Source organism: Natator depressus, chromosome 1, assembly GCF_965152275.1.
Source record: "Natator depressus isolate rNatDep1 chromosome 1, rNatDep2.hap1, whole genome shotgun sequence".
Lineage (NCBI taxonomy): Eukaryota > Metazoa > Chordata > Testudines > Cheloniidae > Natator > Natator depressus.
Window position 1 is genome coordinate 225,100,231 of NC_134234.1, and position 288,358 is coordinate 225,388,588.

At 41.9% G+C, this 288,358-nt stretch overlaps 1 protein-coding gene across 3 annotated transcripts; it reads right to left on the reverse strand.

Annotated features, from left to right (window-relative positions):
* Positions 1-21,320: 21,320 nt before the first annotated feature.
* PRR5 (proline rich 5) lies at positions 21,321-149,461 on the reverse strand. Of its 3 annotated transcripts, none has more exons than XM_074936598.1 (10): positions 149,094-149,461; positions 114,358-114,494; positions 95,573-95,829; positions 78,169-78,249; positions 70,704-70,752; positions 69,664-69,721; positions 66,337-66,428; positions 63,436-63,576; positions 26,761-26,899; positions 21,321-23,625 (listed from the first exon to the last, which is right to left on the reverse strand). In XM_074936598.1, exons 3-10 carry the CDS (start codon positions 95,701-95,703, stop codon positions 23,075-23,077), a joined length of 1,242 nt encoding a protein of 413 aa, XP_074792699.1. In that variant the 5' UTR covers positions 95,704-95,829; positions 114,358-114,494; positions 149,094-149,461; the 3' UTR covers positions 21,321-23,074. The 3 variants fall into 3 exon arrangements, with proteins under 3 accessions (XP_074792699.1, XP_074792714.1, XP_074792707.1); XM_074936613.1 differs by having other exon boundaries at positions 95,573-95,686; positions 149,094-149,460; XM_074936606.1 differs by lacking the exons at positions 114,358-114,494; positions 149,094-149,461 and having other exon boundaries at positions 95,573-95,831.
* Between the last annotated feature and the right edge of the window lie 138,897 nt (positions 149,462-288,358).

A 288,358-nucleotide genomic window follows, 5' to 3' on the forward strand; every position in this document is an offset into this window, starting at 1 on the left:
TCAAAGGCCTTCAGAATTTGGGATAGACACTGAGGCCTTGTCTTTACTAGGAAAAGAGGTGTGTTTTTACCACATTTGCTAACGTCGTAATGGAGATGAGGAAAATCCTATTGAAGTCAAAACATTTTGTAGTTTTAACAGGTTAGCAGGTCCACCCTAACCCTAGGTTCCTCCATAGGCTTTATCTCAACCTGCTAACACAAGTGAAAGCTACAAATTGCCTTGTCTTCATTAGGATCTTACCTTGTGTTGGTTAAGGCCTTGTCTACACTGCCACTTTACAGCGCTGAAACTTTCTCGCTTGCAGTGTGAAAAAACAACTCCTTGAGTGCTGCAAGTTTCAGGGCTGTAAAGTGGCAGTGTAGACAATGGCGGTGGGTTTTTTGCTCTGGTGCTGCGATGGCACAGCCACGTTAAAGAGCTGCAGTGGCTACAGTGTGTAAAGGCTACAGTGTGTAAAATTAACTTACTGGTTATTTAAAAAAATGGATTACTTTTATATATATATATATAATTAATGAATATAAGTCAGAAGCTTGGAATTCTAGAGAATTAATAGGGGAAGTAAAGGGACACAAGGAGAAACCTGTGGCCTGCAGACTTAAAGGCAATAAGGAGTTTTTAAAAGCATAATAGGAACAAAAAGAATTGTAATATTGGTACTGAATGATCAATAATAATTCAGAAAAGGCAGAAAGTGTTCAAAAAATATTTCTGGTCTGTATTGGGGGAAAAAAGGCAAATGATGTAGTCATATCATATGGATGATGAAAACACTCTTTCCATCCCACTAGTATCTCAGGAGCAGCTACTGAAGTTAGACATTTTTAAATTAGCAGGTCCAGATAACTTGCATCCAAGAGTTTTACAAGAGCTGGCTGAGAAGCTTCTTGGACAGTTAACATTAATTTTCAATAAGTCTCAGAATGCTGGGAAAGCTAATGTTCTGGCAATATTTAAAAAGGATAAATGGTGTGACCTGGCTAATTATAGACCTGTCAGTCTGACATTGATCCCAGACAAGATAATGGAGCGGCGGACGTGGGGCTCTACGGGTTATATAATTAATGCCAATTAACATGGGTTTATGGAAAGTAGATCCCGTCAATCGTTTTTGGACGAGATTACAAGTTTGGCTTAAAAATGTAATAGTGTTGATGTAATATACTTAGACTTCTGAAAAGGCATTTGACTTGACATTTTGATTAAACAACTAGAAAGATATGAAATTAACATGGCACATATTAAATGGATTAAAATCTGGCTAACTGATAGGTTTCAATATATAATTGTAAATGGAGAATCATCATCAAACGAGTGTGTTTTTAGAGTAGTCCTTCAGGGATCAGTCCTTGGCCCTACACTATTTAACATTTTCATCAATGATCTGGAAGAAAACATAAAATCATCACTGATAAAGTTTGCAGATGATACAAAAATTTGGAGAGTGGTAAATAATTAAGAGGACAGGTCACGGATTCAGAGCAATCTAAATTGCTTGATAGGCTAAGTCAAGCCAACAATATGCATTTTAATACAGCTAAATGTACATGTATACATCTAGGAACAAAGAATGTAGGCTATACTTACAGGATGGGGGACTCCATCCTGGGAGGCAGTGACTGAAAATGATTTGGGGGTGATGGTGGATAATCAGCTGAACATGAGTGTCTAGTGCAACACTGTGGCCAAAGGCTAATGTGATCCTTGGATGCATAAAAAGGAGACACTTGAGTAGGAGTAGAGAGGTTATTTTACCTCTGTATTTGGCAGTGGCGTGACTGCTACTGGAATACTGCGTCCAGTTCTGGTGTTTACAATTCAAGAAAGATGTTGATAAATTGGAAAGGGTTCAGAGAATAGCCACTAGAATGATTAAAGGATTAGAAAACATGTTATAGAGATAAACTAAATAGATTGAGCTCCTTAAGTCTAACAAAGAGGAGGTTATGGGGTGACTTGATTACAGTCATTAAGTACCTACATGGTGAACACATATTTCTCTTCAATCTAGCCGAGAAAGGCATAAAATAATCCAATGGCTGGAAGATGAGGCTAGACAAATTCAGATGGGAAATAAAGTGTACATTTTCAACAGTGAGAGTAATTAACCACTGGAACAATTTACCAGGGGTTCTGGTGGATTCTCCATCATTGGTAATGTTTAAATCAAGAGGGGATGATTTTCTATAAGATCTGTTATAGGAATTATTTTGGGGAGTTCTGTGACTAGATGGTCACAATGGTCACTTCTGGCCTTGGAATCTATGAACATAGAAGTCAGGTAGAGAGTATGCTCAGCATGCATAATTTTAAGTTCAGTCATGTTATTGTTTGGTGTTATTAATTAGCAAGATATCAGCATATCATCTTCCTTTATTGTCTCAGATTATTTTAAATTTTGAATTCCTGAGTATTTTTTAAGAACGTTTTCCAGGATCCCCATCTCATTCCTCTATCTCAGTGGCTCTCAACCTTTTCAGTGTACTGTACCCTTTTCAGGAGTCTGATTTATCTTGTATATCCCAAGTTTCACCTCACTTAAAACTCACTTGCTTACAAAATCAGATATAAAAATACAGAAGTGTCACAGCATACTATTACTGAAAAATTGCTGACTTTCTCATTTTTACCATATAATTATAAAATAAATCAATTGGAATATAAATATTGTACTTACATTTCAGTGTATAGTATATAGAGCAGTATAAACAAGTCATTGTATGAAATTTTAGTTTGTACTGACTTCGCTAGGGCTTTTTATGTAGCCTGTTGTAAAACTAGGCAAATATCTAGATGAGTTGAGGTACCCCCTGGAAGACCTCTGGGTATCCCCTGGGGTACTTGTACCCCTGGTTGAGAACCACTGCTCTATCTCATTCTCTCTCCCCCCTCCCCCCCCCCTTTGCAATAGCAGCAAATATTCCATTGGCCAAAGAGTCTGGAGGGCCCTATCTCTGCTGCTAGCAGTGGTCAGAAGGGTGGGGAGCTCACAGTGATGTGAGATGTTTCCTTCTTTCTTTGCCTCTGGATTGATTTAATATCCCCATAATGATCTAGCTATGCATTGCAGTAAGTTAGTATTAAGATATCAGTATTTTAAAAATATTCATATTTCTCATCCAAAGGAAACTGTCGCTTTTAGTAGTGTATTGGGTAGCAACCTGCACGGAATTTAGAGGGAGGAGAACAGGTTGCATGAGGGAAGAATTTAGAGGAGGCACCAGAAGTCAGTCTGTGTTCACATGGCTGGAATGCTAGCTGCAGTTGCAGCACTTCAGTAAGTAGTTCTCATAATAAAGATCCAGTTTAGTTGTACAAGCACGAAGTCCTTTCATGTACCCCTAGGTAATAACATAAAAAACATTCAGGCTGCAATAGAACAAAGTACCTGATGTCAGAGAGACCATGTTACTTTCTTCTTTGGCCATAGAAACAGATTAAGAGAGTATTGAAGAGCTGTGTCATATTGTTGTTTTGAACCAGCCCGGCTTAATTAGTATGTGATTTCTAGAGATGGGCCCAGATCAGAATCCCAGATCCAAACACACTGAACTTTGGTGGGATTAGAAGTCAGACAGATCAGAATCCAAATCTTCCAGCCCTCTTGTATGGGTTTTTGTACAAACACACACCACCAAAATTTGTAGAGTTGGAAAACCAGATCTGGAACAGAAGGTTGCTCCTCACAGCCATCTCTAGCAGATTCCTCACCACTGGAACACCAACAGCAAAGAGCGTACAAAGAAGCTTATTCTCCCCTCAGTGCCTGTACATAGAACGCCTCCCATTGACATTCATGGGAGTAATATGTGCATATAAGAAATGAGAATAAACCCTTAAGGATTTAGACAGAGATTTTCTAAGGTACCCAACTGTAAGAACCTGCAGGACTAGAAGCTGGGACCATGAGGGTTCTAGACTGCTGCCGCCTCCCCACTGGAAGCTTATGCTGAGGCGCTGAAGGAAATATTGCCCAATAGCTCCTGAGTGGCCTCCCCTGGCACCCCACACCACGGATTGGCCGATTATAGTATTTAAACTAGGGGAGCTGCCTGAGCGACAACGCGGACTGCTCACCTGTTTCTGCTCCAGACCCTAGACTCTGGTTTCTGACCCTGGTTTGTCCTTTGCTATTTACTTTCTGTCTATAACCTGGCATCTGACTCTGACTTCCTGATATCCTGAGCCATCTCCATTCTTATTTGCCCTATGCTTGCAATTTAGTTTCTGACCCTGACTTCCTGGTATCCTGACCTAGCTCGACCCTGACTCTGCTATCTGCCTGCAACTTGGTGCCTGATCCTGACTTCTGGCATTGTGACCTGGCTCAGTCTCAACTCCACTACTTGTTTCCTGACTGCAACTTAGCAGCTGTCCAGTGCACACAGCCCGCCCATGGTCCAGCCCTGACACCAACTTCTACTGAATTCCAGAGGGATTTAGACACCTAACTTCCTTTGGCTTCGTTGAAAATCCCAGCCTCAAATGTGATCTTATGCACATGTTTTTTGGCTCACACTGTGCATCTCTTCCATGGCCTTTGAGATGCCTACTTCCCACTGATATTCTGCCCTTTTATAGTTCTGATGGACCGCTGCACAGAGGTATGTCAAAGGCTTGCAATTTCACACTGCTGACATGCCTACTATACATGGTCATGGATGAAACACTACTCTTTTTCCTTGTTTGTTACAAAGCTCTTACTGCCATTCAAATTACCAAGGCAAAAATTCAAACAAGCAACCTTCCATAGTGCAACTGACCTTGATAATTACCCCATTGTTTATGTTTAAGTGCTAGAATCAGGTGAAAGAGGAGGCACCAGCTATAAACACTCTAGAAACACCAATCTCTTAGGCACAATGGTTTGCCCAAGATTACACAAGTTTTACAAGATTACACAAGATTACACTAGTAAGGCAAGGAATGGACCTGTGCTCTAATCAGTAGATCTTACTTTCTCTGCAATGGCACATATAGGGAAAACATAGTTGTCCTCTTTCCCCTGCCCCAAAAAAGTTTTATTTTTGCTAATATTCCATAATCATGTCCTTTTGTCCTCCTCCCATATCTGTAGATTCCCACATCTTTTAAAGTCTTGCAACAGGATTCATATTGTTATCCTTTAACAAAATAAATCCCCAAATTAGTTTAAAATACAAATAATGGTTCGTAACTTTATATGCTGGATACTGTCCTTGATTTATGCGCCATACATTTCTCTAAATAGCACTCACAGACAAAAGAGCTGTAAGAGTAGTGTAGTCTAGTGTTCTGAGCATGGCACAAGGTGTCAGAAATGCCGGAGTTTGAATTCTGGCTGTGGCACAGATTCTTTTTGTGGGCTTGGACAAGTCACTTAAGCTCTGCCTCAGTTTTGCTATCTGTTAAATGGGAATAATACATACCTCACCGGGACATTTGGAGGATTAATCAAATGTTTGTAAAGCGCTAAGTATTATTGTGTGCAGACTTCAAAATATGTTGTGGGTTGCCACCCTAACTGATGAAAAAGTGCAGGAGAGCTCTTATGCCCAGTCCATTATTTGGTTTCCCCATCCCTCCTTGCTGCTCCCTCTCAAAGATTTAAAAAACAGAGAGCACAGCTGACTCAGGTTCTACATAAAAATAAGACTCAAAACAGTGTCAGCATACAAATTATTATACTTATTTTTAAAATATGTATGCAAAACATAAAGCAGTTCCCATCTATATTAAAATATTGTACCTCTGCTTAATGGCATATAAATAAAAGCCTCAAAAGCCATTAGCCAACATGCAAAGATATATGCACTGAACACAATCATTCATCAGACATAAATGCTGTGCACCATTATATCAGAGCCAGGAAGATCAGCATAGGCCTTTTGTCAACACAGGACTGCCACACATCTTTGCGCTCTTAATTGACGCTAATCCATTTTGTAAGCAGTGAGTTCAAGTCTGGAAAATAATTCAAACAGAGAGACCCAAAGAATGACTGAGCAGTCGTAACAAATGGGCTGAATGAATCATGTATATTTGGCAAGTTGCAAGACTAAGTTATTTCCTCCTTACATCTAGCCTTTATTTCATTTAGGATACATTTTAAAAATACAGATTTATTTTTTTAAATCAGTATATCATAATAAGAGCATCTTAGATCACAGTAGAAGTATGGTTATGAAGCATAACTTTCATATTTGCATAATGTATTTTGCAATGAAATAAACTTTGCACCCCTATTTCTTCAAAAAAGAGCATCTGTGCTCCCTGTACTGGGCTTAGTCCTGCATCCTTTGTGCATGCAAGCATCCCATTGACTTCCAAGGGAGCGAATTCCCTCAATGAAGGGAGGGCCTTTGGTACAATACAGTAGTATATCATTTCTTTTTCATTATGTAGTTACCCTTCTTTTAAACTTGGGGGAAAAGGGTAAATAAAGAACAGAAAATCCAGTAATAAGATCCATCAATATTAAGCTTTTACTTGGCTCTACAACATGTCTTTCATGCAATCCAGTTGCAAAACACTTTACTTAATTCTGAAACTATATTATTTAGAGTAACTCTCTAATGAAGGACTAGCAGTGAGAAGGAATAAACAAGGGAGAAGGGCAATATTTTCAGCTGAATTATGAAATGATCAGAGTTGGTGAGGCAGAAAGGTACAGGAATGCAGTCCCAAATGGCAAGACCTGCAGTGGAGAAGGCTCTTGCACAATGATCCCCTCCCCCCAAAAAAGGAGAGGGAAGACTAGCACTAAATGGGTAGAGAACCCTGATCTGATAGAACCAGAGGCTCCATAGGGCAGACTGAAGTGAGTGCACAGGGCTTTAAAAACTAGTAAGGCAATTTTGAACCAGATCGTGGAGTGGATTGGGAGCCAGTGAAGTTGAGTATAGGGAATAAGCTAATGATCCATGTGGAGATGGGCAGCATCATACTGGTGTCTGGAGAACTAGAAGTCAGGATACCAGAGAGCTTGGGGATGAGCTAACAGCTTTGGCTTGTTAAAATGACCTAGCTTCTTTTCTAACGTGGCATGATGCAGCCGTTTCAAAGTGGAATCTGCTCCTGCTTACCATATCCTCCTATGATTTATCTTCCTTCCACAGGGGGATCCTTCAAGACCCTCACTAACCGAAGGATTCCCCCAACTTTTCCTCTTACCCCCTCATAAGGCCCTCACATCATGGCTGTGTTTCCAGATGCCAAAGGGCTGGATGCCAGCCTTCCAGAGTTCATCAGTAGTGCTCCGAAATGTGTGTTAGGAATCACTGTCCTGCAATATCAGGTGGTCCCTCCTCCTGGAAATCAAATTGAGCTAAGTTGTAGAGTTTCCCGGTTGTGCAAGTGGGGAAGTGAGTAAGAGTCTCAAGACCAGATTTCCCAATAGCACTGTGTTGCACTACCTCTGGACTGACTTGGTCAAGCACCTCATAGACTTTAAGATCAGAAGGGACCATCATGATCCTCTAGTGTGACCCTCTTGCACATTGCAGACCACAGGCACTCACCCACTCACTCCTGTAATAGACCCCTAACCTCTGGCTGAGTTACGGAAGTCTTCAAATCATAATTTAAAGATTTCAAGTTACACAGAAGCCACCATTTATACTACAGTAGAACCTCAGAGTTACCAACACCTCAGGAATGGAGGTTGTTCCTAACTCTGAAATGTTCGTATCTTTGAACAAAACGTTCTTTTAAAAGTTTGCAACTGAACATTGACTTAATACAGCTTTGAAACTTTACCACAGAAGAAAAATGCTGCTTTTAACCATCTTAATTTAAATGAAAGAAGCACAGAAACAGTTTCTTTACTTTGTCAAATCTTTTTTTTAGACTTTCCCTTTTTTTAGTAGTTTATTTTCAACAATGTACTGTACTGTACAGTATTTCCCCCTCTTTTTTTTTGGTCTCTGGTGCCTGATGGCAACTTCCGGTTCCAAATGAGGTGCGTGGTTGACCGGTCGGTTAGTAACTCTGGTGTTCGTAACTCTGAGATTCTACTGTAGTTTAAACCTGCAAATGACCCATGGCCCATCTGCAGAGGAGGTGCATGCTTCTGGTGAGGTTTTGGGGAAAGACAATACAGGGGCCTTTAAATAGTCATGAAATAGCCAAATCTCTGAGAATCACCATCTCTCAGATGTTGCATTGGCTTTCTGATACATTTATTTGGAGCAATGGTGCAATCCAGTGACCAGTTTGGATAGTAACACAGTGCATGTTGCACAGGTTAAACCCAGTGTAAAGCTATTCAAGAGAGAAGCACCCTAGAAGAACTGCAGAATCATAGCAATGGGCAAAGACACAGCAATGGCCAAAGATAAGCTATGTAAAAGAGAAATGCAGAGGATCTATATGTATTGACAGACCAGGCACAAGCAATCATAGTAATCAGTCGTTTAAATCAATAATAATCAGCGTTTTTAATGTAGTAACTTCACAGAACTCCTATAACATAGTATTGAAGCAGGAAAATTGATTCATTCGCTCTATGGCTGGGCTATAAACATTGTGGGTTGAGGAGCGGCTGTTTAGTTGGAAGAAGCAAATAGAACCTAGCATCACATGTTTGCTTTCCCCCATCAAACTATGGCAAAGAGAAGCAACATAATCACGAGCTGTAACTATGCTGGTTCTGGTGGGACCCAACTGAGAGTGCCAATTCAGGACAAATTGCTTAAAGCAGGGCAGTTACAGCCCAAGGCTGGGATTCCTTTGCACACCCAGGCAAAGCAAACCAGCCAAACAGAGAAGACTTTGGATTTGCCCCACAGGCTAAGCACAAGTCACACAAGCAATTCCCTTAGACACTCCAGTTTCCCAGTATCAGCACCAGTGCCACTCATTATGGGGACAAATGGTTATGAAAACCAATACTGCAGTAAAAGAAAAAAGGTTCTCTTGATCCCAAAGGACCAATCCCCAGACCCAGATCAATATACAAATCAGATCTTACCCACAAATCACGCTGTTGCCAATTCTTTAGAATCTAAAATCTAAAGGTTTATTCGTAAAAGGAAAAAGATACAGATGAGAGCAAGAGTTGGTTAAATGGAATCAATTCCACACAGTAATGGCAAAGTTCTTGGTTCAGGTTTGTAGCAGTGATGGAATAAACTGCAGGTTCAAATCAAGTCTCTGGAGTATATCCACAGCTGGGAAGGGTCATCAGTCCTTTGTGTAGAGCTTCTGTTTGTAGCAAAGTCCCTCCAGAGGTAAGAAGCGGGATTGTAGACCAGATGGAGGAGCTGCAGCAGCTTTTTATAGTCTCTTGCCATGTGGTCTCTGCTTTCTTTGTCCCAAAGACAAGCTGTCCATCACATGGCATGGAAGAACCTCAGAGTTCTGTCCATAGGCATGTCCCTGCATACCTTGCTGAGTCACAAGGTATATCTGCCTTCTCTCAATGGGTCACTTGTATAGCTGATGGTCCTTAATGGGCCATCAAGAAGGCTAGGCAGAGCTGACACCAACTTGTCTGGGGTGTCGCCCAGAAGCGTAGCATATGTTTGAAATACAGAGAGTATAGAGCCAATATTCATAATTTTAACTACAAAAATGATACACACGTATAGACAGCATAATCATAACCAGCAAACCATAACCTCTCCATAGACCCCTTACATGACAACCTTTATACAATATTTGCTGCAAATATATAACAGCGGTTGCAACAGTGATCTATACAGTTACAGATTATGTCAATAATGTCATATGAGCCCATGCAGGTTTTGCTGTGAGGCCATTGGCCTGCAGTTACTTGCTTCATGGGACCAGCAGAGATCTGGTGCAGCCTGGGTTGAGGCCAGCAAAAGCTGCAAGAATGGGGTACCTGCAGGAAACCTGGCCCCAGCACTGCAGTGCCCCAGCCAGTTGTGCGGTAGGGTCCCTCTCCAGCAATGGCACCACTGCCAACTTGCAGCCAAAGTGCCATTGGCTGTTGGCCAGTGTCTGTATTGTGTGACCCTTGTGATGGGACTCACTGTAAGCGGGATGAGCATGTGCTGCTCCAAGCAGCAGGCATTAATCTGGTAGTTTGACACGTCAGAGTCCATGAAAGAGGGGGAGAACACGCTACTTAAAGATGCTGTTCACTAACTTTGCTCTCTCACTACCTGACTGTGCCCCCTTTCTCTACATAGCTCATGGGGAGCACAGGATTTTTGCAGAGGAGAAATTGGCAGGTACATGGATCATCTCCCCGCAGGAACAACTCTTGGAACATCTTGCACAGCCACCTTATCCTGTTCGTACCCTCTGCCCCCTTACCCACCACAGACTCCGCAGCAGCATGGAGAACAAGGGCCCTGGACTTTTATTCCAACATTTGACAGGATAAGTCAATAGAACTTTTTTTGTAATACCAATATGGCAAGACTGCTAGGCAAGGGAGCTGCTCCGGTTGATCTGAGATTCTGGTTTGATTTCTGTTGAGAAAAAGAGTTATAGCGGAAAGGGGTAATTGCACAGATACCATGAGATACTGCTAGCTAATCCGTTTCATATGATCCCTGTTTCTAGTTCTGTCTCAGCTCTCAAGTATATAGCCTGGAAATTAACAGTCAATGAAAGAGAATTCTAGGTTGATTTCACGTACTAAGGAAGGAAGGATGCAAAAATACCACTATAATTTTCAGTTGCTTTAGAAGAAATAAGAAAAAGAAACCCAAATTAACCCCATGTCTGCCAAATTAGGAAGGATAGAGGTAAAGATTCTGGTTCTGAACACCCTGAGAGTTTGGATCTGGATCCAAACTTCATGGCTTGGACCCTTCTCTATTGAAAAACCTTGAAGTTTTAAAGCGCAAACAAATTTTGGAAACTTGAAAAAAATGTTACACATTACATCTACATTAAAGAGCATGAGACTGTCCATCAAGCAGTAAATCAGATATGCAGTACTTTCCAAGTATTCCTATGCCTTGAACCAAGATTTGATACAGCCACCATGTGTATTTGTTCTCATATGGTTAAAATATCATGCTGTTTTTCACCACTGCAATTAGTCAATATAGAAAATCAACATTTAGAGATTCCTCACTTTTGCTAGTGAAACTTGTTTAAGTAGGTTCTCCATGTAGATTAATCATTTAGTGATTCTTGTGGACAGAAATTTGGATTAACTGAATTGAGTCTGGATAGTAGCCAAGTACTTTCTGCTTCCAGATGCCCCCCCACGTTGCATACCGTGTGAGGTTTCTTTGCCCACAATGTACTCCTGTGGTTTTGCGCTGTTTACCCATCATTTGTTACTTCCATACCAATAGGGGCCAGATCCAGAGTGGTGCTGAGTGCCTGCAGCTCCCACTGACTCCAAGAGGCACTCAAACTCTACACAGGAGTGAACACTAGAAATGCCTATGTAGTTCAGATCAATAGTGCCTTTCAGGACTTGACCAAGGGTGAATCACTCCACAAGATATTAGAGCTGTTTATCACTAGTCTGCAATTATTTACTTACAGAAAGAAAAAAAAAAGTACATATCTGAATGCTCACATCTGGCTTTCAGATTTTGAAACCAAATTCTCTCTTTGGATACCTTCATGGATTCCCATACCTTAACACACATCTGTGCATGCAGCCTAGTGCAGAACATAGTCCTAGACGTTTATGAGCTGATTCATTTGGGGGAACGGAGGGAATTTGGCAAATATAAAGCTAGAAAGCTCAATTTTCTAGGTATTTTTGGCATCACATATTCCAGGACACAATGGTGTACCTCTCTCCCTCTTTGCTATGTGCAACACCAGCTGGGGTGTGATAAGATCACAGGCAGGAAAAAATGTTCCTGTTTTCCTGTAATAATCCATATTGCTTTTCTCCCAGAAAAGTTTTCCTGTTAACCACTTCAGTTTACCAGAGACATGGAGAAAAATGCACCTTCAGTGCTGCCGTGTGTCTCAGGTATGTCACCTCTGTAGAAGAGCACAGCTGCAGAATGGTTAAATCCCAGTTTGCCAGACATGGTGAAATGAAACTCTTAACCTTTAGTAAAACAGAGTATGGTTTTAGCCTAAACAACTTCTTAGCATAGTTGGTAAAACAGAGGTGGACTGGGGGAGGGTGGAAGCCTCCCCGCCCTCCCACCACAACCAGTATAAAATCCTTCAGCCAGATCATTTTGAATAGATTTGCTTGATTTCACCTCTCTTCACTCCAGATGAGACATATCCTGCTGCCAATGCATATGTAAATACTCCCTTCAAAATAAGGATTTAAGCCTCTCTTTAGAATCCTTTACTATGAAAATCTCTGATTCAGTGTGTCGCTTTAGAGTAGAGGACACTTTACTTCATATCTATTCATTATTTAGCTGAAGTCCTATCTTAAGCTCCCTGTTGTCGTCCCCCCAAGGCATCTGTGCACTTGTGTTGGCCTCATCCCACTAATAATCAGTGATGGGCTTTACCCTCACAGCCCATCACTGATTATCAGTGGGAAGTATTATCCCACTTTTACAGATGGGGAGCTGAGGCCCAGGGAGACTTCTAGGGTGTGTCCACACTGCAAGCACGGTTCTATGGCAATGAGTCTCAGAGCCCAGGTCTGCAGATTCAGGCTCGCACTATGGTGTAGATGTTCGGGCTCAGGCAGGAGCTCCCATGCTGAAGCTGAGGGAGGAGGGCGGGCTTCAGAGCCCAAGCATCTACACCGCTATTTTTTAGCACCATGCTGTGAGCCTTACCATCCCAAGTCTGTAGACCACTCTCAGACTCGCTGCCATGTGATCCTGCTGGATGTATAAACATGTCCTAAGGGACTCATCTCCAGAGTCACACAGGAAGTATCTGGGTATCCAACCCAGATCTCTGAACCAGAGGTGAATGACATAGTAGGCCATCCTTGCTCCCTAGGTTAATCTTGTAATATATAGCCTATAATAGATCTTTAAAAGCCCCCTTTAGATGTTTAAAGGTAGGATATGTGGATTTAGGGTTGGAATTGTCTATACACACCACTTGAATGCTGATGAGGACCCTTTAATTACTGTCCTAGACATAAAAAGGAAAACCAAAACAGAACATGTTCCTGTTACCCCTTCAACCCAGTGGATTTGGGGCTATATTATGTTCTCATTCACACTCTGATGGAGTTAGTGCTCTCAGTTGACTCGATTGGATTTATTTGAGATTTACACTAGTGTGACAGAGCAGAACTTGGTCCTTAGTTTATTCAATAGGCACAAAGTGTGAAATGAGGAGCTCTGAAGATACTTTACAAAACATGGTTTAAGATCAACTCTTGCATATCTTCCCCCTTTATTATTTGTGTTGTGGTAGCAGCAAAGAGCTTCAACTTAAAGTGGGGCCCCACTGTGCCAGCTGCAGCCAAACAGAGACAGCCCCTGCCTCCTGTGCCAAGAAGTTCACAGTGTAAGTAGACCAAACAGACATTAGGTGGGAGGAGAAACAGTGACACAAAATGGTCAAGTGACTTGCCCAAGGTTGGTCAGTGGTGGCGATGGGAATAGACTGGGGGGTGAGATCTTAGCACCATTGACTTCAGTGTGGCCAGTATTTCACCCATGTCCCATCAGTGACTCGTCCATTGTCTGTCTTCAAAACCCATTCAGGATTGTCTTCTTTTCTTTGGAGATGGAGCTTTGGTTTTGAGTTTTCCTGCTCCATTTTGCAACCTAAAAAAATGATCCTTTGAAGAGATAGCTATACAACAGTAATTTCTCCATCCACATTTAGTGCATTACTATCCCAGAGGCTATACATCCAAGAATTCTGAAGGAGTCTAAGTATGAAGTGCTGAGCTGCTTACAAATACAATTGTTGTTCTAGAGGACTGGAGCACACAAATATTGTACCTATATTTAAAAAAAGGCTATGGGGATGATCCAGAGAATTGTAGCCCAGGAAGCCTTACATCTGTAGCTGGAAAAATAATTGAAATTATTATTATAAACAGAACAACAGAACACCTGGAAGATTATAGAATCATAGGGCTGGAAGGGACCTTGAGAGGTCATCAAGTCCATCCCCCACATTGAGGCAGGACCAAGCATACACAGATCACCCCTCACAGGTATTTGTCCAACCAGTTCTTAAAAACCTCCTACGGTGGATATTCCACAACCTCCCTTGAAAACCTATTCCAGAGTTTAACTACCCTTATAGTTAGAAAGTTTTTTCTAATATCTAATCTAAATAATATGATAGGGTCTAATCAGCATGGTTTCCACAAAGGAAAATTGTGTCTCACTAACTTCTTAAAATTCTTTAAATGGGTCAACAAAATATTGGATAAAGGAGCACCAATTGAAAATGTATTTAGCCTTCCCAAAGGCCTTTAACAAGGTTCTGCACAAGAGGCTACTAAAGAACAGAGTGGTCATGGGGAGAAGGGCAAAGTATTGTCATGGATCAAAAACTGGTAGGAGACAGACAGCAAAGAGTAGGATTAAATGTTCAGTCTTCATCATGGAAAATGTTAACAGTGGAGTGTCTTAAGGTTCCGTACTAAGTCCCATGTTGTTTTATATGTTTATTAATCGTCTGGAAAGGGGGTGAGTAGTGAGGAAGCAAAATTTGTAGATGACACAAAGTTATTCAGGTTAGCCAGGAACAGAGAGGAATGTGAGGAACTTCAGAGAGACCTAAACAAGCTGGTGAATGGCAACATGATGGGAAATGAAAATGAGTGTCAAAAAAAAAAAAGCAAAGAAATGCACAGTGGAAGAAAAAAATTGCTAATACATCTTACAGGGGTCTAAATTAACTGTATCAACTAAGGAAAGGGACTCGGGTGTTATTGCAGATATCTCAATGAAGACCTCTACTCAGTGTGGCCCAAGATTACAAACAAAAAACCCCAACATGTTAGGATGTATAAGAAATGGTATGGTGAATAATTCAGAAAATATTATATGCCTTTGTTTGTGTGTGTGTGTGTGTATAATATATATATATAAATTAATCACGATTTAAAAAATTTATCACAATTAATCACAAATATAATCGCACTGTTAAACAATAGAATGCCAATTGAAATTTATTAAATATTTTGGATGTTTTTCTACATTTTCATATCATTGTATTCTGTGTTGGTATTGAAATCAAAGTGTATATTACTTTTGACTATAAATATTTGCACTGTAAAAATGATAAACAAAAGAAATAGTATTTTTCAATTCACCTCAGACAAGTACTGCAGTGCAACCTCTTTATCGTGAAAGTGCAGCTTATACGTGGATTTTTTTTGTTACATAACTGCACTAAAAAAACAAAAAAGGTAAAACTTAGATATGCTAAACATTCGTATGTGTCTTTATGCTTCGGCCACCATTCCTGAGGACATGCTTCCATGCTGATGACGCTCATTAAAAATAAAAATGCGTAAATAAAATTTGTGACTGAACTGCTTGGGGGAGAATTGTATGTCCCTGCTCTGTTTACCCGCATTCTGCCATATATTTCATGTTATGACAGTCTCAGATGATGACCCAGCATGTGTTGTTCATTTTAAGAACACTTTCACTGCGGATTTAACAAAACGTAAAGAAGGTACCAGTGTGAGAGTTCTAAAGATAGCTACAGCACTCGACCCAAGATTTAAGAATCTGAAGAAGAAAAGAAAAAAAGAAACTCAACCTTCTGCTGGTGGCATCTGACTCAGATAATGAAAATGAACAAGTGTCAGTCTGCACTGCTTTGCTGCTTTGGATTGTTATCGAGCAGAACCCGTCATCAGCACGGATGCATGTCCCCTGGAATGGTGGTTGAAGCATGAAGGGACATATGAATCTTTAGCACATCTGGCACATAAATATCTTGCAACACCGGCTACAAAAGTGCCATGCGAACACCTGTTCTCACTTTCAGGTGACATTGCAAACAAGAAGCAGGCAGCATTATCTCCTGCAAACGTAAACAAACTTGTTTGTCTGAGTGATTGACTGAACAAGAAGTAGGAGTGATTGGACTTGCAGGCTCTAAAATTTTACATTGTTTTATTTTTGAATGAAGATTTTTTTGTACATAATTCTACATTTGTAAGTTCAACTTTCATGATAAAGAGATTGCACTGCAGTTCTTGTATTAGGTGAATTGAAAAATACTATTTCTTTTGTTTTTTTACAGTGCAAATACTTGTAATAAAAAATAAATAGAAAGTGAGCACTGTATAAATGTGGAGTAATAGACTGTCCATGCCACAAAGAGCTCACAAATGAAATAGACAAAAAAGGACAAAGAGTAGGAGAAGTCAAGTGTTATTATCCCCATTTCACAGAGGGGGACCTGAGGCATGGAAAGGTTGAGTTTCTTGCCCAAGTCGCATAGCAATAGGGCTGGTCAGAAAAAAAGAATTCTGTTTTGAGAAAAACTGAGGGTTTGAAATTTATTTTCGTTCCACCTGGAACATAGCCAAGACATTGTGAAATTTTTCATGAGGGGTGGGAGAAAGCACCTGTATTACCTACTCCTGAATTACCAATAGCCTGGTGGTCAGGGCATTTACCTGGGTTTGGGAGCCCCAGGATCAAGTCCCTGTCTGCCTGGTTCAGAACAGGGACTTGAACCTGGAGCTTCCACATCTATGGGGAGTGCCCTGACTGCTGGGCTATGGGCTATTTTCTTGCTTTCATTTTGACTAGAATTTCCATCCTGGACCTGAGATGCCTTTCCAAACGTTTCACTGAAACCGAGAGATTGCCCACAAAGTTTTGGTTTTGATGAACTGTCATTTTCAGACAAAAACAAAAAATTCATCAAAAAATTCCAAACCAGCTTTCCACAGGAACTGTGGCAGGGCTGAGAACTAAACCCAGAGCTCCTGAATCCCAGCCCAGTGAGTTTGACCAAAACAACAATCTGCCTAATAAAGACAGTAGTTGTTTTCTAAACATGCCCCCAAACTGATTTTCCCACTCAAAACTAGTTTGAATATTTTGGCGTATCAAATATTTTGTAAAAGGGAAAGCATTCTGGACACTAGTTAAAGAACTAAAAAGTCTTTCCAGCTGGAAATTAGACATTATACACTGGGTTCCATTCCAGAATAAAATATCTGGCAGAGTTAGAAATCTGTGGGATGGAAATACCAACACAACTTTAACTATAATGATGTAAATATAGCCTCAACTACCTCACTTAGCCAAAATAAATAGCATAAACCTCTGGTAGTTTTATTAGCCCTGTAAAATACCGCAATTCCACCTTTGACTTATACATCTAGTCTTTATTTTTCTTTCTTCTGGCTCTGGGCAGAGCTACCCGAAGAAAGATCAATTTCAGGTAGGCAATCTTGTTACAGGCAGGCAGCCAGCTCTCTAATCCAATAATGCAATACAAGACCTGAAGAGTGCACATTTATGAAAGAATAGGCTGTTTTCATTATTTAATTACTAGTCAAGTTACCTATCTGAAGAATATTAAAATGCCCAAGTTACTATGACAGTGAAATAGGTCAAATCTAAATCCTTATTGCAAATCTAGAGATATTATCTTTGAATAGCATGAGTTGGTATATCCTTCAACCTTAATAATCTAAGGGTATGTCTTCACTACCTGCCGGATGGGCGGGCAGCGATCGATCCAGCGGGGATCGATTTGTAGCTAGTCTAGACGCGATAAAATCGACCCCCGAGCGCTCTCCCGTCGACTCCTGTACTCCAGCACCGCGAGAGGCGCAGGCGGAGTCGACGGGGGAGCGGCAGCAGTCGACTCACCGCAGTGAAGACACCACGGTGAGTAGATCTAAGTACACCCACTTCAGCTACGTTATTCACCCCCAGTGTAGACCAGGGCTGAGGGTGGGATTTTTCAATGCTCTGCATTGGCCTAATTCTGCCTTCATTTCAACAAATGGGAGTTTTACCACTGACTTCAGTGAGATCAGAATTAGGCCAACACCGAACACCCCTCAGAGTTCATGTCTGATTGTTCACACACTAAAAAGCCTCACCTTGGACACAAGATTTGCGTCGCTGCCTTCAAAACACGACCATCCACTTCTCTCTCCGTAGCTCAGATTTCAGGAATTTAGCCATCTGACTCAACTGCAAAATCCCATTCCCAGTGATATCCATGAATCCCTCCCTGGCATCAGCTAACGGGATAGATTCTGTCTCGTTCCACTCTCGGCGCATGACTCAGGCCATGCAAAGGGACTGCAAGGGCCTTGCCGGGGAGTCCTCTGCTGTAGTGCAGTCCCAGTGAGCGAAGAGCTGGTGTAACTGGCCTCCTTCCCCACAGTCCCCAGCGCAGGGGGTGGGTTGGAGGGAAAAAGGCAGGAGCACACGGTTCTCCAGCTATCCCCAGTTGGTAAATGGGCTTGTGAGGATCACAGACAGCTGGGGCAAATAAGGGCAAACTGTTGTAACTCAGGTGGGAGCTTAGACACAGCAGCCGTAACCACCTCCTTGACATCCCCTCACCCAGCTCTAGTCTGATCTACTATTCAAGTATGTTAGCATGAATGGCTTTTTCTTGTTTTGTTGGAGACTTTACTTTTCCTAGAATTATGCTGAAATAGGCACCTATAATTCTACAGCAAGGAATAATATATTAGCAATGCTACCTTGCCTAGGGAAGCAGTATAGTCCAGGGGCCGGAGCCTCAGAGACCTGGTTCTAGTCCCAGCTGTGCCACTGACCTGCTGCTCACGTCCCCTCTCTGTGCTGCTGTCTCTTCTCTCACCCTTTGTCTGTTTAGAACATAATGCTACAGGCCAGGGCCTGTCTCCGACTAGCTGCTGCTACACGGCCTGTATAATGGGACTCCAACTGTTGTTGCTGCTGTAATACAAATAGTAGTAGTCCTTCGACGGCTTTTTTGGTTTGGATGATTGCCTGTAGCTTTTCTTCCTCAGTCCAAGGTCTTTGGTAGGCGAGAAAGTATTTCGGGAATAGGAAGGCCAGGGTAAAATCAGGGCGAAAAAGCTGGAAAACATGCAGCAAATGTATCCTACAGGCTCAGAAACCAGAAAGCACATAAAGAGAGCCACACGTTTGTTAACATTTAAAAAGCTCATGAATTTTAGGCCAATTGCCTGATTTTGGGAGGCCTGGTTCATGATTGTTGAAAGTTGGGGGCTGGCAATATTGTATTTATAAATTGTAGGCTTGCTTTATACAACAGTGTAAGCAGCAAGATTGGAAGCTACTACTTGCCCTGGGCATCCCCCTTGTAGCATGGAGCTTTCTTTAAAGCACACCTACAAGTCAGGATTTCTTATAGCCTGGCAGGGTAGTGTGAACTTTTACCTTAAGCCTATAGCATTTTGGGAACTGTAGTCTAGTGGCTGAGTGGCCATTTTGTGGAAGGCATGGTTCTTTACCTGAAAAATTAGCAAGGAAAAGTTTGTATAAGGGGCTGGTGATGAGTTACGCAATATGTTTGCAGCATATGGGAGGGGGAGTTTCAAACACAGGAAATTGTTTTGGACCTGGGGGAGCAGCTGATGTTAAACAAGCTTAGTTAAAGAACAAAGAGGAGTCTCTTCTAGCCAAGTTTAACCATGATCAGGCAGAAGCGTGTCTATTAGTAACTTGATGAAAGGATTTTGAATACTCATTTGTACTGCATAACAACAGGCAACTCCTTAAACTGAGTGATACTTTTAATTTTATTTTGGTGATTTGCCCATTATTTCAAACAAGAAAATGACCTTTCGTGGTTCTTCAGTCATATTGTCCCTGGCAATGCATGGAAGTTCTAAGTCAGATCTTTAGCCGGAGACTGGAGATCTTCCTCAGCTGTCCTGGGGGTAACTATTTAAGGGCCTGTGTAAAGGTGCACAGCTATGCCCTTGTTTTAGTAAAACCCTACCAGTTGCCAAGAGCTGGTTAAATAATGAAAATAGTTCTCAGGTTATTGTTAGGTAAAACAAACCCTGATTTTAGACTGAACATTATTCAGCCAAGTCTGATTGCACGAGAGGGCACTACCTAACATTACCACATAGCCCATCTTTTGTTCTCAAGCTATTCCACCAGTTCTTTTTGCTTGTGTGGGGTTCCACATCCTAACATTCTTCTGCATGTCAGCCAACATTAATAGGACTTTTAATTGTGTATCAATGGCGTCACATAGCCCCACCTGTACTATTTTGTATCTTAGCTCCACTTGGGTACATGGGACCATTCCTCCTCTGAGACTTTTGTGCTTCTTTTTCGGAGGGAGTCAGTGTATAGAGAAGAGGGTGTACGAGACGCAACATTCAGAACAGAAAACGCAGGGTGGGGGGTGCAATATATTTTGCTGGTGAGTTGAGAGTGTGTCTCAGAAGACTATTTATGACCTAAGAGAGCATGCAGTGCTAGAAACACTGTGCTGTAGTAGCCTTTACAAAGTTAGAAACCATTTCCTTGAAAATATCCTTTAACAAGGTGGCACTTAGTTGGCCTCTGCTGCTTTCTGTGTCACCTGCCCTCACTCTTTTCAAGATTCAGCTCAGCTTTTCTTTTTAACAAGTCTCTAATTTCCCTTCTTCCCCCTCCAATAAGATATTAGATGCACTCCCTGCTTTCTCTCTGAAATGGGACTCTCAGTGGGAAGGAAGTGAAAAAAAGGTCATACTTAAGCTACAATGATCTCAAGGTCAGTCAATTTACAAAGCATTTGGGGGGGCTGTACATTAGAACATAGGTTCTTGCTCACCTTGTGGGGCTCCAAGTGCAGGCTGGTTCAGTTCTGATCCCAAAAGCCAACGTTCCCCCTCCTCCCCACATAGAGTGCTAATCTTCACATGAGGCAGAGACAGGCGTGAACTTGCAAGTCCGAACTCCATGCCACTCTCTGTATCATTCAGCAAAAGGTACTCATCTCGCAGAGCTGCACCATTGCCCCACCTTGGCCTTGCTGAACTCAAACATATCATCCTAGTGGTATACTTAAGTCCCGCTTCCGGGGTAGTGAAACTCCAGGGGAACTCTAGCTTGAGAGAGATACAGAGCCCAGTTATCGTATGTACCTAGCTTGGTCATTGTCATATCCCAGTTCTGCATTTGAGCACCTGAGTGACCTTAAGCTTGGAAAAAGCTGTGTAGTTTGACCAGCACTGAACAAATGTAAAGCATGATTCTCTACTGAGAAGTGTTTCTACCAAAACACTACCATGGGGTTCCATGTTTATTGTATGTCAGTGTTTTCCCACAGCAAATATATGCAGCTTATAAGTAAAAATAAATACTTATTTTAACTGTCAGCCCTGATGACAATGGCAGTAAGTTGGGTTCTTTCCTTGTCATGCATCACCCACAGTAATAACAGACCCACAGACCAAGTTTTGCTGCTGTTCACCAGTGGGGCTAACTCCCCAGCCAGTACATCAAATGACACTCCCAAGAAAAGCAGGATTTCAATCTCTTCTCGCTTCAGGGTTGAGTTTTATTTCTCCATATCAAAAACAGTTCAACATAAATCAAACAAACCAAAGTTCCATCTGCTGACGCGGCCTTTCCTCCAAGAACTTACCTGCTCCCTGCAGGTCTCACTCTCAACTCAGTGGCTTGCTGGCCTTTCGTGTAAAGGCCAGGTGACTTGCAGGCTACCACCTGGTCTCAGGCCCCTCACTTGGGAGGCAGCTCATTGGTCACAGTTAGGGCTAAACCTGACTACCTTAAAGAGACATCCCACCCTAGGACAGCTTTGTCTAGGAAAGAAATGCTTTTTTCCCCTTTTAAATAAATTTAGAGCGAGTGAAAAGTCCTTTTTACCTGCAGAACAAGCAGGGTGGGTGGCGGCAGTGCAATGTCCGGAGCACCTCCCTACAAATATACCTCAGCCTTGACAGATCAGCCATAGCAGTAAGAGACTAAGCAACTATGCAGGTGTCTCCTGAACCAGAACCAAGGCATGATGATGAAGTAGTGAGGGAAGCTTTCACAAATGCTGCTTGGACTATCGACCATGTTCTGTGGTTAATTATAGGACTTCACTCCTCCAGGACAGGTAATTGTAATGTGATAACTGTAGTGTTGTCTCCACATTTACTTTAAAACCATTAGGTCAAAACCCTAGGTGGCACTGGCATGCAACTGCCCAGTGCACATTAATGTCATTGGATGTCAAGTGGCTAAATTCCTTTGCACCGTTCTGGGGGCTTGATCCGGAGATCATTTTTACACATCTCAACAGATTAACTCCACGGGACTACTGGTATGAGAAAGTACTGTGCATACTCAGAAGCGCTGCTGATTCATACGCCAATCCTTTAAATCTCAATGCCTAATTACAATACCTGATGCATAGTATTCCTTTAAGATAAATAATTAAGATTTCCATTGAAAGCCCATAACTTTATTTACACAGGAAACAAGTAACTTGTGTTCCGCTGGGACCTCACCATAGAATGGAGAGTGGTCCAAGAGTTTACAACGCACAAAATTCTTTGAAGTGTCTCATTAAAAGCAAATTAACACAGTCCTAAAATCCAGTTTTAGGACATCTCTCTCACCTAGACACTGTATTGGCTGCCAGGCACTGCATCACATTATGTAGCACACTGTTGTTTATTTTACCTTTTTTTCTTAATAATCCTAACTCACAGTGGTTAGAGGAGTCCATACAAGACATACCAAGAAAAGAAAAAAAAAGTCACTATAAATCATTGTATTCTGCTACATTTATGACCACATCATTGTTTGTTTGTTCGGGGTTTTCTTTTTTTTTTTAAAGATTTTTTTTCCAGCCAAGATCGTGTTATTCAAAGAGCAACCTCCACTTTTACAGGAATCTTTCAAGACAACTACAAATAAAGGTGAATGCAGCCATACAATGGACTATGCTAGTAAATGTACATATCCAGCTGCACTAACAGCTTTCTATTAGACTCTTTTCCATTCAGAAAACAAACGAACACAAACGATCCACAATCTTACAAAGACAGTAAGAAATCTTACTGCAGACTGATGAGAAGAAAATAGGTTGGTGGTTTAAAAAAAAAATTAGGGGCCATATCTCCAGTTGGGGTAAATCACTGTAGCTCCACTGATTTTTAATACTGCACTGATGATTTACACCAGCTGAGGTTTTGGCCTTGTATGTATATCTATTCCCTGCTGTGTAGCCGAACATACCAGTTACTTGTATATAATAATAAAACCAAGGTTTTGTCTCCTGTCTGTCACACGATGCTCTGTCTGCTCACATCCACGTTGTACGCTGATGAATTTGAACAACCTCGGCCGAAATCTATGAAAATTCCTTCAGAATCGGAGTCAATTGACTCCAAAATCTGGTCCACTATATTCTCGGGGCTGGAAGAAGGGACTGGAATCAAGGCAGGGTCCCTGGCCAGCTCAAAAGCCCTGTTTTGATCACCCATGGTGTGAAAGAGTCCTTGCTGCTGCTCAATTGCATTGAGTTTGCTGGAACATTGCACTGAACTGGCAGTGGGCCTTTCTTGTTCTCCTGAGAGTGAGTTCTTCGTGGTTGTCATAGAGCTTTTGGAACCATTGTCCACGATGGTTGTGAGATTGGAGTACCCTTGTAGCTCCATGCATGAGGTCATTTCAGAAACTGAGTGCCTTCGGATGCTAGTCCCATTGGCTGCAATACCCTCTGTTTCATACTCAGCTACGGGGGTCAGCAGTGGGTTATTGTAGCTTTTCGATCTCACCACGGGGTTCTTGGTGAGGATGTCACCTGATTTGGAACGTCTGAAGAACCGCTTCTCTGTAAACAGACACAAATCTCAATTAAAATCTCTGAAGTCTATGTTTTTTATAGCGCCGCCAACCCCAAGCATTCAAAAATAATGAGTCAGGGCCCTAAAAACATGAGATTGACATAAAAATCATAAGCTTTTTAAAAGAATCAGTGTTGGGTTCTTTTTATTTATCTTCTGGTTTTTGAACCTTTAGGGACAGTATCTTCAAGCTTTATCCACAACCATGAGGGCTAAAAACTAACTTAAAAAAATAAGATTCTCTAATATTCACATGATTCCAAGGACTAGGGGTTTAAGAAGAACGCCAGCTATTGTGCGACTTGTGGTAAACTTGGAAGAGTTTGTGACAGTGCTTTTATTTAATGACAAACCAGAAGTGAAATTCTGCTCTTAGATGTGCATGGCTATGGATGTGACTGGAAGTTCCCCACATGTAGGGAGAAGAGAGGACGGGAGTCAAAGTTTACTGTGAGGATCTGAGACCCAGCTTTTTGTCCTGTGTCTGTTGCGGCTGAGCTCTCTTTTGGTTTAATTGAGCTTGTTCTTTCACCAAATCAGCTCCTCCAGGATGAGCAAAAAAGTGCATTGAGAAGATGGTGCTGCTAACTATAATTAAGCTATTTAATGATATAAAATCCATGCAGAGCATTTATGCACCAGCCACCTGTCCTCTGAAAATCAAGTCCCTTTAAGGCACCCCAAATGAGTAAACACTTTGGAAAATCTTGGTTTAAAAACTTAATTTGAGATTACATGTACTGCCCTGGTGCTGTGTGACCCAAAATAATATCAGAACCTATCTCATGACTGGGCTAAGAAATCTGAACTCGGTTTCACAGTATTCTAGATTTTTACAGCTAATTGTTAGAATTCCGGTTTCAGAGTAGCAGCCGTGTTAGTCTGTATTCTCAAAAAGAAAAGGAGTACTAGTGGCACCTTAGAGACTAACCAATTTATTTGAGCATAAGCTTTTGTGAGCTACAGCTCACTTCATCGGATGCACTAGTACTCCTTTTCTTTTTGTTAGAATTCAGTTAATCCACAGTTCCATTTTCTTACAATGACCACTAGGTGGCAACAATTTTGCATTATTGGCACTACCTAAGAACCTTTTGGAATTGTGCCGTTTTCATGAAACATTCGTACAAGATTGAAATGATTTTTAAGCATCCTTCTAGAGGTTCCACTGTTCTTTGAGCAGGAACAATCATACAGCTACTGCATTTGGTCCTCAAAGTATTGCCCTGCTGCTCCTGTCACTTCACCATCTCAATGTACGGGGCTATGGCTGGGGCAAAGAGTGAAACTATGCTCTATTGATTCCCCACCTACCAGAACGTCCCCATGGGGCTTTTGGCAGCTAGACATAAATTAAGGCTTACGGCTGCTCTAATTTAGTATAGAGACCAGGTCCAGGTCTATTAGCTGAAAGGCAGTAGACACTTATGCTTTTAAATCCATTGAACCTGGGTTCAGTTCCTGCAGATGACTCATCCAGGAGCATCACTACAATGCAACAGCACTGGCAAATCCCCAGTGTAGATAAGGCCTTAGCGCTTCAATGTTTGGGTTTCAAATAGAGTAGTGGAATATTTATTTATTTTAAAAACTGTTTCATGGGAATTTTATCAATTTTTTGTGGGAATAGTTCTATTGCTCCTGGATTTTGTAAAAGCTGGTGTTCAAAAGATGTCAGATTTGGGCCACTGTGATGGATCCGCTCAGCTAGAGACTACAGGTCCGCTCAGCCCTCTCCCCACTGCACATCCCCTTCCTCCTGGTCAGATAAGGAAGTGGTCCAGTTCTGACTGGAAGTGGCAGCTGCATGGCTAGTGTGGCGCTGCAGGGAAGCTGAAACAGCAGTGGCTGGGGAGGTAGCCTGTGCAAAGGGGCCCTAAGGAGAGATGCGATCATTGCTCACTTTGAACTATTTTAGGCTCTGTACCCAGGATATCTGCAACCTTTCCCTCTTCCAGGTCTAGAAAAATACCCTTGACCTTAGCCATGTGTCTGAGTGGTTTTGGGGACCCACCAAGACTAGTGCCCACAAGACCTAACTGCTGAAGCACCTACAGTGCTTGACTCCAAGTCAGGATCACGGGGCATGCTACTGGCACCCTAGGTGCTTGGTGTTATAAGCAGCCCCAATAATTACACTGTTTCATGTCGCTTTAATAGCAGTGATGAATACAAAATGGTTCTTTTAAATCATCATTTTCTGAAGATAACCAGCCTAGACTGACTTACGTAAAATCAATCTGTTTCTTTAAATGCCTGTTGCAACACAATCCATTTGCAGTTCAGCTTCATGTGCAAATCATGAACTACCCTATTGACAATTTCATACTAGAAAATGGATTAAATCAATTGCCCAGAAAATGCACAATTTAAAGTATATCCAAACTGGGTAGCAAATTACTTGTTTTTACAACTATAGGTACAATTACTACTTTTCCATTCTGTCTTGCAGTGCTTGTGTATTTCCCTATAGTTTCAACAGTATAAACTACTCAAATGGAATAGCATTCAGTATTGGCCTAACTCCACCTCGACTGACATCAGCTGGAATCTTCTATGGAAGACACTGAGTGCTTTTGATCATCCTTCACTGTCACCTTCTGTCCTAAACAGTTGTATAAGGTTGCTGGGTACTGAGAAAAAGGCACAACGCCCCACTCCAGAAATGGCTACATTTAGGCAAAGTGATATCTGCATGCACTTCTTGTATCTGCACATCCTCTCTCCTTTTATCTCACATTGTCCATAAAGCACCCGGAGTTCAACTCTTATAATTGAAAGCGGTATACAGAGAGATGTAAATTTATTCATAGATTTTAAGGTCAGAAGGGCCCATTATGATCATTTAGTCTGACCCCCAGCATAACACAAGCCATAGAACATAAAACTTCTTTTATAACAAATTTTATTTCAGAATTTCGAAAGCTGGAGGAGGCTTGGTCAGACTTAGCTGGAATTTTGTGTGCCCACAACACACCATAAAGAAAATGACATGTCCGGTTTTTTGGCATCGACAATCACCTGTTTTATGGGCGTCAGCATGATGTATTTACAAAGCTTTTTGGCTAGCCATCTGCACTATGTCAAATCGATGACATTTTAAAAGCCCCTGTTATTCTTACCCAAAATACAAGAAGAGTGTGTGAAGGGTCCATCACTGGAATACAGACCATATGTGCCCAAGTAAGGGGAAACCACCTTCTGTATCAGGGATTCCAGTTTCAAATAGTCTTCAGTCACTCCTTTAGATTCGTGAACCCCCTGAAAGAAAGAGCAAAACTGAAGATTAATATTGTCTCCCAAGTCTCAAGATCAAATTGCTCACAAGAGCAGAGAGCTAGCAGGTATTCTGATTACATTATATGCCAAAAGTACACATGCTGTATTACATTGGTTTATTATGGTTATTATTTGTATTGCAGTAGTGTATGGGGAGCTTAATCATACACCAGAGCCCCTTTGTGCTGGGCACTTGTACAAACACATAACAAAAAGACTGCTGCCAGGAGCTTACAGTCTAAGGGTTTGTCTACATTACCCGCTGGATCGACAGGCAGCAATTGATCCAGCAGGGGTCGATTTATCGCATCTAGTCTAGTGCGATAAATCGACCGCAGAGCACTCTCCCGTCGACTCTGGGACTCCAGTACTCCACCAGAGCGAGAAGCGGAGTCAACGGGGGACGAGTTATTCACGTAGCTGAAGTTGCATAACTTAGATCGATTCCCCCCCAGTGTAGACCAGGCCTTAGGGTATGTATAGCTACACTGCAACCGGGAGGTGTGATTGCAGGACTTGCAGACCTACCTGAGCTAGCTTTGATTCAAACTAGCTTCAGTAATAATAGCAGTGAAGCTACGGCTGCACAGACTAGCCCCACCCGTCCAGGACTCTGGTTACATATTCAAGTGGCACCGTCTGTGCTTTCTAAGACCTAATCTACATTTGCAGTGGCGTGTAGGCTACACGTAGCTATATGCTGCAGTGAGGGGCAGGCTGCATTCACACTCACTGGAGACTGTAGCTACACGTGGCAGTGAAAGGCTCTCCATGGCTGGAGCCTTTCCACACTGCCTCCCCCTGCCAGAGCCTTCCTTGCTGACAGAGACTTTCTCTGCAGTGGGGAAAGGCTCTATCAGCAAGGAGGCAGCGGGATGCTACGCTACTAAAAACAGCAGTGTAAATGAGGGAGACAGGGCTTGGGTTTGTAGAGAGCCATGTAAGATACATACCCTGGGAATCAGGAATGGAGGGCGCTCTACTTTGTCCGTCTAAGCAGCACCTCACCATTCATACTGCCATTTATTCCCATGCCAGGTAGGCGTGCAATGTCTGTACGCCACACACTGCCATAGACCCTGTCCTAGGTGAGCAAAGGTTTACGGATTCTAAACAAGGGCCCAAACCTACGTGGTTGCAGAGCATCTCGTAAAAGACGTCTGATGCCCTCAAAATTTGTAACACTCACTGATAGCTTCACATACTGCAAATATTGCACCAAAATTCATACATCAGGGTTTTGACAAACTAGCTGATGCATTTGTTACATGGGAGTTCTGACTCTGGCTTCAATGGGAGCTGCTCACATTCTGCAGTTTGAGAATCAGACCTATAGTCTCTCAGAAACCAAAGCTGAAGAACAGACACTGTGGATCATGATTAAAACTGTCACTGTATTTTTTTTTTTTTAAATTGTGACCTACAAGCACCAACTGACTGAATGCTTAGTAAACCCTTGGAGATGCTGCTTGAGTGGCCAGTACCACAAGGTGTCCCTGTCATCTAAAGCAATACAAACAGGAATGTGACGCCTAAGAGAAAAAATTAAAACACAGAACCTCTTAAAATACATAGTCAAAGATTTTTATGATTTTCATCAAAAATACTTGTAAGAAAGTGTTGTTTCTAGTCTTCCACGCACTTCCCCTCCCCCCAAATCTTGTTACTTTTGAGGCAAAACTCCCATTCAAGTCAGTCAGGCTGAAATTTACATCTGTGGCAGAGGCTTTGTGCAGAAAGGTGAATTTCACTCTTAGCTCTTGACCTTACAACTACATCTGTGTGAAGGCCCACTCCCTGACTTCATTGGGGTTCCACATGGGCATAGGGTTGTGCCCACACAGATCTCATGGCAGGATCGAGGTCTTCTAGCATAAACTCTTAAGCCAATGCAAGTTTTGCCTGAGTAAAGATTTCAGAAATCAATCCAGTATTACAGTGTGTGTCTCTGGTGTAACCCTGAAATAATCATAAAAACCATCAACAAAAAGTGTTCTCAAAGGAAAACAAGGAAACAAAAACATGCAGATTGAACTATTACCTCTGAATAAATTACCCGTGGTTCTCAAACTGTGCATTGGGATCCCAAAGTGGGTCGCGACCCCGTTTTAATGGGGTCGTCAGGGCTGGTATTAAACTTGCTGGGGCCGGGAGCTGAAGATGAAGCCCGAGCCCCACCACCTGGGGCTGAAGCCAAAGCCCAAAAGCTTCAGCCTTGGTGATGGTGCTCAGTTTACAGGCCCCACACCCGGGACTGAAGCTCTTTGGTTCAACCCCCACCCCACCTCCCGCCCGCCGCCCGCCCCCCCCCCCCCCCCCCCGAACCAGGTGGCAGGGCTGGGGAGGGCTCAGGCTTCGGTCCCCGCTTGTGGGGTCATGGAGTAATTTTTTTGTCAGAAGGGGGTCATGGAGCAATGAAGTTTGAGAACTTCCGAATTACACAATGGATACTCTTTCTTGTTCATGAAATGATCCCCCATTTTTGTAGATGTATTTGTTATCTGTCAATATTCAACAAATAGCTTCTGAGAACAAATTTCAGCCTGTAAAAATGTCTGTGAATGGTTCACTTCAACTCTGCTATTTGTACTGTGTGATTAATAACTGAAGTCACATGGTATTACCTCTGCTCCCTGACTGGATGATTGAAAGTTTTTAAATGGAAAATAATAAATGACGACTAATCAAGAGCAAATAGGGCCGCATCCCTATTCAGTGGGTTTTAGAGAAGGCCCATAAAGAATAAACTTCTGAGATGAATTTCTCGTTAAATATCCAGTCGGGCTAAATTCTATGAAGTTATCAGGATTCAGAGTCATTTTACTAACTACAACAGAGTCCACCAGCAATCTGAAAATTCATAATGTGACCTCATGAGTAACATCAGAATGAACTCACCATGTACATTTGCAAATCTCTTTTTTACACTATTCAACCAATTATGTGGATATCTGAGCAGACAGAAGATAAGAGGAAAAACACTCAAAAAGCTATAATGAGAGAGAGAGAGAGAGAGAGAGAGAGAGAGAGAGAGGAACAACAAAAACATTAGGTTAGGTATTAGGAAAACTTTCTGACTGCAAGGCTAGGTAAGCACTGGAACAGGTTACCAAGGGAGGTTGTGGAATCTCCATCACTGGAGGTTTTAAAGAACAGATTGGACAAATACCTGTCAGGGATGGTCTAGGTCAGTGACTCTCAACCTTTCCAGACTACTCTACCTCTTTCAGGGGTCTGATTTGTCTTCTGAACCCCAAGTTTCACCTCACTTAAAAACTACTTGCTTACAAAATCAGACATAAAAATACAAAAGTGTCAGAGCACACTTACTGAAAAATTGCTGACTTTATCATATTTACCATCTAATTATAAAATAAATCAATTAGAATATAAATATTGTACTTACATTTCAGTGTGTAGTATACAGAGCAGTATAAACAAGTCATTGTCTGTATGAAATTATAGTTTGTACTGACTTGACTAGTGCTTTTTTATGTAGCCTGTTGTAAAACTAGGCAAATAGCTAGATGAGTTGATATAACCCCGGAAGACCTCTAAGTAGCCCCAGGGTACGTGTACCCCTGGTTGAGAACTACTGCTCCAAAGCACTTTCAACCCCTCCAAGCTTGGTATCGTCCACACATTTTAAAAGGTTTCGGAGTAACAGCCGTGTTAGTCTGTATTCGCAAAAAGAAAAGGAGGACTTGTGGCACCTTAGAGACTAACCAATTTATTTGAGCATGAGCTTTCGTGAGCTACAGCTCACTTCATCGGATGCATACTGTGGAAATTGCAGAATACATTATTATATACACAGACACGTGGGGTGGGAGGAGGTATTGTTTCATGGTGTCTGTGTATATAATAATGTATTCTGCAATTTCCACACTATGCATCCAATGAAGTGAGCTGTAGCTCACGAAAGCTCATGCTCAAATAAATTGGTTAGTCTCTAAGGTGCCACAAGTCCTCCTTTTCTTTTTACATTTTAAAAGTGTACTCTCTATGCCATTATCTAAATCACTGATGAAGATATTGAACAGAACTGGACCCAGAACTGTTCCCTGCAGGACCCCACTCATTATGCCCTTCCAGCTTGATGGTGAACCACTGATAACTACTCTCTGGGAACAGTTTTCCAACCAGTCATATGCACCCACCTTATAGTAGTTTGTTTATGAGACGATCATGATAGACAGTATCAAAAGCCTTACTAAAGTCAAGATATACCACATCTACCACTTCCCCCTGTCCACAAGACTTGCTACCCTGTCAATAGAAAACTATTTGGTTGGTTTGACACAATTTGTTCTTGACAAATTCTTTGTCTGTTACTTATCACCTTATTATCTTCTAGATGTTTGCAAATTGATTGTTTAGGTTGTCCTTATTTCCCTTTTAATAGATGGACACTATATTTGCCCTTTTCCAGTCCTCTGGAATCTCTGCCGTCTTCCATGACTTTTTGAAGATAATCGCTAATGGCTCAGATATCTCCTCAGTACCTCCTGAGTAGGAGCTGACTGAGGAGGTATCTGAGCCATTAGCAATTATTCTCCAATCCTGGGGGAGAGTAGCAGCCCTACAACTCTGTCGTAGCACTGCTACTCTCCTCTGGGATTGGAGAAGGATTCTGCCTGCTGTTGTAAAAAGCACTTGAAAAATATCAGTTCACTAGTACTATGAGATCTTCTCTCCTCCCACAAGCCCTTTCACAACAGTATCTGACAGTTCAATTTCACCACCAGTTCAGTCACAAAGTTCCTTCTTTCACTTGCAAGAACTAGAAGGACATTAATCTCCAGCCCTCATTTTTACTTTAGTTTATTTGCATCCCCACTTTTCAAGCATGAAGACCTCAAAGTGCCTTTGAATGAGGTTAAAGCTCCAGCTGTTTACACAAGCAGCAATTAGTCTTAGCCCTCAGCTCTGTATTCAGTCGTCAGACATTTTTCAATACTTTTTGAATAGCCAAAGAGCATCTGGCTCCCTCTGGAGATGTGATGACCTTTCTTTTATTTTGTCTCTTGGCACAAATACATTGTTACCACCTGCAGGATCCTTCCTTCCCAAACTATTGTTACAGAACTTCCTGAATTCTCTGAGAGGGGATTGTGCCTTTAGAGATTAAATAGCAGACTATATATACACTATTTTCCGTGGTGCAATTTGTATGTAGCCTCTCTCAATACCAGAAGTATGATGGACTTCAGGCTATACGATGAACTTGTAAAACTATTTATTTTTGGTGTGTGAATAAGTGCCAGATCGAATGCTCCAGAGCCCTGTATTTATCCAAAGAACAGGCACAGCACCATGCATAAGCATGTGCCCTGCTCCACCAATATACCTGTATGTGTTGGAGGGAACCTCCTCAATGTGAGCGGGGGTGTTGCGGTATCCATGTGTGTGCGGATGAGTTGTCCCTGAACTAAAGCCTGATTAAGCCACATGCGGTGATGAGTCATTTTTGAGCTAGGCTGCAGCCAATCCACAAGCTAGGAGCTGGTCTGGTGACTCTCAGGGCAGATACACAAGCCTCAAAGGAGAAACAGCAGCTCATTCTGCCCAGCATCACTTCATAACTTTGAACTCTCCCCTGCCTGACAGTGGAGACAGACTCCACAGGTTTTAGCCTGCTCTAGCCTAGCTCCCAGCCCTACTCTTGCTTTCCTGCTCCTGAGTATGTCTCCAGTTTCTGTTCTGGCTGCCACCACGCTGACCACTAGGCAAGGCTTCCACTGCTCCAACCACTAGACCAGACCCTCCATCTCTTGCTTTCTGACACCATGGTACTTTCAGGCCTCTCTGAGTCTGCCAGCGAGGCTTGCAATTACTGTCAGTTGGTCAGGTGGGTGAGGTAATATCTTTTATCGGACCAACTTCTGTTGCATACAGTTGGTCAGGTGACATTTGTCCACTGAAAACTGGATGCAGAGGACCCAACTCATTTCATAAGGGTCACCTGAACACAAGATCCTCAGTCTCACTCTGGCACCTGAGGAGGCAAGTGGCTCTGAGCCATCTCTGTGCTGATCCTTGTGGCTTCTAGGGGACAGCTGGCTGTTCTAAATTGTTTAACCTTCTGGAAAAACTATGAAGACCAAAAATTTCCTCTGGCTTTTGTAGTGGGCTGAAGGTTGGAGGGATTTGGTTTATATTTAGTTATATGTGGGGAAGTCCATATTGTATATTTTAATGTCTGGATAGGTGACCACAGTATAGATCTATAGTCAGTGTACTCTCAGCTGATCCACTGAAACAGGTAATGTATCCATTTGACTATCCATGTTCTTATCCTGGACATTGAGCCATGTCTGGGGTCCTTTACTTCCAGAGATAAGTTACACTTGTCTTACTAATATACGTGGGAAAATGAAAATCCAGACACCTAACTCCTAGAATATTCAAGAGAGAGAGCCCAACAAAATGTGGAAACCACCAGCTCAAGACTGCAAAAACCTGCTAAGGAGTTGCATTGCTGGTGCCAGTAAAGGGTACTGAGAGGGAGGATAGATGGTCTTCTAGTTAAAGCACAGAACTAGGGTTGGGATTCAATCCCGGGCTCTGCTACAGACTTCCTTTGTGACCTTGGGCAATCAATGGATCTCTTGTTGCCTCAGTTCCTCATCTGTAAAATGGAATAAGACTGACTTTCTCCCACCCTTTACCTGTCTTGTCTGTTTAGATTGCAAGCTTTTCTTCACAACAGAGTCTGTCTCACACTGTGTGTTTGTACCATGCCTAGAACAACAGGACCCATCGTGGTTGGGATCTCTAAGCACGACTGAAATAAAAAGAACGAACAGTATTAAATATCCTGTGCAGCCTGATGTCTACAGCCTTCCAGGGGCACACACAGGAGACGAGGGGAGAGAGCAGGCAAAGGCACCTCAGTGAAGTCACTTCTTTGAGGAGAATGGAAATACCACGTGTGAAGAACATTCTCTTCTTTTAAATGAAGTGTGTATAGTGCAGTTTACATAGATATGTTGATGTCTGCTGTTAATTCTGAGTTGACTAAAAACTGTGTTAGCAGTATTGTCCACCCCAAGCACTGAAAAATCTTGAGTCAGACCCTCCTTGTCCCCAATACCAAGAGATGAAAAAACCCTCATGATTTTTAAGCCAAATGATATATTTGGGGTTTTTTTCTTCCCTTCTGGGTTTTTAGCTTTTAGGGTACATTTGGGCCACACTTTCAAGAGAGCTAGAACCTTCCTATTTTATATGTTTGAAAACTGAGATTCTCATGTAATGACTTGACTCCAGGAGCTTGGGGTTCAAGAAAACACCAAATATTACAACACTCATGATAAAATCATGAAAGTTGGCAATGTGGTGAGAATCTCTTTATATTTATATTTAGCCATTTTCAAACAGTGAGATCTCAGAGTGCTTTGCAGAGATTGCTAGATACTGGAATGGCTTCAGACAGCATTGAAACGCAACTACCTCTGGGACAGGGAGCAGCGGCTGTGTAACAGCACAAAGCAACAAAGGAGAACAGCTTAAGACAGAAAGTGAAGAGGAGACAGATCTTCTGTGGGTGTAAATTGTCAGAGCTATGGTTTACACCAGTGGAGTATCAGCCCACAGGTATCTACCTGTAAATGGAGGGGGAATTTACTTAGGCAAGATGCAATAATCCAGATTGGGGTTTGGTTAGTAACACTGCAGGTTCACAAGCTTTCTTTTGCAAAAAATTCAGAGCACTCTCTAATGACCACAATGGTCACAACAGCAGTTTTACATCTCACCTACGAGTCCAACTCCTATTTAAGTACGACTGAAACCTATCCCTGCTTAGCTTTTGAGCGCTGACAAGATCACAGCCCAGAAGTGGAATGGCTGCAGGCATGTACTACAGCATGCAGTAGGCTAGTTTAAGACATAAGAAAAACCGTGATGAGAGGTCTTCCATAATCCCGTTAGATCAGATGATGTCTCTGAACTCTCTCTGCTTTATTACTGAAATATCAGGCAACTGCTGTGTTCACAGTGCCTCTCAGCATGGTTTAATATTCACCAAAATAACCAGGTATGGTATACGTTTCTGGTTCTTAAGAGTATGTACCTGGATTGGCATCTTTTAATTCTTCCAGCTACCATGTTATGCCATGCTGTGTATCACATCAATGCATGAGAATAAAACAAAAGATAGATCCTGATGCTAAAAACTGGCCTGCTTTATCCAGTGGGCAATAATATTACAGGCCGGTGCTACTGTGCAGGCTGGTGCTCCATGCATTAGAGAGAGACACTAAAATGCTGATCACCATCAGTAAAACAGTAGCTTTGATCTGCTCTTTAATGCAGTATTTGCTCTGCAACTATGCAAACATCTTCCTTTAAAACATAACTGTTACTTTTCATGAACCCAGTCTCATTTATCTGGAGAGTTTTGTGCTTCTTTGAGTGTAAGATGCATCTATTTAATTCCTTTCAAAGGTCTCTATTTCTCAATTTGAGGACCAAGATATTGTAATGTCATACAGAGGCAAACATGCTAAAATTTCTGAAGAAAAAGGAGCATTCATACTGGGCCAAATCCTGATCTGCGTTACACCATTGTGAAATCCAAAAGTAATTCTGGCATCTTCAGTGGGATTACTCTGATAAACTCAGGTCAGATTCTCAATCATCTTTTGAAGGATGGATGATGGAGATTTAATTCCTGAAGATATGGATGATACTGAAAGTGGAAAAGATCTGTACTCAGCATCAAGGAAAGAGTCACATCTTTCAAAGTTTAATAACATTATCAAAATCCATACTTCACTACTTTAGATTAAATCATTAATTGTACCTTCCCCAGAAGTTACAGAGAACTTTTTGTTATTTCTATTATGACAGGGCCTAGGGACCGCAACCGAGATCTGGGTCCCCATAAGCTAGGGGCTGTACAAACACAAAGTAAGAAAGAGACAGTCCCTGCCCCAGAGAGCCTGGCAGGCTGCCCTGCAGCTGGGAGTATGTAAGCTGGGAGTCCAGGATGCTAAGGAGCCAGTAGCCTGGAGGAGCCTAGGATATAACCAGGCAGGTATCTGATGGAAAAACATTGTCAGAAAATTTCTGACCAGTTCTAGACATGATACACAAGCAGAGTGAACATGGTCATGGTTTGTGTCTCCCATGTTAGTGCCAAGATACTTGTTCTCATTTTGTTTGGGTGTTTTTCAGTCTTTTGGGTGGGATTTTGTTGGGAGGCAATTAACTAAACTGAGAGAGAAGGGAGAGAGGACACTGAAGGGAGGGAGGAAAAGAGTGTGGGAATAAGAGGAAGATGGGTGGAGTCACGGGAAGAGAAGAGACTGTGAGGGAGGGGACAAGAGGGGGGTGGAGCAAACAGCCAGTTAGCACCGTGGAGAAACTGTCCAGAGTAAGAACGGCAGACCCCTAGAACACAGTTAAGCATGGCTAGTGTGGCAGTTTGTGTGTCAACTGGTATAAATCCAGTGGATTAACTACCAATCATTGAGTTTAAAAGAGTATATGAGGCCTTCATTTGCAAAACACAGAGGAAAGGAAATGCAAATTATTTCTTTGGGAAGCACAACTATGATGAAAATCAACAGGAATTCACAGGCAGAAGGTAGAAACTGATCCATTTTAAAGAACTGAAAAAGCGACACATGGATTTACTACCATGGACTGTGTGAGTAAGTAAAGCTGGAGAATATAATGCACAGATGTACTCAGAAGGGTGACCGAAGATTTAAGGATTTATTATGCTTGGTTTTTAGATCTGTATAACATCTAAGTTCTGAAACGGTCACAATTACAGCCCCGATTCAGGAAGGCATGTAAGCATGTGCCTAAATTCAAATGTGATCACAGGCTTAAATGCCTTCCTGAATTGGCCTAAGGTTCTTCTATAAATTTAGCTCTCTGTGTGTCCAATATGAAGAAGCCTGGGCTCATTTAATGGTTTTGAACTACTATTTGAATAGTATTAAATAGTTTAAAGCAATTTTTATAGTAAAATAAAGGATATATGACTTGTAACTATGCCATGAACTTGATATTTATTAAATGGGTTCTGTGATTTTTCATTAAAAAAAAAAAAAATCAAAGTCATGACTTTCCCTTATTTTTTACCATGGCAACCAACCAATCTTAATCAAGACATTTATTTCTACTGGTTGTTCTTTTTTTTTTTTTTTTTTAAAACTATGCAGTATTCTTTTATGTTTGTAAAAGGCCAGCTTCTGACACCCTGAATGACAATGGGTAGCACCTTACTTCTTGAGCAGTCCCGTCGAAATCTGTGGCATTACGCATGGAGTAAAGTGGTACTCAGTGTGAGGACTTGTCTACACTATTGCTTAAGTCGATGTAACTTACATTGCTCAGGGGGGTGAAAAAGCAACTCCCTGAGCGATGTAAGTTATATCGACTTATAGCACTGTCTACACTCTCATTGAGGTGGAGTAATTACTTCGAGGGTAGAGTGTCTCCTGGTGAAGACGCGCTGCGCCAATGTAGCACAGTAGTGAAGACAAGCCCTGAGTAAGGATGGCAGAATCTGACCATGTGTAACTGTACTGTAATTTTTGTTTACCTCTCTTTTCTCCATTCTTTCCCTACTCATTTCTTACTGTAAGAAAAAAAACTATTTAAATTAGGAAACAAAGAAATTAAAAAGGTGACCCAATAGCATCCCAGCTGCCAAAAGTGATGTGCTAGAAAAGAAGACTGTGAGACAAGTTCTTAGCTTCACCCAAGTTTCAATATTCCTGGTCAAGACAAAATGTGAGAAATAAACAATGTATGTGCCCCATCCCCAGCCCAGCAGGGAGGGGCTCAGGATGGGATTTTCAACAGAGCCTAAGGGAATCAGGCATCATATTTCAATGGGTGCCAGGCACCTAATTTCCTTAGGCTCCTTTGAAAACCCCAGCCATAAAGTCTGCATGGGGAAGGCATGCCTGGGAGTTGCCAATCACCTGGGGCTTGTTAAAGGATGAAAGAAGACAGAGAGCTGTAGGCGGTGTTCTAGTGAGCACACACAGAATCTCTTCTCTGAGGGGAGCTGATCTGCGAAACCCTGCAGCGTGACAAAAAGGAAGATGGTTTATTTTATTGTGCACTATTTACTCTGTGTAAAAAGGGACCAGTTTTAGCTTTTCTTATCCAGTGGACAAGGGTTATGCTGTTTAACACCTGAGGGAAAGGGAGTGCTACATCCCCTGAAAAAGGGGATTAATCATTATCTGTATTAGGGAACTTGTTTTATGAAGAGAGACAAAGGCCTAAGTATTTCCCTTGTGAGGGGAAGGCACTGGTGTTATAAACCCACCCCCAAGAGTGTCAGCACTAACTAAAAGCACTGAGTGGTTCTGAGAAGTGGAGTTTGCTGCACCAGCCCCCATATGGTTCCTTTTTGTGAATTACTGCCTCAGTGAGCCAGGCCATTCCAAGCACGGGGATCCACAATATGGATCATCTCATTGCACAGTCCTCATTTCACTCCTATTTGTCACTGCACAATATCCCTCCTCAAACAAATCCCCACACACAATTCGTTCTCTCCACCAAGCATAAAATCAAACCCTAGGCTCCATTCTCTCCTCACCACACATCGCTCTGTGCCTCCATAGTCAATCCCCTCTATACTTGGGAATAAAAGTTTTTAGCCAGTGTGCCTCAGTATGATTAATATGCTTTGCTGCTTTCTTTTGAATGACCCCATAATAACCCACATCCTAAACGGGAGGCCACTGTCTACTCCTCTTCACTCCACATACATAACTCAGTTACATCCATCTAGGCCAAAACAAGGAAATATAAACAAGTGTCCCATCCCCCAACACTTCTCACATAGCTCATGTTGTGCTTTTTTGGCCCAAGTAATGGAGCACAAAAGGTCCAAGCTTCACCTCAGATACTCCTCATAGGCATGGTATTGCCTGGGCAGGTATATTGAAAGGAACAGTAAAAATCCTGATTCACCGATGCGGGGGCCTTTAGCATTAACAGGATACACTGATCAGAAAGTGATGGACCCTAAAAATTAAGTGACAGCCACCATCTTGGCTAACACCGGGGACTGAACTGGGGATTGAATGTACCACTTGAACTAACAGCCAGGCTCTCAAAGTGAGAGCTGTGATAGATCCTCATCCTCTATGGCACACCTGAGTGAGATGCATAACACACACTGACCAGAATGTCTACCGGCTCCTTTCCCTTGCTCCTCCTGGCTTCGTCACACTAGTGCTCAGCTCTTGTCTGCCCCCCCCCCCACCTCCCCACTCCTCACATCTTGGGTCTCACCTTCCTAACTCCGCCGGCTACTTCCTGGGTTCCATCCACTAGCCCCTTGCTCGTCCCAGCTACCTCGCACCACATCTCAGCTCCTGGCTCCCCCTGATTTCCTGGCTTCTTTCCCAGGCTGCCTACACAGCTGCTCCTTGGATCCTCCCTCAACCCCACATTGAGGTTTATTAATGTTTATTAATGAAAATATTAGTGAAGCTCTTTTAAATTTCAAATGGTCATGGCTGATCAATAACAACTAACTTTTTGGCTTATATTTATAAAGGGACATCATTTCCTAAAAGTGTCCTGTAGTCTTGTATCCACATCTCGGTCCAAAGAGGACTCTTCATTCAGTCGCCCTCACTTGCCTTTTAAACAAACTATTAAATGACTATTTTAATTCCATATTGTACCAAGGACCAGCAGCTCTGGACTAAAGCTCTGTTATTACAGTATCCTCCAATCACTGGGAATCAATAGGTTGCATGTTTAGATGCACTGATGTGTACATTAGCCATTGATTAAGTATTTATAGGACTCTTACTTGAACTTTTAATGTTTTAGCTGACTACAGAGTTTTTACAAGAAAGCACCGGCAAAAGGAGATGGTCTCAGATTTCAACAATGACCAACTGCCAGATACATTTTTAATAAACTGAAAGGACATTTTTTGAAACGGCCTTTTACCAGATCCATTTGGGCAAAGCAAGCAGGAATTCCAACGGCAGGCTCTCAGTCTTGTCACAGGAGGATGTGAAAGATGGCTAAGAATGCAGTGTATTTCGTAATGCTTTAAAGAATGCCCAGTGCAGATCCATCACAGGTGAAAAGAAGCTGAAGCAGAGGAGAATCATATCCCAGGTACCTGACGACTCTGAACTAAAGCTCAGAGAAACAATGGGACCAAAAGCCAGGCTTTCCATTATTTAAGTCAATATAGCAGTCATGACTATTGGTGGATTGACAGCCCTGGAGAACAAAGTCCTGTCATAGAACAACAGGTTGCAACAGTGCATGCTTCACCTCACACTACTCCTGTCAACGGGCCTCACTCCTGACCTGGAGAGGATCCACGTCTAGGCATGAAAAGGTTACTCACCCTTCAGTGCTTGACCTCCATCTTGATCCTGCCACTGAGGGGCTCAGTCCTACAGACTGTTGAAATTAATGGGACTATGTGATAGAGGAAGAAAATACTAGGTCGGGAATGTTTGCAGGATCAGGCCCAAATACACAAATTAGTGCCACCAGCTTTAACAACTTTCAGTCTACAACCATCCTGCACCAGATTTCAACAGTTGCCCTAGAAGTGACTAGTAACAGGATACAGAAGAAACAACGAGGAGTCCTTGTGGCACCTTAGAGACTAACAAATTTATTTGGGCATAAGCTTTTGTAGGCTAAAACCCACTTCATCAGATGCATGGAGTGAAAAATACAGTAAGCAGGTATAAATATACAGCACATGAAAAGATGGGAGTTGCCTTACCAGGTGGGCCACATCCACCCTAATTGAATTGGCCTCGTTAGCACTGACCCTCCACTTGGTAAGGCAGGGACTCCACATTGTTTTTGCTGATACAGACTAACATTGCTATCTCCTGAGTTAGCTAGACCCCTATCTTGCCTTAAACACCTATGAAAGAAGGTAAGGAAGATAAGTACTTCCTGCCTTACATAGGTTTTAAAGGCAGCAGATCCCAGGAGGGGGAGAGAGAATATTTATACAGAAATGACTGCAAATTCTTAACAGAGCAGGCTAATATGACTGTCAGAAACTACAGAGATAACACGCACACTCACACATACTTAATGATTACCTGACAGACAGACACGAGATATTAATAGCTGTTATTCAGTTAAAGAAAGATTGTCTTCTATCTCGTCTTCAGTTTTAACCTGCAAGGCAGACCCAAAACAACATCTACAGTAAAAACTTCTGTTATTCAGACATGGTTATTAGCATATCACTGCTATGGTGATGCAAGCTGTGATGTACACTCTGGGACCACATAAATAACAAGATTGAAATAAACAGCCAATCAAAGTGATAGGGATGGATTTGATTGTAAGAAAAGAGGAAGGCACTGTAGTTAAAATGATATACGATGGTCTAAAATTACAAGGCTTGATTCACTGCTGTGTTATCTCTGTTTTGAGCATGTAACTTCACTGATTTCAACAGTTACACCAACACACAACTGGAATAACACAGGGGCGAATCAGACCCAGAGAATTTCCCTTTTACAAATACTTTTTCCATAATTTTTAGTGCCAATGAAAATTATCTCCAAGGTACATAGTCAATGCTCAAAACAACTTGCTCTCTTGGTTGAGAAACAAAAGTGGGGTGTTCTTGAGTATACTGTTGATGTTAGTGGGAATCATGAGGCTAAATCCCCATGCAGGTCTCTGAACAGGTATGCAACTGTGTATGTATTTTTCACTGTCCGCTTGCTTTTGCACAAAGAATTTATTCTTATCTGGTTGAATTGGTATCCACCTTTTCAATATAAATCTCTAGTATAAAATTAAAAGCCAAGAAAATGCATCCAGAATGACTAAGGGCCTGCTCCTGCAACCCTTACTCACAAGAGTACTGCTATTAAAGCCATACTCTCATAGGTAAGGGTTACTTATGTGATTAAAGGTTGCAGGACTGGGCCCCAAATTTGAAAAGTCAAAACATTATCTAAGCCATAGAATATATTACCAAACCTTTTGTGCCTCTATACACTCTGCATTCATACAGTGCTGAAATGCAAAAGACAGAGGGCCTGATACAGTGTCCACTGCAATCAAATCAACATCAACGGGCATTGAATCAGGCCCTAAAATCATATTAAATACATTCAATATTCCCTCTTCTAAACACTCATCCATAAAAGTTTAATGATAACAAACCCATAAAACTGAAACTCATGATGGTTGTGAAAAGACAGAATTTTCAGTGGCTATTGTTCACAAGTGGTTTCACTATAACATGATATATTAAACAGATTCTTCTCTGCCTTTGTAATCTCTGAAACCAAGAACAACACTTGGCATATCTAACGAGTTAGTGATATATCTCTAGTTTCTTCTAGAACAAGAGTGTAATTATTTACCGATGCTGTAAATATTGGCAGGAGATCAACAACGGCTGATAGGATTACTGGTATCAGTGATAGGAAGGAGCTCAAGAACTGAACCCTCTTGATGGGTGAGAGAATGAAGCTGTTAACTGCTTTCATTGATGTAGCTGCATGACAATTATACATGTATTGAGGGGGTGCAATACCAGATAAGTGGTCAGATCCATACCTGGTGTAAATCAGCATAGCTCTGTTGAAGTCAGTGGAGCTACACTGAATTACACCACCTGATGATCGGGCCCAGTGAAATCTAGGGCTGGAAACCTGGGCAGGCCATATCTTAAAGGGAATAATAATAGTTTCACACACATGGGGTAAAATCCTGGCCCTATAAAAGTCAGTGGGAGTTTTGCCATTGAATTCAGTAGGGTCCAGATTTCAACCAGAGCACCTTCCATCAAGGATCGCAAGGCATTAAAAAATGAGTTAAACCTCATAACTTATCTACGAGGAACTGTAAGCATCATTTATACAGAAGGAGAAACTGAAATACGGAGAGGTAAAGGAATTTGCCCATCACGCTAATCAGGAGCAGAGATGGGTCAAGAAGCTAGGAGTTTTGACTCCCAGTTCCCTCCTCTAACCATTCGTCCATGCTCCCCAGCCTGGAAAGAAACTCTCACTTACTTTCTTCTATGTTTTCTTTTTGCTGACTCATTTCACTTTCATCCAAAGCAGATGACACTGACATTTTTTAACCTTTAGGAACTACACTCTCAGCAGCAACAACAAAATAGCTCCAAGCCAAAAACTAAATTTTGGCTTCTTCTCCATAAGTGAGCTAAACCTAATCCACTTAAAATGTGTTTTTCATACTTGGGGTTCTTCTGCAACCATAGGCGCTCTAGGGCTTGAGCACCCACGGGGGGAAAAAATGGTGGGTGCTCAGCACCTACTGGCAGCCCCCATCAGCTCCTCCCCCTCTCCCCAGTGCCCGCTGGTGGCCCCACCGATCAGACCCTCCCACTGCCTCCCCGCATGCCACAGATCAGTTGTTTAGCGGCATGCAGGAGGTGCTGGGAGGAGGGGGAGGAACGAGGATGGGGTGGAATGGGGAGGGAAGAGGCAGGGCAGGGGCGGGAAGAGAAGGGTGGGGGCAGGAAGAGGCAGGGAGGGGCTTTGGGGAAGCGGTGGAGTGGGGGCGGGGCCTGGGGCAGAGCGGGGGTCAAGCACCCCCCCCAGAAAGGACTAGGTCAGTGCCTGTGTCTGCAACGATCCAAAGACAGAAAGAGAATGAGCTGGATGAAGCAGAGTAATGCCTTTCCAGATTGGAACACGCAGGAAGAAAATAGCTTTCCCTTCTTTCCCAAAGATCTTCACCTACCGGAGCTGACCATTCATTACAGGAAAAGTTACCAACAGGCCTCTCAGAGTATGCCAACACACATTTGGGAGCACATATATTGGTGCACAGCTCCTTGCATTTGCATGTGCAAAACAGGAATTACAGGGCAGATTCTGAGCTGGTGTAAATCAGTGTAGCTCCAATTTAAGGTAATGGAAGCTATAGTGATGTATGCCAGCTAGGGATCTGGCCCTACAAGTCTAACTACTCATTTGAAGATACAAGTACCCTTTTTTGCACATGTATACAGATGCATCCACAAATAGTTTGGTCACATTTTTAGAAGCCCACTAAAAATTTGGCCCTACACTTTCTCCTAAGTAGCTGGTATCCTGGAAAAGGCTAGTATTTGAAGGGTTTAATGTTACATGTTTGTTTTAATCTCTGCCTCTCTCATAGTCACAATGTAGCAAGAGTGGAGAAGTAGACAGGCTGGGCATGGTGATATTGACAGAAGTAAGTGTTCCAGATTCCTGCAACTGCTGCAGATATAAAGATCTTGTCATTTTCACTTTATTCTCAGGAAGTGCAGAGTTATGTCAATTTCACTGTGTGTGCAGTTAGGTTGTAGCCATCTTAATCCCAGGATATTAGAGAGACAAGGTGGGTGAGGTCATATCTTTTACTGGACCATCTTCTATTGGAGAGAAAGAGACACGCTTTCGAGCTGCACAAGAGCTCTTCTTCAGGTCTGGGAAATGCCCTCAGAGTGTCACAGCTAAAGACAAATTGGAACAGCCTGTTCAGCCATTGTTTAACGGGCCACTTGCCTTCACCTTGAGTGATCCCTTGAAATACTTACGGTAAACAAGCTTCTCTACCTTGTATTTAGCTGTGACACTTTGAGTACACTTCCCAGACCTGAAGAAGAGGTGTGAATAAGTACGAAAGCTTGTCTCTTTCACCATCAGAAGTTGGTCCAATAAAAGATATTATCTCATCCACCTTGTCTCTCTAATTTCAATATGAGCAGCTGCTCTTGCGCTTTCATTCATTAGTTGGTGACACTGAGACAGAGGCAAAAGATAAGGAAAATGGAATTCCCAGATATAGTTTATATTAAGTCAGAGAGGAGTTTTTTTCAGAATGGCTTTTCTGCAGAAGAAAGGATAGCAATGGGATTTTTTTCAGGCAGGATCGGGCACATAAAGGAAAAAATAGCTTTCCCCTTATCTATGGAAATCCAAGAAAATATTTCCTCACATTTTATTAAACACTTCAGACAATATGACACTATGAAGACAGAAGATAAGGAAAAGATGTGAGACTGGTAAAAAAACATGAGAAAATTAAAAAACAAGGAAGTTATACTGAAACCTTAAATACACAAGTAGTTATAATCCTTTAGAAGATGAGCAGCCATTTTCCTGCTAAGTAGCCACCAGAAATAATGGTTCACATTTCTGCCATATATAGTTTTTAGGCTGGAGGGTCTCTGATTCCTAAGCAAGTGTCTCCTCTAGGCAGCGAATAGGACTGCAACCATTACAATCAAATAACTAACGTGACTTCACATTAAACAAAGCTATGCATAGTTGGGTGACTTAGTGTGGATCTTTCACCATAGCAATACCCAGGCTAACTGATCTATGTCCCCAAATCTTTCAGAAGAGGTGTATGTGAAATACATTTCAGGTGCAATCAAGTTGGTCTCTGCACAGATAGATCCTTTTGGATTACAGGCCACACACACACATCCCCCCAGCACCCCTGTATTCACATCCAATACACTACTGTAATCATTTTTTTTTTTTTTTTTTTTTACAAAATATGCCTCGTGATGTATCTTTTGAAAACTAATAAATCACTGATCATTAATATCTTCCATGATGTATGTCTGCAGTGTGCTTTAAGAGTTATGGATATATGCCAGAATTATGACTAAAGTGTGTAAACCAGGTATGTCAGGGGGAGTTGTTAAACAGGTCTGCCCTAGACAAAGGAATGTGTTTCTTCTCTGACCAGTAGCCTGGTCACCAGGCAGACACAATGAAAGGGGTATATATACAAACCAGGTAAACAAAGATATCAAGCTAACAACAGGAGAGAGAGAAGGTTGGTCTAATATTTACTTTTCAAAGAATACATTACAAAGGTTTATTAATCTATAAAGACAGGGGGCTGATACTCAAGTGATAAGCAATTGAATGAACTGATTGCATACAATATTACATTACAATAAAAGTGTATAGAGTGAGGCCTTTTCTGAAAGCTAATGACACACTGGGGACTAAGATAATTCTGAAATGTAACATTGAGAAATTATGGATACTTAATGATATTATACTTTAAAGTCAGTGGCCAAACAGGGAGAAAGAGGTTCCCTCTCAGACACAAGAGAAGGCAGCTATCTACCTGTCTCCAAAGAGATTAAGCAAGGTGTGACCAAAAACAATGGAATCCCCATTTACACAGAAATCAGCAATGGGATGAAAAATCCACAGGAAGGGAAGAACAGCATGAGGTCATTCTGCCCTTGAAACAAAGAGACAAAGTGGATGAGATAATATCTTTTACCGGACCAACTTCTGTTGGTGAGAGAGACAAGCTTCCGAGCCACACAGCGGTCCTCTTCAGGTCTGGGAAAGAATTATTTCAGGATGAGGCTTTCCTGAACCCCCACTGCTAGCCTTCAAACAATCCCCAAGCTCATCATCAGAAGCAAGCTCCCCATGTACCAGAATGCACCAACTCAAAGCAGCATGAGACTTTACCCGAGCAACAGATGCAAACCTGTAGACATATCTCCAGTGCCACAATGATCAACACCACCTCTTCATAAACACGCCTTTCAAGATCCATGGATCCTACACATGCCTATCACAATATGTGGTGTACCTCAACCAGTGCACTAAATGCCCCAACAACAACTATGCGGGTGAAACCAGACAATCACTACTCTCTTGACTGAACTCACACAGGAAAATAATACAAGACAAAAACACCTTATCACCTGTGGGTGAACACTTCACAAAGCCATCACTCTATATCTGACCGATCAGTCCTCATTGTCAAAGGAAACCTGCACAACACTTTCAAAAGACAAGCCTGGATGCTTAAACTCATTACTCTGCTGGACACTAAAAACCATGAACTGAACAGAGGCTATGGCTACACTGGCACTTTACAGCGCTGCAACTTTCTCGCTCAGGGGCGTGAAAAAACACCCCCGAGCGCAGCAAGTTACAGCGCTGTAATGCACCAGTGTAAAGCTAATCCCCTCGTGGAGGTGGAGTACCATGAGCGCTGCTCTCCCAGCGCTGGCACACGACCACACTCGCACTTCAAAGTGCTGCCGCGGGAGCGTTCCCGCAGCAGTGCTTTGAAGTTTCGAGTGTGGCCATGCCCAGAGACGCTTGTTTTACAGCTTATTACAACAATCTGTTACCCACTACCCCCTTCTTGTTGTCCTTTACCTGCAGAGGTGTTAATGGGCCACTCTACCTTGAATGGTCCCTTACAATATGTGTAACTACCTATGCTAAACAATCAGTTCCACCTTGCATTTTGCTGTGGTGCTGGGAGTGCCTTTCCCAGACCTGAAGAAGAGCTCTTTGTGGCTTGAAAGCTTGCCTCTCTCATCAAACAGAAGTTGGTCTAATCAAATACTTTACCTCACCCACCTTGTCTCTCTAATATACTGGGGCCAACATGGCTATAACTACAGTGCATACAACATCTTTTCCTACAAGCTGAGAAAGGGTGTGTGTGTTGAAGTCTCTGGGAACTGAATATAAGTGAGAAACCTACTTAGTCAAAGATCTTTTGCCTAGGAAGACAAGGGAAGCCAGCACCTTGTACTTCTGTGGAAGGTCCTGACTGAGGGAAAGTCAACCACAGCTTACAAGAAGAATGACTGGTGACAGAAACCATCTTGACTAAAGCTTGTACCTTGCTAGCTTAAGTTTTAGATTTTAGATTCATGTTTTCACTTTTATTTGCTTGTAACCCTTTTTAACTTTATTCCTTTTACTTGGCATCACTTAGCTTATGCCCCATAGTTAATACATTTGTTTTATTTTTACTATAAACCAGCTCAGTGCTGTGTTTGAATGGAAGGGTATATTTACCCCAGTTAAGTTAATATGCTGTAATGGGCTGGATGCTGTAGAGCACACTGTTTCGGAGAAATTCAGGACTGGCAGTGTGTTGGGGTCACCTTGCTGGTTGTAGCCAAGGCTAGTGGAAGCCAGAGTGGGGTTGTGGGACTGTAGACAGGCTGCTGGGGTCAGAGCTGCTGAACCAGGGCTGTCTAAGCACCCACATATGCAGGGTATGATCTGCATACTGATAGGCTGGCTGAGAGTGTCCAGGCTGGGAGCTACAGCAGCAAAGCATTGTGAGGAACCCAGGGTTACAGGATAAGAGGTGACTCAACCCCTTAGTGATCTGGATTGCACCCCCAGACCCTGACAGAGGGTAAAGTTCATCATCTCTTTATAGGCTCCTCCTGAGGTTCAGGCTGATTCATACCTATTATGCCTGTCTGCCATTGCTAATGAATTGAAGCATTTTGACTTTAAGCTCTCAAGTCTTTCACCCACTCTGGGCTCCAAGACATTGTCATTCCACACTAATTAAAGAAAATACATCTTGCATTTGGGTTTGGTAGGAGTCCAAAGAGAAGGGATGATTGCAGTGTTCTGAAGGAAGAGTCCTCCCTCAGTTTGTTTAGACTCTTTTTGAAGAGATATCCAAAGCAGTACTTTGGAAATGCTGCAAATGCAAACTTGACTGCTGCCAAGGACTTGTGAAGATTTCAGACTCATGCCTTCCACACCCACGCTTCCCCTTTAAAACATTAATGAGTATTTTATATTGATGGATTTCAGCCTTCGAAAGGAACTCTGCTGCTTCATCCTCCGTGAATAACTAAATCTATCCCACTGATTTTCTTGCCCTTTGAAGTTTGTCTGAAAAGATTAATGGGAGATCTCTCTTTGTCCACCTAGATTTAAAATTTTTGCCATTTTGATAATTACACAAAATTTCATTATGATTCCCACTAACAACACCCTGTGCGCAGTGAAGGGGCATCCTTTAAAATACAAACAAATCCTGACCTGTGGGGCTTATTAACACACCATAATGTGTTACTGTTTCTTTCATTTCCTTTATTCACACCTCTTCCACTCCTTATGCTCACTTTCAGTGAGATTTAGGATAAAACTCTTCAGAAGCATCTGAATGATTTAGAAAAAAATAAGTCCCAGTTTCAAAGCTGACTTAGGCACTTGGGCCCAGATACACACAGGTACTTAGGTGCATAGATCCAACTGAAATCAAAGGGAGTTAGGTGTCTAAATACCTTTGTGAATCTGGGACCTGGGTCTCTACATCACAATGAGTTTCAATGAGGCTTAGGTTCCGACATACTTATAAAATTAACCTAAGTCAATTTGGAAAAATGGGACTTAGGCACTTTCGAAAATTTTATCCTAGATCAAAATAAGGCAGGGAGAGAAACTAGGAGATGGAAGTGAAGGACTGAGGGAGGGAGAAGGAGATCTGAGGATCCCAGTTCTCAGAGAGAATGTACACATACCAAATGCTCCTATTAAACTAGGACAGTTCTTATTTCTATAGCACAGTAATTACACATTTTCCCCACTAAATCCCACCCAAAACTCTCTCTCCTACTCCAATGTATTTCAGATGCATTCGAGTAGAAGGCATGGACTAGATCTGGCTGGAAACACTCTTTCCCTCCCACAAAAAATGCACAAACTTTCATTGCAGGGAAAGGCTGGAAAAAAGTCCATTTTGGGAAAACTGAAATGGAATTTCTTGGTTTTGTCCCCAGGCTGCCCAATTCCCTGGGCATTTGTGCAGCCTGGATACCAGTGCCCAGTGAGCTAGGGAGTCAGGCAGCCCAGAGAGCTGGCTGCCCAGGAAATTGGAAAGCCTGGAGAGCCATCTACCTGGAGAATCAGGGAGCTAGCTGCCCGACTCCCCAGGCAATCGTCCTTCTGGGTTGCCTAACTCCCAAAGAAGCCCAAGCTCCCTGTCAGACGGACTGCCACAGAGTTCAGGAGCCTGGCAGCTGTGGGATCCCTGGACCCATAGCAGCCTGCATGGTTTCCATCAAAAGTTTAATGAAAATCAACGTATTTCCTCAGAACATTTTGATTTTGACGAACTGGCATTTTCCAACAGCGAAATGTTGCATCCGAAAATTTTCAACCAGCTCTAGTGTGGAAACTTTCTCCCGAGTATCCCTTTTAAACATTAGCATGTCTGGGGAATGGGAAACAGTTTTCTATCTTCATCTATGAATCCTAGAGCTCATCTGCTTTAGAAAGTAAGGACAACCAAGTTAATTTACAACCAAACTACATGTAACACCAAAAATGTAAATATTGTATGTAATAAGGGTACATATGGATGAGTGGTGATAAGAGATTGATCCTTATTTCCTGGCTGCAGTCACCTGACAGGAATGAAGGCTACAAAAGGTAACCCCCCCTGTCATACAACAAGGATCAGTAGCTACTGCAACGCTGCACAACTTGGGCCAGATCTTCAGCTGGTACAAATCAGTGTAGCTTCACTGAAATCAACGGAATGACACCAATTTACACGAGCTGAGAATATGGCTTTACAAATCGATGTAACATTTTGTTCAAAGTTGACTGATTTTCCTATTGATTTCTGCACAGTATGAAAAGGCTGCCTCCGAGGAGCAACTTTTCTGCCTTTATTCATGTAAACTACAAGGTTACCATAAATATAGCTCATTCTATTATTTTTGAGACAAAACTACTGGTCCAGATCCTATGCTGCTGGAAACTGGTGACTTCAGCAGAACTACAGTTCATACCAGCTGTGGTTTGGCCCCTTTGTGATTCAGAAATGTTGAAAAACACTGGAAATTCCCCACTGCTTATTAGAGTTTCTTGTTTTCTTGAGTTACATACTGAGAAGCCACATCAAGGGCAGATGAGTGTATACAGGAGGAATGACATGTCTATCTTTTTCTTCTCGGAGCCCATCAAGGATCCCATAGTACCAGGATGCTATTGGATCACAAGACTACTCCTGGATCATTAGCATCATCATATTATTTATTTGTCACAAAATAAATTCTGTTATTAGTGTTGCCTTGTTTCCCTGTGCTCCCCCGTCAGTCTCTCTATATTCACTTGTTGTCTCTTGTGTTCTACTTAGATTGTAAGATCTTTGGGGAAGGGACTGTCTTTTTGTTATACTTGTACCGTGAAGTCTTGTTCTATGACAGCAAGAAGGCAGGGCTGGAGAGAAAAGGAGATTCTTGAAAGATCACTCAGAACTCCAGAGTCTCGAGCTTACCCTGACTTTAAGCAACAAATAGATGCCTTCCCCCCATCCGACCCCTGGCTCCTAGTAGCCTAGGTAAAACCCAGGAAATTAGACAGTCCTTAAGTGAAACATACCTGGAGAGTAACTAATGTACTTTGCTAAGGGTTAAGCAGATTGAGAGGGTGACTTCATCTGGTTCAAATACTGTGCTTCCCTTGCAGGTGGGCAGCTTGGTTGCAAAGATTGGTTTGCTTTTTTCCAAACTTGTATCTGGATTAGGGAACTAAAGAACAATTCCTCACGTAACATGTGCAAAACGATGCATTTGGTAGTACTAAAAGATCTAGTTTTAAGGGCTGCTGCTAAGTGCCATAGTTAAGAGCTGTCAGTTCCAGCACACAGCTCATTACATTATGAGAAAGGTAATTCAATTTTTTTCCTTTTGTTAAACCACTCCCATCCTGTTATTGAAGAGATAGTCAATCTGAGAATGACCATCTACCATAAAAAAAACTCTCTGGTGGCATGCCAGTTAGTCAGCTGCAATCAATTTTAAAGGTGGCTAAAAACCACTACAGGATATTTTGCTGAAACTAGACGCTAACTAAATTGGAAACAATGGGAAAGCAGGCAGTCTCACTTCTGGTAATGATTTAATTCAAAGAACACCCACATAATCTAAGCACTGTTCGGTCACATGGTTAACTGTTTACCTTTTAATTGCCTGTAATTATCAGGTAGCAGCAAGGTAATGAATTACACAGTACGTTTCACATATCACAGAGCTTTCATATATCACAGAGCGGCATATGTTTGCTACTTTTGCACCTAGGGAGCTAAGGGCAAGAATGTATAATTACTACTGCATAAGAGTTAACCCTACACACTCACCATGGAACAAAACATTACTTACACAGAATGATATATCTAATATATCACATCTATGCCCTTTACTGATCACCATATAAGTGCAGTGGAGCCTTCTCTAGAAAAAATAAAATAAAATAATGATAATTCAACAATACAGCTTCTTTCTGAACAAAATCATCATGCCCACAGCCAGCTCTAGTTGGTTGGGCTGGATGCTGGGCACATGCAGAGGGGGCAAAAAGGGGGACATAAGAATAGCCATACTGGGTGAGGCCAATGATCCATCTAGCCCAGTATCCTGTCTTCTGACAGTGGCCAATGCCAGGTGCTTCAAAGGGAATGAACAGAACATGGCAATCGTCAAGTGATCCATCCCTTGCCGTCCAACCCCAGCACCTGGCAGTCAGAGGCCTAAGGACACCCAGAGCACGGGGTTGCATCCCAGACATGTTGGCTTATAGCCATTGGTGGACCTGTCCTCCATGAGCTTATCTAATTCTTTTTGGAATTCAGTTATAGTTTTGACTTTCACAACATCCCCTGGCAATGAGTTCCCCAGGTTGACTGTTCACTATGTGAAGTAGTACTTCCTTTTGTTTGTTTTAAACCTGGTGCCTATTAATTTCATTGGGTGACCCTAGTTCTTGTGCCATGTGAAGGGTAAATAATGCTTCCTGATCCACTTTCTCCACACCAGTCATGATTTCACAGACCTCTCCCTCCAAGCTTGTAGAGCCGTTCAACAGAGGCTACTTCTACCAGACTACTGACTGGCCTCCATTCACACCCCTTATGCGCTCCCATTGTGGGATAGTGGACAGGAGAATCCAAATAGTGGTGGAAACTTTGGCCTCAAGCATTACCTGTTCCATGCCAGTGGCCTCCCTCCCAGGCAACATGGGGGTAGGAAAGGCACGGAACAGATGACAGATAGGCAGATAGGGTCATGAAAGGAGAGCAGAACCTTTCTCCCTCAAATCCTGTCCCTATGGAATACACATAGAGTTGTATCCCTGCTATAAAATTCTATAGGATGGTTCTAGAGACCTACAGAGAGAATTTCATTCTTAGATTAAATGCCACATAATTTTAGAGACATTTGCAAAGAACCCTACAGATTTCTACAGGAGCCTGTTGGTTTCACTCCTCTGAAACTGTAGGATTTTCCCATATGTTTGCCACTCTCAGTGCAGCGCAGGCAAACCACACAAGTTCCACAGCTGGGGGACAACCCCTTCCCTGGCCAGAGGAGCTGGAATTGCCCCTCTAAGCAGAGTCATCTAACCAGAACTGCTCCTGACCCCCTGCCATGCAAACAATTTGGGACTCTCGTTTTAGACACTGTAAATGGAGTTTCATTACAGCCAAGTTCACTATCTACAATTGGGTTCCACTGTAATTAGCTTATGTCACTCCTGACTCTGTGAGGCTTCAGCAGTTACCGGCATTACTGAAAAGGTCTTTTTAACCACAGCAACTAACAGCAGCCTTTGTGTTCAGCTCCCATTCCATGCAAGTGGGAGCTGTGCAGAGAGCCTCCGCCGGGCTCTGACCCACTTTTACAGACATGCTCAAAGAAAAGGAGAGAGAGAAAATCGGCAGGGATCCGAGAAAGAGCTGCCTGCAGAGAAGCACAGCTTTCAGCCATCCTGCATTTTCAGCAGCTTTCCTGTCTGCGTCTCCCCTTACGGCCTATGGAGTATGTGGGAAGAGAAGAGGAAAAGAGTAGCATAGGAGAGAATGTAGGGGAGCGAATGAGAGAAGGAAGGAGAAGGAAGAGACGATGCAGCTCGGTGCAGTATATCTCATGTTTCAGAATCTGTAATATTTCATAGTCACAGACGGAAGGAAGCTCTGTGATCATCTAGTCTGACCTCCTGCATAACACAGGCCATAGACCTTCCCTGATTTAATTCCTATTTGAAATAGAGTGTCTCTTTTAGAAAAAACATGCAACCTTGATTTAAAAACATAATGTTACCCATTATCCACAGCTGCAATGGGAGATCGAGAGATATTCAGAGAAAAAAAATGGTGAGCTGCCCCCCAGAAAAAGCTTGCTGCTGAAAGCTCTCTTGTTTTCTGCTAAACTGAAAAGTACTAAGCAGTGTACTGCCCTGTTGCCCCTACAGTGCAAGGTCAAGGAGATGTAAGAACTATTTCTGCACGCAGTTGGGGTTGAAAGCACATCTCCCTGGAAAATCGATGGGATTCCTCTCAGAAATGCTAGGCGAATGTGAATTATACCCTGTTAAAATTAAAAACCTACAAACAGCATGAGCCTGCATTTTTACTGCTGCAAATGTGGTTTTTGTTATTATTCATGTCAGGTGAATGGTGTCATGTGAATGGGGTTGCCCTAGAATGGGATGTACCTCGGTGCAAGGGACTGTAAATATTGACCTCAGCCAGTATTTCAATCAATCTGGCTATTCACCTCAAAAGAATTCAACAGTCCAGATTCCCCTCTGGGTTACAGCATTACTATTCCCACCGCAAAGCCCCAAAAGAGCCTCTCACTTTGCTGGCATCTCTTTTATTCTTCAAACCATAACCTTGCCATGTGATAGGACCTTGGTTAGATCAGGGTTTTTCAGTGCCCCAAGCGCCGATACTATTTCTGATGCCAGTTGTGGAATACAGACCAAAATGCGACTACACAAGAAATTTCTACAGACACATTTGTACCAACTGACTCAACTGGTCAAAAAACAATTTAGTTAAACTGGAGCAAAACCCTTGAGCAGACACTCTTATTTCAGTTTCAGAGTGGTTTATATTGCTTTAGCATAAGCTGACTTTTTACCTACTTCGCACTTGTCTACACACATACTTGCACTGGTTTAGTTAAACTGGTGCAAACTCCTGCATGGACACACTTATTCTGGTTTAAGTGTGGCTTGTTTTGGTTCAGGTTAAACCTGTTCTAATGGACAGTAGCTAATCCGAAATAAGCCACTTTTATGATGTCCACACAGCCTTTTGCACTGGTTTAACTAAATCAGATCAATGCAACTGTGTAGGTAAGCACATAAGCTAAATTGATATTTAGGGGACATAAGAAGTGTCTATACAAGAGGAGCCTGCACTGATTTAAACTGGTTTCTAAACCAACTTCATTAAATAGAAGCTACTTTCTCATGTAAACAAGGCCCAAGTCTAATTCCCTTGAACTAGTCACTAGACCACACTGCTCTTCTTACATTAAAAGAACGGGGAATATGCAGAGTTAAAATATTATGGCACAACATACTTGAAGCAGGTGCATGTGCGTCATCTGCTCGCAGAACAAAGAGCAGAGGACAATCTGTATTCCTTTTCCTCTTTCCGTCCTGGTTAAAGCAAAGAACAAAGAAAACCAACTGTGTTTTGGTATGCGCTGCTTGCTAATTTTCAGTGAAGATCCAATTTAAAAAGGAAAATAAACCTACCCATGTTGTGGGCGAATTTCATTGGCCTGGGTTTAAGCAAAATCCACATGAGTAGAACAGTCCTGGTTCTCTTAGAGGTTGTCACAGGAATTTTGGTTCAGGTTGAATTACCTCTGAGAAATAATCTGGGTTTTTTCATTATAGCTTGTAGAATGGCTAATAATAACCACAGTTGTTCCCCCATCCCAGTGCCTGGGGGCATAGCACTGAACTCAGCTGTGATAACTCCTGAAATAAGAAAATCGTCTTTTCAAAGCCTTGTGAAAACAGAGCTAAATATATACCAGGGGAAAAATGCCTCTGATGTGGTTTCCCTCCTTAAATATAAAACTACAGTTTGCAAGCGGAAAATTGCTAGCCACCCACTATCATTAAGTCACATCCTCAAGAGCTCTAGGGCCTGATCCTGATCTCATTTACACCAGTGTCATTCCATTAACTTCACTGGAATTACTCCCGATTTATACTGGTGTAGCTGAAAGCAGAACTTGGCTCGAGGGACCAGTTGCTTAGGGCCAGCTCTTCACTGCCTGGCACAGCTCAGGAGAGAGGAATGTGAAGGTAGTTTTAAGAGAGGATAGCGTACTGGATAGGGCAGTGGACAGGGACTCTGGAGACCTGGTTCTAACCCCAGAGCTGCTCTTCGCCTGCTTGGTGACCTTGGGCGAGTCACTTCACCTTTCTGTGCTTCAGTCTCCCCATCTGTAAAATGGGGATAATGATACTGAACCCCCTTCGTAAAGTGCTTTGAGATCTACTGATGAAAAATGCTGTATAAGAGCTAGGTATTATTATTTAAGTTACATTTATGCTTCCCAGAGGTTGGGCCACTGGGTGACAGTCCAGCCCTAAGGCACAACTTAGAGCAGCATCTGGATTACTCTAAGTTGTGCTCTTAGTACAGTCAGGTCAATTTTTCTTGCACACACTGTCTAAATCACAGCTTTTTCCTTTGCATTTATACATGCAGCATTCCTGGCCTGAACTGTGAAGGATCGAGGTCATATAATAAGCTGTAAATGAAACAATGCCAGTATCACAAGGTCACTTCTAATTCTGTGAGAAAAAAAATACTCAGCACTGGAAATCTAGCAAATTAATATAGAAAAATTACAGCGTTAATGAATAAAGCAAAAGCAAAGAGAAATAATACACTTTGCAGGGAGAAAAAGTCACATTTCTCTTTGAAAAAATTCTCTCTCTGCAAAGACACAAATAACTGCATGGCAACACATGATCCATCACAGGGCATGAAACAGTGCCATACCTACTGTGTATGACCTCTGTATTTGCTAATAGAGACAACAGAACATTACACTGGCCACAGTTCACAAGTGCACATGGTTCTTACATACAAAGTCTTCCGAAGTGGAAATTTGAGGGTACAGTCTCAAGTTCACGTAAATCAACTGATGTCGCAGTCAATTGGAGTGATGCCAATTTAAACCAGCTACAGATCTGGCTGGGATAGTTCTTACATGGGTAGCAATCACTGCCATCTTTATCTATGGGGCTGAAAGCCCAGAGAAACAACACAAAGAAGGCAACAGACAGAGGTCTCCATTGTGGGAAAGGAGGAGAGGATCATATTTCCCAAAAGGTAGGGAAAAGGTACACTTCAAGAAATGCTGTTTTATATTTAGGCCCTGTGGTGTATTTGTATGTATCCATTTCTCATATCCTTAAACACTATAGGTTCCCTATTTCAAAAACCACCAACAAAGAGTTATAAACATCTTGGTACCCCAAACCACCTGCCACCCTGACTAGCTTATAACCTGCTTGTCTCCCATAATGCAGTCTCAAAGACTCAGCAAGGCTACTCCTGACAAAAGACTGCCAAACTATAAACCTCAAGGCCGTAATAAACTGGCCTCAACTGATACTCCCTTCAGTGTTGGAAAAGCTTGAGTTCCAAAGAACAGCCGTGCTCAGGAGAGTGCAGGTCATTTTGTTCTCTAACTGCTACATTGTCATTGGTTTGCTGTGTTGCTGCCCAGCTGGGAAAACGGCACTCTTTGTATTTGATTACAGCCTTTGAAATGCCCTTTGCACCCATCTGAAATGAGATGGGATATAGAGAACATTTAGGCACATTACAGAGACAAGAAATAGGTCCCACTGGGCAGATGTATTTATTTATTTTGTCTGCTTTTACATGAAGATGACCAACCCAAGAGTTCAATGAAGCTCAGAGAAGCCACACGACACCACAGGGTTTTATTTTTCTATTAGGACCTGCTGTGTAAAAAGACCTCATCCCCCAATGCGAGAGATATTGTACTTTGTATTCTATATCTTTTTTAATAGTTTGTGCTGCCCAGAGAGGTTTTTTTTTTTTAACCCTCTGTATGGACTCCACATTATCCTTATGTCAAATGAGAGATGTTCAGCTAAATATTCTCTTACCCCTCTTTGCAGACTTTCTCAGGCCTAAACTAGGACACTTAGTGATAAGATGTTCCAGTCACAGTGGCAAACAAAGGGCCTGTATACAACATGTTTTTCAAAATAAGTCAGGGTTTTTTTTAGTCCTCTGTATAAATACTTCTGGAAATCACGCAGTGACCACTTTGTCTCTCTGGTGTTTTGGGAGTTGTTCTTCCCTAATCTCTGTGCTTTTCACCCCCATTTTCCTGCTTCCTTTCTGACTCATTCTCCTGCTTTCTAATTCCACACAAAGGGCCAGAGAGTGGAGGTTGAGAGTGTCTCTATTTGTGTGCATGCAAAGGTGCCTTAAGTTCCTCTTTGCACTCCCCTGATCCTGATGCTGCTCTTGCAGGCCCAATAGCCCAGCTAGAGCTGTCTGAGGGCTGCTTTAATTTACATTGTCTATACATGGCTATGGGGGCTAACACTGCAGTTAAGGATTAGTGCAGCGCAACTGGCCACACTTTCTCCTGCCATGCTGACAGCAGAGAAGTTGAGTGCCATAAGAGCCTCTGGATGAATACCTTCATAGGGCAAGGATTTCACCATCTAATCAACTCTTTCTTGGCCACCAGATGATACTGGGGTGATCTTTCCAGGGTTAGTTAAACTGGCTGTAGGACCAGATTAGGTTGATGGTGTGGTGCATACATCCAGTAGAAAACCTAGCTCTAGGAATACTTTCTGATCCTTAAATGTTAGCCTTAGCTGTGCTGTTTGCTACTGCTGTGTGATGGCACCTTACAATTTTATTCCAAAAGTGAACATACTTCTTTCCACATTTCCATGGACATATTTTCAAAGTGCTGAAGGGATATAAGATTTTGTCATGTGGCACCCACAGAATGAGCCACTTGGGTATCTGACCTTTTATAATGCCTTGATATGCTTTGTTGCTCTTTTGATAATCTAGCTACTCCAGTTTGTCTCAACTCCCAAATTCAGATTCCTGAACTACATTTTCATTAATTTTTTCTCCTTTTTCTGCTCCCTAGTTTCATATCTCTGATGCCTTACTCACAGAGAAATGGTGGTATCTACACATGTGTTTGAAGGGCAGGGATGTGGCAGGGTGGATTGTGAGATTTTCTATCCCAATTCATATACCATCTTATGTCATCTTATCCCAGGGAATTGGTGCAGAAACTGTATCACAGGCTGGGGTGCACTCCTTAGGATGAGGCTGCTGGGTGGGCTGAAGATAAATGTAGCCTATGGCTCAGAGGTTGGAAGACCTGATTGAAAGAAAAGTTTACCCTCTAGGAGGAAATGCAGGGACCAACTTCATTCCAGATCTTCTCACTGAGAAATGCTCCAAAGGGACTATTTTCTCCTTTGTGGTGAGTCTTCTGGGTTGGCTGCAATCCAGCAAGGCACTTAAGCATGTACTGAACTTTAAACATGCAAGTAGTCCCACTGAAGGCAGTGAGATTACTCATGTGGTCAAAGTTAAGCATGTGTTTACATGCTTTGTTAGATTGGGGCCTGTATGTTGAATAAGTGTCAGAGTCTCTCATGACTTCCCACTCTTCTTTATAAACCTACATTGCCCCTCCATGAAGACAAAGTCCTGTGTTACTTTGTCTTCCTCTGGCCAGACAGGGCTCCAGCTACCAATGAAGAAAGGTACATGACCAATACCAAATTTACCCCACACCACAAACAAATCCCATTGCCTTCAGAGTGCTTCTAGTCTTTGATCCAACCAGATGTAATGGATTGGTACATGTCTGTATCAAATTATGGCCTTCCACTGACAGGGAAGCTTAGTGTAATGCCTAATTCCCAGAAGGACTAACACAAAAGAGTCATCAGTGGTAAGTAACTGTGTTCCAACCAAGGGAGCCCACCCCCTGGACCAAGGTTTTGCCAGAGAGAGGAGCCAGCTGGAGGGAATTGCTTTTCCCAGTTTGAACTCTAGATGGCTGGAACTTCCCAACTAACCACGGGACTAGAGTCTGCAGTTGATTAGCTGGTCACCTGACAGAGGGAACAGAAACATTCTGTAAAAGCAGGATCTGCCCCGTCTCTCTCCACCCCCTAATCTGATCACTGCCAGAGAACGGAAGGACCGCAGAAGGGGCCTTCCTGACTGACACATGGAGTGGGTCCAAGGGCTCAGACAACTGAGCACGGATGCAAGTGGGGAGACCATACAGGCTTTTCTGTGTTGCCTAAAGACCTGTAAGAAGTGTACCTTAGGACATGTCTGAACAGGGATAAAACACCCGGGGCTGGCCCAGGTCAGCTGACTTGGGCTCGCAGGGCTCAGGCTCTGGAGCTGAAAAACTGCTGGGCAGACGTTCAGGCTCAGGCTGGAGCCCCAAGCTCTGGGACCCTCCCACGTCACAGGGTCCTAGACAGGGTGACCAGACAGCAAGTGTGAAAAATCAGGACGGGGTTGGGGGGTGTTAGATGCCTATATAAGACAAAGCCCCGAATATCGGAACTGTCCGTTTAAAATCAGGACATCTGGTCACCCTAGTCCTAGAGCCCAGGCTCCAGCCTGAGCCTGGAAGTCTACAAAGCAATAAAACAGCCCCATGAGCCTGAGTCAGCTGGCATGGGCCAGCCATGGGTTTTTCTTTGCTGTGTAGACACACCCTTAGAGGCCCAGATCTAGAAACTGATTTGATGCTGCCCAGTCCCAGCTGGCTTGGAAGCACAAAGGCTGAGTCCAATTAGAACAGACTTGTGATCCATGAGGGTGACTCAGACAGGTCTGTAATACTCTCCATCATTCTGGGAAGTCTGAGCATAAAACTTTACCATATGATTTGTAATCTTGCATGAGAACCAGACAGTTGCATTGTTATCCTTGCCCCACCTCTACCCACAACAGGGTTGAATCTTACTCAACAAGTTTAAAACACTGCACAGTTGCCTCTAAATGTACAAAAAAATAGCTTTTGTTTTCTCTGATGTTTCGGTTTGGGAAACATTCTTCCTTCTGAATTGACTATGAGCTTTTATAAATGTAAACAGAGAACTGACTCATTCCCTGATCCTCTTTGACACTAAGCCTTTGGTTTGGTTTCACCTAGATTTTAAACCGCAAAGCCAGGCAACTATTGGCAAAACAACAATTTTTGTCACTATCTTCCTGCTGTATGATTATAAGTGAGAGATTTACATGAATAAACATCCAGGGAGGAATACATCCCCACGTAATTATAGATTTAAATCAGTGGAGTTGCACAGGGGATGAATTCGGCCTTTTCCTGTAAATAAAAAAACCAGTGCTTATTATCCTGTGAATGTTTCCTGCTGGAGGACAAGGGAGGGGTGCAATAAACTTCCCTGCAGCACTGTTCCTGACAGATCATTCCATCATCTCCTTTGAATTTTCTAATATACAAAGTTATCCAGCTCCTATTGTAGTCAATGGAAGTCTTGCCACTGACTTCAATGGGAGCAGGATCCTAGCAGCGGCTAATATTTGATTCTTAAAGGGGAAGGTGAAAAAAATGAAAACCAGTGTTTAACACAGTCTGAAAAAAAGTGAGGGGTGTTTATAATCTGGGAGCACCAGCTTTGGTAAGAGTGCTTAAAGTGTGCTCTCAGTGACCCAGCTTAATTTTTATTTTTTGCCAGGTGTGCGACCTCCCCAACTTTAAGCCCTGCTGAAATAATGTACCTAGACAACTGTGCAATATGGTACTGAGGAAAAATACCCGTTCTTGATCCAGCAGACGTCATGAAGCATGGGATTTGGTTACACTTATCTCAGTATTACCCATAACAGAGTAATATATGTAGTATCATTGGTTGTTAAATTATGCAGCCCTTAAAATACAATCAGCCATAGTATTTGATTCAATGACCCCAAACAGCAGTGAAAAAGTATTTCGTTTCATTTGTTCTTAATTCATCTGTATATAAAAATTTACTAACCACAACGTCTCCATTGCCCCAGTTTTTAAGACGTGCCACCTTTCCCTTTAACACGCATTCTGTTGTGATTTTTTTCTTTCATCAAATGTTCACCAACATACACATTCTTTGAATATTTTTCAAACTAGGTGCTGCTTTTCTTTCTGGATATCTTATTTTTCTTCTGACAGTTTCCCTGGTTTCATTTATTTGTATTAAGGCTGTCGATTAATCACAGTTAACTCACGCGATTAACTCAAAAAAATTAATCACAATTAAAAAATTAATCGTGATTACTCACAGTTTTAATCGCTTCGTTAAACAATAGAATAGCAATTTAAATTTATTAAATATTTTTGGATGTTTCTCTACATTTTCAAATATATTGATTTCAATTACAACACAAAATACAAAGTGTACAGTGCTCACTTTGTATTATTATTTTTTATTACAAATATTTGCACTGTAAAAATTATAAACAAAAGAAACAGTATTTTTCAATTCACTTCATACAAGTACTGTAGTGCAATCTTTTTATCGTGAAACTGCAACTTACAAATGTAGATTTTTTTTGTTACATAACTGCACTCAAAAACAAAATCATGCAAAACTTTAGAGCCTGCAACTCCACTCAGTCCTACTTCTCGTTCAGCCAAGTGTTCTTAAAATGAACATGTGCTGAGTTATCATTCGAGATCACTATAACATGAAATATATGGCAGAATGCGGGTAAAATAGGGCCGGCGACATACAAATCTCTCCCAGTCACAAATTTAATTAATGCATTATTTTTTTAACAAGGGTCATCAGCATGGAAGCGTGTCCTCTGGAATGGCAGCTGAAGCATGAAGGGGCCTACGAATGTTTAACATATCTGGCATGTAAATATCTTGCAATGCCAGCTCCAACAGTGCCATGCGAACACGTGTTCTCACTTTCAGGTGACGTTATGAACAAGAAGTGGGCAGTATTATCTCCTGCAAATGTAAACAAACTTGTTTGTCTGAGCAATTGGCTGAACAAGAAATAGGTCTTAGTGGACTTGTAGGCTCTAAAGTTTTACATTGTTTTATTTTTGAATGCAGTTTTTTTTTGTACAATTCTACATTTGTAAGTTTAACTTTCATGATAAAGAGACTGCACTACAGTACTTGTATTAGGTGAACTGAAAAATACTATTTCTTTTGTTTTTTACAGTGCTTTTAAATAAAGTGAGCACTATACACTTTGTATTCTGTGTTATAATTTAAATCAATATATTTGAAAATGTAGAAAAACATCCAAAAATATTTAAATGGTATTTATTATTGTTTAATCACGCGATTAATCGCACAATTAATTTTTTTAAATCGCTTGACAGCCCTAATTTGTATCTATGTAATTTTCTCCTTGTCCCTAGTTTCTTGACCAAGGACTTGATAAATATTTAAAGAAAACACCAACACCTAGAATCTTACATCTGTGAATAGCAAGCAATTTTGACAGAATTTGTTGACATGATCAAATCTGTACTAAGCATTATGATGAAACCACCAATCTCCAGAAATACTAGTGCATCAGCCCATAGCACCCCTTGAAAGTTGTGTCACTGCCACAGATATGAACCTGATACCAAAACTTTATGCATTTAGGCTCAATTTTCAAAAGTGGCCTCTACTTTTGGGTCCCTTAATTTTTGCTTTGCACAGTTTGAATTTCCACAAACTCCACTTTCAGCAATGTTGAGAACTACAGTTCCATGACTTCACCTGGACTAGTGGATGCTCAGTGCCTCTAAAATCCAGGGTCGAGATGTCTCAAACTGGGCACCCAAAAAATCAGTGGCCACTTTTGAAAATGTTGTCAACACAGCAAAGAAAGAGAGATTTTTAAAATATAACCCAAACTCCTTACCTGGAGTATTAGCAGCATCTGAATAATTGAAGGTGGAACCCTGGCTCGGGAACGTGACAGGGCATCTTCTAATTTAATATTGAGGGTTATAATGTTCCGAAAGTGCAGGAGAGCCAGCTGACGAACAGAGGGCTCCTTCCCCTATGAACAGAATCACCACAATAAGGATGACGAGCCATTTAAAAATAACGGTCAGAATCCCAAGTATAAGTGCTTTTCTTAAATCTTTACGAGTAGTAGCAATGGTAAATTCAATGCAAATTCAAAGGAAATATTTGGGATGGTCAAAAAACAAAACAAACCAATCTGTAGATCCACAATCTTTGTGTGGACTCACATGATACTTTCGTATGACTTGTCTATCATTGCCATGGACTGAATTATTTAGTCTGTAATCCACAAATCCGTCCAAGACCTGGTGTCGCAGGGTGATACTGGCCCTTTGAGAGGGAGCAGGGCCAGTGTGCTAGAGCCTTATCAGCACACTCCAGTTTGGTCAATTAATTGTGTTTATAAGAGGGCACTTCTTGATATTAGGGGAGGAGAGACCCGGTGAGTCAGGGCCTGGGTCAGTCAGGGGAAGGATAGGAGGTGAGAGCTGCCAGAGCCAGGAGACTTTATGTGGTGCCTGGGAGAAGGCTGAAGGCAGGACTGCAGCAAGACGGGTTTGCTGACTGGTGTCCCCAAGCCAGAGCACCGGGGCTGGAGAGGGCTGAAGGTCAAAGAGCACCAGAGGCAGTTGCCTGCTGGCTCTAAGCCAGACAGCCAGAGCCAAGGACCAAAGACGACTGAAGGCAGGGGAGCTGCAGAGGAGCTTACCTGCTGACTTCTCCAAAGCCAGAGCTGGACCCAGAGAGCTGGACCCAGAGGAACAGTGAAGGGGCAGAGGGAATGAGGGATGCTCCCAGGAGAGAGGCTGCGGGGGTTCCCTCAGGGAAGAGCTGGGTTGCACTTCAGCTGGAAGGGCTGGGGCGGCTGTCAAGCGCCAGAGGGACAGACGAGGACTGTCAGAGAGTCCAGGCGCGGCCAAAGGACAGTGGGGGAAACTGAGGCAAATGTTGCTGCAGCATGACTTCCAGTCAGGAAGAAGTGTGTTAGTGGTAACTTTGCCACATCTGGATACACATGTAATCGGGGCTCTTTCCTGAATTTACACCCTGTAAGAATATTTTGGAATCCTAAATATAGTAGTATAAAGTTTTAAGAGTATTTTAACAAGGGCAACGTTTGAATTCCTGTTTATTTCCTCCGACTTGGGTGCAGGGTGGGAATTCACACTTTGTCTAGGTTTGGGACTTCCCAGCCCTGCCCAGTGGTGGCTCCCCCCTTCTTTAAAATTCAGGGAACACTCAGCACAGTGGCAGAGCTAATGGAGAGGGGGCGACCAGCCCGCGGATGGCCTTTAGGTTTGTGTGGGGCACCTTTTCAAGTCAATAGGTATAACTGCAGGTGGGCACCACCGAAGGCCCTTCGGCCCCCTGGTTCCTCCACTGCTCAAAACCTGCCTGTGCTACTGTCTCAGCATACAAGGCAGAAGCAGAGCTGATACTTCACATCATGATTCCATGCAACTACTTCTTCTCTAGGGAAGACCTCAGCTTCTGCCCAAAGAACATGTTTCTAGCAGCAATAGCAGCCTCTGGCTTTGTCTGTACTAGGGATTAGCCCCCATTTCCTTGTCTATACTAGGGCACTAAGGTTTGCACTAGTGTAGTTACTTCAGTTGGTGACATAAGGGCTTATCCCTAGGACATACAGGTCCTCAGATACACATTCAGATTCCTCTGAAAATCCAAGTCACAACTTCCACAGAAAGAGAATGGGACTTGTGTTCCTAACTTACCTAGGAGCAGATTTTCAAAGAAAGTTAGGAACCTAAAGATGTAAGTAGGTGCCTAGTGGGATTATCAAAAGCACCTAAGTGAGTTCAGTGCCTAATTTCCATTGATTTGAGAGGGACATAGGTAACTAATTTACCTAGCAGCTTTTGAAAATCCCACTAGGTGCCAAAATAATTTTGAAAATTCCACCCAATATTCTGATTAGTTTGTGATTGTACTGGTTTAAATGGCTACACATGGCACAAGTCAGTGGACAATGTGGCCCTGTATGCTTTACATGCTTCAAGGAATTTTTCAGATGTTTCCTTTACTTGCAGAAATAACATATTTATAGTTTCAACTTTTCCACAGAACTAGGATTTTGTGCCTGCAAGTGCAAATGATCATACTTATAGCATTTAGACACCCAATTAACTGATTTATCAATTAATTGTAGATGCAAAGTTAACCCTGCAAAATAGGAGGATGTTTCTGAAAACCAGGCCCTTTTTCCCCACAAGGAAGTCAAGTGCCTTAAATGTGTATAAAATGATTTCAGGTAAAATTCTCTGCTGGTGTGAATTAGTGTAACTCCACTCACTTCAATGAATCTGAGCCAATTTACACCAGCAAAGAAGTACAGCACTAACAAAACTGGAAGTGTCTGAAAATGACTTACAGAGTACAAAATTTAACATTGACATTTTTAACACTATACCAAGTGCAGGCACTTCAGATATATACATGCAGGAGGCCTAGCTGGAGACGTACATGCTGAAGTCAACACAGCTGTGCTTGCTTCACTGATTGCCCATCTTCATTTTACTATTCATATCCTTTTGCTGTAGTGTGAGCTGACATAAGGACTAAACATCCTCATTGCATGCAGTTCCTCTTTTCAAAGTTCCCCCTTCATGTTTTTCACATGAGTACTTCACCATTCATGCAAATGACTTGACTTTACAGAACACCTGCACTAACAGATTGGCCCCTCTGGGATAGTTTGACAGCTGTGCCAATTTGTTGATCAACCCATCAAACGGCTTTTTCTGGATTCTAAAGTAACAAAGTAACAGTTCACCTGCACAGGATAGAAAATAGCCTGAAGCATGGGCAGGACGTCACTGAAAAAGAAATCCCAGGTTTCAGCTAAGGTATCCAGCAGCTTCTGTCCTGTAAAAACATAAGCGCTTCACTAACTTGTTTTATGTTGTGAACAGTTAGTCAGTGGCATTAACTGAGCAACACAGGAATGATGTGTAATATACTAGTTCCTGCAGAACAAAAGGGGATCACTGACAGTTATTCTAGAAGTATCTCTCCCGCCTGTACATAGGATCAGTCAGTATGTGTGTCTTTTGGATCACACAATTAAACGCTCTGACTGAACAGAGGGACTTCCTGCACAAAGCTTAGTCAGAGAGCTCCTGTACAGAATATAACAAAGCCAGACTGCCCCCGCCTCCTGCAGTAAAACTCCCTGGAGGGAAGATAGGGGATTAAATCGCTGAAGATCCCCACATGGAGATTCCACCACATTGTTCCACCCCTACCCCAGCAAGGAATAAGCCGCAGGGACGGTCTGAAAATTCCAGGATCTGTAGGAAGCAGTGCAGTGCTGTCCGTGTGGTTGTGTTGTGTCCAGCCGGAGCTCCCCCTTGCAGCCCAAACCCCTCATCCCCGGCCCACCCCAGAGCACACACCCCCTTCCCACAACCCAATCCCCTGCCCCAGCCTGGTGAAAATGAGCGTGTGAGCGAAGGTGGGGAAAGGCGAACGAGAGAGGGAGGGGGGGATAGAGTGAGAGGGGGCAGGGCCTAGGAGAAGAGGCAGGGCAGGGGCAGGGCAAGGGTGTTCGGTTTTCTGCTATTAGAAAGTTGGCAACCCTATTCCTGCTGGAAATGTGTCTTTACCTTAGCTCATCTCTGATATTTTGTGGGCAGTCTGCTCAGCACTGTCTACTTTGTAAAGCAATGAATTTCAATGCAGCAACAACAGTGACTCAGAACAGCTGCTCCTCTATCTGAACAGTAAACTGCATTTTTCCAGACAGACCTTTTACTGTGGGATGTGGAAGCATGCTTAGAATCAGCTGGTGATTAGCATATTTCACACAAAAGAATTTGACTTTCATGTCCTCTGAGAACATGTTTGTTTTACTGTCAAGCAAAGGCCGTTGGATTTCCTACAGTATTTGCAGGGATAAAGGAAACTCAGCTCATGTAAACATAGGCCTGATGTGGTCATTCTTGTATGAAACAGACACATAATATTTTCCATGATCCCACAATATTTTTACACCACACACATTTTAATGACCTGTTTAAGTAAACTATATATGGCATTAAATCAAATTAGCAATCTAGCCTAAGAGTTTGTTGTCATTTTACACATGCAGCTAGCTTCTCCCGTAACTGAAATGAAACTCAGAAACCTTGCATTTTAATGTTTGTTTCTCAGTTTTGCATCTTAAATATTAATGATATTTGATATAAATCTAATATCAACTTTTTAAAAATGTACCTATACAGTGTGATTTAAAAAATTGACTGGTTTCTCCTTTTGATTTACCAGTTTGAGATTGAAAAATCTGATTTATAATTTGCAAGCAAGCTGTGAAAACCTTGAAACCCTTACAGTCCAGTTGTCTGTGATTTTGTAGGGGTTATGTTAAATAATTAAAGCACTCTATGTTCAGCTCTAGAGGAGTTTGAGGAATGTAATGTCAAATATGTTTTCTGTTTGCTGTGGTCAGGGGAATTGTCTTTTCATTAACAGATTTGGGTTCAATAACAGTCTTGATCCAATCAAATAAGCAGACAGCAATGAAAGGTCACATTTAAAATTCAGAGATAGCTGTAAGTAATGCCAATGGCTTTCACCAGGAAACTGATCAAATGGTGTATTTAGACTAAGAGGCATTTTGACATTGTGGGGCAGTTGAAAGAAAACTGCATTTCTTTAAAACTGTCTTGGATTCCAAAAGGTTTTCAGATGTTTTATTTTATAATCTATATTCAGAAATTACTTCACCTGCCAATGAAATATAGCTGCCTCTGGGTGACACAGCCAATTTAAAAATCACCTCTAACTGCTGCACAACAGTGTAGGCCATGGAATGAAGAATATGGTATTCAGGTAAAACAGCAGCTGGAGGCTAGGTAAGCAGAATGTATTTGACCATACTATAATTCTGCCAGTGAATTTGTCCTAGCAATTTTAAGAGGTTTTTTTTCTTTCTGCATTCATGTAGACTCATTAAAAGACTGATTTGACAACATCTCTTCTGCCACATTTACATATCTCTAGTGAATGCAAGTGAGAGAAACTAGAGTGTTTGTGTGGAGAGATAGGGCCATATTCTACTCCTAGTTACACTGATGTAAATCTGGAGTAATTCCAGTGGAAAACTGTCTTCAGTGGAGATACTCGAGATTTATACTGGTGTACAGGTGAGCAGAATCTGGCCAATACTCTGAAGTTTTGTTCCTTCTCTATGCATTTAATTTACTTAATACTTGGAGTGATTCTTTCAAATATGAAAGAAATCTCAATAATAGCTGCCTCAGTTAGGTGACATTTATAACCACTTTAACTGAAGACAGAGACAAATGGAGCCACGACAACACAACGGGCCAGCTTCTGACTTCATTAATGCCAATGTAAACCCAGAGTAACTCTACTAAAGACAGCAGAATTACTCAGGATATACACAGGTGTAAGTGAGATCAGAGTGTGTTCCCATGACTTTTCAGCTAATTGAGATTGCAGGGTTTACATTGTAATAAAATATTGTATTCAGTTTTCCACAATTTAATCTTAAACAGGTTATAACTGGATGAAAATGTAAACATCCGAACAGGAAGTTTGGTTAGCTGATGTGCTAGACAAACATTTCTCCTTGGTGGACGCCAACAGGAACATGAAACTGTAAGTGACACTGGAACAACCTGCTGTTATGGGACCTGATCCAAAGCCCATTGAAGTCAGTGAAAGGAATCTCATTGATTTCAGTATGCTTTAGATCAGTGGTTCTTAACCTTTACTGCAGCCTGCACCCCTTTGGTTCTCAAAATATGTTCTCGCACCCCATATCAAAAATTGTTGAAGTAGGTCAGTTCTTTAAACCTAGATCTGTTTTTTGTTTGTATATTACAGTAATCGTTAAAAAATGTATAATGTTAATAAATACATAGGTTTGATGAAACAAAGTAGTTGTACTTATGTGCCTGTGCTTAATTTGCGTTTTCAATGATTTACCTTCTAAAAAAAAAAAATAATCAGGCATGTCTCGCACCTCCAGAAAGGGCATCTTGCACCCCTAGGGGATGCGTGCACCCCAGGTTAAGAACCACTGCTTTAGATCAAGCCCACTGAACAGTTGCAGCATTGCTGAAGTCTGAGTTACCTTCATAAAACCGGATCTTGTCCCTCAGTATTACCATGCCTTTTGTAAGCAGCTGATTCTGTAAATAAAATACACACACCTTTTATTTCTACAACTCCGTATTTCTTGGAAGCCATTGCGGATTTTTTGTTTTGTTTTGTTTTGTTCCCACAAGAAAGCTGGTTTAAGGGTTGCTGTTGATTAATGGAGTTTTACTTCTATGTCCGTCTTCTTGTTTAAATCTACTAGGACATTTGTAAAATGATGATGATGATCATATTCTTAGCCCTTCCAGCGAAAAGCAACTTCCATCTCGGGATATCAAAGCTTTTTACAAACATTAGCATAAGCCATACAACATTTAATCAGCAAGGGAGGTAGTAAATTGTATTTTAAAAGTAAGATCATGTATAATTATTAATAAATGGCTTCCTGATTAATTATACCACAAGAAACTTGGGGAACCCCACAGAATTTTTACCTACATTAAATATTTGGACCCTATTGAAAAGGATCCGTTTAATAAAAATCTGTATTAGGCTGAGATTTATTACATTAGATGTGAGCTTTCACTATAAAATGAAATATTACAACCAAATCTCATCAGTCAATAAATGCTCATAACAGGACCTGATCCAAAGCCACTGAAGTCAATAGGAGTCTTTCCACAGCCTTTAGAGAGCTTCGAATCAGGATAATAGATCACGTCAGAATACTGGATAAAATAGTATTTATAGGAATCCCACTGTCACAGTTAGGGGCAAATCTTATCCATTTTGTAGCCATGATCTGAACCCCTCCTTTATAAGTGACCCAATAAAGTTCCTTAATAGTGTCCTTAAAATACATGTGGTACAAAGACCTCTGGTCAAGTATGACCTGGTATGAAATTTCAGCCAATGTGACATGAAAATTGATGGAAGGGGAACAAATCCTATTTTTACCCTTAACTTTAAAATAACAGAAAGATAAAGGATTTGCCTACTACTTGTTCAGACAAACAATTTTACTCAGCAGTGACAAATGTAAGAAGCTAAATGAAAAACGAAAACCCCACAAACCTGCAGGTATTCAGTAAAAAAGGATCCCAGCTCAGTTTTCAGTAGTTGCCTGTATTAGAGAATAAAAAAAGAATTTATACAATCAACAAATTGTACCCAATGTACATTGTGTATAAGAGAGGAAGACTGCTGATCTTACAAAGTGTTTTAAGTTGTATATCTTTCCTTCCAAAAATGTTTAATTAGAAGCATATTAAACAGGGATAACACACTATAATAAACCCTTAAACCAACATCTCTAAATGCTCAGAAATATTTATTGTAAGAGATTTAGACATATTAATGAATATAGTTATGGTACAAATACACGTATGTCTGGAGTCATTTTCTTAACTGAAAGAAGAGAGGCTGAATTCTGCCTTCAGCTGCATTGGTGTAAATTTAGTATCACACCACTGAAGTCACTGGAGTTACTCTGTATTTACGCCTATGTACCTGAGACCAGAATTTCACTTCACTTGCACTTCAGAAATGGAAGAATATGAAAAATCTTAGCATTCTATGCTGGTATGTGGCTCTGAGCAATCTGGCCAATTTAGAAATGATGTAATTCCAAAGGAATGAGAGTTTGGCTTGCCTTAATGAGGTGCACTCTGAGTTTTTAGAGCTCTGGACTGCAAGTTTGGGCCCTATGAGACTTAAATAACAGAGTTGTGCAAAGTGTTCATAAAGAAACCTGAAACCCCAGTGAAACTCTCTGGGTTTTGTGACAAGCTTGAAACTGAGCCAAGTGTCACAAACATCCAGAGTGAATCTGGGTCAGTTAAATTAAAACTCCAAGTTTCACACGGCGTCAGTGCAAAATCAGGTTAAAATGCAGCATATTCCTTTGAGTTTGGGGACTCCTTCAAATGAGAGCCTCTAAGCCAAACTGTGGGAGTGCCAACCTACACAAAATAAAATTCCCATAAACCACCATCAAATGCAACAACTGAATTCCACCAGCTCTAATGCCAGAACCAATGTAAGGTGAAATTCGCCCTTGTGTAGAGAACCAGCACAAGGCCTATGCAGCAAAGTCGCACTTGATGCATGTTGGGTGCTGAACAATTCTGAGAATCTAGTCACACCTGTGGTTGCTGAACACTTGAAAATCTGGCCCCATGTGATCACTGAAGGAGCTCAGTACGACTTTATGTGAAATTTGGTTAAAGACCCACCTCAATTAAATATTTTGGTCCTTACTGTGGTTGTACAAGACAAGTTTCACTGTATATGAATGCAAACACTGTTGTGTATGGTCACCTTTCCCTTTCCTTTATTCCCTTCTTCTGGCCTTGAAAAATAATTAAATATATATATGTATATATATATATATTTTTTTTTAAAAAAACATGCCCTATTTCTGAAGCCCAGACCACTCTGCTCTATATGCCCCTCTTCTGCCCTATCTTCCTCCCCCCCCCCCCCCAAGCGCCTACAGGAGGTGGAAACTTACTTTTGGAACACCACAAGATTCAGCACATTCTCCCCTGGAGTGTGCAGCGAAAGCTGCCATTGCAAGAAGGAGCATGTCAACATCTAGCATGGGGCCATGTGTATTATTTATTTCTTTATATTGATAAGAATATGCCCATCATGACCCTGGTGCACTCTGTGCAGATAGGTTAGGAATGCATGACATTAAAAAAATGAAAACAAGGAGTGGGATTTTCAAGGGGGCCCAAGTGGCTTAAAAGCACAGGCCCACTGAAAGCCAATGGGACTTGTGCGTCTCAATCACTGCGATGACTTTGAAAATCCCACCCAAGCAGACAAAATTCAGCGTGAAAAGAACTCTCCCCTAGAAACTCAATCAACTCAAACACACTCCTTCAGATAGCAGTCTAGCATCAAAATGGTCAAAGCCAGCTAAGGGATTTAGTCATGCAACTCCCATTACAATTAATGGGAATGGTATGTTCAAATCCCCTAGTCAGCTTTCAAAAGCTCAACCTAGGTGAGCAGATAAACCTTGAATAGTGCTCTGAAGTTCAACAGACCCAGGATTTGTTGGATGACATGGGAAGTGAATCCTGCAGCTGAGGACCCTCTACTGAGCACCCGCTGCCTACAACACCTTGTCCTTCAAATGTAGGGGTTGTTCACAAAAATCCCAGTTCATCTCAACTGCTGAAACGGAGCATGGTCCCAGATTCTGCCTCCTGGTGAGTAGCTTTCTTTCCAAGCAGGCCCATTGACTTCAAAAGGACATGTCATGGAATAAGGCACTACTCAGTATAAATAAGGTTGGCTGAATCTAGTCTATAATGAAAGGACAGTAAATTTCCACAGAGATTTTATTTCTCATATGAAAGAGACACCACCACTCCAGACCTCACTCCGCAATATAACCTTGGTATCACAGCTCAGAAAAAGAATATTGGAGACATTGTTATATGGCAATCTCTTGCTTTATTTCAACCTTCCCTTCAAGTTATTGGCTCTTCAAACTCCAGTCCCAGCTTCCTTGTTGATTCTATTAGGTGGTTTGTAAATAGCTAATTCATAGGCGGCTTCATACCTTGATTAGATGTGATGGCTAATTACTGGAGTTCCAAATGTTGATTATAAAATGGCATTCTCTTGATTAGAAAACTAACCCTAGGCTCTGATGAACTAAAATTTTGGTACTTAATAGTTCAAACAAGAAAGAAATAAAGCTAAAAAGTACACAGCCTGCATTTACATGAGCAGTGAAATGCAGTATACCAAGCAGTATTATGGATGCGTTAGTATCTCTGCTTACAGGGTAAAGGCAGAACTGAGAGCACAGAGTGCTTTCTCCCCTTTGAATCTCTAATAATACGGGTACTTTGTTGCTAACTTCAATTAATTATCCATGAAACGCTGAGGTCCTTGGGCAGTGTTAGAACATCAGTGTTTGATGTTCTCAGGACCTCTGCTTACTAATAAGTGATCCAAAGCAGAACCGAACCCAACAAAGTTGTTTGCAAAAATGTATTTCTTTTCTTTAACAAAATATATTGTACTAATCCATCAGGCCATGGGCAATGGTCAGTACTGAACAGCTATGTCTGACTACACATACTTCTGTGATGGAGTCCAGGTAAAAATGCTGGTTAAATTCAAATGAGATTTCTGATCAGATATGAGACCTGATTTTTAAACAGCTCTCATTTTACCAAGAGCCATTTTGCACTCCTGTGAGGCTTGTATCTTTTTGGCTCTAAATCTACTCTGTCTGTTTAAAGACTTTACAAATTAAGATGCTAATATAAACTCACATAAAATACACTTTTATATCTTCCTGCTGCTTCTTCTTTGGTTGACTCTGAAATTAACTCCTAAATGCTACTCAGGATGAAAAAAATCTAGTTCTTTATTATAGCTGACCTTTACTTTATTAGCTATTAAATTATGAAAGATGCGAAGAAAGATTCTTTTATCAGGTACAAAATCTTTCAACAACTGAGGAAATGCTGCTGAAATTTGCCTTGCTTGTATCCAGTTAGCATCCTGAAGCTCAGAGGAGAGGCAGATATACATCGTCTTTAATACTGGCTATCCTGCTTCCTCATGGTTTCCTCTTCCTTAATTTTTGAGGAGTGTAAATAATGACATCCAACTAAAGGAATAAGAAAAGAGAACTCCCGCAGGTCTCCACTATATGGTTATTAATATCACACAGTCACAGATACAAAAAAGAGTTAAGCAGAGAGATTCTATATATAGGTTTTCATGAATGATTTTTTTTTTAACTTGGCTGAAAATTAAGGAGAGTATACTAGCTCAGTGGTTTGAGCACTGGCCTGCTAAACCCAGGGTTGTGAGTTCAATCCGGGGGGGGGGGGCATTTAGAGATCTGGGGCAAAAATTGGGGATTCATCCTGCTTTGAGCAGGGGGTTGGACTAGATGACCTCCTGAGGTCCCTTCCAACCCTGATATCTATGAATTATGGGACATTACCTTAAGCCTTTTCTCAGCCAAACTCCCATTGAACCAACTGATAAGGACTGAATAAAAGCTGTGTTAAGGAGTTCAGGATGTAAATCAATTATATTTTTGAGCTATTTCTTCCCTCACTTAAACCTGTTTTACAACGATGTAACTCCACTAGAGTCACTCATCATTTACAATAGTGCAAGTGAAGTAAAATCAGTCCCTTTGGCCCTAAACGTAATTTACTTCCTCTTTAAGGCATCTTTATACTTCCATGGTGGTGGAACGGAGCTTTGGTATAAATGAAGCCAGGCCCTCTATGGTTCTTTAATAGCAGTATTCAGGGTTCAGAACATTACTGGCTTTGATTATCATTTTCTTGGAATGTATTTGCACTCATAGCTATAGCTACTTAACTTGGGGAACCATCTGCTTTATCACCATAGCGTGCATTTCATTTGTAACCCCAACAACTTTTATTTTGTGCAGCTTTGACCCAAAACAAAACCCCAGATCAGAAGGGGGCAAGTTTGGATCTGGGGGTGGGGGAGGGCAGTCAGACCTACCCAGTTCTTCCCATATTGCTGAAGAGGATGGGGAGTCCCAGGATGTATGGAAAAGGGGATCACGGTATGGAAAAGATTGAGAACCAAGGTTTACAATGTGGGACCAGGAGACCTGGATTCTAGTTCTGGTTCTGCTAGTAACTTGCTACATGGTCTGCCAAGACTGCCAACCCAGAGACCAATCAGTGTCAAACGTCATGGTGATTTTGGCGAGGGAAAACTGCAAATCACGGAGAACAGAAATTTTACATACTGAACTAAAGGGAAAATATTTCCGTGTTGGTATGCAAAATCTAATGTTGCAAAAATATATCTTATTCAAATTGTATTAATTACAAGCCCTAATACTGAAGAGAAGACATGTATCTTATTACAACTGTATGTTGTATTTATTAAAAAATCACCTTAATCCATTGTGATGTTTTCTGCATCTTTCCTGAGAAAGGAGGAGGAAGAAAAGGGTAGGTGGGAAAGAAGGAAGAAAGGCCTATCCAGTAACACTTGGGTCAAACTTTCAAACATGAAGTGGTACCCATACATTGTATGAGCCAGATCCTCATCTGGTGTAAATCAACGTAGCTCCACTGGAGGAAATGGTCCTACACAAATTTAAATAGGCTGAGGATCTGATATTTGTGTGTACACAGAAAACCTTCATATGCATGTACAAAACAGATTATGCCACATGTAAGTACTCATGTGCGCAAACACACCCACGGGTTTGGGAGTCAACAGGAAGATGCACAAATGCTGTAGGTGTAACTTATTTCCCCACATATTAATATTTGTGTTATGATGCTACTCAATTCTTTCTATGATTTAATTACAATAATTGCCAGTAGAACCTGCATTATTTATAGTTGGAAAATAAGTTCTCTTATTATCCTGTAACTGTGAAGAAAATACAGCATCTGAAGGGAAATTTTCCAGGCTCGGTCTTTGCCTAAATATTTTTTGTGGGGGGGAAAAATGCAGTGATGTCTGAGTTGTGAGAGGGTGATTACATTTTCCCCACTTCAGAATAATATTAATTTCAATTTTTGGACACAGCTACAGCAATAATGTCTGACGTATGAACTTTGAACCGAGGCATGCAAATAGTCCTCATTGTACTTAACTAAATTTGAAAAAAGAAGTTCTCATTTTAAATAGTCACAAGGATTCAGAAACTACGTATTGACCATGTGCAGTAGAAAAATGTAGTTAAGTCAGAAAGTGGACAGTTCAGGAGAGACAGCTGCTGCTGCCGTGTGCACAAATGTGTCCTAATCTGCTTAAGAGACTGTCTAGCAGTTGGCGTTTGTACAAATGCTTCCTCTTGATACAGATATTCCTGACCCCTGCACAACCCTCCAAGCCACTTATACTCCCCTCACAACAGTGTTTTTATGAAGGATCATTGGGCATATAAGGAGCTTTGTAAAAAACAATTCCTGGATAGTCACAGAAAAGGAGGATTGCTGTTAGAGGATGGTCAACCTAACTTGGCGTCTAAGAGGAAGCAAACCTCTAAATAAGAGTGAAGAGGCTAGCTGGGTTTTAGCCCAACCATGGCTTTTTAATCTGTTAATTTTTTCTGACAAGTGAACCCTGCAGGAAAGCTCTTGCTATGCAAGACTAAACTGGACTATGCTTGGTGACTCTACAGATCCATGGAGCAGACTCTGCATGTACACTGGATGGATGTGCAGTGAATCATTCCTACTTTTCATCCCCCGCCCTTTCCTGCAATGGCCAGGCACCACCTTGCACTTACTCACACTGATGGACTGTGTGAGGATAATCCTGCTAGCCATCTTGAGGGATGCGTGCAGAGGCTGGTGCTACACTTGCCCCTCTTGCCCCAGCCAGTATACACTACATCCTCTTATGGGGTGGCCCAATGGCCATGCTTGCTCTGTATTACTCCTGGAGCTCTTACTGGTTAAGGTCTCCACAAACCCCCAACACAAGTTAGTGCCTTAAAGGCACAATACAGCCTCACAAAGGAAAGGTCTACACATTTCCTGAAACTGATGATAATTTTGGACTGTGTTTTGCCGCAGCCATGGGAACAATTTCCAAATGGTCAGAAGCCCTGAGGATGCTACCATGACTGGAATTTCCAACCTCTAAGCAACAGTATGCAATATTTTACACCACAAGTTTTGACCTGCTGATGTGTTGTTTATGATAGAAGCTTTTGGTCTAGATTTTGCAATGTGCCCTCAATCAGCTCAGGTATGAATCATCAGCAACTGTTCTCCCGCAAGTACATCAAAATGAATGATCAATTGAGCAAAACATATGAAGCAGGTTTATCATTAAACTAATTATTAATAGCCAACCTGCTGTTAAAAGAAAACCGTGGACCCAATTCTGGTCCCAGGTATAAGGGAGCACATCAAGAGTAACTCCACTAAGGGTTTCAGAGTAGCAGCCGTGTTAGTCTGTATTCACAAAAAGAAAAGGAGTACTTGTGGCACCTTAGAGACTAACCAATTTATTTGAGCATAAGCTTTCGTGAGCTACAGCTCACTTCATCGGATGCATGAAGTGGAAAATACAGTGAGGAGATCTCCTCACTGTATTTTCCACTTCATGCATCCGATGAAGTGAGCTGTAGCTCACGAAAGCTTATGCTCAAATAAATTGGTTAGTCTCTAAGGTGCCACAAGTACTCCTTTTCTTTCCACTAAGGGTTAACACAGTTGCTCTGGATTTACACTCTGGTTTTCTAAATGTCATCTAGACTGCTACAGACTGGTTGAGACAGGACTATATTTGTTTCCATGACACAGGCAGGTCACTACATTTAGTTTTTCCCTCTGATGTGCAGACAAAAGTCCTGCAGTAAATACAGCTGACCAGGAACCAACACCTAACCAGTAGGGACAGATTAATGATATTCTTTATCAGTTCCAACACAAACAATTGAAGAAAGAAGGCCTCACTGTGGAAGTCGTCAGCAATGATTGCTAGCCAACAACAGCGGCTAAAAACTCTGCTGCAACGTCTCTCTGATTGTGTTACTCACCTAACTCCTTCGTTGAGGTTGTAAAGTTCATGGTCTGGGAGCCCTTTACGTTGGAACACTGCTATTACTCCATTATGGATACTGCAAGCAGAAATTAGGAAACGAGTCATTACTCATACGTTGGAAATGTAACCACATCCACGATAAGCTGTACGTCAGTTCCCAGAGACCTCATGGCCTAAAGTGACTAGTGATGTTTGGTATTGAACTTGAGACACTTTAAAGGGGCCTGATTTCCAGAGGCAGATGGCCTTTCTGAAAATCAGGGCCCTTAAGAAGTCTCAATATGAGCATCCAAAAACTAAGGTACCCAGAATCACTGGACACTTTTGAAAATATAAGCCTATATATTTTAATCACAAGAATAAAGGCCCCATCACAGAGGAAATATATTACTATAATTTAGGTGATGGTATCTATGTATTATTGATATATATATATATATATTTTTAAACTATGGTTATTTGATTCCTTTACCAATAATCAGTGGTTTAAGAGTAAACACAAAGCAAAGTTCAGACCATAAATATAATGTTATTTCACTAGAATATATTTACTCAAGTCACAAGAATGCTTAGAGCTTTCAAAGACTTTCAGAGAAAAAAATATGGCCTGTTCTCTCTTTGATGTGTTTTTGGCTAATTTCACTGGACATCTCATTCATTTTTCTTAAGAAAAATAACAGTACTATGACAGAAAAGCATCAGTAACACAGACCAATTCATTGCTACTTGCCCCACCCCAAGATTTATGCTCCTGCCCCAGGTAGAGGAAAACCAGCTGAAAAAAAGTAGGGGATATTTAATGTTTATGGAAGTTAGCCATCAACAGAGATAGTGATGAACCAGGTACAGGTATAATTCCTTCTCAGCACCCACTCTTAATTCCACTTGTACTTCTCTTGTACGCAAAGGCTGTTTAGAGACCGTCAATGTTGCCTGTGTGTTTCTGCTGTGATCAACATTGACTGCGCACAAAGCAGAAACCTCCAAATTCACTAAGCTCAGCCTAGAAGTGTAAGTGGGCACTTAACATTTATTCACACTGCTTAAGGCTGCCACCTATCATAATTTTCATCAGTGCCCAAATTTGAAGGGCTGATCTGAAAATTTGCAAAACACTATGGGCCTCATCTGGCAGCCCTTACTCCCACTAGTGATGCTTAGGAATCCCACTGACTTTAAGAGGCCTCCACACATAAGGGTTACTCAGGACAGGTCTACCCTACAGAATTACTTTGGTATAACTACGTCGCTTAGGGGTGTGAAAAACTAATAGCTCTGAGCAACATAATTACACCGACCTAACCCCCAGTATAGACAGTGCTCTGTCAACAGGAAGGCTTCTCCCGCCAACACAGCTACCACCTCTCATGGAGATGGATTAGCTATGCTGACGGGACAGCTCTCTCCTGTCAGTGTTGAGCATCTTCATTAAAGTATTACAGCAGCGCAGCTGTGCCGATGCAGTGTTTTATGAGTAGACCTGCCCTCAGAGGAATAAGGATCAGACTCCAGCACAGTCCTGAAATACATAAAGGGTTCAGATTGAGTCTGATGCGATGAGGCATGCATCACAATTTAAAGAATTTGTTTCTGAGGACAAAGCTGAAAAGTTAACTCAAATGGTATGTCTATCCTTCGAGCTGGAGCTGTAATGTCCAGCTTGGGTAGACATACCTGTGCTAGCTCTGATTGAGCTTGCGCACTAAAAATAGAGCGCAACCATGGCACCACAAGCAGCGGGAGGGGCTAGCCACTTGAGTACGTACCGAGTGTCTCAGACAGGATTGTATGTGGGGCAGCTAGCCCCTCCTGTCGCTCACACCACTGCAGCTACACTTCTATTTCTAGCACACTGCTAGATCAGACCTAGCACAAATATGCCTTCCTGAGCTGGGCATTATACCTCCAGCTCAAAATGTAGATGGACTTTATATCTATCAGCTGCTACTCCTGTTGTTTTGCCATATGATTCCACAACAGTTTGACACCATTTTCCCTAACAGAGTCATTCTTACTAAGGTGACCATTTGCGCTGCCCACAGAAGGCTCTCCTTATCAGTTTAACATGGAGAGAAAAGCAGCTCTTCACTCATGAAAATATTTTGGTTAAAATAATAAATGTATGTTGGTCCAGTCTGTGGCATTTACATAGCTGCCCCAAGCAGCTTTATCCCAGGAGGAACACTGGGGAGACTGTACTTCAGGCATACAGTCTCTTCTGGGGAATCTCTGCACAACAAGGGTGTCTGTGTATACCATATGCTCCATCCTATGGAGAAGATTGCTTTCCCCACCCCCATCACCCCAACCCTGCTTTATGCATTGGAAGGGGTGGATTATGAGCCTGACTCATCCCCACCATTCCCTGTCCTCTTTTGGGGAACCTACTCCTGGGGGTGGGGAGAGCAGACGCGAACAGTCCCTGCCCTCCCTAGAGACTGGGACACACAGCAAATGCTATTGTAGATAGCCTTCATGCAGCTGCGCAAGAGCGGGAGGAAGTTTCCTGCACACAGCCTGGACAGTTATGTCTTCTTCCAACTATTTTTAAATTTTGCCACCCAAACATTGCAGCACTGTGCTACAGCAAGAGAGTCACAAAGTGGAAGTGACTCGGCTGGTTAAATTAAACTAAAGGCTGAATAAAAATGAAAGTGACGAGGTTAGTTTAATTCTCTAGAGCAGTGGTTCCCAAACTTTTTCCGCCGCTTGTGCAGGGGAAGCCCCTGGTGGGCCGGGCTGGTTTGTTTTCCTGCTGTGTCTGCAGGTTCGGCCGATCGTGGCTCCCAGTGGCCGCAGTTCGCTGCTCCAGGCCAATGGGAGCTGCTGGAAGTGGCAAGGGGCGGCAGGTAAACAAACCGGCCCGGCCCACCAGGGGATTTCCCTGCACAAACGGCAGCACAAGTTTGGGAACCACTGGTCTAGATGGATACAAATGCACAATATGAACAAATAGGATTAATGGCAAAATGCTAATGAGATTACAACACTTATTTCATTTTTAACAATGAAAGTAACACAAGTAAAGAAATATAAAATTCTAAACTGATGTAAATTGACATAGCTCCAGTGTTTTAAATTCAACTGCAACTCTCTCAGTTTATCTTTAAAAATGAAAAATACACCAAGAGTAATCACTTCCAACACAGACAGAAAAATATGCATACACATTAGTGTTACCCTGGCAGAAAAAAACGTGTCTGAACAGTTCAGTTTCCTTTGCAGGGAGGAAAAAGGAAGGATTTTAGTAGCACACTTCTCCTTTGAGAAGTATTCTGGCCCAGTGGATAGGACATTTTACTGTGAGTCACGAGAGCTGTGTTCTATTTCTGGATCTACCACTGTGTGATGTTGGCTAGCTTCTGGGCCTCAGTTTCCTCATATTTAAAGTGGGGGTAATGATACTTGCCCACCTCCATAAAGCGCTTTAAGATCAGTGGATATAAAATGCAATGTAAGAGCTGAGTATTATTATAAGAGCACATGATTATTGTGGTTATGGAACAGGCTCTTCGAAATTGTCACTGTGTCACTTTTCTTCTCTCTTAACCCTACCAAGCAAAAAAGGAATTACTAACTACAAAGCGAAGCTCTTCCTGTTTGATTTTGCACCAGGCAAAAAGCCTCACAGCTTGTCTGAAAACACAAGGCTGAATTTTCCTCCCTAATCTGCAGAGTGCATCTCTATTCTACATGCTAAACTCCCACTAACATTTCTGCACACAGAATGTGCAGAATAGCAATAGAGATCCACAGTGGTACTAACAGACCACCACTGTAGGTCACGGAGTTGAATTTCACCCTTAGAATACCTGATGGAAAAGATTTTGAGAAAACTGAAAACACCACCACACACACCTCCACCCTGTGTTTCTGGTTTTACCACTGACTTAGCAAGCATTGTTTTTTAGAGCTCTGCAGCTGATTTTCCTTCAGGTCACACTACAGTGTACCTGGTACAATGGAAAAATGACAAGTTTCTGAGTTCTAGAATGTAAAGTTTGGATCAAATCTGCCTAGCCTAAGTGTGCTAGTTTGTATTTGACAAGTTAGTAAACAAGGAGGCTCATTGCCTTGTGAAGCTTGTGCTTGGTTCCTTTACGTGGTTTAAAAGGCTCCAGTACCAGCTGCTTCTGCACCAGAAAAATGAGCCATGTTTGACAGACATCAAAATCGGGTTTTGGAGATATCTTCTTTCCCCCAAAATTGGTGTTGAAAACGGTCACTCTACTGGTGTGGACTGGGCCAACAGAGTTCAACACCTGTTGTAGCAAGTGGAGAGAGATACACGTACTACTGGAGAAAGTCTAGAAAATATCTCAGATATTTTGCTCCAGTGAGTAGGGCCCTACCAAATTCACGGTCCATTTTGGTCAATTTCATGGTCATAGGATTTTAAAAATCATAAATTTCATGATATCAGCTATTTAAATCTGAAATTTCAAGGTGTTATAATTATAGGGGTCCAGACCCACAAAAGGAGTTGTGAGGGGGTTGCAAGGTTATTGCAGGGGGGGGGGGGGGAGTTGGTACTGCTACTCTTACTTCTGCACTGCTGCTGGTGGTGGCACTGCTGTCAGAGCTGGGTAGCTGGAGAGCAGCGGCTGCTGGCAGGGAGCCCAGCTCTGAAGGCAGAGCCACTGGCATCAGCAGCGCAGAAGTAAGGATGGCCATGGTATGGTGTTGCCATCTTTACTTCTGTGCTGCTGCCTGCGGAGCTGGGCCCTCAGTCACCAGCTGCCACTGTCCGGCCGTCCAGCTCTGAAGGCAGCAGTGCAGAAGTAAGAGTGGCATGGTATGGTATGGTGTTGCCACCCTTACTTCTATGCTGCTGCTGGCAGGGCGCTGCTTTCAGAGCTGGGGACCCTGCCAACAGCTGCTGCTCTCTGGTTGCCCAGCTGTGAAGTTAGGGTAGAAGTAAGAGGGGCAATACCAGGACCCCCCTAAAATAATCTTGTGACCCCCCTGCATTTCCCCTTTGGGTCAGAACCCCCAAGAAATCTGTATAGTATAGGGTAAAAGCACACAAAAGACAGATTTCATGGTAGGAGACCAGAGTTCATGGTCTGTGATGCGTTTTTCATGGCCATGAATTTGGTAGGGCACTACTACTGGGTATTAAGCATGGTTGACCCTGTGTAGAAGTCAAGTCCACCACAAGACAAACACTTTGAGTGTGGGCTGAGTGTGAAGCACTGGGAGGAAGGAGCTGGTTCATTTTCATAGTAGAGAGACAGCCAGAGTGTTTAACAGTGAAGAGACCTACAGCTAAACATCTCTGGCCTCATCAGCAGGGGGAAAGGAAAATAAAAGTGGTGTGTTAGGGATAGTGAGCATATGATCCAGCCATGCAGAAACGTATAAGCTGACCAAAACAGAAAACAACACCCTCTCTCCCCCTCTGCTATTCATTTGATGACATTTTCAAGATGTTAAGTACCCCTTGTTTGAATTCTCCTTGCACGTATGCATTAATAATCCAATACAGTTGATCTTGGCTGGCTTGAACAGACACTCAATTTACAATCATTTGAAAATTGGTAGCCAAATGTCCCTAGCACACAGTGAAGCAACGTGGCCATGTTTAATATTAGGAGTAAGATGTGAGGTTCAATTAATGTAGTGAATAAAACCAGCACTCTCTACACGCTCTTCTGGTTCGGAAATGTACTCTGGAATGTTCTCTGCAGCAAAAATCTGCTACCGCTACAGCTCTCCCTCTCTCTCTCGCTTCGGAGATCTTGTCTGAATGAGGGGGAGGGTTTTCTATCCAGACTCTCAGCAGGTCTATTACTCCACAGAGGGCGCTCTCTCAAATGGAACAAGACTCTCAACAAACATTGACAGACACAGATTGTGGCTTTTAAGATACTGCCCCCTCCTCCATCCGAGGAGGAGGAGAACCAGACACAGTCTGCCAGGATTCTTCCTTGCACTGAAGGGAGTACAACCTGCTCCATCCATCAACTGGAGCAGATTGCTCCCTCTGGAGTACACTGGCTTTGCTCTGTGAGCTTGGTGAGGGGGCTGACCCCTTTTTTTAATAGTCCTGCTTCCTGGCAGGGAGCAAGAGTGAATAGTGCCAGAATGCAGGGAGCACAGGGACAGCTACCCTGTGTAGTTGCTCAAGGGAGAAGATTTTGTTTGCCTTTGAGTGACTGCATGGAGGCCACTCCTAACTTGGGCTATTATCTGTAGACTGAGTTGCTGTTTGTGAAGTGTTCTGAGTGTCCCCACAGAGGAGTTATACCAACATAGCTAGAGAGCAGTAGTTATTCCGCTTTAGCTATGCCAGTCAATTTATAGCTATACCAGACAAGCCATTAGGCTTCTAAATGACTACGGCTGTGCCTACGGACCTTACAGCGGCACAGCTGCATCGCTGGAAGGTCTCCTGTGTAGCTGCTCTCCCGCTGGCATAATTAAACCACCCCCAACAAGCAGTGTTAACTATGTTTTGCTGACAAATGTAGGCCTCTGTCACCTTTTAAAATAGGACCTAAGCACTTTTGAAAACTTTACCCCAGTCAATATGTAAGTTGTGGTGTTTCTTCAATGTATTTGTGTCCTCATTTTCTTCTATTATTATATTAATCTTTTTAAACTTCTTTATTTCTCTTCTAAAAGTTCTGCAAGCCCTAATTAATGACACTGAACAGAATGCTTAGGCCTTGTCGACACAAGAAAGTCACACAAGTTTAATTAAAGGCGTGATTTTAAACCAATTTATTTAAACAGGTAAAAAAGGCTGTGTGGGCATTCATGTCAGTTTGAGAGTGGCTTACGTGCGTTTGTGGCAATTTGTGTTCATAAGTGACTTAAGCTAACCTGAAATAAACCTGGTTTAAATCAAACTATGAGTGTCCCATGGGGGTTGCACCGGTTTTCTAAATTGGTTTAAAATCACACTTAGTTAAACTGGCTCAACTTTCTCCGGCAGAGAAAGGATGCTGTTTCTACTCAGAGAGATCCTGATCTTACAAGCTGTTCCACTTGGGCGGACCCCTGTACCTGTGCAGATCCTCAGGGGGTTTTATACTGTAATCTATGTAATTCAGTTTACGTAAAATGCCGCTATACTGGGGAAATCTCAGCTCACATTTTAACAGTTCAATCTAAACTGGAAATGCTTCATGAAATGTATTCCTCAATCCCTTTTATAGCATACCTGTCTCTGAAGCATGCATACATTCACTGATATTGCCCTGAGCACCTTGCACATAACATCACAAAGTTGAAATTTAAGAAAAATAAATCAACATTCCCTGCCAGGTACCTGCAGTGACTGTAGCATCTTTAGAACAGAAGATTCTGCCATCATGTAAAGCAGCAAATTCTGAATTTTAATGTTGCCCACGATCTGCTAAGTATCAGTACTTATTGTCATTACAGGGTAAAGTTCAGTCTGTGCAAGAGTAGCATAAGGACTATGCACCACTTATGTTCCACTTGGGTAACAGTAGAGTATGTGCTAACGACTTATGATAAACAATCTGTTCCATCTTGTATTTAGCGGTGACACTCGCAGGCTACGTCTACACAGCACACCTTACAATGGTGCGGCTGTGCCGCTGCAGCTGCACCACTGTAAGGTGCGCTGTGTGGCTGCTCTTTATCGACAAAATAAAACCACCCCCAACGAGGGACACTATCCACACCGACGCTTTTCATCGCTAAAAGTTCTGTCATTCAGAGGGGTGTTTTTTCACACCCCTGAGCGACAAAACTGCCAATGTAGACATAGCCTAAGTACCTTTCCCAGACCTGAAGAGCTCTGCGTGGCTTGAAAGTTTGTCTCTCTCATCAACTGAAGTTGGTCCAGTAAAAGATATGACCTCACCCACCTTGTCTCTCTAATATCCTGGGACTGACATGGCTACACTGCAGATACAGGTGTTTGAAAGTTACGCTAACTGAATGGTATTATACTTTTTCCACAGATCTGTTTACTTATATCAAGAGATATGTATCCCACAATACCCTGCAAAGCTGAAGTCAGCTTTGGCACTGGGAAATACAAAATCCAGCAAAGACAAGATATGTGAATGTTTTGCACTGGTACAAGCTTGGGAGGTACTGTCACAGGCTGATAGCACCAGGAAGAAAACAAGAGATCGGAAAGGTACTGGACTAATACAGATTGGTGGGTTAGAACTCAGTAATGTGCACAGAAAGACCTCTAACTTGTAAATAGGTCTAGTATAAAAGGAGGTGGTTTTGAATACATATTTCAAAGCACACCTTCTGTGTAAGATGAACTGCATGCTGCAAGAAACAAGCTTCTCAGAAGGATTGGTGTGCTATTAACTCATTCCTTTCTGTATAGTTCTGCTTTGACTTTAGACAATAAATTTGGCTACAGTTGCTTATTTGGTCACTTACACATTGCCAATACTGAACTGCAAGTGTCGTCAAGCAATGGTTATGCTTTTAGCAATAATATGAAATTCATTAAGAATACAAAATACGGGCAAACTGCATGCATCAGAAGTTTGGTAATGGGATACATTCAAAGCCAGACAGGCCCATGAGCCATTGGCACAACGGCACATAAGATCCTCTTTGGTTCTAGCTAATGACCTTCATGACTGTCTGCTATCTCATCCTTGCAACATGACTGCCATCCTCACAAGTCAATGCCAAATGCTATTATCCATAGGATAGTACACAATGCTACACACAATTTTCATTTTTGGTACTTTTTAAAGCCATTAGCATGTCTTGTCATGCACTAAACTTAGATATATATAATATTTTGGGACTGCAAATAAAATATTTACAAGAGCAAAGCAGAGTAAGAACCCAAACCACAGTCCCCAAAAAAGACAACAAAATCCGTCTGTTTCTTGAACCATCTGTGCACTTGCTGTGTGCAGATAAACTCCCCAATGCTGAATAATGCTGTAATCTTCAGATGAGAAGCCACTTGTTTATACTACTGCATGTACAAGTTGAAAACCGTTTTAGTCCACCGATGCACTCCAAGTGTAGAGGTACAAAGATGTGGCTTCTTCTCTCTCATACATCACAACTGCTCCTGGACTGATTCTTCTCCTTCAGAACACAAGCAATTCCCTTTAACTTCAAAGTGGTTTCCTGTGTCATGTAGTGGGAGAATGGGGTGCAAGAAAGGTGTGTTGTATGTGTGAGTATACGTGCACACACACACACACACACACACACACACACGTGCGTGGGTGTATCTGAGCACCACACGAAGTAAAAAAATCCAACCGTTTACTTACACTCACAGGCGTCGACTTTCAGCTTTCTCCGGGCCCCGGGGCCCCGCCCCCACTCCACCCCTTCCCCCAAGACCCTACCTTCACTCTGCCTCTTCCCACTCCCACTCCGCCCCTCCCCCCAGCGCCTCCCGCCCACCGCTGAACAGCTGATTGGTGGTGGGCAGGAGGTGCTGGATGGGAGGGGGGAAGAGCTGATCAGTGGGGCCCACAGAACAGCTGATCGGCGGGTGGCTGGTGGGTACTGAGCACCCACTATTTTTTTTCGTGGGTGCTACAGCCCCAGAGCAGCCACGGAGTCAGCACCTATGCTTACCCTGCAGGAGGTTGCACAGTTTCGGAAAGACAGCACATACATATGGATTGATGGGACAGTTCCTCAGCTGGTGTAAATCAGTGTAGCTCCACTCACTATTGCAATTTACTTCAGCTTCACACACACACACGCACACAGCTGGTCATCAGTATGAATGAAATCCAGGCTGGTAAGTCTTTACCATCTGATAGGCGTTTGGTGACCTATGTGACATAAGTTGATGATCTCAGTTCATTTCGTAATGGACAAAAGTATCCACATCACAAGAAGCTCAGGAGCTGGGAAGTCTGAACTGGCTCCTCCAGTTGTGGGTGAGCCATGGCTAAAGGAGATCTGCACTCCCTCTGCATAGCCATTTCATCACCTGTCTCCCCTGCTCCAGATTCTCTCTCCTGCTTCTGAAAAGACAAGTCATTGGGTGAACTTCTCTTCATTGAGTCCCCCACCTGACACTCCTATGCCATGACAGCTGGGGTGGAGGGCTAGGTTCCTGTCCCCGAGGAGTGCTGGATGTGGGCAGAGGACACAGAATACAGGAACAGTAATGTGTCCAGAACTGTGAAAGTGCTTGTGTGTTAGGGGATCGGTGGATCGAGGTTTCCAGTTACCTAAGAGAAGAGTAGAAACTTGTAATGTGCCCAAGTCAAGACTGCAGTAGGGGAGTAGACATCCTGAGTCCCTAAAAAGCTTAAACTATTTTCATGACAGGACTGAATCAGCGCAAGCAGCTCGTTTTTCATAACATGCAGCACTGCAGCAAGAACTGAAAGCCTCCCAGTGTTATATGTGGAGCGCTGTAAATTAGTGTGGTGGCGTAGCACTGTCTAATATGGGTACAAGCAGGAGGACTGCGTTCTCTTTCTCTTCAACTGCTAACTGACTTCTGTGAAGTACCAGACTAATTAGCCTAAGTCACTGTTTCCTCAAACTGTGAGTCACGATGAGCCACCAATGGTTTAAAGAGCCCTTCCTGTATCTGCAGAATCAAACAGTTTGTGAATCCAGCAGTGGGATTTGGGAGAGAGGGTTGAGAAAAAAGGTAGGTCAGTGAGCGGGGCTCTTTCTTGGGACAAGTCTATACTTGAGAAATTATATCGACATAGCTATGGAACTCAGGGTGTGAAAAATTCACAGTCCTGAGCACCACAGTTATGCTGACCTAACCCCTGAAACAGACATGCAAGGCTGACAGTGTTTCCATCAGCGTAACCACTGCCATCTGGAGAGGCAGATTACCTAAAATGACAGAAAAACCGCTTCCTATGGTGCTACAGAGGCTTAGCTACAGAGCTGTGCTACTGTAGCACCTACAGTACAGACACGGTCACACAAAATGAATGAAAAGGCTGGAGAACACCAAATCTAGGTCACTCGTTGGGTTTAATAGGTGGATATGCAATGCAGGTAAGCATGCAATTAACAAGACAGAAATTTACTTGTTACTAGTTTCTCCATAGTTTGGAGATTACATTCTATGCTGAAAACACAAATATTTCCCCTAATGCCCTAGCCTTTGTTAATATATTAAAAACACAATCTGAAGCTGACCTACACACAAAAGTATATGCATGTGTAAAAAGATACTGTAGTATAAGAAATGAAACATGAAGGTGAATTTAAAGATAGTGTAACATAGCTCTCCAAAGCTGTCCACCTGTCGCTTTTTCAAGATAAGCTCTTGTGACAATTTAAAATTATTTGTATCCAAAACAAAAGACTAATCAAGCATTTCCTGAGGATTAACACATTCAAATACACCATGGCAGTGAAGACCTATCACAAGAGGCAAAGAAGCAGCATAGCTGTGAGCTGCTGAAGATTGGAATGTTTTTGACAGGAAGCCCATGCTGGCCTGTTTGGGAGACTTGCCAAAGGCTGCACTAAGCTCTCACATTTATACATCCCACAGTTATCACAGACTGCAGTAGAATGTCAAAAGAACACTAACTGAAAGGGACAATGAACTCACAAGAAGAATGGTGAAATCAGCTGAGTGGACATTCCACCTCACACCTGGAGAGCACCTATGTTCTACTGTTTGCCCAGTCAATTTCCTCAGAAAGGCAAGGCTATGGCACTTGGTATTCTGTAACTAGGGATGAACTAATCTCTTATTAAACAACCGCAGGGTCGGCTTCCCCAACACTATGCCTTAAAGTAAAGGGACCCCAAAGCGGTTAAGAGTATCATTCTAGCCTATTCGTTGTTTGAGTCTCTGCGGATGCTCCTAACCAGCATTGTAATTAGCACCAAGGCAGAAGGGATGTTTTTTAAAAGATATGGACTCCAGGCCACTGTGTAACTAGCCTGAGACCAAACAAACTCATTTCACTTGGGCTGTTGAATGGCTATCCGACAGGACAGTATTTATTCTCAGAGTTGTTGAGCACCCACAGCTGCCCATTGATTCAATGGGTGCTCAGCAAATTTGAAAATATCATCCTAAATTTAAAATCTGTATTGTTTTAAAACCAGATGTAGTTAAGATTAAATACCTCTCTTTCCAATGGGCAAAAGCTGTATGTCGAGCTGAGGAACTATTGCAAACCTGGGCGCACAAACAGAACTGGTCAGGAATTTTTCCTGTGAATTATGTTTTTTGTTGAAAAATGCCAATTCATCACAAGTGAAACTCTGTACAACAGGGTTGCGTTTACCAAATTTTCTGACTGGAAAAAAGTTTGAGAAATTTCTGGTATTACACAACTTTTTGTTTCCAAATTTAAACTAATTAGTCTGAAAAAAAGGTGAACCAAAGAAAAAACGGTGAAACTGAAAATGAAATATTTAGAAATTGTAAAAAAAAAACCAAAACATTTTGATTGACTCAAAATAAAAGTGGTTTTTCAGGTTTTGAATATTTTCAAGATTTCTAGTTTTCATCCTGATTCGATATAGGAAAAAAGGTCAAACTCTTGAAAATATTCACAGACGGGAAAACTATTTCTCATCCAACTCTATTGATTAACTTTAGTTTGAAATTTGACCACCTGTTCATTTTGACCCCCACCTTTTCACTTTATATTTCCAAACAAAGGTGTGTAAATGAGTTTTTGTTTGTGCACATTTTTAGGCAATTGCTAGTCTGTAAATGAATACCGAATTCATATGCAAAGAAGGGTATGAGAGAGTACACCCAAGTATTCGGTAATTGCTATTTGTAATTCTCCTGTTCAAAAAGTTCCAGTTAAACAATCAGTGAACAAAAACAGTACCATGTGAATCTCACTAAAAGTCAAGGGGACTTAAGCTTCTAACTGCATAAATCACTTTTGAGCTTCTAAGTCACTTTGGTACTTCTGAAAATTGTGCCCAAAGGGAACAATATGCAAACACCCAGTGACAAACAACTTAATTTCAGTCTAACATTTAATGAAAATAAATGAATTTATTAAACACAAAGTCTTCAAAGTGCTTTACAACCATTCATTCATTAACTGCATCAATTGTAAACCCACTTGTGAGGGAGATGAACGTTATTATCCCTATTTTGCAGATGGGAAAACTGAGGCATAGAGGGTTAAGAAGCTTCCCCAAATTGAAACAAAAAGAGTTAGTGTCAGAGTCAGGAGTAAAAGTAAGGAGTTTTGGGCTCTCATTTGTTCCTGTGTTCAAACCAAACTCTCTCTCAAAAGTGGATCCCATTGAGAAGGTCCGGGAAGAAGGAGCTAAGTCAATACAAATACTGTATATCTGAATAATTAGCCAACATGGGAAAGAGAAGAATGTCCTAACAAAACTGAAAGCTCAATACTTTCAGTTTGATACATTTCAAGGTTTCTTCCATTAGTAAAGCCCTGCTGTAATCTGAAAAGACAGGGATTTTTAATTAAAGATGAAACATTGCACCCTCCACAGAGCACTACTTAATGGCAAGCTACTGTGCATACTATATTCCTGCAAAAACTAATTCAGGTTGTTCCTAATAATGTTTCTCAGCTTGGATTTACTGTTGATTTCATTATTGTAAGAAACATCTTCTCCTCCTCCTTATATTTTGGCTTATTTTATTCACTACCTCCTACTTCTTCAACTTGTCATCATTTTCCCTTTTTTTCCTAACACCAAGAAGAATATATGTCATTTCACGATAGGCTTTTCCACAGCAGAACCCAGCCAGTATTAACCACTGATTAGGCAGTCAGTGCCAGCTAAGTCATAAAGAAAACCGCTCTTTGGATTTCCTTTGCCCTCAGAGGGGCCCCACCTTGGCTATCAGATTATAAAGATTATAAACCTTGGGTTTCTCAGTCCAATCGGTTTAGTCAGTATTCAGCCCTCTTTATTGCTGCAGCAGAAAACAAGCAGTTGAAGACAATGCCTGTAAAAGAACCTAAATTATTTTAATCCAATGCAAATTTTGTGAGCTCTAACGAAGTTGTATTGTTCAATTATGCTGCTGCTAGTTGCTAGTTAACATGTGTTGGCTGGCTGGTGAGTTGGTACACACTGCTTTTGGGGATCATGGGAAAGCAGGGACAGAAGAGGCTGTGCCCACAAAGTCCAATTTGCGTAGTAGTAGGCAGAAGCTCAACAGTGACTTACTTCCATTTGATTTGACAGTTTCATGCTGTTTTACAGTACTGTAGCTGCGGAGATGAAGGAAAATCCCTGCAGAGGAAGAAACCTTGCTAGGAATGCAATGTGCCAGCGGGGAGCTGGGCAATGACAGACATGGAACCAGTCTCCTGTAATTTGCCCTCACCTAGCTACAAAGGGCAGAATTCACCCTGTCAAAAATACAATCCCAAGGGTTTAAGCGGATATCAACATAGAAGACTTAATGAAGGAAATTTTGCCAGACAGTTCATTTTGGCACATGAAGTAGCCAAAACTCTACTTCTGGAGCAGGCAGCATGGGCTCAAAAGTGGGTGACACAGCCAGAAAATGGTCTGTGGGGAGGATGACTAGAGAGAGCACTGACTTGAGTGGCTCTCTTCTGAAGCTCCCACTGGCAAAGCTTATAGAGAACCTTGGGAAAATTAAATGTGGCCTCCCACAGTACTCTGACACAGGGCAGAGTCAGGGTCATTGCCTGTCCTCCCAAAGGATGAGTATCCTCTCTTGAGCAATGGGCTTGGCTGGAGCAGGGGCATTCTGAGGGGTTGTATTTCACACCTCCCTGCATCAGCTTTACTGAATCAGGCTCAAAGCCTCTTGCACCCACAAACTGCCACCCAGGCACAGATGCTAAAATTAAGGGGGAAATGGCAGCTAATGTTTAACCATAATAGATTCTGGCTTGATGAAAATGGAAGGCATTTCTGGTGCTTCTTATCACTCCCGATTAGTAAGAATGTTTAATAGTTCACTGATTGAAATAGCAGAAATCGTTCTCCTATAAGGAAGGCAGTACCTTTCCGTAAGCCAAAGGATAATGTCTGAGGACAGTACTTAGAAATGCTTTTGTTAAACAAGGCACTTTTGTTTTACAGAAAACCAAACCAAACCAAACCCAAGGAACTAAACAAACAAAACACATGCATGGCAAAGGTTTTCAAAAGTAACCAGTTATTCTGGGTGACCCAAACCTTAGGTGCCCAACTGGAGATGCCTTAAAAAAGTTCCTGAGTCCTGTGTTTCAGAGAGTGCTGAACACCTGCACTCTGAAAATCAGGCCCCTTTTTAAAGGGTTGGGCACCTACACTTTGAGTCACCCAAAGTCACAGGTCGCTTTTCAAAATCTTGCTTTTTTTTTTTGGTCACATCTGAAAATCTTAACCAGATTTCAGAGAATTGTTTCAGAGTATGAATAGCTAACCCATTACTGAAGCCTCAGTTGTCCTGAGATGAAATTATGAAGATAAATTTTACAGAGAGTGTGTAGAGTATCTGCTAAGGTACTGAGATCCTTAAAGCCAAGACAGAATATGAGGTGCTTTAAGTTGCAAGAAAAAGCTACATTTATCCCCTTGTTTTGCTGCAGAGAGGGCCTTCTATTATTTACTATGAAATGCAGAGCCTGCACATAGGCTGCAGTCTCTAAAAATCACTCATGTTTTGTAATATTTATCACGACTTCAGAGCACCTTGGCACACATACACAGATGCTCACTCTGTCTGCAGAATTAAGCAGTGTGGGTCTTACAAAGCAGCAGCTCCACTGGCTTCTCCAGAGGGATTTCAAAGATGCATGCTATGGAAGTTCAGGATGCCAGTGTATTCACAGCTAAGGGAAAGATGACTCATGGCAAAAATGAAAGGTCGGTCACTGAGTTCACAAACCAGCCAAGCAATTACTCACACATGCATGGTTAAACAATACATGATGCGTGACTGATTAAATGCACAAGAGATCTAACAAGTCTCCCACACACAGATGGCAAATACCCATTGGTCATAACTGTACCCACCTTTTCCAAATTCAATAAATAAATAAATATATGACCCCATCTTAACTGACCAGTTCTTGGACTGTGTTTTGCACCAACAGCAGACAGCAAATGTGAACAGATTTGCCTTTTCTCAGTGCTCATGCAGCACCACAAGACCTCTTCCACACCGTCCCCTAAACCCTCCCTATCCAACTATGCCAGGCAGCCACCCCCTCTCCTTTCAAATCCGTCCTGACAACTCACTTCTCCCAGGAGTCCCATAAATGCTAATCCCTGCCAGTGAAAGCTGTCAGCACACCATTATGAAAAAGTTCCGAGGACCCTATTCTGCAACCCTTACTCACACCAAGCAGTATTTTACTCTGCAAACAGCTTTACTGTTTCCCACGGGACAACGGGCCAAGTGAAGTACTACTCAACCTGAGTAAGGGTGGCAGTATCAGATCTTGAATTAACACGTCATCTGGGTCTCCCTGTGCATATTGTGTTATTTAAGATGCAAGCTTCTCAGGGCTGGGACAGTGTCTCCTTTGCGTCTTGTATTGTTACAATGCCTAACAAGGTGCTCGCACTTAAAGGATAGATAGATATATAGAAGCACAGTCATAGTGATAGATGTGATTTTTTTGGAATCTTTTTTGCACAATGACACAATCCTATTAGGAAATTGGTTCTCCTGGACACGCCAGTGATTTCTATCTTGCTGTAAATATATCTCAGTGCTTTTAAAAATACCTATCAGTAACATTTTCCAAAGCGCCTAAGTCCCATTTTCAAAAAACTGACGTAAGGCCAGCTTTTTAAAAGGTGTTTAGGCACCTTGATTTTAATGGGAGTTAGGCACCTAAACACCTTTAAAAATCTGCGCCTTAGGCACCTAGCAGTCAATGTCTCAATTAAAGTCAATGGGACTTAGGTTCTCAAATGCCTAAGTCACTCACTTTGGAAAATGTTCCCCTAAATTACTTGAAAATGTTCCACTATATATTTTGACAAACAGCGATAGACATAGAAATCACACACACAAAAAAGTAAAGCTGATGGATTATTTTCCCCCTTCCAAAACATACAGAAAGCACAGCAAAGAAGAATATACAGAGAGACACTTTTAAACAAAACCAAATCAACCTTGAACTAAAATGTCTAGCAAGGTGTAAGAACATATTTGTATGTTGGTGCTTTGAAAAAAGTTCCTGCCTGTCAGAATGAAGCATAGGTTGAACCATCTTCAGGAGGGCAAGTCTATTTTTCTGTCAGCATTCAGAGAAAGGTTAATAGCAGCCTCAAAGAGTTGCTTCTGTCTGTTACATGTAACCAGAGACACGTTTAGTAATACATTAATGCAGAAGCCAATGTGTTGTTACATTCCTGAAATAAAGCACGGTTAGGAACAAACTATCCCAGACTGTGAAACAAAGAGAGGGTAATTGTGGAATTAATCATGCCAGCTGCTGCCGGAGAGCTTAGAGGCTCCAGGTGAGGAAGTGCATCGAGCAAGACCTTACCTGTTCCAGGTAGCGTTGGAGCAGGCCCGTCGCTGCTGGGTCCCCCGCTCATCCAAGGCTGCCTGCTCTCTCTTGCCCAGATCACTGAGGCTGGGCGAACTCATGAACTTCAACCTGCGAAGAGTCCTCATGGTCAAATGTGTGTTTGTGCGTGGCAGCTACAGATACACCATCCTTTTTACACACACACAAGCGCAGCTGGAGCAGCAGCAGCAGCAATGCGAGCAGTTCTCTCCGTTTGTTGTTCAAAAAAGAAACTTAAAAAAAAAAGAAGAGAGAACCAGTCTCTACAGAGCACACCTCTGCCAGCAAGAAAACAAACCTTTAATCAGATCAACTGTGATGTCATAAACTGTGGTTAATAATTTCTCCAGTCCTTTAAAAAAATTAAAGCCAAACTTCTTGCTGCTGCTTTAACAGTTTGCTGGATCCCCTTTAAACCAGCAGCTGCCCAAAGTGGAAAGATTTCCCCTTCCCCCAGCCCCTGTGCACCAAAAATGAAGAGTCTCATTCAACATGCTGCATGCTCCACCTGTCATGGGAATTGCTTCTTTCCTCAGTCAACTGGTTTTTTGAGGTTTTTCCCCCCAGCCCTCTCTCTTCACTCATAACTGGAAATGAAATCAGAGGGCAATGGAAAAAAACAACAACCAACCAATACTGACGCACTGAGACTTTATTGGAAAGTTTCATAACTGCCTATGCCCCGCCACGTTACGATACTTACACACACACATTCACGCGCGCACACACACACACACACGGCACAAACCTACTGTTTGACTCAGAGGCTGTTTAAGCTGAAAGCATCTGATAAGCCACAAGAGAGAGAGTATTAAAAAAAAGAAAGAAAAATGAATACAGACCAAAAAGTAGAAACTGGTGCTTTCATTTTGAGGAACTTCAGAGGTTAAATAGAGTGAACATGAGAATTAACTATTTGGGATTTCTTAATTTTTTTAAACTGAAATAACAGCTTCACAATCCGGGGCATGTCTAGTCTCAACAAAGCCCCAGTTCAGTTATCTTCAAAGGGATGAACATCCTGCTCTCTCTGACACTGTAATATTTATGAAAACGATGCTGGAAGATTCTAGCCAATGTTTGACTTGTTGCACCAAGATTTTGTTTCAAATCACAAATGTTTTCATTATCAGTTAAGTACTGACAGACTTTTGTAACAAGATTTCTATAAAGAAAATAGCTTGTAATATAGCATCAGGTTGGACATGCATCAGGTGAGCATGATTAGACAACACTTGGGGCCAGATTCATGTTAGTAACAGATTGCTTGGCAAACAGCCCAACTTAAACCAAAAGGACTACTCGCAGAGTAAGATACTATTCAGCATAAGGGTATCAGAATTTGGACCTTCTTGTGGGATAAAATTGCACAGAACATTTATAATTATTTGTTTCATTTGTTTTTCTTGTATATGAATGTCAGCTGCCTAGATCTGTGAATATATTTTGAGTATATGTAGGCTTGGAAGGTTTCGATTTTTATTATCAAATGTCAGTAAACATCAATTTCACCATACACACGTAAACTGATGAAAAAAATATTTCCATCGATACTTATCAAAATGCACAGAAGAAAGAAAAATACTACTTGAGAACTTATTAGAGTTTGATTTAAGGATATTTACTTTGCATATTTTGACGTGTGATGTTGACAATCTGTGTTTTAACGGTTACAAACATTAACTTTCTGAATCTCAATGTCTACTGTCATTAAATAATTATTGCCTGCCCTGCCCATTGTCTGACACCCCCACCCATAATTTCCTACAACTGTAAACAATAAAAAGAGAAAAAATGCTTAAAAATAAACATTGATATTATCCTTCAAATTCTGCCATGCCTAAGTATATGTATGTCTTTAATAACAAATTGATATAAGTTAGAGGAGTGAAAACGGATTTTGAAATTCACATATGCCGTATCTGAATCAATCATTGGTAAGCGTTGTCAAAATCTGAATTTATTTATTCCTTCTCCGCCCTGCCCCTGCCTGAAATTTGACTCAGCTCTTTGCATATTGTTTGTGGGAGGAGGGGGCGTTGATCAGATATCACAAGGAAAAAAACACATTTTATCTTGGGCTAATATTAATGGTCAAGTGAAGACTGGGTTTAATTTTCTGTTGGCTGCCCCTCCCACCCAAAATACTTGACGTATGGGAGAAGGGCATCATAATGTATAAAACAGAAAAATTCATTTAAGACAAAGATCTAAATCTACCTACCTTTGTACAAAGAATTGGTTATTTCTACTCTGTTTGAGGGGTTTAAACATTTGGAACAAACAAACAAACAATTCACCATGTACAAGGAAGCAAAGGGAAAACACCCACAACAGTATATCACTGTATTCTAAACAATGAGATAGCTTCTACAACATATAAATCAGTGACCTAAAACAGATACACCAGAACCCTGTTTGTTCAAATAGGGTGAAGGACATTTGATTTATCTGGATGAACAAAGAGGGAAATTGGGAAACATAATTTGTATTAAGGTGAGTTTTTCTGGTGAGGTGGTTCAGTTAAGCAAGGATTTACTCTGTTTAATTAAATGACTATCTGATAACCTGGTTAATCTGTGCAAATGTAATTCTGCCTTGTTTCAGTTTCTAATCTCCTTTGGAGGCAAACATTTACCGCCTCTCACCTGCTGTGAATTTGATAGGTTTTACAAAATGTGGATTAAATCTTTCTTGGAATTTTAGTTCCTTTTCCTTTCTTGACAGCACAAGAAAGCTTGCAACTGCACATTGGTTATGCCTGTATATTAGCTATTAGCAATTCTTTTAATGCAATGATCATTTTAAAACTCCTCTCTCAATTGCTTTTCTTCCTTTGAATGCTCCACTTGCTCACTTAAGTAATCTCAGTGCTTGTGATATGTTTTCAACTGCCCAGAGGAAGTGCTGCTGAAAAAAGCAGTACCCAGCATCACACTAAACCTTGGAAACTTGCAAACAGAAGGAAAACAGCTCTCATTCTGTAACTTCAAATTCCACATCAATAGCTGAACTGCACTCACTTCTATCCAACAGTCTCAATAACTGGCCTCTGCTTTTGAATACTACATTCAAAGTCTGTGTTACACACAAAGCAAACCACAAGGGATGAGAATCATTTCTACTTCCACTACAGTTTTCTCTGTTCAGTAGAAGTGGGCAGGCTTTGTTTACACTCCTTTTCCCTCCCACTAACATGGAATCTATGCCTCCACCTGATCAAATGTTGATTTACAGATAAGCTACTTTGCTTTCAATGAAGATTGCCTACATTCATAACAACAGAAAGGTATTTAGCACTTACATGGCACCTTTCAGTCACAGAGCTCAATCACTTTATAAGCACTAACTAAGGGCTTGTCTACCTGGTGAAAACAGAGTAGCTAGTGTGCTTTAAATTAACCTCCTAGTTTACTTCAATAACAGCCCCATGTAGACAAGTCCTAATTCCACCTGAAAGCCCCTAGGAATTAGGCAAAATGTATTATACCCATTTAAAATTAAGCACACAGGGGAAAGCCCTAGATCACACAGTGAGCCAGAGCACAGCTGTGAATAGAACCCAAGAGTTCTAATTCCCAGTCCCATAGTCTAGCCACTGGCTGCTAGGCCATGAAGCTGCATGCTAGGAAGAGCATAGTGCCACCTGGCTAAGAGGCAGAGAGGAAGGAAGGTATGGTTAGGAGAGAGGGGAGGAGCTACAGTGCTCCCTGGCTGACTTTGGCTGCATCTACTCTTAAAAAGTGGTGTGTAGACTACAGGGACTACACATGTACCTTGCAAGGCTCTAGCAGCAGGGAAAGGGTCCCACAGTGGGGAAACGCTTTGGCAGCAGGCCTTTCCTTGCTGCCAGGGACTTTCCCCACTTCCTCACTGCTGGATCCTACACTACTAAATGCAGGACACTACGCTACTAAAAACAGTAGCATATAGGTGGGAGGCACTGCCTGGCATGTACAGAGCCACACAGGAGCAGTCTGGGCATTCAGGTGTGTAGGAAGCTTTACTCACCTAAGCTGTACCTCTCCGTCTATACTATTTATACACATGCTAGCTGGGTGTGCAGTGTCTCTACACTACACACTGCTGTAAGTATAGCTGTAGCCTTTGAGAGATAAAAGGACGGGGTGCTGCCATTGCTCTGCAACCTCTTACTAAAAGAGCAGCAGCCCCCAAAACCCCACTCAATTCAGAATAAAGGGTTTAAATAGAAGGGACTTTCTGAAGGCTTAAGTATTGCACAAGAGCAGGGATGAGCTCACCAAAACCAACTAGTGACACAGGAAAGGGAGGGGAGTTGCCATGGCTCCATAATGAATAATTAATTAATCTTAAATACAAACAACACCTGGCACTTTATACAACCAAGCCCCCCCCCCCCAAGTACTTCACAGACATTACGTAATTCATTCCCAGCTCACAACCGTGAAGCAGATAAGTATTACTGTCCCTTTTTAACTCACATGGGACTGTAGCCTAAAGGTTAAGTGACTTGACCAACACCACACAGCGAGGTGGTAGCAGAGTAGGAATTGAACCCTTGAGTCCAGTCTCCTATGCTAACAAAAAAACACAACACTGCCACTCAGCCATTCTTCTTGGTCTGATATTCGGAAACCTATTCTTTTCTCCAGGAGGACCCAATCTGTGACTGGGCATGGGTGGATTCCAGAGCTTGCACAAAACCCTAATGAAGTCAATTGGACTTGGTGTGAGTGCAGGGGTCTGTTCGCAATGAGTCACTTGCAGGACCAGGATCTAAAAAATCCACTTTGATATAGAATAATGACAGTTATGTGAGTTTATTGAAGGGAGACTAGTCTCCCAGTACACGTGGACAGTCCTAGATGATTTGCACTGTTGCTGCAGTCCAGGGTCCTGCATGGAAAATAGTTTAAAAAAAAAATCACTGAAGTACTACCCTAAAGCGTATCTATTCTTCGTAGAATATGTTACTTTGCAACTGAATGCTGTATTTTAATTATTATAGTATTGCCAATCCCAAAGATTCAAAAATCTTGAGTCAGGTTTTCCCCCACAAAAAAATCATGAGATTAATTTAAAAATAATAAATATTGGGTTCTTTTTATTTGCCTTCTAGCTTTTGAGCTTTTCGGATACAATTGGGTCACATTCTCAAGCTTTTCTGAACCACCAAGTGGGCCAGAAACTTTGGTTTTTTGGTACTTTTAAAAAGTACCAAGGTGAGATTTTCATATTGTTCACTTGGCTCCAGGAGCAGGAGCTTTATCAAACACTCAAAATATCAGGAGATTCACAATGAAATAAAGCAAGCTGACAACTGTGTTGGGCCAAATTCTCCCCTCAGTTCCACGCATGCCACCACAATGAGAACGTAACACAGCAGTAATATTGATGCATTTATGGGAACATAACTCAGAACAGAATTTGCCCTGTCAGTTATTTCATTAGAGATCTGCAGGGTCTTTTAAATTAAATATTGGCATTAGAGAAAGATATCTTTTTAATTCATAAAAAAAATACAAATTCTTTTTATTTTCCCCACGTTTTAGGGGGAGTTGGGGGGGAAAGGGGAATTACCCTAGAAATGCTGATTATTCTTTTGAGTACAACTAAATAACAGAAAGTTGAACTCTGCCTCTTTACAGAAAATAGTTAAAAACCCCACTAGACGAATGCACTTTTAGATTTTATAAACCATACAGCCCAACTGAGAACATGCCTCAACACATGCCAAAGCCAAGGAATTACCCTTCTGAAAAACCACACTTCTTAAAGGCACAGTGCATCTTGTTCCACCAGCAGTCAGCAGATGAAAGGGGAAAGAAAACTCTGCTTGGCAGGAAGAAGGAGTGGAAGCACTATAACTCTGAACACATCAACTCTTTCGAGATAATCTCCCCTTAATGCTCCCTTGTCGGTAGGAAAAAAAGAACAGTTGAGAGTAAGGAAGGTATAATAACAAATTTGCAACTAGTCCATGATAAAGAACCTGGAAATAAAGGCAGCTCACTAGGGTAGTTCCTGCTGTCATTTACCATGGCTGGTCCTAGGATAGCAATAAAGTGCTACTGTAGAGAGTGGCTTGTCCTCTGATTCATCACTTTCTAACCTCAGCTCTATTCCCATAACTCTCTGGAGCTCTTTGCAGAGCCCCACATGAGGGGCTTTTGCCTAGTCATGGTGGGGGCAGGGAGAGACTTTGCTGCACAGGTGGCATCCGCCTTCCAGCCAAGCAGGAGGAAATGAGCCTGTGAAGGATCCCCTCCACTGATGTCATTAGAGGGGACAGTCTGGGTCATGCTGCCATTTTGCACTAACTTTCATAACTGCAACCACTCTTTAAACATATTAGATGTGTTCCTCAATTGGTCCAAGTCAGTGCAGCTCCACTGACTTCCATCAGGCTTCATCAATTTACCTCACATGAGGATCTGGCTCATTATTAGTGTCTGTGAGAAAACGTATTGGGACACTACCAAGTAAACAGCCAGGGTTCTGGATATAAGAATACTCTTCGCTTTTTAAAAACAAAATTATTGTACGTGCACAAATGAACAAGCTCTATGAGCATGAAAGTGGAGAAATGTGGTCTAGCACAACAGTTGGACTTAAAGACCATGGATTCCTAAATTCCTATTCCAGCTCTGGACTCTCTCTATGGCTTTAGGCTCTCACGTAATCTTTCTGCCTCAGTTTCTCCATCTGTAAAATGAGTTAATACATACCAGCTTCACAGGCCAGCTGAAAGGATGTAAGGATTGAGCCCTGATCCTGCACTGCCAACTGCACAGATGAACCCTCTACTGGGTAAAGCCCCCTTTCACCTTAGTGAGGCTCTGCATGGCTGCAGGTTCTACGCTCTTCGTTCGTAGTGCTGCACTGAAACCTAACACCTTAAACCTGTCGCTTACTTTATTTGTACAGTGCCTAGCACAATGGGGTCCAGATCTCCGATGAGGTCCCTACACTCAACCATAATACAATACAAATAAAATAAATACATAAAAATGACTGTAAAACATCCATAGCTAAAATTTCCATTAAATCCCTTTTCATTCCCCAAATAGCAGTTTTGGGCTGATATTTAAAGTGTGCAACACATAATTGCTAGTTCTCTTCTGCGCCAACCCCTCCACCCAGGAAATATTCTGACTGAATAAGAATCAGGCCATGTTCCTGAAGCTGTTGCCTGTTATGTTGCAACCAAAAAGTGCCAAGTGTTTCCATCAAGGGGCAATGCCAGCAGCTCTTCTGTTTGCTCATTATCTCCTTGTAGGGTTTGGGAATTAAAGTGAGAGTTGTAATTAGAATGAACATGGTGGAATGTTACATGAGGAAGAGGAAGTGAAGATCAGTGCTTTAGTCTGCATCATCTATGTCATTTGTAATTCTCCTTATCATCCTTCAGTTTAATAACTTACAGAGGGGTTTCTTTATCAGCACTAAGACCTCTGGGCAGCACCAATTCAAGGTCTCAGTGCTACCCACTCACCCAAAGCCACTGTAGTACAACCCATTCTAAACTGTGTAAATGGTATGAATGGCAAACCAAGCACATGGCTTTGTTAATAAATGGAATATAAAGTGATACATAAACTGATGTTTCAAAATTCTGTCCAATAAATAACTGCATTATTTAAAATGTTTTTTATCTGTTTTTACAAGATCATGGTATAGTAGAAAAATAATCTTAAAAAGCAACTAAGATAATAATGTTTATGACTTTTTTCAAATGCTGCGTGAATTCTTTCATAAATTGCTTACCATGCATGATATTAATAGGATCTCTGAACACTATGACCTTGATGTAGCAGTTCAAGTATCATTGTACTATCTTCTACAGTTATACATGGTACAGTGCCTTCCAAATATATGAATCCTGGGAGATCTGAGCTGTGTGCTGTGCCGCACTACCCTTCTTACATCCAAACAATTCTGATTCAAGGTCTTCCAAGAAGGCTCAGATTATCTTGGTGACCTTCCAAGACAAAGATCCCACTTTGGTAAATAGCTGAGTTTCTAATAAGTTGCAGTGGTAGCCAGCCGTTAACAGCATGAAAGCATGTTCATATGAGAATTATTGGAAATACGGGCCCTGCTTTAAGATTACTGCCAATCCCCATGAGAAATTCAAGTAGGTCAGCACAGTACTAACCAATGAAGTGGGAGCACTTCATATTTTTTGTCTCAAAGTATAAAGGATACTTTGAGTTTCTTTTTCTGGGTCCCATAGTGCTTTTCCTTAAAAGTACTTTAGCTTTCTGGAACAAAGTGCAGAGTACTGCAAGAGCTACGAAAGCCTGGCCATCAATCTGGATTAGTTTTTTAGAACATATATCATTTCCCTTTGGCCTTGGAAAGATTTATTTTTCAAAAGCAAAGCTACATTTGAGAATAGTCTGCATGAAGGATGGCCTATGAGGAAAGTACAGCTTCTACTGAACTCTCTTTTATAAATGAAACCAAACATTTTAAAACTTACCAAAGAAGTCTTGCTTCTTGAAGAGGAGAGCAACTCCAAAATGGCAGCCACAAGCAGTGTGGTGAGATTTTGCAACTCCTGCAGTGCAGGATGTGGTATGCCACATTTTAAAGCGATGACCTTGTACAACCATTTCATACAAATGATACCACCCACAGGATTTTAGCCTAACTTACAGCACCTATATATAGGTTAAATAATAACTACAGAGCAAAATGCTGGTGCTCAAAATACCAAAGGTAAGAAAGGCAGACCCACACAACTGATTTTAAACTTCCACATTTGAATCTTTCATGTTCCCTGATGTCACAATATTAGCAGATCTCATTTTCTGTGGCATCCCAACATGTACTGTGGTCATGATGTCACAGCCACTAATGAAGCTCAAGAAAAGCCCACATCTCACTTTGAGAGGGTCAGGTAAGAGCTGGAAATTTAGAAAACTACACAACTAGGTTTGTGAAAATTCTTAACAATGCCTTTGGCTGTGTTTGTCAATTTACACAACTATCTGATCCCTCCTTCCCACACCTTAGGCCCAGCCTCAAGCCTCAAACTCCAGTCACATGTCACAGTGGCTGACAGTGTAGTGCATGTATGGTCAGTATTGTGCATACTGAGTTGTCATTCAGAGTGGAAGCCAGTGTCAACATCAGGGTACATGGAGAAGAAGAAAAGAAAAGAAGAAGAAGAAAAAAAGCCTGGAAGAAAACCTGCATTTCTGTAAGTTCCAATCCTGCATTTTTATCCAGGGAGCAGAACTTCCTCTTTCACAGAGAAACCCAAGTGTGGAAGCCTGGGGAGGTGAAGAAAACCCTATGAGGTTTCCCGGCTGGAGCTTGACATAGATTGTTCAGTCAGGCAGAGGAGAGGATTCTCCTACCAGTTAAAGGACAACTGGTTTAGGTCCTTGTGCCCTCTATAAAATGAACACAGCCTCCCTTCTAATCCTTTCCTTCAGCCCTGGGACTGGGGAAAGGCAGTAACCCCACACCTTTCTGTGCAGGATGGGGGACAGCAAAGTATGGAGATGTCCATGGTTCCTGGGAAGGGGAAATTTCTCCCCAAAAGGAATTCTGTCAGAAGTTACTGGTAAGAGCCAGATTCTGATACCCTTATTCCCCTTGGATAGCATCTTCCTCGCTGAACAGTCCCACTGAAATCAGTGGGGATATTTATGGAGGAAAGTACTACTCACCATAAGTAGGGGGCTCAGAATCTGGCTCTTAATTTGTTAAACATACGTAGCTGCTCTATCGTTAAAGACATTGTCAAGTAATTTGGTACCACATTTAACTGACCTTTACATTTTCAAGCTGATATATTTAAGTCACTGGATGGTGGGAAGCACTCTTCAATCCTGAGAAATTTGTGGTTTGTGCCAATTTCTAAAGCAAAACCAGACAAACCAATTAGAATTAGTTTCCATCTTTAAAAATGCAGCTGTACTGAGTGACAAGTTTCAGCCTGATGATATCTGAAGTGGCTAGGATATTAAATGACAAACATGACTAAACACCAAATAGGAGGGTTTAGGAAGGGAAGTCTAGCAGATCCTTACTTACAGCAGTGCTACTGGGCTCCACGACTATGCTATTTCATACACCCATATGACAGGGTGTGCAGTCATAAAAAAGCCACACACATAAGATGCAGGCTTGTAGCACCTAACAATTAGAGCAGGAGTTTTTAAGACCCTATACCCTGCCCTTACTTGTTTTATAAGAAAAACTAATTTAAAGAGACAACAACAAGTACCTTTTTGTCAAATGGGTTTTAACTTTTTATTTGGCTCCCCGCTGTTTATAAAATCTACTTAGAAGTTTAAAACTAGTATTTCTTTCCTGGTCTATTTAGTCCTTTTCTTTCTGTTGAGCATCAACTGATCCATGTAAACCTCACTGGTGTGCACTAATGGTTCCCTAGCAGCACCCTTTAACATACCAGTTTAGAAACCACACACTCTTCAGTGCACGTTACTCCACTGTGTAGATCAGGGATTCTCAAACTTCATTGCACCATGACCCTCTTCTGACAACAAAAATTACTACATGACCCGAGGAGGGGGCACCAAAGCCAGAGCCTGTCCAAGCCTCACCGCCCCAGGCAGGGGGACCAAAGCCAAAGCCTGAGCCCCACCATCCCACCGGGGCGGGGGAGGGGGCACAAAGCTGAAGTCCTCCCCAGGCAGAAGGCCTGTAACCTGAGCCCCGCCGCCCAGGGCAGAACCCTCAGGCTTTGGCTTCGGCCCCAGGTGGTGGGGCTTGGGCTTCACCTCTGGCCCTGGGCCTCAGGAAGTCTAAGCCAGCCCTTGCGACCCCATTAAAATGGGGTCCCAACCCACTTTGAGAACCACTGGTGTAGATGAACCCTTTGAGTGCCTAACAGTTTTGCTTTTTAATTTCTTGGTCACAATGTTGTATATTTAAGAAAATGACAGTTAGGGTGGGATTTTCAAAAGTGCTTGGCCTTGCTCTAAATCTGCTCCCACTGGCATCAATGTAAAACTCCCTTTGGCTTCAGTGTAATAGAGCTAGGCCAATACAGAGTGCGTTTGAAAACCCTGCATCTCACAGTCCAGAGGACATGAAAGGAAGGCTAATCTTGTAATTTACACAGTGGGATGGAACTTCCTCTGTGAACTTGGGCAAGCTATGTGATCTCTCTATGCCTCAGGTCAACATCTGTAAAATGGAAAAATAATACTTGCTTGCCTTGTTAATGTAGATGAGATGCACAGACATCATAGTGGACAATTACACAGAAAACAAATTAATCACCAAATAACAGTTTTAAGACCGACCAAATTTCAGGCCCAAAGTGCACTGAAGCCAATGAAGTCACACCAGTGATGACTTCAGCCTGACCTATTCTAGTAAATGAAACCACATATTACATCAAACCAGTCATTTAATTTTGTTGTAAATATTTACACTTTTTGGAAGCAATTGGTCTTTTATTTGCTTTTGAAATAATTGCCTTTATCATTTTATTTTTTAAACACATTGAAATTTAAGAACCAACCTAAAAGCCTATGATGGCTCCTAAAAAAAACAGCTTCTTCAGTCAAAGTGACCTAATGGCATGGGTAAGAGAAGGCTGCAGAGTCAAAGCACAGCTGTTCCTTCTAGTGGAGCAAGTTTCAAACTCTCCAGCTGCTTGGGTGTCAAAGGACTGCTGTGCTCTGGAAGCCCTCCACATGCCCCTGCTCAGATTGTGATTCTGGATGCCGTGACCAGAGTAGGCGCTACTTGCTTCATGCTCCGCACAAAAGAGGTGGGGAGCGTGTGGAACACAGGCTCAGCCCCACTTCCTTCCTGCTCGGCCAGAATAGCTGGCCAGATGAATAGGAAGGAGTAAACTGCTCCAAAAAGGGGAGTGAGTGCCTCCCCCCCCCACATCAGGGCAAGAGGGGAGTGGAGGAGGAACAGAGAATGTCTGAGTCATGTATTCATTCTCTGCTATACTTTGCAGGTGGTGCAACTGCATGTTAGCCTCTACTCAGGGCAGACACTACTTACACTCTAACCCCATGCAAGCTCCCCAATGATTCAGAGCCTACATTCACAAGCTGGATGCTCCACCTCCTTTAAACTCCACTTAGCAGGAACTTCCTGCGCCTCAGTGAAAAACTAGCATGTTTGTCAATGTTTGTTTTCATTTCATTATTGCTTTGTTCTAAATTCTTCACAATAAAATGCATTACTCTTAAATTCTGGTTTTCTTATTTAAGCTCCGTCAGCCACGGCCACTTCAAACAGTTTGCTAGATGAATCAGCACAGGAGATGAATCGGCCAATTTCATAAAGCTGCAACAGGCTTCAGACTAGCGATGCCAAACATCAAAAGGTTCAGAGATCCTTGTCGAATAAGTTCCCTAAGCTTATCTGAAAATGGTCTCAGCCCTGTGATCTTTACTTAGTCAAATTCCCACTGAAATCAATGAGAGTTTTGCTTGAGTAAGGACTCCCAGAATACATCTTTGATACTGGAATTCACATGAGGTCAGCGTTCTGGCAAGATTTTCAGTTCTTCCTGATTTTAGTGAAGCCAGGCATACCTAAACAGCAGCCTCTCTCATGACATTTTGGTTTCCCTGTTTCTAGGCCAAGAAAAGAGGAAAAGGAAAGGAGGGGGGGAGAAGAAAAGTGAAAGGGGAGAAAAAGGGAAGCAACCATATTTTTCCAAACCTTGGGTCATGTTTCGTTTTGATTTTAGTTCTGTGCAGTGGTTTGGCTCAGTTCATGTTTATTCCATGTGAGCTCAATCCATTCCTGCTTTAGACCAAAAAAGTCCTGCAGCCATAAAATTCTTTCTGTTTTGCTGGGAATATTGCTTGCAAGATGAATTCAACTGAATTATGCTGAGTTGCTGTTCCATTCCTCCCAGACAGGTGGGACTCTAAGGACCAAGAACTGTAATTATAGCTGAATATAAACTTACAACAGGTGGTTAGGATTCTGTAAGAGATTACAGCTTGCAGCAGCCTTTAGGAAAGCTGTTTAGTCAGACTGACCAGTACAGCTGCTAAAAATAAAATGTTTCCATTCCTGTAAAAGCATCACTTCTCCCCATTCTGCAGCTTCTGTGTATAGTCAACACAATGAGACAGCACAGCCTGAAGAGATGAGTAGGGTGGAGAGGGGATGACTTATAAAGTGAAATAAATCTAAAAGCAAAATGCAACACACCCTCAAATAATCCCCCAAATGTTAAACGTCTTTAGATCATGTTTATTTGATTCCTCACATATTTTAGAGATTGGCTCAGAAAGAAACACTCCAAGTTCGATATGAATTTATAGCTTAGTCTGTAATAAAGGCAAGAGGCCATTTGTAGAATTCAGCTGTATGCTTTCAAATGTAGATTTCAGTTGCTCCCTTCCTCAAAATTCAGATCCAGGATTTTGATTCATGCTCCTCTATTTGATTTTCTTTATTTTATTTAGAACAAAAAATTAACATGCCATTTGAAAGTGACATACAAATCTCAAATCAAACCACCAAACTTATTCCACATGAGCAAAGTTGAAAGCTGAAACATTTGTTTTACCGTAACACCATCCTTTCCCCACCACACACTTTTAACAGAAAACCTCCCATTTCAAACTTTTTAGCAATTTAAAACATTGCAGAACTGGCTAGGAATTTTGGATGACTCAATTTTGGGGCATTGAACTATAAAGACCTGAAAGTGGCCTTAATTTTTAAAAGGTGCATGGTTCCATACTTTACAAATATTGAGGTGGCTTGAAGGTGCCAGAAGGAAGGCACTTAAGAACTGAGACATCCAAAATCACTAGTAGCTTTTGAAAATCTTAGTCAAGAGGTTTTTCAAACTATGAATTGACCCCCTCAAAATGTTATGTTTATTTATCTATTTATTTTAAGTTTTAAAAAACTGTTAAATTTCAGAAAGTATTGTCTAGTGATTAGACTAGGGGATGAGAGAGTCATGATTCATGGGTAATGGTCCCAACTCTATCACTGACTGAGTGTCCCCAACTCTTGTGCTTTCATCATGAGTCTCACGATATTTGGCATCAAAGCTCCACCTCCTGGAGTCCTAGGATTACCTGAGATTCTTACTTTTTATCAAAAAAATGTGTTTCTAGCCCTCATGGTTCTGTAGAAAAGCTTGAAAAACTGTGCCTTAAAAGGATCAAAAACCAGAAGGCAAATTAAAAGAACCCAATTGTTTGTTTGTTTTTAAATCTTGTGATTTTTCAAATCAATCTCATGACTTTTTGAGCCCCAATATGATTTTTGAAGGTTTGGGGTTGGCACTACTGGTGACTTGTTTTTTGACTCTGGGCAAATTATTTAACCCTTCTGTGCCTCAATTTGTCCTTCTTTATATAGTCCCTAACCCTACAAAAGTTGCTTGTACAGATCCTGTTTGAAGTTGGAGAAAAATGTGGAAATCATACTACTTTTCTCTCCTTGCTTTGTAGTTAGTATCTGAGAAGAAATGAATAAGGTAAATTGAGACAAATTGGAATGATGTTGAAGAACACTCTTTATCTGCCCATTCCTGGTGGTTACACAGCACCTAAAGGGTACAACTACTCTGCAGTCAGAGGTATAATTTCCAATTTGCGTAGACATACCCATGCTAGCTTTGATCGAGCCAGTGTGCTAATAATAGCAATGTAGCCATCACTAAATGGGCAGCATCAGGGCTAGCCATCTGAGTACAGGGGGCTGGGTGGGATTATACTTGGGTGGCAAACCTGTGCTGTTGCCCACGTAGCCACCACTACACTGCTATTTTTAGTGCACTAGCTCAATCAAAGCTAGTGCAGGTACCCCTACCCAAGTCGGAAATCTCATCCCCAGCTGCAGGGTAGTCATACCAAAAGGGTTCTAAAGAGCCAGAGTGTGTCTGGGAGGCTGCTGGATGGAATGGCAATTCAGTTCAGTGACGTGAGATGCCTGTTTTGAAAGAGGCAGTTAAAAAATTCTTGTGTTAAATTTCAGCATCTCAAATCCTGCTTCCCTTTTTCAAGCTGAGCAAACACAGCACCCAGATGCGGGTCCTATGGCTGTTATGTGCCTGCTTTTCTGCTCGGCTAACCATGACAGCAATATCTTTACCTGTCATGGCATGCACACAGTTAATGTTTCGCATAATTTTCTGATGCAACTGTTCCAACCTTAGTTGAGCACTGTTTTGTCTTTGGGGTGGTTTTTTGGTCAACAGGTTGAACTGGTATTTCAAGTAGGTAGATATTTTAGTTGCTATTTCAAGAGATTCAGCAGCAGTGATTTGCCAGCAGCACAAAGAGGTAAGGGGAGGGAGGCTAGCTGAATTTCCCTCACCCATATTGCAGATTTAGGACACTGGGAGCACATGGCCCTGGAGCCCCCAGCAAGGAGCACTGTGTGGGTTGGACCCCCCCATGGAACTTCCTAGGAGAAGGTTGGTTGGGTATAATTTCTGTAGAAGGGAGGAAAACAAATAATAAAATAAAAAAAGGCAGTAAGTCCAGGGTCACTTTTTCTGGGTGGAGGAAATGTTAAGGGAGCACAAGGGGTTAGGATTTGAAATGGAATTTGAAAGATATCAAATAATAAGAGATTAAATGATGTCAATCATCCAACTGTGCACTATGTTAGCTATATAAACCAAGCATATGATTTATTACTGTTACACTATCCTTCCTCCTGCCTTTGTGAATGGAAGAAACATGGTGCAGTCCTGTTTCTAATTAGGCCCCTATTCTGCAAAGAGTCGTGCACCTGCCTGACCTTAAGCACGTGATAGTCCCATTGAGGAAATGAGATTGCTCACTTGCTTAAAGTTGAGCATATGCGTAAGTCTTTGTAAGGGTCAGGACCTTAGAATGTAAGCTAATGGGAACAGAGACCAGGTTTTTATTAGGGAGGCCACTCACACATCCCCAGAATACTAGACATTTTGGTACTTCCGGGAATGGCATGGATCCACACCCGACAACGTGACCCCACCAGCGTGACCTCACATGCATGCTAGTAGGGGCGGGGCAGCACGCTTTACAAAAGGGTGTCCCCTATTTGATACCATTCAAAACTACGTCCAGTTTTGTTTCACTACAGAATGGAGGACAAACCTTAGAAAAGCAGGGCTGTTGGGCTTAACACTGGACAAATGCCTGCCTGGTTCAGATATGTATTCTGTACAATGTTTAGCACCACGGGACCCTGATCTTGATTGGGACTTTGAGGCCCTCCCATACAACAAGTTAATAATAATAAATACAACTATGAAAATATGTGCAGGGGTAAGAAATAAGATCTTCTTATAATGCTGCACTTAATATCACAAGCATCACTTAATGCCTGGGCCTATTATTGTATTGCCAGCAAGTGAGAAATTACAGTCTTTGCAATGAAGAAAACAACTGATTGTAAACTCCTGGATTCACAGGAGGCAGTCTGTCTTTTCATCAACTATTGGTACATCTACTAGACAAACACATCGGCAGGGTAATTTACTTAACACACACTGCCAAATAATGTCCCACTTTAACAGGGCTCCCTCTTGATAGTCCATCACTGTAATGTTTTTGTGAACCATGATAAATTAACTAGTTTCACGCATGCTACGGTAGAGATAGATGGCATTTATATGCCAGTTTGTTTACTGTGAGATTCACAGTTAATCATGAAAGAACAATTTTAAATGCAAAAAGTTTCAAAACAAAATAATGCAAAGGCGGTCTGTTTCATAGTAAAACCATTCAAAAGGAGATCACTGCTAGGTAGAGGATAAGTACAAGACTAGGTCCCTATTTAGTCCACCCAGTAATGACTGAGTTCTGGTAGCACCAATATATGCCATCACTGTTGCTTTTACTTAAACTTTACAGTGAATATTAGCTTTGGAGAAAGTTGAAAGACTAGCAGATGTGGAAATGAAAGTTCTCTGGTTTCTCACAGAACAGGATCAGCATGGACAGCAGAAATACAACTTTTCCCATAATGGCTTGTCAATACTGTCCCAAGCCTTGTCTGGAGGAATCACCTCTAAGGGTGAGAGGGTCCATGCCCATTCTGTCTTTGACCTGAGACTACCAATAAACGCCAGCTGTGACATGGACCCCTGTCTACTTCCATCTGTCTGCTACTCACAATGCCAACTCATTTCACATGGGGCCACTGGGCTGGCAGTAGCCTTGAAATCCTCACATGAGAGGTACAATACACGTGCAAAATATTATTATTACTCTGAGAAGTCTGAGTCAGACTCTCAGGCCTGAGGGGCTAAATTCTGGCTTTAAGCCACAACCCTGTATTGGGCATGGGGGAAATCCTCCTCAGCTGGCAAGCTCTGTCTGCTGGTATCGGGGACTGGAGGCATCACTCTGCCTTTAGCCAGCACTGCTACTGGCAGTAACCAGAAGCAGTCCTTCAGTCAGGAGCACACAAGGACTATTACTATAGCTCGGGGTTTACAAGAAGGGGAGGAGTTTTGAGTGCTCCCACTGCACAAGGGCCAGACACAATGTTGACCTTCATCATTTTTCCCTGAATGCAGGGACTGTGATTGCATCTAGTTCTCATGGGGAATGCACAAGGGGTTGAGGAGGCTCCTACTTGGAAAACCTGCAGTCACAATCTGCCCTAAATTATTTAATTGAACTCAATTTAATATAAGACTCATATATGGAAATTTAATCCTCACCACTGGAATTAAACAACATAGAGAATGAATACAATCTGGATGAGAAACGTCACCAGGAATACCCCAGCATTTATTGCCTGGTATAAATTCAGAATAAAACATCACCTATGGGGTTATGTATTACAAGAAAATGTTTAAATATTTTTACAGTGAGAACCTTCAGGGAAGTCTGCCGCATTATTTTTAAAAAATGAAGCCAATGCAAAATTTAGATCCTGTAGTTTGCTGATGAAGTTCAGTCAAATCAGTGGGATAAACTTTCTTTAATGTCTTCTTAGGGATGAGAAAATCTCTTAGATGGTTTGGGAAGAAAAGTCATTTGAAAGTGGTTAGTGGAAAGCTTTTGTCTGAGCAATATTTAATTGCCTAGAAAAATCAGGATAACTACATGTGGTATCATTGTTAAAAGAAATAACAAGCTGAAAAGGATTGGTAAGGAACCGCAGCATATTTCTCTCTGTCACACACATACATGCACTCTCTCTTACTCTCTCCTGCCCCCTTTTCTTTCTCCTCCCACCCCCAATGACTGGTGTTTTCTGAAAATTATTTCAAGAAATCCATAAAATACCCTACCTCCTGAAAACCCTATTCCCAAATGTTAATCCCTTCGACTCAGTTTTAGCAATGCACATGAATGAACCGTGTATTGGTGAACAGTGTCTGAAATCTTTAATCCAACTCAAGATTGGCTTTATGGTCTACAGGGCCTCCCTCTCCAGCTCCATGTTATAGGGCTTCTCAGCCCATGAGTTGAATTTATGCAGAGGCGCCCCCTAGAGTGCAAGGCCTCAACCAATCACTTATGTTGCTTTTTCACAGAGTTAGCTCTAATTCAGCTGCAAATGGATTCACAATTGGGAGGTTACTGGTGCAATTTTTAATTGCTAGAAGGCTAGAAAGATACATATTGACATGAGCTGACTTCCAACATTACAAGATACTGCCATGTTATGCACTAGTTCTTCAATGGCAGATAATACAATGTGGAGTTGCTGTGGGAGATTCTGCTTAACTTACATATTGCACAGTCAGCTCTTCATTTCAAAGTTGAGCCCTCTGCAGGGATGTTTGAGAAGTGGAAACATTTTAACAGCGAATAATTGGTGTTGCAATGACAGTAGCTTACCTGCTAAAGGGTGTAGAACACAGGACTGAATAGCAGATGTCCAGCACCTCTGCAATATATTCCCAAGTATCACAGAAAAATTCCAACAGTCAAGAAAATTTGGTGGAAAAGATTAGCAACTTGAAAAAAAGGCAGCTCTGCAAAAGAAGATGAAAAAGAATGTATTGCACATGTTCTAAGATGCGGATTATATCTCAACAGTATGAATAAAGGCTCATATCCATTGTGCAGAGTAGAGTATAGCTGGAAGTTGAGGACAGACAAATTCAGAATAGAAGTAAGGCATAAAATTTTAATAGTGAGGGTAATTAACCATTGGAGCAATTTACTAAGGGTCATGGTGGATTCGCCATCACGGACAATTTTTAAATCAAGATTGGATGTTGCTCTAAAAAAAAAAATGCTCTGGGAATTATTTTGGAGAAGAAGTTCTATGGCCTGTGTTATACAAGTGGTCAGGCAAGATGATCACAGTGGCCTCTTTCTGACCTTGGAATCTGTATGTGTCACACCGCTCTAACGCTTCATCACTAAGCTTGGAAGGTTTAAAATTTTATCGGTAAATGTCAGTCAACATCAATTTCAGCATACACACAAACCAACAAACATATTTCCATCGATAAGCAAATATGTTCACAGATAGAAAAAGTATGAAAAATGTTGTTTGAGAACTTGAGTTCAAAATGTTCAAAATCAAAATGTTGTTCATAATGTTGTTTGAAAACTTGAGTCAAAATCCAGTGGACTAGCGAATAAATAGTACAAACCATATGATTTGTTGATTTAAGGATATTTACTTTATATATTTTGACATGTGAAGTTGACAATTTGTGTTTAAACAGCCTATAAAGCTTTAAGTTTTTGAATCTCAACATTTACTGTCATTAAGCAAATGTCTGATCCCCCACCCGATTTCCAGCAACCGTGAACATTTAAATCAATAAAAATAAAATACTAAAAACCCCAAAACTGTCCTACTTTGAAAATACAAATTGATAAAAATCTAAAAACTGGTGTGACAGGGTCAGGCCAGATGGCTACAGGAGAGTGATAGAAGGCAGATATATTAGCCCCAGGTTAAGTAGGTCCCTTTTCCCTGGGTAAGGTAACAGGGAAGGTTCCAGAACAATCAGGAACCTTCTGGAGACAATTAAGACAGACGGGCTGATTAGAACACCTGCAGCCAATCAAGAAGCTGCTAAAATCAATTAATCAGGCTAATCAGGGCACCTGGGTTTAAAAAGGAGCTCACTTCAGTTTGTGGTGCGCGTGTGAGGAGCTGGGAGCAAGAGGCACTAGGAGCTGAAAGTGAGAACACGAACTGTTGGAGGACTGAGGAGTACAAGCATTATCAGACACCAGGAGGAAGGTCCTATGGTGAGGATAAAGAAGGTGTTGGGAGGAGGCCACGGGGAAGTAGCCCAGGGAGTAGTAGCTGTCACACAGCTGTTCCAGGAGGCACTCTAGACAGCTGCATTCCACAGGGCCTTGGGCTAGAACCCAGGGTAGAGGGCGGGCCCGGGTTCCCCCCAAACCTCCCAACTCCTGGTCAGACACAGAAGGAGTTGACCTGGTCTGTGGGTTCACGAAAACAGCCAAACTGAGGGCTGCCGTGAAGCTCCAAGGCGAGCAAAGCCGCCAATAAGCGCAAAACCCACCAAGGTAGAGGAGGAACTTTGTCACACTGGTTATAAATAAACCCCAATATTATCCAACAAAATTAAAAGCTAATAAATATCAAATTCTGCCAAGCCTAATTAACACTGATACAAATGGACATTTCTCTGTTTGCTTTTCCCTTTCTTGCTTTGTCTTCTTTACTGGAGATTGGCTCATTAACACTAATGCTGATAGCTATACCCACTGGTAAAGACAAGACCAGTTTCCATTAAACACACACATTGGAAATAATATATGTTCCAAAAACAAAGAGGTGGCAGATGCCCAGTTTAAAACAGACTGAATTGTATGGGATCACAGGCCCAAATTCTATTATTAGCAATGACAGACCCAGCATTCTGAGCCATGCCTCTCTTGAGTAGGTCTTACACTCCCCTTTGAGATTGCTATTAACAAAATCCACAGTCCCACTCTGGATTTCCCTTCCTCTGTTTTATCTATAGAAATGGAACCCTATCGCCTTTTATTATGCTACTTGAGACTCTGGCATGAAAGATTTACATTCTTTTAATGTCCTCACTTTTTGCCTGTCATTGGCAGCTGCATATTAATATATATATATATTTCTATATATATATATATATATTTCCCCATAAGAAATAAATGAATGGGGGGGGGGGGGCGGATGCGTTCACGTCTCCACACTCGTCTACAACAATGCTCTTTTTGCCTAAACAGTGTACCTTTTTAAAATGACAAGTTATACAGTACACAATTTACACATAAAACATTGAACAAAGTAATGTAGAATGCTACTAACACCTTTGAAACACACAGAACATTTTAATATAGTAAATACAGTAATATAAAAGTGTCAATTACGCTTAACTTAGGTAGGGGTGGCAGCTGGGTTTTCTTGGGCTAGCTTTTCCGTGGCTGGCTTTTCAGTTGCAGAAGTCCTAAAAAAGGATTTTATCAACGTCTGCTCTCCTGCATGAATCTCTGAACGATAGATCTCTCTGTAGCAAACCACTGCATCATTGCGAGCCCTGGAGACTTTGGCAGACCATTCACGAAAAGGATCAACGGTCTGTATGATTTCTGTCATATCATCCAGCAATCCAAAGAAACAGGAGAGATTCTTTGTCGTCAGACTCCTGGCTTCCTGCCCTACATTGTCGTCATCATCGTCCTTACTTTCTTCGGATATCCGTTGTTGGTCCAGCTCAATCAGTTCCTCATTTGTCAGTTGCTCAGCGTGAGACTCCAATAACTCCACCTCCTTGAAGCAGACATCCTTCACCAACTTGACAATTTCTTGCTGGAGAGCAGGAATGGCATCAAAACCCATGAAGCTATGGACAGCATCTGGCCATGCATGGCGCCAAACACCATTCATACCTTGCGAAGTGACCTCTCCCCACGACGCGTCAATATTTTCCATGCTGTTCAAGATGTTGTAGGACTTCCAAAACTCCTTTATACTGGGCTTTCCTTCACCTGCCGTCTCCTTAATTAGCATGGTCCTCCGTAGGTAGTAAGCCTTAAATTCAAGGGCAGCATGGTCTACAAACCACTCACAGAAAATACTGCATGTCATCCAGGCTTTCTGTTCAACTTCCAAATTATGGGGAGACGAGACTTGATGTAGCCCCTCATTGCTCTTGGGTTTTCACAGTGGTAGACAAGCAAGGGCTTCAACTTGTAATCACCTTCTGCATTTCCCCCAAGCAGAAGGGTTACACGGTCTTTTGAGGCTTTGAATCCAGGAGCAGTCTTCTCATCACGAGAAATTTAAGTCCTCGTTGGCATCTTCTTCCAGTGAAGGCCTGTCCTGTCAATGTTTTGGAGAGTAGCCACCTTTTGAAACACTTCAGCTGCTTCTTCATCTGCACTAGCCGCTTCCCCTGTGAGTTTTACATTATGTAGATTGGCACGCTTCTGGAATCTGTGGAACCACCCACGACTAGCATTGAAGGTCTCCTTTTCCGCTGTTGAGCTCTCGAGCTCTCTCCCTCTTTTAAACCGTTATACAGGCTTTTGGCCTTCTCCTGAATCAAACTTAAACTCACAGGCATTTTCTTTTGATGGAGCTCATCAATCCAGTCAGCCAGCAAACGTTCCATCTTCTCCATTGTACTGCTTCTCTGTTTCATTATCTTCATTGATGACAATTTCGTAGCACATCTAGCGCTTTCATGAATTCGATCAGCACTCTTAAAAATTATGCGTACTGTCGTAGCAGGCAAACTGAGACTATGAGCAATGTCAGCTGCATGCTCACCTCTTTCAATATGCTTTACATGTTCTGATTCACGTGGGGTCCCGATCCGCATATCTGTCGTTTGCAATGCAAATGACGGATATACAGATTGGGACTGATGTGAATCGGAACACTTTCCCCTATTGATGAGCGACGGATATGCTGCAGCCCACCCGCTTCACATCAAGGCCCACCCACCCCCAATCCCGGCTCTGCGCCCGCCCCAACATTTGCCCCACACCACCCACCTTGCGTTCCAGCCGGGGAGCGGGGTGAGGGTGCGGGGGCTTGCCCAGCTCTGGCACTGAGCAGGGTCAGGGGCTTGCCCCGCTCCACTCGCACAGCCGTCCTGCCAGGGAGTGGGGTTGGTGCATGGGGACTCCCAGGCCCCCACTCTCTGGCTGGAGCGCCAGAGCTAGGCAAGCCCCCGCGCCCTGATCCTGCTCCCCAGCAGGAGCACTGGGTGGGCGGAATAGGACAAGCCCCAAGTGTGGGGGGGGAGTGGGTGTGGATGCAGGGGCGCACATTTTTCTGGGGCCCCCCCATTTTTCCAGGAGCCCCTGGCCAGAGTGTTTATTCCCCCCCCCGCCCCGCAAGGCTGGCTGGAGAGGGGGAAAGGCAGCCAGATCGCTCCTACCCCTCTGCCCCCCATCATTGCGCACCCACCCAGGGCCCACCCAAGTGTCCCCTCCTGCCTACGCCACTGCTGTACCAGCGGGTCCCCAGTATCTGTCGCCCTTTTCAAGAACATATCCCCGACGTATACCGGGAACACGCTGTATAACATCTAATTTCACTTCTAATGTTACACTTTTACGTTGCCTCTTAGACACAGGCCCACTCAACAGGCCCACTCAACACTTTTAACACGTCTTCCACTCACGATGCGTAGTACTGTACAGTACTGTACTCATGGTCGCCCCGCCCCTTCCCGCCCACTCCTCCCTGCGTCTCTTATACGCTGCTGAACAGATGATCATGGCAGACAGGAGGCACTTGGGGGGCCAGAGGGGCGCTGGCTGCTAGTGGGTGGTAAGCACCCACAGAAAAGCGATGCAAAAGGTGAAGCAAGTAAGTTGCAAACAATGGATATGCAGATCAGGACCAACGTGAAATCGGAACACGTTCCCCTATTGATGAGCAACGGATATGTGAAACAATGGATAAGGGGGAGACCTATACCAGGGACCCCCTGTAGTGCATACTGCGCCCAGATGAGCACCTTGTTGAGCCATCACAGCCAAGATTATAAGAAGTCAAGTGTGGCCCTCAATCTTTTCAGTTCAGTCCTTTCCTAGACTCCCATTGACATTAATGGGCATTGGACCAGGCCCTAAACACATTTGCAGATGACTATTTTTGCTGCAAAATAACTCCAAAAATGAATTTATGCTCAAGAGTGACACATGAGATTTGGGTTTTCCTCCTGGGTGGAATTCCCTACTTTTTTCCTAAAAATAACATATCCTTAACCAACTTTGTAAATTGACATGAAAATTATAATTGGAAGCTAAAATCCTGGCCCCACTGAAATCAATGGAACAACTCCCATTGACTTCACCGGGGCCAGGACTGCACCTGGAATTAATCATACAATTTGCTTTTTTTATTTTCTTAAAAATTAGTGATGACAACCTGTCTCCATTCCAAGACCATCTCTCTCTGAGCTCCTTTTCTGCTGTTGTAGTTAAGATAAACTGCTTCTGGAGCTTGAATTTTGCAAACTGGTGAAGGTGGAAACCTGAGGGGAACAATTTCTTCTCAAAACTCTTAGTTTTATTCCCCAGTGACCCATCTAAAGAAGGGAGGCACATAAAGTTCTGTATAAAAACATGTCACCTTTTTATTACATGTGGGACAGAGAAAAAGAAGCAAGTGGTAAAGATCTGGAGCAAGAACTATAAAAACCCTTAAAAAGCTAAAAGCAGCATTAATCTAGTCCATAGCTAGGGCAGGGGCAGAGGCTATAGATCCTCCTTGCCACCTCAAGCTCTCTCTCCACATTCCAAGCTCAACTAATTCTTCTCCTTAGCTAAGGCCTCTTCTTATCCCACTCCCCACAGCATCTTTCTTAGACAGGAAGGAATAATCAACACAGAACAGAGAAATACAGATTCACTAAGGATAGATTTTCACTGAAGAGTTAGCCTGACAGTGGTGCTGGAACTAGAGTACTGGGGGTGCTGCTGCACTCCTTGGCTTGAAGTAGTAATAACACACACCAAATACATGGTTTCCATCATCAGCACCCACACTATAAAAATTGTTCCAGCACCCCTGTAGCCTGCACTCTTACTTGAGTGTTGCCTGTAACTCCCTCCTGCTGTCCACACAGAAACTTATGACCCGAGTTTGGTGGTGTTCATCTGGAGATGCTCTTTCGCTCAGGCTAGTAACCCACCCACTTTGCAGTGAGGACACAGGCTGAATCACTCCAATGCCTTCCCACAATTCCTGCCATATACCCAGAAGGACAGACAAATTCACCCACAGTTCACTGGGAAAGAATCATAAAGCAACTCAGCTTATTGAAGCACAATGGATATGCCCCCGAAGTCCTACTTGACACACATGAATGAGTACAGCACCACTGAGGACACAGTAATTCAAGCGTGGCTCTGCAGCGTGGCTGCTCGCACCTGGGTTAGGTTACCCCAGTGCTCAGGTGCTCAGATGCAGCTGCCAATGACCTGAGTTACCTCTGCAGTGAAGAATTACCCTTTGATAGATGTGTCAAACATCTAGCCACCGGGCTGAGCAAATCACCTTGATGCGTTTTTTTTGTTGGCTTATATGACATATTTGGATTTGAATCTAAGTTTTTATTTAAAAACAAAGTCTTTCTTCTCCTCTGCCCACAGCAGCCATGAGCACAGATGTCAGGATCACAACTGGGGTCATGGGCGGTCTTGCCTAATGGTCAGAGCCAAGGGAGTGGCCAGGTCTGGAGGTTAGAGTGGAGTCAAGCTGAAGTCAAGAATCAGGACCACGGGACACCTGGTTCTAGAGTCTGTTTTGAAAAGTCTGCCTCCACTTTAGACAATGGTAATATTGACTATTGACTTCAGTGGGCTCAGAGTCAGGCCAACACCCAGCACTTTTCAAAATTCACCGATAATGGGCATATTCTAATTTAGCTCAATACACATTTGCTATCTGAGGGTGTGGTTTTGCAGTCAGCCTGTGTATGGAATTCACAATAAAGTCAATGGCCCACAGTGACTTGAGTAAGAGAATCAAACTTTAAACCACTCATGGAGAGGCACGAGCACTTGACCCTAAAAGGTATTATAATGAAGCACTCTAAATGTTTCCTTTGAATAGTCTGTTAGTTATTTAGGGAAGAGGCAAAGAGGCCTCTGCTTTGCATCCATCTGAGGAACTAAAACTGAAGAATTTCAGTCACAGCGTGTTAACAGTTTTGCTGGTAAATGAGGCAGCTTGCAGCTGAGAGTAAACTAAAGGAAAGTCTGCATCTGGGGGGGCGAGGGGGGGAATCATTGGAGCAACTGCTGAGCCTCCTCTGATATCTCAAGGTGCATTGACAGTATTATTGACAAAGACTGCCAACTGAGTTATCCCCTGCACCTGAGAGTTCTGCCTGTTTAGAATTTTTCCCACAACAGTCCAACAACACACATACAAAGAAAATGACATATATGGTTATTCAGAGGCTGAACATAAATTGCACTGGGATGCATTTGTTAAAAAGGGAATGGTGAAAGTCTCTCCATTTTGAATGTCTTTCTTTTTTAGTGAATTACAGACATTCCTCTTCCTTATTTACCTCCTTTCTAGTTCCCATGAATAGTTGTGTGGAGGAAGGTTATAATGGAACAGTTTGTTACCTCAGATAGGTCTTCTTGACCATCCTGCCCACAACTATCATCACCATAACAGCTCTCTAAAAGATCTGTGAATCCCAGTGCTCAGCTTCTGTTGACCGAGGTGTCAGACCACACTCCAAGTAGATTCTTCCAAAGGTTAACGTCTGCAGCTAACAGGAGCTTCCTATCAAGAAGCGCAGCAACCCATAATGATAACTTTATGGAGAGATTAAAGGTTTGGTAGAGTGGGGATAATTGAAAAACTCAGTTACAGTTAAAGAACCAAATTGTCCCATTCTCATCCAATCTGCCATTCCCAGTACTGCTGGGAATTAGCAAACAAACACTGGGGAAAATAAGAGATGGAGAGAAGGATAGTATCCTATGGAAATCAGGGGCAAAACAGAGAGAGAATATCACTTTTGCAATGCTGAGTAAATGTGAGAATTGACCACCAGTATCATGACACTACAAATCTCCTTGAAAAGCTCCATTTCCTATCATCCTAAAAACCAATGGATCTAGTTGAATGTGCTCTAAAAGCGTGATCCAAAGCCCAGTGACATCAATGGGAGTCTTTCCACTGACGTCAGTGAGTTTCTGGATCATGTCCTAACTGATGTAGGGATTTTGTCTGCTAACTCTTAGGCCTTTGCAATAGCAAAAAGCACCCACATTTCACTGTGCTGGCTGTGGTTGCTTTAAACCCTTTTCATAACTTTTGTTTGATCTGAGGAAGGGTTTGGTTCTGTCCAGGTAATAATTAATTAATTAATTAATAGCTATAAAGGGATTACTATTAAATCAGCCAGAATATATTAAGCACTTCAGGACAGGAATTATATCTTTGAATGATTTGTGAAGAGTCTACAATGCAAAACACAACAAGTTAGGGGAATAAGGCTGAAGGAGGAAAAAGCCGTGATAATAAGAGCACTCAATTATGCAGTTAGGAAAGTACATAACTTGCTGGCTATGTTCCTGTTTAAAAAAAATTGCTTTTTTGTGGTTTGTTTCTTTTTGTTTTGATTTCCTCCCCTTCTTCTTGTTGACAAGACAGCAGAGTATGAGTTCTTAGGTCGGATATAAGACAAAGGGGGTGGCTTAGTAAGGTAAGTAAACGGCATTAGTAAAGGGCATGTCCAGCATAAGAGGTTGCATGGGAGAAAGCACCAATGCATGAATGAATGAAATTAAAGGGGCAGCAAGGCTGGTGTCACTGGTAGAGAGAAGAAAGAGGTGCAAAAGGATACCAGATTACAGATGCATGCAGGTACTGCATGTTGTAGGGTCTTAAAAGCAAAAATGCCCTCATAACAACCAGAGAGTGAAGGCAAATTTCAATAGGGCAGTGTGGATTAGGACAAAAGGGAAAGGAAGCATCCTGTGAAAGGCTGAGTTCACCACTGGTAGATATTCCAGGCCCGTTCTCAATTTTGTTCAAGAAGACTGTGTAGGAAATGCTCCTTAATGGATAGGACTACATGTTCACATATCTGGTGAGCAGAGGTAATGGCCAGCTGCTTTTAAAGGCAAGGGGGGAAAAAAAAACCCAAAAAACCCACAACAAACAGCTCCTCATATGCTCAAATAGACGGTGACTGGTAGTGCCACACTGAGATTGCTCAGTCAGGGCAAACTGCAAAGAATGGGGCAGACGATCCCCAAAACTGTTGGTTATTCTATTAATTACATTCACCAACCCAGCAACAAAACAGCTTCTACAGTTCTTTACTGGTTACCCATAGCTCCCTTAAAGCAATCCAGCCTTGGGCTCCCCACCCAGACAGCCAAGTCAAAGATGATGAGGATTACTAAAAATCTTGTTCATCATATATAAAGTTCTACCAATCCAAAGGGATTGGACACATTACTAACCAGGCCAGTGAATATTTCAGATCTTACCCAAATATACGATTAGCACCAATTCTTATTATCTAAACTAAGATTTATTAAAAAGAAAAGAGAGCAAGTATTGTGGTTAAAAGATCATTATGCACACAGATACGAATATAATTCTTAGGTCAGTTTCATAGTAGAGATGGTGAGCTGCTGGGTTGCAAAAAAGTTCTTTCAGAATCAATTCCACAGGTTATAATCCAAATAGGCAGTTCATGTATAGAGTTTGTTCCATAAGAATTTGCAGGAACAGTCCAGGATACCTGGAGACCTCAGTCTTATGACTCAAAACCTCCCCTGATAAGGTTCAAGCAGACTTGAGATGACAGGATCGGGGCCCTAGAGTTCTTTTATAGATCTTTGGCAGGCTATTGAAAGCCTCTTTACAGCAGATATTCCTTGGGTGAAAAATTGTGGCTTTGACCACAAAACCTCCTATTTCTTATGTATGCACATGTAATTAGTTGCATTCATCAGCATAAAGTAATTATCCATTAAGCAGCTCATAGACAGCTTACTACAAACTTTAAAGAGAAATATAGACAATGATATTATTACTCCCAAATTTCATCTACAATCTAAATAGTCCCTTGTGATCTCTGAATCAATAGAACATTGTAAGACAGGAACAGCACTTTACCTCTACAAGCTTTAAAAAAAAAAATCACATTGTTAACATCTAACAAGCATATAGGCAAACACAAATATCATTAGTATTTACCTCTAATTCTCTAACAATACAGGTCTGCATTTCAAAGCTCTAGTCTATCTCACATGGCTTTGTTAGGGCCATTCCTTAAAAATTATCACTTATGTACTTTTTTAATATGTCTTTAAAGGTTGAATATGGGTCATTTAGCCTCATAGTTGCATAACCCTTTCTGGCACAGTGTCGCATAGAGACATGACAAAAAAAGACCAGATTAAGTTTCCACCTATGTATGGGACAGCAGCAGGCTGGTCTGAACCTCTTGACTTTATAAATAAACTTTAGCAATATGAGGATAAACTGCCAGGACTTGTTTCCCCATAAAGATTTTTAAAGTATCTAATGCTGCCACCTGAATCCATAAATTGCTGACATTCAAACCTTTTTGAAACTAGATAAAAGAAAATAAAAGGAAATCCTTGATCAAAATTTTGGTCAGGAGGATACCCACCGGGGCACACCTGCCTACAAATGTAGAACAAAACAGGGTGTTAATTGTAGAGTATCATCTGGAGTTCACATTCTCTACCAGATCTCTGGAGTGGCCAAACTCAACGCTGAAATGAACAAGGAGTTTAGGTTTGTTTGCCTGACGTAGGTCAGGAAATCGCTGGCCCCATAAATTTTCAAGAATTACCTCCATGATGACAACCATGGGCAGGACTTTGCAACAGTTCCAGGACTGGTGGACTGAATACAGTAGTAGAGGAAGAATTACTTCTGATTTATTTGGAAAATAAAGAGGAACTATTAATTCAACACTGACAGTTGGGTAGATCCTCATGCTCCCTCTCCCACCAAGGAATAAAAGCACAGCAAAGCTAGCACTGAGGGATTGTAGTGCCTTGTGTCATTCAGTAATCACTTGGCCGGTCAATTGAATAAGGGCACTTATGGGGTTCTAAACAGTATTAGACTAAGCAACAATAGCAGAGGTGCAACACATTTCCTGGGGATTAATGACTGCATGGGAGGAGTAGATGGCCCTTGGAGCAGTAGGGGGCCATGTACTCCATGCCAGTCATCAATCCCTGACAAATGCTCTGCGCTAAACTCATTAATGGTATTACAAAGTAAAAATCAAAATTAGCAAAGGTCTGGATTTTTATTGGGTACACAGAAACTTTTCCTTTGACTTCAGTGGACACTGGATCAGGCCGTAGGCCAATATAAAAATGAAACCTCTCAGAGGAGTCTAGGGGCCCACCACCCCTTGCAGTGGACAGGAGGCAAAAGGAGGATTGCATAGGTCTTTTCACCATGCCCCAGGGTCTGTGGTGTACGCCCCCTCCATCTTCCATATCACAGTATTGCCAACCCCAAGAATTCAGAAGTCACAAGTCAGGTCTCAAAAATCATGAGATTGGGTTAAAAATAATAAATTTGGGGTTTATTTTCCCTCTAGTATCTGAAATCTTAGGGTTCACATTTTCTAGCTATTCTCTGCAACCATAAAGGCTAGAAACATACACTTTTTAAAAATGAATGCTAAGATTCTCTTATAGTCACATGATTCCAGAAGATGGGGTGATCAGAAAAAACACAAAATATCACATTACTCATGATAAAATTGTGAGAATTGACAATGCTGGCTACCAGATTTAGGTCCTAATCCAGCACAGCAGTAAAGCAGGTGCTTAACTTCAAGCATGTGAGCAGTCCCACTGTGTCTTGTGCAGATCATAGTCCTTTGACTAGTTGGTGTCGGTTTAATTTTTCAAAACCAACCACTGTAGACTTAAAGGTATAGGACTTGATTCCGGAAGCTTGTGTGTGTTGAAACCTTATTTGGCTACCAGGCTTAAGGCAAACAAATCACAGAGGAAATTTTAATGTTTCAGAGCACTTAGGAGGTTCTGTCCTAAATTCCACTTTATTTTGACAGGATTGTTCGCTAATCTTAACTTGCACTGGTTTATTCTCACCATGCTGTTCATTTGACTGCCTCAGCTGCTCTGAGAGACATCAGCCTGTCACTAACAGAGCAGCTGCATAGTTTTATATGGCCAGATGGTGAGGTACAGGGAGACTTTTTCTGTCTGTCTGTCTTTGTGGGGGCCTTTTTGCATTACTTAGGCCTTGACATGCACAGAGAGCAAATTAAATTCTCCTTATAATTACTTCCTGAATCTGTGTATTAGCAATCAGTCCTCAGCCAGACAGATGGTTACTACTGCTGCACAGCTGTTCTGGTGGTGGCAAGCATGACAGATGAGCGACAGGCAGGTGTGATGGTGCTTTGGATTGCCAACTAAAACTGAAAAACAAAAACCCCACAATCCAACCAAGCAACTGAGGGTAATAGTACAGTAACTCCTCACTTAATGTTGTAGTTATGTTCCTGAAAAATTAGACTTTAAGCAAAACAATGTTAAGCAAATCCAATTTCCCCATAAGAATTAAATGTAAATGGGGGGGGGGGTTAGGTTCCAGGGAAATTTTTTTCACCAGACAAAAAACTATTCTATATATATATATACACATACTCACACACACACACACACACACAGAGTATAAGTTTTTAACAAACAATTTAATACTCTACAAAGCAATGATGATTGTGAAGCTTGGTTGAAGTGGTGAAGTTAGAGGGTGGAAGAGGGTGGGATATTTCCCAGAAAATGCCTTACTGTTAAATGATGAACTAGCACTTGGCTGAGCCCTCAAGGGTTAACACATTGTTGTTAATGTAGCCTCATACTCTACAAGGCAGCAGGAATGGAGGGAGGGGAAACAGCATGGCAGACAGAGACACACACCCTGTGTGTGGGAGAGAGAGAGAGAGATACGCATTGCCCCTTTGAAGTACGCTGACACCACTCTAAATGCATTGCCTTTAAAAAGATGAGGAAGTTGAGACAGCAGCTGCAGCCAGCAAGCTCTCGCCATCCTTAGTCCTGTCCTGTCCCCACCCTGCTCTATATGGAGAAGGGGTAAGCAGGGTGGGCAGGAGTAGGGGGACACCCTGACATTAGCCTCTCTCTTCCCCCCTCCTCTGCATAGCAAGCAGGAGGCCCCCCCCGCAGCAGCTCCAAGGCAGCAGGTCAGTGGGAGGAGGGACAGCTCAACTGCCAGCAATTGATAGCCTGCTGGGCAGCTGCTGCACAGTGAATTTAGGGGAGCGGGGAGCTGATAGAGGGGCTGCAGGTCCACCTTGGTTCCACCCACCCACCAGCTAGCTGCAACGGGCTGCTCTTCCAGCAAACAGTGGACAAAGCAGGCGGCTGCCAAACGACATTAGAAGGGAGCATTGCACAACTTTAAACGAGCATGTTCCCTCATCGATCAGCAACATAACAACAAACCAACGTTAACCGGGACGACCTTAAGTGAGGAGTTCCTGAATCTGGAAGTTGTTACCAACTGATAACTGTTGAGTGGCCCCTGAAAAACAAGAGTGATGGTCTCAGTCCAGTTCCCAGTTGACAAGCATCCACTTCAGCACACATCACTATTATGACTGGCACAAGTGGGCACCATTACTGGCAGTCCCAGTAGAGATGCTAACAAATCAATGGGCATGGAAACTGAACTAACCTCTTACCCCTAGAGATGATTATCTCAAACCCATGGATGAGTGAGGTAGGGGGTAGTTGTGGGATAGCCTGTAATGTTACTCCGTACGCTGTATTTATTCTGTGGCTAAATAGAGGACTTTAAGCTGCATGACTGTGGAAATCACAACCTTCATAAGCACAAAAATTCTTTTTAGATGGTGGGGCAGAGGGAGGACAGGGACATGAAAAAATAAGCAGTGCCAAGGAAAGGCAGCACTGAAGGGAGTTTGTTCCAAGCACTCTAACATGGTGTCTCTTTTATAGCGTTCTGTTTTCCCACAAGATCCTCCCCACGCTCACCTCCCCACGCTCACAACTGTAGGCATGACCACCTTCTATCCTCAACCAAGAACAACCACATAGGGCTACTTTCAAAGCTAGTCAACACAACTCTGCACTCAGCTACTCTGCTCAAATTCCCTCCCGCTTCCAGGGGCTGAATATGCTCCATAACCAGCACTTGTACCACCTGACAGTCTGGGGAACAGAGACCTGAGGGAAATGAACTCATGTCTCTCACTGGAAACAGAGAGCAGTAACCCCCAGACCAGCTACATTTCATTTATTTAGATGGTAAGCTCATCAAGGCACAGACCATCCTTTTGTTCTGCATTTGTATAGTGCCTAGCATAATGGAGCCTTGGACCATGACAGGGATAAGTAGGACAGACAGACAGACTAGACAGCATGCCCTTTAAAGACAACCATGACTGCATCATTTTGCTCCAACCCATTATTGAGAGAGTAGAAGCAGCATCAGATGACGGTAGATGTCAGCACTGAGGAGCCCCAGAACCCAGGGGCAGCAAGATGTATAAAAGCCCCCTCAGGTATTGAGCATCTCTCAGTTGGACTGGAAGATCTGGTCCACGAAGACCATTCAATACTTGAACAGTTAAAAAAAAAAAAAAGTCTAAAAGCAATTAACTATTGTGGACTTACCGGCTTAATTCCCAGCATGGCCCAAGTTTCACACCAATTTTTTAGATCACGATTTTGTCATACAAGGTTTTTCGCAAGTTGTTTCTTTAAGATTGGTGGGCGGATAACCCTCCTCTCCCCATGCTAATTTGCCATGGCATTCCTGAGAGAGATGGATTCCACGACTTTCGTGTCTTTTTGTATTCCTGTCTATCAAAGTTTCCACTGACTTCTGATATTCTGATCTACTTGCATGCAAGTAGGTTACTGAGTAAAGCAGCAAGTGAACAGGTAGGGCTTGATCCTGCAAGTGACAGTATATACCAGGGATCAGCAACCTTTGGCACGCGGCCCATCAGGGAAATCCGCTGGTGGACTGGGATGGTTTGTTTACCTACAGCGTCCGCAGGTTCGGCTGATCGCAGCTCCCACTGGCCATGGTTCGTCGTTCCAGGCCGATGGGGGCCGCGGGAAGCGGTGTGTGCCGAGGGGTGAGCTGGCTGCCTGGAATGGCGAACCGTGGCAAACTGCAGGTAAACAAACCTTCAAGGTTATTGTAGGAGGGTCACGGTATTACCACCCTTACTTCTGCGCTGCTGCAGTGCTACATTCAGAACTAGGCAGCTTGAGAGTGGCAGCTGTTGGCCAGGAGCCCAGCTCTGAAGGCAGAGCCACCACCACCAGCAGCGCAAAAGTAAGGATGTTGGATCATATTAAAGAAGTTCTGTATTAAAATCACAAATGAGTTTGATTCCCCATAGTTTAAATTCCAGGGTATTACTAATTAAGAGGTCTCTTGGTTTTTGGTACTGTTTCTCTCCCTCTGTGTGTGAAACTTGCAAGCTGCTAATTGCGTTAGTACATTCTAAGACAGAGTCTGTTCTCAAAGCAATTCTTTGTAATAACAACTACTCACACAGAGAGAGACTCAAAGCAATACTCTGTAACAACAGAAACAGCACCCAGAGACTCCCCGCCCTTTTGTTGTCTTCATCTTGCTTTGTTAACAATTGTGATTAAAATAGAAATAGAGGATGTATGTGGATGGATGCTTGGTGTGGATAATAACTGAATGATCAGGGAGGTGCCAGCCTAAGAATCCAGTGTCCATCGGCTGAAGAAGGCGTCAAGTGGAAATAACCAGAGGGCCCCCGGAGGGCAGACTGGAATCTACCCAACAACCTCAAGAATGGGAGAACCAAAGAACAAAACATCTAGCAGCACGGAGTCGTCAGGAATGTGCTATCTGCTGATTGATTCAGCAACAGCATGATGAAGCAATTCCCATAGACTGGCATAGGAAGTAATTCCTATAAAAATGGACTCTAGAAAGTGAGAACTTTGGGGTCTGATTCTGCAAACCAACTTCCAGGAGCATCAGATGTGCATCTGACAAGGCCCTGCTCCCTCCTCATGTCCAGGCCACCTGGCCAGTGGCTTGGCATGAGCAACTCTAAGGCTGGTAACTATGATAACAACCTTGCAGAACCTGTGTGTGTGTGTGTGTATGTGTGTATGAATGTGTGAATAAATATGAGATTGAATGGAATGTTATAGCTATAACTAACTGCTTACTACGATTCTTTCTGTATTCACAATAAATGTGGTATTTTGCCTTTTCCCCTTTAATAAGATCCTGCTGGTTTTTATTTTATTGGTATAACAAGGATGGCATGGTATGGTATTGCCACCCTTACTTCTGCGCTGCTGCGGGTGGGGCACTGCCTTCAGGGGTCAGGGCCTGGCCAGCAGCTGTCGCTCTCCAGCCATCCAGCTCTGAAGGCAGGTCAGAAGTAAGGTGGCAAAACCATGACCCCCCTAAAATAACCTTGTAAACCCCCCGCGCACTCTCCTTTTGGGCTGGGACCCCCAGTGGGTGAAACACTGGTCTCCCCTGTGAAATCTGTTTAGTATAAGGTAAAAGTACCCAAAAGACCAGATTTCATGGTCCATGACATGTTTTTCACGGCCGTGAATTTGGTAGGGCCCTAGCGATATTCAAAACAGAGCCCAATACTGAGATGAAGGGGAAGACGGTCAAAAATTAGATTACATTAAAAGTTGAATGTGGTGATCAGATGATCTTAGGAATTCTTCTTGGGAGAAAAGAAAGAAGAAGAAGATAGAGTCAGGTAGGCACGTAAGATATTTTGTAAGAGGGAAGGAATACAGTGAAACACTAACGATAAGTATATGAAATTAACTACAAAATTAACAAACCAAAGATGGCATTCATCCTCAAGTTCTCTTAATCAAAGAAATTAATTATATCCTCAGTATTTCCTTGAACAAATCCATAGCAGAACATACAAAAATTATTATTTTCCTAAAAGCTGAAAAAGAGCTATGAAGGTATTGCAAATAGTGAACCAAATTCTGAGCTGGTATAAATGGGAGCAAGTCCACTGACTTTAAATTAGCCAACTATACACCCTCAGCATATTTTGCACTGAGTTTCTAGGAAAAATGCTTTTGCGAGCAAGAATGCAGTTCTGTACAGATGAAAGAAGTAAATTAAATCCTGATGGCAGGAATTAGACAGAACTGCCATCCCAACAAAAGAATATCCATATCTTTGGAATCACCTTCAATCATCAATGAAAGCTAAGGAAAAGTTGAAGATTCAGTGAAGAAGAAATCTATAAAGCAACATAATATAGTATCCAGTGACAGAACACAACCTTGGGGATCTGATCTTAAATACATATGAAATTGAAGTTCTGGGACTAAACTAGAAGCTCTGAATAATAAATTAGTATGTGGGCAATATTGATAGAGAAAGGGAATTTAATGTGAAGGCCCCTAACGGAGCAGGTCAAATTTATCTTGGTGGATAACATCAGCTAGCATTTGCTTGTATATCCAATGAGCAGTTTGTCTAGTAGTGGTGGTGTTTGTCTCTGTTACGTGTAATAGATATAAAATTATCTCTGTAGTATTGCTTATAAAAAAAGAGGGCTGGGTCCAAGTTTTAACAATGCCAAAGTTATCCACTTGGACCTTAAGTTATTCCACTTGTGTAAGGAAACAGAATTTGGTGAAACAGAAGTGAGATCATGAACCATGGCCAGGTTTGGCAATGCTTATCTTCAGTGAGTAAAAATCGAGAAAGGAAAAGAACCAAAACCACACACATACGACGGCACAGCTGAGGGTGAGCTTATCTTCAATCAGTATTGTTAACCTTTACAAATGTTATCACTATATCGATGCTGAATTAGCACTCAGCTACAGAACACTACTAATACCTGGCAGTACTTTCATAGCACTTTAAAGAACAACGTTGAAATGTGGCCAATTCTTAATATGCAAAGACAATTAGAAAAAACCTGTTAATAGACTGCACAATTATTTATCCCGAGTAAGAATCAACTCTTACTCTTTACTCATGTATTTAGATTTCAATTATATTATTATTTCTTATTTGTGTTATGGTAGTGCTTAGGCGCCTCAGCCAAGGACCAGGACCCCATCATGCTGGTGCTGTACAGACAAAGAAAAACAAAAAGATGGCTATACCCACACTAAAACAAAAGCATGTCTTAATATGCTGCAGGTACATAACTTAAAAATACAACAAAATTAACACCCAAATATAACTAAAGTATAGCAGTAAAGTTGTTGCAAACCAGACAACCCAAAAGCTCAAATTAGCCCTTTCCTACCCTTCCGATTTCCCTGCCATTTTCAAATGTTTGTGGGGAAAATTGCTTAATCGCATCCCCCAGAGGTCCTCAAGTCATCGGATTAGAGTTATTTCAGAACAAGGTGGCAAAGAATTCTGAAGCTTTGAGGCCCTCACAAAAAACACCTAGCCACAGAGGTGTTGGAACTAAGGGTGCTGGGGGGGTGCAGCAGCTTGAAGTGGTTTTCATCATATACAGGATTTATACTTTTGTTCAATGGCTTTCAGCACCTCCACTATAAAAATTGTTCCAATGCCACTGCCTAGCCAACACTCCCTTCTTGTATACAGTAGTAAGGTTTCCACTGTCACCAGTGGTTAGGACACTAGCCTCCTACTTGGGAGACCTGGGTCCAAGTCTCTGCTCTGCCACAAGCTTCCTGCGTGACCTTGGGCAAGTCACTTAGCCACTCTGTGCCTCAGTTCCCTATCTGTAAAATGGGAATAACAATGCTTCATCGGGGTGTTGTGAGGATAAATACATTAAAGAGTGCGAGGCCTTTGTATACTATGGGAATGGGAGCCATATTAGATATAGCTTGAGTTTCTGATTGTGTTGGTATGAAAGAAGCAGTCTGTCAGGAACGTAGGTCTTAAGACTCTTGGGGCTTTATATGGTCAAAACTGAAACTTGAAATATCAACTGGAAACTTCCAATGCACATAACTAATTAATACCTCCTATATGTAAAACAAAGGTTTTTTGACATAGAAATCATCATCCCTGGTATTATTTGTTACTGTTCAATTCCCCACGCAGACCAAATGCAGCATTTTCACCATTCATTCTTCATCATCCTTTGAAGGTGACTCACAAATGGCTGCAAAAAACCATAAGTTTGCATCTTATAAATGTCTTATAAATAAGTCTTATAAAAGATCTGAAAGATGGGTTATTTAACTAATTAAGCTATTATAGTTTGTTCTTTCCACCTATTTTTTTTTTTTTTTTACCTTAAAAATATCAGGAATGTCAGCTCTTCTCTTGGTTTTGCCAGAGAATCAATTGAATGAATTCTGGTAGCTCTCATGCCTTAACTAAAAGGCAGGGTTGTGAATCTTTAACGAAGATGCCTTCTCCAAAATGTTTATTAGTCTTTGAAGTTAAATAAGTCAACAGATGCAAAATACTAGCAAGCAAAAAAAAAAAAAAAAACAACCTAAAAAAATCTGTGGGGTTAAAACTGATGAGAGTCGCAGCAAAGACAAGGCCAGAATAATTTCTGCCACCATTTTGAGCAGATAAGCAACTCCACTGACATTAGTAGGGTTACATGGAGTACAAGGTGGCATAGAATTTGGCCAACAGTATGCAAAACAGAAAGCTTAGCTAGAGCACTGTTTAAAAAGGCTGACAACTCAGGAGTCTTGCCTACACTGTAGCTCCCGCTGGCTAACATAGTCATAGAGTCTTACATCCTAGACAGGACCTGCATTTCACATGTAAAAAACAAGCAGAAACCCCCCCCCTACTTTTTTCAGGTCCTCGCTGTATATCACAAGAAAAAAGAATAATGGGACACAAGCCCATTTAATTTCCATTGTGGGTCACCTTTAAAGTCTAAAAATTGCAGCAAATATTGATTACACACATTCGTTCCCCATTTTTACTTCATTTGACTTTTCTTCCTGGGAAAATCTGACCTGAAATGAGCAGATTTGGGGGGTTGAAGAGAACTGCTGAGTCCTCTGAGAAAATATGAGATATGTTCACAAAACACACATCATTAAATGTGACAATAGAGAGAACAGCCAAGGATCCATGAGAGCACAGTAAATCAGATGCTGCAGCAGTCAGCCAGCGAGCACACTGGAGACATGCATTTTGAATGCAGTGAAAAGGCCAACTTACTTCTTTCTGAATAAGAAGTCCTCTCTCTTGAGCTAGGTTTCAGAGTAGCAGCCGTGTTAGTCTGTATCCGCAAAAAGAGTAGCAGCCGTGTTAGTCTGTATCCGCAAAAAGAAAAGGAGTACTTGTGGCACCTTAGAGACTAACAAATTTATTTGAGCATAAGCTTTCGGGAGCTACAGCTCACTTCATCGGACGCATGGAAAATAGAGTGGGGAGATTTTATATACACAGAGAACATGAAACAATGGGTGTTACCATACACACTATAACGACAGTGATCAGGTAAGGTGAGCTATTACCAGCAGGAGAGAAAAAAAAAACAACCTTTTGTAGTGATAATCAAGGTGGGCCCTTTCCAGCAGTTGACAAGAACGTGTGAGGAGGGAAGAGGGGGAAGAAACATGGGGAATCAGTTTTACTTTGTGTAATGACACATCCACTCCCAGTCTTTATTCAAGCCTAATGTAATGGTGTCCAGTTTGCAAATGAATTCCAATTCAGCAGTCTCTCGTTGGAGTCTGTTTTTGAAGTTTTTTTGTTGAAGAATTGCCACTTTTAGGTCCATAATCGAGTGACCAGAGAGATTGAAGTGTTCTCCAACTGGTTTTTGAATGTTATAATTCTTGACGTCTGATTTGTGTCCATTTATTCTTTTATGTAGAGACTGTCCGGTTTGACCAATGTACATGGCAGAGGGGCATTGCTGGCACGATGGCATATATCACACTGAACAAGCCTCTGATCATGTGGCTGATGTGATAAGGCCCTATGATGGTGTCCCCTGAATAGATATGTGGGGACAGTTGGCAACGGGCTTTGTTGCAAAGATAGGTTCCTGGGTTAGTGGTTCTGTTGTGTTGTCAAAATTGAGACATCTTGAAATGTTTTGGCTTAGATGAAAACAGCACTTTTTTTGTCAAAAAACTGTTTTGATGAAAAATTTTCTGACCAGCTCCAGTAATAACTACAATTGTTGTGTGGTGTGTGGTTGCTGGTGAGTATTTGCTTCAGGTTGGGGGGCTGTCTGTAAGCAAGGACTGGCCTGTCTCCCAAGATCTGTGAGAGTGATGGGTCATCCTTCAGTGACTTTGTCCTCACCCATAACTATTTCACATTTGGGGACAATGTATACCTTCAAATCAGCAGCACTGCAATGGGTATGGCCCCACAGTATGCCAACATTTTTATAGCTGACTTAGAACAACACTTCCTCAGCTCTCGTCCCCTAATGCCCCTACTCTACTTGCGCTACATTGATGACATCTTCATCATCTGGACCCATGGAAAAGAAGACCTTGAGGAATTCCATCATGATTTCAACAAAATCCATGATGATTTCCACCATCAACCTCAGCCTGGACCAGTCCACACAAAAGATCCACTTCCTGCACACTACAGTGCTAATAAGCGATGGTCACATAAACACCACCCTATACCGGAAACCTACTGACGGCTATACTTACCTACATGCCTCCAGCTTTCATCCAGACCACACCACACGATCCACTGTCTACAGCCAAGCTCTACGATACAACCCCTCAGACAGAGACAAACACCTACAAGATCTCTATCAAGCATTCTTACAACTACAATATCCACCTGCTGAAGTGAAGAAACAGATTGACAGAGCCAGAAGAGTACCCAGAAGTTACCTACTACAGGATAGGCCCAACAAAGAAAATAACAGAACGCCACTAGCCATCACCTTCAGCCCCCAACTAAAACCTCTCCAACCCATCATCAAGGATCTACAACCTATCCTGAAGGACGACCCATCACTCTCACAGATCTTGGGAGACAGGCCACTCCTTGCTTACAGACAGCCCCCCAACCTGAAGCAAATACTCACCAGCAACCACACACCACACAACAATTGTAGTTATTACTGGAGCTGGTCAGAAAATTTTTCATCAAAACAGTTTTTTGACAAAAAAAGTGCTGTTTTCATCTAAGCCAAAACATTTCAAGATGTCTCAATTTTGACAAAAGTTTGTTCAGAAAAAAACAAAACAAAGGATTTCCATAATTTCAAAACAGAACGGTTTTATTTTTTGTTTCAAACAAACTGTTCAAAATGAAATGATAGAGATCTTGCAGGTGTTTGTCTCTGTCTGAGGGGTTGGAGAAATGCAGTTGTATCGTAGAGCTTGGCTGTAGACAGTGGATCGTGTGGTGTCATCTGAAATGAAATTCATTGTTTTGTATATAATTTTTTTGTTTTTAAGTTTAAAATGGTTAAAATAAGAATGAAATGTTTTAACTGACCAAAACCTAATTGGTTTCGGAATATCTTTTTGCGGGAAATTTTAACTCCCCCCCACCCGTTTCAGAATGGAAATTTTTTTTGAGTCACGGAATTACCTGTGAAATGATAAATCTGGTTCCCAACCAGCTCTAGGTCACATGTTTGTAAATACTAGCTTGGACACTATCCACATGTTTCCTCAAGGCTACAAATAGTTGTTTTTTACCCCTAGGATCAGCATAGGATAAAGAAAAAACTGGATCAAACGGGTGGGCAGTGTCCAGACTAGCCTTTACAAACTTGCTAAATATCTTGAAGTACAAGAGTCTATTGAAGACAATCCCTAACAAGTTGCAGAGTGGTAGCCATGTTAGTCTGTATCAGCAAAAACAACGAGGAGTCCTTGTGGCACCTTAGAGACTAACAAACTTATTTGGGCATAAGCTTTCATGGGCTAGAACCACCTTCGTCAGATGCATGGAGTGGAAAATACAGTAGCAGGTATAAATACACAGCACATGAAAGGATGGGAGTTGCCTTACCAAGTGGGAGGTCAGTCTAACGAGACAATTCAATTAACAGGAGGATACCAAGGGAGGAAAAATCACTTTTGCAGTGGTAATGAGAGTGGCCCATTTCAAAAACAGTTGACAAGAAGGTGTGAGTAACAGTAGGGGGAAATTAGTATGTGGGAAATTAGGTTTAGGTTTTGTAATGACCCAACCACTCCCAGTCTTTATTCAGGCCTAATTTGACCTAAGGCTGACCTGGCATCCTAATTCACATGGTGTTATAATTTATATTTCTATATAAAATTGACAACAGATAAATATAGCCAAAAAGAACAAAACCTTACTAAAGTCATCTACAAGTCTCGAATGGAAAGAAGTGAATTACTAGGAAATAAAACAAGATGAGCAGCAGCAACCAGTGCTTGTGGCACCAGGTAGCAGAATTTCCAACATAAGCAATCAAAAAGAGAGAGCGCACAGTTCTGCTTAAGGTCACAGAAATTGAATAATGCACTTAGATATTCTAAATACAGAGGTACTACTCTACAGAGTGAGACTAATACTTCACAGCATATATTCAGATTACCCCAACTCCTGTGCTTTCTCAGCACCTATACAACACAGCACTTGTGTCCCCCAGCCCATTAAAATCTTTCTTAGCAGCTTCGGAATTAAACTACACACATCTCCAGCAACATCAGCAATGCAGAGCATATCAACAATTCAGAGAGGCTGCATACCAACACCCTCAGGACTATAAATGGATTCTTGTTAATAAGCAAGGGAAATAAATGAAAATTTTAACTGACTGCTGTTCTGAAGTCTCTCTAAGGAACCTGTGTCACTACTATGCCTAAGGCTTTTTACTATGTTTTCAAAGAAGGAAAATATGGGTTTTGTTATAGAGTCAACAAAACACAGGGCTGCTTGTTAAAGCTCAACCAGCAATTATCTCTTTCTTCAAAAGTTGTCCCAGACTTTTTATAGCACGACAATTGCCCAGTCACATTATGCTTTCACCTTGTTTCAGCACAGCATACTGTACCTCTGATATGTCACCATTTTCTCCAAAATACACTAATTCCATTGTATTTCCTGTTCTTCACTCTGCCAGGTTAACAACATTCACTGTTAAATGTGTTAGTCTCTAAGGTGCCACAAGTCCTCCTGTTCTTTTTGCGGATACAGACTAACACGGCTGCTACTCTGTAACTGTGTTACTGCCCTATTCATAGATGCAGACAGGAGAATGTACAAAACACAGCTTGGCAGATATGATGTAGTTAAACATCAAGCCTAAAGTCTGTGAGTTATTTACTTACATGTGGGCATGTGACTTTGGTGCCCAGGAACAGAGTAACAATAGTTAGAGCTAGTGGCAGCACAAACAGGTGTTGTGCCAGCATCCCACATACAATAGCTAGCTCTTATACGGTGCTTGTCATCAGTAGATTTTAAAAGAAGTTTATACAGGAGATCAGTATCATTATTACCATTTCACAAATGGGGCAACTGAGGCACAGAGAGGTGAAGTGACTTGCCCAAGCTCACCCAGCAAGCCAGTGTCAGAGCCAGAATAGAACCCTGGTCTCTTCAGTCTCAGCTCACTAAGCCACACTGCCTAAAAATACACATACATACCAAAAATACACCCTACACATACTAAGCTCTACAAGTGAACCTTGGTTCTCCCAACCCGCAACCCCCCTATAGTTCCAATGTAGGGTTTTTCCTGGAACATTGGCTGCCAGTCGTAAGGTGGTTTTATATGGACAAATGTCCACCTCCCTCCCCCCCCCCCCCGCAACTAAGACCATATTAACTCATAGCTCCTTGCTATCTAAGTGTGAATTTGCATAGATAATCCCAGGATGGAAGGCTGTATTAACACACTAGACCATGCAGCCCCTTCTGTCTGTGTATCGCTGAGCAGTGAAAATGAGTATAAACCCCAGTCTCTGCTTACCAAATTTTAAAGATGTGTCATTTCCTTTTGGCGCTGCCTATGGGCCATATCCTTCCCTGGTAAGTGCAGTGAGGAACAGCAGGATCTCTATTACATGTGTCCACTGCTCTGGGGATCCTGAAAGACTAGGAAGAATACACCAGATGTGCAGTGGGCTGCATTTCACCACTGTTATGAAAAGGAGCAGTGTGTGCCCCATTTAGCATACACTGGTGATGGCGGCATGCACACTAGCTGGCTGGGGCCCAAAAATGCTCCTCTGGAGTTGCTAGTGAATGAATCAGCAGAGTAGCAGACCCCCACCTCTCTCTTCCCACCAAGTGCACCAGCACAGCACAGGCAACATCTAGCCTCAGAGCATGTTCTGCACTGATTTAGATTTCATCAAATTCCACTGAAGTCAATGGGATTATATAGGGTGCAAGGCAGCACAGAATTTGGTCAAGAGCATTCAAATGCAAAATGTTTACATGGTTCTTCTACTGTCCTTCTAAAAGGACATGCTAATACTGACTGATGAAAAAAATTCTCAATGGAACTGTATTCTCACTCTATAATAAAAGCATATCTATAATGCAAAACTGAAAAATAAACAAGTGTGGAGTGATTAGAAGAGGACCTGGGTTCAAGCATCTCTGTTTCCACACCTGAAACTGTGACTCTGAATATGAAAATCATAATCCAGACAGTAGCCTCCAGTGATTGGACACAGAATGCTCCATAAACCTTGCAGTCCAGGCTCAACAAGGCAATTATGAGTAACGTTAGTAGATCTATATAATTGTTCATGCTTTCATAGATTCATAGATTTTAAGGGCATTATGATCTTCCAGTCAGACCTTCTGCATAACTCAGGCCATGGAACCCTCCAAATTCCTCACATGAATACGCAGCAAAGGGAGATCGGTGTGAATACTAGTGATTTTCATCTTGTCACTATAAAATTTGATATTCCTTTAACTAGAAAAACTATTAAAAAAAAAAACAACCCAAAACAATCAAGCTAGACCACAGTAGGGGAATACTTACGCCTAAGCATTCACCAGCCCGTCACTGGGATGAGAGAGTTACGAAAGTGTGTGTGAGAATAAGCACCTCCTCATAACCTAAGCAGGCAGATGAAAGGTAAAACCCTGTCTGCTTAGACTCTTTAGAATTTCAAATGTTCATGGGAAACTAGATGTTTTTGTAAAAGCGCAACATTGGTGTGCAATTTATTCAGATGTTACAATATGACCTCTCTAAATTGGATGATTTCCCCTTCCATTCCTAGAGACCTGTATATGTTTTCCTCAGCTAAGAGCCCTGAGATCCAGAATAAATAATCAGCAAAGAAGGAATCCACTCTGCATGCATTGTCTGTTAAATTATATAAAAGGGAAAGTATCAGATACTAATGCAGACAGAATGTTACAAAAGGGACAAGGGAAGGGGTAATTATGGCATGGAAAGAGACAAACACTTAGCTCTTTACATTATTGAAGTTCTGTGCAAATATTCATTGATTAATCCTAAAGCACTCCTGTTGGGTAGGAAAATTGCATGCAGTGTTGTATCCATGCCGGCTCCGGGATATAAAAGAGACAAGGTGGGTGACATAATATCGTTTATTGGACCAACTTAAGGGCCAGATTCAGATATCTTAAAAGGCATATTCTGATATTCTTACTCATATTGAATAGTATCTTATTTCTCAGTTGGCTGCACTGAAGTCAAAGAGACCACTTGTGAAGTAAAGTGCTACCCAACATGAGTAAGGGTATCAGAATCTCATTGCACAGAGTAAATCTGTTAGAGAGATGGGATTAGAACTCATGAGTACTAGAAATCTTCACAAGACCGAACAAAATGGGAGCCACTTAACTTCAACATCTGGGGTAGAGTAAGTCGTACCAAGGTGATATCAATTCCACAATTCAAGTACCTTTCCCAGCATCAGCTGTGAATACTCCCAAGAAAGGAAGCTGAATCCACTTGACTTAATAAAAGTAGACAGTGGGCAAGACAGATAACAGCATATTACCAATGCAAAAAAATTGCCTCTAAAATAGCATAAGACACAGGAATATACAAATTGCTATATCAGATGAGACCAATATAAGTCTGGTATCCTGTCTCGGGCAGGGCCAATCCTGAGGCTTCAGAAAAATTTAAAGAAACCCACAATGTGTCCAACAAGTTGTGCAATGCTGTACACGAAATGGAAAATTTCCTTCTTGACCACATGACAATTATTTTACACACTGAAATAATATACTCCAATTACCCTTAGCTTGTTATCTTGCATGCATAACTGTACACAAGATTAGTGGTCATAAAATTATCCTGGAGCAGAATCAACAAATTCTCCAGTAAGGCATGCAAAAAAGAGATATAGCAAAGTCTAATATAAAACAAAGTCAAATACAAACAAACACTTAAGAGCATGTCTACCCAGAGTAATTATTTGATGATAATAATAATAAAAGGACAAGTTGTGCAGTGGAAAACTGACTCAGAGTCGGATTATATAAATTAGAGAATTTCAGAAGCATAATGTAAAGCCAATTTTGTCCATATAGACAAAGCTCAAAAAGATTGGATCCAACCTTTGGATTCTTAACTGACATTTCAAAACCTCTGGTTCTGTAAAACTGGGGTGGAGTCTATACAGTCTATCTATATATGGAACAAATACTTAATAATGGCCTCCTCAATCTAGCAGAGAAGGTATAACGTGATCCAATGGCTGGAGGTTGAAATTCAGACTGGAAATATGGTGTAAATTTTTAACCATGAAAGTAAAGAACCACTGGACCAATTTGCAAAGGTCATGGAGGATTCTCAGTCACTGACAATTTTTAAATCAAGTTTGGATATTTTTCCAAAATATCTGCTCCAGGAATTATTTTGGAGAAGTTCTGTGGCCTGTGTTTTACAGGAAATCGGACTAGATGATCACAGTAGGCCCTTCTGGCCTTGGAATCTCTGAATCTATTAAAGTTGCTTCTCAAGTTTCAGCAAGTGTACAAAGATTAATTTATAAAGGAATCGACAAAGGAAAAGGTATCATCCAACAGCAACACCCAGCTTCTTTTGCCACTACTGGCTGGAACTTGAAGGAGTAAGATGCTCAAGAAACAGTTACTTTCTAGATTTTCTTCAGGTGGTAGAATTCTACTTGGGGCAAAGGATATAATAGAATCACTGAGTATCTCAATCCTGACCTGCAATAACCATTCATTATATAGCATCTTCTCTTCCCCTTCCTCCCACCCATGAAAACCAAATGGGGACACATGATGAGGCAATATTTGTTATATGGAGTAATGACACCCATTTCAATTGCCAGCTATATAAGCAAACATACATTTGTTGAGTTATAGGACATTAGGAGTTAGATATAGAAAATATCTATTTGTTCATCCCTTCTATCTCCCTCCTTCTGCAAGTGTTGCCCATGCTAATGCATTATGACACCCTGTCTCTGCTTAGACCACCTATTGATGTTTGAGTCTACTACTCCCTCTAAGCTAGTGAATCTGGTCACTTAGTTCAAGCAGTAGAGGCTTATGCTTTTAGATGCAGAGTCTCCAGCTCAATCCCCAAAGATGACCTAGCCAGGAGTGACATTACATAGGATTCTATTATTACCTACAGTATATTTCCCGGACTTGTATGCAGTTTACTTTTAAATATCCCAAGCAAGGAGGTTACCACCACTTCCCTCAGAAGACTATTCCACAGCTGAATAATTACCATGTCTGGAAGCTTTTCTGACATTCAAGTTACATTTTCTTTTTTAGCCCATTAATCTTAATTATACCCCCTTATACAATGCTAAATAATTTCTCTATTTTTAGTATCTATACCCAAAACTGTAAACTGTTAAGTCCCTGCCTCCACTCAATCACCTCTTAGTCAATCTATACAGATTCATTTTTTAATCTTTCCTCATAAATCAGTCCCTTCAGTCCCCTAACCAGTGGTATTGATCTTTCTTCAAATGCCTTCAATTTACTAGTATCTCTAAGTGCTCTGAATTTAATACAGCGTCCCAAATGCATCCACTCAAAACCCGTAGAGCCTGTTGTCCCCCCGGTTCATAATAATGATATGGTGGATAATTGCATTAGCATGTTTTGCCACCGTACTGTATTGCAAACTCATGTCTAATTTGTTCTCTGTTATAACCCTCAGGACTCTTTCAGCACTATTATTTCCCAGGGTATTCCCTCACATTAAGTATGTGTGTTAATTTTCCTTAAATGTTCTTTTTGTGCCTTTATTTCTACCCTTCAGTTCACTTCAGGTCTCTCTATGTTGTTTCTCAATGGAAATATCTGCAGACTGAAGTTCTGAGCATGAAAGAGCAAAACGGACCCTTTTTAGTGTCACCATCTTGGTTTTTGCATGATGGTGGCAAGACTGCCAAGAAACATTATTCTTATCTAGGAGTTACACCACCAAGTTTCCCATAAAATCTGCTGCTTCATTTGTGCACACATGCAGAGTAAGAGATTTTATGCAGTGATATATAGTATCTCTCACTAATCAAAATAAGGTTCAAATCATCTTTCAGTCTCTCAGGCAGATTGAGTTTCATCCTGATCAACACAAAGGAGTGCACTGTGGCTGCCTGCACTATATGACTGTCTGATGAGCAAAGATGGGTCTTTATTCCTACAACCTTTGTGAATCTTCCAGCCATCACAAGGTAATAATAAATAAACAAACAAATAAAACTATGCAGCACGTATATATTGCTTTTCATCAGTAGATCTCAAAGTGCTTTGCCACAGAGGTCAGTATTATTACCCCCATTTTTCAGACAGGAAAGGAAACAAAGGTGTAAACACCTTTGAAGTGGAGAAAGATTTTAAACAGAATCAAATTCCAGCCTCATTTTTTTCCACCTGCCATTGTTTTGAACTAGCTTTTAACCAGGACTATATTCATTCCAAGCAAAATTTTTCAGAAAGATTATTCTAGTAAGGAAATCTCAAGATCCTTATGTGTCATGTCCTGATTTAGCTGTCAGATTTCATTTACTATTCAGTACTAGTCCTACATTTTGGCTTGCCTGAAAATTCTAAATGCAAATGTATTTGCATGGTGGTTTAAAGGAACAATAACAAGACCTTACCTTACACCACAATTCCCCCTTTCAACTCCATTCTACCCCCATGCCATACACACAAATTCCAAAAGCACCAGATGGTTTAGAAACAAGATGGTCCTTATTAATGGTCCTCCACAGAATCAGACATTAACCGGCCACTCTGCACACACTTCAATACACAATTTAAACATCCTTTAACAATCATCTGTAGACAATGTTAAATTCTGATCTTCAAACTAGTGACTATACAACCAGTTTCCCTTAATAAAAACTAATAACAATAATTCTGCATTATAGTTATCTTAACATTACATTTTTCATCTTCAAAGAGCATTAGCTAATTAATCTTCATGCCACTAAGAAGTCATAGAAAAAGCAAACACCCCACAGAGGACATACTTCCAGACATGCAGTAAGGAATTTTCATTTCTATTCTTTGTGCATAGTGTCAGTGAGTTCTGATTAATTACTGGACCACAGATGTAGGCAGATAATTATCATTTCTAGTCATTCAGCAAACATTAATACAACCTTAAAAAAAAAAAGAGTATACATGGATCAAGTCATTGTGACCAGGAGTTTTGAAATAATTCCTGATCTTACTTACATGAGTGTAAACCAGAAGAAACTGGCCTGAAGATAATGGTGTTAAATCAGTTTAAAACTGGTTTCAATGAGATCAAAATATGACCCAATCGCTTTACTTCTAATGTAACTATGCTAGTTCTCCCTATGTAAGGCTGGGTTCTGAACTCACTTACATTGGTATAAATGTAGAGTAACTTCACAGTAGACCTCACTGTGATTTACAGGGGGATAATTGAGATCAGAATCTGTTCCATAACTTCTAAAGCTTTCCTATTATGCAGGGGGAGCGATAGCTCAGTAGTTTGAGCATTGGCCTGCTAAACCCAGGGTTGTGAGTTCAATCCTTGAGGGGGCTATTTAGGGATCTGGGGCAAAAATTGGGGATTGGTCCTGCTTTGAGGAGGGGGTTGGACTAGATGACCTTCTGAGGTCCCTTCCAACCCTGATATTCTATGAAAATACTCAGTTTTGTTCTTCAGAGGTGCCACACCTTTTTTGTTTTTGCTAGTTCATTAACTAGGAAAACTGATGCTCTAAAGAAGTGATTTTCAACTTGGGGTCTGCAGACCCCTGGGGTCCACAGACTATGTCTAAGATTTCTAAAGGGATCCGCACCTCCATTCGAAACTTTTTAGGAGTCCCCAAATGAAAAAGGTTGAAAACCACTGCTCTAAAGCGAAGAAAACTCAAACTAGACCAGAACCTTTGTTGGTATAAATTGGCATTGTTTCAGGATCTGGCTCAATCTATTTTTTTTCCAATTACTATCCTTTACAACATTTCCCCAAATGTATGGTTAAAGCAGGAAAAGGCTATTTTTTCTCATTATCTATTATTTTTGTTCAGCGATTAAGTGCTACTTACATTTTCTATTACAATTCTAATACTTTTTCATAAGCATTTATGGTATAGCTATAGAACATTAAATCTGCTGGCTTTCCACATAAAAAATTTAAATACTTTTACTGGCTTTCTTTACAGCTGCTATATTTTACTCCTACAATTCTACCTGCCGTTAAAAAAAAGAGTCTCCTCCAGAATACACATTAGTAAGGGGGGAAAATTGATTACAACTGTGGGATCAGATTTTCAAAAGAGCTCAGGGGCAGTTTTTCAAGAGTTTAGCACCCACAAATTGGAGCCAAATTCTGTGCCGCACTGAGGAGCTCGGACTGTGGCACTTACGGCCATGCTTAAAAATAAAAAAGAGAGAGAGAGAAAGAGCTCGGAACCTAACATGAGGAATTCTTTTGAAAATCTGGCCATTTATTTTGGTGCTAAAATCGGAGCAGAGCTGTTTTGAAAATCTGGCCCTGATTGTGGGTAAAAAGTTATGGCCAGAATGGTTAAAATATTGTTCTACTTTAAAGTGACTTCCTCTCCAAGTCCACTGGGAACAACTCTTCATTCAATATTCTTTCCAGCCTCTTCCTATAATTAGATTATTAATAAGAGAACTGAAGACTAAGCATCAAGTTATCCATTCAGCAGTGAGTTGTACAAACATCACACCCCAACCAATCCATGTTTCATAATAAGTAAAATATTAATAGATTACTACGGGAAATTATAAAATAATGTGTATTGTTCAGTTTATTGCTGGAATTAAATTTCAGATATGCTTTTCTTTACTTAAGAGATGTATTAATGAAAAAGGAGCACTCTCACTAGACAGCACTGCCCTTCCATGAACTCAGTGGTTATAGCATACCTTTATAATAATAAATTAATCCCACTATATCCTTAAAATCCCACATGTATTGACTATGATAGCTGATTTATACTGCACTACTCAGTTAATTCCAATTTCAAGAAAAATGGCTAATCAATCAACTGACTTTCCCCTCCCTCTCTCAATGGATAAAAAAGGCTTCTGACCTTTCATCTTCTCCCTCACCATTGGTCCTAAATGAAGCATCAACACTTTACTTTTAGACTACTACAGATTGTATCTTTTTATTATTAAACATTTTGCTGGTACATGTAATCACTGATTGTTTCCTGTAATTTAAAATGAAATACTTAAAAGCATGCTGGCTGGAAATTATTAACACGATAAAGGCTAAATCATTTCCTTGATGCACTTTTTTCCCTTTCTAAGGCTGTCTGCTATTGGTGATTTCACAGTATTAAAAACAGAGACATTCACCAAACTAATGTGGTCTTGAGAAGTATTAAACCACTCAACCTTCATAAAATTATCAGATTTGTTATAACTTGCCAAAATCATCAATGACTGCACACACAAAAATGGAAATATACAACCTGCTCATGCATACAGATCCTGTGAATTCCTGCTCATGCATAGAGATCTCACCCATGTGAATAAAGATTACAGGAGCTGATCTACTGAAGAGCATTTTATAGTCAAATCAGTTAGAAGAAGACTGTTAATAGGGACAGAACTACTATTTTTTTGTGTATCAGCCTCAGTTATATTTTAGATATGTATCTCAGACGTGAAAGGTGACTGCAAATACATTAATTCTATATTCATATGATACGTTAAAACATCATGTTGGCAAGCCAATATGAGGGCTAACTATCAACTCAGTATTGACAGAAATGTACTGGGTAAGCAACTCTTAAAACTATGTTTACTATACATTATAGAATGCACAGAAATGTTAACCAGAAATCTTGCTGAATATCTCTAAGACAATGTTAGTTAATGGTTTTATAGATCTCTCTAATTTAAAACTCCTTACTTAGTATACTTACTATTTAAAAGCCACCAAAATGGAAATGTTAAAATAGATTAAAATTGATATTAAATGGATAAATTATAAGTTTCACAATGCTATTGCTTTATTTTCTATTGCATTGTTTATTTCAAAAACTTAAACATTGTCAGTAACACAGTAGAGCTACCACCACCATGATTAACCCACTGGACTATGTATTAGTTTCTAAGCACAGTTTGGAACAGACTAGGAATTCTCACTACGTTTCAGCTAAAATGTAGTTTCCACTGGGGGGGGGGGGAATGTGTTTTCTTCTTCTAATTTTCTGGGGAAACACATGATTCAGAAAGGAAAAAAAAAAAGATCAAAACTACTTTTTTCCCCAATACCCAAATCTCTCTCAATGAACAACAGACCCCTTGTCTAAAGTCCTGCTAACTGTGCTACAATTAGGTGATTTCCAAGTATTTATCAAGTCATCCCTTGAGAGAAGATACATACAGGTGCAATTTTTCTATTTGCCTTCAGTGGGTCTCTTGAGTTTGGAAAACCAAACATCTTCCTAGAGACCATTGTTGAGGGCACCAAAACATTTCCTTGTCCAAACCATATGTTTTATTTCATTTTATCAGAGTTCCCCTAGCCTAGAGCCTCGCGTCTATATCTTCATATGAACCCTGTTACCAATCAGAAATTGACAGTAACCCAGGATAATTGACAGTAACCCAGGTTAACTCTACCAAGAGAAATCAAAGGACCACTTTAGCTGCTGGGCTTAGGGTGGGGCTGGACGCTGTTGTCACTCAAAGGTGTATGCTGTTGATGAGACCTGCATGTGCAGGGATAAAGCTAAAATAAGTTATGCAGCAGCGTTTGCTTTTACTCACCCCGCTGCTTGCCCATTCGGGCAATTCCCATTTAAACTCTCTACCCTCTGCTTCACCCCCTCCGAATAGCTACAAGTCACACACAGGACAAAATAATCACCTACCAGCAGCGCCTATAAATCCAGAGCCCTCCACTTCCAGGCATGGCACCCTTCTGCCTTGCTTCTGATGCCTTTGGCCGAAGCTGGGGGCGATGGGGGGGGGGGTTGACCCCTCTCTCTGGATCCCAGTTGCCTGGACTCCCTCTGAGCAATGCCCGGGTGGAGGGGAGCTCGGCTCCCCGGTCATTCGCAGCCACGCGGAGCCTGCCCCCCCAACCACACACACACACACACACACACACAACCGCGCAGCGAGGCTCGGCGGGAATGTGCCGGCTCCACAGACCCGAGCCGGGACCCCCACCCCTCGCTCCACTTACCGCGTGCGCCCGCAAGCCGGGGAGCTGCTCTGTGCCTGCGGGGGAAGAGGGGCTGGGCGCGGGGGGAGGCAGCAAGAACAGAGCGCGTCAGCCCAGCGGAGCCGCCTGCATGGCGGTCACACGCCGCCGGGGCTATGGCAGATATTGCATCCTGCTGCCATTGCTGTCTCCCCCTTGGATTTATTTGGCGGTGGGTTGTGGTGATAGCACCCTCTCTTCCTCCCCTCTCCCCCTGCTGCTGCTGCTGCGCTCCCTGGAAGGTGCAGTCACCGGAGGGGAGTCGTTGAGATGCACAACGCGCTGCGCCTGCACTTGGCGCCCTGCCAGGAATTGGGGTAGGGGGTGGAGAGAGCAGACTGGAAAGCAGCATCCGCTTCGCAGACAGTGCGAGAGAGCGCGCGCGCGCAAGCAATAAAATAAAAAAATAAAAACAATTAAAAAAAACCCCACACCCTCAAGAGTGTGTCCAAGACGCCACGAGGAGCAGGAGAAGTGTGTGAAGCACTGATCGGCTTCTCCTTTTCTTCTACTGCTTGCTGAGCCAGTGTAAAGAAACCACAGGGGGTGGCTCTCCAGATTCCCCCCTTCCAGACCCAACATGATGACATGCAAACTGCCCGAGCCCCTCGCTCTTAACTGCGGCCGGGGGACACTCAGAAGTTCCATTCTGCCAGGAATCCTGACATTCCGAAACGTCCCTTTCATCCCGATTGGGAGCAAAAAGTCCAAACTTCAAAATTTCCTACAAAACAAAATTTCTGGGGGAAAAATAGTTTTGGAAATATGGAAATGACCTTTTGGATATATATCGCTTCAAAAAGGTCGTTTCCATGTTTATAGGTACAAATTGGAAATATTGAACCAACCACATTGAAGTTGAATGGAGCGCTTCAACCTTATCAAAATGAAATTTTCAAATACTTTTTCACTAAATTGATACATTCCCATTAAATGTTTTGTGCATGAAAACTGTTCTGTTGGAAAATTTTTCACCAGCTCAACCTTCACTCTCCCTTTCTCAACCACTTAAATTAGGTCTGTTTTTTTTTCATGAATTAGGTCAGGAGGTGTTGTTATAGACAATGGGATATAACACTGCACTAAAAGACTGGATGCTGGTCACTGGTGCTTTAAAACCGCTGAAACTAGCAGTGAATCCTGTGTCTGCGAAGATGCATGTTGGTAGACAGGTGGTTACTGTTTTTTTGGTTATTCATTGATGACCTTGTTTGTTCAGCCTGTAAGTTAGTTTGCAGAACAATTCGAGAGATCAAGCCTGGTGATTAGACTACTTTGTGCTCTGCTGAACTGTTGAATTGTTACTGCTGGGGGGGAAATGGTAATACCACAAGGACACTAAGACGGATATTAAATTCTTAAAGGAAAGGCATGTGTTTAGCCAGAAGCTTGCTGGAGCTAGGAATGCAGGTAAGCCTGTCTATCCATGTTCACCATGTAGATTTACCACTTATCTGATAGGCTTGGTTCTTTTGCACAGTTTTGAATGTGCTTTGCAATCAGTTGTGTAGTGGTATTTCACACATGCAAGAACTATAAGTAATGTACAACACATTGGAGAAACAACTGATGAATGCAAAACTCAAAGTCACGCAAAACTCACCTAGATTTGGGTTGCACTAGAAATTTAATATCAAGAACAGGATCATTGAGAGATTTGCTAAGACTTAATTGTGAGAAATCCTAACTGGATTTATGGCTATGCATCCTGGTTTCACATGATCTTAATGAGAAACCAAGTGATAGTTGACGGTTTTGCTTTAAGTTGTTTGATGTATCCAACCCAAAATTCAAAAGAAATCCTTCAGGGATCTATACTAAATTAAGGTTTGTGCAAAGCAAATCCACCGCAAGTCTTGGCCCCCTCTAATTGTAGCTCATTTGGGGGGTTTGGTACATGTTATACTTAGGTTTCCTACCATTTTTAATGGTTTTGTGAAAAGGAATGCTTGTGCCATGAAGCCTGCTGTCAAACTTTTGCAGCATTTGTAATTTTGGGCTTTAAACTACATCATCATGTCGCAATATCACAAGCCTCAAAATTAAAGGCACTTCAGCAGTCTTGTAAACCAGAGGTTCTCAACCTTTTTCTTTTGGAGGCCCCCCAACATGCTATAATAACTCCATGACCCACCAGTGCCACAATAACTGGTTTTCTGCATATAAAAGCCAGGTCCGGCGTTAGGGGGTAGCAAGCCGGGCAATTGCCTGGGGCCCCATGCCACAGAGGCCCCCACGAAGCTACGTTGCCCAGGCTTCAGCTTCAGCCCTGGGTGGCAGGGCTCAGGGACCTGGGCTTCAGCCCCATGCGGTGGGACTTCAGCTTTCTGCCCTGAGCCCCAGCGAGTCTAATGCTGGCCTGCTTGGCAGCCCCTGTGAAACCTGCTTGAGGCCCCCCAGGGGGCCCCAGACCCCTGGTTGAGAACCACTGTTGTAAACTATAGTTGTTTCAGGTGATCCTGCTGTGTGTTGCACACTCACTTCTCAATTCCCATGGATTCCAGTGGAAGTGTATGGACATCAGTACCTTATTGGATTGGGGTTCCAGCCTTATTAATTAATTTATTAATAATAACTTCTGTAATAGCATCATATAAAAGTGACTAAAAAGAACAGATATAAACAAAGCAAAAAAAGCAAAGATTACACAAAGAGAGAGAGAGAGACAGAGTCCTCTCTTTCACGCCAAATTCTTCCCTTTAAATCAGTGAGAGCAGCACACTTTTATCTGGCTCTTACAGAGGATCAAAGAAAAAAGGACATACTATAGAATACAGATGACAAACCTCATGCTACCATCCTTATATGTTATAGCCTCAGAACTCCCACTGATTTAGATGAGCATTTTGCATGAGCGAGAACTGCAGTATTGAGCCTGGTACAAGTTTAACTCAGGTTTCAGAGTAGCAGCTGTGTTAGTCTGTATCCGTAAAAAGAAAAGGAGTACTTGTGGCACCTTAGAGACTAACAAATTTATTAGAGCATAAGGTTTCGGCTCTAATAAATTTGTTAGTCTCTAAGGTGCCACAAGTACTCCTTTTCTTTTTAAGTTTAACTCAGTGACCCAATAGTCACATAATAGCTCAGTTTATTTTCTGCATATAAGGGGTGGGGGCAGGTGGGGGAAGGGGTGTTACTATAAAAATTAGCTTAGTTGAACACAGAAGTCTAAGGAGAAAATTGTGTCGTTATGAGTATGAGGTACACTGAGGTGGGTTGGCAGAAGCAGAGCAATTACAGCCAAGCTGAGGGTGCGTATGGGGGATAGAAGGTAGAAAATCTGTACTAATAAATAGAGCTGATGGAAAAAAGTTCATTTCTGGATGATTTTTTTCCAGTTCCCTCCCCATCCCTTTTCCAAGCCAGTCAGGAATAATTTTGTCCAAACATTTGTGATTTAGGGTCAGATTCTCAGATGCACCCAGTTTCAATATAATCTGCAAAAATTTACTCCCCTCCGCTCCCCCCCGCAATTAAACAAATTTTGGGCCTGATCCTACTTCCACTGAAGATACTGGGGATTTTGCCACCAACTTCAATGGGAGAAGGAGCAGACCTTTAACAAGGAAAGAAATACAACGCTTTCCACCCTAAACTGTTGGTAATTATTTTTTTAATATTGCATCATTTTTTTTCTTTGATAGGTTACCAGGACAAATTGAAAACCTTAAAAAATGTGTTTGCTGTACTGCCTGTTTTCTTTCTCATTACATTATCTTTAGAAATTCTAAAATAAATGTTAAAAGCAGAGTTAGTGTAGCTACAAAAGAATTAGAATTGAATATTCAATTTTGTTTCTTTGATCTAAAGAACCTATAGGATTAATATGTTTCTAAAGATGTGATACATGTCTCCTGCATCCAAGACTCTGCTCAAACTCAAAAATACTAGGTTGTTTAACAAAAAACACAAAATATATAAATTACATTCCCTATGGAAGGTCTCTGAAGCTTCCATTCTTTTGCTTAGAAACTGTATTTTGCTTAGCAAGCACAAGAGTTCTTTACTATTCATTTTAATTATATTTTAGGCCTCAGTCCTGTAACTGGATCTGTGTGGCACCTATACTGAGCCCTGTTGACTTCAATAAGGCCCTGCCTGGGTGCAGAAGCCCATCTCTGAGGATTGGGACCTTATTTTGTACTGCTAATTTGCAACTGCTTCTTAATATGTGTGTGTGTGTGTGTGTGTGTGTGATCATCCAGATGTTATAACTTGGAGTCAAAAGTATTTAATCTTGCCTGGTTTTCACAAAGGAAAAACAACATACTGGTGGATTAAAAATAATCCCAGGATGAGTTGGAATTACCCCAGTCAAAGTTTTATCGGAATCCTCTGCTAATGGTAAGATATACAGGTCTGTCTCCGCACCTGATCAGAAGAGGAAGGCCTAGGGCATATTCTATATCTAAAAGTTTTACTGGGGGAACTATGTCAGAAGGGGTGTGATTTTTTACAATATACTTATACCAGTAAAAGCCATAGTGTGGACACAATTATACAGATATAACAGTAATTTAAACTGGTATCATTATTCTCCTTCATCTTCATAACACTATAACTGCATTCACAGTAGGAGGGTTGAACAACTTTAACTATACCCGTATAGTTAAAGCAGTACAACTTTTGTGGGTAGACAAGGCCTAAAAGAGCAGTTCATAACAGAGGTGGCTTAATTTTGTCTGATTTTCCCTTTCCCCTTTTTCTTTTTACTATCTCAGAGGAAGAATACAGCCAAGAGAAAGAAAACCATCTTACATAAGAAAAAATTAGAAATTACCAAATGCCTGTGATAGCAACAATATGGCTTCCCAAGGATAAAATATGTCCAGGGAAACAACAAAGCTAAAACACTAGGCAAACAGGCACTGTACTCCAAGGTTATGTCTGCCCAGCAAAAGCTGTGCATGGCTAGCCTTCCCAAGCTAGCAGGGGTGATAAGCTGTGAAGGCAGCACAGCACAGGCAATACAAGCCCAGCAAGGACCCTGGGTATGTTCTTGGATCACTAGCCTGCTCTGAAGCCTGCACTGGGCTGTCTTCACCTCCGGTGTTACTCGCACGAGCTGGATTCAAGCTAGCCTCGGTAGGTTTGCCCATGCATAGCTTTTCTGTGTAGACATGCCCTTTGTCCCCTCCCTCCTGCCCCCTAAGAGCTAGATTTAGACTCTACTCTTATCTATGAAGATACCGTCAGTGAGAGGGAAAGAGGGCTAGAATCAGAAAGACAAAGTTGAGACTCATGTAGGGGGAGCCATTCAATTTTATGTACCTTCCCTCCTCCCACAGCAATGACTTCACTAGGTGACCATTCTGAGGAGCTACTAATCAAGGTGAGCAGAAGTGTCAACGGCTTTCCCTTCCCCCCAGAGCTGTGTGAAAGAGGGGAGTTAGCATGAATACCAGAAGCTGAAGCAAGAGTGCCATCCAGTCCAGCCCCCTGCAGATGATGTAATTGAGGGGGCTGGACTGGATGGCAGAAATCAAAAATAACAGCAGGTTATCACTGTCATTACAATAGTTGACATGGGTTAAGCTGGATGGTGACAGCAGCAGCAGCTCCTCCGATGGTTGATGACATCACACCACACCATATAATCACAGTCTGTGCCAAGATAGGCTTCCATGGTGTGAGCTAGATCTGTGGAAATTGTGACTGTCCATGAATTTTGGATGAGTGGCAACTGTAGTACTAACGTTCTCTGGCTGCCAGAGAACTGGGAGACAGGTATTGGTCATTTAAGCCTACATTTTCAAAGGTGTCTGCTAAATTGGGTTGGGGGCACAATTTTTGGGTGTCTAACTTGAGACAGCAAAAACAGTTGACGCGTTTGAAAATAGAGGGCTTAATATTTTTTTCACCCCAGTGGTTCACAGCTACCAAAAAGTGGGCAAACTGCGGCCTCCTAAATTAAACATGGGTGGATCTACCTCTCAACTCATAATGGTAAACAAGCCATTAGATGAAGGGAAATTCACATTAGTACAAGCACAGGAAACCACAGAGCAGCTGAAAGGATGAGTTAATGTTTGGAAAAAAGAGCATTGTATCCTGATACCAGTCAGAGCTGTGCAAAACTACTGGCTCACACCTTCACAGTGTATCAGTGCCAGGTTCTGTCCTCACTTCAGCCTATGTCAGTGAATACCCACTAAAACCAACCTCATCCCACAGATGTTACTGAGGGCAGAATTCATCCTTCCATGTGCAAGAATGACACTTTTCCAATCTGTAGAAACTACCTGCCATTTTCCTAACTATATTACGGTGAAAAAAAAAAGTTTTATGGTTTGTTTTTGTTTTTTGCTGTCTGTGAGATTTCAGTTTGTTTTGTTTTTTTTTACTCTTCCCTAATGTTAAGTAAACCCTAGCCAGAATAATTATGATGATCAGAAAAGCTGAGAAAGAAAAGAGAGAAGTGAGGATTAAGTGTATCAACACAGCACTTTTAAGTGTTGTTTCTATTTCAAAAGGTTATAAGGCACAGAGACAGACATAAGGTGATGGGAAAGTTGGGTTAAGTCATAAAAAATTTTACACCTTAAAGAAACAAAAAAGACAAGTGTTTAAGGGCCAGATTTGAAATCAATGGGAGTAAGGTGCCTATGTGCCTTTAAAAATCTGGCCCTAAGAAATAAATGGCCAGAATTTATCTTGACTTCAGTGGTGTCAGTCAAGAACTACACCATCTATTTAAGTACATACCTGGTTCCCATCATTGTAGCCTCTGAGCATCTCACAAGCATTAATGAATTTATCCTCATGTAACCCTTCTGCCAGGCAGAGTTGACAGCAACAAGGGCCAGGTTCAGTATGTAGAGGTTCCCTTTCAACAATACAATGCAAAACCAGCTCGAGCTCCCACCCAGTGACCTGGGAAAATTACACACACACCCCTGGGTGCCTCAAAGAGGCAATACTTCCCCTCTCACAAGCACAGAGTCTCAGTGTAGCAAAAAATCTTTAATAACAGGAGGTAAACAACTCAGCATTAAATTGGGAAAACACCACAACTAGGGTTCATAAACACAAACCATGAACCAGAAGACCCACCCCCAAGTAGATTGGGCTGTGTCCTTTCCCTTTGGGTTCTTAAGTCCAGCAACCCAAAAGTCACTCCACTCACAGTTGCTGTCCTTGGTCAGTGCAGCCCCAGAGTTCAGAAGTTCATCTGCAGAGTTCACCTCCCAGCCTGGGTGGAAGTGGGGGGAGGTATAGAGGCACCTTACACGTGCCACTGCTCAGGCCCTCAACAGGCAATATCCTTACCTCTCTATGGGGTTCTGCTCCAGTCTTCACCACCAGCTGCTCCACTGGCTGCGTCTCTCCTCCAGCCGCACAACAATATGTCTTCAGTTCCCCCCATCTATCTCAGAGGAACACAGCTCTCAGTGATTTCAGCTGTTAGTAGGGGAGCCTCACTGCTGGTGTACCTGGATAGTCTTCTTGCATCAGAACCACTAGCCCAAAGTAGGTCTAATGCTTAGACCCAGGTATCAGTGATTTCAGCTCTGCAGCATATAATAAGACTCTTACTTGAGTCTAAATTAGCTTTGTTATTACATAGTAGAGAGAGGAAGAGTCAAAGTGGTGTTTAGAGCTCTCAGAAGGGGCCCACACTCCCAGGTACAAATGCCTATCCCTGCCTCTCTCAATTCACTGGGCTTTGGAACCCATGTCCCTTGCCTAGTGAGTGCTGCTTAGTTGAGGGTGAGTCCCTCAGTCATAAAATGCCAAGTACAGTTCTACTGTCCTAGATTCACATAACCAGGATAACAACACTTTATTACTCCTGCCCCAATAACAAAGAGACTGGGGAGCCCACAGCAGCCAAAGTGACCATTTGGGCAAGCAGTCCCATCATTCTAGGCAGGTTGGGTGTGCCATGAAAACAAGATCAGCCCCTGAAGTCCTTTTCCACAGCTCACCACCAGATGTCAGGTGAGAGCTCATTCTAACTCTGCTTACACTCACAACGCTTCCGTTTAAAAAAAAATAGATGGAAGACTGAGGCCAATATTCTCCTAAGGTCACAGGATATGTATGGCACAGCTAGGCATTGAACTTGTAAGCTGGTGCCCCAACCATCAGGCCATGATTCCTTCTTAGTGTAAGATGAATTACAATCAGGCCCAAAATTCTGAGGAGAATATCCATTTGGGGATCCACCCCACACCAACACTCTGGCCTTAACATATTTTGCCCCCTTCCTGGCTGATCACTCCCAAGCTGTTCCTCACTGATTATTGATTAGTGATGTTATTTCCCATAGATACATGTTCTTTATGTTACAATGAAAGCTATTCCCTGATTTTGAAAGAGTGACCTCCAATAGCTCCATAATGCCTTCAGCTGACATCATTTTTGTTGACTCACTGTTTTCTTCTATAAGTCTTAAGTCAAGTCAATATTTAAAGAACAGAGAAGAATGTTTTTTTAATCCAATAAATAATACTTTGCTCTACTGTAGTGTCTTCCATCCAAGGATCTAAGGTGCTTGTACAAGACTTGGAGATCTGCAGAAGAAAAGTGCTATAGAGAGAGCTAGATATTAATATTATTTATAAACATCAATTATTTCACCCTCAGAGCACCATTTATGGTAGGTAAGTATCATTATTCCACAGCTGAGGGAAACGGAGGCACAGAGTGATTGTGACTTGCCCAGCATCACACAGCAAGTCAGTGTCAGATCTCCTGTGTCCCATCCCACAGTGTTAGCTCTAGATAACATTGGCTCTCATATAGCACCTTTCCATATTCAAGGCATCTCACAGTATTATGTCAAGTAAAATATTTGTGCACTGGCTGTATTGAAAAAAATGGCAGTCACTAAGCCATAGCGCGCACACACAGAACCTTGAACATTGGAACCATTTTTGTTTAGAAGATGTGTTGATCAAATATTGGGTATAAATGAAATGTACCATGGAATTTTTAACTTGTCAGTCATCGAAGGCAGGCAAAGGGACCACAGGGGACTTTGCAAGGGACTTTGCAAAAAACAGCATCTCCAACAATGCAATGTGATATGATGTCGTGTCAGGGAATTCAATTATTATTAAACTACTAATTAGTAGTAGCAGTATTGCAGTAACATGCAGAAATATCAATCAAGATCACAGCCCCATTGTGCTAGGTGCTGCTCAAGCATATAGGCAGACAGAGTATCTCCTTATATGAGACTTCAACCCTAGGGTGACCAGATGTCCTGATTTTACAGGGACAGTCCCGATTTTTGGGTCTTTTTCTTATACAGGCTCCTATTACTCCCCCCCCGCCCCCGTCCCAATTTTTCACACTTGCTGTCTGGTCACACTAACTGTCTAGCCTCTGAGACAAGATGGTTGTAAACAGAGAATATAGCCTTAAAGACACAGCACTTCAATAATTGATCTTATCAGAGATCTTGATTCTTGATCTTATCAGAGCTCATAAATTAAGGCTTAGATAGTAGACCTGGGGATTTAATAAGTGACACTCTTTTCCCCCCAGGACAGTGCTGAAACAACACCTCACTTGGGCCTAAGGACTTTGTGTTGCTGGAGTTATCAGGCCATATTTTTTTAATAGTTTAAACCAGCATGAAACACTTATACCAAACTTTGTATCACCACTGAATCTGGTACAAATTCAATATTCTTTATTTCTTTCCCTAACCTAAGCCATGTGTAAGTATTGCAGCTGTGCTACCAAACATTTGCCACATTCTAATTCAGAGCTGGCTGCATTTCAGTGATAGTTGAAGTGATTTCTGTAGTTAATAATGTAATAAAAAGTTTATAAAATGCTTAGGATACCTGTTGACTAAAAGACAATATTTAAATATAAGATTATTATCAAATTTCCCAAATCAGTGTAACCTTAACAATCCAGTACTAAAATGGCACAGATACATTATAAGAACCACCTAGGACAAAAAAATTGAAATATATTATAGATTATGACAATCTGGAATTTGTATGGATGAAAAAGGTTTAAATATTAAGATATCTTACCTCCCATTTTCCTATTTGCTTTCCTAAGATTGATATGATATATTGTATTTTTTTCTTTAAAATAATTCTCGTTTAATTGCTGTTTGTCATGACAACACATAAAGCATACCTGCAGTAATACCAAGCAGATCATAAATATGAATGTCACTCCAATGCCTTAGAAATTAATCATAGCTTTTTAAAAAGTCCCACACAAAAATTACTTAATAAAATCCTCTGAAGTATCTGATGCTACTCAATAAAAGTCAGGAAATTAAGACTGACACTCACCCTTTTAGATCCACTTACTAAAACTGTTATTTTAAAAAAATTGTGAGGGACCACATCTAGATCTGAAATCCCTATAATAGAACAGTATACCCTTTACAAGTCAACAGGGGCTGCTGCTTCTAAATTTAAAAAAACAGTTTGATTTTAGTTCTCCTTTCCCGATGAATTGTCTGAATTATCAACTATTTGCCTGGAAACGTTGGGCCAACTCCTTTCCATTTTACTGGTTAACTCCATTGACCTCAACTGAGTTGCACCAGCTGTCTAAGAGCACAAAGCCAAATAAACTCAAGTCTTCATAATCCTGGGTCAGGAAAGATTAGGAATGTCATTGAGGGGACACCCATGGCCTCTACTGGCTATTTAGGAAAGTGAGATATAGCTCCACATAGACATTTATTCTTCCAACTGTGGAAGACAGGGACAGATTAAGGATCTTCAGGATGTGGAGCTAGCATTTGAACTGGCTTGACAGAACAGTTAGTTAGTGAACAAAGAAGAGTGTATGGGGGTGGACAGAGAGAGAAGAGGAGAAGGGGGAAAATCTGTCAAGAAATATGCAAGAAATGTTTATGGGAATGGAGTCTGTCTGGGGTGATAAGGAAAAAGCAAAAAAAAGCAAGGAGTCAGATGAAGGAACAGATGTTGAACATAATGTTTTCAATAAATAGTTTCAACCCACCTGTGGTGGGAGGGCATAATAATACAATGGGGGGGAATATTTAAGGGTGGAGAGAAAGGAGTAAATAGGGAAAAGTTGACACCATTTTCTAATGTTTTAGGGCCATTCATTATTTTAAACCCACAAGCATGAAAATCCCATTTATGTTAGTGGGAGATGCATGCTGGAACTGAGGGCAGTGGTTAGCCCGCTGGTTAAATTTCTGAGGACAAATTTATCCCTTGTGAAAATCCTTTGATTTCAGTAGAGTTACACCAATGATGGACTTGGCTGATTGTATTTTGGTTCTTTGTGCTGTACTCTTTGGGATGCAATTTGGCATATCTCATTTAGGCCCCAGTCTTTCAATGAGCTCTGTGTGGGTGGTCCCCCACGGCAGCATAGACCCTTGTTGATTTTTAACTGACTCCCCATGGGCACACGGTTTCACCCATGTAGAGCCAATTGCAGGTTCATGTATGCCTCCACTGCAATCACAGGGAAATCTAGCTTGCTCAGGTACCAGAGCTGTGAAGCCATGCTAGCACATTCCAAAGAACTTCTCTTAAGAGGAGGTACTGATATGATGGAGATGCTGATTTATTTTATTTATTTTTAAGGGTCCCACTAATAGGAAGACACTCCCAAGAAAATCATTGCTTTTGGTGGGATGGACAGTCCCTGATAAGTTCTTCATGAAGATACCCTCAAAATATGGTAATTCTTCAAGGAAACCCAAAAGAGAAAAATGTTTGTTAATGGGGAGGGATAAGATGCCTAAGCAGTTAAATTCATTTGGAGAACTTCTTCCCACTAAGTGTGCCATTAGCAGGGCTTATAGGGTGTACAAGGATTAAATAATACTATTTTCCACTTGAAACCAACTTCCAAGGAAGTGGCAGGAGGCCAGTGGCTTGGAATATTTAAAATCTGGCTGAGAAAAGCAACAGAAGAGTTGCTTGAGAAATAATCCTGCATTAGAAGGATGAAGGCAGTTCTAAGATACTTTGGCAGGAATGGGTCCTAAATGAATAGTTGGAAACCCTCCTTCTACCCCTGAAGCAAAAAAGTTTAACATTGACACATCCTTTCAGAAACTGATGGTAAAAGTATCAGGAAGAATGTTAGCTGCCCTGCAAACAAAAGCAAGATGTGTTGCAAAAGAACATTGTTTTGCTACAGATGTTATCTGTGTGTGTCACGTGTTGTAGTTTCTGCCCTAATAAATAACGTTGTGTAATGAATAATGTAGAGTAAGGTTCCATGATGTGAAAAACTGGTTAGATCTGCCACAAAGCCACTCAAAAACTCCCGAGTGACACTTTATAACATTTTCCCATCATGACTGCATACAGTATGCTGTTTTTCATGATGAAAACCAGGTACCTCTTTTCCTTTTGACTGTGCTTCTCACTTGGAAAGTACATTTTGGAATGCACAGCAGGACATTGTGTAGTAGACTAATATGTTTGTGAATACAGAGCAGGGGAGCACCTTATTTCTTCTCTCCCTTTTAAGGGCTAAAATGGTGGCCTTAAGCCTAAGCCCACAGTGGTAGTGTGGAGCCACACTGCTTCAATAGGCACCCCTAAAGGCATTTGGCCAGATTCTCAGCTGGTGTGAATCTGTTTAGCTCACATGACTTCCATGGAACTACACTGATTTACGCCAGCTGAGGATCTGACCCATGGCATTTCAGGCTGCTACAGTTTCTTCTAGAGAACAGGGGAGTGCAGCCACGGAAACAGCCTTTGAAACGGTCCAATGTGTGCTCCTCTTGCACAGTGATAGCTCAGCTGGGCAACATATGTGGGAGGGAGCACACACAGACCACCCCTGCCCACTCTGGGGAGTCTAGAACTGCTGGTGGTATTAGACTTCCATTCTGAGTTTAGGTGAGCACAATGACTGTGACTGTACACAGATCTTGGGATCAGCTTTCAGTCACTCTGCCTTGAGGAGATGTCCAGTGTATGTCACCTCACACTGTTTGAGTCACATTTTTTCTGGGTTCAGTTTTATCATTATTGTTACAATGCTATCTAGAGGCCTCAACCAAGTAAGATCAGGGCCCCATAATGCTACGAGGTGCACAAACATAATGAAAGACAGACCCTGCACCTAAAAGCTAACTAGTCAAGATGGTCAGAGTGGGGGGGACACAGTGATGTGCCTGAGGTCACACAGAAAGTCATTGACAGAACTAGGAATAGAACCTAGCACTCCTGTCTTCCAGTCTACTAGACTACACTACCTCCCAAAGCCCTTTGCCCCACTTTTATATTTAGTGACAGGCTGGAAACTAAAGTATCCACCATTTATGCAATGATCAGGTACAGAATAAGCAGTGGCAATGTAAATCTTCCCCTTCCACCTTACAGTGTATCTCATCTGAAGAAACCAAACACAGGGTAGAAAAGCCCTGAGTTACCTGTCTATATGGAGCAGCAATGAGCACTATGTAGGGAGGGTGATTTCTAAAAGTGCACTAATGTGTTATGCTCTAACCGGTCCATGCAGACCCTGCTGATGTGCACTAAAAGTTCCGTAGTACTGTTTCAAACAAAAAGAAAAGGAGTACTTGTGGCACCTTAGAGACTAACCAATTTATTTGAGCATAAGCTTTCGGTTAGTCTCTAAGGTGCCACAAGTACTCCTTTTCTTTTTGCGAATACAGACTAACACGGCTGTTACTCTGAAACCTGTTTCAAACAACACACCCTAAAGTACACTAGGGAATTTTTAATGCACACCAGCAGGTTCTACATCAATGGTGGGCAACCTGCAGCCCACGGGCAGCATACGGCCCATCAGGGTAATCTGATTGCGGGCTGCGAGACATTTTGCTGACATTGACCATCCGCAGGCATGCCCCCCCCACCCCCCACAGCTCTCAGTGGCCGTGGTTCGCTGTTCCTGGCCAATGGGAGCTGTGGGAAGTGGCGGGCCACAGGGACACTACTGGACTGAACTTTACTACTACCAGAAGTGGCTTGAATTAGTGACGCAGAAGTTCTTGTACATGTTTCAGTTTGCAGAATGAGTAATGTACTACTCACTTCCATCTCTCATTAGCACCAGCATCTGTTAAGGAAGAATATAAGAAAGAACTAATGTGATGAAGGATACTTAAAAGTGAATCAGCTGCTCAGACTGTGGGACCAAAACCGTTGATACAATAGAGAAGGAGTTAAAAAGTAAAAATAATTGGCTCCTCCCTGAAGCAAGGCTTTTGGTAGGTTTAAAGAGGAACTTTCTCACTCTGCTAAATTTGGACGGAACATTTGCATGAAAAGCACTTTGCTTTGTCAGTGTTTTATGGCTCTGGGAAAACCTCATAATGTTCAGACGCAGGAGTTGAAATTGGAGATGCATTTATGGAGATACATCTATTTTAGCCTGGAACTCAGACTTAATATCTCATGAGAACAGACTCTTTTGTGAAGTTGTTAGTACATCCGGTTCTGGCCACACTGCAGTTACCAAGGGAATAATCTTTAACATGACAGTATCACTTCTGGTCCCATTGAAAATAAAGGCAAATAGAAAATTAAATAAATGCTTGTCAAATAAATGAACATTATTAATAAATATAAAAACAAATAAATACTTCTTCATATGATGGACAGCCAGACTGAGAATTCAGTGATCTAGTAGGTCAGAGAGTCAAGTACTGGGTTTGCATTTTTTTAAAAAAATTGCATAATTTTATGGCCAATTATAATATTTGTGTTATGCATGCTGAAATTTATGTAAACTAAGTTCATTGCCTGCAGGAGTCAGGAAAGTATTATCTCTGTCATATATAGTAGGGTTTAGTTCCTTCTTTGTTCTGTTGACAATGCCAGTCTTTATCACCTGTTAGTTCACTTCTCTCACAAGCATTTTCACACTTTTCCCCTCATTTATGGGGAAAATTCTTGATCCAACTTTGTAAAGCCACCCCCTTTTCCTTCTTCAAATCTCTCCATAAGACTTACCACTGTCACAATGTCTATAAACACTGCCATCTCATAATTGCTAAGCAATTAGCTAGCCCAGACTACTGATTATTATGCAAAAAAATGCTGATTTTACCATTACAGCATCCTCTCCCCGCCTCCTATTTCCCTGTTAATTGCACCTGTTGTATCATGTAAGAAACCTCGATTGTGAGCTCTCTGCAAAGTATCTAGTATGATGGGGCCCTAGTCCTTGATCAGAGCCTCTATAATGCAGAATAAGGCACGAATATTTGTTTACCTTTCTTCTTCACCTTTACCACAACTTGTAGTAACTATTGCCAGATGCACAATAATAGCTTTAACAGATCAATAACCTGAACTGTAATGGCAATTCCTATGTTTCAAAATTAGGAAACAGAGAAGCATGACAAGTATTTATTTTAAAATTAAACTTTCCTGAACTTTAAAAAAATACCTGTACAGTTTTTGTTTGTTTTGTTGCGTAGCCAATTTGCCCATCCAGGTAATTTATGATACTTCCTTTGTGTAACAACAGAAGATTCATTGCCAAATAGGATTGTTCTACCTCATAGTTTGGATTATTTTTTCATTTGATCCCATAATGAAGACATAATCCTTTGTTTATAACATCACAAGCTGCTATGAAAATGTTTGGTGTGTAACAAATTCAGCTTTATGGGATGATCAGACAGCTCAGATATATTGTCTTTCAACCGCAGCTCAAATCTAGCCTTGATCAGTCCAGACTGAAGGTCATTACCACCTAATGGCTGATTAATGGCTAATGTGAAATGAAGTTAGCAGTGAAATTGTTGGTTTTAGTCCAGTTCCTAGTGGTAAAGTGTACACATCAAAAAAACACTTCCACACGGAACTATTGTTATTAGTGTTGATACTATGCTATCACATTTTCCAAAAAAGGAGTACACCCTAAGAATTAGGAGAAGGTTAAAGGTGAAAACCCTTATATTTCAACAAATATCATTGATCCTCAGCAAAATGGTGAGAAAAACTGACTAAATGTAAAAAGGTGAATATTCTGAAGTATAATGTATTTGAAAGTTTTCAATATGAAAGTTCCTTTAAAAGAGTGAATTAATCCCTTTAGAATATTCTATTTCAGAGTAAACTCATAGCACCAATTCATTTTCACAATATACAAATATAATCACTTTCATAAGGCACAATTACATATCTTGCAGAAAATGATATCAGGTCTAAGCCAATGAGTTGCAGATTCTGGTTACAAAAATACTGGCCTCAGTTCTTGTAACATTTAAATTCTGTTCTGCATATCAGATGAGTATTTGACATAAGACTGCGGGGTGTGAAGATCACACTTTAGCAATCTCTGCAATGTGCAGTAGATCTCAGACACACCCAGTGTCATCAGAAAATCAGGCAGGATGAGGTCATGTGTTTGAAAGCTCATTATTTTAATTTTATCATTCTTGTAATATAAGTTGGAAATTCTGGATGTATGTGTGTCCAGACAAATGAATGCACAAATAGTTGGACCCTCGTTCAAAGTAAGGCCATGTAAAAGGGCCTTAAATATCATTCATTTCTGCTTTACACACACTATATGGCCCCTTTGCTATGCTAAAGTGGTATAAAGCAGCCTCGAATGAGAATCAGGCCCTTACTCTTCCTAGACAACTAGGAGAGTAGGTAATGCCACATGTTTTTTCAAAGGCAATTGAAAGATAATCCCCCCTACATACACAGTAAGGTTTTGCATTTCACCTGTGGGCCTCAATGTCATGGTAATTTGACATGCTTAAAATGCGCTTTCCTCTAATGAGCATCTTCACTAGTGAAGTATACTTATTTCTCTTTTAAGTGAAAGAACTGATCTGAATCTTTTAATCTTTGCTTAAGCCTTAATTGATGTTTTGCTTAATTGGAGTATTCTTTCATTCTGGATGCTTCTTTTTCATATGTCAAAACTAATGGCTTCAAAGGGTCACTTCAATCATCCCTGCAGAAAGACAGAAAATTGCTCAAAGAGATTAGATGCTTGGAGGGGGAGAAGTCTTGGACAGATAGACTGAGAATTCAGTAGAAAATATCTACCACAGGCCTCTATACAGAGGCAGTGAGGTCAGTCATGGCTAGTGTGCATATGAACCTTATAGCAGATCACAGATTTTGCTGTTTTATAACACTGATGGGACAGATATTGAGTGCAGCAGAGTGGGAGGGTGGGCACTGAGCTGGTGTAGAAGGAGGGTTTCTTGTCAAAAAGAGGGCATGAATAGAGCACCTCTGTGCTTTGACTATATCTGGCTGCTAGAATAGTCTTTAACAATGCACTAATTGTACTGGGGACTCCCCAAAAGGGAAAGTGCAAAGGTGATTAAAATCCACTTTTGCACTCCAAGCCCTTTCTGTTCTTGCATCCAGCAGAGCTTGCCTGGAATGTAGCATCAGGCCCAGGGTTTAAATCATGGCACAGACTTGTTTTTAAACAAACAAAAAAGCATGGAGCGCACAAATCTTAAAATGTAATGATAAAACTATTTTTTATTACTTTCTGTAATCCTTTCAAAGTATTTTGGGCTACAGCTCTCTGTAAAAGAGAACCATGTGAATTAATGTCATATCAGCTGTCAAGAGCATCTTAGGGCTCAGGGCAGGTAAGAACAAAATCCATCTACAGATTTATATGCACATTTATACATAAATATGCAGTAAAGTCATATTTTGGCATATGTACTTCAATAATTCTAGCCTGAGCCCTGAACCTATAAAAGGATCCACAAGACTTCACCATTGACTTCAATGGGACTGTGCCTGGGAGTAAATGTCTTCACATGCTAGATCAGGCCCTCTGTAATTGATACAGAGAAGCAATGCATTGATGTCAGTATTGTTTTCCACTACTCATCACTGTGGCATTACGCCCCATATTCTTCATAGTAGTATTATTATGATATGATTATGGCATAACTAGGATGTATTTTATGCAAGATAGGTCATGTAAAATATCATTTAAAAGGTTACGGTTCACTGAATATGATTATCCTATTTGTATGCATGTGTCATTTTGGTATCTGAAGTTAGGAATATTGTCTATGCAGCTATTACAAATGTGTTTACACCTGGGAAACGCCCACTAGGCAGAATGCAATCAGTCTAGATGGCTGGCTGGGAAGGGCCATTAGGGAGAGCAATAGATCTTAGAAGAAGCTAATTTCCCAACCAGGGAGCCGTCTTGAGGATACTACAAACAGCCTCCAAGTCAGGCTGCTGTGACCCTGCAGGGGCATGTGATCGAGTCACCTGGTACTGGACTCCATCTTGGAATACCAGTGTTTTTAAGGCAGGAGAGTGGCATCATCATGGTTCTTCACTGACTCCCCGCCCCAAAGAGACTCTTGGAAACACCTGCAGAACTGGGAGGAAGGGCTGAACCCAGACGAGAGAAATTTCTAGCCTGTGAAAGGAATATATGGGTTTTAAGCTGCAAGCAAGAGCAACTTGCCCTTTAAGAATCTCTGCAATCGGCTTAAATCATCATTTAGGGTGAGAATTTGCTTCTCATACCCAATCTCTTTATATTAAGCTTAGATTGCATTTATTTGTGAGGTAATCTGCTTTGATCCCTTTGCTATCCCTTATCATCACTTAAAATCTATCTTTTGTAGTTAATAAAGTTGTTTTTGTTTTGTCTAAAACCAGTGTGGAAATCATAACTTGGGGCAGAAAGCTGTTGCATCTGTCTCTCCACATCGAGGGAGAAGGCGAATTTTATGATCTTATGCTGTACAGTTCCTTGTGCAGCACAAGATGGTATAATTTTGGGTTTACCCTCAAGAGGGGGTGTGCACCTGAGGAGCTGGTAAGTACCCTGGCTGTATAGTATTCCCATGCAGGGGCTGATCAGAAAGCCTGTCTGCATGTTACTACAGCTGGGTGTGTCCCTACCTGTGTGTTGGTGAAAGTGTGAGACCGGGAGCATGTCTGCAGCTTGTCACAACATTACAGGGTGAGTGGGAGCCCAGGCTGGTGGGCCAGGGGACTCAGTGGTACCCCAGTTCCAGGTGGCACCCTGGGGGAACCAGTCACAATCATCACCTCCCAATCTTTAGAAAATGATATTCACAGTTGTTACAGTCATCACCTAATATTATAGAGTCTCAAAGCGTATATCTACATGATTACAAATATAAAGAAGGGGAAAACTAAGAACCAGGGACAGTGCAGGAGAAAGTTTGGCTTTATCCACACTCCCAGAGTCTGCTGTGGTGAGGATAGACAAATGGAATGCCAGAAATGAAAAAGCTTTACTCAGAACTCATCCTCTCTTGTAAGTCAGCAGGGCATGTGCTAGTATCCAAGCTTAACCAAGAATGATTTGAGGTCTGGAAAACATGCCTTATTGTGAGAGACTTAAGAAACTCCATCAATTTAGTTTGTCTAAGAGAAGGCTAATAGGTGACTTAATCACAATCTGTAAGAACCTATGTGGGGAGAAGATTTCTGATAGTGGAAGGCTCTTTAATCTAACAGAAAAAGGCATAACAAGATCTAATGGTTGGAAGCTGTAGCTAGACAAATTCAGACTAAAAATGAGGCCCAGATTTTTAACAATGAGGGTAACAACTAAAACCTCTCCAGCGCATCATCAAGGATCTATAACCTATCCTGAAGGATGATCCCTCACTCTCACAGACCTTGGGAGACAGGCCAGTCCTCGCTTACAGACAACCTGAAGCAACCCCCAACCTGAAGCAAATTCTCACCAGCAACCACACACCACACAACAAAAAACACTAACCCAGGAACCTATCCTTGCAACAAAGCCCGTTGCCAACTCTGTCCACATATCTATTCAAGGGACACCATCATAGGACCTAATCACATCAGCCACACCATCAGGGGCTTGTTCACCTGCACTTCTACCAATGTGATATATGCCATCATGTGCCAGCAGTGCCCCTCTGCCATGTACATTGGCCAAACCAGACAGTCTCTATGCAAAAGAATAAATGGACACAAGTCAGACATCAAGAATGATAACATTCAAAAACCAGTTGGAGAACACTTCAACCTCCCTGGACACTCAATTACAGACCTAAAAGTCGCAATTCTTCAACAAAAAAACTTCAAAAACAGACTCCAACGAGAAACTGTAGAACTGGAATTAATTTGCAAACTGGACACCATTAAATTAGGCTTGAATAAAGACTGGGAGTGGATGGGTCATTACACAAAGTAAAAATTATTTCCCCATGCTAATGTTTCCCCCTACTGTTCCTCACACCTTCTTGTCAGCTGTTTGAAATGGCCCATCCTGACTATCACTACAAAAGTTGTTTTCCTCCTGCTGACAGTAGCCCACCTTAATTGATTTGTCTCATTAGAGTTGGTATGGCAACCCCCATCTTTTCATGTTCTCTCTGTGTGTGTGTGTATATATCTTCCTACTGTATTTTCCAATCCATGCATCTGATGAAATGGGTTTTAGCCCATGAAAGTTTATGCCCAAATAAATTTGTTAGTCTCTAAGGTGCCACAAGTACTCCTCGTTCTTTTTTCATAAATTAATTGTATTTATGCGGTGGATTTGCTATCACCTGCAATCTTTACATCGAGATCGGATATCTTTCTAAAAGATATGCTCTAGTTTGATGCAGGAATTACTAGGTGAAATTTTGTGGCCTGTGTAATGCAGGAGGTCTGTCTAGATTAACATAATGGTCCCTTCTGGCCCTAAAAATCTATGCACGACTTCCAGCTACTTGGAATATGCATTCATGACTCCATTATACATGCCTTTGCATCTTAATAATGTTTTCTCCCAGTCAAGTCAATTAATCCTTCCCTCCTTAGCAGGGCTCCTCAGTTTCTGATGCCATGGCTGCTCTTCAATGTGTGCAGGAGGCCTTCGTCCTCCCACCTTCCTCTTTCTGACTGGGCTCTTTGCTTTAAATGACAGCAGTGTCTGGTCAGTTATTATTATTTTTTTTTACTCACTCCATCCCCAGCAGCAGTGGGACTCTGTGCTTCTTTTCTGCTTGGGCTCGGGGATAGGGTGTTGCTGTTGACTATCTTCACCTACTCCTGACCACCACCCCCTTCTCTCACTGGGGCTAGAGGCAGAATTTCTTCAGTAGATCCCCCATTCCCAGGGCCTACATGTGCCATTCCTTCAGGACTCTCTTTGCCTGAGCGACTTCCTCATTAGTGGAGTCCCTTGTTTTACTCCTTTGAACATTAACAGGCTTACTGAGATGAGACGCAGACATGGGAAGGGAGGTATCTCATGCTACCTACCACTATGAGAAGGTATTTTAATAGATTCCAAGGCCATAAAGGACCACTGTGATCATCTAGTTTGACCTCTTGTATAACATAGGCCATAGATGATGGAGGGAGCCTCAGTGCACAAAGTAAGGGAGAAAAGGACAGGGGACTGCAACCAAAAACTGACCAACATTGTTCAGACTAAGATATGGGGGTGGGCTCCATGTCAGCACAAGCCGTGTGTGTTCAGGTCTCAGATTCACATTCCAGTGAGTTCTATTACAGTTTCAGAAGTGGATAAATGGGTTCTTGGTTAGGCCCATTGCTAGCTGAATGCTCATCAGCAACCTCCTCCTGGGTATAGGAATGTACAGACATTGCCAGAGTACATTCTTGGCCATATTTTATGCATATTAAGAAATTAACAAAGAAAGGTCCATAATACTCTTAACCTGCAGGGATGCTAAACTCAGAAAAAGCACTCCAAAATGCTATTGAACTGATACAAAGGAAAACAGCATGATTGCTCAATCTTTGCTTGTATCTATAATTCAAAACAAAGATAAATGTAATAAAAATAGTTATGGTTGCCATTTTGCTTCTCATCATTCAGACTTGGGCTGAATACTGGGTTTACCAGCATGTTGAAATTGTGCTTGCTTTGACTTGCCTAGGTTCTGTCTCATCTGAAATGCTTTCAGGTGACACTTGCACATTTTCCCCTGAGTTAAGCCAAAAGGGATACTGCAGACAAGTGTGCTTTGCACTAGGCTAACCAGGCAAAGCAGTTAGATTTAATTAGGCTTGCAGCAGAAGAAAGCGCCCACCCCCCAAATAGAACAAAGAAAACATGGAAACCATATCAGAATAATTAGGGGAGGGAAATTCAATAGCTTTAGAATGCCTTTACTAATGGGACAGTACAATAAAGACCAGGTCAATCAGAGATATTCTTAGGGTGACTTGTGGCTGAATATGACCCAGAAGCCACATCTTTAGGTGTTCTGTAAATTTTAAACAGAGATTGAATCCCAGCCAGGTGTCTGTCTTCATTCTGCATATTTAATCTCTAAATCTTTTCCACTTAGCTCTAAGAAAGTATTGCATTGAATGTACAAGGATAGTTCTGCCAGATTTCAGTTGATTTCCTTGCTTTGTGCATGCTGTGCCTCTGAGGCCTGCAAAAAGTGACCAAGATGAAGTTTCATATCTCAGTAGTAGTTCTTGAATAAATACTTGAAGCCATTTTGATCTACCTCAATGACTACAAGACTTGGAATGCCACTCTTCTTTGGCTGTGTGTGCATCTTGAAACCAGCTACAACCTGAGTGGAAACTCTAATATGTCCACATCAATTTTCCTCTATAGTTGCTTGCATTCATTTCGGTTAAGAATGGAGACAAGTAATCAATGAGGCAATGGAATTCATAAATCATTTTCTGAAATTTTTTTTGCACACTTGAAAGCACAAATGAACCAAAAAAAGACCTGAAAAGAACGTATTCCTCCTTGAGAAAAATACACTGTTCACCAAAGGAGAACTTTACGCTGAATTTTTTCACTAAATTCACATGTATGTTCAACGAGTCCATGGAAATTGTCTGTCTTTTTCTTTCCAATTCTTTTCTTCCACTATTTTCTCCTTGTTTCTATGTATCAAATAACCATCCTCCTTTCACACAAATCCTTCCTTAAAACGCACTTCTTCCCAAAGGTTTTGATATGTATGTAATGAATGTAACATATATTAGGGTATTTGTATCACTTTAAGTTTGGCCCCTCCAAGCCTCTATCATTCAGTGCATTATCTGTCTGAACTATATGTCACTAAAGCTGGTCAAATAAAACGAAAAATGATTTGGAAATATGTTTATCAACAGAAAAAGTGAGCTTGGTTCATGGTCATTTGCAAGGTCATATTATTCATTGTTAATGAATATTTAGCTGACTTCTAAGTATTAATAAAAATATTCAGGAATGCCAAAATTTTAAAGAATGTTAGCAGACGTGATTGTTCGAAAATTTGTATCTGAAGTGTTTTACTCTATATATTTTATCCTCCACATCCTTACAAAAAGGAGGTGTTGCACACCCGCTTTCCTACCCTGTTTATCTTCCCATTTAACTTTTAGATTTTAAGATCTGAAGGGCAGTGTTCTGTGCACCCTATACTTGCAAAGCACCTTTGTAGCTGCTACTGTAAACAACTTTACTCACTCATTGTTCACTATTCACTTTTTGCAAAAGCTTAGGCCTTGTCTACACTTCAGAGTTTTTGTCGAGAAAAGTCAGCTTTTGTCAACAAGACAGTGAATGCATACACACTGCGATGCCTCCCTGATATGAATTGCTCCCCTCTGGGCCCCTCTGATAGCCCTGGTATCTAGCTGCTCAAAATCAGCAGCCAAGCAGTCTTCCTCAACACTCCATCCCTGAGCAAACCTTCACCCTTAGCTTCACAAAGATTATGCAACATACAACACACAGCTAGGACCATGGGAATATAATCCTCATTAAGGGATAACCTGCCATAAAGGCATCGCCAGCACACCTTTAATTTGCCAAAGGCATATTCCACTGTCATTCGGCGCCTACTCAGCCTGTTGTTGAACCGCTTCTTATTGCTGTCCAGGTTTTCTGTATAAGGTTTCATGAGCCATGGCTGTAAGGGGCATGCCGGGTCTCCCAGGATCACGATGGGCATTTCAACATCCCCCCACTGTAATCTTCTGGTCTGGAAAGAAAGTCCCTGTTTGTAGCTTTCTATACATGCTGGTGTTCCTGAAGATGCATGCGTCATGCACCTTCCCAGACCATATCGCATTGATGTCAGTGAAACGCCCATGGTGATCCACAAGCATCTGCAACACCATGGAGAAATACCCCTTCCTATTGATGTACTCTGTCAGAAGGTGGTCTGGTGCCAAAATTGGAACTTGTGTGCCATCTATTGCCCCTTCACAGTTAGGGAAACCCATTTCTGCAAAGCCATCCACTATTTCACGCACATTTCCCAGAATCACAGTCCTTCGTAGCAGTATATGATTAATTGCCCTGCACACTTGCATTAATGCAGCCCCAATAGTTGACTTCCCAACTCCAAATTGATTTGTGACCAACTTGTAGCAGTCTGGAGTTGCCAGCTTCCACACAGCAATTGTCACGTGCTTCTCCACTGAGAGGGCAGCTCTCATTCTGGTATCGTTGTACCACAGTGCTGGGGCAAGCTCTGCACACAGTTCCAGGAAGGTGGTTTTCCGCATCTGAAAGTTCTGTAGCCACTGCTTGTCATCCCAGACCTGTCTGATGATATGATCCCACCATTCAGTGCTTGTTTCCTGAGCCCAAAAGCGACAGTCCACTGTCTGCAGCTATTTGGTGAATGCCAAAAGCAATCTAAAGTTGCTCCTATCCATATCACACAGCATGTCAGGCAATTGTGAGTCTTCTTCAGTTAGGAACTTAGTGATTAACTGCACTGCCATCTGTGATGTCTTCATGACAGTTATCAGAGCATAGGAGAGCAGTGAGGGATCCAACCCTTCACACAAAGATGGCGGGGTGAACAGCAAACAAAGGCCGTTGAAAAATGCCATGAAAGAAAGCCGGAAGCCCAGGGAATGCTGGGACAGAAAACAATGCATCATGAGACACTGTCTGGGCACTGGTGGCCTCCCCCCACTTCCAGGGAGCTTCCCTTCCAGCGCTCCAAAGGCGGCAGGTTGGCACACCTCCAAAAGGGGATGACCCATGCCACAGCATTTTCCCTCCTGCATGACCAGCCTTTTTACTCACCCCCTATGCCTTCTGACCTAATTCTTGGACTCTGGCCTCCTGGTATCTGACTCAGCCTGACTCCTGACTTCTGCGCCGACCACTACGTCTGACCACCCTTGTCCCAGTCGTGCCACTCAGGTTGCAAGGAATTGAGATCCCAGTTCAGTATGGGACTTAAGCATGTGCCTAAATGCTTTACTGAATAGGGATGGACTGATACACTTCACATGTTTAAATTTGAGGATTTGCTTAAGTGATTTGTTAAACTGGGGCCTGAGAGTGCTCAACACGTCACAGGAGAGCTCAGCACCTTTGCAAGATTGACTCCTAACAGTCTGATTATACTGGCAAAACCCATGACTTTTTATGAAAGCTTCCTAGATATCCTGATTTTTTTCACAGAAGTCATGGCTGTGATAAACACCCAGCATTAATAATTATATCCTCTCATCATTCACAGACCAATTGTAAGAAAGATTTTGTGATTATTACCAAGCAAAAGAGATCTTTGCTGCGTTGATCAGGAAGCAAAGATTCTTGAACACCCAAAATGAAAGGGATCAGATAGCAAAGAAAGTGTGTCTGTCTTCCAAAGCAAGCAAGCTGAGTGCATAACTAAGCCAGGATTTGGAGCCATCCAGGGTAATTCATGTCTAGGACCTGAGGCTAGAATTTAAAAGCTATTCTGTGTGGGTGGGCCCTGCACCTGTGTGGAATTCCACTGGAGTCGATGGGGTTCTGCCCATGAGGAGCAGCTTGCAGAATTAGAGCCTTAGACCTTGTCCACACAGGGAATTTTCTGATATATGCTAAACAGATATTATACAGAAATAACACCCCCCACAACCCTTCCCACCACTCTTATTCTGGTATGAGTACCTTTATAAAATTTAATTTATATCACTTTGGGAGGGGTTTAACAGAATCCAGAAAAGAACCACTCTTTGGCCTGGTGTACACTACACAATTTTGCTGGCATTACTATGTCCGCTAGGAGTGTGAAAAAATTAAAGCCCCTAATGACATAGCAATGCCTGCAAAATCCCTGGTGTAGATGAGTCTATTTTGATAGAAGAGTGATTCTGTCAGCTTAGCTAACATCATTCAGAAGGTGGTATAGCTAAGTCAATGGAAGAACACCTCTTGCCAGCTGATGTTGTATCTCCACTATTCTGGCTAAGGCTCTGTAGTGTAGACATGATCTTATACCGGAATAACAGTGTTCACACAGGGGATTATATCAGTGTAACTATGCCTGTATGACTATATTGGTACAACTGGTAAAACACTTTCACATGTAGACAACCCTTTGGTCTCTCTCATATGCTAAGGTGGCTTCACACCACTATGACAGTTTAAAGGGGCCTTAAAGGGGGTATAAATTACATTTACATCCACTTTAAGGCCCCTTTACACCACCAAAATAGTGTAAAGTGGACTTAGTGTAAATGAGAATCAGGCCATACAGTGCCATTCTATGACTAGAAGTTGCACAAATGACCACAGACTAATTTTTATCTCAGTGATTTTCCATGGCTTCTGAACAGAAGGAGGCTGGATGAAAATTTTAGTGGTGTGGACTGAGAGAAAAGGACAGATCTTAGATATGTTATATAGGAAGGGTGGCAAGATTTGGACACTGCCTCAATGTGCACCTTTAAAGAGAGGCAGAGTCAAAGATGATACCTAAATTATGAACATGAATGAGGGGTAGGATGGTGGTGTTAGTAATAACTAAGAAAGTGAGCAGTGGGAGAGTTTGGGAAGGAAGAATGATAAGGAGTTGAATTTTGGCCATGTTAAGTTTAAGCTGACAGACATCCAAGAGGAGATGTCAGAGACCTGAACTATTCTGGTCCCACATTTAGATTTCCCTGTGGTAGCACAATGCAGTGTCATTAGAGCACTGGTCTAACCCATACACTTGTTTTAAGTGTAGTTGTCTGTGCTTGTACCTTATAGTTTCCTTTCTTTGTGTATTTTTACCCCTGATAATCGAAACCCTCCCATTTCATGATGGAATGTTCTGTTTTACTGAGGATACCACTGATTGTCATTGTCATTTCCTTCCAAAAGGCATGGATCCTAGAACAAACATTTGGCTAAATGTCAAATTCGATGCTTGTCATCATTAAAATAGTGCAAGGGTGGTTGTTTAACTGCTTTTCTTGTGTTTTTTTAATATACATTCCCTTGATGTCTTGGCTAACCTTTACCAGACACATAATCCTGTGGTTTACAAAAATACAGTGGATTTATTTCATCCTTCAGAACACAGTTATTTGGAATGTCAAAATAAAAGGCGATGGGGAGAGAAAACATCTGCATTTGTAAGGAAACATCATTAGCAGTAATAACACTCGCACTGACAGAACATATGGAGATAAATATATTTGCATTGTATCAATATTAATAACAATTTTAGTACCCCATAATTACTGTGAAATATTTAACCAGAATGAGTGTCTGTGAATTACGCCGATTACAGTTAGACAGCAATGCCCAGCATTGAATTGTCTGTAGCACCTACAGGCATGGGAGAGGGAAGCTGGATCAAGCCATAGCAGTGAAAACATCCTGACAAATGCATGAATCAGCGGTTTCACATTTTTCACTTTAATGATTTCACATGAAACACACCAGTAAATAACAAAGTACACCTACTGAAGTCTCAATTGACCCAGAGTGAGCTTTCATCGAATCATTAACACTCTATGTGCTATAAATGGACAAGCTTCAGCAGGAAATTTGAAGTTGCCACATGTCTTATAGGACACTGTGCAACGCCATACTTCATGCTGACTCTCCAAGACACAGTCTCACACAGACAGGAACCAGTTGCAGAAATGGAAAATACAGCCAGGCTAGACTATAGCAGCATCAGTACTGAGCTTATTTTATAGATTATTTCTTCTTGTTAGTGATGTGGAAGACTTTCAAAGACATAAATGGGAGTCAGGTGCCCAACTTCCATTGGAAAACAATGAGAGTTGGGCATCTAATTGTCCTTTGTGCCTTTGAAAATTCCCCAGACAATCAAGTGATTCTAAAACCCACCTCAGTTATCACTGAAATACTTCCCTAGGGGAAAAGACACTCTCTCTCCATAAATATACAGTGTACATATATTTTGTATCCAACATTCTGTTCATGAAGCTGTGTAAGCTCTCAAGTCTTAGCAATGTGATGAAGTAGTGATTACTACAGAGGAAAAATAGCTATTAAAAATTACCTATTGTATGTTATGAGGTACCTAACATCTTCCTCTGAAGTATTTAGTATTGGCACTATTGGACACAGGATATAGGAGCGGATGGACCATTGCAGTCTGGCATAGCATGACAATTCCTATGTCCCTGTAATCCATCCTTATGTGACACCACCTGGCCCCATGCTTCTCCTTTCAGGGCAGATTATGAGCACCTGACTCCAGTGGATTAGTATTTTATTTCAGAAACAACAAAATAATTGACTTACTGCTAGCTCTTAAAGTATTTTTTATCTTTAGATCTCAAAGCACTTTACAAAAGGGGGTCAGTATCATTCACCTCTTTTTACAGATGGGGAAACTGAGGCACAGAGCGGGAAATGATTTACCAAGCAAGCCAGTGGTAGAGCCTCATTGATTTCACAAGGGCTGCTCATGGGATAAGATACTATTCAATGTAAGCAAACAGTTCAATAATCTAATGCCTAAATGAGAGCATTGTGCACCTTCCTCTTCCACCTGCTGCTAGTATGGCAGCACAGGGAGCAGCGTGGAAGGGAAGAAAGCTCTGCAGAGCTGCTTGGTTCCCACTTCTGAGTAGTTGGGTCAGAAAGGGTGGATCGTGGGCAGCGCCAAGGCAGTCATGTGCTGGTGTGTTGGGAAGAGTACATGGCACCAGGCGTAGACTGGCACACTTTACTTCCTTCTAGAGCTGTGGGGAAGGCAGGAATGACATTCTCCTTCCCTGCAGCAGTACAACGGTGTGCTATCCTTTACTCCAGATGGGTCACTACATCTTGATCTAGTTCAGAGCCATTAGAGAAGGAGACCAGGAGCTTAACTATGCTCCCACAAGGCTGCGATTCATCAGCAGGCTCATTATGCACTCATCAGAAGGTTCACTAGATACTCCCGCAGCCTAGCACTCAGAGAACTAGCCTGAAATCCTGTGTATCTGCTGTAGGGGCATGTTGTGACAGAATGGACTCCTTTCATCTGTTCACCTGCACAACACATGGCAGGATTATGCCCTTAATTTGGTGTTTGGGAATTTGCAGAGTTCTAGGTTAATTTCACGCAATTTATTGACTACAGCTCAAAACTATTTGAACAAAAATAATATAAAAGAATGACCTTTTTTCTAAATGGCAGATTTTGCCAAAAGTTCTCTTTGAAAACTTTCAGTTTTTCAGTGAAATTGGAACATGAAAAATGTAGCTTTTGTGGTTTTTTAAAAATGTTTTTAGTTGATCAATTTTACTTTTTATTCTGCTGTTCATGTTTATCCTTTCTCCTCTGCGCCACCCCCTTCCCCCTCCCCACAGTTTTAGTAGCGAACTGAAATGGAGAAAAGTGAGAAAAGAAGGGAGAAAAAGGAAAAGAAAAAAACCAAAAACAGTAAAAATTGAATAAAAAGTCAAAATCAATTTTTTTAAACACAGATTTGGCAAGGAATATCAAATAATGACAAAACATTCCTTTTCAAAACCTGTGGAATGACAATGACAAAGTTTTATCCATTTCCCCCCACTAGCTCTGATATTGATGTTTCCTGTGAGATATCTATATAATAAGATTTCAGGATTGGCATTCTGAAGCCTATTAAGTCTATTAAGTCACCATGAAGAGACGGAAGCAGCTACAAGCACAGCTGAGAGCTCTTTTTGTTTAGAATATCACCAGGTACAATCACCAGTGGGCATCGCCACCTGTTACCATCCAACGTTTAAGTTTTCTGAATTTGTGAATCACACCAGTGCAGCGCAGGGCATGTATCTATGTCATCCCAAGAGGCCTAGACTATTGAGATATCAGAATTAGGTCAGCCAATCACCACTCTTGCTTTACAGCTGATTTGCATACAACAGTTTAATTGGTTTTATGAGGGAGACTACACAGATGATGGATTTCTTCCCCAACTGCCTCCTGCACAAATATCACAAAGCTCCTGCTACAACATCCCCCAACCACAAATCAACAAAACCACCCAGCCAGCCAAAGACAACCAACATACACAATAACCTTAAACATCACTCTGAAGCCTAAAACGTCTGTTGAGTCAGCGAAGCGATGGAAACTGCTATAAGCATGGTTGAGAATTTTTGTTTTTTGAAGAATATCATCAGGTTCAATCACCACTAGGCCCTTTGAGAACCAGATGGAACGTTAGAGTCCAAAGGTTCTGTGGCAGTTGGAATGTGACAGTTGATGAGAGGAAGTGGGAGTAACAGCTACATGGGGTAACAAAGGCAGTTGTGGCTCCAGCCCCAGGGGAAGTTCTATGCACCAATTCTGAGGAACATGTACAGAGAGCAACATTGCTCACTATAGCACAGTGCATGGAAACAAGAGCCCCCCATTTTAAACTTTTTTTAAAAAATACATTTGACTTTATGAATTAAATCTATGCAATAGCTTTCAGCTACTAGTTATAATATAAACCAGATGTCACTTTTCCTGTGACAAAAATCATTAAGCAGGCAGTTTCATGGAAGCAAGCAACAGACTGAAAGGGTGTAGATAACATCTTAATTACACACACAGCTTAAAAAACCCAGCAGTCCCTTCTAAGAAAAATGTTTCAGATCAGCTATCACAGTGTGATATACAGTAATGATAAAAGCGGAGTGTCATGGAGCACTCTCTGCTCATCGCTGGAGCACCTCCTTCTGGCCACGTCTGGGGATTAGCTTTGCCAGGCTGACGCCCCTTTCTACAGTTGCACTCCATCACACTCTCTTTGGACTCTACTGCTCCCACTTCGTGGCTTGGCCCTCTGGCCAGGTCACTGTAGTTTCCCCTTCCTGGGGGACAATGGCAGATGCATTATCAAAGTCTCTCAGGACCCAATGTCCCAGGCAATCTTCTCTTTCACTACCCTCTTATCAGTGCCCCTTGTCCAGTGGCTGGTAGGGGAACAGAGGCCCTCTACCCTGGGTTCCAGGCCAGGGACCCTACAACAAATGAGTCAAAGTCTGCACAGTCCTAAACCTTACTGCTGTATCCCTGGGCTACCTCCTACCTTGCCTTCTCTCATCCTGAGAATGACTGTAGCCCCCTTCAACTGTCAGCTACTGGGCTTTATACAGTTCCTGACTAGCTGAACTTTATCTTGAATTAAGCACTCATTCCGGCACCATTGTCTGGAGGAAGAGCCAGGAAGTAGTCAGGGAGCATGCCCCCCACTTCATGGGCATAGTTTGGGAGGATAGGGGGCAGTGTTGCCCCCCCTCCCCCAAATTGCAAGCCTTGAGCAGGCACGGAGTGGTGCCGGCAGGGGCTGCTCTGAGGCTTGTAGTTTGGGTGGGGGAGGGATCAACAGTGCACCCTGCCCCCAAATTACTCCATGTTAAAAAGTGGGGGATGTGACTGGTGGTCCTCCCACTTCTACAAAGGTTCCGGCACCTTTACCTCCAGGTACAGCCTAGCCACCTTAATACCTTCAGGCCTTGTGTGGGCTGGACACCCTATCACAGGAAAAAACTGTAATTTGTGTATTTTAAAATATAATGAATAAACATAAAATATTGCAATGTGACAAGCAGAGAAGCGATAAAGTACAGCAAGCTAAAATAATTTGTGAAGTGGCACCAGGATACTTTAAAGCAATATAAATATGGTATCATAAATGCAAAGTTGAAACATGAATACCAAATGTATATTTCTTCCTGTATAAAATTGTGCTCAAATTGACTGTGATTTCTTAAACTTGATTTAAAGGGCCAGATTCTCAGCCGCTGTACATTAGCATAGCTCCACTGAAGTCAATGGAGATATGTTAGTTTTCACCAGCTGAGAGTCTAGCCTGGATTCTTTATAAGCTGGTGAAATGTGACATTACATTTTAAAGGCGAAATAACTGAAAAACAAACGTTTTTGCCCTTCATTGTTCCTTTGTGATATACTGAGATGGCCTCATAGAGTAGGCTTGCTTTTTAAACAATCATGAGGGTTTTCCCTTGGTTTTTACACTGGAAATGTCAGGATTTCAAGGCCTGAATTTCTTCTCTCGCTGGACGATTTTGGCAATGTTTGGAGGCCCTGGAATGTGACATAACAGGAATTGAAGCTTGAGCTACAGTTTTCCCAGCCACCAAAAGAGAGAGAGGGGGATATGGAGCCTAAGGAATTCTGAGACTCAGTATTCCTTTCCCCACAATGCTACTGCGGGTGGGAGTTTGCTGTTCATGTTTCAGTTTCCTTTGATGTCATGTTACAGGTCCCCCCATATTGCCGCAGTCCTCTGATAAATAGGGAATTCAGGACCTGATCTTTTTTATATAAAATAAACAGAAAAAAAAGTGTATGTGGGTGAGGGGATTTGAGGCTGCTATACACCATAGAGGGAAAACACATTGTGTGTATGCACACTTAGCCTTTAGTATGTATGAATATGCAGCTGCAGCAGGAAGGTGCTAATGGTTAAGCAAGCTGAAATTTGCATCTTCAGCAGTCACCGCAATCCAGCCTGGGGCAATTGGGTGCACTGTGCTGCAAGAGATCCTGACTTTCAGGTGAGACATAAATTGGACATCTTGATGGTTTGTGGTCAGCAAAGGCACTTTTTGAAAGAGTAGAAGCATGAACTATACCACATTGGTCATATGCCAGTTTGGATAATTATATTCTTGTTTATCTAAATCCCTTCAGTTTCAACTGGAAAATAAATTTGTCTTCACTCCCTAAACTTTTAGAGTGTTGCTTTGCACTGCTAAGCATCTTCCATGTTCCACCTAAGAAGTGGCTGCTTTTCAGTGGAGAGTAAAGAGATTTCAGTATCTAGGCCCCGATCCTGCAACTGACTGTACCCAGGCACACCCTTGCATCCACATGGAGCCCCACTGATTTCAACGGTTTCCCAGTATGTTCAGGGATGCACCTGCAGGCAGTGAGCTGCAGGTTCAGGGTCATAGCTTTTAACATACTTCAGGATCCTTTGGAAGGAAAGGCAAAGATCTGATATATCATTAATGTTATCCTCAAGAATAATATAGTTTATTAAATAAATTGTGTTCCAAGGAAAAATATAAACGTCAAGGACAAAGCAACAAGAGATTATATTTAGCTCTATTGAACTATACAAAGTCTAGAGCTTTTCTCTACTTACATCGAGACTGTCAGAAATGTCTTATCAGCCAGATCTGGGCTATGAGCAAGTTTGAGACAATGTACTGTGGAGTTCCAGAATGGACTCACCTAATGCTCACATTACTTAATTGGAAGGGCAACTACTTGAAGGTCTGATGCGTTATGATTAGGCTTGGAAGGATTAGATTTTAAATTGGTAAATGTAGGTAAATGACAATTTCAGTGTACAAACAGAAACGGATGAAAGATATTTCCACCAGTAATAACAGAAATGTACAGATAGGCACAGTAAGAAAAGTACTGCTTGGGACCTTATTAGAGTTTGATTTAAGGACATTTATTTTGTATATTTTGACATGTGATATTGAGTATCTGTGTTTTAACAGTTATAAAGTTTTACCTTTTTGAATCTCAACATCTACTGTCATTAAATAATTGCCTTATCCCCCCATAATTTCCCATACCTGTGAAAATTTAAATAGATAAAAATAGAAAACTGCTTAAAAATAAACAAATTGATATTATCGGTTGGTATTATAAAAAAACATTCTGCCAAGCCTAGCTATGACATGGATGTGCAAGAGGAAGGAGAGGTATAAAAAATAACAATGCACTTTCGTGCATTCATTCAAACTGACACAAAGTGCTCTGAAGTGAGAGCTAAAGTGAACAGCAGATCTAGTAGCAAAGTTCACATTTCCCCAGAATTGTTCCATATTTTCCATCATTTTTGAATTTCAAAATGTTTGTGAACACTTTAAATTCTGACTCCTTTTTTATAAACCAAAATTTCAACAAAAAATGTTATTAGCATTTCAATCTTTGACATTTTTCAATAAGCTGTTGTCAACAGGAAGGTTGTAAGCAGTAATGGACTTTACGTCTGACTTCATTTAGTCCAGGTAAAACAAAACCCTGATATATAGCTTATTCAAGTGTATGTGAATCTTTTGAAGTCTCCATTCTCTGAAGCTGATCTTTCTTTCCCCTGCATTCCCAATTGTTTTATTTGACCTTCACTAGAGACTCTGACATCCCATAATTGCCTTTCCTCGGTCCTGACCCAGCCTCCTACTTGTGGTGATATCTCACTGGGAGGGTTCCTCACATCAGGCATTTTGGGGGGAATTCTGATCTGAATTATACTAGTGTAAATAGGATCATAATCTGGCACTAATTCTCATGGGTTCTGGCTAGCTTCATCTCTCTTGTGACTGGCACATCCCTGTATTAGAAGCTCCACATAAAACATAGTGTTCTCTTCTCTAACCCTATGAAATCCCTAAGCCTTGTGAGACTTGAAAACAGCTGCTGGACTAGCAGATTTCCAAATCTGTTGAGGCCCCAAGTTGAAACTCAGCAAAACTAAAAGATTTGCCTGCAGTAGGAAGTCAGAGGGAGAATACTTTACTGATAATTTTCTAAAGGGTCTGCTGTGAGGAAGCTTAAGATTTAGGTTCAGATTTTGTACAGTTTTTGACCTGGTCAAATTGGTTCAGCTCTCTTTTGTTTTACAGATGAGACTTTAAAGTGAGGAAGAGACTCAGTGGCTCAGACTGAGCAAGGAAAAATGTTCCAGATAGTTTTGGGGAAAACACATGAAAGAGAAAACCCAGACTGTGAGGAGTCTCGAGGAGAGTACAATGAGGAGGCCAGGATGGAAGCAACAGAGCAAGCATTTAGGTAGATATGAGGTCAGTGAGGTAAAGAGTTTCACTCTCTGGGGATAGTGAAAACCAGGAGGACAAAATATATTTCAATTAAGGAAAAATCTGGTAGTAGGTTCAAGATTATCCATCTTCCTAGGATCTGAAAAGTAGATGTGGAGTGGGCCCAATCTTAATTAGGAAATCTAAAGTGACCTGCTTCCACTGTTGGAAGGGATATGACAAATTATGATGAGCAGTGGTGGAAAAAGTTAGCTGTGAGTCCAGTGGAGAGGAAGCAGCCTTCTTCCTAGAAACATTACACATACATGAAAGAGGGTTTTGAGGCAGATAAGGTCACAGAGCTCAATTCATTCATTAAACAAACTTGACAAACCAATTACTATGAATCTACCACTCCACTGAAATGCTGAATAGGGTTTTTAGGGGAATAAGAAGAATTTCCAGGGAATGGTAGAACAATCCATTAATGGGCATAGAAATGGCTTCAGTCCCAATGGAGAAATATAAACATAGAGATGAAGGAAACAGAAAGAATACAAAACAAACAAACAAAAAACCCCCAACAACCTGGAAGTCTTAAATCCTTTTAGTACTTTACTTAGTATTAAATAATTAGAAGGAAAGTGTCAAGATATGAATGTATTATTTTAAGTTTGTATAGCATGGTAAATCTCATTTACACTGGTACCAATCTGAAAGGAAGAGAAGTGAAATATGGAAAATTGGGAACAATTTGGCTTCTACCATGACATTTTTCCATTTTGTATGACAAGTTGAGGGCCCTGGGAATAATTAAGTGCTGATGGGAATTGGACTGGGAGCCAAAAGACCAAGGGCACATCTGCACTGGGAAAAAAAAAAAACCCAAAAGCCACAGCAGTGAATCTCAGAGCCTGTTCAGCTTACTTTGGCTCACACTATGGAGCTAAAAATAGCAGTGGAGATGTCTCACAGCCCAAGCTCCAGCGCAAGAGGGAACTCCTACTCTGCTATTTTTAGCACCATAGCGCAAGTCTGAGTCAGTTGACCCAGGCTCTGAGACTTGCTGATGTGATGTGTGGTTTTTTTATGTCGTGTAGGTGTACTCTTAGGTTCATTTCCAGCTCAGCTAAGGACCTGCTGTCTGAACTTTGGCAAGTCACTTCACCTCTCTCTGCCTGTTTTCCCTCCCACCTTTGTCTAAGCTTTTTGATTTAGAAGTCCCTCACTGTGTTTGTACAGTGTACAGAACAATAAGGGGCTTATTTCTGTTAGACCCTGTAGATGCTACTGTAATACAAATAAAGATTTTCAGTCACTTACACCAATGTGACACTGATGAAACTATGGATTTCAGTGGAATTTCTCTTTTTACACTTTTGTGAAAAGAGAATCCAGACTTACATCACTAGATTGTCCAGCAGAAGTTGGATCCTGAAATCAAAAAAGTAATTAGGAAAATGGAAAGGAATACCTGCTGTATAGTTTATTATCATTTAAAAATATTTCATAACAAGTAGAGTCTTACCGTGGTGTGCAGATTGCTAGAGAGCTGCTTGAGGTGCAGACCTCTTATATCCTCGCCCCCCAAATAAGGCAGATGGATTAAAAACGGGGTGTAAAGGGGAGAGATCACAATATTATTTGTATGCATACCTCATCAGAGAAAGTGAAGAGCAGTGAATTCATAATAAATCCACAAGGGACTGTACTTTTTTTTTTTTAAAGGAAACTAAAGGCAGCACAGGTATGTAGTGTCATCTAAGATGAGGTCAATTGAAGGAAGTGAGAACAGAACAATTTCAGATTCTAAAAGGAGATGCTAAATCATTGTAATCTCTTGTTTATAGATTCATAGATATTAAGGTCAGAAGGGCCCATTATGATCATCTAGTCCGACCTCCTGCACAATGCAGGCCACAGAATCTCACCCACCCACTCCTGCGAAAAACCTCTCACCTATGTCTGAGCTACTGAAGTCTTCAAATCGTGGTTTAAAGACTTCAAGAAGAGAATCCTCTAGCAAGTGACCTGTGCCCCATGCTACAGAGGAAGGCGAAAAACCTCCAGGAAAGTGTGGGCCCCTTACTGAATGAGGGAGGCAACCTAGTGACGGAGGATGTGGAAAAAGCTAATGTACTCAATGCTTTTTTGCCTCTGTCTTCACGAACAAGGTCAGCTCCCAGACTACTGCACTGGGCAGCACAGCATGGGGAGGAGGTGACCAGCCCTCTGTGGAGAAAGAAGTGGTTTGGGACTATTTAGAAAAGCTGGACGTGCACAAGTCCATGGGGCCGGATGTGTTGCATCCGAGAGTGCTAAAGAAGTTGGCAGATGTGATTGCAGAGCCATTGTCCATTATCTTTGAAAACTCATGGCGAACCGGGGAAGTCCCGGACGACTGGAAAAAGGCTAATGTAGTGCCCATCTTTAAAAAAGGGAAGAAGGAGGATCCTGGGAACTACAGGCCAGTCAGCCTCACCTCAGTCCCCGAAAAAATCATGGAGCAGGTCCTCAAGGAATCAATTCTGAAGCATTTAGAGGAGAGGAAAGTGATCAGGAACAGTCAGCATGGATTCACCAAGGGCAAGTCATGCCTGACTAATCTAATTGCCTTCTATGACGAGATAACTGGTTCTGTGGATGAAGGGAAACCAGTGGACGTGGTGTTCCTTGACTTTAGCAAAGCTTTTGACACTGTCTCCCACAGTATTCTTGCCAGCAAGTTAAAGGAGAATGGGCTGGATGAATGCACTATAAGGTGGGTAGAAAATTGGCTAGATTGTCGGGCTCAACAGGTAGTGATCAATGGCTCCATGTCTAGTTGGCACCCAGTATCAAGCGGAGTGCCCCAAGGGTCGGTCCTGGGGCCGGTTTTGTTCAATATCTTCATTAATGATCTGGAGGATGGTATGGATTGCACCCTCAGCAAGTTTGTAGACAACACCAAACTGGGAGGAGTGGTAGATACGCTTGAGGGTAGGGATAGGATACAGAGGGACCTAGACAAATTGGAGGATTGGAAAGAAGAAGACATCTTCTTCCAAAAGAAATCTTATGAGGTTCAACAAGGACAAGTGCAGAGTCCTGCACTTAGGACGGAAGAATCCAATGCACCGCTACAGACTAGGGACCGAATGGCTAGGCAGCAGTCGTGCAGAAAAGGACCTAGGTGTTACAGTGGATGAGAAGCTGGATATCAGTCAACAGTGTGCCCTTGTAGCCAAGAAGGCCAATGGCATTTTGGGATGTATAAATAGGGGCATTGCCAGCAGATCGAGGGACATGATCATTCCCCTCTATTCGACATTGGTGAGGCCTCATCTGGAGTACTGTGTCTAGTTTTGGGTCCCACACTACAAGAAGGATGTGGAAAAATTGGAGAGAGTCCAGCGGAGGGCAACAAAAATTATTAGGGGACTGGAACACATGACTTACGAGGAGAGGCTGCAGGAACTGGGATTGTTTAGTCTACAGAAGAGAAGAATAAGGAGGGATTTGATAGCTGCTTTCAACTACCTGAGAGGTGGTTCCAAAGAGGATGGATCTAGACTATTCTCAGTGGTAGCAGATGACAGAACAAGGAGTAATGGTCTCAAGTTGCAGTGGGGGAGATTTAGGTTGGATATCAGGAAAAACCTTTTCACTAGGAGGGTGGTGAAACACTGGAATGCGTTACCTAGGGAGGTGGTGGAATCTCCTTCCTTAGAAGTTTTTAAGGTCAGGCTTGACAAAGCCCTGGCTGGGATGATTTAATTGGGGATCAGTCCTGCTTTGAGCAGGGGGTTGGACTAGATGACCTCCTGAGGTCCCTTCCAACCCTGATATTCTATGATTCTATGATTAAGATTGGTCCCAAAACTGATCCCTGAGGAACTCCACTGGTAACCTCCCTCCAGCCTGACAGTTCACCTTTCAGTAGGACCCGCTGTAGTCTCCCTGTTAACCAATTCCTTTTCCACCTTTCAATTTTCATATTGATCCCCATCTTTTCCAATTTAACTAATCCACATGTGGCACGGTATCAAACGCCTTACTGAAATCTAGGTAAAATAGATCCATTGCGTTTCCTTTGTCTAAAAAATCTGTTACTTTCTCAAAGAAGGAGATCAGGTTGGTTTGGCATGATCTACCTTTTGTAAAACCTTGTTGTATTTTGTCCCATTTACCATTTACCTCAATGTCCTTAACTACTTTCTCCTTCAAATTTTTTTCCAAGACCTTGCATACTACAGATGTCAAACTACCAGGTCTGTTAGATCACTTTTTTTCCCTTTCTTAAAAATAGGAATTATGTTAGCAATTCTCCAATTATATGGTACAACCCCTGAGTTTACAGATTCATTAAAAATTCTTGCTAATGGGCTTGCAATTTCATGTGCCAATTCCTTTAAGATTCTTGGATGAAGATTATCTGGGCCCCCCAATTTAGTACCATTAAGCTGTTCGAGTTTCGCTTCTACCTTGGATATGGTAATATCTACCTCCATATCCTTATTCCCATTTGTCATGCTACCGTTATCCCTAAGATCCTCTTTAGCCTTATTAAAGACTGATGCAAAGTATTTGTTTAGATATTGCCATGCCTAGATTATCCTTGAGCTCCACTCCATCCTCAGTGTTTAGCGGTCCCACTTCTTCTTTCTTTGTTTTCTTCTTATTTATATGGCTATAGAACCTTTTACTATTGGTTTTAATTCCCTTTGCAAGGTCCAACTCTACTTGACTTTATCCCTACATGTTCTGACCTCAATAAGGTAACTTTCCTTGCTGATCCCTCCCATCTTCCACTCTCTATATGCGTTCTGCTTTTTCTTAATCACCTCTCTGAGATGCTTGCTCATCCAGCTTGGTCTACAACTCCTGCCTATGAATTTTTTCCCCTTTCTTGGGATGCAGGCTTCCGATAGCTTCTGCAGTTTTGATTTAAAGTAATCCCAGGCCTCCTCTGCCTTTAGATCCATAAGTTCTTCAGTCCAATCCACTTCCCTAACTAATTTCCTTAATTTTTGAAAGTCAGCCCTTTTAAAATCAAAAACCCTAATTGCAGATTTATTTTTGTTAATCCTTCTGTTCAGTTTGAACTGAATTAGCTCATGATTACTTGAACCAAGATTGTCCCCTACAACCATTTCTTCTATGAGATCCTCACTACTCACCAAAACCAAATCTAAAATAGTATGGTGTCCCTGTTTATATCATACCAAATATCACACAATAATACTGCTTCTAGTTAGGAACGTGAAGAGAAAAAAGGGGTGATTATTAAATCCATTGTAATACTGTGGATTTCAAATGGAGAGTTAGAGTCACTTAACTTCTGTCTCAGTGTATCCCCCTGTAAAATAATGATACTTCACACTTAGATAGTTAATTGGGCTAATACTCCTGGTGATGCTGTGAGAAAAGTTCATAGCCTTTCAGAAAGTTCATAGTTATCAAAGCACTTTTGGCATTCCAGCAAATAAAGCCTCCAAGAACAAGTGTAGTGTCTATCAGTGATCAGTGGACAATGTTAGTGTGGACACTTGTATCCACCTCAGTGCACAGTCCAGCATGCAGCAATCCCATCATCCTACAAGAGAAGCCTATAACTTGGCATGGGGCAGATAGAAGAGCAGAAGCATAGCCTGGAAAGCAATGTGATGCTGTGTAAATTATAAAGGAGAATAATTTCTGCTTCAGCGTCTCTTCAGAAACAGAAAACGAGAGAGAGGAAGTTTGACGTTTATCTTGAAAGGAAATTGCTAAAAATGAACATTGGGACAAATGCAGCTAGTTTACTGCAGCAAGTAGTGCAACTACAGCAATGGAGCTTCTCACGGGAATAAGGAGGAAAGGATTTGACCCATCTTTCGGAGCTAAGGGCTCTCAAATGAAGGCAAGCCATGCTACCAAAACCAGGTCATATTTCGGTATAAAAAATGGTTAAATTTCATTCCTAGTTCTACACAGTTTTGAATTAAACACCAAGTAAAGTTTGAGGCTGTAAAAAACCAAAAACCAAATGAAAACAAAACCACCAACCTCTCCTCCTCCCCTACTTTAGTTGTTTGGATGACTTTTTCCAGCGCATGCTAATTTGCATAAGAAGATACAGCATAACAAATCATTAATACTGCTCCAGATATTTACATCTTTGATCTCCCTGCTTGGTTGACACCCCTAGTGATAAAATGTGGGTAGAAACAGATAAATACGGAAGACCGATATGAAGTAGTACTCTATATACTGTTTTGGATGCAGCTTGCAGTGCAAGCTCCTGGTGTACACAGGGCTTGCGAGTCATTATATCACGGCAACACACAGAAGGTAGACTTTGGAGTTAGTGCATACTGTATAAATGATGGCTGTTAGCAAGGTTGGCCTTTGAATAAATTTGCTGTATGATTTCTGTACGGACGCATTGCCAATAAGGAGGGGATGAATGGGAAGAAAGTATATTCCTGGGTGCAGGACTGGGAAGAAGAGTCAGTGGTGTTGGGTGGGAAAGGAAGAAAAAGAAGGGTGAACGTGTAGAGGATTTTTATTTTGGAGGATCCCTGCGGGTTTGGTAGATTCACATTCCATCCAGTCTGACTTTCCTGATATGATAGTGCTTTGCACTTCTATAGCATCTTTTACCCAAGAATACCAAAGGACTTTATAAACAACAGTGAATTCAGGCTGCGGATAATATCTTCATTTTAACTACATGTTAAATATTATTACTATTTTACAGAGAAGCACACTGAGGTATAGAGGGGTAATTGACACTTACTCATACTACTAGTCAAACTGTCTCCCACAGTGATTCAGACATCTGAACTCACAGCGTGCAAGTTGTGCCAAACTATCAGATTGTGAAAATACCTGATCAACTCCATGTATGTATGATAGTTTCTAGGATGTATCACGGACACTATAGAGCAGTGGTGGGCAACCTGTGGCCCACAGGCCGCACACGGCCCATCAGGGTAATCCGCTGGCGGGCCACCAGAAAGTGTGTTTAAATTTGCATGGCTGCCTGCAGCTCCCAGTGGCTGTGGTTTGCCGTTCCCGGCCAATGGGAGCTGCGGGAAGCGGCAGCCAGCATGTCCCTGCAGCCCGCGCCGCTTCTCGCAGCTCCCATTGGCTGGGAATGGCAAACTGAGATCACTGGGAGCTGTGGGCGGCCATGCAAATGTAAACAAACTGTCTGGTGGCCCGCCAGTGGATTACCCTGACAGGCTGCAGGTTGCCCACCACTGCTATAGAGCCAGTGGGGAAAGGATCTAGGTGTCTGGCACTGTCCTTTAACATTTTTAGAAATCCCTTCCCCCACTGGAGGAGAAAAGGCAGCTGCTGGACCAGATAACTGCTGCTGTTGAATTGAAAGCCATAGAATGGCAACACACAGTAATCACACTCAAAGAAGAAAATAGGCATGACAGCCACCAGAAAACAACTGTCATATTTGAACAAATTGAAGTTTATCTGAGGGCTAAAGACAAGAAGTGTTCATTATCAGTCATTAACAAAGAAAAATAAAACAACCCCACCAGTCTTCTCCACAGAAATGCAGAGGAGTGTCACCAGATCTAATCTCCAGGCAGCAAGCCAGCCCCTAAATCTCAATTCAAAGTGAGCCGCTTCTGAAGCCTTTTTACCAAGGTGAGTTTGCCAATATTTGCTAAATTTCTCTCCCCCACACCAGCACCAAGACTGACTTCCTCTGTGGTCTCTTAGTCATGTGATACGGATCTTAACATGGATCTGTGCTGATTGGTCCCTTGAATACAGCTTGCCCATCTGCTGTTCCACAAAAATCTTTTCGAAGCACTGGGGGCCCAATCCAGCAAAGTTCCATGTCTTTTCTGAGCACTCTTAATTCCCATTGCTTTCAGCTTTCCACAGCAGTTTCTTAGCATCTTTTAGTATAGAGCCCTTGGCAGTATGATTAGGTAGAGAATTACATTGCCAACTAACATCTAAACAACCAGGCAGCTAATGCTTAGGGGAATTTTCTTCCTATGTCCCTTAATTCCAGTGTTAACTGTCATATAATTACTGCTGTTGTATATAACTGTAGTCCTTGCTTTGGTATCCCCCACCTCAGGCTTTATTTTTAAAGGTGCATGAGTGCTGAAAACAAGCTCTCATCCAGTTTTTTGGCTCAGCTGACTTTTGAGTTTCAGACAAATAATATAAAGCTACACTGATGCCAGGGCTAGAAAGACACAGATGTTTTCTTAATTGGCAGGAGACAGCTACATTGAGGAACTGTGCCCAGATCAGATTTAGGCCATAAAGGCCTGGTGTCAAGGCACATTGCCCAGTGAAGTGGGATTTATGCACTGGAGCAGTTTAACTTTGGAAGACTGCAGGTTTTGTAGTGATGTCTAAGTGCATCATCACAAATGTGTGGTTGGCCTTTCACATTAAAGAGAAAAGAAATCCATTGGAGTTCCCTTTGTCAGATTTCTCTTATTCTGAGTTGATGTTCAGCTCAACAGCCTTTCCAATGAAAAAGCGGGTCTAATTATGCAGTCCTGTTTGTGAATTATTTTTTTCTGTGTTAATCTGGGCCAGGTTACATATTATGAGAAAAATCAGCCATAGTGTAAATTGGCACAACTCATTTTATTTCCGGGGAGTCACACCTGATTATACTGAGGCTAAACTTGATATGACGTATTCATGTGTTATTCAGAGAGACAACATATACTAAATCCACAAATTAAACAACATTTACCTAGCTTTGATGGGAAAAGTTTGGGCCTCCCTCTTCCACTTGTGGACACACAAAATATTCTTTTAGATGGTAAAATAAGTCACTCTTAGTAACCAACAATAACCCTTAATAAACTATTTCTTTGTGGCTGTGAACATCTGATGCACTCTTCTAAAAAGGAAAAAGTACTTATAGTTATGTGCAATGTGTGCATTTATGTACCAACCTTGTGATAGGGACAACTTATTTTACATCTGCAAAGATGAAGTATATCCATGTATGGTTGAGTCACTGAATTTCAAGCTGATTTTTGCCGTTTTATTTATTTAGTATATACCTTTGAGTCCATTGTTGTTTAATCATTTGGGGCATGATCCTGAAAACCCTTTGTGATGTTATACTCCATATTCTTTATGAAAATATGCTTATGATATGAATATGGCATAACTGAGATATACTTTTATGCAAGATGGCTCATGTAAGATATCATTGGAAAGGTTATGATTTACTGAATGTCATTAACCAATTTGTATGCATGTATCATTTCTGTATCTAAAGTTAGGAATATGGACTATGTAACTATCACAACTGGGTGTGTATTTGGAAGACACCCACCAGACAACAGGCCATCAGATTTGATGGGCCATTAGGAAGAAACAACAAGACTGTGAAGATACTAATCTCTCTCCTTCCTGGGAGGCATCCTGGAAACATAACTGTGACACTACTAGGTCAGATGGTCTTGTCACCAGACACTAAACGTTATCTTGGACTTCTTGTAACTTCCACTAAAAGGAGAGGAGGGGTGTCAAGTTTGGGAAACAAAAGATTCCCGCCTTATGTAAATCTTATTTAAGGGTGGGGAGAAAGGCAAAGGGGACTCTCCTCCATTGCCTACCCAAGAAGAAGGACTGCTGAAAGAACCTGAAGGGACAAAAGAACTAACCTGAAGGGAAAGGCAGGGGGTGAGTCCAGACTGAGACAGGGGTCCAGTCTGCAAGAAGAAATAACTGGAATTCTGAGCTACAGAAACTCTGCATCCTGCCTAATTCAATATTTAGGGTGAGAAATTCCATTTTGTAACCAGTTTCTTTAGTGAATCAAGCTTAGTTTGCGTGTTTTGTTTTATTTGCTTAGTAATCTGCTTTGTTCTGTTTGCTGTCCCTTTAACCACATAAAATTCACCTTTTGTAGTTAATAAACTTATTTCTTGTTTATAATGTAACCCAGTTTGTGCAATTCATAATTGCAGGGTGGGTGGGTAAGAGGCTGTGCGTACCTTCCTCAACATTGAGGGAGAGGGCGGATTTCATAATATACCTTTGGGTCTGCACTCCAAGGGAGGTGGGCACCTGAGTGCTGGGTCAAATCCCTTAAGCTGAGTCTTCCCGGAGCTGATCTCAGTGTCTGTGTCGTTCTGCAGTTGGGTGTGGCCCTACCTGTATGGGTGCTGGAGGAGGCTTAAGAGCCTGGCTCAGCAAGACAGGTAAAAAGGGGGCCCTGCTGACAGAACAGGTGGACTCAATGGTATCTCAGCACATCAGGTGGCATCTTAAAAGGGCGCAACCCATCACACCCTTAATCATATGAACAGTGTTTAGTCACACACACAGTCCCACTGAAGTCAAGGGGACTATTCATCTGAAGGTTTATGGGATCAGATCCCTATATTTTAGGGAACTATAGGAATATGACAAGTGTTTAGACACTGGTGAAGAAAGTAGTATAAAAAACTAGATAGATACTTGTAAAGGTATAAGGGATACCATCCTTCTAGTGTCAGAAGCCTGCAGCTGGCTGGCTGATTAGCTCTGCCTGCTGCACCTGAGAAAAGTGGTGGAACTTAATTAGCTGATCCTTATAAAAGAGGGCAGCTGGAAGCAGAGAGGGGAGATTGCAATATCCTCTAGAAAGCTGAGGGGCTATGCTCCTAAAGGATTGCTACTGGAACTACTGTAGAAAGGAATTGCTCCTGAAACTAAATGGACAGAAAGCAGACTGTGTGAAGTCCTTTATTACTGAGGCAAGAGCCAGAAATTTTGGGTTACTGAAGTTACTGGTGTGAGGGACATACTTGGGGAAGGGATGCGGCCTCCACAGACTTTTTGAGGGACGAGTGTGAGGTTTTGATTGTTTAAAAAGGCTTCAGATAAAACAGCTAGCCAACCTTGCTGGAAACTGCTTTCCTGGAATCCATGAGAGAGCTCAAACAGAATTGCTGCAGTGAAAGACCCAATTGGTCAAAGTCCCCCCCACCCATCAAAACAGTTTCTTGATGGAAAAAGGTTTTCAATTAAAAAATGAAGTGTCTGCTTTCCATAGAAAATGTAGATATGTCACTGAAAAAAAGCAAAGTTCCCCAGTCATCTCCTAAAATGCAGCGTGACCAGGGACTCCTATGGTGCTTCTTTTCAAGATTGGAGAAAGTGGCTCATCATGGGAGATGTAGTCTGGGCAGAGAACATGACCCATAGAAGAGAATGGGAGCATAAGGCACCTAAACTACAACTCCCATGAGGCAGAGTGGAGCTGTTTTGAATTGAAATATTTTGGGTTTGAGCCAGAGCATTTGGAGTTTGATATTTTGCCAGAGTGAGCATTTTCCATGGAAAATCTCCTTATTTTCTGACCAGTTCTATAAAAACACTACGCAAGGTACAAAATAGTGCAAAACTGGGAGAAAAAGATATGGTGTCTTAAGGATCAGCAAACTCTAGTGTCCAATGAATGCTGATTCACATTTCTTACTGACAAGTTCACCTAGTCCTATATTTACCAGTCTAAAGCACATTGCACATGGGATGGACTGAGTACAACATAGATGAGATTTGGCTCCACCTCTGCTTCTATGAAAGATTTATGAAGGTGTCAGCTCTACTTTCAAAACACCATTGTTTTAACAGATTAGGCTGTTTTCCTTGCTCCAAGAAAAAAACTCCAGCTGTTAATGTTTACAAGACAATTATTCTGCCTTTGCTAAAGTCTGGGCCAATTGGGTCTCTTTGCATGAAAAGGTCCAAATGTAAATTTGAGCCCTACATGTATTCAGAGTTTTGAACTCGTGGTTAATATAGTGTAAACATGATGTGGGACACTGATTATCTCCTGGTGCAATCGCCAAAAAGATGCAACTAGCATCTGTGTCTTATTTAGATACAGCAATTTATTTAAAAAAAATAGAGCCATTTTCAAGTTAGATCCAACTCTCAAGGAAGAATAAAATGAAAATAATTAGGGGCAGATTCTCATTTAATCTGCCAGTGTTATGTAAAGAGGCGTTAGTGTAAATGAGAATCAGGACCCTATTACACAGTCTCTCTTTCTCTGGCTCTCTCTTCCCTGGTGAAAAGGCAGTTGTTCCAGTTCAGTGTGGGAAGATCCATAGGAATTGATGAGTAGTAATAGATTACATTTTATCTAGCATTTTTCACGCAAACATACATACATCTTTCCTCAATATTAGAGAGAATTTCTATCCATTTTATAAAGGGATTACCTCAAATACCATTGTAGTATTACTTAAATGCAAGAGGTCATTTTAACCTTAACCTTATTCAGTGGTAAAAAATGTTTTACAGGTTTAATAAAAGAGCTAGAGAATTAAATCATATAAATGTTACTTTAAGATAATGCACACAGTCCCTTGGCATTTCCTGTGCAAAGCTGAGAATCATACACTCCAAATATTCATCAGCCTGGATTTGTATTCTATCCCACAGAATTGTGTGGTGTAGTGCCACCTTATGAACCCTGTATGCATCTAACAGGAAGCTCAGAGGGAAGGAGAAGTAGGCTAGGTAGAGACATATAGACAGAGAGAGAGGCCAAAAAAATAATCTATAGGAAATTGATAACTATAGACTCTGGGATATGCTATAATTATGGCAGTATTTGGGAACTGCCATCAATACACTACTTGGTATGTTATAAAAAGTAATTCCCACTCCCAGGAAATTATCCTTCTCCTCCATGTTCAATGGATGTCACAAATCAACACCAACATCTACATTCCTGAATTGTTACTATAACTTTGAAGTCTCTAATCTTAGATGGCCTCCATTATTTTTATTTAATTGGTTTATGGTAACATTCTAAGGCCCCAATTGGGATTGGGCCCCATGGTGTTAGCTATTGTTCAAAAAGACCAATTCCCTATCCATAACACTCTACAACCTAATTTATGACTAGACATTTGGCAGTGAGGGTAGCAGGGATGCTAAGGTGTTGTTTGTATTTCTTAATAAATTATAGCACACAAGCAAGCAGATAAAAAAAAACACTAGTAGGAATGAGAGCTCTCCTGTTGACATAATTAAATCACCCCCAATGAGCGCTGTTCACACTGGCACTTCTTATGGTGCTCAGGGGTGTGTTTTTTCACACCCGTGAGTGACATAAGTTATACTGACAAAAGTGCTAGTGTAGACATAGCCTTACATAAAGTGGAGTAAACTAATTTGGAATAAGGCACTCTTGTTTGGGAACAAGACTGTCCACATAGGAGTTAATCAGTAATAGATAATCAGCTCACCCAGGCAGAGTAGTACTTTATTACTTTAATTGAACTTAATGGGAGTATGCGACAAGGTGCTACAGTCTGTAAAGGGTTAAAAGGAGAAAATGGAGCTACTTCATTTTCCTTCTCCAACTCTCTCCTTTTTCATGATGCCTACAGAAAACTTGACAACTGTCAGATACCTGTTATGCTTAAACACAGGCGTGGGACCTGGGAGTGCGGGGGGTGCTGCAGCACCCCCGGGCTCCTGATGTGCCTGGGACTCCAGCTGCTGCCCCACGTGCCAGGGGTCCTGGCTGCTGCCCCATGTGCCTGGGGCTTTGCTCCCAGCCTCAGCTCGGGTGGTGTGTGTGTGTGTGGGGGGGGTGGACAGGGCTAAGAGGGCTGGCTTTCAGCACCCCCACTATTAAAGATGTTCCAGCGCCACTGTGCTTAGACCTCTGCCTACCAGACTGACCAAAATGTTTTATTATTTCTTTGTGCTCCCCCCATATCTGTTGTAACCACCTGTCATCTCTCATCTTATACTTAAAATTGTCAGTTTTGTGGGGCAGGGATTGTCTTTTTTCCTTTGTGTTTGTACAGTGCTTAGCACATTGGGGTCCTGATTCCTGATCCATGGCTAGGGCTCTGTAATACAAATAATAAGTAATAATAGGTCTTTGCTGTTGCTTTGGGCTTTATTTCCGTTTCCTGGCTGGTGAAACAGCTTACAGTGTGCTTGTACAGTATGATTTTACTCAGCATGGCTAAGATTGGCAGAATTGGCCTGTAAATTTGTTGAGCTTCAAGGAGCTATGTAGCTTTATGCAAGCTGAGGATGTGGCAAGGTGTATTACCTATAATAACAACCATTAGTATCTGTGGCCTTAAATAGCTCTAGGAAATTTTAGGAAATATAAATGTCTTTATTGTCTTGGGAGAAGAGTTTTTCGGGTGGAAAAATCAATATCTTCTCTTCAAGAAAGATAATGAAACAAAGAATAAGGTTCCATCTCTATGGTCACAGCCAGCTGCTGTTATTCACAGTAATGTTGCATTGCACAGATGGGTAGACAATTGGGAAAACAGTTTAAAATATTTCAAATCTGACTGACTTCTCAATCCAGTATTTCTTTTCTGAGCATTGAATCATAAAGCTTGCCTTAAAATATTCAATACATAGTCTCAAACATTTTTCTGCCTCATTCTCTTTATACATCACACAAAAAGGGATGTATGCAACATCAGAGGGAAGTAGCTACCCAGAAGGCTGATTCCCAGCTAGAATCTGTAACATATTCCCAGAGGAAAAAATTAAAGACAATTCCAAAACTAGTAAGAATTTACTTTAAATCCGTACCTGTGAGGAGTTATTTTTATATTCTGTTAAGAAGTTAGGACAGGATCATGATGTTTGCATGCCTCCTCCTATCGTAAGGGGTGTTCCTGGGGCAATGTGCCTATAGGGGCTGCATGGGAGGCAACTGTATCAGAGAGGCACAATACCTCCCAGTCTCCCCAGTTATTCAGAGCAGAAGAGAAAGGGGTATTTTGCAACATCTCATTATGGGGGTTTGTTGTTAATAATGGTGATGCATCCTCAGCTCTGCTGGCACATAGATAGGTGGAGCTACAGGTTCATCTATTCCTTACCCAGTTGCTCCCAAATGGAAGCATCTGAGGCACAGGCCCTGTGTTTTCTTAATCATCGGAGCTGTGAAGAGGAAAGCCCTTTTGCAGACCGCATTGGTACAGTCATTACTCCTGGCCCGACCCTCTGCAAAACTGTATTGAGCCACGGCACAATCTAGCCTGAAACGAGTTCAGGACCAGTACAACCGTCAAATGCTAAGAAATAAAAAATCATTCTTAATAGATAGAAGCAAAATATGACTCACTGACACATTAACTATGCTGACTGTATACCGTATCCATTAGTGTTATTCGGTGAACAATGAAAGACACTTTAGGAAGAAATAGAGAGAGGTTGGAATTTTAAGTAGGAACAGTTTTCCGTCAGGGTAATGCTTTCTAGGGAAACCTTCTTTCCGGCCAGCTCAGCTGCTCACCTCTTCAGTAGCCCACCACCAGATGAACTGCTTGCAAGCCATGTCTCTCACGGCTTCCAGGCTCACAGCTCCTTGGCACTCCATCTGGTGCTCTGCCGCAGAGCCAGGGTTCCCAGGTTCGGTGCTGCCAGGCAACCTGCCCATCTGCCAGGTGAGCAGCTGGCAAGCCATGCATTCCATTTTGGCTTCCCCCATATGGAACTTTTCTAGAAATCCTTTACTAAAAAATAAATAAATTTGCAATTTAGATTTTTTTCCCAATTCAAGATGAATTTTTTTTTGTCCCCAAAATGTGAACTTTTTTGCAGGAAAGGACTTCCATTTTCTGACCAGTTCTTGGAATAAGTAAAAGGGTACTTCCACCTATAACAACATTTTTATCTCAATTCATAATTATTTTGTCTATTGTTGTTTGTTTTTATTACACTAGTGCCTACAGGCCAAGGCCTCATCGTGCTATGGATTGTATAAACATAAGAAAGAAACAAGAATGTGCTTCTCTTTTTAAGCTAAATCAGATATGTTACCAGCACAATTTGGGGCACCCTGCCTATACCTTACCGAGGGGTCAAGGAGTGACGACCCGGTCAATTTAGGCACCCCCACCCTTTCCCTTTCGAGGGTTTGGGGCAGACAGCACCTAAGTGTCCTCCTTTCTGCACAATTTTGCATGCTTAAATTGTAACATATTTGTGACCTATTTTGTTTGTGCAGATGGTCAGCAGAAATTCTTTGGTCAAAGTTTATTTTATTTATTTACCATTTATTAAGTCTCTGGGTATCCTCCCTAAAATTTCCCAGCACCTTGGTGTCTTTACTTTACAACCGTTGACGGTAATAACTCATATTAGATACATTCCTAAGGTGGGGGTGCTTTATCAGCAGCAAAACATTCTATTTTCAATTTGAATAGTGAACTCCCTGAGTTTCATCCAATGCTGGTTTAATAGAGGGGCAGGGGTGGGGGGAGGGGTTTGATAAGGTCCCAGGCCTACAGATATTCCTTTTTGGAAACCTTACTTAGTTAAATTATTTTTGTTGTAGACCATTGGCCAGATCCTCAGCTGGTGTAAACTGACACTGCTCCACTGACTTCAAACTAACTATGCTGATTTATACCAGCTGAGGATCTTAGTCCATGATTTATTTTACCAACATTCAGATTATCTTTTAAAGGAACATTAAATGCTTGTTTTTCTAGTTATGCCACAGTCTACATTTAGTCAAACATTTTCTCTCATTGCTTCTTGAACATAGGTTACTCAACAGAACTTACATGTTTCTCTGTCTATTTTAGGTACATATATGGCCCCCATTACCATAGTATATGAATGCCTCACAATTTTTAATGTATTTATCCTCACAACACCCCTATGCAGCAGGAAAAATACTATTATCCCCATTTTACAGGTAGGAGACTGAGGCATAAAGTTGTCCAAGGTCACACAAGAACTCTGAGCAGGGAATTGAACCCCGGCCTCTTAAGTTCTAGGCTAGTGTCCTAACCACAGATAGATCCTTCCACTACCTGTTTTAAAACTTAGCTTTATGTAATAATGAGTCATCACTTATTTATTTCTATTACTGGGATATATTTTAATGAAGATTAAACAGATCAAAAAGCAATACCATTAGTTATGTCACTTTGAATGAGTTGGAAACAGATTTGATCAAAAAGAATAAATATGAAAGAAAATGATGAGAGAGGTGTAATTTATTATTTTTGCTATATAATAAGAGTGATAAGACTGACTTATTACTGGCTTTTTCAATTATAGGGCCGTATACTGTATTTTCCTTTAGTCCTCTCTTTTTGTAAATTTTGAAGGACTTTATTTTGGTGTATGCATGTCTACTACGAGAGAGTAATATCCTAAGATGAATCCTATGTATTCAATTATTGTTTTTGATTTTTTTTTGTAAAATCAATTGAAAGAAATAGAGTTCCAAATAATGCTCCTTATAGTATAATTGCTTTGGGTAACTGAAGGGTCAGGATATTCACAAGATTTTGTTCATTCATTTACTTCATTTTACTTTATTTTTAATGGCCTAATATGTAGATAGAAAGCATCACAGGGACACAGTAAATAAGTGGTTGTTACATGAAAAATCTTTCACTGCAATGTCATGGAGAACATGGAAAATAGGATGTTTAGTGCATAGAGCATTCAGTGGATGAGCATTATAAGTTCATTGGCCATAATTTCAAACATAGACTCCTAAACACCTATTTCATGGAGCTGGTTGGGAACCAGAATATCTGTTCCACAGGAGATTGACCTTTTGAAAAGAAATTCATTCCAAATCAGAAAGAAAAGCCAAAATGTCTAAATTTCCTGCAAAATGTTTCATTTTGATAGTGCCCAAACATTTCATTTCAACTTTATCATTTTGACTAATTTCATGTAGACTTTTAGATTTTACAAAAATATTAAGTCTATATACAAATTAAATATAACATAATACCGTATTAAATATTTTAGTACTATATAAAGTTCAAAACAAACAAAATGAAACAAGACATTGACTTTTTGAAACAAAACATTTTAATGGTTTCATGTCAAAAATGTGGTCAAAAAAGACGTTTCTGCAAAACATTTTGACTCTGACAAAACTGCATTTTCAACTAGCCCTAATGTTCAGGCAGCAAATAAGTGGCTTGATTTTCAAAAGTGCAGAGCAGCCAATAGCTCACATTTATTTCAGGGGGAGCAGCTGCTGGCTCAGCACTTTTAAAAATTAACCTATTATTTAAGTGCCTAAATAAGGCTGTGGGAGACTAATTTGCCCCATTGATTTTTAAAAATCTTGATGTTTATTTTTAGTAACTGCATACTCTGCTTATGTGCACATTTAGAGGGGGACTCTGTAGATAGTAGGCTCCAGAAGAAAGATGTTATTTTCCCTGTCATTTGAAATAGTGAGCACTGTAGCTTTAATAGTGGTAACAAAAGGCTTGTTGAGACATGCCAGCTTTTTTTTCTTTCCCCATTTATGCATCTCTTTTTTAGGATTTTCTTTATTTCATCTCCATCTTTCCCCCCATCCCACTGCATTCCAATCAGTGGGTTTAAATACCGTTGCAATAGTATGATTTCATTTTAATCCAGGATATACTGTAGATTTCTTTATAAACACAATCTCTATTTGTTTATATGAAAAGGTTTATTAGCACTACCAAAACTATGTTTTAGCTAATCAGACCCAAACACATCGACACACCAGATGAATCAGTACAAAATGATAACTGAAATTTATGACTGCAGATCCCGGCACCGCCATCTTTTTGCACTAATCCTGCTGAAAGCAGTCTAAGGACTAGATGAAGAATATGGGTGAAAAGAAAGTTGAGTAAGCAGCTATGTCCTACATTGAAGCAGAAGGAAGAGCAGCTTGGATAAGAGATCCTGAGAAGGAAAGCGAGCTTGGAACATCATGTGAATGTCTAACAGTAACTAACACATCAGAGGAGGGAGGGGGTTTGACCAGAGAGAAAGATGTGAGGTAGAAAGCAAAAGCCACAGCCACAAGAGAAAACCTAGCCAGTCCAAAGGCAGTCTAGCAGAGGAAAAAGGCAGTTTGTGAAAGCTGAGGAATGGAAGGGGTTGAGGGAGGCAGAGCACATTTTAGAAGCAGAGGAAAAAACAAAAACAAATGTAGGCTAAATCTTACCATTAGTGATTCATGTACACCTCCTATTGAAGTCAATGGGAAATGTGGGAGAAACCATGATCCTGTCTAGACTAGAAAAATAGGTCATACTTGAAAACATATCTGTTCAGATTTTTTTAAACATTACTTTACACCTAGCAGTTGAATGGTTACAGTACAGCTAAAACTGAAATTCTTAATCTCTTAAAAATGGTACAGTTGAGATACCGAGAAAGCTGTGGCAACTTCTAAATTCATGTTAGTGGCTAGTTAAAGCTTAGGCGAGACAATCACAATCATCCTTCATACTGGCTGATATGGATGCATGAGAGCTGTTACTGCTTACTGTCAGTAAGTAACAGACAAATGCAACCCTGAACAATAAAGCTGTTGAATTTACCAGTTGATCTGTTGTATCCTGCCCCCTTGAGATAGGTTTGGTAAAAAGGAAATGGATAGGAAGAAAATCCACAAACAAAAGGGACCAAGAAAAGCACTGTTTTGTTATTACTTAAAGAAACAGTTACAAATAAAATAAAAATAGATCCTTCCTAACCATAGGTGTGATCCATTGACAAAAGGGGGGATCTTTCCATCAATTTCAAAATCATTTGAAAACTCATACTTTGCTGGTCAATATTGTCCTGATAAAATATGTGTGGCAACATTGTATGTAAAGTTGTAAGAGTCCACTGTATGGTGTTATTAACACATATTCCAAACCAAAGCCCTGCCCAAACAGAAGTTGGCAACCGGTCTGTCTCGACCAAAAGAATGTGTGGTCTGCTTAATTTGCATTTAAGTAGTAAACAGAGTCATCAAGCACAAAGGGAGTTCCAACAGGTGGGAAAACCAGCAGGAGATATTCCCCACCCTCACCCCTCCTAGACTTTTTGTCACCTGAATCTAAGCTGGAAATGTTTTCAAGGGAGGGACTGACACTATAAAAATGAGGGACAAACACCCCAAGGCACCCCTCCTCCTCCTTGCTCACTCTGTCCATTGATTGACTGCACCAGAAGCAATACAGGAAGCAGCCACTACACAGAAGAAGGGGTCCTGGCCTAGAAGTTTGGCCGGTAAGACTATTGAGAGCGTGTGGCGAGAGAAATTTTGCTTTGAATTCATCATAGTTTAAGTTAGACATTAGTTGTGTTGTATCTTTATTTCTCTCATAACCATTTCTGATTTTTATGTCTCATTACTTACATTCACTTAAAATCTCTTTCTTTTAGCTGATAAACTTATTAAACCAGTGTGTTTAAAATGAAGTGCTTGGGAAACTCCATTTGGAATAACAGGATCTGTGTGCATCATTTCTAGTAATAAAACGAAGGACTTCATATGATATGAGCTTGTATTGTCCAGGAGAGGGCTGGGCACCACAAGATGTATATCTCTGTGGAAAAGTCTGGGTCTGGGAATGTGCCGGGGTCACCCTGCAGTGTAATTCAGGCTAGTAAAAGTCTGAGAGTGACTGGCAGGTTGCAAGTGTACACAGACATAACTGGGATCGAGTTACATGCTAGAGTCTGTCTGTGAGCAGCCCAGGAGTAGAGGCAAAAAACAGCAAAGCAGTGTAAAGGACACACCAGCTTAGAGGGCAGGGGTGACACAGCTATTCACTAGTCTAGATTGTACCCTAGGTATGTCACACATTAGTACCAGAGAGAAGTTTGTTTACTTAAGATAACGGTAAAGATAATTATGGCTCTAGATAGATTATTTTATAAGGAAGGCTTAATAAAGCAATATGTATGGCGTGGTTAAGATTGTGATGGAGGTGCAACTGGAGGATGGTGGTGATGACCATCGATGAGTATTTGAAGGATGTAAACACTAAGGGTGAAATCCTAGCCCCACTGACGTCAATGGGAGTTTTGCTATTGACTTCAACAAAGCCAGGATTTCAATCCAAGGATGGAGCATAATGTAGCTTTGTACAAAGGGGAATAACATGGTAGGGATAATGGGATGAACTGAGAAATGCTACATCTTTATCATGAAAAACTTCCTGTCAGTAACATCTAAAAGACAGTAGAGTGGTCTGTCAAAGAAAATGTTGAAGACAAATAAAACTACAGTGGACAAAGCACTAGAAAATATCCTTCCGTAGGAGGAGTAATCAATAAAATATAATAGGCTGGATAATCTAACAGGTCTTTTTCTTTTCTAATATCTTTGGCCAAGATTTTAAAAAATGGTTTTCTAATATTGGGCTCCTAACTCTGTATTTAAGCACCAAAAGAAGTAGTCTGATTTTCAGAAGTTATTTCAATTGCAGCTGTTTGGTGCTCAGCACTCTTGAAAATCAGGCCATTTATTTAGGTACCTAAATAGTGATTTTAGGCCCCTAATATTAGGCATGCATTTTTTAAACTCTTGGCCTTTGATTTTAAGACTCTACAATTTGCTGAAGATTTTACAGAAAGGCAATGGAAAAGATAAGTAAAATGTGGTGCTCTGGCTCTAATCTCTTGAACTCGCCACTGGTTTGTACATGAAGATGTTATGCACTGCATGCTTAAAAGTTGGGCGTTGAAGCTTTGGGACAGTTGAGGAAAATGAAGAATCCATGGCCAGAAAACTAGTGTTGGAATAAAATAATTTCATAATACACTTCCTTTAAAACATGGTGAAATATGTTTTTTTTTTCTTTTTGTTTTGCGGATGGCAGGAGGGGATAGGGGAAACAATTACTATAAAAAAAAAAAGCTGAACTTTTACTGAGACTTAAATTATAGACTAGACAAAATCCTCTCATTTATATAAGACTCGGGGAAGAGTACTTACCGAATGAGTTACACAGAATTAAAACACCTTTAAAGCAATTGCAAGAATCAGGAAACAAAGATCCTAGAACATCTAACTATTTTAAGTTGAGATGTGTGTGTTTGGCTGTAGGATTTACTACTGGGGTGAAGAGGACTCCAATCCCAATTTTAGTCAATGGCAGTTTTGACTGAACAGAATTAAGTAATAACTCTGGAAGTGGGCCTTTATTATTTAGACGTTACCATAACTCATCTAGTTTTAAGAAATTACATAATTCATACATCACATTGCATAAAAACAGTTTCAACCAACTCCAGCTATAACTCTACTCAGTAATGATTCACTGGCATCAGAAGCCATGTAAGTATGGCCAAAGTGTATAAACAGACAGAAATTTGGGCCCCTGTCAGAGGAAGATCCAGTACATCTGGCATTTGCCCAGGCTAGGGCTTCAAAATGTGCTAGGTGTTTAACTCCATGACAATTTGTCATTTTTGTTTGTTCCTGATCTGGTGGCAGGTCCCTACATAAAGTGTTTCTATTATTCTTCCTACTGAACTAATGAAGCTAGTGATGGTAAAAACAATCTAAGGAACAGGAATGATGATAAAATGTTATTTAAAATAACTTGTTAGACAGGAAAATCTGAAATATGATATATGTAATAACCCCTAACCTCAGGAACAAATATGGTAATTGGGACTAGCCTTGTTACATTCCAAATGGAAAACAATATGAGCTGACAACTTCATAGAACCATAGGATTAGAAGGGATTGCAAGGGTCATCTAGTGTAACCCCTGTGTTCACACTGAATGATTTTAGAAAGGTCATCCCTCCTCTTTCCCCTCAGATGCACAATTGAGGGAGAGACACCACTTTCTTTTCCTCCCTATGACTAGATCCAACATAAAAAAACATATATATTGTGTGAATGAAACCCAGCTACTTAAAAAAGTCAAGCAAACAATATGATATCTGAGAGCCAGTCTCTTTTCTCAGGCTAGACAGATGTCTCATTACACACAGCTTCTTTCATCCCAAGTATTTGTGTCCAAATGCTCCATTAGTCAAATTAGAAAAACAAAGAATGCAGTCCTGAAAGCATTCATTATAGTCTCCTGCCTTCTCCATTCTGCAAAATCTTTCTGCTTCTATGGGCTGTTTTCTGGGACAGAGAGAAATAATTTTTTATTATGCTTGCTGCTAGCTGCATGCTACCAAAAAGTAAGATAAATTTTGTGTGTATTTTGAGTGAAAACTTCATGGTCAGTTAATTAGCAGCTGATGATGGAAGAACTTTTCATTTTAAGGCAGCGCATATATTGGTAAACAGAGCTGGTATGTATTAAGGTGTGGTGTTCACTAATCAGTTCTGAAAATAATTTAATACAGAATTGAACTGAAGAATGAACCCAGATCCAGAGACCATTAAAATCAGTAGGTGGCTTTCCATTGACTACAGTGGGTATCTGAGCAGTTCCCTGGTTCTCTGATGGCATTGGTTCAGAATGAAACTCAAGAAAACAGGAACTGAATCTCTATGAGTACCTACTGCTGAGTGATTAACTTTTGCTGGTAGGATTCCACATCAGAGAAATAACAGAAGACCCTGAATAACCTGAAGCCATCTCACCAGCAAGCCTCCAGAACCAGTCATTATAAGATTATAGATTTCAGGGCAACATTTTCTTCTTATATGGTTGTAGATCTGTAACTAAGGGCCAGAACCTGTTTCCTTTTAAATCAATGGCAAAACTCTCTCACCTCAGTGGTGCAGGATCAGTCTATACGAGCAGAACTTGGCCTTAAAGGCATATGATTGTATCAGTACTACTTAGAGAGGAAAAAATGAGGGATGTTTTCAAGATCTCACAACCCTCCTGCTTTGAGTCTTCCTCTGCAATATTCTTTGTCTTTACTTTTGGTCTTCCTCAAAAATTAAGCAAGTGTGGAGGTGAGAAAAAAAATGTATCTAAACTTTTTCAAACTTTAAAAAAGTGTTCAGTTAGTTTGGTTCAAGTTTCAAATTAAGACTCGGATAAAATTAATCTTCTCTGAACTAGTTTCCTCATCCCTAGGATTTATATTAACCTGAATTTACGTAGAGTGGGATTTTCAAAAGTCCTTCATGTGCTTGGCCTAACTCTGCTGACTGACTGACTTCAGTGGGAGCAGAGTTAGATCAACACCAAAACCTTCAAAAATCCCACTTGCACAATATATCTTAGAGGAACAGATGATCCAGCATAAACTCATCACCTCTGGAGATAAGCGAGTTTGAATGTGTCTTTCTGGCAGGTTATACGCAAATTAAGGGCAAGATTTCCGCTATCCTTATGCATGGTGAATGGGACCTTACTCTGATTAGTCCCACTGATGTCACAGGGAGTAAGGGCAGCAGAATTTACCCCTAAATTAGCTGGGTTGCATCCTTCCCAGTCTTTAGTTGAGAGTTCCCCATTCCTCTACATATGCAGAAATAATCCCCTCCTTTAAATGGTATTAAAAAAAAAAATGCAAACAGAACTGCAGTTAAAATTATAGCAAATAAAGGCCAACCAGTGAAACATACCTCATGGGATTTGAAAAGGCACCAAGCAGATGCACACAAATAAAAACCATAATGTTTGTTTGGTAGCAAACAATACTTGGTAGTTAAGGTTGCAAAATACTTTAAAATTATAACCTCATGTTTTGTTTGCTCAGAACTTTCTGGAAAAAATTAGTCTCAGATGAAAGATTTTTTTAAGTTTGAGGAAAATTTGATAATTTAATATTTGAACATGTGATATTTTAACATTATCTGAAGGTGAAAATATACTGTTTCCCTAGGTTAAAGATGATTGTTGAACTTTTCTCCCCTTAAAGACCAATTAATAATAATAATGATAATAATTTACCAAACTTTGAAACTGGGCAGTAAATTGTATTTATTTTTGAGTATGTACATGCCATAGGGGCTGATTCTAAGTGCCCCTTCTGAGGTGCTGAGCACCCACATATCTCATTTAAGTCAATGGGGGCAGGGGCATTCAATAAATTTATAGGATCAAACCCCAACTTTGGCAGTGGGAAAATGATTAGATAATACAGGGTCTGACTATATCCTTCCATAGGAGGACCTACAAGAGGGTGCTGCAGGGAAAGACTTCTATGTAAGCTTTTCCCCTTAGGCTATGTCTACACTGGAGCTAGAGGTGTAATTTCAAGCTCCGTTAGACATACCTGTGCTAGCCCTGATCAAGCTAATGTGCTAAAAATAGAGGTGTAGCCGCAGCAGCACGAGTGGCGGAATGTGGCTAGCCACCCCGAGTGCAATTGCATCTGAGACCCTAGACATGTACTCAGATGGCTAGCCCATCCTCATGCTCATGCTGCCACAGCTACATCTCTATCTTTAGCATGCTAACTCAATCAGAGCTGGCATGGGTATGTCTATTTGAGCTGGAAATTCCACTTTCCAGCTCCGGTGCAGACAACCCTTAGTTGTCACACAGACTAAATTGGCTGTGTATTTAGTCATATGCATGGAGCTGAGGAACACATAATTAGCCTCAGCTTGCACGTACAACTGCCGTTACGATAGATAGAGCCTCATCAGGAACATTATAGTATGACAATATGATTATGCATAGGGAAATTTTTAGGAACTTACAGAACTCTGCTTTCAGGAAGTGTGTGATGAGAGACGACAGCATATGTGGAGGAAGGAATAAAGTATGAATATTGCACTGTCTTGGCTCTCTCTTTTTGTGAATATTGAATGTTAGAAGTGAGTAAACCCTACAGTCACAGGGAGTCAGAATTTAAGAATATTGCATGTCCAACATCAAACCCCCTCCAAAAAAATGCAAACAAAACAAATTCCTAATTCTTGTCCCCAAGTAGGTGGGTATGAAAGGGGATGTGTTCAGAAATCTGATATTCATTAGATCACAATGTGAAAACTATGAAATACAATGGGACTGGATAAAAACAAAATAAGCACAACAACCCTATTAGCTGCAAAGGCTGCCACATGTTTCGACAGCATCTAGTTATGTCAGCAGCAGACTGGGAAGACCCATGTAAAAATTCTAGAATCATTCTAAAAGCATTTTCAATCCACGAAAAATATGCAGAAGTGTAATGAAGAATCTGAAGAAACAATGTATTGCCATACTGCACAAAATGGCTGACTTGCGATTTGATCTTAAACGATGAACTAATTTGAAATAGATCAGTAATAGGGATAAAAGACGAAGGAGTTCAAATCAGAATGCTCACCAAGAGCTATAGACATGCACAAAACTAGTGAACAAGCTCACATCCAAACACAGAGCATAAGCGGAGCAGACTCAGAGATAATTCACTAAATAACACAAGGAAAACATGAAACTATAAGGGGAAATACACAAAATTTGTGCAAAAGCAAATGCACAAACACAAAGCAGAGGAGCTAAACAAACTGCAAAGAAGACATGTTGGTACTGTGGAGAAAAACATAATGGAAAAGGCCCTGCAATATAGGTCATATGCAATAATTGTGGCAAGAGAAATTCTTATGTTAAAGTTGGCAGATAAGAAAAAAGGGAACTATGGTGAGGAAGCAAACAGTGACTGAGAGGATGAGATTTTTCACTTATATAACATTAATGAAGTGAAATAGCAAAAATAAATCATTTGTAAATTTCAGACTAGCACTAGCTGCAAACACAAGACAGCAGCATATAAACAAACATGAAATTAATTGTCAGATGGACAGTGGGGCTTCACTAAATGTGCTAGGCTACAAAGAATTCCTTGGCGTTATTCAAGAGAAGAAAATGAAATTGCAACCAAGCAAAGCCAAATTAAAATTAGATAACAGCATGATCAGAATACCACTAGAACAATGTAAATTACAGCCATCACACACTGCAAGGAGCTGGTGACCAACTAACCCATCCTGAAATGCAGTATGTGGTGATACTGGATTTTTGAAAGGAGATCCTGTACAAATAACCTCAAAAGACAATCTACGCCAGATAGTGTAAATATACCTCACAGGATTCCTATCCCCTTACTTCATAAAGTGGACACTGAGTCAAAGAAAATGGAATGGCTTGGCATACTCAAGAAAATCTCGGAGCCAACAGCAGGGTGTGCCCCAGTGGTATCTGCTATAAAGAAAAATGGTAAAATATGAATCTGTGTGGATCTTAAAAGACTTAGTGAAGCAGTTGTGAGAGAAAAATCTATCCTCCCAACACTGAATGACAGCCTCCCCAAAGTGAAAGAAGATACATTATTCTCCATGCTGGAAGCCTCAAGCAGATTCTGACAAATTCCTTTAGCCAAAGAAAGTGCTAAACTGACAACACTTATCACACCCTTTGGGAGATTTTGCTTTCAAATATTACCTTTTGGGATTACCAGTGACCTTGAAGTTTTCCAAAGAAAGATGGAAGAATTGTTAACAAACACAAATGGAGTTGTAATTTTCCTGGACGATATTATGATATATGGATCTTCAACAGAAGAACAGAACAAAACCTCAATGAAGCCCTTAGCCTAATCAGTCAGTCTGGACTGACAGAACAAGGAAAAATGCATTTTCTGTCTACTCCAAACTGAATTTTTGGAACAGGCAATAGACAAAGATGGAATCAGTCCTAGCGTGGAGAAAACTAAAAATACTTAGAGGATTGAATGCATAAGCTTATGTATCAGAACTGAGACACTTACTGGGAATGGTAAATTAACTTAGTCAATACCTACAAGACTTTTCTACAAAACTACTGAATGAATTGTTAAGGTCCAATACATCTTGGCTATAAGGGTCAAATCAAGAAATTGCCTTCAAAAAGGCAAAAGAAATGATCTCAACAGCTCCAGTTCTCAGGTACTATGATGTGAGCAACCCCACATGGTTCAGTTCAGATGCAAGCAGCTATTGCCTAGGTGGTATATTGTTCCAACATCATGGATCTGAGCAGAAGCCAGTTGCATTTTGCTCTTGCACACTCACAGAAGGAGAAAAACGATACACATCAATTGAAAAGGAGTGCCTGGCAAGCCTATAGGCATGCAAGAACTTTTACAGATATCTGTGTGGACTGCAAGCTTAACAGATATGCAACTTCAAGAGGTTCTAAATTACATTAGGGCTGGCTGGCCCAAGTATCTAAAGGACACTAAGGAAGTGACGAGAAATTACTTTGCAGTGCATGGACAATTAAACAAGTGAAATGGACTCATGATTAAAGGCAGTTGCATCTTAATTCCAAACAAAATAAAAGGAGAAATCCGAAACTATATCCATGAAGGACATCAAGGATTAACTAAATGCTGTGAACAGGCCAAATGCTCAGTGTGGTGGCTGGGCATCAGCAAAGCCATAAAGAACAGTATCCACATGTGAACATTGCAGAACTAATAGACCAACACAACACAAAGAACCTTTAATAACAATACCTCTACCAGAGAGAACTTGGAAAGAGACTAGCTGCAGATTTATACAAATTCAGAGGACATCATTTCCTGGTCATTGTGGATTATTTTTCCAGGTATACTGAACCAATGTACTTTAAAGACATAACATGTCACGTTATTGAGAAACTGAAGTGCACTTTTGGTCACTTTGGTATTCCAAAACAACTAGTGACAAACTACAGGCCACAATTCACACCAGCAGAATTTAAGTAATTCTGAACTAAATATGATTTTGATCATATTACTAAGAGCTCACATTACTCACAAGTGAATGGAAAGGCTAAGAAAGCTGTACAGATAGCCAAGAAAATCCATTCTTTGCTCTTTTGAGTTGCAGATCAACACCAATAGCAGCTACTGGATATAGCTACAGCCCAGCACAACTGGGAAGACAACTCAGAACTATTGTTTCAACTATGGAAAAGAATCTCTCTCTGAAGTGGATAGAAATGAAGAAAGTAGCCAAATGGGATAAAAAGGCTAAAAGAGCTTATGAACACTTTTACAACAGATGTCACTCAGTTAAAGAACTCTTGGGTCTGGAACCTGATGGCTGTATTCGTGTGAATTTGGAAGGAGAAAAACAATGGACAACTCCAGCTGCCATAAAGAAAAAGGAATTCAGCACCCAGATCATATGTGATTGAGACTGACAATTGAGAGTTCAACAGAAACAGTCAACGTGTACAATTTGTTCCTCAGAAAGAACAATCAACAGAGAAAACTCTACAGATCACAGAATCATAGAAGATCAGGGTTGGAAGAGACCTCAGGAGATCATCTAGTCCAACCCCCTGCTCAAAGGAGGACCAACCCCACTAAATCATCCCAGCCAGGGCTTTGTGAAGCCAGGCCTTAAGTACCTCTAAGGATGGAGATTCCACCACCTCCATAGGTAACCCAGTCCAGTGCTTCATCACCCTCCTAGTGAAATAGTTTTTCCTAATATCCAACCTAGACCTCCGGTACTGCAACTTGAGACTATTGCTCCGTGTTCTGTCATCTGCCACCACTGAGAACAGCCTAGCTCCATCCTCTTTGGAACCTCCCTTCAGGTAGTTGAAGGCTGCTATCAAATTCCCCCTCACTCTTCTATTCTGCAGACTAAATAAGCCCAGTTCCCTCAGCCTCTCCTCATTAAGTCATGTCCCAGCCCCCTAATCATTTTCATTGCCCTCTGCTGGACTCTCTCCAATTTGTCCACAACCTTTCTGTAGTGGGGGCCCCAAAACTGGGTGGAATACTCCAGATGTGGCCTCACCAGTGCCGAATAGAGGAGAATAATCACTTCCCTCAATCTGCTGGCAATGCTTCTACTAATGCAGCCCAATATGTCATTAGCCTTCTTGGCAACAAGGGCACACTGTTGACTCATATCCAGCTTCTCGTCCACTGTAGTCCCCAGGTCCTTTTCTGCAAAACTGCTGCTTAGCCAGTCAGTCCCCAGCCTGTAGCAGTGCATGGGATTCTTCCGTCCTAAGTGTAGGACTGCACTTGTCCTTGTTGAACCTCATCAGATTTCTTTTGGCCCAATCCTCTAATTTGTCTAGGCCACTCTGGATCCTATCCCTACTCTCCAGTGTCTCTACCTCTCCGCCCAGCTTAGTGTCACCCGCTAACTTGCTGAGGGCGCAATCCATCCCATCATCCAGATCATTAATGAAGAGGTTGAACAAAACTGGCCTCAGGACCGACCCCTAGAGCACTCCGCTTGATACTGGCTCCCAACTAGACCGAGCTGTTGATCGCTACTTGTGGAGCCCGATGATCTAGCCAACTTTCTATTCACCTTATAGTCCATTCATCCAATCCATCCTTTTTAACTTGCTGGCAAGAATACTGTAGGAGACCGTATCAAAGGCTTTGCTAAAGTCAAGATATATCACATCCACCACTTTCCCCATATCCACAGAGCCAGTTATCTCATCATAGAAGGCAATCAGGTTGGTCAGGCATGACTTGCCCTTGGTGAATCCATGTTGACTGTTCCTGATCACCTTCCTCTCCTCCAAGTGCTTCAAAATGGATTCCTTGAGAACCTACTCCATGATTTTTCTGGGGACTGAGGTGAGACTGACTGGTGTGTAGTTCCCCAGATTCTCCTTCTTGCCTTTTTTAAAGATGGCACTTTATTTGCCTTTTTCCAATCATCCAGGACCTCCGCTGATCACCATGAGTTTCCAGATGGTGGATGAAGAACAAAACAATGACTATTCAAGGACTCTAGACCAACCGCAGCAAGTTGTTGCAGCTAATGGACAGCCAGATGACTAAGTTTTTATGTGTTCATTGCATAATTAGAAACCAGTACAATTCAGAGAAACTTAACAGACTGATATGTACTGAACTTCAAAGACAATGTGATAGAGCAAATATTATAAATGGTAGGAATGTAGAACTTAAAGGGGGAGATGTAATGGAATGCTAAACTTTACTATACTGTTCAGCCACTAGGTGACACTGTGTGTAAATTACCTTATTTAAAACTAACATCAGCCATACCTGGCAGAGCATTAACGGATTTTACGATGAACACATTTGCTATATGTCTCGCTAAGAAGGAATCGCTGTAGCCAGTCCATGTCAGATACAGGAACATGACAGTATTTGTGTTTAATTAGACTATCTCAAAAATGGCAAAAGGGATGTTATGACACATAGCTTCCCAAAAGGGGCTTTATAGTATGACAGTAAGCTTATGTATAGAGTAACATCTAGGAACTTAGATAACTCTATTTTCAGGAAGTGCTTGATGAGAGAGGACAGCATATGTGGAGAAAGGAATAAAATCTGAATGTTGCAATATCTTGGCTCTCTCTTTTTGCTTGAATACTGAACCAGCTGTTACAACGAGGAGCAGCTTCCTGCAATAAGTGACTTTTGGTGGCAGTGGCCCTGAGCAGCTTGCAGGCTTCAGGTAGGAATGAGTGCGGAAACATCATTGTGGAGGATACCAATGCTTCATGTGGGTTTGAAAGAGTGGTTAGAAGGAGGAGCAGGTAATATGATGGACAACAAGTGTGATGCTGAAAGGAGGAGTGAAAGTGTGCATGGGGAAAATAAAGAGAGGATTGGGATGAGTGTAGGAGGAAATGATGGCAGAGATGTAAATGGTTGGGGGTGGGGGGAAGGAGGAGCAGTGCCTTCAATAAGAAGATAAAGAACTGGAATCAGTGGTGTGCCATGACAGTTTTAGTAAGGCACACCACAACTCACATGCCTTAGGCAGTCCAAAATGGCATCCTCCATGCAGTGTGACCTTGCAGATACAGTTAGGGTTGCCAGTTTTGGTTGGACGTATACCTGGAGGTTTCATCACATGACATAATCTTTCATTAAGGTTTAGTCTATAATTCCTGGAGACTCCAGGACAATCTTGGAGGGATGGTAGGCCTACATACAGCGCGTGTGAAGTCACAGTGTGCCACTCCTCCTTGGGGGCCAGATGGAATCATCCCACAGGCTGGACTCAGCCCACGGGCTGCCAGTTAAACAATGCGCAGCCAGTCAGGTATGCAGGGCACACAATGCATGACCGCATATAGATGATATGCCACTGATTGGAATATGATGATGTGAAAGAAGCCAGGTTGGAGGTGATCAAGGGGAAATTTAGTAGTGAGTAACAGTTTAGCTATATACAGCAGCAGCAGTTTAATTTAAATCTGTTTAATTAAACGGGTTAAATTTTTGTGTGTGGACCGGCACAAGCAAAACCCATATAAATCATGTTTAAACCAATATGAAAGAATTCACATACAAAGTTGCAACAATTTTAAGTTAATTTCTATTTAAAAAATTACACTTTTTATCCATACAACTGTGCATGCAGATCAGGCCTCAGTCAAGCTGTCAGGGACAGACAGCAAATGAAAGGATTCTGGAGACAGAGAGGAAGAAATTTAGGACAGTAGATGGACTGGCAGGTGGAGTCTAGAGAAGGATTTGATTTTATCAAGATAAGGAATCCAGAGAGTACTTGTATAGGGGAGAGAAAGCAGATACAAATATTGTAAGAGGAGTGTAGTGTACTGCAGTACCATCTCCTTAAAATTAGTCATGTGTAATCACCAGAGAGCTTCCCATTATGAGGGGTCTCTGACATGATAGATGCAGGCACATTGAGGGTCTGCTTGCTCAGAGTGCCATCTGGTTATGTATTTAATAGAGAGTTGTGGTTTAAACATTATATCCCTGGTTCCACTCTGAGTTCTTGGAGTACAGAGGCTGCAGCATATTCACAAGAAGATACTCTTGGCTGCTTGACCATGCTAGAAAGCATGACATGGTGTCAGGAGTGGCCACATTCCGCATAAAAGAAAGAAGTGGCTGCTTCTGTGAATCACAAAACTCACACATTGCATCAGTAAATGGGGCACACAGACAAGAAACAGCAATCCACAGACCAGCAGGAACCAAATGGAAGGTACAGAATATTAGAATACAGTGAGTACACAAAAGTGAAACCAAAAGTAAAGCAGTGTAAACTAGAAAATACTTTTACCCATCCCCCCCTCAAAAACACCAAACTGAACATAAAAGGTTGCAAGCCATCTCCATATTTTTCCTTGGTAATCTTGATAAGAATGGGAAGAGATGGGAATAACACTTTCACATCTATATGAAAGCCTCAAGAGCAGATATAAAAGTAGCCATTTTACTACACATCGTGGGAGAGGTGGCTCTGGAAGTTTATAAACACATTCTTATGTGTCCATGCCCCAGAAAGGTCACAGTTTAGGATTTACAGAACATATGAACAAACAGATTAAGGTGGGCAGGGTTGGGAGGGGAAGGTTAATATTAGAAAAGGTATATGTCTCTAAATTAGTAGTCAGAGGTCTCAATAGTCATACGTAGTCACCAACCTAATGTCAAACAGTTCAGTATGATGTTCTAGTTACATTCTGATTTAGTATATTTCTGTTTATTAGAACTGGTCAAAAAACAGGGGAAAACTCAAACCTTTTATGGCCCCCTTTTTTTGGTTGAAATTTTAATGAAAATTTATGGTAAGTTTGAATTTCAACAAGCCCGACTGTTTTAAAATGTAGATATGGTCAAAATTTTCAAATTGTCAATGATTTTTTTCCTACCAGGTCTAGAGAAATACAATAAAACGTACAAGCTGTACAACTAATATCTGCAGTGTCTGTCCTCCAAGGATCTCAAAACAGTTTCAGAAACATTAATTAATAATATCCTCACAATATCCCAATGAGACAGGCAATGGATAGTTAGAAATCTTTTCACATTCTGTACCACTAAATGCAACCATTTCTAGATGGAATACAGAAGTTTTTTTTACAACATTCAGCAATATTACCCAACTTCTTGAAAAAAGGAAGAAAGGAATACTGTACCCAGTTGAAACACAAAAGGGAATTTATGTAGGTAAATTGTATTTACCCAAGCTATTCTGTGTGTAGGACACTTAGGTTAACATCCCTGATATTAATAAAATTATCATGGAATTGCTAATGACCACAAATGGTCAAGATCTGAGTTTTATTTTCACTTGAAAGATGGCACCTCCGGCAGCACAATGACTCCTAGCACCACATTGAGTAGGTGGCATTCTCTCCTCCCAGTCAATGTCTCAATCACTATCACCACCTCCTGCATGCATGCAAATTCCTTGGAGGTCACCCATCCAACCTAACTCTGCTTTGCATGAGAGAATTCTAATGGATCACAGCCCAACGTGCTGTGTGTGACTAATAAGCTTACCATGTCCTTTATCAGGAATCGTGGTTCTAGTTATGATAAAAGATCCTTATTTCTAAAATTTATAGCATCAATGAGAATACTCCAAGTGCCTCCACCAAGATTGCTTTCATTACCTAACTGAGTTCAGCCCATTCTCCAAAATGCACAGAACCTTCATTTGATCACTGACAGGGGGAAAGAGGGGACGGAATATATTATATAACTGGAGAAAACATGTGCCTGAAGTCCCAATCGCTGGCAACTGCACTTTAAAACTGTGAGCACATCAAACTGGTGGCTCGCCAAACAGATGGACTCTATTGATCGCCTCTCCATCTTCAGCTGAGGAGATACATTTCCGTGCCTGCTTTTCACAGCATGAGAGCATTCTCACATCAGGGGGCAAATAAGGTGAATGGAGTAAAGTGAGACTTTGCTTTGCTCCAATCATGTGTAAAACATGGGGTTTAGAGGAAATTATTATATATTATTTATAATATTATATAATTATAATAGATAATGTTATAGGTATATGAATATTGCTAACACTGGTGACGCTAAACTGGTATTAACAACCTTGGGCAAACTTTGCAAAGTCGGGGTCGAAACTTCAAAGTGCAGTTCTACTCTGAAAAATGATTTCAGTAGGAGCATGGTGAGGTAGAGGACCTTGTCCAGGCTCTTTATATTGGAGTGAATTCGCCTTCAAAAATATGTAATACATGTGTGACTAACCTATTCTTCTTCTTTCATGCGGCTGGTGTAGAGCAGCAACTACAATTTCACCTCAAGTTGATCGAGCCAGATGCCTACATCAGGAGTCGCAGAATTTATTGCCGTGATGCCTCCTTCATATTTATAAATTGGGCAGTAGGTAGTGATACAGTCGATGGTCTGTCGTGGGGAACCACACTCACACACCGGGGAGTCCTTGATTTTCCATGTGTTCATTAGATATCCGCATCTACCACGGTTGGTTCGAATTCGGTTCAGAGTTGACCAGGATGACCGTGGAAGGTCAAACCCAGGAACCTTCTGCGTGGGATCTGGCACAAGGTGCTTATTTTTTAAGTCTTGTTTAGCCCAATCTGTTTCCCAAGCCTCCTTCTGATCATAGCCTGATTGCATGAGGCTAAACGAATGTTCCTGGAAAGGCTTACAGGACTTAAGACGTTCCTGGGGAGGGAGGGTGGGGAGGCATTGTCAAGGTCTTGGTGAATAGGAAGGCATCTGTTTCTCTGGATTCGCTGAGCTTCGCAGAACGTTGCAGCAGTTCAGTTTATCGGTGGGGGAGCAATGTTAGATAGCCATGGTGTTAGGGTCGACTTAAGGGTTCCCATGATGCACCGCATCACTGTATTCAGCTGGGTATCCACAAGTTGTGTGTGGCTGCATCTGCTCCACACCAGTGCACAATATTCAGCTACTGAATATACAAGTGTGGTTTCAGATGCACTGATGCTGATACACCCCAGGTGTACCTGCTAGTTTCTGGATTATGTTGGCTCTCGTTTTTATCGGTGCAGGTACCTTCTCAAAATGATCATGCAAGGAGAGGGTGCGGTCGAGTTTCACTCCAAGATATGTTGGAGTGTAATTGTGTTACACTGAAAGTAGCTTTCTGTGGTAAAAATGTGCATTTTTGGCACTCCTATTATCAAGATGAAATGCACTTACTATTGTTTTTCCAGGATTTGAGCCTCCATTTCCAGAAATATTGTTCCATATTTTGGAGGTCCTCAGTTAATGCTTTCTCAATGTCATGGAGGTTTGATGCTTGGATTGTCATGGCAAGACCACCTGCATATCCAAATTTTCGTGATTTAGTTGGAGGCAAGTCACTTATGTAAATATTAAAAAGGGTTGGTGCGTGTACAAAGCCTTGTGGTAGCCCATTATTTATGATACAGGGTCAGCTGGTCTTATTATCCAGGTACACTGGTAGGCGTCTGTTACTCAGCATAGTCTACAGTGGGTGAAGTGTTTGGTAGCAAGGTATAATTTTACCAAGTTTCAGCATCAGGCCCTTAATCCATACAGTATCATATGCAGATAACAGGTCAACAAATACTGCACCAGTCTTTAGATTTTTTTGATAGCTAGCTTTAATGTGAGTTGTGAGTGCCAGAACTTGGTCACAACAACTACGTTTTGGCCAGAAGCCTGCCTGTTCTGCAGGGATAATTGGCTCAGTAAAAGGGCATATTCTTTTGAGGATGATATGTTCAAGAAGTTTATAGGTTGTACATAGTAGAGAAAAGAAAAGGAGTACTTATGGCACCTTAGAGACTAACCAATTTATTTGAGCATAAGCTTTTGTGAGCTACAGCTCACTTCATCGGATGCATACTGTGGAAAGTGTAGAAGATCTTATTTTTTCATGCTTTGTGTGTATAAAAAGATCTTCTACACTTTCCACAGTATGCATCCGATGAAGTGAGCTGTAGCTCACGAAAGTTTATGCTCAAATAAATTGGTTAGTCTCTAAGGTGCCACAAGTACTCCTTTTCTTTTTGCGAATACAGACTAACATGGCTGTTACTCTGAAACCTGTCATAGTAGAGAAATTGGCCTTTAGCTTCCCGCTTCATCAGGGGGTTTCCCAGGCTTTGGAATGGCAATTACCATTGCCTCACACCATATTTCAGGGATCCGTACTGTCCTTAAGGTAGCACAGTACAATGTTGTGAGCCATTGGAGTCCTTTGGGGCCAAGATGGTGGAGGAATTCTGGCGGAATACCATCAGAGCCTGCAGCCTTCCCTTTTTTCATCACAGGAAATCCTTTTTTTACTTCTTTCCACTGTCAGCATTGAGGTTCTCCTCGGGGGACTGATGCAAGTGTTTGGTAGAGTTTTTGATATACTTCTCTTCTTGTGTGCTTATCAAGTGGTCCTTTTGTGTTCTCCACCAGTTTGGAGGCTATTGAGTTTGGCCAGATTTTTGGTACTCTGTGGGATTAGCAGCCCCAAGACGTTGCAGGAGTGTCCAGGCTTGACTACTTGAATGCGTAAAATCAAGGTTTTGCACGCAGTCAAGCCAGCGCTGGAGTCTTACTGTGTCAAGGTAGTGTAGCAGGGCTTTTGCAGTATGAGAGCTTCTGGTCTGACCGCATTTCCGGAGCAACTCCTGCGTCTCTCTCATTGAGCAGGGGGTGTACTATTTCCGGAAGTCTCGGGGAATGTTCTTCTTTCCTGCTACTTTCAGGAGCCCTGTGAACTGTTGATAGCATTCCGGTCTTGCTGGAATTCTTGCAACAGTTTTCTCAATAGTCTGTTTGTAGGCATCCCAATCAGCTTTAGCAAAATTCCATTGTGGTACCGGTTTCAGAAAGAACACAGGAATTCAATGCCTACGTAGATCGTTATAGGCCTGTGGTGGCTGTTCGGAAATGCCAACAGTACTTCACGAGTTACGATGAGTGTGTTACCTCTTTGGTCTTTAGACACGAATGTTAGGTCTGGATTGTATCCATGTTGCCAGTGGCTTGAATGGAATGTTGATTGTTGTTTTAGTTCGTAGATTAGTTGTAAGTCTTGTGTAGATATCCAGTCCATAAGATCTTCGCCATTGGTTTCATTTGTTTTATAGCTCCACATAGTGTGGTGACGGGTTCGGTCACAGAGACCCCATTCAAGCCACTGGTAAATTCAAATGGTATTTACTTGTGGTGATGTACTCTATGCATTTAAAGTAAATGGTCCAATGTTTCTTCCATAGAAATTAATTTCTGTACCAGTGAGATTCTGTGTTGTGCCTCATAGAGATACAGCACAGAACACAAAGACCAGAATAAGTGGAGGCTTAAAGGTGCAGCAAAAAACCCAAAGAACAGGATAAATGGGGGCTTTGCCTCTCTCCCATTCCCCCAATTCTAGTCTGGAGAAGTATCTGGCAAAATTTAGACAGCCTTGGAGACCTGTCTAAATTATGGCAGCCTCGTTGGGCTTTCCTTATGGGCCAGAGCAATTCTTGGAACCCCTGCAGTGTTGCATGCTGCAGGCTTGCCCCTACAATCCCCTTTCTGTCCTCAGCTCCATCCCAGCATGCTTCCTATAGCTAGACTTATAAAGGGGTCTTCATCAGTCAGCTTTCTGGCTGACTTCCACCATGCCTGCACCATGGTAATCCTTCTCTGGCCAGATTTAGGGCTTTTAGATGGCTGTTACACAGAGTAAAGGGGTTGAAGTGGTGATGAGGATGTCACCCAAAATGTCCATAACTGCACAATGTGGTATTTGGCATTTTGGTCTTTTTCTAAAGGAAAAGATTAAATAGAAAAGTGAATTCTCTGTTATTGCTATGGTATCATAGATTACATTTATACCAAGGCTGTAATATATTTAGAAACTGTGCATAAAACACACAAAGACTTGAAAATTAAATAAAAAATAAATTATTCATATAACTCAGAATTGAAGAAAATACATAATATAAGCAATGTCAAACTATATTCTCTGTAGATGTAGAAAATGATTACCACCGCATACAGTTACAAAAGACTGATTTCATCTAAGGGAAGGTAACCCATGAAAAGTATGTTTGCTGATATTAAACAGAAATGGCAGGTGCAGGGAAATGCAAAGAATATTATTATTTTTTAAATTACTGTATTCTGGTTAGAGAAACAAGGTGGGTGAAGTAATATCTTTTACTGGACCAATTTCTGTTGGTGAGAGAGACAAGCTTTTGAGCTTACACAGAGCTCTTCTTCAGGTCTGGGAGGGGAAAACTCAGCCTCACAGCAAAATGCAAGGTGGATGAGACTGTTTAGCATAAATAGTTTGCACATATTGTAAGGGACCATTCAAGATAGAGTGACCCGTAAATACCTCTGCAGTCATAGGACAAAAAAGGGGGTTAGTGGGTTATTATAGGCTGTTGTAATAGGCCATAAATCCAGTGTCTGTGTTCAGTCCATGATTTTTGGTGTCTAGCAGAGTTGTGAATTTAAGCTCTCAGGCCCATCTTTTGAAAGTATTGTGCAGGTTTCCTTTGAGGATGAGGACTGATAGGTCAGGTATAGAGGGATCACTTTGTGAGAAGTGTTCACCCATAGGTGATAGGGCATTTTGGTCTTTTATAATTTTCCTGTGTGAGTTCATCTGAGAGCGTATGATTGTCTGATTTCACCCACATAGTTGTTGTTGGGGCATTTAGTGCACTGGTTGAGGTACACCACAGGCTGTGATAGGCATGTGTAGGATCCATGGATCTTGAAAGGTGTGTTGTGGGGGGTGTTGTTCATTGTAGCAGTGGAGATACGTCTTCAGGTTTTGCAGCTGTTGTTCTGGCAGGGTCTGGTTTTGCTTTGTGTTAGTGCCCCCTGGTCTGTGGGGAGCTTGCTTCTGTTGATGAACTTGGAGTGGTTGGTGGGTTGTTTGAAGGCCAGAAGGGGGGCCTTCTTTCTGGATGGGGTCCCCATCAACTATAGGTTGTAGTTATTTGATTATACCCCATATGGGTTCCAGTGTGGGGTGGCAGGTGACAACTAGGAGTGTGCTGTTGGAGGGGCTTTATTTCTGTATTGAAGCAGATTCTCTCAGGGTATTTGGATGGCATGTTCTATTACACGATCTACTTCTCTGGTGGAGTATCCTTGTTTGGTGAAGGCGATTTTAAGCATAGGTGCTGGAACTAGTGGTACTGGGGGTGCTGCTGTACCTCTGGCTTGAAGTAGTAATAACAACCCAAATACATGGTTTCCGCTTTCAGCATCCTCACTATAAAAATTGTTCCAGCACCACTGGTTTTAAGTGTGTTAAGGTGTATATCCCAGACTTTCTCCTCAGAGCATATTCTGTGGTATCTGAGGGCTTGTATATACTATCTTTTAAGTCAAGGTAAGTTACATTGCTCAGGGGTGTAAAAAAATCCCTCCCCCCTGAGCAACATAACTTACATCGACTTAAAGTGGTGTCTACACCACGCTATGATGATGGGAGATGCTGTTCCGCTGACATAGCTTCCGCCTCTCATTATGGTGGAGTAATTACTTCGATGGGAGAGCACTATCCCTTCGACATAATGCGTCTTTACCAGACGCGCTGCAGTGGTGCCCATGTAGTGCAGTAGTGAAGACAAGCCCCGAGAGCCTGGCTGTAGATAACAGATTTCTTGGTGTATTTGGGATGGTTACTGGATCTATGAAGGTAGGTATGGTGACCTGTGGGTTTCTTATATGTGGTTGTCTGTAGGGTTCCATTGTTGAAGCTGCTTCTGGTGTCTAAGAAGTTGATGTTTGTGTGTGAGTGTTCCAGAGAGAGTTTAATGGACTGGAAGTGGTGGTTGAAGTTGTGGTGGAAATCTCTTTGGGCGTTTAAAGCATCTGTCCAGAGGATGAAACTATCATTGATATATCCTATTAGTTTCATGGTGCATTTGTTCAGGAATTCTTCTTGAAGGTGGCCTATATTGGGGAGCCATTCTATTACCCATGACTGTTCCCAGGGTTTGGACAAAGTTTATGCAGTTGAATGCAAAATTGTGTTATGGGGGAGGATGGAATGGATGAATTTGGCAATGTGTTTGGGGTAAATATCTGAGCCTTTAAGAAAAGAATGCTTGAAGCTGACCTGAGATTTAGAATGTTGGAAGTAGTCATTATATAGATAGATCGGTGAGCAGAAAACATGTGAGATATGCAAGGCAGCACAAAAAATGCAGGTGGTTTGCCACATGGTTCTGCAATTTATTGCGAGTATCATCACCACATATTTATATGTAGAAATCTAATAGAATCTAACTTATCTAATGAAGCAAATTCTCAGCTAGTGTAAGTTTTCATTGCTCCATTGACTTCAACTGAATTGCCACAGCCATAACTGGAGCAGTGCTCATCACAGTGTTCAGCTATTGACAAATACTGTTAGATATTTAGGGCCTTTTTTTAAAAGTAGTCTCTAAAATTGTGACTGATTTTCCAAGTGCACCTTTCTGTGCATGGAATTGGCATTTAAGACATAAGAACGGCCACACTAGGTCAAATCAATAGTCCGCCTAGTCCAGTATCCTGTCTTCTGACAGTGGCCAATGCCAGATGCTTCAGAATATGGCAGTTATCGAGTGATCCGTCCTTTGTTGTCCAGTCCATTACCAGCTTCTGGCTGTTACATATGCAAATGTAGTAGTCAGAGGTCTAACTGAAAAAATCTGCATGCATAAAATGGCATACAATGTTTAGAGACTGTTGTGCTGTCTTTGAAAATTAGATCCTTTATAAAATTTGTTTTAAACCCTAAGACTCAGTCATCTATTTTATTTCAGGCAAAGGTCAACATCCATTTATGATGGACATTAACAAGTTATGATATAGTTCAGCCCAATCATTGTTATGAACAAACTGTTTTGATCAATCACTTTCTGGTTATTTTTGTCACCCATAGCAGAACATTGGAATGAACGTGCAGGATTTAGAATCTTCGCTATAAACAAAACAATCCACAAAGAATTTTCTATGGGATCTGTAAAGAAGCTTCATGCAGTAATATGATTGAAATACAACAACCACTTTACTGCAAAACAATACACATGCATAATTCATATTTCATGAGATTTTTCCCATAGGAGGAATGGTTAAATCTATTAAATATTTAAGCATCTGTAACATTTTATAAAGTAATTAGGGATGCAGCAATAGTAACTGGATGGTTATTATTGTTAAGTTACTCTTTAGCCACTTAGATTTAGGTCAACTGGAATTTGGAAGGCAGTCAGTAAGCAAGGGGTAAGACCTTGGATTGGCAAATGTGAAGTGCAATTTTAAAAAAAAACTTAAATCAGATCCTGCACCACGAGCTATCTACTGCCCTGTGACTGAGAGTCTAGGCTTGGACCTTCAAACGGAATTAGGTGCCTAGTTCCTATAAAATTTCAATGAGATTTGAGCTCCTGACTCCCTTCGGCTTCTTGGAAAATCCTAGTTCATCCATAGTATACAGCCCTGATCCTTCACAGAGTGAGTCCCATTGAAGTGAATAGAACTGATCAGTGTATGAAGTTAAGCATTGTGTATCTCTTTGCCGGAAGGAGGCTTAAATCTGTTCATTTCCCTTTTGTAAATGCCTCTCTCCAAACAGGGGTCATGTTAGAGTCAAGGACCAAAATGGAAAGTTCAATTTGGATGTTTCCATCATAAGATTTTACTTTTTATTACACTGATTTTTTTTAAGTTTGTAAGAGCAATTATAATTCTTTACAAGTTCACAGCATCAGAATTAAATACTTGCTGAATCATACATTCAGGATCCTGTACTTAATTCCTTTATAAAATGTTTTTACGTTATATTGGCAACACTCTTCCCATAATAATTTGCTGTGCTAGGTATGTGTGAAATATTGATGAGGCTGCTAAACTACTTGAAAGTCAAGATTTTTTTGTGTTTTATTGTAAACTCAAAAACAAACCTGTTACTACAGAAGATTTTGCTAAAATACCCAATTTTTTTAGCCTGTTTTTGAGTGAACATTAGCCAGTTTTTGGAAGATGGGCCATTTTTTGGGACTGAAAATGGCTTAAACATGAAGAGCATGAGAAACTTCACATTGTTCAGTTTTCTGATGTGCATGAAGCAATTACGCGAAAATTGCAATAAAACTGCTTGAAATGAAACAGCTAAAATGTTTACATGATACCTATGAAACTAACTTTGGGAATTTTGCCTGGTTCATTTATTAGCCACCTTGGGTTAAATCATCCCTGTAGCCCGTGTTCTGGTTTCCCTTTTGCTGCTTACTGGAAACAGTAATTAATTGACAGGTCAATTATGTCATGTCAGAGAGCGTTTTATTCAGACGATCCTTTCTACTGATTTTATTAAGAGAATACAGTGATTTCTTAAATACTAACTCCCTCCAGAGGCTGATGAGCCTTCCCCATTTCTGCTGAGATGCTATTCTATACAAGCCTCAGTGGAAATAGATACTTTAGGCTACAATATTTAGGACTAACCAGGCTGGCAAAGAAACGAGATAGCTTTTCTCTATTCAGTGGCAGGCAGCAGCATTCTAGAAAATTTGGCTTGAGAGAAGTGATCTCTCAGTTGGTCATCAACCTTATTTTTACTTCTTCTCTGGGATGGCCCTTGCTTTCATTCCTGCATCCTTCCAGACAATACCAAATTCACTTCAGTGACTTGTCAATTTTACAATATAGTGTAAGGTATTGTGGCAACCTTGTCCTAAGCCTGATGCTACTGCATGGTACCCAGCTAAATATCAGTGCACATGTCACAAGCCAAGCTTGAGATGCAAAGATTTGGGTTTGTAGGCCATGATGGGCTGCCAAAATTGTCACAAGGCAATTACAAAAACAAAAACAAAAACAAAAACAAAAAACCAAATCCCTCTGCCACATTAGCTCTTAATTATTTATATTTTGATAGTACCCAAAGACCTTACAAGCTTCTGTGCAGAGATCACTGCTTATCATGCTGACCAATTGTTTCCTTGTGCTCCCAAGTCTGCCTGTCTGTATCTATCTGTTGTCTCTTGTCTTATACTTAGATTGTAAATTCCTTGGGGGCAGAGAATTTCTTTTGTGTTTGTACAGCACCTAGCACAAGGGGGTTCTGGTCCTTGTAGGCACTAATTAATAAATAAATACATTAATAATAATTAAAAAATCAGTCGGGTTTAGGTCTCCATTGTGGTAGGTGCTATGCAAGCATACAAGAGACAGGGTGAAATCTGAGCCACATTGAAATCAGTGACAAAACTCCCATTGACTTCAGTGGGGACAGGATTTCACCCAGGATTCTTGCGCCAAAGAGTTTATAATTTAATGAAGCCAGGAAGCAATAAGTGTAGGTATCAAACAACAGGAAGTGGGGTGTGCAAGGAGGATGAGGATAACAATTTTAAAGGTAATAGAACTCCATGGACTAGTTTTGCGCTTCGTTGATGATTCTTGATACATCCCTGGGTAAAATTCAGTGTCTGCTCATTCCCCCAAACATTAATCTTCTCCCTCTCACATCCATCAATCCTTTCCCTTTCTCCTCCCAGGCCTATACTTCTTAGTCCATCATGCTTCCCCCTCCCCAGTACTTAACAGAGACTAAATAGTATGTCTACTAATATACACGACACTGTTTGCCTGTGTATTAGTTTTGTTTTGACTGGAGATGAGCCCATACCAGGGCCCTGGATCCAAAGCCGGTCAGGCTTTGGCGAAATTTAGATCCAGACTTTCTGTCTCATCCCTAATTTTGTACACTCACACAAATATTCACATTGCCTTTAATTGGTTTGTCATAAAAACACAAACAGTACAATATTCTATTAAGTAATAGTTTATATGGAGTCCTCTGCAGCCATCAGTTACATTGTGTGGTTCAGAAAAAACTGTGCACATTTTTGTGTAGAAAGGGTGCACAATGTTATTTTCTGCCATAGCTGTGAAAGGTATCAATTAATGTAACAGGAAGATGAATTATGAAGCCTGGATGTCCTGAGGGAAATGACAGATTTAACAAGATGAAATGCAAAGTTAGACACTTCCATGAAGAACTGAAGAAGGAGAAGAAAGAATACCAAAAAGGAGTGAATTCTTGGGCATTAATTACTAATTATTATTATTAGTAGTAGTAGTACCATACCCAAGTTTGTGCTGGACACTCCATAAAACAAACAGAGAGGGGCCAAATTTTCAAAGGTATTTAGGCACCTAAAATGCAGATAGGGCTGGAAACAAAACTAATCAATAAATGGGAAAATAATTTTCTACCCTAATTAGGCCCTAATCCTGTAATAAATAAATAAATTATGCACATGCTTAATTTGGAATATTCTGATTGAGCTCAGTGGGACCACAGTGTGAAAAGTAAAGCGCACACTAGTCTTTGCAGAATCAGGCCCTTATATTAGCATGACTGGCAATTGTATTCAGGGTAGTTGAGTTTAAAGGTGTTTGTGTTGTATGATGATGTGGTTATTAATTCAATGATATCTGTAAATGGTGGGGGTTAGACTCTCCTTCTTGTGTAGGTCCCCCCAACCCCCAGTAAAAAGCTGATGGAAACTACTGGAAGACAATCACCAAAATAATCCCAGGCAGGACAGTAGCTAAAATAGAGACAAGATGGTGAGTTCTTTCTGGAAAGAATATATCAACCCTTTCTTATATACACAGACCGTATTAAAGTGGTAGGTGCTATAGAAATAGATAGAGTGAAAATCCATCCAGGACTTATTTCACCAAACAGTTTGACATAAGGATAGAAATAGTATTTCTTAAAGATTTGCACAAACAAATTTGTGCCCATCCTTGGGCGGTATAAGTCCTTTAAGAGGGAAGAAAAATCCTTGGGAAAAATATCAAAACATGTTCATTCAGGCCAACTAGTGATAGGGAAAAAAGGTTTGTTTGCAATGTCAGCTGATGGCCATGAGAGAAACAGAACAGTTTTTTGTAGGCAAATCTGTGTATATAGATATTAATTTGTACATACACTGCTTAGTACAAGGGGGCCTTGCAATCTGTTCCTGCTCTAGATTCTACTGCAATTCCAAATAATTAGAACTGACCAGAACAAGTGAAAATGTGAATAAAATCCCCCCCCCATTACATTCAAAATCTTGAAACTTTTTGACAAATTCCTTAGCTGGCTGAGAAATGAGATGACATTTCTGTGACACGTTTCACAAAACTCATTGCACTCTCATTTGGTCAAAATTGTGATGAAAAATTGTGAAGTCTGATGTTCTTTGACCAGCTCTACAAAGAATTAATATGCAAGTATTCTTGTATTTGCCTCCGAATAATCCTGTTTCCCAGCATTCCTTGATGCTGAGTCTCCAGTTTCTTTGGTCCTTAAAACTGAGCTATTAGCCTTCTGCATGCCCTTTGCTATATGAATACTTCCCTTTCCTTCAATAGCCCAGCATTCCTCTTGCCGCTACCATGTTTATAAACTTGTTTTTATTCCTCTAGTTAGTATCTAATTTTGCTTTTTTGCTTCTGAGTTTACTTTTATGTATACACCTTGTTTCTTCTCTATATTTCTTGGTTTATGTATGCTTTCCCTTTTAGCCCTAAATCTTATTTCCACTGTGAAGCAGCCCCAAATGAAGCCATACTGGCTTATTTAATATCTTCCCATTGTCTTCATAGAGGCATTCCTGTGTTTTGGGACTATCTCAGCACTCTCCTATATGCTCTTAATCTGCAGGGTTGCTACTCATGAGACTTCGCTCACCAACTTCCTTTGTTTCCTAACAGAATATGCTTTCAAGGGATCCCCTGGCCTTGTCAGGTGCATGTGTTGAATATTAAGAGAACTGTTCTCATGTTTGTGCTAAAGAGATATACTCTGTGTCATCACTGCTGAGGTATACAGAAGGGCACTGTCATGCACCAAAGGGAAGGGGAGAATAACAAATCCACACTAGCCTAATATCCCACATTTACTGATGGGTAGCTAGTTTTAGCACCCCATTTTCACTAGGTGGCAGCCTGGGACTTACAAAGCACTCCCTTGCTGAGTTTAAGAGTACAATGATGGGAAATTTTTTTGAAACTGCTGAACTAAGGACTCTGTTTATCTAGAAGGGAAGAGGGTCTAGGACCTGGGAAGTGTGAAAATCATCACTCTCTATGAAGTTCACTTTGCACATTGTCATACAAACCGAATTTACCTGTATAGCAATTAGAAACTATAGCGATGGGTGCTACAGGAAGCCTTAAGATAAATGGAGACATAAAACATTGAATTCAATATGCAGTACTGGATTTATCACTGCAATAGACTCTTATGCAAGGCCCCACCTACGCAAGCATCCTCTTCCCTGCCCTTCCCTGCCCCACCCGGTTTCTATAGACATTTGCATTGCTTGTTCAAAAAACCAAGGTGCACAACATGTAAATGGTTAAACCCTTCATACGTTTTTAACCAATTTCTCTTTCCATGAAGTAAGAAAAGAGTTTTAGATAGCAGGACATGATCACTGAAATGATAGCTATCCATTAAAAACCTGTATCATGCTCCTGAACATGCCCAGGATGACTGAGTTGTTAGGGCACGCCATCCAGGGAGTTAGGGGTCCCTGCTCTGCCATAGACTTCCGAGGTTACCTTCAACAAGTCACTTAGTTTCTCTGTACTTTAGTTCCTCATCTGCAAATTAGGGATAATAACACTTCCCTACTTCACAGGGGTGTTGTGAGTCTAAATTAAAGATTGTGAAGTGCTATCAGAATGAGGGCCAGGTAAGTACCAGAAATAGATTATAAAGATAATGTCCAACTGCAAAATTTGGATTTGGTTTCACAATACAAACCCCAACCCAACGGTAAGGAGCATTTGAATACTGGATCTTGGTTCAGGCCTCTCTCTCTATATTTCACATTTAAGCTGATGTAAAGCAAACTAATGAACTACTTTAGGTCTTGATCCAGAGCCCATTGAAGTCAATGGGAGTCTTTTTTAAGTGCCTTGAATTAGATTTTATATGCCCTGGAGGTTGGCAAAACTTTTAAATTATTATTGTAGTGGTATATGCCACATAGGTGTTGATAATAGCCATGTGCTAAGTAGCAGAGTAATGTGACAAATAGCACTTATGAGCCTTTAACCACTACACCTACCAACAAATCCATCTACCCTCTTAACATATTTCAGAGTAACAGCCGTGTTAGTCTGTATTCGTAAAAAGAAAAAAGAAAAGGAGTACTTGTGGCACCTTAGAGACTAACCAGTTTATTTGAGCATGAGCTTTCGTGAGCTACAGCTCACTTCATCGGATGCATAGCATATTGTGGAAACTGCAGAAGACATTATATACACACAGAGACCATGAAACAAAACTTCCTCCCACCCCACTGTCCTGCTCGTAACAGCTTATCTAAAGTGATCATCAAGGGAGGGCCATTTCCAGCACAAATCCAGGTTTTCTCACCCTTCCCCCCGCCCCCCCCACAGACACACATACAAACTCACTCTCCTGCTGGTAATAGCCCATCCCTCTTTGAAACCTCTCTTTATAATGCGCATGATAATCAAGGTGGGTCATTTCCAGCACTAATCCAGGTTTTCTCACCACCGCCACCCCCACACACACACACACACACCCCCCTCCAAAAACCACACACACAAACTCACTCTCCTGCTGGCAATAGCTCATCTTACAATGTGCACAGCAATAATCCAAGTTTAACCAGAACGTCTTGGGGGGGGGGGGGGTTAGGCTACCTTGCATAATGACTTAGCCACTCCCAGTCTCTATTCAAGCCCAAATTAATAGTATCCAATTTGCAAATGAATTCCAATTCAGCAGTTTCTCGCTGGAGTCTGGATTTGAAGTTTTTTTGCTTTAAGATAGCGACCCTCATGTCTGTGATTGCGTGACCAGAGAGATTGAAGTGTTCTCCGACTGGTTTATGAATGTTATAATTCTTAACATCTGATTTGTGTCCATTTATTCTTTTACGTAGAGACTGTCCAGTTTGACCAAAGTACATGGCAGAGGGGCATTGCTGGCACATGATGGCATATATCACATTGGTGGATGTGCAGGTGAACGAGCCTCTGATAGTGTGGCTGATGTTGTTAGGCCCTGTGATGGTGTTCCCTGAATAGATATGTGGGCACAGTTGGCAACGGGCTTTGTTGCAAGGATAGGTTCCTGGGTTAGTGGTTCTGTTGTGTGGTATGTGGTTGTTGGTGAGTATTCGCTTCAGGTTGGGGGGCTGTCTGTAGGCAAGGACTGGCCTTTCACCCAAGATTTGTGAGAGTGTTGGGTCATCCTTCAGGATAGGTTGTAGATCCTTAATAATGCGTTGGAGGGGTTTTAGTTGGGGGCTGAAGGTGACGGCTAGTGGCGTAGTGATGGACTACAAGCCATCAAGAACACTATCCCCGATAATGTCACGGCTAACCTGGTGGCTGAACTTTGTGACTTTGTCCTTACCCATAACTATTTTACATTTGGGGACAATGTATACCTTCAGATCAGCGGCACTGCTATGGGTACCCGCATGGCCCCACAGTATGCCAACATTTTTATGGCTGATTTAGAACAACGCTTCCTCAGCTCTCGTCCCCTAACGCCCCTACTTTACTTGCGCTATATTGATGACATCTTCATCATCTGGACCCATGGAAAAGAAGCCCTTGAGGAATTCCACCATGATTTCAACAATTTCCATCCCACCATCAACCTCAGCCTGGTCCAGTCCACACAAGAGATCCACTTCCTGGACACTACAGTGCTAATAAACGATGGTCACATCAACACCACCCTATACCGGAAACCTACTGACCGCTATTCCTACCTACATGCCTCCAGCTTTCACCCTGACCACACCACACGATCCATCGTCTACAGCCAAGCTCTGCGATACAACCGCATTTGCTCCAACCCCTCAGACAGAGACAAACACCTACAAGATCTCTATCAAGCATTCTTACAACTACAATACCCACCTGCGGAAGTGAAGAAACAGATTGATAGAGCCAGAAGAGTTCCCAGAAGTCACCTACTACAGGACAGGCCTAACAAAGAAAATAACAGAACGCCACTAGCCGTCACCTTCAGCCCCCAACTAAAACCCCTCCAACGCATTATTAAGGATCTACAACCTATCCTGAAGGATGACCCAACACTCTCACAAATCTTGGGTGAAAGGCCAGTCCTTGCCTACAGACAGCCCCCCAACCTGAAGCGAATACTCACCAACAACCACATACCACACAACAGAACCACTAACCCAGGAACCTATCCTTGCAACAAAGCCCGTTGCCAACTGTGCCCACATATCTATTCAGGGAACACCATCACAGGGCCTAATAACATCAGCCACACTATCAGAGGCTCGTTCACCTGCACATCCCCCAATGTGATATATGCCATCATGTGCCAGCAATGCCCCTCTGCCATGTTCATTGGTCAAACTGGACAGTCTCTACGTAAAAGAATAAATGGACACAAATCAGATGTTAAGAATTATAACATTCATAAACCAGTCGGAGAACACTTCAATCTCTCTGGTCACGCAATCACAGACATGAGGGTCGCTATCTTAAAGCAAAAAAACTTCAAATCCAGACTCCAGCGAGAAACTGCTGAATTGGAATTCATTTGCAAATTGGATACTATTAATTTGGGCTTGAATAGAGACTGGGAGTGGCTAAGTCATTATGCAAGGTAGCCTAACCCCCCCCCCAAGACGTTCTGGTTAAACTTGGATTATTGCTGTGCACATTGTAAGATGAGCTATTGCCAGCAGGAGAGTGAGTTTGTGTGTGTGGTTTTTGGAGGGGGGTGTGTGTGTGTGTGTGTGGGGGTGGCGGTGGTGAGAAAACCTGGATTAGTGCTGGAAATGACCCACCTTGATTATCATGCGCATTATAAAGAGAGGTTTCAAAGAGGGATGGGCTATTACCAGCAGGAGAGTGAGTTTGTATGTGTGTCTGTGGGGGGGGCGGGGGGAAGGGTGAGAAAACCTGGATTTGTGCTGGAAATGGCCCTCCCTTGATGATCACTTTAGATAAGCTGTTACGAGCAGGACAGTGGGGTGGGAGGAAGTTTTGTTTCATGGTCTCTGTGTGTATATAATGTCTTCTGCAGTTTCCACAATATGCTATGCATCCGATGAAGTGAGCTGTAGCTCACGAAAGCTCATGCTCAAATAAACTGGTTAGTCTCTAAGGTGCCACAAGTACTCCTTTTCTTTCCTCTTAACATATTCTAACATTTCAACCCCTTGAGCAGTTTCTAACAGCTGCCAGTTTAAAAAAAATCATAAAAAGGTTTTCTTTCCTTTCCTTTCCAAAAATTGTGGAATTTCCACCCTAACATACATGTTCCAGAAATGCAGAATGGGCCATTTTCAGTTCTGCACTGCTGGCAGTTTAGTGTCTGATATTTTGCAACTAGGGCTGGCTGAAAATTTTCCATCAGAACTGATTTTTTGACAGAAAATTGGGTTTTTGACTAAAGAATTTTTTATGTGAAAAGTGTCTGCTTTCTGTGAAAACATGTCGATTTTTTTTGAAAAATATTGAATGTCCAAAACCTAAAATATTTTGAATTCGACATGCTGAAGTGTCTCATGGGATCTCTTGTTTTGTTACCTCATGGCCTCTATGGGTTGAACTCCCCAGCCAGACATCATCTTATATAAATGCGCTCAAGCCATGGGATTCCCATGATGCTCTGCCTCCCCTCACCAAAAGAATCATGGGAGATGCATCATGTGAGATGTAATATGACCAGGGAGTCAGGTTTAAAGAGGCGAGTGGGAGCATGAGGGAACACAGCTGCACTTCTGAATTGACATATTTCATTTTTTTGATGAAATATTTTGTTTTCAGAGTTTTCACTGAAAAGTTGAATTTATGAGTGGAAAAAAAGAATCTGACCAGCTTTACTTGTGACACATCAGGGCTAGGACAAGTTACTTTATAGCATTCAAATGGGAATACTCCCAGCTTTTTTGTGACATACACAGCACTTTATCGCCTTGGAAGATCCTGATACCTTCTTATCATGACCTCACCTAAACCAGCTTTCTATACATGATCATTTTTAGAGATTTTAAAAATGTATTCTATTCCCCCCCCTGCACATTATATATTTACAATAAATTCATGATATCAATGCAAGCTGATTTTACATGCAAAGAGATTAAAATATATTTAAATTTTTTTGGTATTTATTTTAGATTGTATGCTCTTCAGGGCAAGGACTGTCCTCTTATAAGTCTGTACATTTAGCATATGTTGGGCACTACTGGAATAAAAATAATTTATAATGGTCCAAATTCTCTGCAGGTGTTAATTGGTGCAACTTCAATGGCTTCAAGGGAGCCATGCCATCCAAAAAGAACAGAGACTTTTGCCCAGTAAATCCTCATGCAGGCAAAGGATGCTGGTGTGAACAGTTACACTTTTCTGAATGAAACCTTTAGTACTGTGCCTGTCATTTGGGGGACTGCGGATCTTAAAGTTAGAACACAGGACTCAAAGTCCTCAGACTTCTGGTGATATCCAGCTGATGTAGAAGAGATGGCCCCATGGAGGAGACTGTCAGGGAGCCAATCGTAGCTCCCTGATTCTCTGTTCGCTGGTTAATTTAGAACAACAAGATGACAAAAAGGGGCTGGAACATGTCTCACAGCTTCTTTTCTCAGCTCTGCCCTATATTGACTATGTGACCTTATAAAAGTCACTTAGAAGCAAATTCTGAATCATTCTTAGTAGGGTCATCTTCTTGTAGCAGAACTGGTGCAGCCAAAATGGAAATTTCACCAATACAACTTTTGACTTGGTCAGAGAAGTTCACTAGAAATGCCACTTTTTCACCCAATGAGCTCATGACCTGAATTATTCTAGCAGTTTAACTTTCACTTTTCTCTCACTATTCATTATTATAAAAAGCAGCACTGTGAGTGGCCTTTCCCAGCTATCAACCCCAGGATTACAGTTCTCTGTCAAAGCCTTGGGAGTATTGATGAAGAGAATTTATTTATAAATCTGTGAGCATATAGCATAGAGCAGTCATTCTCAAACTTTTGTAGTGGTGATCCCTTTCACACAGCAGGCCTCTGAGTGCGACCCCCTCCTTACAAATTAAAACACTTTTTTATATTTAACACTATCATAAATGCTGGAGGTAAAGCAGGGTTTGGGGTGGAGGCTGACAGCTCACAATCCCCCATGTATAACCTCATGCATGATCCCCTGAGGGGTACCAAACCCCGGTTTGAGAACCTGTGGCAGAGTGAGCTATGCAGGGCAAAATTAAAGAGACTGGAATCCAAGTTCCAAGGGAAAGCGATTGGTGTAGAGAATGGAACCATTTGCCTCTGCTTTAGTAACGGGGGTTTCAATGTTGCTAAAAATAAAGAGCTTAAGGCACAACATTTGGATCTGAATTTCTCCAGAGTACCAGGGTTTTAATTCAGTCCATGATAGAGATCAGAATCAGCGGCAAAATTAGATCTGGATCCAAATCTCAACGTACGGGGCTGTTCCCATCCAGGGTTTTGATTTGGGCCTCTTTTTACAAAAAAGGATTACCAGGGTGAACAGCTTCATCTACCATTTACATTGAATTTATGCTCTACTTTCAGCAAATTGAGCAAACAGAATCCATTGGTGTCTACATCAACAGCAGGGAGTAGTGAGCTGACACAGAACAGAGGGAGGCAGGGAGAACTGTGTCCTTGCTGAACTATTGCATGCAGTACCACCAGCAGTGAGCAAACCACTGAAACGGGACTTACTTTGCCCCTTAACCAGCGGATATTGTGTCTGAAAGGAGTTTTTAGAATTTAGCAGAAGAGTTAATTACTTATTAAATGTCAGAAAATGATCTCAGTGTTCTGTGTTTCAGGAACACTCAGCAAGAGCAGAAATAAACGGAATGGGTCTCAGAAGCCGTTGTAGTGCTTGTAAACTGAAAAGGCAAAATGTTAGTAGTTTTTATACTTCAAGAACAAAGGCACAGTATCCATTACTATGATTTTATCATACTGATCACTGCTGTCCAAGTTCTTTCTATTCCATCTCCTTCTCGCCCACACACACTCTTGTTTGTAAGGAAATGTCATTGGGGGGAATAATGCAATTACCTAAGTGCACACAAAGTGACCTGCTGTGAGAATTGTGCACATGTATGGACAAACATATGCCTCCCTCCCCAATAACCTAACACGATGAAATGGTCTTCTAAGGACTGAGGGAATTAGCAAACAGATTTAGTTGACTAGTCTATGCCTAATACTGTATGTAGACATAAAAGGCAGCAAAACAGGTCTGTGCTAACAGATTTGTCACTTCCATTCTCCACTAGCAAAGTAGCCAAGTCTGTTATTACTAACAACATACTATTTAACAGAACCTAGTTCACTCCGAAACAAACAAAAATACTTCATTTGAAAGACCAGGTATGGTTGCTAAGTGACAACAATGTAGTTATCTATTACCCAAAAATTCCTGCATTAAAAGAACATTACGGTTTCCAAGTCAAGCTAGGAAAGGCCAGAAATAAGCTTTCCTGTGCAATCCTGTTTCAGCTGCTGGTGCGTCTGCATTAAGACACAATGTTTAATTACATAAGCACCTACTATTTTTCTCCGTCTGTTGAAATCCTATTGTTGGTTGTCTTATCCCTGTATAAAATTGCTTTTACAAAGAAGACAGAAAGGTCAGCTTTTCCCATTTCCCCCAAAATTAGTAAAATCACATTCACTTTTCTTAGTGCTCAGAATCTCTTACAAGTCTGATTTGCCTTAACTCACCAGGCTCCTGCATGGTTTCATAAAATATGAAGTAAGTTAGTTTCTTTTCTTTTTATCACTCTGAAAGTGACATTCCGAGGAATGCAATTCTTATGGGTGAGATGTGTTGTTAAAACTAAGTGTATATTTTATATAAACTGTGCAAGAGTATGACCAATTACATTTAACCAGAACCACAAGAGATTTGGGACTCAAACAACTGAAGGTTATTTTATTTCCTTACTCTAGGAAACTGCAAAAAGCTGACCTTCCAACCTTATTTATAAAAAAAAACTAGGTTATATAACAAGAGATCAGCCAGCAAGACAACTGAAAGCAATGTAAGAGCCCATCAGCAGATAAACAAATGAAAAATGTCCCTATTGTTGCAGGTATATAAAAAGAGGAAAACATGGAATAAGATTTTCTATCATGCGTCACATCAGGAGTGTAACAACTCCATTGACTTTCATTAAAGTCAAGACAAGTTTTATGGTTTATTAACCCTAGGAGAACCAGATTTTCTGCCTTTGCATTCTGTTAGAAGGAATCTCATGTGAAATATGCATATGATTGTTTTTTCATTTCTGTATTTCTCTTGACACCATTGGAAAGCTTGGCTTTGTGAAAATCTAAATACCATTTGATATTAAACTATATTCAGATTCGCTGTATCCTGACCAATCATTCCTTACCTTGAGATGTATTGGATGAACAAAGATACAAATCACAAATTTTGCCATCAGATATGTGCACACAATCTCCCTTCAATGGGAGTGACATGTAAACTGAACCAACCCTGCTTGGGCTGAGAGCAGGGGTTGATCACAGGATCGACAGCACAAGCAGCTTGAGTTGTTATCTCTTGACCTATAGAAGCAATAACAGATTTATAAACTTATGTAGATAAGAAACTAGACAGGGACATATTATACAGATTGGTGTATGAAGGCCAAATTTGACTCTGAGTGATATGTATCTTCAACCATCCTAGGGAACCTTACTTCATTGAGGCTGTGCTTCTGCGCAGAAGTTAAGTATGCACTTCATTTTAAGCTCATGTATAATTCCCATTAACTTCAGGACTGGAGTGAACAATTTTGCATTTGAATGAAGTCGGGCTCCTGGTACCTTGAGTATTTCAGGACATTTTGGATTTAAACCCATTATTTTTTATTAAGTACATGTAAAAATACACCCTTTCTAACCCTTCTAAATTAGGGTTTTCCTCTACTACAAATTTATGGTATTATGATAATTTTTCTACTTTATTTTTGCTAGGTTACATTATCTGTGCCCTCAATGATTGCCTTTGAATTCTGAAAAATATCTCCTGCCCTTAGGGGGTGGACTTAGTTTCATGGAGTAAGACCAACCACATCAAAGCATCCTTCATAACAAGCATTAACTTTTCATTGATCCTACAGAAACAGAGTCCTTCCAAATGCAAACTGCAAAAAATTTGTCACAGCACATTGGAACTGAAGCCAATGAAAAGGTCTGTGGAGAAAGACATCATAATGAAGTGTTTGGCTCTTTGAGTGGAATATCATTTAGAGAATCCTGTTAAAGGGGATTTCAGAATAATTTGGTTATAAATCGTGGTGACTTGCCATCGGATCACACATACCCAGTGGCAAAGTAAGATTAACCTCTTAACACCAGTGTCAGACTCCCTCAGTTCAGGTCATGCTTGCAATGAGTCATACCGCCAAGAAAAAAAGTAAAGTAGACATTTCTCTATCTATTAACTAATTTAACTACCTAAGAATGGCCATATTGGGTCAGACCAATTATCTATCTAGCCCAGGATCCTGTCTTCCAACAGTGGCCAGTACCAGATGCTTCAGAGGGAATGATCAGAACAGAGCAATTATCGAGTGATCCATCCCCTGTTGTCCAGTCCCAGCTTCTGGCAGTCACAGGTTTAGGGACACCCTGAGCATGGAGTTGTGCTCAGGGCCGGATTTAGGGGCAGGCAACCCAGGCAACTGTCTGGGGTGCTGGACTCGGGATGCTGTTTTTGTTGTTAGCGACAAAAGGGAAAATAGAATGTTTGAAGTAAAATGTTTCAGGTATTCCGTACATGGATTCATTTTTCACTAATCTCCTTGAATGTTCCAGTCTGCTATAGAATCTCGTGGAACCTTCCAGGCTTTCAGAGAACTATATTTTCCTTTTAGAAACTCAGGCTTATTAAAAACATATCTTTGATTGACAATGGCCAACAAAAGACTGACATTGCTTGCCATTATCGGTTGAAAATGTCACTGGCTAGTCTTTGGATCTCTTTGATGCTATGCTTGAGTTCATGAGGGCAAACATGAGAAAAGCGACTATGGTAGGTTCCCTGGGGTGCAACCTGGAAATGGGGTACTGCTGAGTCCTCTGTCCCAACAGTCTGGGCTCCCTCTCACACTGTAATGCTGTGACAAGCTACAAACCTTTGGCAAGTACTGCACTTACACAGACATCCACAGGCAGGGACACACTCAAATGAGTTACATGAATGCTTTTGCCAGCCACTCATGAACCAACAATAGAGAGGTTCCAGCCAATTCCCCCAGACCAGGACCCCAGAGCTGTCCTGTCCTGGTCAGAAGCCTGACCAGTGTAAGTTTATAACCCAGTTTGCCCCTTCTTCAATGTGGAGAGGCCATTCATCAGCTCCTGTTCCTGAGCAGATTTCCCAAGCACTTCAAACAAAACACAGTGTTTTAGTAAAGCATAAAACAGATTTATTAGCTACAGAAAGATAGATTTTAAGTGATTACAAATAGTAAGCTTACAGATTAGGACTGTCAATTAATCGCAGTTAAATCATGCGATTAACTCAAAAAAATTAATTGTGATTAAAAAAATTATTCCCACTGTTAACAATAGAACACCAACTGAAATTGATTAAATATTTTGGATGTTTTTCTACATTTTCAAATATATTGATTTCAATTACAACACAGAATACACAGTGTACACTGCTCACTTTATATTATTATTTTTTATTACAAATATTTGCATTGTAAAAATGATGAAAAATAAAACAGTATTTTTCAGTTCACCTCATACAAGTACTGTAGTGCAATCTCTTTATTGTGAAAGTACAACTTACAAATGTAGATTTTTTGTTACATAACTGCACTCAAAAGCAAAACAATGCAAAACTTTGGCGCCTACAAGTCCACTCAGTCCTACTTCTTGTTCAGCCAATCACTAAGACAAACAAGTTTGTTTATATTTACAGGAGATAATGCTGCCCACTTATTATTTAAAACATCATCAGAAAGTTCGCATGGGACTTTTGTAGCTGGCATTGCAAGGTATTTATGTGCCAGATATGCTAAACATTTGTATGCCCCTTTATGCTTTGGCCACCATTCTAGAGGATATGCTTCCATGCTGATGACCTTGTTAAAAAAATAATGCGTTAATTAAAATTGTGACTGAACTCCTTGGGGGAGAATTGTATGTCTCCAGCTCTATTTTATCCGCATTCTGCCATATATTTCGTGTTATAGTAGTCTCGGATGATAACTCAGCATATGTTCACTTTAAAAACACTTTCACTGCAGATTTGACAAAACTCAAAGAGGGTACCAAAGTAAAATTTTAAAGATAGCTACAGCACTTGACCCAAGCTTTAAGAATCTGAAGTGCCGTCCGAAGTCCGATCAGGATGGGGTGTGGAGCATGCTTTCAGAAGTCTTAAAATACTCCGATGCGGAAACTACTGAACCCAAACCACTAAAAAAGAAAATCTACCTTCTGCTGGTGGCGTCTGACTCAGATGATGAAAATGAACATGTGTCAGTCCGCACTGCTTTGGATTGTTATTGAGCTGACCCCGTCATCAGCACGGACACATGTCCTCTGGAATGGTGGTTGAAACATGAAGGGACATATGAATCTTTAGTGCATCTGGCATGTAAATATCTTGCAATGTCAGCTACAACAGTACCATGTGAACACCTATTCTCACTTTCAGGTGACACTGTGAACACTTCTTGTTCACAGCATTATCTCCTGCAAATGTAAACCAACTTGTTTGTCTGAGTGATTGGCTGAACAGGACTGAGTGGACTTGTAGGCTCTAAAATTTGTAAGTTCAGCTTTCATGATAAAGAGATTGCACTACAGGACTTGTATTAGCTGAATTGAAAAATGCTATTTCTTTTGTTTTTTACAGTGCAAATATTTGTAATAAAAACAAATATAAAGTGAGCACTGTGCACTTTGTATTCTGTTATAATTGAAAATGTAGAAAACATCCCCAAAATTTAGATAAATACTATTGTATTATTGTTTAGCAGCACGATTAATTTTTTAAATCTCTTGACAGCCCTAGTACAGATCAAAGTTGGTTACCTAAGAAATAAAAGTAAAATCACAATGTGAGTTCTATAAATTAGACAGGATTTGAATCAAGCAGTGTCTCACCCTAATACAAAATACAAACAGGTCACAGATCTTCCATACACAGGCTGGAAGTCTCCTCCAGTTCAGTCCTCCAGACTTGTTTCCATGTGTTGAGTTGTGGGTTGAGTGAGGCCAAGTGGTGTCACTTCCCCTCTTTTATAGTTTCTTCCAGCTTGCTGGAAAAACCCTTTGCTATGATGTGAGTTAAACAGTCTCCAGTGTCTATGTGCTATCTCTGAGAAGTCTCCATTGTACACGGTTCCTGGGATAGTCCTTAGGTGTGGATTCCTTAATGGCTATCAGCAGTCTGGCTCATCCACTGTTGCACCTGAAAGGCTGGTTATGGGTGTTCCCAACCTTACACCATATTTCAGTAACACACACATAGCAAGACATCATAACTTCCCATCAGATGATAGCACATAATATGCTGTTGGATTGTATGTTCAACAGATCAAGACTTTTAAAACGATACCTCACGATTCATACTTTGTACAAAACATATTGTAATTATATGGGGGCTCCAGGGTGCTGATTTGAAGCATAGCATGCTGTAGCGTCCTTTTGAAGTAAAGAACTAGGGTTAACAGTTGTGACAAAGTTCTTCCTCTGCCTTGGTGGGTTCTGCACTTATTGGCAGATTTGCTTGCCTCAGAGGTTCATGGCAGCCCTCAGTTTGGCCACTTTCGTGGCTCAAATCTGCCGTTCACTCAGTTAGCCTCATCACTGGCCAGCATGGGGAAAAGGAAGAAGAACAATCCCCACAGTCTTTGCTGATCCACCTAGTGGATCAGGGAACAGGCCAGAGACCTTCCCCTCTGGTGGAACCCACAGTCCAGGTCAACTCCTCCAGTATCAAGTAGGGAGTTGGGGGGATGGAGGGATCGGGGGAATCCAGGCCCGCCCTCGACTCCAGGTTCCAGCCCAGGGCCCTGTGGATTGCAGCTGTCTACAGTGACTCCTGTAAGAGCTGCATGACAGCTACAACTCCCTGGGCTACTTCCCCATGGCCTCCTCCCAACACCTTCTTTATTCTCATCACAGGACCTTCCTCATGTCTGATGTCTGATAATGCTTGTACTTCTCAGTCTTCCAGTAGTACGCCTTCTCACACTCAGCTTCTTGTGCCTCTTGCTCCCAGCTCCTTGCATGTGCACCACAAACTGAAGTGAGCTCCTTTTTTAAAAACCCAGGTGCCCTGATTAGCCTGCCTGTCTTAATTGATTCTAGCAGCTTCTTGATTGGCTGCAGGTGTTCTAATCAGCCTCTCTGCCTTAATTGTGTCCAGAAAGTTCCTGATTGTTCTGGAACCTTCCCTGTTACGGGAAACGGGACCTCCCTCGCTTGCTCCTCAGCTATTTGCTTTCTATTCTTTCCTAAACCCCCCTGGCCTGGATTTTTCTTACTTTTGGACCCTGCCTTAGTTCCCCCCCCGACCGGGCCGGACGCTTTTTTGTTTTTTTTTTGTTTTGGTTTGATTTCCGCCGCTTCTTGCTGAGTGCTGGTCGGTTACCAGCTTGCAGCCAGCACCCGCCCCCCCCCCCCTTGCCTGCTTTCGGGCGCAGCTATTTGTTTCAGCTGAAACCCCCGGAGGAGGGGGGGAAGATTGCCGATTTTGCCATCCGGAGGGGGGAGTGGAAGCCCCCAGACCCAGCCGTTTTGCTGGCAGCTCGGACTTTATTTCTTATCTTTAACATTCTTAGCATGCCGGAAGCCTTGGAACACAGCCAACACGGCCGGAGAAGAAGGATTTCAGAAGACAGGAGAAATAATTCAAGAAGCTACGAATCATCGTGAAGGGGGCCGTAAGACTGAGTAATTTTTCGACTTCTACTCTCGTGGGGGGGAGTTTGACTGTGTTTTAATTGCATTTGTGGCGGCACAGGGGGTGTGGCAATAAGCTGCCCCCTGGTCCATCGGTGCCCGCTCCACCCCCCCCCCATTACTACAACTGTCACGGCCCCCCGCCGCTTCGTCCCTGCTGGCAATCTGCCATGCGCCTTCGGATCCAGCTGTTTGCTTTGGACTTTGCCTTTCGGACCGGACATAACAGCCGACCAAACGAGACTCTTTGGACAAACGTGCGTGGGCCTACACGCCCCCCCCCCCCCCGGATTGCTTATTTTACGGCTTGCCCCTATTATTGGATTCCTTTTTGTTTCCCCCCCCCCCGTCCAACCCTTTGGCTTTCCCCCCTCCCGCCTGCAGCCTAGCAGGGAGGAGTGGTTAATTCACTTTCTCCCCCCCCCCTTCCTTCCGGCATCTCCCCGTCTCTCCCTGCTCACAATGGCGGGGAATGAGAGGGGCGAGGCCCCTTTAGCAAATTTAGTTGTTTCTCCCCCAGTCCCCCCCTGCCCAACCCCCAACCTCGCCCCCCCCCCCACGATTGTCAAAATACTTGCCACCGCCCCTGCTGGGGCACCGGCAGCAGGAGGCACCGGAGTGATTACTGCTGCTGCTGCGCCCCCTGCCCCCTCAGGTTCTAGGAACCCCCTGCCAGCTGGCCGCAAAGGCCAGGGGGGGCAGAAAGGAAAGGGCCCGCTAAAACATCTGGGCCCTCCATGGCAGGGGCTGCCCCCACAGCCATGGCCTCGTCATCGACCGCGGCGCCCCTCCCCGCAGTTCCCTCCACCAGCTCTGCAAATGCCCCTCCCCCGGCCCCCAGGACGTATGCCCGGGCGCTGGCAGGCTCCCCCCTGCCTCCCGCCTCGTCATCTCGCCCACCCACTGCCTCCGCTACCATCACCAGCAGCCGGGGCCCTTTCCCCACCTTGACCAGGAAGCACGGTGTCCGTTGCCTCCTGGTGCCCGCCTCGCCCCACGTGGAGGCATACGTGCAGGCGTTGGCGAAGGTGGTAGGACCCACGACTATTGTGGCGGCCTCCAAGATGTATGGGAAGCTCGTTTTTTTCTTAGCTATGGAGGCTGCCGCCCAAGAGGCGGTGGAGAGGGGCCTGGCGGTGGGGGGGGTGTTTGTCCCCCTAGAGCCGCTAGAAGACCTGGGTGTTCGCCTCGTCCTCGCCTCCGTTCCTCCCTTTTTACCCAATGCTGCCCTGTTACCCGCTCTCTCCGCCCTGGGGAAACTTACCTCTGTCATCAGCCCTCTCCCGTTGGGCTGCAAGGACCCCACCCTCTGTCACGTCCTTTCATTCCGCCGGCAAGTGCAGCTTCTACCACCGGCAGGGGTGCGTGACGGGGAGGCGCTCAAGGGGTCCTTCCTAGTCCCCTACCAGGGAGCCCGCTATCGGGTCTTTTACTCCACCGGAGAGGTCCGGTGCTACCTCTGCCGCTCAGCCGGGCATGTCCGCAGAGACTGCCCTTTGGCCCGGAGGGGAGGGGCACCTGAGACCCCCGAGACCCGGCAGGACATCGGCCCCGTTGTTGCCAACGCCCCTGGCTGCCCGGCACCTGAAACCAACCCTCCTCCTACTCAATCCATCGCTGCTCCCGTCCGGGCCCAGGAGACTTCTACCCTACAACGCCCGGGCGAGCAAGGGAGTCCCACCCTTGCTATTTCCACTTTGGCAGAGACTATGGAGGAGGGTGCGACAAAGATATTATCGGGTATAGGAGAGGGCCCGCCCCAAGGAGAACCCCCCCCCATGCTGCCTCACCACTGCCCCCCTGAACCCCTGAACCATTGCCTCCGCCCCCCGACACGACCCCTGCTAACCAGCCCCCAGACGACGCTATGGAGGGCTGGAACCTAGTCCAGGGGAAACGGAGCAAGCGGAAGGCTCGAGCTCCGCTGCATCCATCCGACGCGGAAGCCCCCCGGAAGACCAGGAAGGGAGGCACTGATATCGAGCCCTCCGCTACGACCACAAGTGAGATCCATCCGCTGGTGTCGGGAGGGGAAGACAGACTGGCTTTGGAGGGCAGAACCCCCCCTCCACGGGAGACCCTCCCCTCCGAGACCCCTGAGGACGCCCTTTCTGCCCGGATACCATCCGAACCCCCGTGAACCCGAGGCGACCGCTGAGGCGGGCCCTAGAGGAGAGGCCCCCGGGGTAGCAGGCGTTGGCCTCTCCTCCGTGTATGCGGAGATTGAGGCCCTAGATTTGACCCCGGTCACCCAGGGAGAGGATGATCTACTCCCGGCTGGCCTCGAGCTGGGCAACCTCACCCCAGCCCCTCTTTCCCCATGCTCCCACCCCCTGATTGCCTTCCCGGGCGAGCACCCTGCAGAAGGTGGTCCACCACCTGATGCCATGGCCGCCAAGACCACCACGGAGCCAGCGCCTAGCATTACTGGGAGCCCCCTCCCTTACCCCTTAACCCTTGACTCTGCTCAGGAGGCACCTTCCTTTAGTTGCTTGCCTCCTGAATCCCAGAGCCTTACCTCTGCCCCTGCCCCCTCCCCTGTCCCCGCCCAGTTTAACCTCTCCTGCAATGCTCTTGCCGCCCCTGGGGCCGTTTTTTTTCCGCCTTTTGCAGATTCCTCCCAGGGAGCAGTCTTTGCATTTTCTAGTCGCGACCCATTAGGAGTTGCAATTTTTCCCCCGCCATTCCCTTCCACCCCAAGGCATGAAATGGATTTAATAACCCCAGCCTGTCAGACATCCCGTCGGTGGTCTGCACCCTGCCTACCCGCCTTAGCAGACCACGAGGCTGTATTAAGAGCCCCACCGGGGAATACCCCGGGAACCGTAACCCCACCCCCCCATGAGCTGCGGCATGCACTACGGAAGTTCTTAGAACACACCCGTGGTGCCCGCAATAGGGTACAGCTAGCTCTTCAGCTCTGGGGGGACTTTGATCAAATTTTTCAGGCCACAAGGGCCCTTATAAAGGAGGGCAGAGGGCAAGGCAGGCGCGGTGCTGCGGCCTACGAGTGGGCCCGCGGCTTCCGAAGCAATTTACTCATCTACGGGATGGGTCACGGGTTGCTGCACAACCCGCCGGGGGCCACGAACACCCCCGCCAATGAGAAACCCCCACCCCCCCAGCCCTCCGCATGATGCCTCTTATTATTGCAACCTTGAATACCAGGGGCTGTAGGATGGCTCTCCGCAGGTCCCAGGTGCTCTCTTACCTTCGGGAAGGGGGGTACTCTGTAGCTTTCCTGCAGGAGACCCATACGGAACCGACCGTTGAGGACAGGTGGCGGCTGGAGTGGGGGGACGGGGTCTACTTTAGCCACTTCACGACTTGGCAAGCTGGAGTGGCGACCCTGTTCTCCCCCACCCTACGGCCCGAGGTGCTAGGGGTCACTGAGGTCGTGCCGGGCCACCTGCTGCACCTTCGAGTCCGTATGGAGGGGCTCGTGGTCAACCTTGTTAATATCTATGCCCCGGAAATGAGCCCAAAGCGGCCACAATTTTACCAGCGGGTGTCCGACTTTCTCGGCACCCTAGATTCGCACGAGTGCCTGGTCCTGGGAGGGGACTTTAACACCACCCTCGAGGAACAAGACCGCTCAGGGGCCGAGCCAAGCCCGGCCGCCACGAACATCCTCCGGGGAATAGTTGAATATCATTCCCTAGTGGACTTCTGGCGTGACCATCACCCAGATGACACCTCCACGTTCACTTTTGTCCGGGTGGAGGCCCATCGGTCACACCACTCTCGGTTGGACCGTATTTATCTATCCCGTTTCCATCTTTCACAGGCTCACTCCTCCACCATTCGGCCGGCCCCTTTTTCCGACCATCATTTAGTTACTATAACGGTCTCCCTCCGTGCAGAGAGACCGGGGCTGGCCTATTGGCACTTTAACAACAGCCTGTTGGAGGACGAGAGCTTTGTGACGTCCTTCCGGGAGTTTTGGCTCGCCTGGCGAGAGCAGTGGCGTGCCTTTACCTCGGTGCGGCGATGGTGGGATCTAAGGAAGGTACGCGCCAAGCTCTTCTGCCGTGACTACACTCGGGGCACCAGCCGACGGAGAAATGTGGCGATAGAGCAGTTGGAACGGGAGGTCTTGGAGCTGGAGAGGCGCCTGGCCACCGACCCCGAGGACCCGTCCCTCTGCGGAGCGTGCCGGGAGAAGCGGGAGGAGCTTCGGGCCCTCGAGGACCACCGGGCCCGAGGTGCCTTCGTCCGGTCCCGCATCCGCCTCCTTCGGGAGATGGACCGCGGCTCCCGCTTCTTCTATGCCCTGGAGAAAACGAGGGGGGCCAAGAAGCACGTCACCTGCCTTCTAGCGGAAGACGGCACCCCCCTCACGGATCCGGAGGAGATGTGTGGGAGGGCCCGCGACTTCTACACAAGCCTTTTCTCCCCGGATCCGACCGATCCTGGCGCTTGCAGGGTGCTCTGGGAGGACCTCCCCACGGTCAGCGTGGGCGACCGAGACCGGCTAGAGCTGCCTCTCACCCTGGCCGAGTTCTCGGAAGCCCTCCGCCGCATGCCCACCAATAAATCTCTGGGCATGGACGGGCTGACCGTGGAGTTTTACCGCGCGTTCTGGGACATCCTCGGCCCAGACCTAGTCACTGTCTGGGTTGAGTCCTTGCAGGGCGGGGTCCTCCTTCTGTCGTGCAGGCGAGCAGTGCTCGCCTTGCTGCCGAAGAAGGGGGACCTCCGCGATTTACGAAATTGGCGTCCCGTCTCACTCCTTAGCACGGATTACAAAATCGTAGCGAAAGCAATTTCGCTGCGGCTAGGGTCCGTGATGGCGGACGTGATCCACCCAGACCAGACCTATACTGTCCCAGGTCGCAGCATTTTTGACAACCTATTTCTAGTCCGAGACCTTTTGGAACTTGGGCGGAGAGATGGCCTGTCGTTCGCCCTCCTGTCTCTTGATCAGGAGAAGGCGTTCGATAGAGTAGACCATGGGTACCTCCTGAGCACTCTGCAGGCGTTTGGATTCGGACCTCAGTTTGTGAGTTTTCTCCGGGTGCTGTATGCCTCCACGGAGTGTTTGGTTAGGCTCAACTGGACCCTGACCGAACCGGTCAGCTTCGGGCGAGGAGTGCGACAGGGGTGCCCCCTCTCAGGCCAGCTGTACGCTCTGGCGATCGAGCCTTTCCTCTGTCTCCTCCGCAGGAGGTTGACAGGGTTGGTGCTGTGGGAGCCGGAGCTGCGGCTGATCCTGTCAGCGTACGCTGATGACGTACTCCTCGTGGTCCAGGACCCGGGTGACTTGGTGCGGGTGGAGGCTTGCCAGGCCATGTATTTGGCAGCCTCCTCCGCCCGAGTCAACTGGGTCAAGAGCTCTGGCTTGGCGGTGGGGGACTGGCGGCGGGTGAGCTCCCTCCCACCCGCGCTTCAGACCATCCGGTGGAGTGCGGGTCCACTGCTCTACCTAGGCGTTTACCTTTCTGCCATGCACCCTTCCCCGCCGGAGAACTGGCAAAATTTGGAGGGCAGGGTGATAGAGCGGCTCCGGAAATGGACGAGGCTACTCCGATATCTCTCCCTCCGAGGGAGAGCACTGGTGCTTAACCAAGTAGTCCTGTCCACACTCTGGTACCGGCTCAACACCCTGGTCCCAGCCCCGGGTTTCCTGATCAACCTCCAGACATCGATTCTAGAGTTCTTTTGGTCAGGAATGCAGTGGGCCCCTGTTGGGGTTCTTCATCTACCCCTGAAGGAAGGAGGGCAGGGCCTGAAGCGTCTGCACACTCAGGTCCGTGTCTTCTGCCTCCAGGCCCTGCAGAGGCTCCTTTATAGTGCAGGTAGTTCGACGTGGAGCATATTGGCGCACGCCTTCCTGCGCCGCTTCCAAGGGCTCCGATACGACCGGCAGCTCTTTTATCTCTGTCCGAGAGGTTTTCTGCGAGACCTCTCCGGGCTGCCGGTCTTCTACCAGGACCTCCTCCGGACCTGGAAACTGTTTCTAACGACCAGGTCCGTGGTGGCCACCGTGGGAGCAGATCTCCTCATGGAGCCCCTGCTACACAACCCCCAGCTCCGTGTGCTGGTGGCGGAGTCCCGCTCGGTGCGCCAGAGTTTGGTCCTGGTGGAAGTCACGAGAGTCGGAGACCTCCTGGACTACGACCGGGGAGACTGGCTGGATCCCCTGACGCTCGCTTGGCGCATGGGGCTCTCCAGACCTCGTACCCCCCGGCGCGTACTTCAGGAGGTGAAGGCCGCCTTGATGCCCGTTGCTCGGGTTTATCTCAACTGAGCCCTGCTCAAGGGCGCACCCCGCCCACCCTCTACCCCAGGCCCGCCGGACCTTTCAATTGGGCCCCTACCCCGTAGATCCCAACAAACCCCTCACCCTTTCACTGCGAGCTGGCTGCATGAACTGCAGCCGGTCAGCTTCCAAATCGCGCCACGGAAATATTTATACACACTCACGCTTCACACCTTTCATGCCCACACCCTTGTGTCCTGCCCCGATACAAAGTGGGCCAGCCTGTGGGCCAGCCTGTATTCCACCTTGGTCCCGAGGCCTGTCGGGGACATTAGTTGGCGGTTCCTTCACGGAGCTGTGAGCACGGGCGTGTTTTTGACACGGTTCACCCCCATCCCGGATACTTGCCCTTTTTGCAACGTGAGGGAAACCCTGGCGCACATATATTTAGAGTGTGCCAGATTGCAGCCCTTTTCCGGCTCCTCACGAATATTTTATTACGCTTTTGGCTCCACTTTTCCCCTCACCTTTTTATCTACACACTCCCCATCCGTGGCCCCACAAAATCGCGGGATCTCATGGTTAACCTCCTCCTAGCCCTAGCTAAAACAGCCATTTATAAAACCAGAGAGGGGAGGTTGGCTAATGAAGCGTCCTGCGATTGTAGGGCCGTTTTCCGATCCTCAGTACATTCATGTATCCGAGCGGAGTTCCTCTGGGCGGCGTCCACCGACTCCCTTGACGCCTTCGAGGAGCGGTGGGCGCTGTCCGAGGTTCTCTGCTCGGTGACCCCATCCGGTTCCCTCTGTCTGACCCTTTGATTGAGGGGAAGAGCGAGAGACCCCAGCCCCAGCCGTTGCCACTGTGGATACCATCATCACTGTCACCTAGGAGGGGTCCTATAACACATGGGTGTAATCCCCTCCACCCCCAAACCGCCCACCCCGCAGCCGTGCCCATCTTGTTGGGCACTCTCAGGAGAGGAATAATCGGTGACACTGGGCATGGCACTAGGTAACTCGAGGGGGTGGAAGACCACGAGTGTCGAGGAAGCCCCCCCGCTCTAGGCCACCAGGTAACTCAGGAGGGTGGAAGACCACGAGTGTCGAGGAAGCCCCCCCGCTCTGGGCCCAGGCTAGCCTGAACACTTCTCCCTCCTGAAGGCTGCTGTGTCATACCTTCTGTTTGCTTTTGTTTTGTTGCATAGTTTTGCTTTATCCTCTTTGGTGATTCTTTGTAAGTGTTACACAAATAAAATTCTTTTCTGCTTTAAAAAAAAATCACTCTCCTGTAGCCATCTGACCCAACCCTGTCACAATATATACATATATATCATGTCCCAGGGGCTTGGCTTTCATAAATTAGGCATTCTAATTCACCTGTTCAAATTGTTAAGGGTCTCTTTCCATATTTACTGGTATGTAGACAGAAGAGACAGATCCTATGCCATTGTTCACTAGGTCTTTTGAAGGTATTTACCTTATTTATGCATAGGACACAGAGTAGTGGTAACATATTCCAAATAGAAAACGAGTACTTGTGGTACCTTAGAGACTAACCAAGTACTCCTTTTCTTTTTGCGAATACAGACTAACACGGCTGCTCCTCTGAAACCTGTCATATTCCAAATAATGTTTTAGCAGTTAAAGTTTTCCTTCTCTAGTATTCTAACCATTTTTTCTTCTGTTTAAACAAACTCACAGCAAAATGTTCATCCTTTTAAATATATTCACATAGCGATGCCATCTTGTACTATGATTCCCATCAGCTTTCAAAAGCTAATGGAGGTCAGGCCGGGCCCAATACTTGGATGAGAGATTTCCAAAAAATACCTAGGTGCTACAGAAATTTTTGCTGATGGTGGTGCTCTTCCTTTTGAATAAGACATGAAGTTGAGGTCCTGATTACATGTGGCTGTTAAAAGATACAGAGACCCTTTCTAGAAGAGCAGGAATATTATCCTTAGTGTCCTGGCCAAATTCCAATGCTGGTAATTACATTTGGAAAGCACTGTGTAAATTTGCAGCACTATATGCACGATTTTTAATACTACTTTCTGCCTAGCCTATCTAAATTCCCCCTGCGGTTTTAATTGTGTATGGTATTCCTCTTACAGTTCCTGTCCTAAATTGTTTTAATGTGTTTGCATATACAATTTAACAGCTGCTGTGCTTTAATCCAGATGTAACTGGATTTCAGTGATGAGTGAAGTGACTCTTGTATATACAAAGTCTATAAAGTACTTGAAGATTAAAAACAAAACAAAACAAAAAAACCTTACCCAGGGAAAAGGGACCTACTTAACCTGGGGCTAATATATCGGCCTTCTAGCACTCTCCTGTAGCCATCTGGCCTGACCCTGTCACACAGTCTAAGGCTGTCACCGACTGCAACACTATTTAATACTGGTCCACCCAATGTTAGTGCACAGTTCAATTTTTTGATATTAGTACATTTCAGTTATTCTTAATATTAAAAAGTTTCTATAAATTTAGAGGAAACAATTTTTTCTTAAAATTTGCTTAAATGTGGCATGAATAAAAACAGATTTACAGATCCTAGCATGCAAATTTATCATCTTATATGACAGGGATAAATCATGCATGCAAATCATGCATCAAAGTCATGAAATGGGCTACAAATGCAATAAAAAATAAGGTATTCAAAAATTAAACAAATGGGGTAGGGGGATGCCAAAGATGCTCTTTGCCTGGGGTGCCATTTGGTCTATGGCTAGCTGTGGCATCCCTGACCACGTTGGCTAATAGTGATTCATGGACCACCCTCCATGAACTTGGCTAGTTTTTTTTAAACCCAGTTATACTTTTGGCCTTCACAACATTCCCTAGCTATGTGTTCCACAGGTTGACTCTGCATTGTGTGATGAAGTATTTTCTTACATTTGTTTTAAACGCGCTGCCTATTAATGTCATTAGGTGACCCCTGGTTCTTGTGTTATGAGAATGAGTAAATAACACTTCCTTATTCATGTTTTCCACACCGGTCATGATTTTATAGACCTATGTCACATCCCCACCTTAGTCATCTCTTTTCTAAGTTGAACAATTCCAGTCTTTTTAATTTCTCTTTATATGGAAGCTGTTCCATAACCCTAATCATTTTATTGCCTTTCTATATACATTTTGTAATTCTAATATCTTTTTTGAGATGGGGACACCAGAACTGCCCATATGACGATGTTGGTTATTTTCACAGGAAACACAACAAAAAGCTTTATAAACCGCTGTGTTGGAAATTTACCATCTCTTTGCAAAAGTCCATGAAATGTTTTACTTGTGTTTAGTTTTGAAATAACTTATTTATTTGTGCATGATGATTTGAATCAATTCCTGGAGCCCAGACACATGAGCAACTCTAAGTAACCAGGCAGCCTCTGTATATATGGGATGAAGCAAAAAACATAGCAGACACTGCTTTGTTTCAGGATTCAAAGAGCTGGTACTAAACAGAAATAATGGCCAATGTTTCAAAAGCAGATGCATAAGTTAGGTTCCTAAATCGTAACTTAACATCTCTTTCTTTGTAGTTAATAACCTTGTTTTATTGTTCTATCTCACCTAGTGTGTTTAAAATAAAGGGTCTGGGAAATTCCATTTGGGGTTACAAGTTGTGTGATTATTATTCCTTTAAAGAAATAATGGACCTAGTATAGCTTATATTGTCCAGCAGAGGGCAGGGCAGTATAGGACATACATTTCTGGGGGGAAAATCTAAGATTGTGGGTGTGTTGGTGTCACCCTGCAGTATAACCAAGGCTGGTGAGAGCCAGAGTGTAACCCACATGTGGCTGGCAGGCTGCAGTCAGACACAGAGCCTCAAGATGTGGCTGCATGCTAGAAGGATGTTTGTGAGTGGGCCAGATGGAAACTACTTCAGGAAGACATTGTAAGGCACCCGAGGACGCAGGGCAAGGGTGACACCAGTACTCATTAGCCTAGATTGTACCATGGTATATCATAATCAAGGAAGATAATTGCAATTTTTTTTCAACAGATGAATATACAGTACAAGGTATTTTGTGTTAATGCATATATTCTATGTTAAGTATATACTAAGCTAAGTATTTATTTTTAGACAATGGACAAATAGAGACATACCAGTGCACCTACTGCTTATAAATAAAGAAAACTATATTTCAAAGCATTACTGTGGGGATGGCAACTAAAAGTTCATATTATTTTAGTAATTATTGTTTAGTTCTATTTCTTCAAGCTACACAATTAATTGCATCCACAATAGGGGTTAGTGTTACCAGTAGACAATGATGTAGCATGCAGTCTATTTCTTCTGGGAGGGGGTAAGTCATTAGCTTTTCATCACCAACTATTTGCATTTATACTTCATAAAATAAGGCCGTTAATGGCACAACTGCATTTATTTTTACTGGTGACTTTCCTTATAGATTAAACCCTGATCCAACTGGAGTCAAATGAAAATTTTGCTACTCACTGAAGTGAGAGCAGCCTTTGGCTCAGAAAAGGCAGAATTAGTTTCTAAAAAGTGTACCAGTATGAATTGAAAAGCAACTAAAATTATGATAATCACCTACCAGGAAATTTTTAAGAAATTCTATTTGTTTGGTGTAGGAAAAACTATGCTAAAGAGGTGACAGAATGGTACTATATACATATGTAAAGATTAACAGTTTGATTTTAGTGTCAATAACTTATATTTAATAGACAGTAGAAATAAAATGAAGGAATTACAAAAGAGTCTTGTCTCTTTAAAGGTTGACAGTGAGCAAGCTCCAGGTTGATGATTCAGCCAGGATAATTAGCATTTTAAATTAGGATAGCCCAAAGAGCAGATGCTTCATGGGGTGGTGAGTGCTTAACTGGAAATAAGGGATGCACTTCAGTGTCTCTTTGTATCTCGTAGACATTTACACTGATGCAAATTGATAAAGTGATTGCAAACTGCAATTAAATCAGAATGAAGATATGGTGAATTGAGTCCAAGATATGAAGGAGGGACTGAAAGTCAATTATTGTCTGGATACAACTTTAAAAGGATGTTTACAGTAGTAAGAGTGGAACAGGAATACAAACCAAACCAAACGAAACCAAACCCCAGAAAATCATATCCAAAGTAACTAATAAAATCCTGAGAGAATTTGGAACACACCTAATGGACATTTAACAAGACACCAACATCTTCTCCTTTTGGTGGCACATCTAGGTAAATATTTTTGTGGATAAATCGTGGGGACAATGGGAGATCTAAATATCACAAAAGGAACAATTGAGAGAAATGGGAGAGGAAAGATCACAAGACACCTGAGATCAGAAGGCGAGTCCCTGAGTTCTCATCTACTCTAAATACAACATGGTTGTTTATTAACCTTGTTATAAACAGAGTTTTGTTTTCCCTGAAGGTAACATGGTTCCCCTGCGATGTTCATAACATGATTTGGTCTCATCCACACAAGCAAAAGCAAGCTGTGACACAATATGATTAGGTCACAGTTGTATTGTAAACAGATCCCTACCATAGCTTGTAATAAGGAACTTAATGTTACAACAGGGAAATAATGCAAGTGATGGAAAAGAATTATTCACATAGGATACTAGTCTTGTATTAATATGAAAGGTATTAGATTAACAGCCCTGGAAAGAGACTAGGAACAGCGCAATGAATGGCAGTGCAAACTTCCCCACATTTCTACAACTCTAAATTGGAAGGGCTGGCTGTGATCTTTGGCTTTTCTGATGAGACTGCCAACCTGATTTAGTCTGGTATTTTGAGTTTTCATATTCATGTTTCTTTGGAAACAAATTGTGATAGTCTATTTTGCGATGTTTCCACTAGAAGTTGGACTGAGATCCATGCAGCTAAAATTCTGATGGTAAATATATGAATGAATACCAGATTTGATAGGCTATATATCTCATCACTATTCTCTTAAGTCATTCAGCTCCCACGCATTGTACAAATTTAACTGATTCCCATATATAAAAACCTAGTACCTTCCATTAAAATCCATCTGAAAAAACTCATTTCCCTCTGCAAATTTCCTTTAAAACAAATGATTATTTGCACATTCATGCTGTAAATTCTGCTGCAGCCTATTAATTGCTTGATCCAGTTAGGGGAGATAAATTAAAGTGAACCTCAATTACATAATCTAGTGCAAAATTATGTAGTCTAATTGAGAAGCAACAGGGAGCTCAGAAATCCAAGAGGTTTTATACAAGTTGACTAAACTGAGTTAAAATCAATTAACTCCAAAATAGGCAATAGAAGTCCCATTTAAAGCCAGGAACATAAACTCTAGCTTGTTCAGTTGCTGAACAAGTTCAGAGTAGAAAACAAATGCATTTGTTCCTTGGTCCTGTTGGTTTGGGAAAACACTTTTCATGTCGAAATGACTGGCACATTTTCCTAAGGTGAGCTAATGTATTACCAGGGTTATCTAGCACCATTCTATCCATCTAAAAAGAATGGCCTATTGTAGCATAAAACAGTGGCCATAAAGTTTAAAGTTTAAACAATCTCATCCTGTAAATAGTTTGGCTTCAAGGTCACTCATATTCATTGTGTTGTGTTTGCTTTGTTTACTTCTAATCTTCCTATGGTCACACCAGAAGGGGGAAAAAACCATGAAGGGGTACAGTTTTCAACATTCTTATTAAACTGGGATGGACTATTAGTGGAACAATGTATTTTAAAATATCAGCCTGAAGTACATACACACACACACACACACACACACACACACTAGGGGTAAGTGCACTGTTGGAAGGCATTTAACTTGCTGTCATAGCCTTAAAGCAGATATTACAGAAACTTGTACATTATCTATTAATGATTTTGATAGTGGGAAAACTGTGGTATATGGTTTCAGAGGGGTAGCTGTATTAGTCTGTATCAGTAAAAACAACAAAGGAGTCCTTGTGGCACCTTAGAGACTAACATTTATTTGGGCATAAGTTTTCGTGGGCTACTTCATTAGATGCATGGAGTCAAAAATACAGTAGGCAGGTATAAATATACACCACATGAAAAGATGGGAGTTACCAGGCTGGGGGTCAGTGCTAATGAGGCCAATTCAATTAGGGTGGATGTGGCATTCCCAACAGTTGACAAGAAGGGGTGAATATCAACAGGGGGAAAATTACTTTTTGTAGTGACCCAGCCACTAACCCTGCACTTGGTAAGGCAACTCCCATCTTTTATGTGCTGTATATTTACACCTGCTTACTGTATTTTTCACTCCATGCATCTGATGAAGTGGGTTATAGCCCACGAAAGCTTATGTCCAAATAAATTTGTTAGTCTCTAAGGTGCCACAAGGACTCCTCATTGTTTTTAGTGTGGTATGTTATTCATGCCATGAAGGTGTATAATGACTTTTTTTTTGAACTAGTGTTTCCAGATGTACTGGTAAGTATATTTCAGATAATAGAATAATTTTTTTTCTAAATATTCCATATAAAGACTATTGTCATATTAGTAGGAGAGTTTGGCCCAAACCACACATTTCAGGTTGAAACAGATTTTACAAGGAAGCTAAACTTTACAAAAGTTTGCAATATTTGGATTTAGTATCATTCCTGCTTTGGCCTATTATCATGGAAGACTTACAGTTCCACAGTTAAACTTGACTTGAGTTTTGCACATTTAAATCAGAGATACAACCACTGTATTATTATATATAGGAAGAATGCAGCATATCCTCCCAAAAAATACAGAACTTGTTCTGTGAGTATAGAATGAATTTTCTGAGAATTTAGAAGTAAATTGGTCAGTTAATTTAGGAGTTAAGTTTAAGGAAACAGTCCTTTAAGAAATTTACCAGCCTGTGTTAGATCATTTGTTGTTCTGAATGATTTTAGTGGAATAAAACACGACATTGTGTAGTTAAAACTCAGTGAAATCTCATGCATTAGAAGATTTCTGTTTTTATTATTAATGGTAAGTTATTTCTGTTAGTCTTCATAACAAAGTTTCTTCTTCAGGATGGCTGACAAATAATCTGATACTCAGAATTTCACAAGGAGCTATCCTCTTTCAAAATGGCTGCTGTCTCCTATTGTTCTACTTGGAGACTCCTAGGCACCCTCAGTTAAGATGGCCACAGTCTCCCATAATGCTACAGAGTAAGTCCTCTGGTAGAGATGCCACACTTCCTGTACACGCTTCATGGAGTCTTTGGTTTCCTGGGACACACTTCCGGCTGGGGGCAGAAACAAAGAAGCCCATGACTGGGCAGTTGCACGCTATAACTATAGAGAGAAGTAGAAAGTTTGTTACCTCATTTCTGTACATAGTTCTGTTAATAATATAGGGTTTATCTTGACACTGGTCTGCTCATCAGTGAGATGCTACGTGGTACCAGGAGTGGAAGGCACAGCATGCTGGAAGATACAGTGAGAGGTAACATTGAAATGAATGTTATGGAGCCTGTGCAACAGTATGTAACTCCCCAGCCCTCAGAATCAGAATCCAGGCTGAGTATGCCTGGAAACGGTACAGACGACAATTTGAACGGTATATGAAAACCACTGGGGCAAATAAATTGGAGGATGAGCAAACGATTGCTTTTCTCTTAGCAGCTGGCACAGAATCCCTAGATGTCTGCAAAGCATTCCACACAGATGGTAGGGGTGGGTAGGAGGGAGAGGAAAATTTTGCAGAAATAAAAAAGAAAATGTTTGAGGATTGTTGTATCCCTAGAAAAAGTGTTACTTGTGAGAGATACACATTCAGGATGAGAACACAGAGGGAAGGGGAAACAATAGAGAAGTTTGTTACAAACTTAAAACTAAAAAAAGTCAGTTATGTGAATATGTAATATTAACAGACTGATTAAAAAACAGATTGTTCTGGGGTGTAACAACAAAAAAAGACCATGAAAGATTACCAAGGGAGATGAATCTGACACTAGAAAGGGCAATATGTATATGCCAAGCAGCAGAACCCACAGAAACAAATAAAAAACCTAGAGAAAGGCACAGAACTCATGACTGTGAGCACCATATATAAACCAGTAAGGAAAAAGTTCACAGAAATTACAGTGACAATGGACAGAGACATGGAAACAGCATGTTTCCAGCATGTAAAGCAGGAAACAATGGCATTGATATGGCACCCAGCAGGAGTATAGGAAACACCAGCCTTCAGCAAATATGTGGAAACTGTAATAAACCCAACCATTATGCTATGATGTGTAGAGAAAGCATGTTAAGGTGTGTATCCTGGACTTTCTCCCCACACCACATTCTGTGGTATCTGAGTGCCTGGCTGTAGAGATTTCTTGCTGTATTTGGGGTGGTTACTAGATCTATGAAGGTAAGTGCAGTGATCTTTGAGTTTCTTGTATATACAGATCCACACACTTAAAATTGCGTTCACCAAACAAGGATACCCCAGAGAAGTAGATTGTATCATGGAATGAGCCACCGAAAAACCCTAAGAGAACCTGCTTCAATTATAGAAGCTTACATTGCAGTGTAGACATACTTTCTGAGTATGTCTTTCTCAGACCTGAAAAAGAGCTCACTGTAGCTTGAAAGTTGGTCCAATAAAAGATATTACCTCACCCATCATCCTGGGACCAACATGTCTACAACAACACTGCAAGCTACAAAACATGACAGCAAATAGTATAGTTTAGAGAAGAGAAAAACCAATAGATTGTGTTCATTCCTTTGTAACTGAAAGAAAAAGGAGGGGTACTACAACTGTGTATGAACCCTAAAGAGCTGAACAAAAAAAAGACAACATGTCTGAGATGGCAGGTGCCAAATTTTTTCAGCAAATCATATGCATTGTTAGGATTTTGGCAAATCTCCTTTGACACAGAGAGCTCAAAGATCTGCTCTTTCAACATACCATTTGGCAGATACCACTTCTTAAGACTGTCTTTTGTCATACTTTCAGTTTCAGAAGTATTTCACCACATAGTGAGCCATCCCTGAGTGCTCCTCCAGGCTCCAGCAGCAGCAACTACTTCTTCCTGTTCCCTGGTGGTGGAGGCTGGTTTCTGCAGATAACCAGACATGTGGTGTGCGGGCAGCTTGGACTGGGGTCAGGCAGAATTGGGGGCAGAGCAGGGCTGGGTGGCGCTCGCTCCTTCCCTGCCCCTCGGGGGCTGGCCTGGGCCCACCATGCCCCCCAGACATTCCTCTGTGCCCCGCCCCCACAGTTTGGGACCACTGGATTAAAAACTGGCTAATTTATAGGTCTCAAAATGTAATTGTAGTTAGGGAATCATCATCAAACTGGTGTTTCCAGTGGAGTCCCATAGGGATGGGGTCTTATCCCTATGCTATTTAACATTTTTATCAATGATCTGGAAGAAAATGTTAGATTGTCACTGATAAAGTTTGCAAATGATGCACAAAATGATTCTGAGCAATCTGGATCTCTTGATAAACTGGACTGAAGCAAACAATAGGCATTTTAATATGGCTAACTGTAAAATGTGTACATCTAGGAACAAAGAATGTAGGCCATACTTATAGGTTGGGGGACTCTATTCTGGGAAGCAGTGACTCTGAAAAAAGATTATGATGGATAATCAGCTGAACATGAGCTCCCAATATGAAGTTGTGGCCAGAAAAGCTAATGCAATCTTTGGATGCGTAAACAGGGAATCTCAAGAAGAAAGAGAGGTTATTTTACCTCTGTTTTTGGCATTGGTGTGACCACTACTGGACTATTTTATCTAGTTTTCATGCCCACAATTCAAGAAGGATGTTGATAAATTGGAAAGGATTTAGAGAACAGCCATGAGAATGATTAAAGTATTAGAAAACATGCCTGTAGTGAAAGTCTAAAAGAGCTCAATCTATTTAGCTTAACAAAGAGAAGGTTAAGGAATTACAATACAAAAGTATCTGAAGGAGAAAAATATTTAATAACGGGCTCTTCAATATAGCTGAGAAAGGTATAATATGATCCAATGGCTGGAAGTTGAAGCTAGACAAATTCAGACTGGAAATAAAGCATACATTTTTGACAGTGAGGGTAATTAGCCATTGGAACAATTTACCAAGGGCCATGGTGGATTCTCCATCACTGACTATTTTTAATCAAGATTGGATGTTTTTCTATTACATCTTCGCTAGGAATTAATTTGGGAAGGTCTATGGCCTGTGTTATGCATGAGGTCAAACTAGACTCACTAGATGAGTACAATGGTTCCTTTTAGACTTGGAATCTATGAATTTCCACAAGGTCACTGAATGGGCATGGTGACCAGAGCATGGAAGAAAGTACAATGATTTAAAGTACATTCTGACATTCGCTCCAGTGCTGCAATTTTTTGACCCAGGGAAAAGACTCTCCACACATGCCTTGAAAGGACAACTGGGAGCAGTACCATTAACGTCAAACTGATTTGTTGCCAGTCTCTCATGCATCTAGGTTTGTGACAGCTGCAGAAAAGATGTATGAATAAATTGAAAAGGCGATACTAGGTCTGGAATATGGACAAAATTTCAAATCTTTCTTTATGGCCATAGCTTCAAAGCAGAAACTGATCAAAATCCATTGACTTCAATATGCAGAAAGAGAACCAAAGAATCATCACCAAGGACACAGTGATAATTTCTGAAAATATAAAATTATGATTTCTGCTGTAGGATGAGTCCAACCTGGATGTCACTTGGTAACAGCAGACACAGTCTCAAAAACATATGCTCCATCTGACAGTACGCAGCCTGATCTGGCACAAGTAGTAAATATACATGTGAACGTGATAAGTGTCTTCAGCTGTATCTCCAGGCATATGGGATGAACTGTAGACAGAAATAACTAAAGATGAGATGCCACAAGCAGTGATGCAAGTGACAAATAAAGGAAGGGCAAAAAAATCAACAGTGCATATTTTCACAAAATATTTTCAGTGGTCTTATGAGTGCTTTTGAAGGGGACACAGATCGTGGTACCCATGGTGACGAGAAGGACAATATTGAAACAAATAAATGAAGGGTACTGGGAAATGACCAAATCAAAAAGGAGAGCTAGAGAAATTGTATTCTGGCCACAGATGAATAGTGACAAAGAAATGATGAGTAGGTGTGGAATGTATCAGAGGTACAGAGATTCCTGGCAGAAAGAACCAAGAAAGAACCTCAAAACCAACTTGCAATTCCATGGGACAAAGTCAGAATAGACACGTTCAACCTGGGAAGACACAAACACCTGGTTACAATGGACAACTTTACCAATTTCCCAGATGTAGTCATAGCTGAAGATACCACAACAGCAACAATTGTCAGGCGCATTAAATCTGTATTTGCAGGTCATAGAATTCCAAAAACAGTAATAACTGACAGAGGACCACAGCTCAAGAAGGCGTTCCTTGACTTTGCTAAAATGTACAACTTTCATCATGAGACATCCCGAATATTTTCAAACCAATAGATTAGCTGAGCATGAAGTGTGTATAGTGAAGAACTTGCTCAAAAACAAACAAAACAAACAAAAAGCAATGGGAGCAAGAAACAATCCATACTTAGCACTACTCAGTGTGGCAAATCACCTGATGAACTCCTCTACAACAGATATATAAATACTCAGATTTCCAAATATGGGACAAAACCAAAGGATTGCTAAGGAGTGTGTGATAGTGAGGAAAATACTGTGAAAGTACAATCAGGTGAAATATTACAATAAAGGAGCAAATCCTCTCCACAGTTAAAAAACGAAGACTCAGTGAGGACTTGGCAAGATGTGCCCCAGCCAGTCAAGGCTAAAATAATCAAAGAAGAATCACCTTATTCATACTTGCTGATTGCAGACAAAGGCAAAATCTTACAAAAGGAACTCGTAAGCATATCATAAGATACCTGACAACTCAGTTGAGATAAGTGAAGTGAGAGCAGACATACAAGTGGAAAACAATTCACAAACGGACCTGATTGTTGACTAAGACTGAACAGTCGGTTACAGACAAGGACTTGCAATACAGCAGGTTGAGAAGATTGCTGAAGTACCCTAAGAGACTGATCGAGACATGTTATTATTGTGTTCAGAGGTGGATTGACAGTGAAACACAGGGTGCCCTGGCACGGGGCCCCCGCAACGACAAGGGGCCCCAGAGCCGGGTAGCTGCAGGGACAGAGGCTTGGTCCTGCTGGCTCCTGGGGCTCCTGCTGCAGGCTCCGCACCCACCAGCAGCCAAGCTCTCCTCTCCCCTGCCTTTTCTCCCAGTGCTTCCCCCGCCAGCAAACAGCTGTTTGCCGGCACTCAGGTAGCTCCGGGAGAGAGGAGGAGGAGTGGGGCCGCAGTGTGCTCGGGGGAGGAGGAGGAGAAGAGGCAGGGGCGGGGCCTTGCGGAAGGGGATGGAATCAAGGCAGGGTGGAGCAAAGGCAGGACCCCTAACCATACCATCACATACCATCCCCTAACCCCCTGCCATGAGCTGCTCAGGGCAGAGAGCACCCCATGACCCCAGTCCACACCCCCCAGCCCCCTGTCCTGACTCGTGCACTCCCTCACACGCCCCCAGCCCCCTGACCTCCCTGACTCCTGCCCCTCCCCCCCCACATCCGCACCCCCACCCTGAGCACCAAACGGGAGCTCCTGCACTTCCCCCCGACATTCCCACCAGCACCCCTCACACCAAATGGGAGCTGCTCCAGGTAAGCTCTCCACACCCCAACCTCCTGCCCCAACCCTGTGCCACCTCCTGCATCCTAACTCCTGGCCAGCCCCTGCACCCCAGCCCCCAGCCTGCTCCTGCACCCTAACTCCCTCCCAGACCCTGCATCCCTATCCCTGACTCCTGCAACCCCTCACACCCCCCCAGCCGACAACTGCGCCCCCTCACACACTCCCAGCCTTGACTCCTGCACCCCTCTCATACACCCTGCCCTCCCTGACTCCTGGAACCCCACACCCCCAGTCCCCTGCCCACCCTGACTCCTGCACCCCCCCATCCCCACCTGCACCCCTCGCACCAAATGGGAACTGTCACAGGTAAGCGCTCTGTCCCAGCCCTGAGCCCCCTCCTACACCGTAACTCCTGGCCAGACCCTGCACCCCAACCCCCAGCCTGATCCTGCACCAAAACTTCCTCCCAGACCCTGCACCCCCAGCCCTGAGCCCCCTCCTACACCATAAGTCCTGGCCAGACCCCGCACCCCAAAGCTTTTTTACATTTTTTTATAAAGCACTCTTATCCAAAGCGCTTTACAATAGTTAGCTAACAGTACAAACAATATCTGGAAAGATCATTAAGTGGTCCACTGAGACCCTCAGTGATTTTTCAAGTGATCTGTGGAAAAATAAGTTAGACTACAAAAACAATCAAGGTACCTCACTTTATTTCAATTTATTTCCTTTTACTTATAGGAGGAGGATGAAGGAAAAAAAAGAATGAAAAATGGTGGGGAGAGAAGAGAGAATGTTCTTTTTCTTGGCTGGGTCCCAAGGAGGGGGCCCCAAAAATGAAGCTGAGCACAGGGCCCCACTAACTCTAAATCCGCCACTGATTGTGTTATAACCTGAAGGCTTGTTCAGTCCCTGTTGTATTTGTTATAGTTTGTTAGTTTAGTTTAATAGTATTGTAATTCATTCAAGAAATTTAGAAAGTGAGCTAAGAAAGGGCAGATGTGCTATAAAGTAAGTCATCCGAGAAGTGTTGAGATGCCACATTCCCTGTACACTCTGTCACAGGAAACCAAAGCCTGCATAAACACTTCCTGCTGGGGAAGAAACAAGAAGCACAGGACCGGGCAGTCACAGGCTGCAGCTACCTGGAGTAGTAGAACATTTGCTACCTCATTTCTGTACCTAGTTCTGTTCATAATAAAGAGCTTCTTGACACCGATCTGCTTGTCAGCAAAATACTACACCTCTCAGGGAAGGTGATTGCTCCTGACATCATATCACCACCAGACTGTTTTGAGATCTTGTCTTCCACTCAGTATTCTCGCTAAATGTCCTGAGTTATTGCTGAAATATACTCAGCTAAAGTGTTCAATTTACAATGTACTAAAATGCTTATGCCAGTATATCTATGATATATACCCCAGTGGAAGATCTAATGGATGATCTGAGACAATTTAAGAGGAGTTCTGAGAAAAACAACAAAAAGTTTAGGGGTCTAGAGGGATTGATTTAAGATTAAAAGAAGTTGCTATTTACAGCTCCGCTAAACAACGACTAAATATTTGAAGACTAAAGAGGGAGTGGAATTATTTAGGGTAGTAGTCAGGGGTACTATGTAACTAAGAGCAAAGCTTAAAATTAAAATCTAGGCTGCATATCATGAAGAAATCCTAACAGTGAGATATATTAGGCTACACAATATTCTTTAAAAGGAAGAGTGGAAATTGTCTTATTTGGGATAGTTTAACAGTAAGTTACATTGCACGACTAGGGAACAATTCCACACAGGAAAAGGACTGGTACCTCCTCCTAATTATTGGGCCTTAAACAGAAATCTGAACATTGCTTGGCCAAAGCTAGTTATCTGAAATTTGGCTGGAATTCAGTTGAATAGCTATTCAATACTAGATTTAACCACTTGTGACCCATGCCACTACCAACTCAGAGATGTGATAAAGTTCCATACTTCCAAGAATATTAACATACAAAGTATGTGGGTATTGTAGATGTATTAAAAAGGTGCACAAGTGTTACTGGTATCAATATCCTAACTGTGCGTCTCTAATATAAAATGGATAATTAGCCGTACTGATTTTTTTTTTAATAACTCCAAGGATGAAACCTTGTAAGGCAATTTAATGTCTCATAAAAAAGTGTTTCACGTACTAGGTATGATCATCATTTTCAGGGCTCTAGCTCAGAAAGTCAATACTTCCAAAATTTTCAACATGCAATCAAACTTTGAAGCTCACTGAGCTTCCATTATCTAGTATAATCCCTAAACGAACATCTCTTCTGAACACTCAAAGCTTAATGCAGGTATGGCATTATAAAATGAGCTCAGTCTTCACTTACTTACTCTTGGCAGAATTTGATCTTTGCTTTTTAAAAATCATTTTGACAGACAGTATTTATAATTATTGTAAACATTTTTTAAACGTTTACCAGTTTAAATTTTCAGTTGTGCAAAATCAAAGAGGAAAGGTGTAAACTTATATGTAAAAATATACAAAGTAAATATCCTTCAATTAAATTCTCAAGCAATATTTCTCTTTTTGCCTATTTGCAAATTTCGATTATTATTGATGGAAATAATTTTTCATGGGTTTGTGTGTGTATGGTGAAGTCGACATTTGCCAGTAAAAATCAAATCCTTCCAAGACTGCTTTTATTGTATCCTGTTTTTCTCTTAGTATCTGACTTCCTTTTGTTGTTCATTTATAGTGTGTCATAAGCATATTGGAAAATCTCTGTCTTGTCATCAATTTGACAATAAAGGGCCAGATCCTCATCTGATGTAAACTGTCATAACGCCAGTGAAGTCAATTTGCATCAGCTGAGGATCTGGGCCAGCCAGCCGATTTCTACCTCCCTTTACACCATTGATACAGCAGTTGGTTTCAGTTTCATTGCAAAGGTGAAATGGAGGCAAGAATTTGGCCTAAAAAGCAGAGCTCTGCAAAATACAGGTGTCACACTGTCTGGAGTAGCTCACAACTGTGAGTGCCTACCTCAAGGCAGACTGTCAGAAGAGAAGGGCAGACATCCCAAGCTGGTGGTATGTTCTATAATTAGATTTCACCAAATCAGAACTCCTGGGTAATTATACCAGTCTTACACAGAATCACAGACAGTCCCCTTAGACTCTCCAGCCTATTTTGCCACCCAGACAAATGGATCTTTTTAATAAAAGGTTACTCAAACCGAAAATCACACCACATCAGGTTGCTTCCAGTTCCAAGGCACCAGCCACTTACCCCAGATCAAATGGTACTCCAGATTTTACACCAAAGACAATGCTGGTAACCAGTTCTATAATTAAACTAAAGATTGATTAGCTAAGAAACAGAACAAGAGTTTATTGAGAGGTTAAAGCAGGTAATATAACAGGTAAATCTCAGTTTGTAACTTCAAGTGGTGGCAGTGATGTTATAAACTGCCAGATTCCCAAAGGTCTTTCAGGGCTGCCCAGAATAACTCTGGGGATCTCAGGCTTCTCATTCAGTTATTCTGCCCCTTAGAATCCAAACAGTCCAGAGATTAAAGCATCTTTCTTTGAATCCATATTTATAGTATCTTCACACACAAAGCAAGCTGACAGTGTCTCTACTAACATGGGCTTTTCTTTTGATGGCGGTGAGAGAGGCATGCACTTAAGACTTTTGACCTCCAACCATATATATAATGGCCACTTGCTTTGAAATTAGCATTTTCTGTTAAAAGTCCTTAAGTTCTTCATTAGTATTCCCCAAGGCTTCTTTGATATCTGAGCTATTTAGTTACAGGGGTATTTACCATGTAAACCTTTGCTATTACATTATGACAGGAACAGGTAAGTGAAAACAATGTATGTAACATTCCATTAGTTTTAGGAAGTTTAAACACCCAAACATTCTTATACATCTAACAATTACTTTGAATTGACCTGAGCAAGTTATCTTGGTGATAATTTCATTATCTGGTCTCATCACAAAACCTTTGCATCACTCTTATCTTCCAAAATTCCTCCCACCCCAAAAACTTCTCAAAACAGAATATTTTTTCTGCATATGGATGCATTTCAATTTCTTCTCTCCCCAATCCAACAAGACACTTCTATTTTATATAAATACTGCCAATAGTACCATGCTCATCACCATAATACCTGAGCACCTTTCAGTAGTGCATTAAACGATGGGCCTAACGTCCATTATGTTCTGTTTGTTTTCTCATCCTCGCCCCAAAGGGAGAAGTATGTGCAGTAGTGTGTCTCATTTTGGTAGGTTTTTAAAAAAACACATATACCTGTTGCTATGTATTTATTTATGTTAGATAAGGCAAGGTCAAAGATATACAGTGGGAAGGTGTTTACTTCCTCACTGAAAGCAAAATGGCAGTGACAAACTTGGCTGATTTCCAGTATGTAGCGAATTCTCATTCTAATTCAAGTTAAATTCAAGCATGTTTGCAATGAGCCAGCTCCTGCTTCCACTGAAGTCAACTGGCTCAACCTCTGTTCAAATTGTCAGGTAGTATTAAGTCTCAGGGATAATCAGACTTAAATAGAGGAGGAAAAGATGATTAAATTACTGTGATCACAAAGCTCTGTTCTGAATCCAGCATTTTTTTAATCCTTCTAGTTTACCTCTTTATTTCAAAATTTCCCTCACAATTCATTCTTTTAAGCAGACACCCCTTACTTATGGCTGTGAAGAAATTGCAGAGTGCACACACAAACCCTTCAATTACCTCAAATGATGAGTAGACTGACTTTAATCAGATGTACATAAGCTTCATTTCGATTTAATGGAGAATTACAATAGTACAATTTGAGTACGATGATGATGGAATGAAATATGCAGGATAGCTGACGTTAAAGATATTCCAAATTGTTCAGATATAACTTACTTCCGTCAGGAGAATTTTTGCAGTATACTGTTTCATGAACACTGGGAATCCTTTTCTATCTTCGGTTCTAAGATTAAACTGGATTGCACCTCAAGATTCCTGTCATTCACTTAACTGTTGATCATTTCACCTTGGAACATGTATGTGCGATCCACTATATGTGTGTTATTTAAACACTCTGCCTCAAACATTTTGTCATCTGGGTTAGCTATTATATGATAGGATGATGTAGCATGAAGCATTTTCCCCATAATAAAGATATGGAGAAAACATGACATGAAGATGTTGGCATTGCTATTTACAGCTAAGGATGGCCTTTATTTAAAATAGCTCCTGGTATACATTGTCTGGCTAGTCCCTTGGGGATTCACCACTGGATGTGTAGATGGTGCAGCCAGCAATGCAATGGTGAGTGACAGGCACCAGACAATAAACCTGTCTCCCCAGTGGCGTCCGAGGGTGCGGGAGTGGAACCCCCTGAATGAAAGAAATGTCTCCAGAAAGGTGGATGAGCCAGAATCCTGTTGGCTAACTGTACTCACATTACTGGGACCACACCCATTTAGAAAAGGTGCAGTTGTGGATGTGACAAGACAGGTGCTTCCTTCAACTCGGAGTGGTGTTCTGCCTAGAAGCTGCAGCAGGCCTATACCAATCATCTTGACCTTCATCTTGCAATTGGAGTTCTACAGTCCTTGCTGAGAGAGAAGGTGAAGGGCCTACACCAACCCCTTTCTTCCCTTGTTTTGTCTAGGCGCACATATTGAAGGTCTATGCTTCATGGTCACTTGTCCTGGTGGGGAAGGACCCAGGTGCTTGGCAGCAGCTCAGATGTCCAAGCAGCCCTATTTAGGGGTGGCCTGCTGGCTCAAATTCAGGGAAGGTCCTAAAAAAGATGGGCTAAAAAAAGCTTCCTTTCAACTTCTTCTTTCCTGGCTCTAAATTAATCATTGCTTGTTGGAATGTTCACACTATGTTAACTGGACAAGAACTGAAAGACCATGAACTTTGTAAAACAGCCATAATTGACAGAGAACTACATCAACTGGGTGTCTATTGCAGCCTTCAGTGAGATGAGACTTTCTGAAACTGGATCCCTAGATGAAGTAAATATCCGCTTCTGCTGGTCTGTGAAACCTGAAAATGAATCAAATTTATACAGTGCCGGATTTGCTGTCAAGAAGTCTGTCCTCAGTTCATGTACCTCTCCAGTATTTATCAATGATTCCCCTGGTTCTGACACCTTGTGGGGAAAATTTCAAGAATAAGACACTGGCTACTGCCAAGGATGTCTTTGGAATGACAAAAGAAAAAACAACCTGTCTGGTTCACAGCCTCTGAATATCTGCTGCTCCCTCTCATAGAAAAGAAAACGCAAGCTTGCCTAACTTTACTTCAACAACCAACTAAGTCCAGAACTCTTAAGTTCAAAGAGGCTAATGCTGCAGTCCAGAAAGCCACCAAAGAACATGCCCACAAGTATTGGCAAGACCTGGTAAAAAGATTCAGACCTGCTTTCAAGGAGGAGACCTTTGTGGTATGATGGAATCAAAGAGGCAGTTGGTCCCATTTGTAAAAGGACTGCAAACCTGAAAGCGAAAGATGGTACCATCCTTACTGATAGGCAACAATAGATTGACCAATGGACTGAGTATTGTAAGGAACTCTACTCAAAGAATGTCATTATCTAGGATACTGCCTTAGCTGCCATTCCCCAGCTTCCAACAATGCAGAAGCTGGACCAAACACTAACTCTCAAAGATGTACAGAAAGTTATCAAAGAGGTTGCCGCTGGGAAAGCAGCAGACAATGATCAGATACCTCTGGGGCTCCCAAAGGCGGGGGGGGAGAAAGTTTGCGAGCGACATCCATACACTTCTCTGAGCCTGCTGGGAAGAAAGCCACATACTCCGTAATCCCAGGATCTGAAAGATGCAAAACATAATCACTTTATACAAAAAATGAAGGGGACAGTGCGGACTGCAACAACTACTGAGGGATATCTCTGGTCAGCCTGGTGGCAAGGTGCTTGCAAGCATCCTGCTGAAAAGACTCCAAGTTCTTGCTGAGAGAGTTTATCCTGAGACCCAGTGTGGGTTCAGAGCTGGACGCTCTCTGACTGACAAGTCCTTCACAATGCACTTGTTGCAAGAAAAAAAAGCAGAGAACCACAGGCATCTCTCTATGCAGCATTCATTGACCTACAAAAAGGCCTTTGATATGGTTAGCTGGAATGGCATATACAAGATCTTGCTGAAAACTGACCGCCCACAAAAAGTGCTCTCCCTATTTAAAGGAGTTCCATGAGGGAATGAAGGCAACTATCCAGTATGAAAATGAATCATTGTCTGAGTTTAGCATTGATACTGGCATGAAGCAAGGCTGAGTCTTAGTGCCTACTGGCTTTGGCATCTTCTTCTCGATTCTTCTTAAGTAGGCTTTTGGAAACGATCAACCTGGCGCACTAATTGAGTCAAGGATAGACGGCAGTATGGTCTGCGTACCTATGAAACTGACAGCTTCTGTTTTATGCATAGTTCATCTTTATATTTTAAGTGTTCTCTGTGCCCGGTTCAACTGCCATTTTGTTCTGAGACCTCAGTGCAGGCTGTCAAAGGGAAAACACACACACACACACACTCACCTCTCTCTTAGAAACTTTACATTTATTTTCTCTTGCTTTGTTTTCTTAAATTTAAAAGAAAGGTCTTCATTAGTGAAAATATCCATTTGTTCTTTGTGTATGGAGAACTGCAACACAACACACTGCAATATTTTGCATCACAGCAGGACCCAACCAAGATCAGGGCCCTATCATGCTAGGCACAGTGAAAAAGCAAAGTAAGAGACAATTCCTGCCCAAGAGAGCTTAAAACTAAATAGGCAAAAGGGGAGGAGGAGAAACAAGGGCCAAAAAGAGGTTAAATGACTTGTAGAAGGCCACACAGCCGCTCAGAGGCAAAGCCAGAAATAGAACGCAGGTCTCTTGATTCCTTGCTCAGTGCCCTGTTCACTAGACCACATAGTGAACTAAAATTAGAATGACAGGCCTGATGCTGAATTTCCTAATAGTCCTTTGTGAATTTAGACCACTGAAATTATTTTAATGTACTAACTTTTCCTAGAGGTGCCAGTAAAAATAGCCTTCATTCCTTCCCCCGCTCCCATCATCTTGTGGTATTAAGATATCGCTAGCATCGAGTGACAGCCTGGTGACTCTAAAATAATGAGATACTCCACCTTTTTTCTGTTGCCACTCTTCTTTCAGTCTCTTTCTTTAACTTGCCACTTCTTTCTTCCTCCTCCCAATGTTCTATTCTCCTTCCTGTCATTGTCATCCATGTTACATTAGCACCTTGTAGGAGTTCAATAGTTGGATGTGGGAAAATGTAGCTAGTAGTAATATGAACATGCAGATAATTATGTGAAAAAACACAGATATTTAAGCAACCCAGTTTATTGCAGCTGCACTTTTTTTAGTTGGTCTTTCTTCAAATTGATTAAATAGTGCTTGATCCCAGGAGGTTTTGGGCACTTGTGACTTACCCTCCCACTGATGTCAGTGGGAGAATAGAGCGGTCAGAAACTTGCAGGACTGAGCCCATAAAAGCATACTTTGGGATCCCCTTACATACAACACACACAAAAAGAAATATAGGACCTAATTTTCCCCTGCCTTATCTTTCGTGTAGACATTTACACAAATGTCAAATGCCACCAAATCAGAATTCTCCACTCTCTTATGCAGAAGTTGCAGTTTTATACATACTTTGACCTGACTTTGTGCATACCTGTTCAAGGTACAAGGCATTGGAGAATCAGTCTCTTCAGCCTCAGCCCTCACTGGTGTAGATTTAGTGAGGGACAGTGTTCCTCATGCAGCTCTTAAAATAAGCCTGACATGAAAAGCAGCAGACTTTCATGCATTTCCTCTGTTAATTGATAACATCTGCAGCTTCTTTACTGATAACCGTGGGGGTTAAATGGATCATATTGAATGAGAACCACCAGCAACAGACAGAGGAGAAAAAGTCTATGAGATGTGAGGAAGTAATTTTGTAGCATTGGAGAATATTGCCACTTCAGAGCATCAACAATGCTTGCCAGCTCCTCAGACCTGTTTCTATACATAAGCCAGGCAAAAGGTAAAACTCCCCCTTCTGTTCAGTTATACTTCCAAGACTCTGACAGTGTTAAACCCCTACCATGCAAACATTTACATGAAAAATCATTAGATATGATTCTTTGTAGCAAGCTGCCTAATTATATTGGAGCACTGCTCACAATAAAAGGAGTTACTGACACTGTCAAAACTTCTCATCTGAGCAAATGTTCCGATTTTATTTTTTTCCATTTTGCCTGCTGCTTTATTTCCCTGTTTCTCCCTTTATATGAAGCTTATGTAGCATCTTTGAGTGGATTTTATTTCATTGCTGATGATAGCCTGTTAATTTGGGATCTCTGAAGCTACATAAATAATGAAGTTAGAAGAACTTGACTCATGAGGACAATCTATTATCAGCCCTTACTGATTGTTCCTCTCATTATCTTCTAGCTTGTTGAACTTTGTAAAAGGTGCTTTTTAGCTAACATTTGTGCAGCATTTTGAAGACAGAAAAGACCATACAAATGCTGTAATGTAACACAATTGGGACCACTTAGTATTATATTATTGTCACTATGCTGTCCTCTGTGGCCCTTCAGAACTTTACTGTGATAGGATGGATAGAACTAATATTCTCCTTGTTCTTAAGGAAGAGGCCCCTACCACCTTAGCGAAAGGAGAACCATCATTAGAAGGGTAATATTACAGAATCTGACACATAGATGAGCACTTATAATTTCCTCCAGTAGAGGGCAGTGATACAGAACACAGTAGCCACCTCATTACATTTGTTTAAACTTTTACGGGATGAGAAGCAACCCTATATAGACAAAAACCTGACTCTGAAATCCGAATCCAATTGAAAAGAAGGGGGCAGGTTAAAAATCCCCAGATCTGAATCTATACCAATGATTTAAAGTTTACATTTAGGTAGCATTCAAAACGGGAAGGCTCTTGTTTTGCATGTGTTGTTTAGATGCAGATGAACTCTTGTAAAAAGCAGTCACAGTTGATATTGTTCAAGATGGCAAAAATGTCTGATACTCCTGTCTGAAATCTTGATGAAAAATGCAAACCCAAACCCTAGCCATGATTCAGCCTCATTCTGAAATATCAGCATAATCTAGATCCTGATCTGAACACCTCTTAAACCTGTGCCTGATAGCAACCAACCCCCTAAAAGGGCTAGTTCCTGCAAAGCACCAATTGCTCTGGTTCAGAGCCCAGTGCTGGATACTCTGGTTTCAAGCCAGCAAAGCACTTGCTTTACTTTAAGCATGTGAGTTCATTCAGATCAGCAGGACTACTTACAAACATAACTTTAAACATATGGTTAAGTGCCTTGCTGGACCTGGGACAGAATGCTTGTCTCTTGTAGAACTGGTTTTTTACAGTCTAGGGTATGTCTACACTGCACTGGGGGGTGTAATCGCAACACACACAGACATACTCCCTAACTAGCTTTAATCTCACTAGTTTGGGTACCGATAGCAGTGGTAGCACAGACTTCAGTTCTGGCTAACTGCCTGTCTAATTACCTATTTCAGAGTAGCAGCCGTGTTAGTCTGTATCCGCAAAAAGAACAGGAGTACTTGTGGCACCTTAGAGACTAACCCATTTATTAGAGCATAAGCTTTCGTGAGCAACAGCTCACTTCATCGGATGCTTGTAAAGCCTGCACTGAAGTCTGTGCTGCTGCAGCTCTTGGTACCTGAACTAGCTAGATTAAGGCTACCAACTTCACTCGTGTTGGTACCTGAGCTAGCTAGGTTAAAGTTAGCTTGGAACACATCTACATGTGCTGCAATGACCCCTCCCCCCAGTTGCAGTGCAGACATACCCATAACCTACGGTATTCTTGCCCCATCTTTCACAAACATCTTTACAAGAAAGCTGAGCAAAAGACTCAGGTCAAAATCATAAAAAAAACCTAGCAGCAACATGCTAAAAATTATAAGGTGTTTCTTTTAACATGGGAATCCCCTGTGGTCCCCTGGTTACTGCTCTACAGATTATGTGGCTTCACTGTTCCTATGTAATTTACAGAGGAACAGGCTTTCCTTGCTCCAGTAGCACTAGAGACAGGGCATGATGCCCTCCCTTCCTCTGCTTCCCCAAAAGACCCTTTGAGGTTTCTCTTACCCCAAACAACCTGTACCCACAAAGAACTTGGGTTACCTGAGCTGAAGCTGAAAGGGTAATGACAGAATGGATCTCCAACCTATATGAACAATAAGATGAGCAGCGGGTGGGGGGGGGGCAGGAATATGGAAGGAGTCCAGCAGGCCCTAGGAGGAAATGAATTTCATTGATTTAGTAGCTGTGTCAACCTCAGCTCATGCTTACAAGTTTATGAGCATGGGCTGGTGTTTGCAAATTCATTGAACTTCAAGTTAAAGGCTCAGCTCAAGGAGATCTGAGGTTCAATGCCTAAATTTTGCGTGAATTATTCAGTATATGTCAGCAACGGCTGTTTAATTTGAGTAAGAAGGACAACATACTGATCCTTATGACATGTCAAATGTCCCCATAAAAGGCCAGCCCTAAAGAAGGAAATGGCACTGATGGAAGATACTAGGCGACTGTCCTCAGCAGAACTTCATGGCAAGATCATAATGCTGTTCCCCAAAGAGATTGTCTGTGAAACATCCTCAGACTTCCAAATCCCAGTTTTCCAAACAAGACAAGGTCACCTAGATTATAAGATCTCTTAGAAAGGGACTAATTGTCTGTTCAGTGCTTAGCACAATGGGGCTCTAACCCTTGCTTGGATTTCTAGATGCTACTATACTACAAATAAAGAGGCAAATGAAAATACATCTTTGCCTTCCTACGCATTCTACCAGGCAGAAAAAAAAAGAGTGATTTTTTGTGGTCCAAGGTTGTAAAATACCCTTTTCCCCATCCCCCACACTCTTCTCACCCTTCAGTGCTGTTCCACTGTTTTATCTACTGAAAACAGCAGGTAGCTAAGGATTAAATTCAAAGCCTGGCATTGTGCTGAATGAATTGGTTAACAAATAATGCCAGCTACTTTCTAGTACATGCAGATTCCTTTGGTGTTAGCACACTCCAAACTGTATGTCAGTAATGAAATGTGTTTCTACACCTTCATGAAGCCTGACAGTATGCTTTGAAAACACTGTAATTGGAGAATTACATATTGAATGATAATAGTGATATGGCTTTTGTACAAATTGACAAGGTTCTCTGAGTTACTTATTTTTCTGAGAAATTAGGTTTTTCCTGTCAATTTGCCAAATTAAAAATCAAAATCCTGTCTATGACTCAACAGTGGATTGAATGGATTAAAAATAAGAGCATGCTTATTACTAAGTTCCAGTGGCTCTGAAAAACTCTGCAGAAATATACTAACAGCAGCAAATGGTACTTGCATTTTCATTAAAAGTTATCTTCTTTGGTAAGTTTGGAAGCAAAAGAATTTAAAGCAAATACATGTCTTTATTTATAGTGATGTTAGGCTAACAAAGCATAGAAAATGTATGGGCACACTACAGAAAATATTGAGTAGTGATTTCCTATTAACATTAGATCTTAAATGCACACTAGATATTAAAAAAACAATAACTAAAAAAGGTTTTGGCGATCTTTATCAGTGGAAACAGAATTGGCAAAAAAAGAGTACTTTGAAGAGCAGTAATTTTTACAGATACTAAAATAATTTTATACACAACATAGAGTCATCCTGATAACTTATTTGCCATCAGGAGCCGATTGAGAGACATACTGCAAGACTGGATAATTTAAGGAAAAATTTACAGATGCAAGCAACAGAAATGCCAGGGGTTGATAATCAAAGAGTGCATCAGAACTCAATCTGATTGCCCAATGAAGAATTAATTTTCCTCATTATTGCATAATTAGCTAGGTCATTATGGATGTTGTCTACCTCTCTCTGAAAACTCTGATATTCATTGTTAATCAAAGGCAAGATTCTGAATGAGGGCTGATGCTGCAGGGGAACTGTTAGGTTAAGAGGGTCCGGTTCAGAAAAGCACTTACACATAAGTTTATGTCCATTCCTATTCAGCTGAGTCCAATGGAAGTCAAGCCAATGTTAAAGTTAAGCACATGCTTAAGGGCCTTTCTGAACTGGTGCCAGAGAAAGGATGAACATACCACATAAAAAACAGAACTTCAGGATAATGGTCCTTCCCCCCCTCCTTACTCAGGCAAAACTTACTGGAGTCAACAGGAATTTAACTAACTAAAGCGTTGGCCTAAATTGAACAAATGCCTTCCTGCAAGAATCCAAGTATGACCAAAACTCACCGTCACAGCTGGAACAATAATTGCCAGTTTCCTCAACACTTAGAGCTACTGCATTAGCTTTAAAGAGGTGAAGACATTGAAATACCTGGTGCATGTTCTGGGTAGATGGGATGGAGAGAGTGGCTTATCTAAGTTTTTATTTTTTTATTATTTGTATTTACAGCTAGGTGAAATACATACCATCCAGTGCACCCAACCGAGCCATACCAAATGTTATTGCATTGCAGCACTACTTCCACAGTAGGGTTCTCTGAACTGGTTCAGCTGCAATGCATGCCAGGTACCTATCCCACAAAGTACCAGTTGCTGCAGAGGCAGCTGGTCTGGTTACAAAGGAGCTGGGGAATGGTGAGGATAGCTGTCAGGAGCAAAGCCACCAACTCTTCTCCTCTGGCAGCTGCCTCACCCAGACAAAGAACCTGGCAGTTTGCCAGCTGTGTCCCCTCTCTGCTCCCCCCCGCCACTCTCTCTACAATATCCCCCTAGACTCCACTAACCCGCCCCCCCAGCTTGGCTTTTCATCCAACAAACTACAAATGGTTCAGTGTCTGCAAATGCCAATCTGAACAATGAACCACCTGTGATTTGTCAAGCTGGATTTCATCTGACAAGACACAGGTGGCTCACTAGCTAGGGGGGCTGCAGGAGGAGCGTGGTGTATTAAAAGCTGTAAAAATTACAAGCTGTCACTTTAAATCCTGGTCCTGCCTGCAGGCTAGAGACCTCTGTAGGTAAGTGTGCAGTCTTCTCTGGACCTAGCAGAGGTAGTTTGTAGACAGCCAGTTTACAATAAAGTGAGATGAATTGTGCACCTCTGTTTTCGGGGGCAGCCTGCTTTGTGTCTCTCTGTTTTTGATCCTTATATTGCTAGAGTTCTGGAGTTTAAGAAATAAATTAGGGTTATTGTGCAACCTTCCACAAAGAGCATTCTTAATCGGACTTCTCTATGCGTATGCTGTGAATTTAGCAAGGACGATGCTCCTTCCAACAAGGACGATGCTCCTTCCTATAGCTTTAGAAAGGGAAGGAGAAAGAAAAGAGCTACTAGCTTCAGGGCTATCATATGAATAGTCAAAGTGGAAGGTTAGAATGGGAGTCAGAAAATCCAGACTGTTCTGCCACCCACTGACTTCTTGTGTGATCTCGGGCAACTCATATAACCTCTGTCTCAAGTTCTCCATCTGTATAATGGTGACAGTATTTTCTAACTCACTTGGGTATTAGACTTAATTCTTTTAGTGTTTTTAAAGAGGCTTCAGATCGTCACATGAAAGGCACTATTAAAATGCAAAGTGGTGTTATACTATAAATGTCGACAAGTGGCCTCAGTTCCAAAGTATGATGTTTGTGAACAATCTTCCAATTGCATAGGATTTCAAGCATTGCATTTTACATACTTTAGCTCATAATTCCCTTACAGTCAAATCCAGATCTTGGATACATCTCTATTTTATCCATCAAAACGTTTTTATTTCTTCAATGAAAAAAATGCCTTTAACTGGTAGCGATAAACAAATGTCTTGGATTTTAGTCAGTGGCGGATTTAGAGTTAGTGAGGCCCTGTGCTCAGCTTCATTTTTGGGGCCCCTCCTTGCTTGGAACCCAGCCAAGAAAAAGAACATTCTCTCTTCTCTCCCTCCTGCCCACATTTTTCATTCTTTTTTTCTTCATCCTCCTCCTATAAGTAATAGAAAGTAAATGAAAATAAAGTGAGGTACCTTGATTGTTTTTGTAGTCTAACTTATTTTTCCACAGACCACTTGAAAAATCGCTGAGGGTCTCAGCAGACCACTTAATGATCTTTCCAAATATTGTTTGTACCGTTAGCTAACTATTGTAAAGCGCTTTGGATAAGAGTGCTTTATAAAAAAAATGTAAAAACACATTGGGGTGTGGGACTTAGGGTGCGGGAAGGGGCTCAGGGCTGGGGGTGCAGGGTCTGGGAGGAAGTTAAAGTGCAGGTTCTGGCCAGGAGTTAGGGTGCAGGAGGGGGCTCAGGGCTGGGGCAGGGGGTTTGGATGTGGAGCGCTTATCTGGGGCAGCTTCTGTTTGGTGCGAGGGGTGCAGGTGGGGATGCAGGAGTCAGGGTGGGCAGGGGGCTAGGGGTGTGTGACAGGGGTGCAGGAGTCAGGGCTGGGAGTGTGTGAGGGGGTGCAGGAGTCAGGGCTGGGTGTGCATGACGGGGGTGCAGGAGTCAGGGAGGGCAGGGGGCTGGGTGTGTGTGACGGGTGCAGCTGATCAGCCCTGGGGCCCCCTGTCATTGGAGGGCCCCCGTGCCAGGGCACCTTGTGTTTTACTGTAAATATGCCTCTGATTTTAATACTTTTAATGTTTCTCAGAGTTGAGTAACTGCAGTCCTGGTTTTTGGTTGGGGCAAGATCTTCTTGGGGAAGGAAGCATCTGCCTGAAGCAACTCAGAATTTCTGTAGGAGGCAGCAAACTTTATCGAGGAGATTATCATATTGCATGATGTTTCCACCATAAATTAGCAGACTATTCAGTGAATCTATTATTGTGTGGCCTTGGGGCTTCAGTCATTGCCTGTCATCTCGCATCTGTTGCAAAAAGGTCAGGCAAGAGGGGTAAAAATTTGTAGTACATCTTGACAGTCGTAGGAAAAACAAGTCTGATATTCACTCCTTCCCAGTGCTTAGTTTGTGCCAGGGCTGAGCCCCGGAACCTCTAGGCTTGGCAGTTCATGGCCTCAGCACCTATGGGCTTGCTGCATCAGTTATGAAAGTAAAAAAATTGCTTGAGCCCCAGCAATTCTTTCATTACAAATTAAGCACTGCTCCTTCTTAATCTTAGGCCCATGATCTCTCAGTGTGTAGACTTAGCCTACTAAAGCATGGTACCATTTGGTTTTCCTTCTTGTTTTTATTTTGGCTAGCAGGTCATCAATGGCACAATGTCATTGTCACCAGTTATAACAGGAAAAGTAAGTTAGCCAAGGCCCCACAGCAAGTGAACAGCAGAGGAAGTATTAGAACTCAGGGTTATAGCTCCCCTCCCCAATAAATGTAGATTCAGGTTCACTAGGAGATGGGTGGACTGGAAGGCACAGGCCTTATCATCATTGCTACCACCTACACCATCTCCATGGACCCTGGGGTCCTCCATGACACAGCTTGGCCTTCATCATCCTGATCATAGAGAAGTCCTGACCAGACTGGGCCAGAGAAAGGAACCCAGCTGACATCATCACCTTCACCAACTGTGGCTGAATCCCAAACAGCACCTGGAATGTGAGATTTTGGGTCTTGCGGTCAATCCTTCCCCCATCTGTCCTTTTCCTTCTGCACCTTATTTCTTTTCTTTCCTCTCTCCTTCTTTTTACCTTGTATTTAATAAGAATTTGGCTTAGTCAACCAAAACTGGATATTTTGCAACACTGCTGTGAGCCTGTTACCAGAAAAGGCGGCTAAGAACAATGCCTTGAACAGCCCAGTGCTGCTATAAAGTTGGCCAGGTTTTGGAGTGGCAAATACGAGTGTGTGCTGTGCCTGTGTTTCTTCAGCCTTGAGGGTTTGAATGAGAGTCAGCTTCCAAAACAGAAGCTGCCTTTTTAATTTTTGCTGTTCATTTCTCTTCCCTTTTCTCTGTGTGTATTTGTCTTGTTTTGTCTTTTAGGAAACGGAATTGGACTTCAAAATCAGCAACTAGAGCAGCTCCAGCCTATCTCAACTAATTTCTCTTTTCCCCCAAAAGCACAGTTATTTTCTTCTTAAATACCATCTAAGAGACTGCCAGACAGGGATTATTTTCCTTCTAAAAACTCCTTACAGCTGAATGGAAATAAGGGATATTGTTAAAATGAAAGCATTAATACTTTACATATCAAATGCTTTGTTTCTCCTTTTTCTGTATCTATAATAAAAGGTAGTGTGCTTTCCATGACACTAAGGCGGCCAAGGTCTCAGTATCTCTCGCTGACTGTTCCACTTTGTATAAATTAAATATTTATTGGAACAGGGACTGGAAACTAGATGTCCCTTTTGCCAGGTGAATACCCTAACCACCAGGCGTTAGAATCACTCTCTGTCTCTGACCCAATGACTATTCAAGTATTTTATACAAAGTGGAACAGCTACAATAGGAAAGATAGAGAGTCACCTGAAAATACCCTATAGCCTGGTCCACATACTCTATAGCTGGGTAGTATTCATCTAAGAAAGATGGCGAGCCCTGGGTTCCAGTCCCTGCTCCAGAGTGGCAATTTGAACCTTAGTGTCCTATATCCCAGCTGAGTGCCCTAACCACTGGACATAAGGGTACATCCTCTCCTCAGTTTTGTGAATCTAGCTCTTCATTTCCTTTTATTTAAAAAAATGCCTTAAACCAAAACTTTTCATTTGACCCACAACAAAACGTTTCCTACTTTGAACCTGCCAATTTTTTTTTAATAAAGTCATTTTGGGTTGAACTGAATACCCTCTCCCACTCCTGCTTTTTTGGAACTGCCAGCAAACCGAAAAAAATCAGTTATTCACACAGTTATTTGCTCTTCTCAGCATATCATGGCTACCATTCTGGTGTTCAGCCCTTACAACCACACTGGTTTTCTGATCCCTCATTGTTCATTTATTATTTGTATGACAGCAACAGCAAGAAGCCCTAAAGATTGGGGCCCCTTTGTGCTATTTCTTGTACCAACAAACAATAAGAGACAGTAATGCATCCAACAATTAAAATTCTAAATAGACAAGATAAACGGAGTGGAAGAAAGTATTATCTTTGCTTTCACAGATGGAGAACTGAGGCAGAGAGAGATTAAATGACTTGTCTAAAGTCATAGGGAAAGTCTGTGGCAAAGCCAGGAATTGAACCTAGATTTTCTCCATCCCAGTTCAGTACCTTAAAGATCATTCTTCCTCCCAGGAGTGCAAATCCTTCTAACACCTCAAGACAGATTTCAGGAAAAGTCAGAGTCCCAAAAGAACAGCTCAATATTATGGAGACAGGCAAACAACACACCAGCAACAATATACAGAAATGGAAACTCCCAATTGTTTCTTTAGGCCCAGGTTAGGTTTTCTGTGACATTATTTCCAGCTTCCAGCCCCAATGGCTCCATTATTACAATCCAGCCTCACCAGGTGTGTGTGGGATGCAGGGAGATTTTGATCTCAAGGAGTATTTCTATAAGGAGGAGCAGCTGGCAGTGTGGGCACTGTAAATGTTCTCTGTAGAACACAATTACAGTTTGTGAGGAAAGACTTGTCTCTACAAATGCAATGAAAGGCTGAATGGGGTATTCTTAACGGTACACACACACACACACACACACACACACAGACACACACACACACAGACACACAGGCGCCTCTTCAGATGGCAAAGGATGTGACAATTAATTTAATTTAGCTACCTGCTCTTTTTATGCTTTGACAATGAAGACTATTATTTTTCAGATAAAGAAAAAAAGGCAGCCGACATCCTGCAGAAAGAAAGTTCTGGAAATCTCTGCTCTCTTGTGCAGAAATCTGAGGCAGAGCAGCTGTTCCAAGTCTAACCTTTAGACTTTTCTGTGAGTGAAGAGCTAGCTTTGATCTCTCATCAATAAACAAATAAAAGAAAGCCTGTTTCAGTGGATGGAAGCAGTTCTGTATCCAGGTAACCATGTCCTTTCCTCATTGATCACTATGGTAACCTAACTCCTTCCTTCTGTTCCCGCTAAATGAGAAAGCATGTTTCCCTGATAACAGAGATGGGAATTCTTTGATTTGCTATTCCATTCCTTGACTTCACAACAGCAAAAGGTCACTTTCAATTCTAATGTGAGGAATTTAAATTTAAACAGTGTTGAAATATACTTTCGTCCCTTGCAGTCCCATAGCTGTCTTAAAATATCCTGCTCAAAATTCACTGCAAGAAATGAAACCCCTATCTGAGAGATACTTCTGTTATGAACTGCAGACAAATATGTAAAACACACAGTTTGGTTTCCATGCGTCTTAATGACCCTTTGTGGTTGATAGGGGTTTCTGAGTCTGCAGCTTAACTACATTTTCTGTTAGCCAGTGATTTCAGCAGTCACAAAGGACTTTTGGAAGACTTTGGTAATGAACTTTAAATGGGTCAAGGTCAGCAATACTTTCCAAGAACGTGGATCACATTTTAAAGAGTGTCCCATGAACCACCTTCCATCTGCAATTGTATGGCCTTCTTCCTCCCATTTTTCATCAGATAATATCCCTGTGGCAACTACAGCAATTGCTGAGGTGGAAAAGTAATATAAGGAAAGCCACAAGTATTTGAGTGCTCTCTAGTGTGATCAGTTTTCTCTTTCTTCTTCCTCACCCCTCAAACTAACCATATTGTCTCCTTTACTTTTCCATTCATCTCCCGTGCTTGGAGCAAGAAGGGGAGCCAGCACCCTGTGATCTGTGTGCTCTCTGCAGACCTCTAAGCACTCCATGCATCAATGGTCCCAGTGTGTAAACCTACCATGTGGCATGTGCATCACACACATGCAGCAGGGCAGGGAACAGTTCTCACAATTTATAAGTTTTTGACTATGAAATCTGAAACTTTTGGCAAGTTTCAGTGTTATGATTTTATTGCAAGCCTTTCAATATTTGGTGTTTGTTAAAGATAGAGCTCCTGAAGTCATGTTATTACATGACAATCTCATTTTATATACACCCCCTTTCCTCATTTTTATGGAGAAAACCTTGAAAACATGAACCTTGAAGGTTTAAAACCCAGAGTGCAGATTACCAGCACCCCAATTATTTACTTTTATTTTAAAGTCACATGATTTTAAGCCAATCTCATTATTTTCAGGCACCTGACTCTTGTATTTTTGAGCGCTTAGGATTGGCAAGTTTGAATTTTTCATGAGAATCTGAAAGTCAGTTCCAGGTTTAACATTTTGGTAGTTGTACCAGTGGATATGGGTTGTTTTAAATGGCTGCTGTTGAGATGGGAAAAAATAGCCAATAGTACATTGCCCCATACAGATTTAACAGAAAAAATTTGCAGTTTGAAGTTCAAAACTTTTCAGACAACAAGTGTTTTCCAGTGATAAATTTGAGTTGAAACAAGAGGTTTCACTTTTTGAATAAATTATGAAAAATAGGATTGTTTATTCCATCTGGTTTTGCTTTAAGTGTTATTTTTTTATATTATTATTTTTATTTGCTAGCCATCTAATCACAGCATCTAAAATTACCTAATATAGTGACAGGTGGAAGGACTACCTGTCACTTCCTTAAGGCGCCATCTGAGTTTAAAAAAATTTAGCCTCCACTCTGCCCCCCCAATGACTTTTTATCTCCTTCCAAGCACGCTGCTGTTGCATTACCAGGGAGCCTCCACATATATTTCCCATATAAGTATGATTAGTTTTTAGACACATCCAAGGAGAAATAACTACCATGAGCAAAAGTCCATGGAGCAGATTCCCTTTGTGGAGTTTTCCAGAATGTACTGTTGGACAACTGGGGATTGCTTTCTGCAAAAGAAGCCAATGCCACAAATCTTAGCTACTCTAAGAACTATTAGGTGAAATCCTGGTCCCATTGAAGTCCATGGGAGTTTTGACTTTGACTTCAAACAAGGCCAGGATTTTACTCCATGTGAAAACGTTGGGCTGGAGCCTTACCCCTGTTTCAGCCCCGTCACACCACATAAGAGGGCCAGAGTGATGTAAAGGTGCCCTAAAAGCCCCAGTTTTGGTGAGGAGAGGATTCCCCTGGTACAGGCACTGTGCTGGAGAGCTGCACATAATCTCACCCCTTATGCCTGCACACTTCTACTTCAGACCACTGCTGCTTTCCTAGCTCCTGACAGGGCTTGCCTGATTTAAAAGTGGTTCCACAGCACTGAAGGGGCCCCATTCAAATTGATATAGCATGCAATTGCATTATTTCAGTGGGAATCTAGTCAGAACTTTGGTGGAGAAACAGTGTGCCCTCCTCTACCCCTGTATATTGCCACCTCTCCACTTGTGGACTGAAGAGGATGTGTGAATAAATGGTGCTGCAGAAGTGACTGGCCCATCTCTTCCATGCACACACATAACATGGATTTAGGAAGCTATATTCTGGAATTACATTCTCATCTGTTGGCTTTGTGTGTTAATTCAGGAGAGAGAGAGAGAGCCAGATCTTCATTGGAGCAACACCAATTTATGCCAGCTGGTAATCTAACATAATGTAGTTTGATTAGCTTTAAAAACAAAACAAAACAAAACAAAAAAAAACACCCCTCACATCCTTTCAGTTTCCAGAGTTCAAACTGACAAACAATGTGAGCCAACTTCTACATAACCATCCCTGTTTTGACAGGGTGGGTTAAATTCCCCCAACTGAGGAAGCCAAACAAACAAACAAAAACCACAGGAAAGAAGACAACAGATGCATTTCTGAATCCTAAATCAGGTCCAACTTCAGTTTCATAACATCAGACTAACTAAGGGTCTGTATTATTATATCAAAGTACCAAAACATGCAACAGCACCAAGTCTGTGTGGGATGCAGGGAGATTTTGGTCCCAAATGATGCTGTCCTCCCATAAGGAAGAGCAGCTGCCTGTGCAGAAGCTTTGTAAATGCGGGAGTTTTAAAAATGAGTAAAACTGCAGGTTGCGAGGAGTCTTATCTTTCACAGTGAATGTGGAGATGAGAAGAATATTACAAATTATGTCCACACACAACTATATATCTGTATGTTGAATACATTTAAATTTTATATAGCATATATATTATGTATACAGGACTGAAGGCCAGTGATGCCAATTCTCGTGATGTTAGATTTTGTTTGGAGACGTCGAAGTTTGAGGAGTTGGCCATCCATACGATACTCTATCCTGATTCCATCGGGAAGGCGGTCGCGAATGAGAATCAGGATCACGGCAAGGTAAATGGAGAACAGCATTGGAGTAATGACACAGCCCTGCTTGACACCGGTTAAGTCAGTTAAGTCAGGGAAGAAGGGCTTGAGGAGGGCAGTGGAAGTGTTTCAAAGACATACTGAAAATACATCTTAAAAAGGAAGGCATCAACCCAACAAACTGGAAGGACTTGGCACAGAAGAAGAACACAGTGGCGCCACACCAAACACCAAGCCACAGCTCACTTTGAGGAGAACAGACATGCTCATGAGACAGAGAAGCGACAAAAGGAGGAAAGAAAGGGCACAACATCGAGCCAACAACTATGTCTCCTCCAAGATTATATCTGTCCCTTCTGAGGGAAAATCTGTGGGGCAAGAATTGGGCTCCTCAGCCACTTAAAAATTCACCAATGAACCCCGTTGGCAGACATCATCCTCGAATCGAGGGATAGCCGAAGATATCATGTATATAAATAAAAGAGATAGAGTTCTGTTTTCTGTATTTATCTGGCTACTATGACCCATTCAGATTCTGCAGAATATAAGCTTTCTTCTAAATAAACACTTTCTAGCCCTTTTGTTTATGAAGAAAACCTGCTAAACATCAGCTCCTGTAGCACTTATATTGCAACAGGAAAGCTCTAAAAACAGGAAGGAACTGCCCCCCTGTATGGGTTTAAACCTGAAGCTGAATGAGACAGTTTAAGGACCATCTCTTCAAATATAATAATTATAAATAATTTATTCTGGCAATGGCACACCTAATTTGCACTTTTAGTTCCTGCAGTTGTCACTGCCACCTGAATATTTGCACTTGGACATGGAAAGGAAGGACTGTATTACAGGTTAGGCACTGGGACTTCGGAAACCAGTTTGGAGCTCAATCACAGACTTCCTGTAGGACTTTGGGCAAGATTCACAATGGAATAATGTCAAACTTCCCTCAACTTTTTTAGCTCAGTGGCTAGGCTACTCACACCCCTTCACTCGAGGAGGAAAAGATATTTGAACAGGCATCCAAAGTGAGCACCCTAGCCACTGAACTGTGGGATTTGCTGATGTGGGGCTCCCCTGTTGAAGCTCTTCTACTTTGGACAAATAATTAAAAAGTCATTGGGTGAGCAAGAGAGTGAATGCGAATGCATGCACGAGCATGAGACTGACTCTGCTGCTTGGTGATTAGAAGTCTCCCAGAAGATATGGGAGACCCAGAATCCAATCCCCATGCTCCAATGAGTCTTTATTTGTCCAAAGTGGAAACCAGCCTCAACTGTTGAAAGGGCTAGGTAGAAACTTTTCCCGGGAGCAAGTTATCCCATGAATGCCTACCACAGAATTACTTTCCTATGACGCATCTGGTACTGGCATCTGGTATTGGTAATAGGATACTGGACGAGGTAGATCAATGGCCTGATCCAGTATATGGATTCCTATTTTTCAGTGACAGTGCAATGGTGAGAGTATTTATGGAAAAGGCCAATGTAGACAATGAGGTAACTTTTTTATAGCATCTAAGTGACTTAGGCTCCTAAATCCCACTGACTTGCAATGAGGCTTGGGCAGTTTTGTAAACTGTACCCAGTACTACAAATGATTTGGTCCAGCTGCAAAAGACAAGACTAGGGGGTGACACTTGGGGATTAGGTGGTAGGAACCTGGTACAGCTTCAGCTGGGATAGCAACAATGGGAGCAGTAGAGGAGACAGTGGTAAGGACACCAGCTTCTATGTTATTTAGCCCTAGCAACAGTGATCAAATTTTAAAAAAAAGCCAGTGTAGACACAGCCTGTGCTGCCCTGCAGTCAAGCACATTATTTGAAAATAGGACTTCTGTTATTAAGGAAATTCTTCCGATCTGAACCTAGTAAGCTATCAGCCATCCAATTCAGTGTGATTTCCCTTTGTTCCACCAGATAGAGCTACAGCTTCAAACATTTTCCATAGAGCAGAGTTGGTATATGCTTTTGGGTGAGCAGTCTGCCCAACTGAATGGCTTTCAGTTTTAGACAGGAGTTACTAAGGATGCCCTTGTTATTAAAATGCACTTTCTACTGCTGCCTATCATTTGGAGGAGGTGGAAAGCTGGAGCTGATCAGCCGGACAAGTCTTAATCCCACTCTGTCATTTGTAGACTGCCCACAAACCAAAATAACAAAAACAAA

Excerpts from the sequence above, each read along its gene's own strand:
- PRR5 (XM_074936598.1), bottom strand. The coding sequence starts at position 95,703 with ATGAGGACTCTTCGCAGGTTGAAGTTCATGAGTTCGCCCAGCCTCAGT. Across the intron at positions 69,722-70,703 it reads TTTTTACTGAATACCTGCAG|AATCAGCTGCTTACAAAAGG; the intron begins GTTTGTGGGGTT and ends TTTTATTTACAG. Across the intron at positions 26,900-63,435 it reads AGATGCTGCTAATACTCCAG|GGGGTTCACGAATCTAAAGG; the intron begins GTAAGGAGTTTG and ends TCTTTCTTTCAG.